This window comes from Hesperophylax consimilis, chromosome 27 (genome assembly GCF_061612785.1).
Source record: "Hesperophylax consimilis isolate HC1 chromosome 27, BYU_Hcon_1.0, whole genome shotgun sequence".
Lineage (NCBI taxonomy): Eukaryota > Metazoa > Arthropoda > Insecta > Trichoptera > Limnephilidae > Hesperophylax > Hesperophylax consimilis.
Genome location: NC_142862.1, coordinates 21,729,731 through 21,991,543, shown reverse-complemented (window position 1 = coordinate 21,991,543; position 261,813 = coordinate 21,729,731). Strand labels below are relative to the sequence as shown.

The window sequence follows — 261,813 nt, the reverse complement described above, 5'->3', positions numbered from 1 at the left end:
AATTATAATCGAAAATAGATTCGTAAGCAGGAGATTTCGAACTTTAAAGCAGTTTTCATAGGCCTTATACATTATTTTTTTCTGGGCTTATAAAAATCTAAAAATACTCGATTATTTCAAAGGCCAAGATGTATTCTACTCGCAGTATTTAATTAAAGCATCTGAAACATTTCTAGGCGATCAAATTTTCAAACCAAAATCACATGATTTTGCATTACTACGTATGGCATCGCCTTAAAGTGAACACTTATACAATAACATACTTGACAAGTGACATTTTTATTTTTGTCTCTTAATTAACCCAGGTACATAAGTAGGTACACTGCAATTGCAGTGCCTTGTACCTGGCATGGGCACGATTCTCCAGCACTGCAAGTGCAGGGCTACTTAAATGATAAAGAGGGTTGGATTAACAAGAGAATGAAAGAAGATGTTGGGAATGTCTCAAAATAGATATAAATGTTTTAATAGCACAAGAGTGTGTATGATACAATGTGGATGATACAAGACGTGTATGACATATGAATCCTATAATTTCTATACCCGCTATATCCGATTTTTTGACAAAATTATCTGAGTATGACATCTTGTTCACATTTTTGCGAGCAACAAGAGGAGCCTAAAATTGAGTTTCGAAACCCTCCTTATCACAACCAAAAACCATGTTAAAGCTGCGAGTGAGAAACCAAATCCGCTATATCATACAGAAATTTACTATCAAAACCCGCTATATCGGATTCAACCAATCACAAGCAGTTATTTTGCCAAAATACAATATGGCCGCCGCTCTGACGCCACGCTCGTGTGTCAAAATGATCTACGCGTGTGTTTCTAAACCCGCCATGTCGGCTCAGTTGACTTTCAAAATCACGAAGTGAGAATCAAAATCCGCTTTATCCATTTTATTTATCGAAATTACTTAATTATTGCTAGACTTAGACTGTTCACCATCAGGGTATTTGAAATGTTCGTTCGAGAACGAAGAGAAAACGAATCTTGTCGATGCCCTAAACACTGGCAACATTGTGTTGCCCAAAACTAGGAAAATATTGATTATTGTTATGATTTATTAAAGTATACATTCCAGGTGAAAAAAAACATTAATGTTATCCTTAAAATAAGTATGTAAATAGATTTTGTATTTTTTTGTATCTGTATTATTAAAATTGGAAAATATTTTTGCCAGAATTAAACGTCGTTATGTTTTATTGTCTTTAAAGTGTGAACGTTATACAGGGTGTATCTGACTTACTCTAATAATTTTTAATCTTATTTGGAGTAAAAATGTAAATGAAACTTTGGTTTCCTGCATAGACATTCAATTTGATAAATCGGCCAATCGGAGCATGGGAGACAGTGAGACCAACTCTCTTTCTGTGATTATCTGAATCTGATAGTATACAGGCAACTCGTATTGTAATATAACTATTCAGTCCTCGAAAATAAAATCGTTTTACAATGGCGAGCAAATTGCTAGCTGCGTAAAACACTTAATTACAAATCGGGTAAACAAAAGTTTGGGCTTGTTTCCAAAATTTAATATTTTGTTGCACTATTTAGTCAGACACTTTTACAAATGTGTTATAATTTACCCACCTCACTAATTTTTTGCGTTGCTACACCAGGTGGTTTGTTTAAAAATGAACATTCAAGTCTTGCATAGAAAAGTCCCACAATGTACTGTGCTGCAAACCTTTGCCTTACTTTAGCAAATTTTACTTTACTGTGCAGTGTCTGGTTATTTCAATGTGCGGTTAATATACAACTGATGTCGGGTATTTTATTCAAAGCAATCTCCAATCCTGCGGGCGCCAAGATTATGATAACGTGGTTTTCCTCTCCAGCTTATAGAAATGATACCCAGACTGTATGTTAGGGCAAGTCTACCAATTTGGATGTCTATAATCTCCGGTGTAATTCCTCGTTGTTTAGTTATTATTTTTTTCTCTCGTTACTGGTCACTCAGTCGCGTAACCATCCAACCCCCCACCCCGATCCTGACTGTTCAATATCTACTGATTTCTTTTGTTTTCTGGTGAAAAAAACAAGTAGTTACTGTGGACATAGATCAATATTTAATTAACATTTTTTAATTTTTAACATTTTTGCAACTTTTGATCATTCATTCAAAAATCCATAACGTCATTGGCACAACAACCAGGGCCAGCTTTATGCAGGATTAGCGACTTGCCAAGGCGCTAAGGAACTAAGGAGACAATGCGCTGATAATAACTATTATTGGATAACCAACACCTCTGCCATTGGTCACCCCAGGTGGTTCGTTACATTTGGTGATTTAGCAGGAGTGCCCGGGTTCATCGGGTGAGGTCTGTTCACGTTGCTCCTGCCCACCAGCTGTGTGGCATGCCAGATCGGAAAAGGCTGGTTTGGGGAGATCCCTTGACCTCTCCAACTGATCTCTAGACCCATCGCCTAGTGCCGCAGTGGGAGGAATACATACATAGGTCAGTCACTCCTGGACACACTAATCCCTAGATTCCTACCCAACCCACATACCCTTTACTTTCCCAGAACTTTCTATCCTTAAAAAGACCCTCCATACAGCATCCCAAAAGATGACACAGGCCCCGAAGGAAATTATTTTTCTCAGGGACTCCTGTGTGGGGTTAATGTAAAAAAAATAAAAAATTCAGTGCTCTAGAGGTTTTTATTAAACCCTGACAAAAACCCTCTTGGCCATCGCTAAGAAACCCTTCCACTTCTGGCCTCCTGCTGGATGCCTCCAGTTCCTTACGAAGAGGTCTCCCAATACTCCTTCATCATACAGGTTTATCAAATAGGAGCCTGTCGTCAGTTTTTCATTCTTGCTGTGTCCTGCCCACCGGAGTCATTCCAGTTTTATGAACCCTGTTACTGTCGGTTCTTCAAACAGTTTGTATAGCTCAAGGTTGAACCTAAACCACAAGACACCATTTTCCAAAGATTCATCAGAATTTCCTCTCAAAAATGTCCAAAATCCTTCCATTGTTCATTGTGTAGGTCTAGCACTCCGATATGAATCTCGTCAACTGCCTGATTAGGGTCTTATAGAGAAGAAAAATCAATTTCAAAGCAATAAACAATATTTTCAATGTCTTCAGTAAATTTAACCTAACTTTATATTATTTTATCATGTTCTAATTTGTCACCGTTCTGTCGTATCTGGTTATCAACGCTAAAATATGTAGGTTAGTAAGTACAGGTTTTCCAATAAGAGGTGTTATTTTGAATAGCCCGCTATTTCGGTAGATGTTACTTTTGAAGCTCTCATTTTTTGACATTTGAAAAGTAGAAACTATGCCATTAATACAAATGGAACGATACACGCTTCAACAACGCATTGAAATTCACTTGAGTGAATCAAATGCAAATCATCTTGACTGATGAGGCCCATTTCCACCTCGGTGGCTTCGTCAACAAGCAAAATTGTCGCATCTGGAGCACGGAAAACCCAAGAGTTATTGTTGAAAACCCTCTTATCCTCAACGTGTGACAGTTTGATGCGGTTTATGGTCCGGCGGAGTCATTGGACCATACTTTTTCGAAAATGAGGCTGTAGCAACAGTTACGGTGAATGGATTGCGTTATCGAGAGATGATTAATGATTTTTTATGGCCGGAATTGGATGGTATTGATCTGGACAACGTTTACTTTCAACAGGACGGCGCTAAGTGCCACACAAGCAACGAAACCATTGATCTTTTACGATTGAATATCAAAATAACACCTCTTATTGGAAAACCCTGTATTTTGTAACCGTTCTGTCGTATCTGGTTATCAGAGCTAAAATATTATGTACGTTATTAAATACTATTTAAGTTCACAAGTAAAGTGTTTGAAATAGTTTTGTAATAAGTAGAAAAAATATTAAGTAGCCTACAGATTGTATTTTTATTCATCATTAATTCGAATGAAATAATATTAACATTTCTGAAATTTTTGATTACGATTCAAATAATGAATCATTGTTTTCTTATCTCGACAAGGAATCTAGAATAAGGTTATTGAATTTATGAATATTATTTTATTCTATGACGTAAATCGTTGGTAGGTTAGACCAAACTTTGTTTGTGTTTGAAAACTGTCATGGAGGTAACCATAACAACGAAAATCTAAATAACTTTTTCTTGCACGGTTCAAATGAGTTCACTCCTCGTTTTTCCATCGATTCAAGGTCAATATCAAACGTTTTTCTAAATTGCGAATAATATCCAGTCACTCAAGTGTCCCTTAACAGTTTGGAAGTTGAAATTCGAGTTAGATTTTCGCATTTTTCCAGTGATTTCAATTTGATTGTATAATGTCGGGCACAATATCTGAACCCATTTATTGTTCGCAACAAATTGTTATTCCTCCGACCTTTCCGCATATTTTGAAATTATTTGCCAAAGGTAAGGGACCTAGTATTGTTAATAACATATATTTTTGTATCTTATAAATATATTTTTACAGAAAATAATACAATACTATGTTTGAGGCCTTTTTTTGTTGTTTTCCAAGTTAGCAGGTATAATTGTAGATTTCCTGCGATAGCTATTTTGTATAGTGCATGAAATAATATAAGTCTAAAACATAAATAGCCACCATATTATAACATCCATTTCCTTCAATCGATAACTATCAAATAAAACTTGCATTAACATTTAAAATAACATTTTCCTTTCTCCTGAACGTTAAAACAAACGTTTTTAAATAAACCACTAAACAAACGTTACTTACACATAATTTTTCACTTCTGATGTAGGTACCTACTTAAAGGTTTGAATAAATAAATAATTTATCTATATCTCTGTACCCGTGACATAGTTTTTAAATATTTTTGCAATAACTGCCAAATCGTTGTAGAATTCCATTGCAATAGTGTAATATCACTACGGTTATTCAACCTGTACATAGATAATATTATGCAAATTGAAAGATGTAAGCTTGGGTGCAAATGTGAACAATCTGAAAATATGTTTGCTTTTTATATGCTGATGATGCAGTGCTGATTTCTAACAGTATTGAAGATCTACAGTCTCTGATGTCTAGGATGAACCAAGATGTATGAAGAATGAGTTAATGTTGAATGTAAGCCGTGGGTTTGAAAAAAAGAGTATGAAACCAGTGTGCAATATAGTTGTGAATGACAATGATGAATACTTGGAGCAGGTGAATGAGTTAATGTGTTTGGGAATTTTTACGAGATATTGAAAGACTAATAGGATATTGAAAGAAGGATAAATGCAGGAAACTGCCAGCTGCACTTCTTTTGACTATTTTTTAGTAGTGACTAGCATTCATTATGGTGATCAGGGGCGGTTCTTCCTTTAGATCAATTGGTTTTTGACCCCCCAAAATTATAACACAACAATAATAATGAATTAATTGCATCAAAACAATTGTTCTTATTCTTAATTTATTTGAAATGTACCACGAAATAGCAGGGCTGCGAGCGGCGTCGGCGAGTAACGAGCAATGACATCTATTGCCTTTAATAGAAGCTTTCATTCACAAGTGAATACAATTCGCTGGATCAATTTAAAGAATGTCCGCGGCTTTGTTATCTTCTGTCCCTATGCCCGCCATAGAATAAACGAGATGGCACTGTGTCTTTCGTCTAATTAAAAATTAGGTACCAAAGAAAGCTTAGGGACGCTTAGGTCATGACCGTGAGGGAGACAGCACGATGAATATTATATGTTTTGAAGAGATGGTGACTTAAACATAATATATGTTGGTTTTTAATTTTACATGCTTGTCGTGTGTGGAACAATGGTACTTTTCTTTTCAACAATCTTTGGATACTGCGGACGAACGTTTCAAACTCTTATTTTTTACTATTTTATGGTGTGCACAACTACATTAAAACGTATCCTCTTTAGAATAATTTTCTGTAAGTATTGTGTATTTATTTCCTATTTACTATATTAATATAATATCTATTTTGAGTCGCGGACTCATGACGTAAAGATAATTTATATGGGAACTTTTCACAGTATCAATAAAGATTAGTCTCACCTGGATCCCTAGAGCCGCCTCTAATGGTGATCCAAACTTATTACTAATTATTGATTATTTTACAAACTAGACGAGGGTATTATAGGTTTATCTTAACAAACAGTTTTAATCTTTAGAGCACAGACGCCAGGTGGTAATGGTTCTACTAGTATTTCAATGGAAGATGCTCCGAAGAACTAGCGTCATTGATCCCTTCGGCACCGGTACATATTCAGAAAACACTACTATAAATGCGTGCCCAACATTTGTACACGTTTGACATTTGACAGTTTCTCTGACTCGTTCTCGAGTTCAACAGCTCGGCTGTGGAATAGTTCGCCGACTTGTTTCACCCCTCCTACAACATAGGTCTCTTCAAGACTCATGTTTGCTCCTTCCTCTCCTCTAAAAGACCTTCCATAGGACATCCCCAAAGATGACAAATTATTTTCCTCAGAACCTCTTATATGGAGTTAAAGTAAAACTATGAAAAAAATAGGGTAGCGGTTTGAAAGGACGAGTGAATCACTATTCTAACCCACCCCATCTTTCATTCCGATCAATAATAGTTGGTTTTATTCCAGCTGCTATTAGGAAGCAGCCTATGACCTGCAAACCCCCAAAGATGACAAATTAATTTCCCCAGAACCTCCTATTTGGAGTTAATGTAAAACTATGAAAAAATAGGGTAGCAGTTTGAAAGGACGCGTGAATCACTATTCTAACCCACCCCATCTTTCATTCCGATCAATAATAGTTGGTTTTATTCCAGCTGCTATTAGGAAGCAGCCTATGACCTGCAAACCCCCAAAGATGACAAATTAATTTCCCCAGAACCTCCTATTTGGAGTTAATGTAAAACTATGAAAAAATAGGGTAGCAGTTTGAAAGGACGCGTGAATCACTATTCTAACCCACCCCATCTTTCATTCCGATCAATAATAGTTGGTTTTATTCCAGCTGCTATTAGGAAGCAGCCTATGACCTGCAAACCCCCAAAGATGACAAATTAATTTCCCCAGAACCTCCTATTTGGAGTTAATGTAAAACTATGAAAAAATAGGGTAGCAGTTTGAAAGGACGCGTGCATCACTATTCTAACCCACCCCATCTTTCATTCCGATCAATAATAGTTTTATTCCAGCTGCTATTAGGACACAGCCCTATGACCTGCTGCTGTGGTCCGCCGCCTACTTCCGGGCCTTATCTGAAGACAGGGTACCCCCCGTGAAGGAGAGACTGGAGTATCCCCTCATCCGTTCAGAGGGAGGGCTCAGCCCGCAGTATTTGAAGATACTCATCAGACAGGTAAGATTTGAGGTTGTAGAGACCAATTATCTATTTAGTCCATTTGAGGATATACAGGCATCGGATATAATCATGGCCGGTCTTGTGCAAATAATTAATAACTTAAAAACCCTTGAAATCAAAAAATCCCTAAATAATAATGCTAGTATATTGAATAACCAAATTAATTTATCGTTTAGTCCTATTCTAGATATATTTCCAATAAACCGCTCTGTTATTGCCGGAATTCCTGCAATTACCTCTCCCCCTTTGTTAACCTCCCACTCAAACACCTAAATTATATTTGTTTGTATATATCTGTCAATATTTTGTATCATAGGTTAGTTTTAATATTCTCCTGACGAAGGAAGGGTGCTTCCGAAACCGGTAGAGTGTTATTAAAATTAAAGTGGTCTAAAACAAATTTATATCTTTTTATTGCAAAATTTTAACCTGGAGAGGCTCGTGGACTTTAGCAAAGTGTTTGGCAGGAGACGCAGAAGAAGATCGCCGATGTGTTGGGTGTGTCGCAGGCTTTGGGAACATTGATGTCTGCGGCTTTCCATGCAGCGCAGGGCCGTGAGGAGTGGAGAAAATTTGCTTCTTCAGGGCAACTGGAGAGAGGGGTTACAATCCCTAACAATGAAGGAACGACTCTAAAAGGATGAAAATAAATTAAAACTAACCTAACCTAAAAACTGTGTTCCAGATGTCAAATAGTGAGGACATCTACACAGAGATCCTGACAAAGCGCTGGCTGGGCGTGTGCCTGGAGGAGAAGGAGTTGAAAGAGATCCTTTGTACGGCCGGAGTCTATATGACTGAAAGTTTCCCTCTGTACAAGTTTGCTGCCGTTGCTGCTGGCTTCCTGTGCAAGGTATACACTTGTTTTAAGGTTATGTTTCTATGTTTGAATTGAATTCGGTAGCCACAACTTGGCTGGAGCCCCAAAATACTTCATAAACCTACTGCAAGAGGGCAAGAGAGGCTGCATATTTGGTAATAGCTATTGTTGGTACCTAGAATTGTTATGCTTTATACCTTTCCCTTTGATTTCCTTGATGAATATTATCGTTGTTAATCTACCTAATCCCTATGCCGAGTACAACGTGCGTGTAGTTTAGTTGAAAATCACAAGCTTCCTGTCAACACCTAAACTGTATCTGATTACGGAGCCCCCTTGTTCGACCGTGTCGAAACTGTAAAGCCATCGTGAGCTCGCGAGTTTGTGGTGCAAAAAAAGAAAAAAAAAGTGAATTGTATTAGAACCAGCACAATTGAGAAAAGCGAAAGAAGAACAGAAACGGTAAGTCGGCATTCCAGAATTCCAATCCTCTTCTATCCACTGTGCGACGGTACCTTGATTCTTTCGGCAATATTTGGTCCTTCGAGCCGGAATTGTAGAAAAAAAATTAGATAGCCATGGTGGTGGAGAAGAGAATTATAATATAATTACATGTTGATGGTCAAGAAGCTCAGAGTTCTTTTTACAATAAATTGGTTACAATCGTATTTACTCATTAACTATTTCAGCTTATCATTTTTTTTATCCTGTTGTCATTATAACCACTAATTTCATTACTCTACAACTCTGGTGAATTATGATAATCTTCAATAAACAAGGTTTTTCAATATTTCACTCCATGTCGCATGATACATGCTGCATCGATCTTCTGGCTGTTGGATATTGGTGACACTGTTGGACAAGTTGAAATGTGTCGAGAGGTGACACATTCGTACCGGCAACAACAATCAACATTTAACATGTGACAAAGATACTTGCTTCTCGTCGCTTTGTGTTCCTTTGATTGCAGAAGACAGGATAAGCAAATATGTTCTCAAAGTTGTTATGTCTCTTGTGATGGTATTCCAGAGCCTGACGCAGACAATGATAATGCTGTGTGAGATCTTTACGGATGAGCCAGACGGGGGCAGTGCTGCCATCTCAGCCGACTTCTTCGTGGACCTCTACTCCTTCCTGGCAGTCATAGATGCCCTCAGCGAGGTCACATACTACGATGGGTACCGCGAAGGTTGGTTCTGTTCACGTATGGTTTCAGAGTGGTAGATGCTCTCATTATCGTCTCAATGAAAGACCATCATTCAGAATTGAAACGTTACTTCACTAGCCACGAACTTCCCAACCTAACTCTTACCCATCACCTTTCCCTTGCCACTGCTTTCAGCCTAACAATTTACCCTAACTGGGGATGCCATGTTGTCTCCTACTGGCTCCATCTGGTTGGGAGCAGAGTGTGTTTAACTATTATCAAACACCTGTGTTAAGTAACAAAAGTTTGAGTTGTTAGGTACTTTAAAAACTTCCCTTGCCTCTTCCATTGCCGAATAAATGGCTGCACTGGTGGGATCGGCGCCTCTCATATATGTTTATTTATATATTATTTCACTTTAAAACAACAATATTATTTACTGTTGTTTGTAACAATGTTGTCAAAGAACTTTGAAGATCAGAAGGAGACAAAACTGTGTGAAAGTTGTAATGCAAAAATAGTGTAGTTATGTGGTTAGACTTCACAAGAATGGCAGCGCTTTATGAAATATGTTGCTTCTCTGTACATCTGCGATTGGAGTACCTAATTAATTATTTCTAATAACATGGATAGTTACAGCTTGTTACAATTAACTTAGCAGGCGGCCAAAGGGGGAACTAATACATTAAAGAACTATGTACAATTTTTTTTTTCTGTTTGTATAATGCTGTTTTTCAGAAGAGTCAATAAAAGTTTTATCTTATTTTCTAGAAATTTACATGGCTAACGAAGCGACCAAAAAGGACATTGTTGTTCTTGTGGAAGAACCTCCAGAAGAAATCATTCTTGCTCCCAAAGACTCTGAGGTGAGGTCAGATGTCTTTACTTATCTTCCATAATTGTTTTTATTTTCCACTTCAAATAACTTTCGGAGAATTTGAACAATTTTTCAAATTTATAAATTAATTTTCAAGTTCTGTTATTATTTCAGTTCTGTCAAGCAACTAGCCTATAATTATATAATAACAGAACTTGAATAGCACTTTCACAGAACCCAGGAATGAACGTTGAAATTTGATGAATGTTCAAATTCTGCAAAACAACCCATCCAGTCGAATTGCATCGTACTCAATAGCACTCTATCGCACTCCATCGCATTCTATCCATGCACTCTATTGTAATCCATTGTATTCCATCGCACTCCATCGTATTCCACTGCTTTCCATCGCATCCCTTGCACTCTATTATAATCCATTGCACTCTTGCACTATTTGTTCCAGCGCTGGATCCCGAAGCTTAATCGCTGGTCCTCCGTGCCGCAGAGGTCCGTGGTGTGCGTGAGAAACCACATCCTGGACGAGGTGGTGCCGGCCGAGGGGGGCAAGGTCTCTCGGAACCTGGCTTACCTTAACAGGCCCCCCAGGGAGAAGTTCAACGATCCGCATCGGAGCAGTACATATCCAACACCCTTTTCTTGAACCATACCTAAACTGAACTAATCTTATTAGCCTTGCCTAATCAACCTTAACTTGTTAACTATTACTATACTTAACTCAACCTCGCAAATAACCCTACTCAACCAACTGTCCCAACTTAACCTAACCTATTCTACCAGATTTTACCTTATATAATCTTTCCTAGTATCGTTATTCACAGTTCTGATGTCTACTCATTTTCAAATTTTAATATTGTACGCCTGACCTAACCTCAACTCACTTGACATAACCTTATCTGACCTAACCAGATATAAACTACCAGATCTTAGATATGATGTGAGATTTTCACGGCCAAAAATATTATATTGATTTATTTTTGTGGTATTACGCGGTTTTGCGCCACCTCCTTTTTTAGCCAACGTTTCGGACAGCATTACAGTGTCCATCGTCAAGGCAGATGTGTGAAGATTGTGGTGAAGTTTGTGCTTAGGTATGTTGATCTCATACCGTGTTGCCAACTCTTATCCTCTAAGAGCTGGTAATACATTATAATTTAAGATGGTCGTTGTGTTAGTTTTGATGTAGCCGTCAATTTATCAGATACCAAGAACTATTGAGCTTAGTGCCGTCGTCTTTACTGATATTATTAGTTTTGAATTTCAATTGTCTCTGTAATTAGGGCTGCTCTATGTGTTTTAGGGTCTTCCCAGGATTTCAGGAACATATCCAAAGTTATTGCCGATTTGTCAGGGTGGCCGAGTTTACATACTCGAAAGTGTTCTGATACTATCAGATCTTACCTCAAATAAGCTTTTCTACTTCTTACTAACTTCCATCCCCGTATAACTTATGTAAAAAGTTTTAACATTATCAGACGTATTTTATTTATATTTATAGATTTATTTATTTTTCTTTAATTTACTATTTTATTAATACGCTTTTCTTTTGTCCAGGTTTAGAAGAAAGAAAAGTTGACCATGTTAGTGATACGAAATTGTTTTCTATTAATTATACAATAATATTATTTTGTATTACTTTGGGACCGTAGTAAAATGACATGTTTTCTGTTTAATGATTGCTAAATAAAATACATACTTTGTTTCCTATCTCGAAGTTATTTAGTTATTTTTAACTATTATATAAATGGTTACAGAAAGAAGAGGAAGAAGGCGTTGAAGAGGAAGCTATAACCGAATTGGCAGAAGTGATTGAAGTTCAAAAGCCTGAAGAAAAGGATCGAGAGACCAAAGGAGGAGCAGGAGATCAAGATTCTGAAGAAGAAGATGAAAAGAAAGAAGAAGTTACGGATGAGACCGCAGAAGGCGCAGCGGGAGACCAGGGAACTGAAGGAGATAAATCAGAAATAGTTGAAAAAACAGAAGCAGAACCAACAACCGAGCAAGCCAAAGATGTGACAACAGAAGAAGAAACTAAAACTGAGAAGACTAAACAAGTTGATGAGGAAGGTGATGACGAATCAGAAGAAGGGGGAGAAGAACAAGTGGAGGTTGTTGAAGAAGAAGGAGGTATGTACTATTTAGAATTATCAATTCAACATTTTTCTTCTTTACAGCCTTCTGGTGTCCAGATTTGGACATAAGCTTCCCTCAAATGTATCCAGTTGTCCAGATTCTTGGTGGCTTACCTATTAGCTGATAGGGTTTTATTTTCTTAGTTAATCACTTAAGTGCCGATATATCCATATGGATACGGCGGCAAAATCAAAAATCATAAAACTGAGCTTTTCTGGGGAAAATACTTTCTATTTTTATAAATATATAAACACATTATCTGGTGAGACCATAGAATAAAGAATAACACAAGAAGTGCCTTGTGGGCGTGTTTTGTGATCCTAATATTTGCCTAATCGAGGCTTAAATCTCTAACACAAAACTGTGCTTACGAAATTCAAATGGGATACAATGTCAGGCAAATGTAAGTGAGACAGAGTGCTGTGATTTTTTTCGCAAAATGTAACATTTATTTCCATCAAATTTGTATTGAAGAAAGTTCTTTCTTCAATACACAGTTTTCTTCTTTATCCTATGGGTAAGACGGTACTACTTACAAAACATGATTTTGCAATAAATTAAATAAGTTTGCATCAGTATGCAAAAAGTTAAAGAACTTGACCCATTGAAAACACTAAATTTGGTTGTGACTCTGTCTGCTACTCCAATCAATGAACTCTAGAACTTTTACTTTGAATTTAAGTTTCATTTTCAAAATTGAAAGTGTTTATTTGGAGAATTCAGACAAGCGATAAATATTTTAATTGCCTTTTTAAAAATTGAAACTGATTAGTTGAAAATTCAGACTATTCCTCATAATTGTATGAGACTTTTGGTTCTAAGCTACTTTTACTATTAAACTTTTAAATTAATATTTTGTTATTATCTCCTTCCAGAGAAAAAACTAGGCAGAGATCACGGGGTGATACTGAGAGTATTCTCGGAAGACGGGGAGAAGATTGAGTCTGTTAGTGTGGTAGAACTAGAAGAGGAAGAAAAATCTGGTAAATATCATGTTCCTCTTCTAAACTTATGAGTACTCAATAACGTAGGTGGTTTTATTAATTTGATACGATGTATTTATGAAACTGTCTTTTCAGAGGTTGGTAGTGAAGAACAAGGAGAAGAAGAGGAAAGAACAGAACTTAAAGAAGGTGTTATACCAGAAGAAGAAGAAGAAGATGCTAAAGAAGCCGGGTCAGAAGAAGAATCAGAAGAAGAGGATGGGTCGGAAGAAGGATCAGAAGGTTCCCCCGATAAGAAAAAAGAAAAGAAGGACAAAGGAGAACGAAAGGGGAAGAAGGCTAAAGATGTATCAGTAAAGGAGAGGGCGGAGATAATAGAATTGGTGAGAAGAAGATGTACATTATTATAATATCGTGAAACTACTTACGGTAGATTATATACTATTTTTATAAAAATATATAAAAGTTGGCAGTTGGCAAATAATGCTAGGCTGATGTAAGCGTAATTAGTAAGATAAAGAAAGGGACGCTTAGATTTTTTGGGCATGTAGAGCAAATGAGAGAAGAATGGAGTGTAAAGAGTAAAGAATATATGACGCAAATGCGAATGGTAGCAGAAGTCGGGGACACCCGAGGAAGACATTGCACGATCAAGTGAATCAGATACTTGAGTCCGGCCATGTCAAGAGTCAGAATAATAGAAGAGTATGTATGATACGATGTATGAATGTGAATGAGGCAAGAAGTGTGCGTCAAGACTGATTTGTTTTGCGGTCCGTCCTCTCTGCCTACCCCTGCGGCCAAACAGCGTGATGGTTGGTTAGTTTTGGTAAAAATATAAAAACATATTATCTGATAAGGCCATAGAATAAAGAATAACAAAAAGGGCCATGTGCGTGTTTTTCGTGATCGATATATTTGCCTAATCGAGACTTAAATTTCCAATGCAAAACACGAAATTCAAATGTGATGGAGATCTACGATGTCAGGCGAGCGTATGTGTAAGAGACTTTTCTGCACATCATCTGAATATTCGTTCTTAAACGAATCGCCTGGCGTAGCGATGCTAAAATTCAGTGCGGTGTGTAAATTATAAGTGTCATAAATAATGCGCCATTGTAAAAAGGACTAGTAATTCGTTAACATATTTTATTTTCGAGGACATACAAACATTTGTTTTAATCAGTTTTTTTGATTTTTATTAATTTGTATTTCACAGATTGAGAAGACCCAAGAAAAGAAGGTGAACGACTTTTTGGATGTCATTGACTCCATCGAGAACTTGGCTGAGAAGACTAAAATGATGACGTATGACGCAGGTAAATATGTAAATCATAAATTTACCACCAAACAAAGACCCTCCACACAGCATCCACAAAGAAGACATAAGCTCTGAGGGAGGCGCTGATGTGGAGTTAAAAAAATATCATAGATCAGCATCATAGATCTTAGGGTGGCCTGCTACAGGACGATCGAGCACGGTCGTTCGATAAAACCCTGTATCAATCTCTCTCTCTGGTTTCAATCCTGGGATTGGTTTGCAGCAATTTCATCTAATCTCCTCTTCCATTCTTCCCTGTCTTGTGCGGCTCTTTTGACTTCTGCATATGATGAGCAGCGCACGTCCACCAGCAGGTCCTCCAGGTACTCTCGGCGTGGGCGTCCCCTAGAGTTGGTCCCCTCGGTCATACCCTCCATTATGACATGTAAGAGGCCTTCTTGTCGTATAACATGGCCGATCCATCTTGCACGCCTTTCGGACAAGGTCCTGAGCAGGTGCCTTCCTCCTTCGATTCTTTGGAGGACCTCCTCATTTGTAATATGGTCTCTCCAGGAAATTCCTAACAGTCTTCTATAGGACCACATCTCAAAAGCCTCTAGTCTCCGTTTATCTCTTTCGGATAGGCACCATGTTTCGCAGCCGTACATTAAGATACTCCATACATAGGTCTTGATGAGGAGTATTCTCAGTTTTAGGTCTATATTATTCGATTCTATTATTTTCGACCTTTTATTGAATGCAAGCCTAGCCTGATGTATACTGTATCAATACGCTTGACTAAATCCGTCAATATCGTATTGATATAAAACCTAAAAATATGGGATAAATGGTAAATCCCAAACCGAACTCCCGGAAATATCTATCGCTAAGACATATTTTTCTAAGTACGCTATCGCTCGAGTGATTAAGTTGTGCATATTTCTTTTCCAATTTCGAGGTTATATTCTATGGTACTAAAACTTGTGTTGCAGATAAACTGGGTGGTCGTGAGTTGGCGGTGAAGAGCGCGGAGATAGTGGCACAAACAGTGGAGAGGGAGCTCCTGGGCCGAGTGGAGAGGCCCGACAAACAAGACGTAAGTTTGCCATTCAATACTTTTGATTACAATTATTAGTACAATATTTTTTGCAGCTCTCTTTTCTTACATTCAAGGTCATTCAATTCAAATTGTTGCAAGAAGATCAACAAATTGAACATGTTTATAAACAAAAAAATATCACATCTTTAATTTAATGAATACTTTTTATGTCGATTACTGAATCAAACTACATGATAAGTCACTAATAATCTTGCATAACTAATAATAGCCAATGGGTTCTTCAATTATTATAACATCTAAGTATAATTTTGTTAGGAACGGCACGACTCTGTGTTTTGGGGATTTAAGGTAAATAATATATCTCTATATTTATCAACTGAATGGTGTAACTCCACTGTTTCATGATTTAAAGCACAGCTTCCACTAAATGTCCAAAATACAAATAAACTTATTTGACCTTGCGGTGTAGTGGATGCTTTAAAATGTAGTTGTGCAAATCTTTTAGACGTTTCTTTGTTTTGTGTGAATTTTGACAAGTGATGGGAATAATAGAAATATTTTAATTACACTACAAACAATTTAATTACACACACACACACACACACACACAAAAACACCCAAACACAGAGACACAAAGTCAAATATTCTCAGAGACATTTGGAAATACATATCGTCGTTGCACTTGCAAGACCGGCTTTAGAAGTTTTAGCAAATTTTACAGCGAAACCAGAAAACTTTTTTATTCAAAAGCATCAACAAACAATGTTTGAATGAGTTTTGTGCAATAACGTTTAAAATTAGGCACATAGCCGAGATAGGGCCGAATTCCTTGATTTTTTTAGAACTTTCCAGTGTAAAAACACGTTTTGCTGAAATCTGGCACATTTCTGCCGTTTTTGCATGCACAACGACGATATTATGTACCTACTATGTATATTTAAAAAATATTATTTACTGACCTTTCCAGCCGCATGCTGAAGCTAAAGGGGTCGTTTATCCCGTCCTGGGAGAATTCTTTCACGAATTCTTTGAGATTGTCGGTGAAGTGAAGGACCTACACATTCCTGATGTAAGTACATATTTCTATTTTTCAGGTAGGTCGGTATACTCTAGGATATTTTTTTCGTAAAACGATTCCCTGAAGAAACCATCTTTGGAGATGCATTCTGTGACTTATGGGTAAATCATTATTGTCTAAGGCAAAGATGTTTTGCAGAAATTAACGTGTCTCAAAGTCTTCAAATGGCTATTCCAAGCCGAACAGTTGAAAAGTTCCCGTTAAATGCCGATTCGTCCATTTCAGCTTTTGAACAAATTGTGATCAGCAGAAGAGAACAACTATCACGTTGTTAAGCTTGTCAGCTGAAAGGTTCCCGTTAAATGCTGATTCGAAGTCCCTTTCAGCTTTTGAACAAATTATGATCAGCAGAAGAGAACAACTATCACATTGTTAAGCTTGTCATATTATTACAATTTGATAAAAAGCTGAAACACACCTAAAATTGGCATTTAACGGGGATCTTTCAAATTTCAATGAAATGGAGAGCATAAAAATTATAAAAACGTATACAAACTTTGGTGAAAATGCCCAAATAACACCAACACCATTTAGACTAGCAGTTAGTCACCCCTTGCAACAGCCATGATGATTGATAACATGACTTTTTCCTTCCAGATCGTAGTGGTCCCGGGTAAGCCAGGTATCGGCGCTTGCGTGGCCCCCGCCATGATGGAGGAGGTGCTTCGCTACGTGCGCGAGACCGCCGCAGACCAGTGTGACATGTTCATGCCCCGCGACCTGCGCCACTGCCTCTGCCCACCCCTCGAGCGACACCTCTCCATGGAGTCTATCGCATAACATAATCTCTTTTCTGTGATACTTTATTTACTGATTGATAGATGGCGTTAGTTGGGATATTTCAGTGATAACATATATTTGGAATTTCGCTGATAGATGGCATTAGTAGTTACATTTCAATGATACCTTAGATTCTGAATTTTGTTTATAGATGGTGTTAGTAGTAACAATTAGATTGTGTGGACTAATGATAAGAAATATAGCTGCGTTTAGTAACCATATCTGATCCGTCAGGACTTTCCAACCTTCTTCTTCCTCTTCTCCTTCAATATTTATCAACTTGGGAAGGTTATGATCCCACCAGCTCTGGGAAGTTGAAATATTTTGGTAATGTGTATTATATTATGCCATATTTCCTATTCTTATAAAAATATATTTAATATACCTAGTCAAAGACATTATTAAATTGAATTTAGATAAACTTTATTTTTGCAGATCTTGTATTATGCAATAGAGTGTTTTATGAAGACGGATTGAAATAAATTATATTTTATTAATACAGTATTTTTTTTTATATCTGTACTTCCAATTTTATTTTGTAACAATAACAATTTGCAGTAAGATTATCGGTAAATTTATCATGTTATTTTTATAATTATTTATGTAATATTTGAGTGTGAATAAAATTGACCATCGCGTCATCTTCAGTTTATTTGTATTCATTATTGTTTTACATCTCAATTAGCTTTAGTTCTCAATTTGGGAAGGGAGTATGGGTACCGCCGCCCCGGGAACCATTTATTGGACCACCCAGAACTTCCTCTCCTTCCTTTCCTTAAAAACACATTCCACACAGCATCCTCAAAGATGACATAGGCCATGGGGGAAATTATTTTCTTCATATGTGGGGTTAATGTAAAAAAAAAAACAACATTATTACCGCTAGGCTTTTGCGTTTAGCAAAAAAAAAGAACAACCGAAACACGAGTAGATCACCCTGTATATTATTTAAATACAAATCTAGTCCCGTATCTCCGAGAAACATCAAAATTCGCATTCGAAATAGATTTCAGATCAAAATCTGTTGGAATCAATCCAAGACATGGCTGGCGAAAGGATCATATCTGGGATGCAAGAGATACGGGGGATATTTCACTTTGATAACTTACTGGACTCAATTTTATTGTTACAGTAAAAGTAATGATTTTGAGGCTGCTACCAAACTATGCCTTTTAGTAAAATCTATCGACTCTGAGGTGCTTAAAAGTACCCCGTGAGGTGGGGTACTATGTGAAAGGGTTATGTCGCCACCCGCTTTTTCAGACTGCTGCGGGACTATATCGAGAACTCAGCTCAGCAATCTCCATGGTCCTGATGACTATCTAAGACAGCACCATCATATCTTCCTGCCTGTAGGACCAACCTGCCATCGGTTCTTCCGGTGGGGAGGAGTTTATTGCTCCTGAACCAAAGCTCTTCCGATATCAATATATTTTGCTGCAACAAAGAGAGATTGAAAAGGGAAATCCTATTGATTCTTGAGAGAGACTCCTCACTGATGCAATTTTCACCACTGCTTGATTTTTTCAATATTTGTAAATCTCTTTTCTTATATGTATTAAATTTAAAGTTTGTATTTTGAAATTTTATAATAAAAAAAATTAAATAAAAATGAAAATTTATATAATATTTAGGACGGGTTGTTTCGGAGAATTTGAACAATTCATCAAATTTCAACGTTCATTTTCGGGTTCTGTGAAAGTCCTATTCATGTTCTGTTACTATATCATTGTAGGCTAGTTGCTTTACAAAACTGAAATAAAAACAGAACTTGAAAAAATCTTTCACAGAGCTTGAAAATGAACATTGAAATTTGATGAATTGTTCAAATTCTCCGAAACAACCCGTCCTTAGTGTTCTATGGTATGACATTGAATTAAATAACGAATTTATTTTAAGATGAATGCATGTGAATAGACGAGATATGGCTTACATATGTATTGCATCAGGACAATTTTTTGAGACACACGGGCAAAGTTTGTTAATTAACCTCACTTTTCATTGCTCTGCTCATGTGCAGCATCGCAAACCTTTAGTCACCTGCCACTTTGTGCGGTGATTTTTTTGTAAATCTCATCTTTCCATCAACTATCTACCTGATGTCACACCAATTGTCTCTTTTAGGTTGTTTCATTCCCCTTACCAAGGATAAAAAAGATGGTGTAAATAATATTGTTGTATTTTCCAGAAATGTAATCTACAAGTACTAATTTCTTTTTTTCCCATGCAATTTTGAGGCCAATGGGGGAGGGGTTTGAACCCCCCTAATCCCCCACTTATATACACCCTTGCCCCTTACCATAGTTCATTCTTAATTGCTCCACTGCTGATTTTCGATCTTCCCTGGAGCCATCTTGGAAAACATCAATGAAAATTTTGTATAATTTCATCATTACGTTGACTTCTTGACATTTCTATGATCCAATTAAAATAATTATATCTACAACTAGAAGCTGTTAGGATTGGTGGATGGAGAGGATGCAATATTAAAACTGGCACTTCTCCACCGCAATACAAAAATGCTATTGGTCATCTCAGAAATGGGAGTCAACTTGTTCTGTCAATTTTACTGTCATGACAACTAGAAATCGGCTCTTGTAAGATTTCAAAGTAGCTATGATTGCAATAATGTCATAAAGGGAGAGGGAAGTGTTCGCTCGTGCCACTCATGTTCATGAACTATTTTGAAATAATTCTGTTTTCCCTAAGCAAGTTATTTGATAAGCAGTCTGAAATTTTAATAGTACACAAAAATTGAGGGCGCTGCAATCGTTTAAAAGGTTTTATATAGTAGGGCTCATAGAAAGATGTAAGTACGTTTATAAAGCACAATGATCCATGTGTGTATTTCTTACTCGAACCAATCTTCAATGGTCAACAGGTAAGAATCTCGACTAGCAATCTGGAGACAAATTCCAGAGTTGTAGATGCTTTTAGTATCGCCCTGGTGGAAGATCACCATTCAGAATTATAAAGTTGCGTCAAATGGCTTTGGCTGTGTTTGGTGACCAGATTTAAATAGCCAGGTACTTCCCTACCTACATCTTCTTTCCCTTCCCACTACCTTCAGCCTCATCACATACTCCAATTGGGAAAGCTATAGTCTCATTGGCTTCAGATGGTTGAGACCTTGTGCAGAATTCGCAGAGGTAACCTCAGCGATCCTCTCCACTTCTCTTTGGTTTCCTGAAGGCCCCACAAGGGTAGAGAGCCTCATCTCTCTTCTCCGCTCTCCTTTGGTTCCCTCGGTTAACTTTAATAACGGGTCGTAGGGTACCCCTGATAACTTAGTTATAGGATTAAACTAGGTACTGTCAAGGGGATATAGGAAACATGGGAGATAGCACCATGGGACTACTAAACAGTCTTAGTAGTTACAAGAGCTATGAGGTAATAATACATTTGAACAAATCTTTGTGTAACATAAATATAAAACTTCCTTTGAGGGAAAACTATTTTTAAAATTCATAAATATTGCAATAATTTCACAGTAATATTCATCAGATAAAATTTATTAAAAAATATTGCACATAAATTAGTTATCTTTAGTTTAAACAATGACATTACAATATGTACATGCAGAATTGTTATTGTCTCATAAAATTAAGATAAAATGTGGATAAGAAACACTCTGAGTAAATTCTTAATTCAAAAGTTGTTCATATGACAAATATAGACATTCAAAAAATGTCTGTATGCGAACGAAACAAACAATAGGACCAGACGGCGTTTTCGTATTCAAAAGTTGCATAGAACTATTTCGAGGTCGACTAGAGTACTAGTACTAGCCCGCCGGATTTTGAGGTGTCAAGTGATAATAGAGCAATAAGTGTCATAATAGAGCAACGGCAGTTTGAAAATGGCAGCGATTCTTGTTGATATTTCAGATTTTTACGTTGTTTTACCGCAAGTAAAATTAGACTATTAGACTATTTCAAACAATGAAGTTTAGTTTGGCCTTGCATGTTCTAAACTCAAGAAACAACTGTATCATGTAATTAACATGTAGGTATTCACCTGAAATGTCATTCCTTGGTTTTTACCAATGTTTGCCGAGTAATTGAAAGACGTTCTCATCACACACGAGGGCATTATGACACATTATAAAAGCAATTTACTTCGAGGTAGCACTCGACCTTACGCGACGCGTTACAGTTTAGTACTAAAACTACGAAATCTAAAGTAGGTACTACAATTGACGTACATTTTGCTTGCCACTTTGAAATTTCTATAGAGCGTCTATGTACATATATTGTAACGTCATTGGGCTTAAACAAATAATATTCTTTGTTTAAAATAACACGATTCTTTGGTCTACTGAACTATCATAAGAACACCCTCTATATACATATTTCAACGCTTTGTAAATGTGAAAATTTTAAATATCAATAAAACACACTCCTTCGTGTAGCTGATTTGTTTATAATGAGCACTTTACAACAACTATATCTTCAGGTTTGTTCCCTTTTCCTATTAGCTCGATCTGTCAGTCCCTCCACAATGAGACTGAGACAATCCAAACTGGAGCCTCCAGCGGAAGAATATCCTGAAAGCAAAACGTGAACAATAAATTAATGTCACCTCTCAATATTTTACTTAACTCTTAAATTCACTGACCAATTGATATCTCAAAGGTCACAGACTTACGCAAGAGCGGTGACAAATCCTGTGTATCTAACTACAGACCTGTAGCGGTTCCTTCGGCACTAGCCAAACTATTTGAACCAATCACACAAAAAATGCTTACAGAAAAGTAGAACCTTTTCTCATAAAACAGCAGCATGGATTTAGTTTCAGAGAGGGCAGATCTACAACGACTAATTTATAAGTATTCACGGATTACCAATGTCTCAAATATTTCGGATAACAATGAACAAGTCTAGCAAACGTTTCATATAATGATTTTTCGAAAGTTTCTGACAAGGTATATCACCTTACGATATTACTAAACAAACTTGAAAACTTTGGTTTCTCACACAGACTGATTTTTTTCTTCCATAATTATTTGTCTAACAGTACGTACGTCTTTTATTTTTATTTTTTTTTTTTTTTATGTGTTTCTAACAGAATATACGTAGTTTATGGACAGTTCGCTTCAAAACCTCGCAAATTCTGGGGTCCCTCAAGGGTCTTCTTTAGGACCTTAAAATATTCGTGTTTTTTTTAAATATTTGCTGACGATATTAAACTATATAACAGTATAATGATGAAGTAGGACTATATTAGTAGAGTGGTTTAATTGAAATAAACTTTATCTCTTTAACTATCTAATATTATTTATTAATTTACTAACAGATCAAGTCCAATTAACACATTAGATATTACACGGAGTTAATACAAGGTGAAATGTTAAAATAAAAGATGCTATGACAAAAATAGGAAACAAAACAAAAGAGATAAGTCAAGACTTGAACGAGATTTTGATGGACTTCACGACTTCTGCCATATCAATACAAAATATTACTAACGTAATGACTGATATCCTTAGAATATTTTATAATTGGCTTTTAATTATTTACGACTCACAACAAAATACCTAATTTACTTAATTTGTGACAACCATGCATCATCTGAGTTCAAGACTTGGTTGTTTGGTTTATTCATGGTTACAACATTTCGCACAGTGAGGTCTCTTTGTATATTGTAACGTAATTATAAGTACATAATTATAAGGTTTGAAGATCTCTTCGTAGAAGTCTGGCTCGTCATAATATATGTATTGTGTTACGTAAACAAAAAACCATGATTTTTTGTTAAAATGCAAAAGAAAAACATGCCGTGTCGCCGGAAGTATGACGGCAATTAATATAATTAGCCGACAGACATGAAAGGAAGATTCGCGCCATTTGGCGCGCGGCACCTCGCCCGCCATCTTGCTTTTAAACACTCTATTTTCAAATTCAAACTATTCCTTTTTGCTACGTTTTTCCCGCTCTGGCGGCAATTAAAGTAATCACTACATAATGTTGAATTATTGTTACATGTGTGAGCTTTGTGATTTATGTTCGTTTATTTATACGATATATTTTTAAATACACCTGATTTAATTACCATTTTGTTTTCTTGGTTGAATTGATGAAATTAAATCTTAGAAGTGAAAATTAACCCTTTTCCAGACATCCGATCCAGCTGAAATTTGGCAGATAGATTCGTTATCGATGACAATGCATTCTATCATCTATTGGTGGCACCCTCTCACACACACACGTATTTCTCTGAAATTGGATGACATTATACAAATTTACCGCATTTATATTTTTATTTTATTTTATTTATTTGGGAAAATCAACAGATTATTTACATATATAAGAATAAACTAAATAATAAAGATAAAATCCAATAACAGATTTTCACTTAAAATTATAATAATAATAAAAAATATTAAAACAAGAAACTAAGGGTTCTGTACCCGTGGCCTGAGAAATTTACAAAAAATACAAAATTGTAAATAATAAATAAAAAATAATAACAGATCTAGGAACACAAATAATATACTAATAACCAGCTAAATTTCAAAAATTTAAATTTAACTGATATACTAATAACCAACTAAAATTCAAAACAAAATGTATTGTAAAATTTCAACACAGCAGCAATCAATAACACTACACAATAGCAATAATAACAATATAATAAATGTATACCTACAACTAAATTGAACACATGAGTATAAATTGGAAGGTAAGTAACTGGAAAGGATTCAAAGCAATAACATGATAACTTCAAGTAGAATATTTAAAATTATTTAATGTTAGTTATTACATATCTTTTAAAGGTTCCTAAATTACTTGAGAATATGTCCATATCATTAAAATTCTTATTAAATATACTACAGGCTCTGAATATAAACGCATTTTGTCTTATATTAGTAGAACATTTATGGAGATGAAAAAGTGATTTTTCTCTAGTTCTAACGCTCGGAACTCTAAAATTAATTTCAGACAGAAGGGGAGAACAATCAATAAAGCCGTTGATAATTTTATGGAGATATATTATATCTGCGGAGTCTCTTCTAGTTTTTAATGGCTTAAGTCCATAAAGGTCCATCGAGCTGTTTACGTCAAGGTTTGAATTTAGTTTGAAATTTAAATGATGGACAAATTTTCTTTGGATGGCTTCAATGCGATTTATGTAAATATTATATTGAGGATTCCATATGGGAGAAGCGAATTCAAGATGACTGCGAACATAAGAAAAATACAATATTTTAAGTGTTATGATATTATTAAATTCTTTTCCAATACGGAATAAGAATCCTAGCATTCTAAGGGCTTTCTTAACAATCATATCAATATGAGCCTCAAATGTAAGTTTACTGTCAAGTATAACACCTAGATCACGAATTTGTGTAACTTTTTTGAGTAGTTGGCCAGCTATATGATAATTATGGTCAAACTTAATTTTATTTCTAGTGAAGGTAATTACATAACATTTAGAAGTGTTCATGTTGAGACGATTGAGGATACAATAATCATTAAGCCTATACAGATCTTCTTGCAGTTTAAAGCAGTCAATTATAGAATTAATAGGCAGGAATATTTTCATATCATCAGCGAAAAGTAGAACATTTGCATAATTAAAGCATTTTATAATGTCGTTGATGAAAATTGTAAACAGTAACGGTCCCAGGTGAGATCCTTGGGGCACACCTGAGGGTATATTTACAATCTCAGAGATGAAGCCATTTATTGTTACTCCCTGAGTGCGCCCATTAAGATAGGAGACTAACCATCTATATAAATCCCCATGAATTCCCAAAGCTAGTAATTTGGACAAAAGAAGACTGTGGTCAATTTTATCAAACGCTTTTGAGAAGTCTGTATAGATTACGTCAACTTGGATTTGATCATCCATTGATTTAGTAATATTTTCAATGAAAATGGCAAGATTAGATACAACCGATCTTTTTTTCATAAAGCCATGTTGGTTCACGAGTATTACAGACTCGATGCAGTTATATAGTTGTTCATGAACAATTTTTTCAAAAATTTTACTAAAGATTGGTAATTTAGATATCGGTCGATAGTTCTGGACATCATTTTTAGCCCCAGACTTAAAAACAGGTGTGATGAGAGCACTCTTCCAACGATCAGGAAAGATACCTTCTTTCAATGAGGATTGAAAGAGCAATAATAGGGGCTTCGAGATTACCTTGCTACACATTTTGATAAAGAAAGCCGGAATTTTATCACTACCCGCACCCAGTGAGCTAGAAATAGTATCGATTATTTTTTCTATTTTTTGTTTTGAAACTGATACCGAGGAGATATTAACTTGATTGTCAAAATGATAGTTGGTAGAGTGTACATCGGAAATAGTGTTGTAATTAAAGGTGGAGACGAAATGCTGTGAGAACAGGTTACATATTGCGAAAGGATTTTCAGCAGTCACTTCGCCCAGTTTCATAACATGAGGCAAACCAGAATTATTTTTTTTTCCTTTAACATAAGACCAAAAGTTTTTAGGGTCACGAGATATATTAAGTTCAGCGTTTGTTATAAATTGTTTAAGACATTCTCTAGACAATTTCTTTTGCCTTGATCTAAGGATACAGAATTCATGGTAGTCTAAAGGATTGGACCACCTTTTCCACATTTTAAACACTTTATATTTTTCCTTAGTCAGTTTTATTAGGGCTGGACTAAACCAATAGGGATAAGAATTATTAATATGAACTTCCTTTGACGGGACGTTTAATCGAATGATTTCATATAAAATTGTATAAAAGCGGTCAATAGCAGTATTGGTTGATAGGTTTAAAAATTCTGCATCCCAATCAATACTATTAAGGACGTTATTTATTGTTTCATAGTTAGCTTTCCTAAAAAGATACATTATATATATAAGTCAATCGGTTTAATTGTTGGCATATGAATCATCTAGATGCGTTTAAGATTGACGATTGATTTTATTCATTAATTTCATTCATTTAACATATATATCTAGCTAACAATAAAAACACCCTAATATAATAAAACTTCCTTCTTCTTCTGGCGTTAGTAAGATTAGATTGTTAATATTAATTTTAGTTGTAAGTTGCTAAATATGTAAATACTCGTAGGTATATATGTCGTTAAGATAGTAGTTATAGGCCTTAGTCGTAAGTCACTAGATATAAGTCTTAGAGATAAGTCAGTAGTTCTAGTATTAACTATTTAAGAAATATATTTGTACAGCGCCCTTGAGGTGATTTATCACGAAAACGGCGCTATATAAATTAGCCAAATATTATTATTATTAAATAAATATCGGTACCATCCAATTAGGATTTGGCTTAAGTGATAGCCGACGGTTCGGATAGCTGACGGTTCACTAATTTTAGTCAGTCCCTGGGGAGGAAGTATCAATCCTCAGTAAAACGATTTTTTTTAAATGTTTTAAAAGTTCACAGCAGTGTTGAGCCAGTCCCTTTTTCTTTTTTTTAGAAAGACAAACATTCCCGGGTTACGACAAAACGTAACCTCACAATATTTGAAAATCTCCTACTACCACCATAGTAAGAGGAAAATGTTGCTTGTCTTGTGATGTAGGACTTAGCCAGCCGAGGAATTGAACACACTACGCATGGGTGGGACCCAAACGCGATGTCAACTCAGTCACTGAATGGTCACCAGTCCCTCTGGAGGAAGGTACAAAAAGAAATCTTTCAAATTGGCTCTAGCCGGCCCAAGAGATGACGGAACTAGGTCGAAAATTGAAAACAGACGTATTATAAGTAAATAAAACTTTAAACGGGTTGATTTTTTATACAGGGTTTTCCAATAAGAGGTGTTATTTTGAATAGCCCGCTATTTCGGTAGATGTTACTTTTGAAGCTGTCATTTTTTGACATTTGACAAGTAGAAACTACGCCATTAATAAAAATAGAACGATACACGCTTCAACAACGCATTGAAATTATTAAAATTCACTTGAGTGAATCAAATGCAAATGATCTTGAGTGATGAGGCCCATTTCCACCTCGGTGGCTTCGTCAACAAGCAAAATTGTCGCATCTAGGGCTCGGAAAACCCAAGAGTTATTGTTGAAAAGCCTCTCTATCCTCAACGTGTGACTGTTTGGTGCAGTTTATGGTCCGGCGGAGTCATTGAACCTTACGTTTTAGAAAATGAGGCTGGAGGAACAGTTACGGTGAATGGATTGCGCTATCGAGAGATGATTAATGATTTTTTATGGCCGGAATTGGATGGTATTGATCTAGACAACGTTTAATTTCAACAAGACGGTGCTACGTGCCACAGAAGCAACGAAGCCATTGATCTTTTACGATTGAATATCAAAATAAGACCTCTTATTGGAAAACCCTTAGTTATGTCTACCGGCATTTCCCGCGTTCAATGCAATTTACATTAGGTTAAACAGATAATCTTTAAAAACGTGATCGAAATCTAAACAAACTGATATCGCCACTAATTTGAGTAAGTCGTTTCAACTGCTAAGCCTCGGCCAAGCCAATGAGATTGATTGACTGTTAATAAAAGAAATTTGACATTCTTTACCAATTTTATTTGAAGTAAGGGTAAATAATCTTTAGTTCTGGCATAGATACAAGCCCACAACACACTTAACTATCAGCATATCAGATCTCTCCAGTGAATACTAAATAGGTACCAAATAAAAGATCACAAGGAGAAAAATGAGTATTGTTAATCTCTTCAAATTATTGGTAATCCTGTTATAAACGGGATTGCAGGCCAATTCCTGATAAACTTTTAATAAATTCCTAATATATCGTAACACGTGTTCATGCACCCGTAATTGTCTTTATACGCCCCTCCACTCGACTCCTCATAGAGTATAAGGTCTTAAACATACGACAACTCCACCTAAAATTTTCCTACATACATTTCCTGTTCAAATATAAAAACAAAACTCTCTTACAACACAACTACACCACCAAAACAATAACCAATAGTCACTACAAAGTACCTTCACTACAAACCACGTCAGCTCAAAGACAATTTTTCTTCCTAGCTCCTAAAATCTTTAACCTTATCCCTGAAAACCTAAAAACCGCGAGTCAACCCCATTCCTTTAAAAAACAAATTACGAAATGGATCCTTACACACGGAATACATTACAACTACAATACACATTCATTCTACACTCTATCAATTTAATCACCTTTCAGACAAAACATACATAATGAATTAGTGTGATCTATCTACTAATAATTCCTCAAATTTTTCATCTTCTTATAATTCTCTAACTTCTCCATTCTCTTCTTGCAACCTAAAATAGCTTTACATCATTTTTCTTTTTCATATTAAAATCTATACATTAATAAATGTATAGATTCTGTACAAACTGTAAAATTCAAACGCCATTACACAGGGTCATCCCTAGCATGGAGAGTGAAATATCTCAAAAACTATATGTACCCTGTAAATCTTGTATCAATAAAATAAAATAAAAAAATATATGTATGATGACCAAAGATATTAGAAGAACGAGATATGCTATGTTGGCCGCCGGACCGTAGGCAGAGTACTACCTAATTAGGGTACTTTGAATACTATCGGGACGTGTACGCACAGAAATCTGTTCTATGTATTAGTGCGGATACCTTAGCGTAAGCGAAGGTGTGCAGTAGTATTGGTGAACAAAACCGGCGACACTGGGCAAAACAATTCCGCACAGTATGAACTGTTCATAGCACATCTCGTTCTTCTAATATCTTTGATGATGACAAAACGCCAAAATATTGCGATTTTTATCAACACGTGTTCCGATATTGTGATAATACATTCGTATTTTAATAACAGTTTATCAGGAAACCTATCAATTCATTCGTTAAGGGCCTGCAATCCAGTTTTTTAACTGGATTACCAATAATTTAAAGAGATTTTCATTCAGCAATACTAATTTTTCTCTGTTGGTAGGTACTTACTTTTATCATTGATAGGCTGGAACTGGCTGGGATCCTGGCTGTCAATATCTAGTATATTTCCCTCTTGAAGTCCTGATTTGCTGTCCAAACTGGTTACGTATGACGGGGTACTGGAATCACCCTGTTACAAAATGAAATAAACGTTATTCAAATCATTTATTAAAAACATTGACAAAAATTATGTTGGAATGTTTGTAATTATTTGAATTTTTTTAAAGTGTTTTTTTAACACATTTCACTTTCTTAACTTAAAAGTACACATTAAAAATAAAAATCTCAATATAATTGTTTACTACCTAACTTACATAAGTACATTTTACTACCTAACTTACATAGGTACATTTTACTACATAACTTATATAAATACATTTTACTACCTGTCTTATACGAGTACATTTTACCACCTGAATTTCACCAGTACATTTTACTACCTTTTAAATTTTTTTTTTTTTAAATTTTTTTTAAAAAGAAAGACAAATATTCCCGGGTTACGAATAACCCAACAATGTTTGAAAATCTCCTACTACCATCACAGAAAGCCGAAAATGTTGCTTGTGTTGTGATGGAGGACTTAGCCAGCCGAGGAATCGAACACGCGACGCTCGGGTGAGACCCAAGCGCTATGCCCACTCAACCACTGACCTAACTTACATAAGTAAATTTTACTACCTAACTTACATAAGTACATTTTACTATCTAACTTACACAAGTACATTTTACTGCCTAAATTACATAAGTACATTTTACTACGTAACTTACATAAGTACATTTTACAACCCAACTTACATAAGTACATTTTAATTTTGCTCGCTAATCTTACAGATGTTTCATACATTCTATTTACCAGGCTAAGGAGATTGTATATGTGTACACCCTTGCGGCCTGTTTCTTTTGCTACTTTCAGTCTTTGCTGAATGTGTTTATAGTTTATTATGTTGTCTTGTGTAGTGTTCATGTACTTGTGATATTTTTATAAATGTTGCTTTCGTGTGTATACATACATCTTGGATTTTGTAGATATAAGCATATGTTATGTTCGTACAGTTTTATGATTTTCAGTCATTTCGTTTCCTTTATACTTTTAATGTGGGGATATCTGAGTTATAATTTAAAAAAAATTATATCTTTACTCTGTATTATTTGTAGGTCGTTTAAATATGTAATGTATATTTTTTCCCGAATTATAGTTAAATAATTTAGATGCGACTGGATTAAACTAAAGTATAATCCCGTCGTTACTTGTGTTAGTAAAAGGCTATTCTACCAAATACACCAATTAGTGGGATAATTTTTTCTTTAAGTTTTTGTACGTGTTGCTTAAATGATAAGTGTTTATCGATATTTTTCACCATCTGAAATTTGTATGAAGGGGAGAATTACTCTATAAGTTCAAAGCGTTTTATAGAATTCCATATGGCTTGATATAAAATATCATACAGACCTGTCACACCTAAAAAGATGATGTGCTATGAGTGTGGGCGTGGCGACTATATGCGCTGTGATCTGCTAGATAGGCGATTTTTGAAAATTATGCAATTAACAATTTATGGAGCGCCGTAATTACGAGGCTGTCATCTGTAAAAGTGACAGATCCCATACAATAAAATGATATTCGGCGGCAGTTCCCCAATTGATTTGATCCCCTCTATATATATATAGCGTAGTGTGTCACCCCAACATATAATAAGTATATGCCACGAACAGAATATGCGCGCATAACAAAGCGTAATTTGTCTAAGGCTTGAAGCCTCTACCTACATAGAGTGTCAGCATGAAGAACTAATAATTATATAATAAAAGTAAAAAACGAATTCAAGTAAAATGAAGAAACATTGTTTTTCTTTGTTTTATTTTTTCAAGTTACTCATGACGAATATTAAAATGAGAGCCGAATTGTACATTATTACCTGTTAAAACTCTGTTAACCCGAGAAAGGGCCTTAAAATTACAGAGAGAGAAAACATTACTTAAAACACTGATTTTTTTTTCTTCAAATATGACCTAAAAAAATCCAACTTCTGACTAAATATACTTGATAATGAAAATTCAAATAAAAAAAGATATACAACAAAAATTCGACTCGACGTGATGTAGATACATCAGTTTCCCGCTTATACCACGAGCTTCTAGACACCGTGTGTAAAAAAATTGTTGAAAGATTTAGATAATTCCACGACTGAGAATCGAACTCCGATAAACTGATTGGAAGGCAAATAACCTGATCATTACACTACCAACTATTATAATGACGACGGCAAAAATTCATTAGATGTATTGAAAACATAAGAATTATGTATTTTTGAATCTTAGAATGTTACTTATAATTATATATTTTTGAATCTAAGAATGTTACGTATAATTATGTATTTTTGAATCTTGGAATGTTACGTACAGTTATGAATTTTTTAATCTTAGAATGACAAGTATCATTATGTATTTTTGAATTATAGAATGTTACGTTTAATTATGTATTTTTGAATCTTAGAATGTTACGTACAATTATGTATTATTTAATCTTAGAATGTTACGTGTAATTATGTATTTTTGAATCGTAGAATGTTACGTATGATTATTTGCTTTTTCGCTGAATCTATTTAGTATTCAGCAACTCTAATTTTATGTGTTGGTACCTACCTACACCAGGTCTTAGTGGATAATGTTAAATTGTGAACAAATTAACAATAAAATATATATACAACACGACCACGGAAAAGCACAACATCATTTCACCCACTTAAAAGCGCGCAGACAGCACAGCACATTCTAGACATCTAGACATCTAGACATTAGACTAATCTTATTCATCTCACGGATACAATCAATCCACTATCCCTAAACCAATCAAGTGTAAAAAGAAAAGGAAGAAGAACAATAGGCCAAGTATGCGTCGAGCTCCGGGATTGAACCCAGAACCTTGGCATAGAGCCAGCAGACATACCACACGCATTACAAACTATCGTCTACTACGACAAGAAACTACGCAAGGTGTAAACGCATTTAGTCCTTAATTTATCACTTCAACAATAACACTTGTATCGATTTTTTTGGAAAATAGTGATTATTCACGGGATATTGTACAGGGAGTAAAGTGCACAAACTTCGGGCGGTGATTCTGCATGATGGTGGAAGTAAAAAAGAAAAAAAAATCCGTTGTTTTTTCCCATATTCAATCGTAAAAGATCAATGGTTTCGTTGCTTGTGTGGCACGTAGCGCCGTCTTGTTGAAAGTAAACGTTGTCCAGATCAATACCATCCAATTTTGCTCATAAAAATCATTAATCATCTCTCGATAGCGATCCATTCACCGTAACTGTTGCTCCAGCCTCATTTTCGAAAAAGTAAGATCCAATGACTCCGCCTGACCATAAACCGCACCAAAAAGTCACACGTTGAAGATAAAGAGGCTTTTCAACAATAATTCTTGGGTTTTACGAGCCGCAGATGAGACAATTTTGCTTGTTGACGAAGCCACCGAGGTGGAAATGGGCCTCATCACTCAAGATGATTTGCATTTGATTCACTCGAGTGAATTTTAATAATTTCAATGCGTTGTTGAAGCGTGTATCGTTCCACTTTTATTAATGGAGTAGTTTCTACTTGTCAATGTCAAAAAATGATAGCTTCAAAAGTAACATCTACCGAAATAGCGGGCTATTCAAAATAACACCTCTTATTGGAAAACCTGTAGTATAGCGTGTACGCTAAACGAAAGTCGAGTTGCTTGTAAGTATGTATCTCCATTTACTAAGGGCTTGTCCAGTTGCTCTCTGGTATGAACCCTGGCCAGATAAGCCTGGTGATGCCATTACTAAAAAATATTGATATACCTACTCCTAAATGTATCTATTTTTACAATACAAAGATACAATAAAATGATATTCGGCGGCAGTTCCCCAATTGATTTGATCCCCTCTATATATATATAGCGTAGTGTGTCACCCCAACATATAATAAGTATATGCCACGAACAGAATATGCGCGCATAACAAAGCGTAATTTGTCTAAGGCTTGAAGCCTCTACCTACATAGAGTGTCAGCATGAAGAACTAATAATTATATAATAAAAGTAAAAAACGAATTCAAGTAAAATGAAGAAACATTGTTTTTCTTTGTTTTATTTTTTCAAGTTACTCATGACGAATATTAAAATGAGAGCCGAATTGTACATTATTACCTGTTAAAACTCTGTTAACCCGAGAAAGGGCCTTAAAATTACAGAGAGAGAAAACATTACTTAAAACACTGATTTTTTTTTCTTCAAATATGACCTAAAAAAATCCAACTTCTGACTAAATATACTTGATAATGAAAATTCAAATAAAAAAAGATATACAACAAAAATTCGACTCGACGTGATGTAGATACATCAGTTTCCCGCTTATACCACGAGCTTCTAGACACCGTGTGTAAAAAAATTGTTGAAAGATTTAGATAATTCCACGACTGAGAATCGAACTCCGATAAACTGATTGGAAGGCAAATAACCTGATCATTACACTACCAACTATTATAATGACGACGGCAAAAATTCATTAGATGTATTGAAAACATAAGAATTATGTATTTTTGAATCTTAGAATGTTACTTATAATTATATATTTTTGAATCTAAGAATGTTACGTATAATTATGTATTTTTGAATCTTGGAATGTTACGTACAGTTATGAATTTTTTAATCTTAGAATGACAAGTATCATTATGTATTTTTGAATTATAGAATGTTACGTTTAATTATGTATTTTTGAATCTTAGAATGTTACGTACAATTATGTATTATTTAATCTTAGAATGTTACGTGTAATTATGTATTTTTGAATCGTAGAATGTTACGTATGATTATTTGCTTTTTCGCTGAATCTATTTAGTATTCAGCAACTCTAATTTTATGTGTTGGTACCTACCTACACCAGGTCTTAGTGGATAATGTTAAATTGTGAACAAATTAACAATAAAATATATATACAACACGACCACGGAAAAGCACAACATCATTTCACCCACTTAAAAGCGCGCAGACAGCACAGCACATTCTAGACATCTAGACATCTAGACATTAGACTAATCTTATTCATCTCACGGATACAATCAATCCACTATCCCTAAACCAATCAAGTGTAAAAAGAAAAGGAAGAAGAACAATAGGCCAAGTATGCGTCGAGCTCCGGGATTGAACCCAGAACCTTGGCATAGAGCCAGCAGACATACCACACGCATTACAAACTATCGTCTACTACGACAAGAAACTACGCAAGGTGTAAACGCATTTAGTCCTTAATTTATCACTTCAACAATAACACTTGTATCGATTTTTTTGGAAAATAGTGATTATTCACGGGATATTGTACAGGGAGTAAAGTGCACAAACTTCGGGCGGTGATTCTGCATGATGGTGGAAGTAAAAAAGAAAAAAAAATCCGTTGTTTTTTCCCATTCAAAAATATTTTTCCATAGAAGATTATAATTTATTCCAAAAAAAGAATTCAACCGTTTTACCTTAAAACGTTGAAATTTCGAAAAAAACGTTCGTTTTTTTTACTTGTACTATCATGCAGAATCACTTCCCGAAGATTGTACAGTTTGCCTTCGGACTCTTGAATAGTTGTAGGATTTGTGAAGAATGATCAAGAAAAAACATTCACGAAAAAATAAGTAGGTACGTACTTTATCACTTTGTCTGAATTCTTGACATATCAGATCCAATTTAGAAAACGACAATTAAAATAATTTTTTGTTTGAACATTTTTTATAGGTAAGTACTTAATTTATTAATTTATTCTTTATGCAGTCAGTTCCAATTTTGAAAATGGCACTTAAATTCAAAGCAAATTCAAGTTCTAGAGTTCATGGAGCCATTCACAGGACAGATATAACCGAAGTTAGTATTTATGAATGAATAATTATTTGAAAAAAATCCTACACGTATTTATTTATATGTCCTAGATGTTGATTACAATACATAAAATAAGAAAATGAATCGAAGCTATTTATTTTGCAACTATCTGTAATTCTGATGCTATTAAAACATCCCTACAAGTTATCTCTTCGCTCAAACGAAACAATATATTTTTATTTTGATTATTACGAGTGTGATATTTTTTCAAAAATTTCAAATCACAATTTAAATTGACTTGGAAAACTGAGAAATAAAAAATATTAAAAATTATCATCTTTTTAAGTTTATCTATGTACTTTACAAAAATCCTTGAATTTATGCAGAAAGATAAAGAATAAAAATTTATGCAAATATTTATTCTTATCAAACTGATTACAATCTTTGAAGCACATGCATTAAGTGGGAATGATTTATTTTAATTTATTTATTATTATTTTTTTTTACACACGGTGAAACTGTGTATATTTTAATTATCAACCTCACTAGGACTATCCAGTGTCGAGGATAATAATTTTACAAAATAATAAAAATTACACACAGTAATATTTATATTGAAAGAACAATATTGTTGGATGAATAATGGTTACCTACTAAGCTGAAGGAACCTATTTCAATAAAGTAGCAAATAAGTAGGGGTGACCATTAAAATAACAAAGATGAAATGTAAAAGAAAAAATGCCATATATTATGCGATTAATTTAGGACAAGGATGAGAAAAAAACATATACAAGATATTTTAACATAACTACTAATAACAAATTTCCATACTAATTTTTAAAACTTTTTATAATATTTTTAGCAGCTGATTTTTTCAACTTTTTGTGATGGTAGGGCTTCCATAATTCCTCATTTAATTTCACCTTGATTGTTATCTGCGACGGTTTTTATTTTTTCAATATCATTGGCTATTTTCTAGCTAAAGCTCTTAAATCTCAGCAACATTGCACCATGATCTGTTATATTAGTAGTGAAGGTAACTAACTCCCTGTGGTTCAAATTTAGATTTTCATAATATGATCGATGCAGCTTGAAATGGTAGTAGAAAGTTTTGTAGGTGAAATTATGGTTGGCTTCAAAACAATGAAAAGCCAAAAGTGAGAAGTATTTTTGAGTTTTCATATTACTTAAATCCAAAGTATTAATAAATATGCCCCACATAAAATGACTTCCTTATTTTGTATAGAGGTAGAGTCAAGTAGTGATTCAAGAAAATTATCTGTGCGAGCCTGGGACTGAGATTAAATATAGTTTTTTATAAAATTTATAACTCCCAACTAAAGAAGACTTTGAAAGTTAATGAATATTTAATAGTTAAATTAGGTTCCGTATTGTCATGTCCTGTATGTTTTTTTCATATATCAAAATCCTTGTTTAATCCTGTAAATATTTTCTTAGATCAATATCCTTGTTTAATGCTGTAAATATTTTCCTTTACCAATATCCTTGTTTAATGCTGTACATATTTTCCTCTATCAATATCCTTGTTTAATGCTGTAAATATTTTCCTAGATCAATATCCTTGTTTAATGCTGTAAATATTTTCCAAGATCAATATTCTTGTTTAATGCTGTAAATATTTTCCAAGATCAATATCCTTGTTTGATGCTGTAAATATTTTCCTAGATCCAATATACTTGTTTGATGCTGTAAATATTTTCCTAGATCCAATATACTTGTTTAATGCTGTATTATTTTCCTAGATCAATATCCTTGTTTAATGCAGTAAATATTTTCCTAGATCAACATCTTTATTTGATGCTGTAAATATTTTCAGTGCCTTTTACTATTCCCCCTCTATAATATTACATTGAGGTCATTTTCGTGTTTTATTTCCTTGATGTTTTTGTCTACTTCTATCTTCTTTAATTATAATGGATCCGTTTGTAAACCAAATATATTTATATTATAATTATTTTCACTTCATTTCGAATTTCATTATCATTTCACTTTCAATATCATTTTCTTCATGCTGTCCTCGTTCTACCTGAATTTCAATTTAAGATGCTCCAAGGAACTAGCTTCATTGATCCCTTCGGCACCGGTGCATGGTCCGGAAACATACAAAGATTTTGGGTTCACCCATAGAACGAAATAAGTGTTGATTGTAGTGCATTCGTCGCCGCCAAGGAACTACAAGAGAATGACTTCAAATTGACTTTTCTTTGTAACCTCAATCCACGACTTCTCCGCTAAATCCTTTCTTACGTATTCTGGTAATTTATGGTTAGTACAAACATGGAAATTTTTCCACCTCAGAGCTAATTTAACATTCAAATCAGGCTCGGACGTCATTTCGGTGAAACGAGTAGCGGATACAAATACAACTCGCGTAGCGTGCTACTAGCACTGTCAGTAGTTGTCAGTAGCATGCAACTGACGTCAAACCCGTAGTCGACGCGTCGAGTCGAGTACAAACACTAGCAAAATACAGGGTTTTCCAATAAGAGGTGTTATTTTGATATTCAATCGTAAAAGATCAATGGTTTCGTTGCTTGTGTGGCACGTAGCGCCGTCTTGTTGAAAGTAAACGTTGTCCAGATCAATACCATCCAATTTTGCTCATAAAAATCATTAATCATCTCTCGATAGCGATCCATTCACCGTAACTGTTGCTCCAGCCTCATTTTCGAAAAAGTAAGATCCAATGACTCCGCCTGACCATAAACCGCACCAAAAAGTCACACGTTGAAGATAAAGAGGCTTTTCAACAATAATTCTTGGGTTTTACGAGCCGCAGATGAGACAATTTTGCTTGTTGACGAAGCCACCGAGGTGGAAATGGGCCTCATCACTCAAGATGATTTGCATTTGATTCACTCGAGTGAATTTTAATAATTTCAATGCGTTGTTGAAGCGTGTATCGTTCCACTTTTATTAATGGAGTAGTTTCTACTTGTCAATGTCAAAAAATGATAGCTTCAAAAGTAACATCTACCGAAATAGCGGGCTATTCAAAATAACACCTCTTATTGGAAAACCTGTAGTATAGCGTGTACGCTAAACGAAAGTCGAGTTGCTTGTAAGTATGTATCTCCATTTACTAAGGGCTTGTCCAGTTGCTCTCTGGTATGAACCCTGGCCAGATAAGCCTGGTGATGCCATTACTAAAAAATATTGATATACCTACTCCTAAATGTATCTATTTTTACAATACAAAGATAAATTCAAGAAATTTGAGAAAACGGAATGTTCATTTGCTCTATTTATATACTTAGACAAAATAAACAAGATAGAATTTTCATATTTACATTTCATTAACACAAAACTTGGAAGTATTTCCGGCCGCGTCAGAAGTCGAAATGAACGAAAATAAAACGTTTAATAGCCAATTAGGCGCGTACAACTCCATCTTACTCTATAAACAGAGGCCGCCATTTTAACGTTCTAAATAAAATTTGAAAAATACATATTTTAAGTGTTGCCACCACTCTGAAGATAAATCTTAACGTCAAGCCTCGGTTTCCCAGTTTATTTTATTTCTCTAATCCAGATTTTACTATTCCGGATCATTTTAGTTTATTTTTGAATGCGTAAAAAATAGGTTGTTTTGATTAATGTTTTTGTGGGCAGTATATGTATTGACACATTGGTTCATAAATCTAATGATTTTGATAAATGGAAGGATGTTTTCATTAGCTATCGCGACGTATTTAAAATGCCATTTTTCTTTTCGAATTTAATATAATATTATGTTGTCATCACTGGAAGCAAACGTTACGTGAAAATGAACGCGTAATTTCTAAATTTTCACACTAAAAAAACGTTACGAGAATGTTTTTACTAAGTACATCATTTCTATATTTTATTTTATTTTGTTTTCCGTCCAGCCGGGCTTTTACATGGATTTTAAGAACAGAATATACCATAAAATTATTATGTACTTCTATTACTACTAGCCTAATATATAATACTGCCGCTATGGATGGAACCACAGTATACAAAGGATGCACAACACACCTCAGCAAAGGTTCTGCTAGTGAGGTGTTCGCAAAACATGCGAACACCTCAGCACAGGTTCTCCGAGTGAGATGTTCACAAAACACTACTATTAACCTACAAAGTTACTGATAATAAACATTTTTGTATTACTGGAACTTATATTGTTCATGGAAACTGTAATCATATATAATAATCAGTCTTTAATGCAGCAGCACGGCTCATAACCAGGGTCTCTAAATATTCGCACATTTCAGAACACCTTCGTAACCTTCACTGGCTCAAGTGCCCTGAAAGAATCCAGTACAAATTGTTTAAATCCATCCATGAAATGGCCCCACCCTACATCTCTGAACTATGCGTCCCGGAAAACACTGGTCTGAGGCAGTCAACTCTTAGATCAGCAACATCATCAGCTGTAGGCAGACTGATGGAACCTAAGCGCAAGTCAAACACTAAGTCTGGTGATTGCGCTTTCCGAGCATCTGGGCCAAAGGCTTGGAATAAACCTCCTCCTTAACTAAGATGCATAACAAGTCCAACAAAATTCAGGTCTAAACTGAAAAACTCAAATTTTTAAGCTGTCATACTCTTAAATTAAATAAACAATTCTAAAGAGAAAGTGCAATTTTCCAATTATGTCCTAAATCCTGTTTCTAAATTAGTTAATGTTAATTAAGTGTTAATCTCAAGTGACCTACCAGGTAAGTATGGTACTGTATATTATCTCAAAATATGGTTAGTAGATCATTGTAGAAGTGTATTATATATTTGTACAGCGCCCTTGAAATGATTTTGCACAAAAACGGAGCTATATAAATCATCAAAATATTATTATTATTAGTATTGACTTGTATGCATGAGAATAGAATTGAACAAAAATCAATTCGAAAAAAAAATTTTTTTGTCTATGATACATATATTTGAAAGAATTTTAAAACTTTAAAGAAATGGCGTGAACCCTCCTAACCAGGAACTGGAGTTTGAACCGAAATTTATTTTGTATTTTAACTGCTGTAACTTCATCCGATTTATTCGTGATTGTCATCGAAAGTTGACAGACTGCATTGTCACCGACAACGAATCTATCTGCCGAGTTTCAGCTCCCAGGATATCGGGAAGTGGGTTAATTTCCGCTTCCAAGACTTACATTAATTCATTACAGAAAACAAAAGTGAAAAAAATGTCGGTTTTTAATACTTCAACCTCGTTAAAAAGCGAAATATTAAACATATTATTTTCTTAACTTAAATATATTTTCTTTACGAATCTGAAATTCTAAACACTAATCCATTCGTAAAATTCACCGTTCCCTCCCGTTCTTCTTTGCATAAATTATTGGACAGTGGGACAAGACGGATGGCTTGTTTTGTCTGGTGTCCAAAAAATTATCTCACCAACGTCTGGAGAGACGATTCTCTGCCAGAACATTTTGTAGAAGCATTATTATCTTAGGCGAGAAAAATATCTTCTATCTATAATTATTTTTTTAAATAATTCCGGTTCCGTGAACAGTACATAGTAGACCTTGCGCCTAAAAAAATATATATTTCGAATTTTTAATAATTTCATTCAATGTCATGAAATTTATAAGTAGGTACTTTAATACCTACCTAGGTACATTTTTATAAACCGTAAATATTTTTTAAATTTCTAATAATAATGAGCTTCGAGGTCGAGGGGGTAGGGCTCAAATCCCGGCGTGCGCAAGTAAATTTTATTTGATTTGTGCTATTTCATAAATTATTTATTCGAAATAATATATAGTATATTTGCGGCATGTTCCAGAGTGGAAGATACTCTCAGTGTCACCCTGGTAAGACCATCATTCAATATTGAAAAATTGCTTGAAATGGCTTTAGCCGTGTTTGGTGACCAGATTTGAATAGCCAATTACTTCCCAACCTTCATCTCCCACATTTCCTTCTCCTCCTTCAGCCTCGCAACTCACAACATACCCCGATTGAGGATGCCATAGTCTCACTGGCTGTAGACGGTTGGGAGAAGTTGGGACTCCTGTGCGATTTCACATAAAAAATATTAAAAAAATAAAGTAGACAAGGTACCCCACCTTCGTCTTCTCCATTTCCTAGAAAAAAATAAATAATAGAAGCTATTAAGTTCTTTGTTTAAAAAAAATCATACAATTTCTCTAAAGACGTTAATCCGGTTAAAATCGGGATTGCAGGCTTTTAACGAATGAATTAACAGGTTTCCTGATAAACTTTTAGTAATTTACGAATATATTATCATGTGACACCTTTTTCCGACACGTATTCCGACATCGCGATAATATAGTCGTCATTTACTAAAAGTTTTTAGGAAACTTGTTAATTCATTCATTAAACGGCCTGCAATCCCGTTTATAACCGGATTGCAAAAATAATTGAATAGATTCTTAATAAATTAGTAATATACTTATTTTTCTCCGTGTGGGTTGCCGTAGATGCAAGACAAAAAAAGTGTACTAACAGAGTAAAAAATTAATAAAATACGTTGCATAATATTCTTGGTATGCATCAGTTCCTTTCAGTGAGTAGAAAGATCTGTCTCAAATCTGCGTCGTTTGAATCTAATTCCGACATCGTTAAAATAAATACTAGCTTTTATTTTATTACTAGCTTCAATCTCTCCTAGGTATCTCTCCAGTTCTATCCTTGGATCATATAACTGTATTTAATAGGACGCAGATATAGTATTATGGTAAGTTAGGGTTCCCAGCCATTTGAGGTTATTCAAATTATTGATTAAAGAAAGGATTGCTAGCTATTTCGTGAAAAACGTTTTAGTAAATTCCGAATATATCGGAATACGGTGTACATTCAGTCTTGATATTATAGATAATGAGGAAATGCGAAAATATTAGGATTTTTATGAATACGAGTTCCGACGTCGTGATAATACGTTCTTCTTTTTTATTTATTTATTTATTGGACAATTTGTATTGCGCCGCTTTTGTGAGATATCACCTCAGGAGCGCTATACAAAGTGAAGTTAAGTTAATTAAAATGCAGTACAGGAAAAGGTGACAAAGGTAGAAGATGGAGACTCTGCAGCAAGAATCCTAGGTGGTGAAGAAACTGGACCATCTGCTGCAGCGAAAGCGTCCACCGCGTCCACCAACAGTGCCAGCACAAGGTTCGTCATCCGTCCAGGTATGTGTCTGCTGCTAATAAAGCGCTGACACAATATGTTCTCATATATAACGAACCTTGGCAGCACCGCTGTGACGTTCGGCGAGTCCATCATTCATCTCCTTGTAATCCAGTTCCTGGTGATTGTGTTAGTTAGTGGTGCATTTTGCCCGCAATAAATAGCGACGGTTGGGATAATATATTACTCTGGGCTTACCAAAACACTTGCTAGGGCCTTCAGAGTTTCCGAGAATTCCATTGAAACCATCTGGCGTACTTACAGTTACCTACAGTCCCAAGTTCATCGCGAGCGAATTTAGAATATCTTTTAGCAAAATTTTCGATTATTCACTTTGAACACACTCCACTCTAATCACATTACTATAAAGTTCTGATTACTGGTTTTTAAATTTATTCAAAATGTTGATTGATTGATTTTATAAATAATTTCAAAGCGATGTTGCCTCATTTAGTTAGTTAGCGCCCTTTGTGGCAGCTGGACGCGTCATGCCGTCTTCCAACCGCTTTGTGTTTTTTTTAGTATTTTCAAGGGAAACGAGGCAACATCCCTTTGAAATTATTTTAAAAATCAGTCAATCAACATTTTAAATTAACTTACCAATTAGTAATCAGAACTTTATAGTAATGTGATTAGAGTGCAGTGTGTTAAAAATGAATTATCGAAAATTGTGCTAAAAAATATTCTAAATTCGATGAAGTTGAACTTGGGACGAGAATCGGTAACTGTAGGTACGCCAGATGTTTTCAATGGAATTCTTGGAAGCCCTAACAAGTGCCCAGGGTAATTTATTATGACAATGCACCACTAACATAATCACCAGGAACAAGTGTACAAGGAGATGGACTTGCCGAACGTCACAGATGTGCGGCTAAGGTTTGTTATCTATGTGAGGATATTGTGTCAGCGCTCTATTAGCAGCAGACACATACCTGGACGGATGACGAACCTCGTGCTGGCACTGTTGGTGGGCACGGTGTACTCTTTCGCTGCAGCAGCTGGTCCAGTTTCCTCACCACCAAGGATTCTTGCTGCAGAGTCTCCATCTCTACCTTCGTCGAATGTCACAGCGGTGCTGCCAAGGTCTGGAATCCATGAGAGGACATTGTGTCAGCGCTCTATTAGCAGCAGACACATACCTGGATGGATGACGAACCTCGTGCTGGCACTGTTGGTGGACGCGGTGCACTTTCTTGCTGCAGCAGCTGGTCCAGTTTCCTCACCACATAGGATTCTTGCAGCAGATTCTCCATCTTCGTGTCACCTGTTTCTGTACTTCATTTTATTTAACTTAATTTCAATTTCAATTTGTAATATTTATATTTTTTTTGTAATATCTGCATTAACTGTAAAGCGCCCCTGAGGTGATATCTCACAAAAGCGGCGCTATATAAATCATCCAATAAATAAATAAAAAATTACCTTGAAAATACTAAAAAAACTGGAGTTTTTTGAAGTGGTTGGAGGACGCTGCCACGAAGGGCGCTATACAATTAATTTACCAAAAGTTTATCTGGAAACCTACAAATTCATTTGTTAAAGACCTGCAATCCCGTTTTTAATCGGGTTACGAATATTTTGAAGAAAATCTTAATAAAATTTAAAACTTAAGTGCGGGTTGTTTCACAGTATTGGGCAATTGATCAAATTTTAAAGTTGATTTTCAAGTTATCTTAAGGTTTTATTCAAATTTTGTTACTATAACATTATTGGCCAGAATATTGCACAAGAGGCAAGAGTCGCTATTGCTCCCAACTGTCAGGAGCCATGGCATCCCCAATTGGGGTATGTTGTGAGGCAGAAGGTAGTTGGGAGGGGAACGAAATGGGGAAAAGTGAGGTGGTGAAGTAGTGGGCTATTCAGATCTGGTCACCAAACATAGATAAAGCCATTGCAAGCAGCTTTCCAATTCAGAATGGTGGTATTACACCAGTGCGATGCTGAGAGTATCTTCCACTCTGGAACGTGCCGCCAATATACTGTACAACACTTTGAATTATTATCATAATTGAAATGACACAATTTACTTGCGCAAGCCACGATTTGAACGCTTCGATCTTCAATCTTCAGATTGCTAGTTGAGAGCCTTACCACTAGACACATACTCGACTTTAAAAGGAAGCTACAAGCCAAAAATGTGTATATTCTTGGTATCTGATAGTATTAATACTTCAGCGTCTGGACGGTGTAGGCCCTCTGATTGGTCAAATTTAAATTGTCTGTTTCGGTTAAATTCCGCCAACTTGAAAATGACACGATTTCATACTAAAATAGGATCGCCTCATAATAATACGAGATTTCTTCAAAAGCATCGTTTCTCCTCATATAATTTTTGGATAATATCAAAGAAAATATATTTTAGAAAGTTCATAATCCATTGGATTAATTACATTACAGTGAAAATTATCCACAGTTACGTAATTATGTTTGACGTTTATAAAAAAATCACGCGATCCTTCAATGGCCGATACGCACGGCTTTAGATTAGATCGCCGACAGAGCGCACCTCTGGCGGTCTAAAAACGAACCAAATGAATGGCGCGAATATTTAAATATGCAGCTCACAATATTTGAGTACTTACGATTAACAAGCAGATTTCTTCTGGAAGTTTATCACTTTGTAATGGCATTTTTCATTATTATTTATATTTTTTTTGTTTATTAATTATATCTGATTTTATATTGACATGTTTTCTAATTTCAAAATTATTTATTTGCGATGCTTTATATCCTGAGTGAAGTATTTTAAGACCTGAATTTTTTATCGAAAGTGTGATCATTATTCAAAAGATGATTTGCAAACTCAGATTCACTATTTCCATTTAGAGCCGTGCGATATTCTTTAGTTCTGACTTCAAAATTTCTATTGGTTCTACCTTTGTAAAAGAAATTACAATCATCCCAGTTGAGTTTTTAAACTCCTGATTTTTTTGTTCAACTGTCATTCTTATTAAGAATATATTTCTTCATTGTTATTAGTGTAAAACGCCAGTTGAATAGTATCAGGATTGTTTTTATATATAATTTTAGAAGTATCGTTATCCACAAACAGAATTCTACTCCATTGTTTATTTCTATCTTTAGAAAAACCGTTTGAAGAGAATATGTTTAATTTTTTTATTTAGTATTTCAACTATCAATTTATTAGAATAACCGTTATTAAATGCTATTTGTCTTATGGATATATTGTTTTAAGGTTGTATGCTATTTGTTTTTTTCAGGTCTTAAAATACTTCACTATAAATAATATATAAATTTTGGAAACGAGGAAACATGTTAATATAAAAGCAGATATAATTAACAAGAATTTTTTTATAAACTCTCTTTTAAATATTTTCCCACTCAACTGGTCTTTCCCGTCTAACGATATTGTAATTCCTAATTATTATAAACCCAGCCTACTCTTACCCCTCCCCCCTCCCTCCTTCCACTTCTTCTTTCCCAATTGCAATCTATATTTAATTTTTGATTTCGGTGTATACACAATAAAATGTAAACATTATATTTATTTATTTATTGGACAATTTGCATAGCGCCGCTTTTGTGAGATATCACCTCAGGGGCGCTATATTGTAATAATCTACCTTTATATATAGATTTTTACTCTCCTGATGATGTTGTATATATAATCTAACTTTAAACTTTATTAGATACAGTAACAGTTGTAGGTAAAGAATTACCACCAGTTGGAGTAAAATTAACACCTTTTAATTAAACCGACTTCTAATCTCATCGCACAATTACCCTCCTTTTATTCATAAACACGGGTACAATTAATCAATATGTAATAATCTATTATTTAAGTCAACTTTGTTATAACTATCTTTAATTGTGACAAACTAAACGATATTGATTCAACTTATAGACATTGACGGTTGTAACACATATTTAAGCACTGCAAGTCTCCTATGAGCTAATTATATTAGGTACCTAAGATAACAGTTAATATCAGTTGTAGACATGTAGTCAATAATAGTGTTTCATTTGAAATAATCCATCACAAATACGTAAAATTTAATTTATTCAAACAACTGTCATTCTTATTATGCGTAAATTTAGCATGTTATTATTAATTAACTCCTTTCTGTTCCGTGTTTTAACAATATATATACTCACCCTCTCTCTGTGAACGTCCTAATATCTATCTATTAAATGTAACTGTTGTTAATATCACTTAAAATGGGCGAAGCCCAACGAAGAGCCGCCCGCAGGGCCTAGCAGAAAAAAACCCGCGGAGCGGGTTTTTAACTGCTAGTACCTTATATTGTAGGTAATAGGCATTAAAATCGCTTGACAAACGGAATCTAGAAACGTTCAATTTCAAGCACAAAACTGGTTTTTATTTATTTTGTAAACAATTTTATAAGAAAGCAAAAAAGTTAATCAAGTGAAACTGTCACAGATAATCTTAGCTATTATACTGTATTTTATTCTTTCACGCGTTCATACATATCTATTGAAAAAAAAAATTGTAGTTTACATTTATATTTTTTATTGAGTGTTTTTTTTAATATTTGTATTCTACTCAAGCAAAACGATAGAAAAACATTCAGTTTATTGAAAGCATATTTTTTGGTATTTCTAATGTACACCAATTCGTAATAACGATGAATCAAAATAGTGATTTAGCATTAAGCTTCGCCTTACGAAATTTAAAAAAAAACTTGTGTATGGAATTCGTTATATTCATAATCAATTCACTAAAAAAAATTAAAAGGACTTTAGGAAGTTTATGTGAATCCTTGGAGAGGCATAATTTCTTTGATTAATTATAGTTCTTTCTTCCGCTTTCACCAATCACAATTTTCTAGGTACAAATATACTCTTGTCGGAAGACTTAGCGGTGAGTTACCCAATGTCCTTTCACCAACTTGTTGAAATTATTTATTTATTATTTTTGTGTTTAATTCGTAGAATTCCATTTAATTTAGTTTTTAATTTAATTAAAATCAAATCTCAATAAAGCCTTGAAAGCTGTAACAATAACAAAAACCAACAAATACTTGCAGAACTTAATTATTATATTCTAAAATTTTATTATAATTAAATAAAAAAATTATTTATTTCATTTTTAAAATTAAAACTGCTTCAGATTATGATTTTCATGGATCTGCGATAAATCATAACTATACATATTATTTAAATGTTACAGCCGGTAATACAGAGATTGTGTTTCAACCCAATTTCATAGCGATAACTTTAAAAAAAGTTCGTTTTGTGAAAATCGTTGAGCCTGATAAAAAATATTTTTTAGGGTTATAAAAAAGTATTTAGAGTATTTGAAAACATCGTCTTTTATTTCAAACATAATTTATTTTGTGCCATATCCTCTTTTGCTGGCAATCTTATCGTTGTCCTAATCACAGCACTTACATAAAGTATGGCTTTATCAAACGCTTTAATCTGCATTTCACAGATGTCGCGAAGGAGATATATATATTTTTTTCATTCAGAGAGATATTTATTTGTCAGGTGATATAAATAGAGCGCCGCGTATCGCCCTAGCGGCCGTTGGATAAATCAAACGTTATCGGATGCCCCAGTGTTGCCAGCAACGTAAGAATTACAAAAATATTATTGCCGAGATAGGTAGGAGTTTTTTTTAGCTGGGTAGGTACTTCCTGAATCGGTATCGAGGTCAATTCAAAGGATAACACGACACAAAAGTCAAAAGCTCTGTTTTCCGGGTAACTTTTTTAAAAAATTGTCCTAGTTTAAAGGTGTAATATCAGAAATTTGATCGGTTGTTATATGTATACATAAAAGATAATATGTTTATATGATATAATGTCATAATGTGAATGTGTCATGATTTTTGTAAATGGTGTCAAATGTCATTGTGCTTTGATATTTATGTTGTAGATTGTATACAGATTCTGATATAATTAGTTGACAGCAAGCAATGGAGCGGTACATACCTGAAGAGTGCGGAATTATTGTTACTGCTTATTTGACCAATTTCCGGTCTGTTGTTTTAACACATATTGTAATATACAGGGTGTCCGGAGGTAAAATGTGCTGATTTGGGCATTATTCTATGTAATAATAAATGTCAGGAAAAAAGTTTTTTCTAAATTCCAACTATTTAAGATAGTTTTAATCTAAAATAGTTGAATTGTTTGTATGAGAAAAATATAATGGAATTTCGAAAAAGTCACTATATTTTTTACTTCTAGCATCATGTAGAATCAACTCCCAAAGTTAGAGCACTTTACCCCCGGACACCTTGTATAAGATGTAGTGTATGGGGGATGTGTTATTATGGTATTTTTTTCTTTATATGTTAAATTATTCAGTTTATTCTTTCAGTCTGTTTTTAAGATGAAAGTTAGGGTTTTTTTGTGATTTCTGATCCTTTCCTTAATTTATTTAAAAAATTACTCCAATATATTTAAGGTGTAATTGGCCCTTATATTATATTTCAATGGCATTAAATTTTGAAAAAAATAGTAAGTATTGCTAATTTATTAAGAATCTCCGAATTCAATTTATCAAATTATTGTTAATCCGGTTAAAAGCGGGAGAATTTCTGATAAACTTTTAGTAAATTTCTAAAATATCGAAACATGTGTTCATACACCTGCATTTGCATTGATAATATACAGTGTGTCCGGGGGTAAATATCTTTTACGAAATTCCAATTTCCATACTCCAATACAATTTTTTTTTCCACAGAAGAGAATTTATTTTCCCATACAAACAATTGATTTTTTTTTCCTAAAAACTACCTTAAAACATTCGAATTTCGAAAAAAAAGATTAAACCTTTTTACTTAAAAAATTATGCCGAATTTTGCCCCCGAAGTTTGCGTATTTTACCCCCGGATACGCTGCACAATGACGGAATGCGAAAATATTTGGATTTTTATGAACACGTGTTCCGAAATCGTGATAACGTATTCGTATTTTACTAAAACCTATTAATTCATTCGTTAAGAGCCTGCAATCTCGTTTTTTAACAATTATCCATACTCATTTTTTTCGTCTATAATGCAATATTGAATTATTGATTGGTAGAAGGCAAAGTACGCAATTCTGAGTAAATCTTTATTTAGGATATATCTAAAGATGTACGTTAGTATCCTCACTTTGTATTTTAGTATGTTTATGAATGTGGACCATTTTATACAATGTGTATGCATTATATGCTTACATCTCCCATGAATTTGTTAATGAACGGTCATGTGATTTTACAAAAATAAATTCATGCCACACCTTTTTAATGTTCTCGCCACCTCTCGACCCTCGTTGCATCTGAGGCCACCACCACCCCCTATATCTCCCCAGAAACTCCCCCAGTGAGTTAATATTGCTTACATCAACATTGCTGCACAGCAAGACGATATTAAGACGAAACGATATTACGATTTGAGGTCTTTGATTACCTCTGCCTTTATAATTAACAATGAAAGGTTGTCAGAAACATTGGCTAAATGAGAGCGCATGGCATAGTAACTCAAAAAAACAATTACGATAACTCACCAGATACTTGTTATGGTTACTGTGGCTACCCTTATGCTGTGCCCCGTGCAGGACCTCTTCTAAACCCTCAATATACTCGATGGCGTTCCGCAAGATCTCCACTTTGGGCAGGCGCTGATTCGGGTTCGACGAAGTCCTCTTCTTCAGGACTTCGAAGGCTTCGTTCACCTGCAGAAATGGACAACGATATTATTTAGCCAATCAGAATCACATGACCATTAGAATCAAACAGTATCGCCGTTAGAATTGATTCATGTGTCAATATAAGTGATTCCCATCCAACCTTATCGTATTCATGTGTCAATAGAACTGATTCCCATCTAAACTTATCTTATTCATGTGTCAATAGAAGTGATTTCCATTTCAACCTTATTTTATTCACACGTCTCTGGTAATCGTTAAAGGAAAATATCTTGAATTATAAACAGTGATTGCCTGTTTTACAAAAGTGGTAATACCTCCAGTGGATTGAACGGATGAAGATGAGAACAAGTTAACAATTTAATTAAATAAGGCTGGTTTACATATTATTTTTACATTCTGGTGACTTGTCCAAATCTGATCGTAAGTTTTCATTATTACTCGGTACATTTGGGGCTATTATAGAGTTAAAGCTTTTTAAACAACGCCCACCAAAGAAAACCAATGTTGTCAATTTATATAAAACCTTAAAGTGTTGGCGGCGAGCGCTAAGGAGGGTTAAAGTTACACACTCCCAAAATTTCAGTCAATCTAAAAATAATAAATACTACCAAAAATCAAAGGAAATATTAGTAATGAAAGTTATACAATAAAATATTTAGTTAAACCATTGTACCATTGTACCTCGGATGACTGTAGACCATTGTACCTCGGATTTCGTCGGTGAGGCATAAATACCCGAAGACGCAATACATTTATTTGTCGCGCCGAGATGGCCCCACTTGAATTCACACTTTGCATATGGATAATTCCAGCATATCGATACAGGCTTCACAATTGCTAGTAGGTATTGTGTACTTGGCGTAGGGGATAAACTGCCAATGTTTTTAGCGCACCAACCATTTTGCGAGTAGGTACCTACCTATTGCCTAAGAGTATATTTGAACAAGTTTAATAATTTTTTTATCCGAATTAAGTAAAAATTGACCTTAATTTGGGCACATTATCAGACTCTTCTACAACATAGTACATCTATCGTAATAAATCTTATACACACACTTACACACAGGGTACCGCAAAAGTGACCCCAGGGTCTAGAGTCAAAGAGATTTCCTCTGTGCCGTTGGGGTATTACATAAGTCTAACTTGTAAAGAAAGACACTCCATTGCCTTAAGCCCGTAGATGCGTATTCAATTAAAAATAATTTTGAGCTTTTGAAATTTAAATCTCAAATAAGCCACAAACCAAAACCCCACATAAAACACTAGGTAGTCCCTAGCAAATCCAATAATGTGTTTTTTTCAGGACGTTTAGAAAAGGGATCACTTCAAGCCGCGCGGGATTAGCTCAAAGTCACGTTTTAGACCGAAAGACCTCACCCACTCCCCACATGACTGGTATATTACTGTGTTTATTTATTTACTCCAGGATATGCGCTGAACTCCATGACGTTCGGTTCTTTGACGGATGGAACGTGACATTTCTGCGTTTCGTATTTTATATAAGTATCAACACAACATTTAGGTATTATTAGATCATTTTGGAACACAGAGTTGAAGAGAAGTACGCAATCTCAGCATTGCCCTGGTGAAAGTTCAGCATCTAGAATGTGAATTATTTAACTTGTCAACATTCTGTGGTCTAGAAGTGGTAATTTTAGATCACATCATTTTTGGTTGTCCCTCTCTAAACAAATATCCTCTCTTCTATCAAACCTTATCTAAAATTGCCTCCCCTCCATTCAACATCTCATCTCTTCTAAGTCTGAATTCGACTCCAATCTTCCATATAATTTTGAAATTTGCCAATTTAATTAAAATTAATTTATAAATTCACCTTCCCTCTCTCCATAATTTGAAATGCTGGCCTAGAACACATTGAAAGGTGAAAGTCAGAAACATTTGAAAACAAATACCTACAACAAGTGGTGTATACTATATAACCCTTAATGCGACATGTCATTGGTACCAATAATTGTATAACTTTGGAACTATTGTCCTCTATGTAGTTATGTACTGTTTGTTTCTGCAATAAAAATAAAATGAAATAAATAAAATCAGTAAAACATACAATATCTAAGGATACTAAATATATTATACACTTTGGTACCTAACTATTCATCAACTGATTTTAAATAGGTACTTAACTTGTTTTTTTACATAATAGTGATTATTTTTTGGGATCTTATGCCATGTCCCGCTTCCATCGTCTTTAGCAAAAGTTACACCAAAATTAGTTGTGATTTTAGGCGTTTAGACGCCTAAAATCACATTAATTAATTAACTAATTTTTATACTGAAATACTGATCAAAAGAGGATTGACACGCGCAACATGGTATCACTTCTAAGTACATAAACACACACTTCACCACAATTTACACATCTGCCTTGATGACGTACTGTGTAACGGTCTCTGAAACGTTGGAGGAAGAAGGAGGAAGTGTGACACGGCATAATAAACCGAAAATAATCACGATAATACCTCTGATCGTGAAAATCTCAAATCATATCAGGTTTTATACCTGCTACCGATTTGCGTAAAACATTATTTTAAAATGTGATACCGCAAAAAATTTCCAATTCCTCGTTCCGTAGCAAGTGGGTCTATATCATCAATTGGCTGAACGAAGGTAGGTATCTTATTATTAAACATTTGTTTCTTCCATACTCATCCGTTGTAGGTCGATATTGTAAAGTATATCCCAATAGATTATCCCCTTCATTGGCTCTCTCTTCGCTCGAGACCACCAGCATACACGTGTTTTCCATTAAACCACCATCCACCCAGCAGTGATTCAATAATCTTCCAGGATGTGTTGCATTTGTCTCTGGGGTTACTTTATGTTAGGTTGGGTTAGGTTTGTTTTCAAATTTTGTATTAAGTAGAAAAACATTGTTTTAACCTCAATTTAAGAATATTAACCTATCCAATTGGGTTTCGCTTGGTTACCGGAAAACTCATCAAAATGACAATTCAACACACACTGAAAAGTGATACAAAGTCATGAAAAGTGATGAAACAAAAACTAGATTAAATGGATTGTGTAGGTTAGGTTTATATGTTAGTTTTTTCATCAATTTTAATGGCTTTATATCACTTTTCAAAGATGTGTTGAGTTATCATGGAACCGTTTCGCTTATATTCTGCTCACTCTTTATCAGGGCTAAATACTAATAAATATGTGGCGAGTTGACGATTGCTATAGATTTAATAAATATTAATGTTATATTACATCCATATTTTTATTGAAAATGTTAAATGTATTTTTTAATGTACTCATTTCTTTTTAAAATTGTACTAGTTCGTCGTCTATGTTATATTAAGTTTATTTGGGTTGTTATAACTATTTAAAAATTTGTAGCACTTACTGCCGTAAAATATTTACATATTCAACAGTGGTCCGAGGTGCGAGCCTTGGGGTACCCCTAAGAGATTAAAAATAATTTTATGGTTTTCATACATAGTATCAGAACTGAAGAATATTTGCGTGCAGAGTAAATTATGTATTGTTTTGGATTCAATTTAGATATTCATCGTTCTGTCGAATCCTCACACGTGTGAGTTTCCTTCCGCCACGTGTTGGTAGTTAGACACGGCTGCTGACAGTAGGCGACATCTAAAGGCCGACGGCGGATTGACGATGTGTCGAGAACGCGTCAAAGCCAAATCCCGAATTAATATCTTGTCAAAGCGAGCAGTTATAAACTTGGCGAATCGTAAAATTTTGCCACACAGGGAGAAATAGGTTCTCGGAAAACTTTGATTCACAGCAAAATTAATTGGAATGAATAATTGATTAATTGGATAAGGATGTCTACCGTCGAATCGAACGTAGGTACTGGCTTTGCAAATCACACGGCAAAAACAAAACACATTTCAAAAGCAATATGAGAATACAAAAAATATTAGGATTGTTTATTTATTATTATGAATACTTATCGAGAGGACAGTGAAAGACCCACTAAGTCAATTCCAGCCAGCATATATATCGGAACTATGTGTCCGACAAAACTTACGCGATAGATAGCTTACCTACTCTAAGGTCAGCAGATCTAGATGTTAGTAATCGTCTAATTGAACTTTCTAGGTCAAATCTAGCCGTTTACTATGATCGCTCTTTTCGTATAACAGGCCCGCTCATCTGGAATAGACTTCCCTCAGCTCTTACTAATCTCCAGAATTTCGCTGAATTTAAAAACAAAATTATTACCATTCATAAATCTTAACTTCTTTTCAAAATTTTATAATAAGCCATATTCTAAAACTTCCGGTAATTTTTTGGTTTCGGTTGCCTCCTTATTGTACTTTTTTAAAATGTCTGCTCAGAAGATTATCATTTCTGCGCATAAACTGCCTCATGTTTTATATTACGTTTTAGTTTTAATGTCCTTATTTTGTCCTGTCCCGCTGTTATTGTTATTCTAAGTTTTGTCATCACTTTATATAAACTGTATATTTAGTGTCATAATATTAGATCTGTTTTGGGTAAAGCACACTGTAGGAATAATTTTAAGAACATGATCACTAATACTAAATTACTGTTTTTATGTTTGTTATAGTAAAGCGCACTTGACGTGAAATGACACTAAACTGCGCTATTTAAATGCGATGTTATTATTATTATTATTAAATCTTCGCAGAGATATCAGCATTGGTAAGTTAGTTTGTAGGAATCAGAAGTCTGTGTTGGCGGTCACACGTTATCTACAGGAACACGTTGTATTTAACCTTCACGAGGTCCTAGACAGTCATTAATACTGAATAACTGTTCAATTTATTTACTGACAATTTAGATTTTTCTTTTCAGCGCCATCTTCCTCTTCTTACCCACTCCGTCGAGGACGTTAGTCTCACCAAAAACCCTATAATATTTTATTTTATTTTTTATTTTTTTTTTTTTTTTTTTTTATTGTACAACAGAACATTCGTTCCAGTTACAGTACAATTTTACAAACAGTATAATTTTACAACATATCAGCATTTGGGTAAGTGACTCTTCAATAATTGTTTTAGGTCGTTTAAAGAACAGTCATTTACATCCAAATTCTTTGCTAGTTCGTTCAACAGCACCATTCCCCTCGTCATGCTATGCTTTGCCAGGACGTCGGTTTTGCCTTTTGGTACTCTAAATAAGTCATGGTATCGACTTCGGCTGTAGTGGTCTGGTACATATAAATCATAGCATCCCAAGAGGAATGGGCTATCAATAAAATTGTTCCAAATTTTGAAAGATATAGTGGCTAGGCTTGCTTTCCGCCTAGTTTCCAGACTCACAGAATTGGTTTCCTCAAGTAAGTCGATATGGTGCATGAACCTGGGATAGGTTCCATGCGTCCGCATATAGACATACCTGAGGAATTTCTTCTGGATTTGCTCTATCGTTTCAATGTACTTCTGGTGGTACGGTGCCCAAACATCGCTCGCATACTCCAGCTTGCTTCTCAGTATGCCATCGAACAATGCTAACATAGCATCTTGGTTATTGAACTGCTTGCATGTCCTAATGACGAACCCAAGAAGTTTGTAGCAAGACTGAGTGAGCTGCGATATATGGCCAGAGAATTTCAGTTCGGGATCAAAGACGACACCGAGATCCTTTACGGAATTTACACGTGATAGTGTTTCGCCCTTTATCTTATAATCGTAAAGTATAGTGTTTAAAGAGCGAGTGTAAGACATAGTGACACATTTTTTTGTATTGAAATCTAATTTGTTTATCAACGACCATTCAGATAGTGCATCCAGATCAGCTTGCATTTTAAGACAGTCTTGTTGGGAGCTTATTTCCATTAGAATTTTAAGGTCATCTGCAAACAGTAGACATTTACTATTCTTAACATAGTTTTGGATGTCATTTATTAGTATTAGAAACAACAGCGGTCCGAGGTTAGACCCTTGAGGAATTCCAGATTTCGCTGAGAATTTTTTTGAATTATGTCCATTTACCGAAACAAATTGTTTTCTGGATTTTAAATATGATGAGAAAAAGTTTAGTGTTGGTAGGTCGAAGCCTAGTTTAAACATTTTCCTCAGTAAGATATCATGGTTAACACGGTCAAATGCTTTGGCAAAGTCGGTGTAAACTACATCTGTTTGGTGCCTTGAGTCTAAACCGGTGGCTACCAATCTCGAGAAAGTAAGCAGATTTGTGACTGTTGATTTCTTTGGAAGGAAACCGTGTTGATTTTCTCCAATGAATGGCATAATCTGGAGACTTAATTTGTCACAAATCATTTTTTCAAATAGTTTTGGTAGCACTGATAATACGGCTACCGGTCTGTAGTTTTTGACGTCTGTCTTGTCACCAGCCTTGAAAATGGGACTGACTCGGGTCAGTTTCCATATCTGGGGGAAAGTAGAAGTCAAAATACTGGTATTAAATATATGACAAAGAGCTTCACTTATCATTGGCGCTATGCTAATGATAGTACTGGAAGGGATTCCATCCGGCCCTGTAGCCTTGTCAGTCTTCAGTTTACGGATATAAGCTTCTACCTCTGTCGGGCTCGTTAATCTTAGGGAAATGTTACCTACGTTCCATGGGACCTCTGTTCGCGTAAAATCTGTACTAAGATTAGGGGTTTCACTATCATACACAGATTGAAAGTAGTCTGCAAATTTCTGACAGATAGATTCTGAGTCCGTTATAAATTTGTCTCCACTATTCAGGCCGTTATGTGACCTGGAGTTAGCTTTCTGTGATTTTATAAAATCCCAGAAGCATTTGACATTGTCTTTAATCCCGTCCTGAATTCTGTTTAAATATTGTCGTTTAGTTATGACAATATCTTTTTTGAGCTCGGATCGCATCGCAGAAAACAATAAGTAGTCTGATTGCTTTTTGTGTACTCTATATTTTCTGCGATGCGCTTCCTTGATTTTTATTTTGTCAATAATTGATTTTGTGAACCATACCGGGTAGGTTGCACTCACATTTATTGACTTCTTAATTGGAACACATAAATCAAAAACACTTGTTAAAACATTATAAAAATACTCTACCGCAACATCAACAGAATGTATACTTTTAAGAAATTTCCAGTCAAAATGTGACAGAATGTTTTGACACAGTTCTATATTAGCACGTTTAAAGTTATATTGCGAGTAGCAGTTGATATTGTGTGTAGACGAGGCGGGGCGGGCGCGGGCGCGGTGATGTTTGTGGCCGTTGCTATGTGATGGTGCGGCTCGCGTTAGACGCGCCGCGACGGCCAGTGTTGGATGATGATGGTCTTCCTTGACTAGCGGCTCTTCGCTTCTAGTCACTTCACACAGGGACAAGTTACTTAGGACGAGGTCCAGGATATTGCCATAACTGTTTAATACTTCACTGTGCTGAGTTAATCCATTTGAACCACAAAAATATTTAAAGTCGTTTAACACGTCCTCAGGTTTATTATGTAGGTTAAAATCACCCAGTATAATAATATTTTTATTTAATAATAAATTGGATTTAGTATCTAGATGCTCATAGAAGTTGCGTCTAATTTCAGTATCGTCTGAGCAATAAAAATACGTAACACATATGACTACGGTAAAGTTAGATTTAACTACCTTTACCCATAGATGCTCGCCGTCTGTTTCTAGTTCCTTTACGCGCATCGATGCAAGTGGTTTGCGGACAGCAAGAAGTACCCCTCCCCCTCGCTGCCCGTCTCGATCCCGCCGATGTACTGTATACTGATCGGTAAACAGTTCCTTGTCAAAAACAGAGGTTTGCAACCATGTTTCTGTCAAAGCAATTACTTCTGAATTTTGTGAGATAACGTTTCTTGAAAATTCATCTATTTTCGTGTTTAGGCCACGAACATTTTGATATTTTAATTCTAGTATCGCCATTAAGTCGGCACGCTTTTTCCTAGGAATTTATATTTTGAAATTGAAATTCCTGCCGGCCAATTTGCTGCGTTTAAGAATGTGTCTTCTTTGTCTTGAGGAACGCCAATTTTAAAGGAACTGTAGTTCCCTTTCGCATTCAATTTGACAATGTCAAAATCTATGTTTGCTTCTATAGACCTAAGAAAGGTATTTATATGCGCGATTTCAGTGTTCGGGCTAAAACGCCAAGCGTGAATGTAGAATTTACGTTCGACGGCGCGTAAAGAGGTGTCTTTCCTAGTACCCGTTATTGGTCGCGTGCGTTTCCGAGGTTTGCGGGCTTGTGTTTTCCAGTCTCCTTGGTCTTCATTAAAATAATTTATTAAAATAATACATCCAGTAAAATATTGGAAATATCAAAATCTCTGATCGTTAGAGGTGCTAGAGTAGCAAATTGACGCTGAAATTCCTGTCAATGGCGGCAAATAGGATTTGTTTAGGGTTTGGTGGCGGTATTTTAAGTTTCCTTATTTGTATTTTTATAAAAATTGATAAACAAATTATAAAAATGTCCCAAAAAGAAGGTTCTGTTTGTGCAGTTTACCGATGTAAGTTTTTTTGTCCGGGTTAAATCTTCCCTATAGGAAAAACTAAACCCTTCCACACACTTTTCCATAAATGATCATCTAGTCAATCAACATTATGCAAGCGCATTATATATGTAAGCAAAATAAATACAAAATAATACAAGAACAACACGTCGACTCACCAGAGATCAAATGGGAAAATAATTCACCGACTCCAGATATTTTCATATCAGAGGGTTTGGCTCAGTAGAACTCCTAACAGGGCCTATAAATCCAACTGATCCCTCAACATAAATATTTAAAAAATCTTTCGTTATCCTACATGTATTCAAAATGACCGACTTTTGCATAAAGATGCAAAAGTTAAAATAAAAAGATATATAAATTTTTTGATAGATCTAATTCGCCTAAATTTTTAATGAGAGAGCTAGGTATAATGCCAGTAGCCGAAATAACGAATGGTAATATTTTTATAGTCTGTGAATGCCAAATTCTTTTTATCTCATTTCCTATATCTGTGTATTTTCTTATTTTTTCATTAAAAAATTAACAAAAAATTATAATTGTGCATAAGTTATAATTGTGGTTATTTATTGTAATTAATAATTATACGCTACATTACTATAATTCACTTCTATAATATACTCCATTATAATATACTCAATTATTCCATCTCAAAACAATATTAATATCTGTGAGGTAATCCACGAAATGAACGAAATTACGGAGAGGTCGAAAAATATAATTTTGTGCAATGTACCTGAAAGTGAAAAGGTAACAGCTACTAACAAAATCTTGGATGACCAAACTGCAGTAACGAAAATAATTTCCAATATAGATATACCTGCAAAAAATAAAATTATTAAAGTTTACCGATTTGGTAATAATAATAATAACAAGCAAAGACCAATTAAAATCCAGTTTGAAGACTCCCAGACAGCTAGAATACTACAAGGAAAAAAACATCTCTTAAAGAATAATGTACGCATTTACTCTGACTCGACCCCAGCACAGCAAAAGCACCTAATGGACTTACGGACAGAACTTGAAAAACGTAAAGCCAATGGAGAAACGGACATAACTATAAAGTATATAAATTCGTCACCTAAAATAGTCAACATCCATCCAAAAAACCGAGTATAACTAAACTGAAAATATACTACCAAAACATCCGTGGACTACGAACAAAACTAGACGATCTACACGCAGCTCTTCCGTCCCATCATCATGACGTATATGCACTTACGGAAACCTGGCTTGACTCTGCAATAAAATCATCTGAACTTGGACTTGCTAACTACAAAATTTTTCGTTGTGACAGAAATGCCAGATCAAGTTCGAAGTCAAGAGGTGGAGGTGTTTTAATAGCAATTAAACGAAAGTACTCATCTAGGAAGTTACCGACGAAAAGCAACAACATTGAACATTTATTTGTGCAAATCTCTACTGGAATGGAAAAAAATATTATTGGAACCACCTACCTACCACCACTCTCCGATATTCAAACATACAGAAACCATTGTGAAGACGTTGAACATCTCCTGTCAAAATATCCAAACTCAAAACTTGTTATTCTTGGAGACTACAACCTTCCAAATCTAAAATGGGAATCCAACGACAGCGGCTACATCACAAACGAAAGCGAAAATGACCGTGCACGAGAAATCTTGGACACAGCAAATTTTTTAAACCTGTACCAGCACAATTTCATCTATAATAATAACGATCGCTTACTAGACTTGGTACTATCAAACATCCCTAAAATATCTGTAGAACTGTCTAATGATCCGCTCCTACCTGCCGACAATCACCATCCTCCCCTATACACGAAATTAAACATACCCCGTGATAACGATGCCAAACCTGAACAAAAAACTCTGAACTTTAAACGAGCAAACTTTGACTCAATTAACTGCCATCTCTCAAATATAGACTGGTCTTTTTTGTGTGATGAAAATATTGATAAATCTTTAGACACACTTTATTTTACATTTTCTAACACTATTAAATCCTATGTACCTTTTTACACGCCGAAAAAGTATACTTACCCAGTTTGGTTCTCATCGGAGCTAACTGCCTCTCTTCAGCAAAAAAAAAGACAACACAAAAAATTCAAACAAAGCAAATCCATAGCTGATTATATAAACTTTAGGGAAACTAGGAAAAAATGTAAAGATCTTTCTAAACATTGCTACAAAATGTACATAACTACCATCGAGAATAATGTTTTTAAATCCAAAAATCTCTGGAAATTTCTAAAAAAAATAAACAATGAAAACACGGATTACCCACCAATAATGCAAATGAATGGAATCAGTGCAAACAATACACAAGACATTGTAAACCTTTTTTCAGATTTCTTCAAAAACGTATACGATGACGAAACCCCCGATGATAAAATACCCGAATACAAATTTAGTAATACTACACACTTAACAAATCGCCATATCACACAAAAATCTTGCGAACAGAAATTACTTTCCTTAGACACTGAAAAATCTGCTGGCCCAGACAACATTCCACCAATATTCCTTAAAAAATGCTCCAATGCATTATCTAAACCGCTTACAGTACTATTCAACCGCCTCTTGTTCCTTGGATATTTTCCAAGCCGCTGGAAATCGAGCTTCATTACACCTATCCTCAAAAAAGGAGACGACACTGACATAACCAATTATCGCCCCATTTGTATACAGTCAGTACTTTCTAAGCTTTTTGAATCAATGGTCCTTGATGAAATCTATCCCAAATTAATAAAACTAATCGACCAAAAACAACACGGTTTTATCAAAGGTAGATCAACCGCAACTAACGTAACAATATTTCAAAACTTTATATTAGAATCTTTTGCAAAAAATAAACAAGTCGACTGCATATATACAGACTTTTCAAAAGCATTCGACACAGTATCCCATAAACTACTAACCCGAAAACTATTTGCCCTAGGAGTAAGAGACAACATGCTAAAATGGTTTACTAGCTATTTAACTAATCGTAAACTATTTTTTAAAATAAAATCTTTGCTATCGAAAGCTTTCTGTGCGACCAGTGGCCTACCGCAAGGTAGTCACCTTGGTCCCGTTTTGTTTCTCATTTTCATTAACGATATAACAAATTGCTTCGACGATGTCGAGGTATTGCTCTTTGCTGATGACATCAAGCTATACAAAAAAATAACTGATGTAAATCATTGCCAAATACTACAATCAAATATTAATAAGTTTAAAGATTGGTGCGTACAAAATAATCTGTTTTTAAATGTAGACAAATGCAAAACCCTGACTTTCTGCAGAAATAAAAATCCTGTTTTATTTGAATATTCCATTAACAATACAGCTTTAGAAAGAGTCACGGAAATGAGAGATCTCGGAATTATTTTGGATGAAAAACTAAGTTTCGCCAATCATATCCACCAAATTGTAAACAAAGGCATGAAAACACTAGGCTTCGTATTAAGAACAACTAAAAACTTTAACTCCATACAAGCCATTAAACTGTTAAACATATCTCTAGTTAGAAGCATAATTGAATATAACTCAGTAGTTTGGTCTCCCTCTTACAAAATTCACATTAATAACATTGAGCGAATACAAAAAAAATTTCTGCGTTTCATAAATTTTAAATTAAATATCCCACTAGAAGACTTACAATATCATTTCTTATTAAACACTTTAAAAATACACACATTGGAAGACAGGCGTAAAATAAACGATTTAACTTTTTTATTCAAGATTCTAAACTCTAAATTCGACTGTTGCGAACTTCTGCAACTCATAAATTTACGAATACCTACAATAACAACACGACAAAATACACTATTCCACTGCAACACACATAAGCGAAATTACATTGCGAACTCCCCAATACAACGGTTTCACACTATGGGAAACCAATACTTAGGTGATGTCGATATATTTAACATTAACTTTGCGAATTTTGTGGATTATGTAAAAGACCTATTTCAATACTATTCCTAAATGGAAGTTATATTTTTGTAAACCAGTCAAATCGCTGTATTTTTTAATTTATGTTCTTGATATTTTTAATTTTGTTTCTCGCATATACTTATGTAATTTTATTTTTATTATTTCTTTCTTTTCTTTCTTATGTTTCAAAACTGTCATTAAATTTGTACCACCCACATGTAAAAGCCCTCTGGGCGTTAAATAAATAAATAAATAAATAATACTCTTTAAGTTTTTAAGTTCCAAGAAAAAGTAACTTTTGAAGATAATATCTATACATTTGTTATGCAGAAACGTTAATTATATGAAATTCCCTCGAAAAACACGTTTTGTTATGTTATTTAATATGTTATTGGCATGAAAAAAATCACAGTGTATCTTTAAATACAACTAAAGCATTTGTCGAAAGATTTTTGCTCTAATTCAAACGAGTCGTGTTTTATTAAATATTTTCACCATTTTTGCCAAATTAAATATTATAACTTTCGTATTTACATATCTGCCTTTCAAACCATCGTTGAACGCTTACTACGGAGCCTTAATGAGAATCAAGTATTTTAATCACAGAAATTCTAATTCTCTTCACAAAATATGCGATTATTCATGATGAAATATAAAACATGCGGTGAGAGGACCATATAATCCCATTACATAATATAATTGATGATGTTATTTTGAAAGTGAAGTTTAGAAGCACGCTCAGAGTGGAAGAAGGGACAATAAATAGACATCCCTCTCCTCATAAACACATCTCGCTGAAATGTTGTGACTGCGACATCCTGCGACACCCAAAACCACTTAAATGCACCATTTCACTAATAAAAAAGGTCGCACTAAAAACACCATAATTTATTTAAAGTCACCTACTGATATAATATTCAAAGATTTCTTTCGGATATTACGAAAATTGCTCCATATTTTTTTATTAATTAAACTTTTGAACATTATATTACAATTCAGGTTTTACATAGCTTCTGTTTTCTATTTATATTACACTTCCATTAAAAGCATTTGGTTGTGGATGGAAGAGGAGTGTACATTAGCGAATAAATAAGGGTAACAATTATTTTACAAGCAATAATTATTAGCCTGAAACACTCATCCACATTGTAAAATCTCCTGATAAAAGATACATGACGCCAACGGGACTTGAACCCGTGTCCTTTCGATTATTTCCTTTTGTTTCAGGTGAAAAAATGTAACAAGCAGTAATTGTTGAATGAAAAACTAGTATATATTGATTTTTTTCCGGATAAGAGATAAGCCGCCATAGCTCAGTGGTCAGAGCTGTCGACCGGAAATCGAAAGGACACGGGTTCAAGTCCCGTTGGCGTCATGTATCTTTTATCAGGAGATTTTTCAATGTGGATGAGTGTTTCAGGCTAATAATTATTGCTTGTAAAATAATTGTTACCCTTTGTGCTATGCATAAAAAATCTTTTCTTAAACATTAGTTTGCCAAAAAAATAATAATAAATAAGGGTAGTAATATAATGCATTATTTGGTGAAATAATTAACATATTTTAAATTAAAGATTTATGTTACATTAAGGTTATGGTTACTAAGTAAAAAATAATAACGAAATTAAAATCCTTATAAATTGTTGTATTTTGAAAGAAGAAAAAATTATTATTTGGAGGATAAATAGAGTATTGTAGGATAATTTAAGAGATTTTCAAGTGAAACTAGACGCAGTTTTTTTGTTGTTAGTGATTTCCCTTAAATATTGCTAATTTATTAAGAATTTCTCCAATTTATTGGTAATCTAGTTAAGAACGGGATTGCACGCCTTAACGAATTAATTAACGGGTTTCCTGATAAACTTTTAATAAATTACGAATATATTATCACTATGTCTGAACACGTGTTCATAAAAATTCGAATGTTTTCACATTTCCTCATGATAAATCAATGCAACCCTCTTAATTCGTTCGTTAAAGGCCTGCGATCCCGTTTAACCGAATTACCAATAATTTTACAAGATTCTTAATTAATTAGAAGTACTAACTTTTCTCGGTGTATTATTATTATTACAAGCGGAAAACTGGCGAATCTTTCAGTTGAAAAAAAATAATATAAAAATCGATTTGCTCAGATCGAAAATTTTCGTAGATTCACAAGTTTCCAGACACCGTGTACAGATACTTATTATGTTGTAAGGATGTCGTCAGAGCTGTGAACCGTGTATTTTGAACGTTTCAGATGAATGGTTGAGGAGAGGGAAAGTTGTCAGGTATTTAGTCTGGAAAACACAAGCCATGTTCAACTAATAGTCCGGTTCATCAATCAAAAGAATCTCTAGAAATATCTCTAAAAATATCTTCAGAAAGAAAAAATTCATTCTGCGGAATTTTGTACGCAAGGAAAGACGTAGGTACGTTACGATACGAATGTACCACCCCAGACAGGAGCACTCTTGTCCCGGTGAGACCAGTACACCAGGGGACCCTGATTTGTTAGAACTTGAAACACGTCTCTGAGGAGTGGAAGGAAGTTGAAGTTCAATCGACCGCTATACACGCCTACCTAATAAGCAAATATTCGAATTTAGGATGGGCAGGAATAAATGAATTGATTGAGCGTTGTTTTTTTTCTTATGCCTTCCTTTTTCTTGCCTCTTTTTGGCTCTTCTTAGCCTTTCACGGTTTTTCTTGACTGTTATTTGCTCGGCTTGATTTTTCTTGCATCTGCTCGCCTATTCTTGTCTTTTTTGTCTCTTTTTGTTTCTTCTTGGCTTTTGGTTGTTCTTGACTCTTCTTGGATATTCTCCCTACTCTCTTGTTTCTTCTTGTCCCTTTTTGATTTTTCTTGACTATTCTTGCTTCTTCTTGGTTTTTCTTGCTTTTTCTGGCTTCATCTCGCTTCTTCATTCTTCTTCGTGACTCTTCTTGGCTCTCCTAGTCTCTTACCACATCGTCTTGCGTCATCCTGCCCTCTCTTAAGGAAATACGTAGCTACGGTACATTTAAAATAAAAAAAAAAATATCCAGCGAAGCGATTGTTGGCATATTAAGCCAAGATGCAAAAATGTTTTGAGCGATTGTTTGTCATAATGTGCCATATTTATATAACCTAAAAATATGAGATAGACGGCGAAATCTGAGTGAATTCACTTGCCTTAAGCAGTTTTATATGTGTTTATAATAATATTTTGAGGAACGGTATTAATTAAATAATATGTTAAATATATACACATGACACCAATCGCTCGAGTGGAGAGAGTCTTGTCCATCATTGAAATTGGAGTGCTTCATTGTAGTTTAGGTAAAATAATAGGGCTTGAAAAATGACAAAATTCGCGCATTCGTGAAACTTTGGTCATGAATTTAGCTTGGCAGTATAAATGGCTATATGAATTTGCAGTTTCCGCCCAAAATAAAGTGCTGGAACACCCCTCCAGGGGTTCGCCCTTGTTATTTTTGGTACTATAATTCAACACACTCTTGAAAAGTGAAATAAAGTAATGAAAAGTGATTGTTATAATATGGTTTTGAATGTACCACTATTATTATAAGGTTCTAGGATGGTTCGTTCAATGATAATCCGAGATTGAACACTTAGTTTATTGGTACTCGGGTACAGAGATTATGGATGCGTGTTTACTAAATTGGAGCTGGGATGTGAGATCAAACTAATACGTGGGCTTTTATACTATTATAATATATCTGTCTCTCTCTACACTAACACCTGACTTTATTGTTCCACAGTGATGAACAAAAAACTAGGTTACCTTAGGTTAGGTTCGTAGGCCTTTTTTTTCATCGATTATAATAACTTTTAAAATGTGTGTTGAATTGCCACTGTCCTGAGTTAACGTGTAACAGTTATTTTCTGAAAAAAACTGTCTTATCTCATTTAATATTGATACTATCGACTTGGGAGTTGTCTCATTCGATTCGAAAACATAATACACGATACCTCACTCGACCTAGTTTGTAAATAATGTTTTTCAAAAATTCCCCTCCTCCCCCTCCTCTAGAGGGCTGTTCCATCACTTTTTTGCATGAAGCACTCTAATTTCCATGGTGGGCAAGGCTCCCATAATTGTTTAATATATTTTAATAAACGTAAATTTAATAAGCCGAACCTACGTAGTTCCTTGCATACTTAACTCCACAGAGTAAAGTTTCGATTTTTAATTTTTACGAAATGCATTTATTATTGATAAGATTTTTATGAATAATATATCGATATTTGTAGGCAGAGGTCTTTCTAAAGTCATGAACTGAATTCTGAAAACTCTCAATCAATATCAGTTCATGTGGTAGTCAATTCTATTTTGTCTTTAGTGTTATCTATTCCCCAGAGAAAAACAATCCCTAGGGTTGCCAGCCGACTTAATTAAGTACCTACCCAACTGACAACACGTGGCCGGGGAGAGTAGGTGCCCTGGCCGCCATCTTTTCTGTTCTTTTTTCCCGCCAAAGAAGGATTTGCCCACTTAATACCAGTGGGACGAGTAGGTACTTTAATGGTTTACGACTGATGTGAGGTGGTACCTCAGCTGTAGAGCTAGAAGATAATATAGCAATAGTTCCATCTTTCCGGAGCCAATCGATCTATGGTATCAACATTTTAGAGGTTTTTCGTCATTGAAGGAAATGAGGTAGAACGAGGGGAAGTTTCAGCATACCTACATCTAGTTACTAAATATAGATAAAGTCATCTCAAGCTACCTACGTTATGATTTTGAATTCTGTCTTTCTCTTGGATGATACTGAGTGCTGAGAGTATCTTTTACTGTAAAACGAGGTGCCACTATAAAAAATTAATTTAATTTAATTACAAGTTATTTAAAATCACCGGTCATTATTTTGCCTTGCCGGGGTTTGAACAACGCGATTTGACAATTACCACGGAGTTTGTCAAAATTAGTGGGAGAATTTTCTGGTTTCGTACCCACACCGATAACAACATATTTCAGAATCTTCTGAACGAAATGAAAATATTAAGCGTATGTAGGTACTGAATATGCTGAAAATATCTACTGACCAAACTGAAAACCTTTAAAATATGGGACGAATTGAACATACTGAAATATCATTTGTTTTATTTAACAAAATATGAGTATTGTACCTTTCTGAGTCTTCGTCTTTCCCTCAGCGTGGCTGCCTTTCTCCTGTCCACTGTAACGTTCTTCCTCTTGCAGGCCTTGCAAGCCCAAGCAAGGCACTTCCTAGTTCCGCCATGATGGGCGCTGAAGCAATGTGCCACTTGGGACTGTTCACCATCTTCCGCGATATCAAACGGTGCCAAAACATGGGGGATATGTTCTTCAGAACTCATGCTGCCATCTTCAAAATAGTCGAATTGTGATTCTGATTCATTATCAGGGAATCCTTCGTCTTCATCATTAATTTCTTTAGCTTTTTTGGTATCTATTTCAACTGTTGCTTTAGCTTTTGTAGTTTCTATTTTCGCACTGCTCAAATCTTTTGCTTCTTTCAAATCCATTTCAAAGTTTTTCTCATTATTGTTAGTTTCTTTTTTGGAGTTTTCTTTTTTCTTTTTACGCTTGTTACAATTATTGCTCTTACTATTTTTCTTAATTACGCCATCCGTATTATTTAATCTTTCAGATTTTAAATTACTTTTTTCTTTACTATCAACGCTTTTGCTGGTAATTTTTTCTTTCGTTGTGTCATTAATTGATTTAATTTTATCTGTTGCTTGTTTTTTTCTTCTTCTAACTGCAAACGATATAGATTTCTTGACATCGTCTGAATTCATTTTAACATTTTTGTCTTCAGTTTTAACTTCTTCTCGTTTCTTGATAGCTGTTCCAACATCTTTTTTAGAACTATGATTTCCATTATTAACCTGTCCATGTGTTTGGTCACTGTTCGTTTCCGCTGCATTAGGATCTTTACTATATCTCTGTCCATAATTAAAACCTCCATTGTTGTAGTAACCCCCATAAGCATTTTTGGCTTCTTTCATAAAGTGGCTTGTAGCATTTCTTTGGTGGGTGTTGAAATCGTAACAGCTGGTGTTACCAGAATACAGACCTTTGCTGTCATAACCTTCTCTATGGTTTGAATAAAATCCTTGATATCTACTATCACCTGCATTAGCTTTATTATACTGATTACCACTATTGTTAGGATACATTGGATGGTTTAAGTTGCTATTTTCATGAGGGTTACAATGCTGGTGATAGTCTTGATACGGAGAAACATAACATTGCCAATTTGTTTGAGTTTTCTTCATTTTGTCACCATCTTGTCTTTGGTATTCGGGTTGGGAGATATTTTGACGGTTAAAATCACAACTTAGTGATTCCATTTCAAAAAAATTAGAACTGTCATTCTACCCAAACATTAGACTTCTTGTTGAAGATGGCAAACTTACACTTTTTCATGACATTGTTTTGTTTTCTGAAAATAGTAACTTTTGTGAGAATGTTACTTAATCCAACACTGTAACTTTGTTTATGTTTTATTTAAAATAACGTATAAAATCGGTTTTCGAAGAACCGCACTATTTCAAGGCACACATAGACAATTTATTTAATTTAACTATACCTTTAACTTATTTACAAAGGTTGAGCCAAAACCGGTATGCATGCTGTCATAAAATAAAGTGTTGTACGTACAAGTTAGATACTTTTTTTCGATTTATTTTACTAACCCGTCGGCAACACTACTTGTGTAGAACTTTTCACACTTTATAAGATACAAATTTGAAACCGAACAAAAAATTTGTAATCTTTAAACACAGTATTTAAATCACTTGCATTTATTGCATAATTTTCTCCCTTTATTCTCGAACTATTTTAAAAAAAAATTACTGTGCATTAATTTTGACGGATTAAAATTTTGGCGAAATTTTTGATTTAAGAAAGTTATAAATTTATTTATTTATAATTTATTTAAAGGTTCGCGGTAGTTTTAGGGGTGGTCCACCGCGGTCCCCGGCCCAAATCACTATCAAGCTACTTCACAGACAGCATAAAGCGGTGTTCGCACGTACTAAAAACAGAAGGACTCTTGTGTGCAGGGATCCTAAACTATTTACTTATATATTTTTGCAAATACTTAATGCGTAAAACGTCAAATTGTAATATTGATCATTGAAGACAATATTAGCGTCTCACGAACGACAATTTGAAAGGGAAAAATCAGAAAAAAATTCGTTGGCATCTAAGAATTGAACCCAGGAGACCCAAGCCTTACCGTGGTTTTGCTCTACCACTGAGCTGATTTAATGATTGGATTATTTATATAGCGCCGTTTTCGTGAGAAAATCACCTCAAGGGCGCAAAAATTGACTCTATACCCTTCGGTCGAATTTGACTAATAATAATAATTGTATGATTTATATAGTTCTAGGATTCTATCTTATTTTATTATTTACAAACAGATTCAGAAAAAAACTGTTTATCATTTACCAACATATACAGAGAAACATACTTACCTGGGGTAGGTCACTTCAGTTAAACACACTTTAATAAAAAAAATTACGACTTTGCGCGCAGAGGATACTATAGTAAAAACACTGGACATTGATTTTATATGTGCTATTTTACCCTCCATTACGATTGATTTTATATTTGCTACTTTACCCTCCATTACGATTGATTTTACAATTGCTATTTTACCTTCCATTATTATTTTATTTTTTTTATATTATAGAAACAAACAGCACATGTTTTACAGAGTTGAAACAATATACAGGAATAAGATACTTCATGCTGTGTACCTATGATATGTTTCCTTGTAATGTCTGCTAAGTGGTATGTGTATTACCAGGTGACTTGTGTAGTTTATAGGTGTGTGTGTGACGTGTGTAATATATGTGTATAAATATTGAGTCAGCTACTACTGCTCGTCTTCGCTGCAAAGTTTCAAATGTACACTCAAAGTTATTGTTGAATCTGTAGGTAATATTTTTTTATAAATTTATTTTAGATATGTTCTATACTATCTATGTAAAGTTTATATTGTGGATTTCAAATAGGCGATGCATACTCCAGTGTACTTCTGACTAACGCGAAATATAACATTACAATTGTACGCGGATTACTGAATATTTTACTTACATGTAGCACGAAACCATGCACATTGAGTCAATCTGCTTATTAAATATAAGTTTGCTATCAAGGTAAACGCCGAGGTCTTTACATACCGTTTTGGAGATGACAGGTTCATTGTTGAGTGAATATGAGTACTTAATTACATGTTTATTTCTAGTGAATGTCATGGTGTGACATTTAGAAACGTTTATATCTCTAGACAGTTAACTTTGCAATTCTTGCAAAGCCTATCTAGGTTTTATCTAGGTTTTCTAAGTATTACATTCATTAGAAAATTAGTGGCAAAAGTAAAGTTGTTATTTCTTTTAAAAGGCTGGAGAATGGAGGACGCAAATATACATTTAACACAAATAAATCAAATAAAATTTTGATTAAAATTCTAGGTCGGGGACCGATGGTTGGGCGCTGGGTGTAATAATTTTACCGGGTGACAGGGGACATTAGGAGAGTGTAGACTTAATATAAAGCGAGAGACACGATATCTCTTCAATTTGGAAACATCTCCCTACACACTGTACAGGAACACTGTTATACTAAAAATATTAATAAATATCAGTGAGCATAAAACGTTTTAAAACTAGATAGTGAATAATACGGAGCCGTGTTGAAGCCGGTAGCTTATCAAAGTGAGCAACTAGTCTAAAAACAAAACAGGAGCATCAATTTGATACGGATTTATCATCTAGTTTGTTGGCGTACAAACTAGATGATATCAAAGATTTTATTTTATTTTGGTGAGGTGTTGAGTTCCTTTTGGTAATTTCTTGGCCTGCAATGTATTTTTATTGATTATCAGTCTTAATCGATAGTACGAGGGTATAAAAACGGTCCAGTAGAAAACGTTACTTATAATCACGCGCATGCGTATTGCATTGCATAGCGGACTGATTTTCGCTCCAAGCCCAGGAATAGGATCGTATTACGAACAATCTCGATTTGACAAATATAGTAAATGTAAAACATTTGTAAAATGTAAAAAAGCAGTAATACCCATTTGCAGCACTATCAGAGGGATATTTTAAATCAAAATATCGATTTACCAAAGCAAATATGGAACGCATTATCAAAATGGCCAAATTTCGAGGCAATTAAGAATAGATCGTGTCAATGACATTACAAATGTCATCTGAAGAACGTGAAGTTAGCAACAAAACGCGAAATGTGTTTTTGAGGTTTAGATGAAAGTGTTGCCAGTCTGAGAAAATCTTCCACGAATATTATTATGAGTAAAGATTATAATACGAGCAGTATAAGGCTATCTTCCTTGAATAGCTACACATAGTGCATTAGAGAATCTTTATAAATAAAACGTTATTTTTATTAACTGGCTTATTTATGACAGGGGCTCTTTAATTACTGCTTTCGATACACTGTTAAATTAATTAAATGAACGACATTTTTTTACCATTCAAATATTCATTCATTCATAATGTTATAATTTATATTCTAATTTTAAACATTATATTATTATTTTTTAATAATAAACTAATGTTTATAAGACAAGGTTTATTACGCATAGCACAAAGGATAACAAATTATTATAAGCAATAATTAGTCGCCTGAAATATCCATACAAATTTAAAATATCTCCACCGACGGGAAATGAACCCGCACCTTCTGATGTCCGGTCAGGTGCTCTGCACCACTGAGCTACGCCGGCTTATCCCCAAGACGCCAAATAATTCAATATGTATCATATAATAAGCAGTAATTGTTGATTGATGTGGTTCCATGATAACTCAACACAGTGACAATTCAACACACTTTTAAAAAGTGATATAAAGTCATTAGAAACGATGAAAATAAAAATAATTTTAACCTAACCTAACCTACTTAACCCAGTTAATAAAGTTTTGGTTTCATCACTTTCCATGACTTTATTTAACTTTTTAAAGATGTGATGAATTATCATTGTGATGATTTATCCGGTCACCGATTGATGTATAAGTCATAATTCATTTTTACTCGTGCATTTATTTTTACTCGGGAGATATTTTCAATTTGTATGGAGATTTCAGGCGACTAATTATTGGTTATAATAATTTATAAAAAAAAACGATCCGAAAAAAAAAACAATTTTTTATGTAAATGTTGTAGTCACCCGGTACTCATATAAATATCGCGGTGTTTAGTCGGATAAATTTACTAACTGCTCACATGATGTTATGTTGTGTGCATATATATATACGTAAGAGTGCGGCTCGGGACACCCTGTAGCTAGCCTACTCCATACTGCGGACATGCGACAGTTCTGTAGTTTGAAGTAGCGAGCTTCTTAATATATCCTAGGATTATGATAAAGCAGGGAACCTCAATACGGCGGACGCGTTACTGTGAAATTATTTATTTTTTATCAATATATTCAATTTTTGTTTTGAAAATTTGATCACCTAGAAATATTATAGATTACTAGTTGTCGTGTTTCCGGCGTTTATGGGGGTTATCCTTAGGAGGTAGACATACACCATAGGAAACTTTGTAGGCCTTTTTAAGATATACAATTCCGTAGTACATTAATTTGATATATCTCATAAGGTTTAGCCAGCGTTAACAATGTAAGCGCCCGAAAATATTTTTTTTTGACTCGATTATAAAACATCGACTTTTTTATACTTTTTATAAATATAATTTGTATTCATTTTACATAAAAACCTTCCAGAAAAAAATCTCTATATTATTGTGAAAACTCTATCAAAGTGCGTTGGGTAGTTTAGAAGAACTAAGCGCACATACAGATAGACGTGAATAGCGATACTGAAAGTACTAGACACTCTTGAAAATCTTTGGAGGGGACCCCACCACTCTTCCAACGGCGTTATAAGGAAACATATGGTTTCCTCCTTTACCGCACATGTCAATAGTTTTTTTTTTATTGTTGTTGAACGAAGTTATATTTATTTTAAAAGACTCTAAACCCTCAAAAAGGGTAAGTGAGTAGTATGCAGGTACTTACACTAAAATAATCGAAGAAAATAAAAGTTTAAACAACATCCCATCGAAGAATTCAACTGAAATATATAACATATGTCTTTCAAAATTTGGAACAATTTTATCGATGGCCCATTCCTCTTGGGATGCTATGATTTATATGAACCAGACCACTACAGCCGAAGTCGATACCATGACTTATTCAGAGTACCAAATGGCAAAACCAACGCCCTGGCAAAGCATAGCATGACGAGGAGAGTGGTGCTGTTGAACGAACTACCAAAGAATTTGGATGTAAATGACTGTTCTCTAAATGACCTAAAACAATTATTGAAGAGATCACTTACCTAAATGCTGATATGATGTAAAATTGTACAGTAACTGGAATGAATGTTCTGTTGTACAATAATAAAAAGAGAATACAAAAATATATGTGTAAGTAACAATAAACGTTAAATAAAAGCCACAGCCCTTCATAAAAGTCTTCTGGGTATATCACTCTTGCACAAGATACAAATGTACTGTATATATTTTTAATGAATTAATTGTGAAATAACTAAAGTTATGTGATAATGTGTTATGTTCTGGGATTTGAACCCGCAACCTCCGGATTAGTAGTCATAGATTGTACCCACTTCATGGTACATATTTATTAGGTTTCTGTAATATTTTAGGTTACATGTTTAACTAATATTATTTTACATTCATAAAATTATGTTTTTTGCATAATTTTCGATAGCTTACTATATATATTCTGTTGCCGGGCGTAAAACAAATAAAATAAAATATTATCAGGATTGTGATTTTTTAAAGCAATCATGTAAAACTATCGGATATTTCAACAATAGTCAAAATCTTAATTTGTTTATAAATTTACTGGGCCACGATCGCAGGGTTGGCGACAAATGCCAACCCAGCGAATGCACTACTTTGATGTGCAAGCAGAAGCCAGAGATTTGAGATCAGAATGTGGATGGTTCTCAGTTCCCGGAGCGAGGCGATTTATTCTCGCATCAAACAGAAGGCTAATTTGTTGAAACGCCGAGGACAAACTGAATCATATTTCTTTCATATAATTCCAAACATATTTTATATTTATTTTTATTATTATTAAAAGGGTATTGTAAAATTATATACCTATTCATTTCAGTATCCAGGATAGGTATAAGGTTTTGGAAATAATTTCATAACGATAGCCTATTTATATAGAATAAAGAAAATCCTATATATATATACCTATTTCTATACGGAGACATATCGAAAATCACAGATTCCTAAAAATGGCGTTTGATTTTTATTCTATACCAATTTCTATATGAAGACATCTCGAAAACCACAAATTCCTAAAAACCTATTTCTATACGGAGACATCTCAAAAATCATAGACACTATAATAATAATAATAATATTTGGATGATTTGTATAGTGCCGTTTTTGTGCAAGGACGCTGTACAAATAAATAATACATTTCTACAATAATCTATGTTATTACTAACTATATATGGAGATAATATATAGTACCTACCATACTTACCTGGTAGGTCACTCAAGATTAACACTTAATTAACATTAACTAATTGTTTATTAGTGAAATTTAGATACAGGATTTAGGACTTAATTGAAAATTGGATATAATTGGACTTTCTCTCATATATTTAATTTAAGGGAATGCTACAGCTCAAAAAGGTAAGTTTATATTATAGATAACGTTTCACAGATCGTATCATAGATTCCTTAAATAGGTGTTTGATTTTAATTCCATACCCATTTCTATAAGGAGACATATCAAAAATCACATATTCCTAAAACAGGCGTTTGATTTTTATTCTATACTTATTTTTGAAAGGATACATATCAAAAATCACATACTCTTAAAACAGGCATTTGATTTTCATTCTATACCTATTTCTATGAGGAGACATCAAAAATCACAGATTAGTTAAATAGGCGTTTGATTTTTATTCTATACTTATTTCTATGAGGAGAAATCACAGATTCTTAAATGAAACGTATGATTTTTTCATAAAATTTTATCGCAATACAAATAGCTTTCGTGAATAAATAAACCAATTTTTACGAAAGAATTTTAGAAATTTCACAATTTTATTTAAATGCATTCATTGCGTATTTGCGATGCTCTTATACATTGTGTCCGGGGGAAAAGTGCACTAACTTCGAGGGATGATTCTACATGATTTTATAAGTAGAAAAGACAAATAACTTTTTTCAGTTACAAACTTTGTTCGGAATTCCAACGTTTTAAGGTAGTTTTAGGTTAAAATGTTGAATATTCTTATATGGAAAAATATTAGAACGTGGGAAAAAAAAGTTGGAATTTCGAAAAAATTTTTTATCTTCTTTACTTCGACCATCATGTAGAATCGTCTCCCGAAGTTACTGCACTTTACCCCCGGATATCCTGTATTGTATAAGTTGAACCATTTTGTATTGTTTAATACAAAATGGTTCGACTTATTTCCAGAAATGTTTGTTTATGTACATTATAATACACTTCCCTACCAAACTAGACAATATTCGTGTCTCAGGAGCAGATTGCACCACTACGTCAAAATCGGCATTTTTGTGTAGTATAGTATAGTAATTAGGCCATCGATAATATTTTAATTTGATTTATTTATTTATTAATTTTGAATCATTGAAAAGATATATATTTTTTATTTAATATTCTCTTTATTATTGAATGCGAGAAAGTTAGTGCAATTCCATACATGCCGTAGAAAGTAATACATGTTTGTCTTTATCAATAACCTATAAAAAGGAATAAAAAGAACCCGTAAAAAACATTGAGTTGTTTATCTTTAAAACATCTTTAAAAAATTGGTTTGACTGAATTTACCCTACTTGCCTAGGACCGATATTCATTTCATATATTAACTCTGTTAAGGTCATCCGATATCAGAGAAATGTGTATATGTCCGCGTGATTGTCACCAAAAGTGGATAGAATGCATTGTCATCGATAACGAGTCTATCTGCCGAGTTAATGCTTCAAAGATTTGCATTAATTCTCATTCCGAAAATATAATTTAAAAAGAGCGTAGTGTCGAGAAAATAGTAAATAAACAAATTAAAATATATAATAATTTTTTGATCTCTAATTCATTCATTGGTCCGTCAGATTAAAGATTGAAGATCTTTCTACGATGTTCTTCGATGCACAATCACGAAGTCAGATTGAATTCTATTATATTCCTGCCTGCCACCCTTGTTCTAATTATAGCTGTTAATCCAGGAACTCGCCCTTCAGTAACATAGAGGAGGCACTAAAAAAATTCAGCACATTTTCAGTATGAAGCAATCATATTTTTTATGAAGTAATTCGTACACAAGATTTGTATATTTTTTTATTTATGATAATATTTATTTTTATAAATACACCCTCTCTCGACATTTTCCAGAAACTTATCCAATCTCCAAACCCCAAAATCTCCTTTACTTAAGCTTATAAATTTTCTCGCCTAAGGCGCTCAAATCGCTTTAAATTCACGACACGAATTTTCCACAAATAATCACAACACACCCCCAAAACCCGAGTTCACCCGATCAGCCACGGAAAAACCCGAACGCTTACGGAAACAGTCGAAGCCAAGGGGATGGTCTGCTCGTACGGTCCCTGATTTCGGATGCTGTAGAGAGAGCGTCGCCATTTTAAAAACGTGACAGCTAAAAACGCGGCAAAGAGCAAAAATGTCAAAACCCTGCTAAAATTTTACATTCTATTTTGAGTTTTAACTCAGTCATTTCTACACAGAATCTTTCGATATTCATGTCATTTTGTAGCTCTGGATCACAGCAAAATGTCGGAGTGTCATGCTTATAGCTAAGGTTTATCTAGCAGGCTAAATATGTGAAAATAGTATAACCGTGTTCGCAATTTAGGTTAAACCTGGTTCGAGGTTCCGTGGCTGGTTGCAGCAAATGTAGGGCAGTGGAAACTGCTGTTTTTGAACAGTTTTCGGTGGAAAATCAATCATTTGTTTGTGTTTCGACTGAAATAGCGACAGTTATAGACCAGGCACGTTTTCTTGGACGTTTTAAGTGATAATTTCAAGTGAAAAGCTGATTGGGAATGAGGACACTTGGCTCCTTTATGTAGGTAAGTGTGCCGAACCGATATCTTGTTATATTATTATTATAATTATGAGGTCAGCAATTTTCTGATCTCATAAATGAAATGTAATATCATAAATTATATTTTATTACATATGATAAGGCCGAATATTTCATATTTGATTATTTATTGGGATTATTATGAACATGAAGAAAATTATCATATGTCGCTGTTGTATACACACACGTTTCTTATTATCTATAAAAATGTGTGAGAATTAACAAAAAAACTTTATAAACAATAAGTATTATGTTGTATGATGTAGACAGACATAATGTAGAACTAGGTTTTAAATTCTACCTCAATGTATATAGAGCAATAAGTGTGTGCCAAGACAATGTGGCGTTCTATTCTCTCTTCTTATCAGCGCGGGAAAATGACGCCATTTTTAGTTACTTACAAAATATAGTTGTTATAACTTAAAGTTGTTATAACTTATAGTTGTTATAACTTACAGTTGTTATAATTTATAGTTTTCTAATATAATAGTGGTTATTACTTACAGTGGTTATAAATTATCAATTATCCTGTTAGTTATAACTTAAAGTTGAATTATTTTTAGAGATTTTTTCTGATTTTTGATATCAGGGACGTTTTGGGATACATAAAACGATCAAGTGAAACAAATAATTGAGGTGGGTCATGTCAAGAGTCGGAATAACAAACGATTATTTATATTTAAGATGATATTATATTTAGGATCTTGACATAAACATTAATTCTCCTAGCTCCAAAATTAAAAAAAATCGATGGGCAATTCAATTATAAACACGTTTGCGTATTAATTTTTTTTGTTACAATATACCAGAAAGAATCGGAAATAAAAATAAAAATTTAAAAGATTTTTAATTTCATTTTAAAAAGCACACTACAAATATCAAGGGAATAATATAAAAAATCATAAATAAACAAATTAAAAAAAATAATAACACACCCCCAATTCTAACAATCCCGGTTTAATTTTTATGGGATAAATCTTATACGCGGTGTCCGGAAACTAGTTTTACAAGTGTTGTAGTCGATTTTGAAGTATAATTTTTTTTTATTTAAGCTTACAAGTAATACGAGTCCAGGGTTGAAAATTTTTAGTTCAAATTTGAAAATATTGGTTGCTACGTCGCTCCAAAACTTTAAGTTACAATTGCTCTTAACAAGCGGATTGTAATCATTGCACAGGCGTCAGGTAGGTATGCTGTTCTTATTCTACCAGTATTACAATGGAAGGTGCTTCGATGAACTAGCGTCGTCATCCCATCGGCACCGGTGCATAATTCGGAAACACACCAAACGCGCGCCCAACATATGTACACTGTTGACATTTGTCAAATGAGTTATACGAAGGAGGAAACACAGAGGCCGGCAAATCATTCCACAGCTGAGCCGTTGAACTCAATAACGAGTCGTAGAAGCGATCCGTTCTCATGTGACAAATGTCAAGGTCTTAAGGTCAAAGGTCTTTGCAAGACCCATTTTCACTACTTTCTCTCCTCAAATAGACCCCCCATACAGCTTCCCCATAGATAACATAGGCCCTGATAGAAATTATTTTCTTCAGGGCCTCCTGTGTGTAGTTAGTGTAAAAAAATTATCATAAACATAATTTTTTTTTAATTAATACGCTGAATATTCACCAGTTTACGCTAGTACCACCAGTTACCGGATACAGTGTTTATAAATGTCATATATTTATAAATTGTTATACATTTTATAATACGTTCTGGAATGCATTGTAACGTGTTTATTTTTTGTAAATGGTGTAACATTTTTTTAAATAAATTAGTAGTTTGTATTATCATGTATGAATGAGCTCTGAAAACAATAAAATGATAGTGTAGAGATAATAAGGTACGTTTAGATGTTTTTTACACCTAGAACGGATGTACTGGGAAAGGAGTGAAAGGATAATATGGCAAGTGGATGGGAAAATAAGTTGAGGAACTGACAGCAAACATGGCATAGTCAAATTAATCAAAATCTTGAGTAGGGTTTCGTCAAGAGTCGGAATAACAAATACGGTTGAATACGAATTTGCAAAGAACAATTTTAGGAGACTGACGATGGTTTGGACAATAAAAGTTGATAGACGGATAAAGGAGTGTCATAAGATTATGTTACGCGTAATTAGATGATTGAAGAAATTATGGATATACCTGGAAAACATGGCTAAACAAGTATGTGCAACTTGATTCAGGTCATGTTATGAGTTTGTAAATCAAATATTATTGGATACGAAATAACGATGGTTTGGAAATCGATGGATGGTGCAAAAATATTATGTAACTCGAAAAATTAGGTGAAAACCGCATAAGAGTCCCAACTGCTCACAATCATCTGAAACGCGTGAAACTATGGCATCCCTTATTGGGGTATGTTGTAGTAAAGGAGTGGGGAGCAGAAAGATATTTAAATCTGTTCACCAAACACGGCTAAAGTCATTACAAGCAACGTTTATATTCTGAAAGGTGGTCTTTCATCAGGGCGCCACTGAAAGTATCTACGCCGAGAAAAATGAGTATTGCTCATTTATTAAGAATCTCTACAAATTAATGGTAATCCGGTTAAAAAAGAGAGTTACGAACACGTGTTATATGACATCGTGATAATGTATTGGAAATTTACTAAAATTTTATCAGGAAACCTGTTAATTCATTCGTCGATGGCCTGCAATCCCGGTTTTAACCGGATTAATAAAATTTGAAGAGATTCTTAAGAAATTAACAATACTCATTTTTCCGTGTATCACTCTGAAACGTGCCGAAAATATACTACAGATTTCTTATTTTTAATTATTAAATTGTTAAATAAGCCAAATCTATTTATAATTGCTGGGTTTTGAACCCGGGACCGCCGGATCCGTAGCTGAGAGTCGTAACCACTCACCAACGGAGCCTTAAAAATCTTTTTTTCGATTAACAATTTGTCAATTATTCCAAAAATTTAAGACATCGAAACTAAACTAAAGCAATCAACGTCGCGTACCGCCAATCTAAGAACTTTTTAATTGAGAACTTAAAACTAGTGACTTAGAAAGTATTACTTATGACTTATAAGTTATGAATAATGACAAGAACTTACAATACGAATATTAAAACTAATAACCAATTAGTTAAGTTCGTTGCTTGATTCGTTTTATGACTGAGAACTTTAGATAAGTAACTAATTTACGGTTAATGTTAGGGTAGACATATTACCTAAAGATTTTATTATTTGTAAATCACTTTTATTGGTACGCAGTTCTGAATTTTAACTGATCTAAAAGGCGAAGCTTAATGTTACATCACTATTTTGATTAATCTTTATAACAAATGGGTGTACATTATGAAAACCAAAAAATATGCTTTAGTTAAATTGAAAGTTTTCCTATCGCTTCGCTTGAGCAGAAATCAAATAAAAAAATAAATTACTCAATAAAAAATATAAATGCAAACTACTACAAAAAATATTTTTTCAATAGAAGAGTATGAACGCATAAAGGAAACAACTTTTTAAAAATACAGTTTTATAGCTAAGATTATCTGTGACAGTTTCACTTGATTAACTTTTTGGCTTTCTTATAAAATTATTTACAAAATAAATAAAAACCAGTTTTGTGCTTGAAATCGAGAGATTCTAGACTCCGTTTGTCAAGCGATTTTAAAGCCTATTACCTACAATATAAGGTATACAAAGAATATACACATTTTTGGCTTGTAGCTTCCTCTTAAAAAGAACGGCTACAAGCCAAGGAACATTTTTTTTTATACAAAACATAAATTTGGATTTGATACCAAAATACTTGAGAAAACTGCATAAATTATTTTTTTCAGCAAAAGGTGTGGTTTATTTATATGTGTTTTAAATTATTTAATATCGGGCAAAGCCGGGTATAGCTCGTAAAACCAAATATCATATTTCTAAATGCCGGAAAAAAATATTAACCCCGTTGATATTTCCCAACCTAATCTAATGACCATTTATCTGAACAAATACATCGATCAATCAAACCAAAACATTTCCTTCAGGATATATTGTGGCGTCTTTATTTCTCCCTTATTTGATATTATATTTTGTTGGTAGATTGTTTACTCAGACAAAGTATGAAAAGAGATCAATCAAAAAATAATTAGGATTTTGCTTTCTGAAAATAGGTATAATATACCATTGTTCCGTTGGAAAGAGCTTTGTTTCTAAGACATTCCAGTATCCACACGGCGAGAACTTTCTCATATTTTAGAGAAATGGTAAATATTTCCTGTTTAATTGATTCACTTCGATTTTGTTTTCGTGAATGCAAATTTGGATGTGGAAATTAACCCACTTCCTGACATCCGATAGAGCTGAAACTCGGCAGATAGTCTCGTTTTTTATAACAATTCTATCAAACATACATTGTATCGCTAATTTATTAAGAATCTATCATTGAAGAAGAAGATACTACTAACAAATCGAAACGTAACATGAAACATAAAAAGATCTATCGAACCCAGGTTATCTTTTCTTAAGAGGAAGCTACAAGCTAAAATGTATATAGTCTTGGTATACATTATATCGTAGGTAATAGGCATTAAAATCGCTTGACAAGCGGAGTCTAAAAACGTTCGATTTCAAGCAAAAAAACTGGTTTTTATTTATTTTGTAAATAATTTTATAAGAAAGCAAAAAAGTTAACCAATCAAACTGTTACAGATAATCTTAGCTATAAAACTGTATTTTTTTAAATTGTTTCCTTTACGCGTTCATACATTTCTATTTAAAAAATATTTTTTTTAGTAGTTTACGTTTATATTTTTTACCGAGTAATTTGTTTTATTTTTTTTTATTTGTATTCTGCTCAAGCGAAGCGATAGGAAAACCTTCAATTTATCTAAAGCATATTTTTTGGTTTTCATAATGTATACCAATTCGTTATAAAGTTTAATCAAAATAGTGATTTGGCATTAAGCTTCGCCTTAACAGGCGTCTTAAACTACTCGACCATTGGGACCTATTTATTAAACGTCACAATTGTCGATTTTTTTTAATTCAGAATTAATAATATCATCTTTCCACTAATTTTCCCATATTTTTGTCATCTACCTTTTTAAATGGAAACAAAGTTTAAAATGAAAATGGTTTGTGACCTAGATAGTGTCTCCGATAAACATTTCCGATTTTCACTTAAATTGGATTCCTTGACTTTTTAAAAGTCTAAATATTCAGGAAAAACTTTATCTTTTTGACTAATTTTGATTGTTATATCAATCAATGTAATAGATCATTGAAGAAGAAGTTGATACTAATACATCTAAACGATACATGAATTATAAAAATAAAAAAAGAATCTACGAATCTTTTCAAATTATTCATAATCCAGTTAAAAAAGGGATTACAGGCCTTAACGAATGAATTAATATATTTCTTACTAAACTTTTTTTTAAATAATGAATATATTATCATGATGTAGGAACACGTGTTCATGAAAATAAATATTTATTACCAATAATTTGAAAAGATTCGCGATACTAATTGTTCACACGCATTTCTCTGAAATGATATTACGGCAGTAAATATACGAAATAAATCTCGGTCCTGTCCGATAGGCATCGATTCGGCTATATATTTTCAAAAGTAATAAATTTACTAAATAGTATAAAATAAAGTCGCCATTCGTGTCTGTTCGTTTGTGCGCTTAGTTCTTCTAAACTACGTAACGGATTTTGATATAGTTTTCAATATAACTTAGAGATTTTTTTCAGGAATGTTTATATATATAATACATGTAATTTATATTTATAGAAAGTAGAGAAAAGTCGCTGTTTTATAATCAAGTCGTAAAATAAATATTTTCGGTCGATTACATTACTAAAGCTGTCTAAACCTTATGAGATACATCCAAATAATTTACTACGGAATTGTATATTTTAAAAAAGGTAACCGGATAAATCATCACAATGATAATTCATCACATCTTTAAAAAGTTATATAAAGTCATGGAAAGTGATAAAACAAAAACTTTATTAACTGGGTTATGTAGGTTAGGTTAAGTTAGGTTAGGTTAAACTTTTTTTTTCATCGTTTCTAATGACTTTATATCACTTTTTAAAAGTGTGTTGAATTGTCACTGTGTTGAGTTATCATGGAACCCCTAAAAAGGCCGACAGATGATAATAATTGATTTAATGCACTTTAATTTTTTCTTATTGACAGGTAAGTTTAATTATTTATTTGCTAGTTGAGAGCAGCTCGGTGCATTGTGCTACCTAGCCAGGACGTACCCATTGATAGACATAAAGGAAATTTACGACGTATGCATTTCATTTGCAAATTATTATGTTCTCATATGCACTTACCGCAGAGAGGAGCTTCAAAGCTTGCCACACCCAAGTCCCGACTCTGCATTATGAAATATTTTGTGCACATTACATGCATCTAACAATGCAATAAGTTTTAACCCCACGGTATAATTTGTTCGCTTCTAGGAACAGCTCATATAGGTCTTGTAGAAATCATTGTTACTGTACGGGTGTTGGAAATAGAAAAATCACCATCCTAGGTAATTAATTGGGTAATTTCCCAACAATCGACCCACACTAACATCAAACTTATTTACAATTATAAGACATTCACAACCACAATTTATTTATTTATTCAAAAAAACAGTTTTTAACATAAAAAACATACTCTGCACATCTCATTAGGGCATTCGTGTATCAAGATGTGCAGCTTTACGATTATATCATTTAAAAAATACATATATGTAAACTTAATATAATAATAACATAACATTTAAACCTAAAAAAGAAAATTTTATGACACGGCCGTTTCGAGACCGGTAGACAAAAATAAACAAAATTTTAGTAACAAATGTACGGAAAATATCAACAAAAGAAGCATTGGTAAGTAAGTTGGCAACAATAATATTCTTCTGTTAACTAAAGTACAAGGTACCTGTGCTGGCTTATCAGACACAAGCATAGGGTAACCATACTAACAATTACAACATGGATAGTATGAATAATAAATTATAAGAAAAAATGGAATAACTAAATAAAAATAGGTAAATAATAACCGATAGGTAAGTAAATAATATTAAAAATAATATAATAAAAAGTAAGTAAGTAAATAAATTATATTGATAATAATAAAAGTAAATAATAATACGAGAATTAAGTAAAAAGTAATAAGTAATAGTAAGTAAGTAAGTAATAACTCGGAATAACAATAAAATCCGCATTATTCTAATACACACTACGAAATATGGAATAGAATCTCTTCTATAACTATATTGCCTACACACTCTATAACTCTCTTCCAGATATGTATGAAAACAGCCAGTATAATCCTAAAATTCAAAGTAAGGCTTTAAAAGAATATTTTTTTAAAACATACAAAAACTTTGTTTTGTTTCTTTCTCTCTACTTTTCTATCCCTTGTATTTGTAATCGAGCATAATCTATTTTTACCAATGTATTAGAGGGTAAGTACCTTCTTCTAAATTCCTACCTTGGCTCTATGATTACGTGTATATCCTTGTATGTTTCCTTTTTTTTTTCTTCTTATTTGTTCTACTTAACCTCCCTTCTTCTATTTGTGTACTGTATTGTATGTAAAACTTATAATTATGATATTTTTGTACTGTTTTGTATGTAAAACTTAAATTTTGATATCAAAATACCAGTGTAAAATTGTACCTTAATAGGTATTATTAAGGTACGTATTACCACCCACGTATTGTTAGTTATCGGAATTGCTCCACGTTCACAAAAAAACACCACGCTTTATATTCAAATCTAGAAGTTAGTTCCAATCTCTCCTGTAACAGTACCTTCCCCACAATATCTCCAAATTAAACAGGATATAGGGTAAGTTAGAAAAAAACATATATTTTCAATTTTCGTCCATCTCTTGGGCCGGCTCTTAACCAATTTTAAAGTTTTTTTGGTTTGAATGAGGATTATTTAACTTTCCTCTCCAGGGGCTGGCGCTCAAACTATAATATCTTTTTAGATAAAGAAATAAATAAAATAGTTTGACGGAGGGTTGAATTTTCCTCCCTAGGGACTGAATTCAACATTGCTAACAACTAAGCCAAATCCTAATGGATAGTACCGATATTTATTATTTTTTTAACTGCTGTAAAATTTTAAACATAAAGTCATCCAATTTCAGAGAAATGCTCGTGTGTGTGAATTTAAAATCAACAAAATGTATTGTCATCGACAACGAGTCTATATTCCGAGTTTCAGCTCAATCGGATGTCGGGAAGTGGTTTGATTTCCATTCCCAAGATTCTATTTAATTATTTCATTAATTTATTTATTCAATCACGAAAACAAAATCGAAATTCAAAAAGATCTATTTGAAAATAAGCACGCGGGTATATGAATCGAAGGCAACATAGAAATACGTAGAAATGATCAAGTTCTAAAATAACTGAAAGTTTCCGCAAGAAGCAGAACACAAATTAGTACATCTCTTTGTATTTTCTTCATAAGCTTTCTTACGATGATTGTAAGCTGTACCACAATTGTTATAAGGGTCTGGGATTATTCAATATTATTCATACAATGATACTTCGAGAATGATAATCAGTTTATTGTTAACCGTGTCCAGAGATTACGAATGTGTGCTTACTAGTTGCGAGCTAGGATGAGAGAGAGAGAGAGAGAGAGAGAGAGAGAGAGAGAGAGATGAAACTAATACATGGGCTTTTATACTACAGGGTTTTCCAATAAGAGGTGTTATTTTGAATATCCCGTTATTTCGGTAGATGTTACTTTTGAAGCTGTCATTTTTTAACATTTGACAAGTAGAAAATACGCCATTAATAAAAATGGAACGATAAACGCTTCAACAACGCATTGAAATTATTAAAATTCACTTGAGTGAATCAAATGCAAATCATTTTGAGTGATGAGGCCAATTTCCACCTTGGTGGCTTCGTCAACAAGCAAAATTGTCGCATCTGGGGCTCAGAAAACCCAAGATTTATTGTTGAAAAGCCTCTTTATCCTCAACGTGTGATTGTTTGATGCGGTTTATGGTCCGGCGGAGTCATTGGACCTTACTTTATCGAAAATGAGGTTGGAGCAACAGTTACGGTGAATGGATTGCGCTATTTTTTATGGCCGGAATTGGATGGTATTGATCTGGACAACGTTTGCTTTCAACAAGACGGCGCTACGTGCCACACAAGCAACGAAACCATTGATCTTTTACAATTGAATATCAAAATAACACCTCTTATTGGAAAACCCTGTACTATGATATATCTGGCTCGCTCACTGAACTAAATAACCTCGATTTTTCGTCCCACAGTCTGTCTGTAAATCTGCTTGGGTAGTTAATTATTAGGGATCGCTGGCCACGCATAATAGATTTTTTTAAAAATTAAACCTTTTGATTTACCTTAGTCATTGGCTGTGATCCCATAAAAAAGAAAGCGAATTTTCATTTAACGTAATTAAAATTTAAATGCTAAAATTAAAAATTTCCCGAATGCAGTCAGTTTCCTTTTATAATAATTAAGCTGAATCAAAAGGTTTTATTAAAAAAAACGTATTAAGCATGGCAAGCGATCCCGAATATTTACTTCTGTTTGCAAGCTCCGTTTCCGTTTCAAGATGGTGCCCGTTTTAATGGTTCAAGAATGATACTTTTTTCAAATGTCAAATTGGCGTGTTTATTTTGAATTTCTATTCGCATTTTTTTTCAATGTTGTGTGATTGTCATTGATAGTGACGTTTTTTTGGACGAAATGTGTAATTCATTTCATTATTTGAAACAAAAAAAACACAATAAAATATATGTTTTATAAATCTTATGATTTCAGAAAAAAATGTTGGTATTGATTTATTTACAAAAGATAATTATAAACACTTTTTTTGGAGATGAGGTCTATTGTTCTCTGTCCTCAAACTTATCTTTCACTCATCCGACGACAGCAATTATCTTCAAGTTTTCATCCCATCTCATCTGTGAGTGATGCCTGTTAACCCTTCTTAAAGGAAAACGACATCAGAGAAAGCTTGAATTTCTCCTCTCCTCTCGGTTAGTTTTCACGTATAAAATTTAACTTTAATTTTTGCTATCCTTGTCATGCTTACGATGTTTTAAAACAATATTACGGTAAAAAAAATATTATTAAAGATTTATTTGTGTTATTTGACGATTTACTAAAAAAAACAATAAACAATATAATTACGATGCGTTCCAGAGTGGGCCATAGGCCTGTACGCAGAATTCTTGCCTGAACAGACTATGCAATAATTACAAAAGCGTATTATCAAAGGAGTATATTTTCAGTTGCGAACTTACCAAATACAAGAGGTCCGTAAAATAATATTTCTCTGATGGTTTGTGAATAATGTTATGTCTTTTTTGTTTATATTTCTATTATGATTTGATTTATATCTACAACCTCTCTCCATGGCTATAAATGTATTGTTTTGTAAATTTTTCGTTTTATATAATCTTTTCGTTTGTATAAATTTTTGAATTCATATTCCTTTTTCACAAATTTAATTTACTTATTCCTTACTATGCTGTCCCAGTAGAGGTAAATTCACAAGGAAGAAATCCATAATTGGTTTTATTTTGGCTGTATGTAATACTTATTAACAAACTTAAATAAATTTAAAACTGTCGATTTCCCGAAAATTTAAAAATAAATATCATTACACATAGAAATAGCGACAAAAGCCTCATTCAAAGTAAGAGTTTTTAAACGCGACGCAGTCTTCGCTTTATGTAATTTGACAGCAGTATAGGATTACACGTAGTAACCTAGCAATCGGCTATATTACTGAGCATCTTTGCGTGGGTGGTTAAATAAAGCTCAAGAGTCTGAAGTTAGCTACAAACAAGAAATATGTAGCCACAGCCAGCGATGTCATTATTCAAATTTCATCTTTCATATTTACGTTTGAAAGGAAACAGATATTGCTGTTTTCATTTCAATCGCGTACAGCTTTTCAAAAGGATCTTCGATATACGGTCTTCAAAGACTTGGACATTAGCGTGATGATGTGGATATTTTCGATACAACCTCATTTAAATAAATACAAAAAAATCACGTAGAGACCTTCACCTTAGTGAGTTTGGGACATCAGATATTCTACTTTATTTTCAACTTTATTTATTTACGTAGTAAATATGAGTAACAGATTTATTTATTAAAATTAAAATCACAGCTATGTAGGTAACTGAAAGTCGTACTCGTCAAAAACATATATTACCAACACAAAAATTAAACACCACTTTTGCTCAACATCATTTCATATATCTAGGGAAAAAATAATTCAACCGCCTAACCGAAAATATCAGAACAATAGAGAACGATAAACACCTACTAAAAGCAATAAATACTTGTTAAACTCGCTATCAAAGATTTTCGAAAGAGTATTAAAAAACCAAATTATAAAATACCTTGAAGAAAACAAATTAATCTCGGATAACCAATATGGATTTAGAGACAAAATAGGCACAAAAGAAGCTTTAGCATGTACAGTAGATTATATACATAGCAACTTAGATCAAGGGTACAAATGCATAGCGATATATCTAGATTTAGCTAAAGCCTTTGACTCAATCTGCCACAATTCACTTTTTAAAAAATTAGAAAACATGGGTATCAAAGGCAAGGAACTTCAACTATTTAAAAGTTATATGAGTAACAGAACTCAACAAGTCAAAATTAACAACCATACTAGTAAACCACTGCCGATTACATATGGAGTTCCACAAGGAAGCATACTAGGGCCCGTTCTTTTTACTATTTACATAAATGAACTTTGCAGCATGAAAATAGACGGTGAAATAGTTAGCTATGCTGATGACACAGTTTTACTTTTCAAATCTAAGGATTGGAATAATGTATATAACATAGCGAATTTGGGAATCTCGCAAGTGAAAACATGGCTAGACTCAAACATACTTACACTTAACATATCAAAGACAAAATTCACAACATACAGTATAAATAGCACGGGACAGCCAAAAAACAATACAAACACCATAAAAATACACGAATGTTTAAACACCAACATCTGCGATTGCCCTCCTCTAGAAAAAACAGAACAAATAAAGTATCTAGGAATCGTAATTGACCATAACCTTAGATGGATACCTCACATCAAACATATCACAAATAAACTTCTCAAAACAATCCACATTTTCCTTAACATAAGAAACATATATAAAATAAAACAATTGAAAACAATATATTTTGCACTCTGCCAATCAATAATAGAATATGGAATTATTGCTTGGGGAGGAGCAACAAACTCGGCTATCAATTACATAGAAACCGCACAGAAAACGATCTTAAAGGTAATACTAAAAAAACATAGACTGACCGATACAGACCAAATATTCAACAGCTGTGACGTACTAGATATACGCCAATTATACGTTAAAACACTACTAAACTACATTTTTAACAAAAAAAATAAATTTCAACATACACAAAATAACACTAACAGACCAGTTAGACAAGCGTACAAAGAAAACATTAAAACTCCAACAGTAAATTCAACATTTGGACAAAGACACTACCAATACCATGCTATAAAAGCTTTCAACAGTCTAAAAATTGAAATTAAAATTGAGGAAAATAAAAATAAATTCACACACAAAATTACAAAATGGATTAAACAACAAAAAAGACAATATTACCAAAATGTCATAGCATAAAATAAAAATAAAACCTACACGTAACACACAAAACCAACATAAACACACATCACTCACAAACACACAAGATTATTTTCATTGTATTATTTTTTTAATTTTAAATGTATTATTATGTATTTTTATTTTTAATTTTAAATTTATTATTTTCTTTTCAAATTTACTATCTTCTCTTTAAATGTAATATGTAGATAAGATTTTCATATTATAAAATGAAGGCCTCAGCACGGGCAAGCCACCCAGTGAGGCCTACATTACTGGAAAACATAAATTGTAACAAAATAATGTACCAAATAAAAAAAAAAAAAAAAAAATTAAAGAGAAGTTTAATGTAAAAATATCAAAATGATGAAACTATCTTGTTCATTAATTATAAATTTTTATATTCATAATTACAAACACTAAATATTCTTAATCTTGATGCTCACCAATCTTCTAGACACAAGCGGCAACTTCTATAGAAGAGGAACATTAAAAAATCAAAAGCAGTGAAAACTAATAGTATTAATTATTTTAGTTAACATTTATTATACTATTATACTTTAAATTGATTCATTATTTAATAAATAAATACATTGTATATTAATTTAACTGCGAAGTATAGAACCGTCAGACGACGGATGAACTAAATGTATTTAAATATTGAAGACAATATTAGTGATTCTTAAACGCAAATCTGAAACAGAAAAATCAGAAAAGGAAACGGTCACATCTGGGACTCGAACCCAGGACCCTTGTCTTTCCGGGACAATGCTCTACCAACTGCGCTAATGGGACCCTATCCTCATCGGTCACTTTTAACTGTATCATACTTCCCTGGAGTTCGAGTCCCAGATGTGACCGTTTCCTTTTCTGATTTTTCTGTTTCAGATTTGCGTTTAAGAATCACTAATATTGTCTTCAATATTTAAATATTATAATTTGAGGTTTTACTCAATAAGTTATTCCGAAAAATAATAATTCATTTCTAGACTTGCAGAAAAAGTCAATAGATGTCGCACATTAAAAATAAAAACAATAAGATAGGTTTATCTATAAGACGCTGTCTAGGATTGCATTTAGTTCGGGTTGAATCTTGCGATCATACATAAAGATAGTTGCCAATAAAAATGTGCGGTGAAAAAATGAAGACAACGTTGGTAGTTCTTATTCGAAGTATGATACAGTTAAAAGTGACCGATGAGGATAGGGTCCCATTAGCGCAGTTGGTAGAGCATTGTCCCGGAAAGACAAGGGTCCTGGGTTCGAGTCCCAGATGTGACCGTTTCCTTTTCTGATTTTTCTGTTTCAGATTTGCGTTTAAGAATCACTAATATTGTCTTCAATATTTAAATATTATAATTTGAGGTTTTACTCAATAAGTTATTCCGAAAAATAATAATGAACTAAATGTAGTTGATTTAGTTGAATTAGTTGAATTTGGGGTGCAGATATGCGTACCGCAGCTCCAGGAACCAAAACAGTGGTTCGCAACGTTTGGTGACTTAGCAGGGGTACCCGTGTTCATGGAGTGAGGTTCGCCTAGATCCTGACGGAGGATGTATCCGCCTACGTGACAGGTGGGATCGGGTGATGCCGGTAAAGGGAAACATTTTTTGATGTCTTCAGTCAGACTCTCTCGCCTTGCATCGTAGTGATTCATACGTAACTCCTGGAAAAACTGATCCCCAGATTCATACTCATCAGTCATACGCTTTTTCTTCCTAGAACTACGTATCCTTCCTTTCTTTAAATAGACCACATAGCATTCTCAAATATGTCATAGGCCCTGAGAGAAATACTTTTCCTCGGGGCCTCCTGTGTGAGGTTGATGTAAAAAAAGTTGAAATACGATCCTTGAAGTTTCGAAAATCGTTTGACAGCAGTGGCGATTCGTGCAAAGAGGCAAGGGAGGCTGTGCCTCCCCTAAAAATATAACGAAGAAAAAGACAAGAGATCTAAAATATGGTAAAACTTTATTTTAAATATTACTAATTGTATCAGTTACTTCAATTTAAATATAACACATGAATATTTTTGTATTTGACTGGGTGTCTTTATACTATGTAACTCATCACGCCAGTGCGACGTGGATTTCCGCACGTTGCGTCGAGCTACTACACTACGTATTACAATAATACGCTAGTGAGGCAGAGATATGGGCCGCCTCAGAGAGCCGCTGATGTCACGTAGGCCGAGGGGAGCGGGAAAGTGATATGGAATCGAAATGAACGGTAGTAGATATAGTGGCGAGATGTTTGTTTTGAGGCGCGCCTCAAAAAACTAACACTTCCGAAGTAGAAACGTTCATTTACGTTTAGCTCTAACGCTCTTGTGGTCATGTTTTGTTTGGTTTTGTATTAATTACGGCTATTTGAAATAATGTGCGGCGAATTTGCAGGTAACGGTCTACCTTATGCTTGCGTGTCTAGTAATTAAGTTGATCATGTTTGCAAATTATTATTGTTTGACATAGGTAATAGGTCCGTTGTTATTTATCTAGATATAGGAAGGTGTAGGATACACTACGTAACGGAAATGTTTGTGCCTCCCCACTTTTCAACCCCGCAAACCGCTACTGTTTGACGGCCATGAGCGGATGGATGGAAAAAGAAGAATCGGAGAATGAAGCGTAAAATAAGCTGGGAATATCCCAGGAAGACGTGACATGATTAAGATAAACAAAATATACTAGCGACCTTCAATCCTTTATGTCTGCCGTTACGAAGGATGTCCTGATTTTATTTACTTTTGTGAAGTTACTATATCCAATTCCTGTTAATTTGTCGTTCACGGTTCAATAATAGTAAAAAACCATACCAACGGCGAAAAATCAATACAGGTATTTAGTATTTGATCATTTTGAAACAATAACTTTTCGTCTGCTCGAAAAGCAACGTCAACATCAAGACATCCTGAATTTTAAAACAAACATAACATTCTTAAAGCCTTGCTATTAAACGAGTTTTAAATTTGACACAACCATTTACTCTACATTAATAGTTAGTAGTGTAAAATTTTTGTTAATTAGTCAGGCTCTAGTCGGCCCTTTTCCCTCTTTTAGAGAACCAAAGAGGAGTGGAGAGGAGAGAAGAGGCGGCTCTCTTTCCTTATGGGTCCTTCAGGGAAACAAAGGGGGATTGGATAGGAGAGATGAGACCTGGGAAGACACATTGTGGAACCAGAAGACATATCCAATGACAACCCTGGTGAACTTTATAAAAGGGACCAGGTGGAATGAGGTAAAATGGGAGATAAAATAATCCTGATCTGGGTAGAATTACATAAGGGAATTGAGGGCAATAAGAAGGCTGATGGACTAGCAAGGAAATGGGCGAAAGCGCCACTTGGGAGATCGGAGTAGCATCTTGCCACATATAAATACATATTGTAAGGTGGGTCAAATCCCGGCACTAGGAGGAATTGGAAAGGGCACCCGGAATGAGGTAATCCAAATTACTCATAAAAGGACCAGACCCACGGCAAACCAGACAACTACTCAATATAAACAGAAACTCACCGAGGGAACTGGTAGTACTACTAACGGGACACTATCATCTCAGGAGGCACATGCTGTTGGGAGTCAGTTGTTGAGAGGCACAGTTGTTGAGATTTGAAAACACCAACTGATGCAGGAAATGTTAAGAGCATGAAGATACTCCAATCCACCTTTGGAGTCAATGTCCCGCTCTGTTGGGAACAAGGCTCAGATATCTGGGAAGACACATTGTAGAACCAGAAGACATAGCCACATATTCAATGATAACCCTGGTGAACTTTATTAAAGGGACCGGATTACTGTTAAAGGAATGAGGTAAAATGGGAGAAAGCACAATGGGCCTATGGCGTAAGTGCTCAAGGGAATTATATGTAAACCGTTTCTCCTATATAAATATAAATATAAGGCTCTGGTCATGTAAGTATTGTAGAAAGAATTATACTTAAGGGTTGCATAAAAACTATATTTTTATGAACCAAAATAAAATATTTTTTAATAATATGAACGCGATACATACACAATAGAGCGTTTGTCACAAATAGCGTCAATCGTTAGATTACTTGGCCGAGTGCCAACTTCCCCGCCATAAATGTGTTCACGCCGAAAATTTTCCTCTCGTGCAAACGGGGCTTAGTCATTATTTATGATAATTTAATATAGGAAGTTAATCGAAAACCGAACAATTCTCTCCAGTCACATTTCGAAATAAAGATATTTTTCCGATAAAATATTGTACCAAATTCATTCACAAAAATATGTATTTGCTTTTCTCTCTTTCTATTTTCTCACTTCCTATTAGAATTAATCATTCTTACGTTCGCTTACATTGTGTTACTAACGAAAGATATATTGTACCGTTTTTCAGCTTTGTAATGTCGAGGCTTAGTTGACAGCTGTCATTAGTAGGGCGTAGTATTAGTAAATGGAATAATAATTAATAAACAAGATTACAAACTAACACACATTAAATGAAAAACAAACATTTAATTATTATTATTTATTGATTTAATGCCCAGAGGGCTTTTACATACAGGTGGTACAATTTTGATGACAGACAATTTTGAAACATAAGGAAGAAATAATAAAAATAAAATTACATTAAAACATACATTAACATAACATTAACACAGCAAGTAATAAACATAAAAAAATAATAAGAAAAATAATTAGAACGAAAATTAAAAAAATACAGCGATTTGACTGGTTTGCAAAAATACTATTTCTGTTTATGAAAAGTTTTGGAATATATCTTCTATGTGATCCACAAAATTCGCAAAGTTAATTTTAAATATATCAACATCACCTAAGCATTGGTTTCCCATAGTGTGAAACCGTTGTATTGAGGAGTTCGCAATGTAATTGCGCTTATGTGTGTTGCAGTGGAATAGTGTATTTTGTCGTGTTGTTATTGTAGGTATTCATAAGTTTATGAGTTGCAGAAGTTCGCAACAGTCGAATTTAGAGTTTGAATAAAAAAGTTAAGTCGTTTATTTTACGCCTGTCTTCCAAAGTGTGTTTTTTAAAGTATTTAAAAAAAATGATATTATAAGTCTTCTAGTGGGAGCATTGTATAATAGTTAATTACAGAATGTATGCGGAAGGGGTGCAATTCAATAGATTTCATATTTTGAAATAACAAAAAAGAAATTAGACAAATAATAAGAAAAATTAACCTGACAATATAACAATTCATGATAATACAACCATAAAATAAAAACCAAAAATTAAAAATATTAAAATGCGCAAAAGAAGTGAAAAATGTTAAACACAAAAATGTATGCAAGCAGTCGTTTGTAGGGGGTATTTGGCATTTTCAGTCTCCTTGACTCCATTCAGGCAATCATGGCAGTGATGATTGTATTATTTGATTATTTATACTTTAGATTAGATTTTATTGGTGTGACGAAATAGTTGTTTTGATTTGGGAGGCGGGTATGGGTACCGCCGCCCCGGGAAACAATTATTGGATAACCAACACCTCTGACATACGTCAACCCAAGTGTTTCGCTACGTTTGGTGACTTTATTTTTATTATTTTATTTATTAGCGTTATAAACAGTCTTTATAGATGCATATATGACAGTGATCAGAGTAGTTATGTCATTGACAATAAAATAACGACAAAACAAACCATAACAGAAAAATACACAACAAATAATACAAACAATTCTGATGAAGTACATCTCTAAATTACGAAAAGTGTTTTAATGATATATTTCCAAGGTTTACGTTTAATTAATCCAAATTATAAAAGAAAAAGATAAATATCAATTTTTAAATGAAAGCAGAACGCGACTTAGACATGTTTTTCTATGCCCAAAACTAAATACGTCTTTTGCACAACATCATTATACTTACCAGGGAAGAACTTTTTTCAATCGTCTACCAGAAGAAATCAGAAGCATTAATGATAAAACCCGAATACTGCTCTCTGTCAAAAGACACTTTAAAAATATTCTGAAAAAAAAACTACTGTCATTTAATTAATCTCACAAATATCCTTAGTTTTCCATAACTTCCTTTCTTTTTTAAATTTAATAAATTAATATATTATTCATCACTACTATCAACAAAAATACTACAGCAAACATACATTTATGTAAAAAGAATTATATTAAGTACTAACTAACAACAACATTTATGTACACTCCCCTTCCATACACAAGCAAATGCTTTCAATGGAAGAGTAGTAAAATAATACAAGATGTAAAATGAATTATATACCATGTAAACTTATTATTAAAAATAAAAAATAATAAAAAAAAAAAAAAAAAATGTTTTATGGACATCAATAATATCTTTGAGGAAGTGATTTATTCAAATTCGAACTTACTAAAGGTAAAAAAGGTAATCTGATCAATGAAATATTAAGTTTTTGGTTAAACATGTGGCTTAAGATGCAGTGTCATTTTTTTACAATTGTGCTTCTTCTTATAAATACATTTTTAAAATTAATACCATGCTGTTGTTATAGTACACGTAACTTGAACCTAGAATTATGAAATTATTATAATACCTGTAACTTGTACTTAGAATAATGAAGCAATTACGCATTAAAAACATAAGATAATTTTGTTTCCATAACAAAAATTATATGCAGTTTTTATAATACCCGTACCTTGCATTTGGAATTAAGAAGCAATTATACACTAAAAGTACATACATGAGAAGATAAAAAGTAAACAATAAAAATAATACAATGTTATTGTAAAATCCATGACTTGTGCCTAGGATTATAAAGCATTACATGTTAAAACTTGTCAGGGATGCCTGAGTTCATGTGGTTAAGTTTGTCTAGATCATGGCGGCGTCTACCCACCTGCGGGCCGGATCTGGAGCAACTGGTTAAGGCAGACCCTTTGACCTCTCCAACATGACTCTATCGACGCATTGCTGCAGTGGGAGAAATGAATTTACACGTCCGTTACACATTCATACGTGGAAACACTGACCCCCAGGTTCTTACCCACCCCTCATAACTGTTTCCCAGAACTTCCTCTCCTTTATTTCCTTAAAAATACCCTCCACACAGCGTTCCCAAAGATGACGCAGGCCACGGGGGAAATTATTTTCTCAGGGCTCCACACAGGAGCCATTGTAAAAAAGTATAAAAACTAATAACTAAACAAAAAATATAGAGATACGCGCATCTACAGATATGTACTTTAATACGTATTTGGGTACATTTTTTGATGGAAAAATTACCTCAAAGGAGGGTGAAAAAACGAAAAAGGTTAAGGCGAACTTCAAAGGAGTGGAAATTCATATTCATTTAGATTATATCATACACTTTTTGGCTTGTTTTATTTCCCCTAAAAATAAAATGGATTTATGTGGAGGGTTTTTGGCATTACCGACTCATTCCAATTTTGAACCTGTGAATGCAATAATTTTTCTAAATATATTCCTACACAATTTTTTTGAAAGACAGGCAATATTGTATCTACCAAATCATATCAAGCTAATATTGTGATGAAGCCCATTATTTAAAGACAGGCAATACTGTATCTACCAAATCAAATCAATATGATATTGTGATAAAGCCTATTATTTAAAGACAGGCAATATTGTATCTACCAAATCATATCAAGCTAATATTGTGATGAAGCCCATTATTTAAAGACAGGCAATACTGTATCTACCAAATCAAATCAATATGATATTGTGATAAAGCCTATTATTTAAAGACAGGCAATATTGTATCTACCAAATCATATCAAGCTAATATTGTGATGAAGCCCATTATTTAAAGACAGGCAATATTGTATCTACCAAATCATATCAAGCTAATATTGTGATGAAGCCCATTATTTAAAGACTGGCAATACTGTATCTACCAAATCAAATCAATATGATATTGTGATAAAGCCTATTATTTAAAGACAGGCAATATTGTATCTACCAAATCATATCAAGCTAATATTGTGATGAAGCCCATTATTTAAAGACAGGCAATATTGTATCTACCAAATCAAATCAATATGATATTGTGATAAAGCCCATTATTTAAAGACAGGCAATACTGTATCTACCAAATCAAATCAATATGATATTGTGATAAAGCCTATTATTTAAAGACAGGCAATATTGTATCTACCAAATCATATCAAGCTAATATTGTGATGAAGCCCATTATTTAAAGACAGGCAATATTGTATCTACCAAATCATATCAAGCTAATATTGTGATGAAGCCCATTATTTAAAGACTGGCAATACTGTATCTACCAAATCAAATCAATATGATATTGTGATAAAGCCTATTATTTAAAGACAGGCAATATTGTATCTACCAAATCATATCAAGCTAATATTGTGATGAAGCCCATTATTTAAAGACAGGCAATATTGTATCTACCAAATCATATCAAGCTAATATTGTGATGAAGCCCATTATTTAAAGACTGGCAATACTGTATCTACCAAATCAAATCAATATGATATTGTGATAAAGCCTATTATTTAAAGACAGGCAATATTGTATCTACCAAATCATATCAAGCTAATATTGTGATGAAGCCCATTATTTAAAGACAGGCAATATTGTATCTACCAAATCAAATCAATATGATATTGTGATAAAGCCCATTATTTAAAGACAGGCAATACTGTATCTACCAAATCAAATCAATATGATATTGTGATAAAGCCTATTATTTAAAGACAGGCAATATTGTATCTACCAAATCAAATCAATATGATATTGTGATAAAGCCCATTATTTAAAGACAGGCAATACTGTATCTACCAAATCAAATCAATATGATATTGTGATAAAGCCTATTATTTAAAGACAGGCAATATTGTATCTACCAAATCATATCAAGCTAATATTGTGATGAAGCCCATTATTTAAAGACAGGCAATATTGTATCTACCAAATCAAATCAATATGATATTGTGATAAAGCCCATTATTTAAAGACAGGCAATATTGTATCTACCAAATCATATCAAGCTAATATTGTGATGAAGCCCATTATTTAAAGACAGGCAATATTGTATCTACCAAATCAAATCAATATGATATTGTGATAAAGCCCATTATTTAAAGACAGGCAATACTGTATCTACCAAATCAAATCAATATGATATTGTGATAAAGCCTATTATTTAAAGACAGGCAATATTGTATCTACCAAATCATATCAAGCTAATATTGTGATGAAGCCCATTATTTAAAGACAGGCAATATTGTATCTACCAAATCAAATCAATATGATATTGTGATAAAGCCCATTATTTAAAGACTGGCAATATTGTATCTACCAAATCATATCAAGCTGATTGTGATGAAGCCAATTATTTAAAGACGGCCAATATTGTATCTACCAAATCATATCAAACTGATATTGTGATGAAGCCCTTTATATAAAGACACATTTAAAGAAGCATTAAGGCGATGCCATACGCAGTAATGCAAAATCATGTGTTTTTGGTTTGAAAATTTGGTCACCTAAAAATGTTTCAGATGCTTTAATTAAATACTGCGAGTATAATATATCTTGGCCTTTGAAATGATCGAGTATTTTTTGATAAATCTTTTTATAAGCCCAGAAAAAAATAATGTATAAGGCCTATAAAAACTGCTTTAATATTTAAAATCTCCTACTTACGAACCCATTTTCGGTGATGATTTTATTGTATAATGTGGCAAATTAAGTTATTTATAAAATGATCTAAAAAAAATTATATTTATGCCTGAACATCCACAAAATAAAATAAAAGGCACTTTTTGGCCATGTTTTTTTCTTGCATAAATCAAAACAGGCGGATGGTGTTAAGCGGGAATTTAAACCTTATCGCCATCTACGTAAGGGTTGTTCAATTTAAAATATTACACGACGTAGTGAATAGCCTTAATGTATTATATTTAGATGTGACATCATGTGAAAAAATAGGTTCTGCTTTTTTTACCTCCAACTGACCTCCAAATATCCCAACGCTCTAACTAAAACTACCGAGTTCTCCGAATCGTGTTCTAATAGTTGAACAAGTTTCGACGAGAATTATCAGTACGCACGTTGCCCAATCAATTTAATTTAATTATGTATACCAACGATTATGAATGTATACTCAGGTAATCAATTCTAGGGGTAGACCTTAATTGCCTATTTAAGTTATACTTCCGTCAATTACACAATACCTGTATTAGGCTGTAGTCTCTTAGCCAGTTAACCCTATTTACATTAGATTAATTAATATAGGGGCATATACCTATGTTATTAATTTCACCAGCTAATCTGTAAATAATATAAAATAAAATCGCTATTCGAGTCTGTCTGTTTGTGCGCTTAGTTCTTCTAAACAAAGCAACGGATTTTGATAGAGTTTTCACTATCATTTAGAGAATTTTTTCTTGAAGGTTTATCAATAAAATACATGCAAATTATATTAATAAAAAGTAAGGAAAAGTCGATGTTTTATAATAAAGTAGTTCAAATATATTTTAAAGTACTACATAGCTAACGCTGGCTAAACCTTATGAGATACATCAAAATAATGTAATACGGAATTGTATATCTTAAAAAGGCCTACAGAAAAGTCCATAAAGGTATATGTCTATCTCTTAAGGGTAACCCCCAGCAACGCCTGGTGAACGTCAGCGAGTGATAAATAATTTGATAATTTTTTGTGGCTAGTTTATTGAAAATTCTGTTCGGGAATTTATCAACTTTAATAAAATATATATATACAAACCTAGTTGGAAGATTTTTAAATTTTTTAAACAATTACACATATTTTGCTTCCTAATTGCATAATTCAGTGCTATTACCTACCTATTTTAACCTCTGGAGAACCGTTCGTGCACCAGTGACAAGAATTTTTTTTGTCCAATGACTCCGCCAGACCGTCCAAACAGTCACACGTTGAGAATAGAGAGGCTTTTCAACAATAACTCTTGGGTTTTCCGAGCCCCAGATGCGACAGTTTTGCTTGTTGACGAAGCCACCGAGGTGGAAATGGGCCTCATCACTCAAGATGATTTGCATTTGATTCACTCAAGTGAATTTTAATTCGTTGTTGAAGCGTGTATCGTTCCATTTTTATTAATAGCATAGTTTTTACTTGTCAAATGTTTTCTTAATGATAAACTAATTTTTATAGCGCAAAGTTTTCTATGCATGGCACAAAGGATAAAAAAAGATAAAAAATGTTATACTTTGTGCCATGCATAAAAAAACCAAATAATATTAAATATTATTTGCCAAATTTGACTTTCAAAAGAAGATCAAATTTTAAAATTGAGTTTACACTAAAACATGTTTTGGAAAGTTATCAACTTTTGGCATTATCTCCGTGATAATAGTAATCGCTCTCCCCATGTGCGCTTTACTCTGATAATATCATTATCAAATCATTTATTAATGGTTTACGTTTACTTACAGTATAATATATGTACAATTAAGGGTGCTATTATTACTTTGAATTATTCCCAAGGTGGTGTTTGCATTATAATGTTATATACATTATATCTTACAACCATGTTATTTGTATCGATTAAAGCACTAATCTACGTAGATAATAGGGTATCTATTAAATATAAGGCTAATGGTAGATATTGCAAGTAAATAGGCCTATAAAGAGGTCCGTCTGCGAGGCCTTTTTCATAAAAAACTTAAATTTTGATTTGAGGCCAAACTAACCAACCAAACTGAATAATTATTTTTTTCAAGAACAACTTTTTCTTTTTAAATTATTTTGGTTATAAGGTTATACCCATCAATTGAAATATGAAGCTTAATAAATAGGTCCCAGAGGTCGAGTTATTTAAGACGGCTGTCCCGGTAAAACAAGAGATCTTGGGTTCAATTCCTAGCTGTGGCCGTTACCTTTTGTTTTATTTTTTTGTGTCTTGTTCTATTTTGATTAAGAGGAAGCTACAAGCCAAAAATGTGTATATTCTTGGTTTACCTTATATCGTAAGTAATAGGCATTAAAATCGCTTGATAAAAGAAGTCTAGAAAAGTTCGATTTCTCGCAAAAAACGGGTTTTTATTTATTTTGTAAATAATTTTATAAGAAAGTAAAAAAGTTAATCAAGTGAAACTGTCACAGATAATCTTAGCTATAATACTGTATTTTTTAAACGTTGTTTCTTTTAAGCGTTCATACATTTCTATTGAAATAATATTTTTTTTAGCAGTTAAAATTTATATTTTTTATTGAGTAATTTACTATTTTATTTGTATTCTACTCAAGCGAAGCGATAGGAAAACCTTCAATTTATCTAAAGCATATTTTTTGGTACTCATAATGTACACCAATTCGTTATAAAGATTAATCAAAATAGTGATTTGGCATTAAGCTTCGCCTTAAGGTCAGCAGATATTCACTACCGAATTGTGTTGGAAATTATAAAATATATACGGTGAAAAATGAGTATTGCTGATTTATTACAATCCTGTTAAAAACGGAACAGCAGGTCGTTTCTTGATAAAATGTTAGTACTTTCCGAATATATCGGAACACTTGTTCATGTACCCTGTTAATAAATAATGACGAAATGCGAAAAAATAATGATTTTTATCAACACGTATCCCGACGTCGCGTTAATACATTTCTTTTTTACTAAAATTTTAACATGAAACCTATCAATACATTCGTTAAGGGCCCGCAGTCCCGTTTTAACAGGATTACGAATAATTTTAAGATTTTTTTAATATTATTTTTAATGATAAACCAATGGCAATGAGATAAGGTTTTTATGCATAGCACAAACGATAGTATATTATTTTCAAGCAATAATTATATTTTAGTGAAAAACTCTGATAAGCAATAATTATTATTCTACCGAAAAAACTCTTACAAAGAAATAATTATTACTGTAGTGAAAAAATTCTAATAAGCAATAATTATTATTCTCGCCAATTCTAGTGAACAAAACTCTGATAAGCAATAATTATTATTCTACCGAAAAAACTCTTACAAGAAATATTTATTATTTTAGTGAATAGAATTCTAATAAGATATAATTATTATTCTAATGAAAAAACCGTCATAAGCAATAATTATTATTCTAGTGAAACCTCAAATTATTCAAAAATTCTTCAAATTTCAAAGTTTTTTTCAAGTTTAGTGAAAGTTTTTTTTAGGTTCTGGTTTTATTTCAGTTCTTACAAGCAACTAGCCTATAATGATATAATAACAGAACTTGAATAGGACTTTCATAGAACCAGAAAATGAACGTTGAAATTTATTCAATATCTCTGAAGATTTTTTAAAATTTATATAGGTGTTTCAGGCTATTAAATCAGCCAGTTTTCTCCGTCTACGCCATTAAATAATTCAATTTTTTAATGATTTTAGAGGTAATTTTGGCGATTATTTGTGAGTTACTGACGCAAACAAAATAATGTTTCTCTTTTTACTATGTTTATACGATAAAATATACAATTAAAATTAAAATAGCGTTTTGACTAACGTAAATTTCAGTTACAAAATTGTCGCCTTAATTCACCCAAAAAACGAATTTTTCACAATGTTTTATTTTTTTATTTTTTATTATGTTATCACAGATTTAATTTAAATTATCACAGACAGTCAATACATATTTTTATAATAATTACAATTAATTCGCAAAAAATGTCAAGTTGTCAAATAATGACCGGTCGGTGGCCGAGTTGACATCGCGTTTGGGTCCCACCCAGGCGTAGTGTGTTCAATTCCTCGGCTGGCTTAGTCCTCCATCACAACACAAGCAACATTTTCAGCTTACTGTGGTGGTAGTAGGAGATTTTCAAAAATTGTCAGGTTATTCATAACCGTAACCGGGAAGGTTTGTCTTTCTTTAAAAAAAAATAAAATAAAAAAAAATAAAAAAATGAAAAATTGAATTCTTTAATGAGTTTCAAAATATATTTTATGCCCAGTAAAACGTTATTCTGTTGGTATGTAACAAGTTTGACTAAAATCGATCAAAAAATGGCTGAAACGTTTTCCAATTACCCGTGAAAAAATTTCAGTGTTTCATGTTTTCAGATTCAACAGTTTTGCTAATAGACATCATTGTAAAAATATTTAAGTAACTATATGGAATTGCTGATGTTGTTGGAGGTTATCCTTAGGAGATAGATATATACCACCACCACAGACATAAGAATTAATAGACGAGAAGATAATGGCGAGGGGTAAAATCAACTGTTGAAGAACGAAGGGCGTAAGACTGACTGTGATTCGTCAATAAATCAATCTGACAGTAAATAGGCATCTCGCATTATAATATCACCATTTAGTTCTTAAAAGTAAAATCTGCTTTTGAATGAATAGACATTTTTACATGGGAGCGCAAATTACTCGCCACGTTATGAACTAATTTGCGAAGTCCAAATTCGGCAAAGTAAATTTCTTCTGTTTGCAGAGTCGTAGTTAGTTTCAGAGTATTTAGTTAAGACACTTTTACAAATGTTTCATAATTTACTTACCCCAGTAAATAACGATGAGCACACTTGAGAATCGCTACATTGTGATGTGATAGTATATGTTTCTAAAACTGATCCATATAATACGGTGTGAATAAGCTTAAAATAAAGTAAAATAATGCTTACTTATGGAATGTAATACGACAATTCGGTTTATTCTCTTTTTCACATCTATTTTTACAAGTTTTCATATCACAAGTCAACATTTTGCCGTGTTATTTCGTAAAATGAACCGATGATGCCTCGACCATAGTTCGCACAAGAATGATGACGTCACGTTTTCAAATTTCACTTGAGGCCATACGCGAGCACAGCCGGCTCCAATGGAACCGGTATGGGGAGTGGGGATAATACGCTTTTAATCACTTAGGGCAGGTCTACTAATATTCATATGTCTATGACCACCACGGACTTTTCTGTAGGCCTTTTTAAAACATTCAATTCCGTTGTATACTATTTTGATGTATCTCTTAAGATTTAGACAGCGTTAGCAATGTATGGCCCGAAAATATATTTTTTTGACTTTATTATAAAACATCGGCTTTTCTCTACTTTCTATAAATATAATATGAACTTATTATGTATGTAAACCTTCCGGAAGAAATTCTTTAAATGATAGTGAAATCCCTATCAAAATCCGTTGCGTAGTTCATTAGAAATAAGCGCACAAACAGACAGACGCGGATAGCGACTTTATTTTATACTACAAGGTTTTTCAATAAGAGGTGTTATTTTGATATTCAATCGTAAAAGTTTCGTTGCGTGTGTGGCACGTAGCGCCGTCTTGTTGAAAGTAAACGTTGTCCAGATCAATAAAATCCAATTCCGGCCATAAAAAAATATTAATCATCTCTCGATAGCGCAATCCATTCACCGTAACTGTTGCTCCAGCCTCATTTTCGAAAAAGTAAGGTCCAATGACTCCGCCGGACCATAAACCGCACCAAACAGTCACACGTTGAGGATAAAGAGGCTTTTCAACAATAACTCTTGGGTTTTCCGAGCGCCAGATGCGACAATTTTGCTTGTTGACGAAGCCACCGAGGTAGAAATGGACCTCATCACTCAAGATGATTTGCATTTGATTCACTCAAGTGAATTTTAATAATTTCAATGCGTTGTTGAAGCGTGTATCGTTCCATTTTTATTAATGGCGTAGTTTCTACTTGTCAAATGTCAAAAAATGACAGCTTCAAAAGTAACATCTACCGAAATAGCGGGCTATTCAAAATAACACCTCTTATTGGAAAACCCTGTATTTAGAGATAGTGTCATATCGTACGCAAGTAAATTTTATTCGGCAAATTCGTGTTCATTAAAATAATATATAGTATATTTGCGGCACGTTCCAGAGTGGAAAATACTCCCAGTATCACCCTGGTCTAAGACTACCATTCAGAATTGAAACAGCTTAAAATGGCCTTAGCTGTGTTTGGTGACGTGTTTGGAGATCTGAATAGCCAGGTTCTCCCTTACCTTCCTCTTTACCATCTCCTTCCCCTCCCCACTACCTTCAGCCTCACGACATATCCCAATTGGAGATGTCATAGACTCACTGACTCTAGACAGTTTAGACAGTTGGAAGCGGTCGGGACTCTTGAGCGGTATCCAAAAAAAAAAAAAACAATATACTTAACATAAAAATATTATCTTTTATATTTTTATTTATTTTGCATACGTTTTTTACTATGTATAACGTTTAACATCTACTTGCTTCCTAATCTGTAACCATCTACTCGAGCGATTGGTATTTAAATATGTATAAATTTGCATATTATTTAATTTATTTAACACCATTCTGTTTACTGCGATTTAAAGCCAATAAATCCATCTAGATTTCGCCATTTATGTCATATTTTTAGGTTCTATAAATTTGACGTATTATAGCAAGCGATCGCAAAAAACGGTTTTGCAAACTTGCAATAGTATGCTAAAAGTCGCTCGAGTGTATACAAAATATTGTAAATGGAACCTGGTTTTCACCATTAAATGTAAAATTAATTTATGTATATAACTGTATGTTTCCTGAATAAATTTAATAAATATAAAAATGAATTTAATCCTAAAACTTAAAGCTAAATCACTATTTTGATTAATCTTTATAACGAATTGGTCTACATTATGAATACCAAAATTATGCTTACGAAAAATTGAAGGTTTTTCTATCGCTTCGCTTGAGTGGATTAAAAAACAAATACTTAATTACTCCATAACAAAATATAAATGTAAACTACCAAAAAAAATATTTTTCAATAGAAATGTATGAACACGTAAAGGAAACAACTTTAAAAAAATACAGTATTGTAGCTAAGATTATCTGTGACAGTTTCACTTGATTATTTTTTTGCTTTCTTTCAAAATTAATAAAAACCAGTTTGGTGCTTGAAATCGAACGTTTCTAGGCTCCGTTTGTCAAGCGATTTAAATGCCTATTACCTACAATATAAGGTATACCAAGAATATACAAATTTTTGGCTTGTAGCTTCTTCTAAAAATGGCTTGGCGAGAATTTGCCACCAAACAGTTTGAGATAAAACGGTTGCATATGAATAAAGTATTTTCATTGAATATGCAGTCACTAGAGGAGCGTAAATTTGGCCAAATGTCTGCTCTGGGAATATAAACAGAAGACTTAAAAGCTACCAGAGAGTATATACTGGTAGTAATAACAACGTTCTTATTCGTATACCTTCTGTATATAAATAAAAATGTAAATGTTCGTTTTATTTTTTGGAATAACTTAACGAGTAAAACCTCAAATTGTAATATTTAATTATTGAAGACAATATTAGCGATTCCTAAACGAAACAGAAAAACATAAAAATTGCTGCCAATAAAAATGTCCGTTGAGAAAAATGAAGACAATGTAGGTAGTTGTTACTCGAAGATATTATACAGTTAAATATGACTGAAGGAGATAGGGTCACATTAGTAGAGCGGTGCCCCGGACAGACAAAGGTCCTGGGTTCGAGTCCTAGATGTGACCGTGTCTTTTTCCATTTAAAATTTTCGTTTAGGAATCGCTAACATTGTCTTTAATAATTTTAATGTTCGTTTGTTCAAATTCATAAATCTTTGAAAGTTCTACACCGATTGCTTTGAAATTTTGACAAAACGTTTCATTCAAATACGCGTGTGTTTTTATATATCACAGACAGCCTGAGCCACAGCGACGTGTGGCGGGGTACAGCTAGTTTAATATATGAATATTATTTATGTGCTGATTTAGGAGGTATTTCTACCATAAATCAAATTTAAATTACTGGTGGTTATGTAAAAATTAGACCTCGTGTCCAAATAATATATATTTTTAATTCTCTCATATTTAGTATTTCAACATATTTATTTTATGTAACAAAAAAGGAATTTAAGTAACAATTTGTGGGTCGGGGTAAAGGTTTATGTTTTCTACAGGTAAACTTGTCGAATTACGTTGCATACAAAGGCTCTTTGAAAAACAACACTTGATTATAGGAAACAACTATTTAAGTCGGGTGTAAGTAAACATGCACAAAATAGGTTCTTAGGGTATAAGTTTGGGTTATTTTAATAATTTATACATATTTCCTACCCTTCAACCTTAACTTTGATTGAGAAAAATGGAACTATAATGCATCTTTTACTATCTTCCACTACATAAATAGTCACCTCTTGTAGTAATTAAGGTAAATACTCGGAATTGCTGGCAACGGAAAATACGCAATATTTTTAAATGAAACCTTTTTATTCACCTATAAACCTTATAATTTACGTTATTCAAACGTCTTTAATACCTTTATTTAGTTTTCGAGTTCAACCAAAATAGTATCTACCTAGTATTTGCATAATTCTAGCCACTCATATCAAGAATACCAAGAAAATAAAATGTTATCAACAGAAACCATTCCAGCTGTCATCCCATACAACAAAAGTGAATTTTCAATTTACGTAATTAAAAATTCAAATGCTAAAATTAAAAATTTCCCAAATGCAGTCAATTTACTTTTATAGTAATTACGGTAAATCAGAAGGTTTTGTTTAAAAATATTTCGTATTATTCCTTGTCCAGCGATTCCGAATAATTACCAATTAATAAATAATAATTAATTAATTTAAAACGAAATGCTACTTTTTGCGTATTCGTGTAGCGGAAATTTATAAGTTTATATTTATGAGAATTGACAGATAAATTGAAAAATTCAAATTGAAAAATGTATTATTTTAATGAAAATACACCTTTACGTGCACAAAAACCTTCGACGCTTCTCAACTAAAATATATTTTACTAAATTCGTTGGTTTTAAACTGTTTTTGTTTTTTCTGTCTTAACCGTTTTCACACCCTGACTCACGATTTTTTCCAAAGAAACTTCACTATCTCAATTACAACAAGTCTTTTTTCAAACTTTCTACAGTGGGGTCAGTACAGTAACATTTGTTTGTATATTTAGAATTAACAGTACCTACAGTCATAAAACAATAGAGAAAGAAAAATAAAATTATAACTAACCATCACGCCGTTCCCCCGCAGGGGTATGCAGAAAGGACGGACCGCCAAACAACTCGGTCTTGGCACACACTTCTTGCCTCATTCACATTCATACATCGTCTCATACATACTCTTCTATTATTCTGACTCTTGCTTGACATGGCCCGACTCGAGTATCTAATTCACTTGATCGTGCCATGTCTTCCTCAGGCGTCCCCGACCTCCGCTACCATTCACATTTGAATCATATATCCTCCTTACACTCCTATCTTCGCTCATTCGCTCTACATGCTCAAACCATCTAAGCGTCCCTTTCTTAATCTTAGTCATTACGCTTACATCGACCTTGCACTCTTTGCGGATCTCCACATTCCTCACACGATCAAACATAGTTTTACCACACATACGCCTTAGGGATCTCATTTCAACAGCATTCAATCTACTTTCATCCTTTCTTTGCCAGTTCCATGCTTCACTTCCATACATCAAGGTAGGTACCAGCACTCCGTTGTGGACTGCTAACTTCGCTTCTTTGGACAATTTTTTGTTAGCGCCAACTGTGTTCAGTCCTCCATTAACGGAATTACCTGCATTTACCCTTCTTTCAATATCTCTGTCAGCCTTCCCATCCCTCGTAAACGGTGACCGGATAAATCATCAAAATGATCATTCATCACATCTTTAAAAAGTTATATAAAGTCAAGGAAAGTGATGAAACAAAAACTTTATTAACTGTGTTAAGTAGGTTAGGTTAGGTTAGGTTAGCTTAAAAAAATAAATTTTTAATTGTTTTTAATGACTTTATATCACTTTTTAAAAGTGTGTTGAATAGTCACTGTGTTGAGTTATCATGGGACCATCACAATAATACATACTACGGATTGTTAATATATATGTTGATATTCCGTTTATAGTATTGACAATTTTCGAAAAAAAAGTATCTTCGCTAAACCATTAAAAATGCCACCATTTTGAACCGGAAACGAAACATACAAAAATTACAGATATACGAAATGCAAAACGGTTGTGTTAAAACAGGACTTCCCTACGCTCAGTGAAACAAGCTTTGTAGATTGTATTCGTAACACAGACGAGTATATAATGGAAAATTAAAGGTTTAACTTGCCGTTTTTAAATCATCATGTAGTTTTACGCGTTAATATTTTTACCCTGAAAACCAAAGTAACTGAATTTTATAAATTTATAATGGCCATTTCAACTCGCGTTATACAATAAAGAAATTTAATTTATATCCCAAAAGCTGTAAATTTCCGGTTTTTCATAAGTTTTATAATATTGCCAGCTTTAACCCACCTTAAAGCTATTATCCGGGTTCGCCTCACCGTTTTTCGTACTCATTTCAACATTCATTATTATAAAAAAGTCTCATCAAACTTACTAACTTCAGTTGTCTGTGGTGTTGTGAAATTTTATTTACATTCAACGAACTCAAATTTGCTTTGAAATTTTCAAAATTAGAACTTATGTTTGTGTGAATTCGTTATTGTGAAAGCGATAACGTATGTACCTACCTACATATGTAGAGTAAGATTTTTTTGTTCTGTATTTTCTGAAATGTATATTTCTTATGAATAACCAGATCCTTTCCAATTTAATCTCCTTAACACCCCCCAGTTGGGGATACCGTATTATTACTGGCTCCGGGCAGTTGGGATTCATGTGCGATATGTAATTTTTTTTCCGACTTTATGTCCGGGTTAAATCTTCCTCTAGTATGTAGCCTACGAGAGCGGACGTGTTTTAACCGCTCCAGTTTGTTTAATCCTTTCAGAAGGTTTCCCTTGTTAAGAGATCGCTGAAAAATGTTCAGCATCCGTGTTTTATATAGTGCTTACCTTCTTATTTCACGAAATGCGCGTAACTTCTACCGTTTAGCCGGAATTTGCAATTATTATAGCATTTTAAACCGATTAAATTTTGAATGTGAACCTAGAACAAAGATTCTCAGTGCAGTCGAAGATTTTATACCTGACTCAAGTGTCAAGTGGTGTCGGGATTTACGGGACCTTTTCAACCGAGGATGTCTGCTTGGAGGACAGATAAGCCATATTTTGTTTAAAGTTTTTGTTTTTATTTTATGTTTTTGTTTATGTATTTTGTTACAGATGACACACATAAACTTCACTTTGACTTTGGTTCAAGATGTTGTTTATGATAGCCTGCGATAAGCGAGCCCTAAGGGTCTGAGACAGAGGTGTGAAATCGTCGGATCACGACAGTAGAAAGAATTTTATTTTTTTATTTTTTTGCTGGATTTTATTTAGGTATTGGAGCCAGGAAGGAGTCTGAAAGGGTCGAGAGGATGCACTAGGTGGCATGAAAAGCTGGGAGGTGACTGGAGAGACTAGGGTAGACTAGGATGAGGTGATTTTGCACAGCGGTGCTGCCAAGGTCTTTTATCCATGTGAGGATGTTGTGTCGGCGCTCTTTATTGGCAGCAGACACATGTCAGCGCTATATTAGCGGCGGACACATGCCTGAGCGGATGACGAGCCTCGTGCTGGCACAGTTGGTGGACGGGGTAGTCTCTCTCCCTGCAGCAGCTGGTACAGTTCCTTCGCTACCTAGGACTCTTGCAGCAGAGTCTCCATCTTCTGTCTTTGTCGAGCGTCACAGCGGTGCTGCCAAGGTTTGTTGTCTATGTGAGGATGTTGTGTCGGCGCTCTTTATTGGCAGCAGACACATGTCAGCGCTATATTGGCGGCAGACACATACCTGAACGGATGACGAACCTGGTGCTGGCACAGTTGGTCTAAATAACAAATGTAGATCCTAGGAAATAAACTGTACAGCGCCCTTGAGGTGATTTTTCACAAAAACGGCGCTCTACAAATTATCCAATTATTATTATTATTATTATTATTATAGGGAAAAATTAAACCCTTCCACACACTTTTCCACAAATGATCATCTAGTCAATCCACATTACGCAAGTACATTATATAAGCAAAATAAATACAAAACAATACAAAACAACACGTCAAATCACCAGAGATCAAATGGGAAAATAATTCACCGACTCCAGATATTTTCATATCAGAGGGTTCGGCTCAGTAGAACTCCTAACAGGGCCTATAAATCTTACTGATCCCTCAACATAAATATTTAAAAAATCTTTCGTAATCCTATATGTATTGAAAATGACTGATTTTTGAATTTTTATGTATACATTCTTTGACAGATCTTATACGTCTAAATTTTGAATGAGAGAGCTAGGTATAATGCCAGTAGCCGAAATAACAAATGGTAATATTTTTATAGTCTGAGAATGCCAAATTCTTTTAATTTCATTTCCTAAATCTGTGTATTTTTTTTTCAGATTTTTGAATATTACAGGAATTTGGAATAGCGACTTATTATATTTTAATTCTACTCTTATTTTCCTGATTGTTTTCTTCTATTTTAGAAAGCAGCCAATATAAAAAAAACGAGTACGGATTTTTATATAACTATTCCGTTAAAAACTGCGTTACCATTTTCTAATAAAATATTAGTCACTCAGAATATATCTGAATAGGTGTTCAACGCAGGTGGCCTTGTCCGAGTAAATATAATGGACGAAATGCGAAATTATTATTATTTTAAAGAACACGTGTTCCGACTTCCTCATAAAATATTCATGCTCTACTGTTATTTCGTTATCAGTATCCAGTCCCGTTTTTAACAGGAAAATTAATAATTTAACAAGATTTTTAATAAATTCACATTTTTTCATATCAGTAAATTTTCTCCGTGTAGCAACATATTTTTACAAGAGGCTTTGATGCTGAAATCTAGCACGGTCTAATTGATTAATTAGCAGTATTGGATCGATATACTTAACTGTCGATAATTTTAAATCAATTTTCCGAACACGGTTTCGCTCGTTGGCGTGCGATAGCGAAGCCAAGATTGACAATAAAATAATAAGAAATCGCCTTACGATGGCAAAATTAGTGGATATTGTCTATGGATCGGTATTTCTGACCTAAATTACATATGATTTAATTGAAAATGTCGAATTGAAATAAACTCACTTTAATGTCACTAAAAAGGAGATAATTTGGTCAATTTCAAGGTATTTAGCCACAACTCGTGATGTTCTGAACAACGTTTTGAATTCCGTTTTTCCAAGCTTGAACGGATTCAATTATTGATTGCGTATACAAAGTCCTTCAATTCTACGAAATTCGTTAGTCTGCCTCTGTTCATATAAACCATTAATTTTGCATACCGAAAGACATTATTAAAAAAATAATTGTTTATATTTAAGGTTAACCGAAGCTTATCTGACAGCCAAGTAGCGGCTTTGTCTACTGGTTGCTGGAATATTTTATACAAATTGCTGACCGTGGTCGCACATACCGCTTAAGGCCGCCTAATAACCATAGACGACGGATTAAGTCAATAATGATCGATAAAGCCCTATTTCAACTATGAAATTAGTCGTCTAAATGCAGTGATATTTGCGAGCACGGTCAGAATATGATTCCGACAGTCGGTAGACAAAACCGCTGTTCTTAGCGCGGCCTCCACGGTATCGGATAGGTTGTCAATTTGCACAACTTTATAGATAATGTCGTTCGTTATCCAAAATAATTGGCTTATTAGTGAATGTGGGTGAACTAACTAAGCTCTTAGAACTGAAAACTAACGTATATACCAAGAATTAATTCATCTAAGACGCAGTCATTCGATTCAGTTCCAGCATCGAAAACCAACCTACACAGACACAACTATCCACAATACATCCAACCATCCAATCTCTCATAAACACTCGGCATTTCATTCAATGGTACATAGATTAGTTTCTGTACCACTGTCTAGCACTAATTTTACAAACGGATTATCTCTTATTAAACAAATAGCGACAAATAATGGCTATGATCCACACTTAATCAATAAAATCCTAAATAAGAAACAAAAACAAATATCGACAAATAAATTCCTTTACAAAAGTACTCCGATAAACTATGACACCCAAAACTATCACTGGCGTAGGATTCTATTCATAAATAATTTTTCTAACCTAAATGTTAAGAACCTTCCTTCAGATATAAAACCAGCTTTCTATACAAACAATAACATCGGAAGATTTTTAATTAATACTAAAGATAAAGATGATCAGTTAAGCCATTCGGGTATCTTTAAACTAAAATGCAACGATTGTCCCGCATTCTACATAGGGAAAACAGCACGAAATGCCAATGTCAGAATAAAAGAACACTTACGATGTTTAAATGGCAAGGGTTTCTCTGAATTCGCGAACAACTTAATCTCAACAGATCACACATTAAATAAAATCACAGGTACTTCCATGTTACATAAAAACAGTTTAGGTATTAAATTAGACAATTTAGAAGCTTTAGAAATTAGGAAATCATTAAATTCAAATACGTCGGAATTTTTACTTAATAACTAAATTAATTTATCTAATCAAAAAAAATACACCCTATAGCCCGATCTTTAACTTGTTTCCAGTTATTTATCTCAACCCATGATACTATATAATGTTGTTCTGAGATGTTTAGTACCCACTATTATTATTGTGTTTCATTTCAATGATAATGTAAAAAACCTTTATAATATAATTGTTTGTAAATTTACTTGTAATTGCATGTATATTGTTGTCTCCCTTCCACTTATTGATTATCCTTTGAATCGCATTCAAATAATGTTGTCTTTGTCTAATTATATTCTTTCTCCCTCTGTCTGTCAACCTATATATAACCAACAACTCTGTCTTAGTATTTAGTTATTATTGTATCCTGATGAAGCTTGGTTTAGCGAAACCGGTCGGTATGTGTAAAATAATAAATATTCGTGGTTAAATACAAAGTGTTTGTTTTATTTTAAAAAATATAATGTCTAACCACAAATTAATTGCTTCTTATGAAACAATCAAAATTTATTATTTATGAGTTATGATTTATGACCTAACGAACTAATTAACTCTACTTTTGTCAAAAAATACTCGCGGACTGCAAATTTAAATTCAAGTTAATATTTTAATTCATTATTGTCAATAAATTAGTATTTATAACTTTTATGTTGCCGTCTGACGTTTAATTCACATAGAAATGCGCCAGTGTTGCCAGCGTATATCGAATTCTGATTTGTTAGGTTATCAAAATCGGTCTGGATATCAATAGCGTGACCGTGATCGGTACAAAATCATCGGTAGTTATGCCTATCAATCTGATATTGTAAAGTTATTCACTGAGCTAGCTAGACCCCCTGAACTAGAATATAGATTCTCTGATAATAGCATTTAATAAAATTACCAGTTCTGTTCGCACTTTGAAATGTTCCTACGTATTAAAAAAGCAAAAAGGAAACGAAATTAACGCCTTTCCGCAATTTCCGTCCATTTTTCACAAAACGGATAAAACGCTATCGACCGTATTTTTTGCACCACGTGAACGGTAAATGTTTCGGACAAAATTAGGTGTGAATTTAGGGTCTGTCATTCGCTCCATTGACTCGTGCTTGTCCCTGTGGTGTGAGGTTAGGAGGGGGAGGGGTGGGGAAGGTTATATGGCGAGTTATTATTGGCTCTGTGTGCAGGGCCGTCTGTACGGGAAGCTGGGAAGAATTGACTCCTCGACGCGAGGACAAGATGCCGGGAATTGCAATCATCCCCCAATATTTAAATCCGTCGGCCTGGAGAACGACTCTGAACATAGGCCTATTTCATTCTTATCTAATACTAGTGAACCCCGCAATGCTTCGATATCTAAACACTTCTGGCATCTGGATTACTTTTCGAGTTTTGCGAGCACAAACATATGCAGGCTAAATTTTTGTACTTAATTTAGTTTTTTTATTCACCAAGAAGATATCGAAACATTTCTAAAAAAATAATTGAACTGAATTCATAAAAAAAATCTCGACCGTAAATGAAAATCAGTTTGATTTTACAGAATATAAAAGTACCTACTGAAGATGCCATTGTTAAAATTTCATAAAAATAATTAGTTAATTAATTAAATTTTCCCCCATCTTGAATATTCTTGTGTTATCTGGTCTCCTTTTTATGCTTTCTACATTCGACGCATTGAATCTGTTCAACATCGGTTCTTAAGAGGGATTGCTAGGAGGCTAGGATTAGAAAAAGGCAAATACTCATATGATGAAATTGAACTAACTCTAAACCTCTCTTCTTTGGAAGTCCGTCGGGAAAGAAATGACCTCATTTGCTTCTTCAAAATTATAAATGGTATTATTGATTCACCTACTCTACTGCAACTCATTCCCTTCAATATCCCCTCGCACAGACTCAGAAATAATGAACTGCTCTTTCTCAACCATCATTCGACAAATTATGGATATTATTCACCATTGTCCAGAATGTGTAAACTGGTCAACTCAAGTCAAAACCTTAACATTTTTGGGATAAGTCTGAATGATTTTTGCCAGTCGCTAAACAAGTGATGGAATTTTATAAGTGTTCTGTGGTCCTGACCCATGGCGTAGTCTTGACTTGATTCGACTTATCACTTTATTTTCCTATATTATATCTGCCTTATGTATTTGCTTTCATGTACCTTTGTCTACTCCTGTATTTTTAATTTTACTGTATTCGTGTTATTATTTTGTAATTTGGACGATGTCCGTTTATCAATAAATAAATAAAGTTTTCAGAGTACTCTGAACAAATCAAATACATGTATTCTATAAAGAAAACTTTTAAAAGCATTTTCCATGAAAGACTTGTGTTGAAATTTAACAAAATGGCATTGACAACATAGCCCTTAATTGCATAGAAAGCCACTTTAGACAATCATCAAATGGTAAATTTAAACCAACCACTTCGTCAATTACTTAGAAGTAAATTTGTTATCCCTCAAGGCACGGTCCTTGGGACATTTTTATTTCTGATAGATATTATATTTAAATGACATTTTCCAAGAGAAAATTAATGATCATTTAATCTCATATGCAGATGAAACTGTATTATTAATCTTGATCCAACGTAGAAACAAATTTTCAAATAACTATATTAAAACTTTAAAATTATGATTTGATAAAAACCTACTGACACTTGCAAAGAACAAAAAATATTTTGTATTAATCTCCCTACAGAAAATTCCTGAATAGAAAGTCAATATTATAATCCATGAAAATAAATGTGGTAATGTAAACTGCAAACAAAGAATTCTTTATTGTATTGCATGAAGTCTTTTTCTGAAATAAAATACCTTATTGTGATAATTCATAAGAACCTATGGTGGAACAGTCACATTACGAGCTAGTGAAGAGAATAAAGAAATGTTTATACATTTTTGTAAGGTTGAGAAATATTTTAAATTTGAAAATAATCTAAGATGTTCACTATACTCTTGTTCACTTTTTGCTTATCTACGGCATAATCTGGGACCGATCTTATAAAAGCAATCTAAACTCATAAAAATTTTGCAAAAAAATTCTACCATCTCAACAAAATCACTTTTTAAACAGTTTCCAGTACCAAAATTTCAAAGTCTTTTTTTTAAATTCGCAATGAAAAAATGTCAAAGAAAATCAGGAGTACTTCAAACCTACGAGAAATGGAAACCAAGTTAAAACAACTAAAAACAAATAAGTAATTTTAAACATTTTTCGAAAAATAATTACATATTTTATGCAAATCTTTTGTACTTAAATAAAAGCAAAAGTAGGAATCGTGGATCCCTTATCAGGCACAATATATTCTCGTTTTGGATGGTTTGGCCAAGAATGCCCTTATAATATGTAAAAAAAATTTATACATGTATGAAAGTTGACTTATACTTATATAGGTTCAAAGATTTTTCGTTGAATTTTACACTCGTTGTTCCCTTCAGGCTTTTAAATATGTTTACCAAGTCCCAAAGGTGATGTTTCTAACAGAACTTCGGAATGTTTCCGAGGTAATTTAAATGTGCTAAATATTTTTTTATTTTTGTCGAAGTTGTCAAAAAGATACATCAATCGTAGAAACAAGATTAAATTATCTTTAAGACGTTTGTGTAAATAATAAAAAAAAATTATATCGAAGATAAAAATGTTAACAAAAAATCGAGCGAATCATTTTAATTCGAAACGTCCATAATTTTGAAAGAATTCCGTATTCAAAAACATTCGTTTTGTGTACAGAATTAGTACGAAAACTATCACTTTATTTTAATGCCGTTTACAAGAAAAACAATTTTAAACTTTCAACTCTTAACGAAAAAGTACAGGCAATCTGTAATCATATACTTAACAATTTTTATGAATTTAATCACGCAACCCACAATAAATATTTGAGACAAACTGAGAAGAATAATTATTTATCTTTCTAATAATCACATATCTTTGCATTATAATGAACAAAGATAAAAATACTTTTGTAATGAATGGACGCCCCGGTTAGATCTGAACTTGAGAGGCCCTAATAGAATATGAAGTTTTTTGCTAATAGTATTCATCTGAGACTTGAAGGGTTAACTACTTAGTCTGTGAGATTATCGATACCGTACCCTATCCAAAATAATAACTCTTATATAACCTTAGGGCACGAATAACATTATATTTGAGCAGGGCATTTCCATATTACGCCCAAAGCGGCCCCGCTACGTCCGTTTATTTTTTACGATCAAATTATGAACCTTTTCCCTGTTCAACTCGGAACAAAACATGGAAAAGGGGTACTCTGTAAGGCTCTAGGCTGCTTTTCCAAGCACTTTTTAAAACTGATATTGGTATACTCATACAAGTAAGTAGTAATAGGTAATTAATGAGTTTTTACTTTTCCCATATTGTTTGTTTTACGTACATTAATTTAAACGTTTTGATGGCAGAGATGGATACCAGAAAAATTCATCAAAGTGTGTAAAATTTTATTTTGGAAAACGTCTATAATTCACGATCTCTGGGTAGAATGGTAAGCTCGTTGGCTCTCAATCCTACGTATTTAATAAATTAAACATTATTTTACATTAAGAAAATCATACTCAAATCACTAATAATATTAAAAAATAAAATATTTGACTGAGCGCAGCGAAGTTCTGTATTAACTGGACTGTTTTGTATTTCAAATGTATATGTTCGTTCCGTTTCCGTTTGAAGATGGTGGCAAATGATGGTGAAGATATGTTTTTAAAATGTAAAATCGTCGTGTTTATTTGAACTTTTGTATTATGAAAAAAGTTTGATAGAAGAAAAAAGAAAGATTTCAAAAAAAAAGAAGTATAATTCCCTATTTATTATTTTTAAATGCTAATTAAAATATATCGTTTTAATTAAGCAGGTAGGTATTTAAGTACCTACTTACAAATTTTACGATTTTTGAGGCATTTTTATTAATTTATATTATATATACCCATAATAATATAGGGGAACAGTAATCACTAGTAAAATTTGCTTTTTAAATTATATAGAACCCATGCAGAGAACGGTATTATACCTTAATTATTAGTATTTATAATACTTGTTATTATAGCCTTCTTGTAACTATATTCCGTGCAGTACATGTAATATTTGTGCGAAATGATTGCCAACTGCATGTAATCTAGGTACAAGCTAGTGTCTAAATGACTCAGTCAGGATATGTTGTTTTTCGATCTAGTAGTTCTAGTTGGTTGAACGTGATTAGGCTCAGTAAATCAGGCCTGTCTATAATTCCATTAACTTTAAAAAAATAAAAGTCAAGTCGGAATCAAATCTTCTATCTAAGAGATTTAAATATATTTTCTTTCGCCAAGTTGTTGTAATGTAAAGCGTGTATAGGTAAACCGATTTTATGCTTAATATATCTTAGAAATTTATTATGAATTTTTTCAACGGAATCGGAGTGGATTTTTAAGTGAATTTTAAATTTAATTTGTTTCTTTTTTGTTGATTTATTAAATAAGAGAATATTAGAAACACCGACGAAAGGCTTACTCTGCTGTGGTAAGTAAAAACACAGTCTCTTAATTGAGAGTCTTATATAATGAATAAATTTTCATGTTAAAATAAAGTAATGGTGGCTAAGTTGGCATCGCGTTTGGGTCCCATCCAGGCGTAGTGTGTTCAATTCCTCTGCTGGCTAAGTCCTCCATCACAACACAAGCTACATTTTCAGTTTACTGTGGTGGTAGTAGGAGATTTTCAAGTAGTGTTATTCGTAACCCGGGAATGTTTGTCTTTCTTTTTAATTATTATTAACTTACTTAACTCCGATACGGGTACAGTTAGGTTAGGTTAGGTTTACTTAGATTTGACGTCCTCCGTGGTCGAAGGCCATGACTCTCGACTAGCAAGCTGGAGGTCGCGGGTTCAAATCCCGGTGTGCGCAAGTAAAGATTAATTGATTAATTACGTTATTTCGTAAATTACGCATTTAAAATAATAAATGTAGAGTATATTTTGCGGCACGTTCCAAAGTAGAAGATACTCTCAGGTATAAGACCGGCATTCAGAGTTAAAACTTTGCTTGAAATGGCGTTGGCCGTGTTTAGTGGCAAGATCTGAATAGCCAGGTACTTCCCCACCTTCCTCTACCACATCTCCTTCACCTCCTCACTACTTTCAGTCTCAAACATACCCAGAGGCGGATTTGCCCTTAGGCCTATGTAGGCCCGGGCCTAGGGCGGCCAGATATTAGGGGCGGCCAATCGTGACAAAAAAGTCACAGATGATAACAAGAAATTACTTCCTAAGTACCTAAATATTCTACGTACGAAATAGCGATATGCAAGAGCGTGTTCACACACAGCACACAGCGCACGACAATCGACAATTATACAGTAATTGAACTAGCGAATTTAGCAAGCGTATTTTTTTACATTAATTCCACACAGGAGGCTTTGAGGAAAATATTTTTCCTCACGACCTATGTCATCTTAGGTGATGCTGTGTGGAGGGTCTTTTTAAGGAAGGGAAGGATAAGAAGTTCTGAAAAGGAAAATGTATGAGGGGTGGGTAGGAATCTGGGGATTAGTGTGTTCAGGAGTGACATACGTATGAATACATCCCTCCAACTGCGGTGCAAGGCGATGGGTCAAGATAGTCCGGCTGGAAAGGTCAAAAGGCCTGCCTCACCCAGTCTCTCTCGATCCGGCCCGCCACGCAGCAGGTGGGCAGACGTATCCGCCGCCAAGACCTGGACAAATCTCACCCCATGAACCATGAATGATAATGGCAGGAAAATTAAAACGGTTTTGACCCTAGGAACTTACTGAAAAGTTTGGATACTCCTGGTCAATATGATGGGTACTGAGAAAGGGGCGGCTACATGGTCTGGGGCCTTAGGGCCTAGGGCGGCCAAGACTGCAAATCCGCCTCTGAACATACCCCAATTTCGGATTTCATGGTCTCATCACTGGCTCGAGACTGAGTTAGGAATTTTGTGCGGATTCACATAAAATAATAAATTAGTAAACATAAAAAAGAATGAGTAAAAATCACTTCAAGGGCCCAAAGTATCTGGGGTTCTTTTAAAAAGTTGGCGAAGTTTAAAAATATTTTTTTTGTAGGGTTGCAAGTTAATAGTTGGTAATAGTTGGTAGTAGTTGGTCCACGAAGGAATGAAAATGTTCATAGAATACGTCACCTTACAAGACTTTCAACGGAATATAAAATAAATAAATTTGCTGATAATTTCATCAACCCCTATTTGAAATTTCCTCCCTTGTCCTGTAAGGGGTAAGTGACGGCTCACCGAAACAATAGCTTCAACCCTTCGTAAGTTGGCCCGGTTTGCCATAATTTTGCAGTGTTATGTGACAGCTGTGTCGAGAAATAAAATCACTAGGCACGAACACCAGAGTGCCCCAACTCCCAGTAGTAGGTGATAAGATCAAAGAATAAGGATTTTCACACAATTTTTTTGTGAAAGTTCACCTTCCAACTTAATTACAAAATAATTTTCAAAGTTTGCGATTTTTAAAACTCGCTAAAATACGGGGTACACTTGACGCACACGTACCCTGGTTCTGTCAATCCCACTCGACTCTTATGAAATCAACGAATTTCCTTTTAAGGCGTAGCTTAATGCCAAAACACTATTTTGATTAATCTTTATAATGAATTGGTGTACATTATGAATACCAAAAAATATGCTATAGATAAACTGAAGGTTTTCCTATCATTTCGTTTGAGTAGAATACAAATAAAAAAATAAGTTACTCAATAAAAAATATAAATGTAAACTACTAAAAAATTTAATTTTTCAATATAAATGTATGAACGCATAAATGAAAAAAATACAGTATTATAGCTCATTTGATTAACTTTTTTGCTTTCTTATAAAATTATTTACAAAATAAATAAAACAAGTTTTGTGCTTGAAATCGAACGTTTCTAGACTCCGTTTGTCAAGCGATTTTAATGCATAGTATCCACAATATAAGATATACCAAGAATATACACATTTTCGGCTTGTAGCTTCCTCTTAAATATTTAATAAGATTTCCTAAAAACACGAATCTGTTTGTATAACCCGTGTACGAGTCTACACAACGCAACTTTGCACAAAATTATCTGCATTCTATTGAACAGAACCCGCCGACCAATCACAGAGCGTTTAAGTCTCTTACGGTATTAATCAAAGATATTAGAAGAACGAGATGTGCTATGAGCAGTTCGTACTGAGTGGAATTGTTTTGCCGAGTGTCGCCGGTTTTGTTCACCAATACTACTGCACACCTTCGCTTGCGCTAAGGTATCCGCACTAATACATAGAACAGATTTCTGTGCGTACACGTCCCGATACCGTTCAAAGTACCCTAATTAGGTAGTACTCCGGCTACGGTCCGGCGGCCAACATAGCATATCTCGTTCTTCTAATATCTTTGGTATTAATCGTTTTAAGACGACGATTTATTAATTCTACTCGGTCTGTTTACAACGGATTGTCATTAACACAAACCACTTTCCTTTGCACAAAATCAATTAGGTTTATAAAGTATTTTAGCCCAGAGCAGGCTCTCAAATTCAATTGCTGAACGGTAGAACTATAAATACAGTGTTACCCTAGCTAATTTTTTCCATCGATTTCCCTGATTTAATTTGTAATTTATATTCGTTAAATGAAAAGCTTTCACGAGATCCAGTATATTTATTAATTTTTCTTACATTTTTTATGAAAAAAAACTAATAATAATTTAAAAGCAAAAACAGGCGTAAAATTTGATCATTTTCGCAACGAAATTTTTTTGTGAAAATTCATCTCAAGGGCGTTTTAATTAAGAGATTCAATATTTGGGCAGAATTTTAAATTCTAAAGCTCAAGTTACTACTATAAGTTTGTTGCTGTCTTTAGAGGTTCTCTTGTTTAACATTCTCCTATTTCTTGAGCTTGAGCGTTTTGTACGACCCTACAGTGTCCATTATTAAACTTACTAGAAAAATCACAAGCGTCCATGCCGTGCAGAAAATAGAACAACGATCCACAAAACACACAAAAAAACATTAAAAAAACAGTCAAAATATCACAGGGTGTTTTTTTGTTCCTGACAGGACACCTGTGTACGATTTCTCTTAGAAGATAATATGTGGTCCCATAAAGAGAATGATTTGTGATCAACACACCTTTTCCAGAAAAGGGAAATTCATATTTCACTGCTTTATACAATAAATCCCCGCAATACTTTTATAAAGAAACAATGTTTATGTAATTTTATTCCGGCGGACTGGGAATAATTTGTCCGATGGTGTTGGAAAAATTATTTGTCATAACTATAAAGCGGAAAATATGTTTTCTGGTACACACATGTCTCGCTAAAAGCTCTATCACAGTTTTCTCTGTTTTCTCTATGATTTATTTATTATTTATTCTATGTCAGTTCCATTATCAGCTTAGGAAATTTCAAACATTCATTATTGATTGTCAACAAATATCAAATAGGCAAGTCGCCATTATTAAGATTGTTCAATATTTTTCAATAGTGTCGTTCGAAGTCGGTTTGTAAAGACAGTCTAATTTAAGGGTAGAAAAAACATTATAACAGTTTTCTAAATTAGAGGCTTTCCGTACCCGGCTATTTCCACTAACATTCGAAATTTTATTATTAGTGAATGTTTTGATAAAATTGTTTTCATTTGTCTGCATGTTGAGATATATTTAATGCTTAGATTTTGATATCCCGTAGTAAAAGTAAGTACATATCAAAGTACATGCAAGTACATACAAAGTAATAACAAAAAATTGTTTACTTTTCAACTGTTTAAAACGACTGTGTTTTTGTTGATTGAAAGCACAATACATTATAGACTCCGAGATGATAAGTATAAATATTTAAAGTATAACTGGTAACGGTCATAATTGAATAATACGTTCATAACACTTAATTAATTTGGGAGGTGGGTTTCTGTACGGCCACCCCGGAAATCATTTATTGGATTACCAACACCTCTGCCAAAGGTCACACCAAGTTGTTCGCTACTTTTGGTGACTTAGCAGAGTGCCCGGGTTCATCAGGTGAGGTGTGTTCAGGATGCACATGTACACCACCTGCTTAGCGTGCCAGATCGGGAGAGACTCGTTTAGAGATCCCTTTGACTTTTCCAACTGGACTCTCTTTACCCATCGAATTGCGCCGCAGCGTGAGGGATAGATTCATATGTCCGTCACTCCTGGACATACTGATCCCTAGATTCCTATCCACCCCTCATACATTTTTCTTTACCAGAACTTCCTCACCGTCCTTTCCTTAAAAATACCCCACAAACAGAAGAAAGATGACATGGGCTCTGGAAAAAAAAGGTTTTTTTCAAGTACTCCTGTTTGGGGTTAGTGTAAAAAAATGCTGTAATGAATCAAATACTTATGTGTGTAAAAATGTGACTTGTCTGATGAACAAAGAAAGGGGTGGAATTATTATTTTTGTTGGTGTAGCGGTAGCTACCAGATGGTTCGGGAATATTCATACGTGCAACCCGCATCGCCTTAGAACCTACTGGTTAAACATCGAATGTTCGACGCATCTACATACTCACGCATTGCAGGTTTGTTTTCTAACGTATTTGCTCCGTTACAAATTAATTAGCAGCTACAGAGAAGTAAGTCCCAGGCAAGCGCTAGCCGACCACACATATCTACTGAGCACGCGGTCTACTACACTGACTCAATAAACGCTCTGACGTCACAAATTCATTCATACGTCTCCTTGTCAAACCCCAAAATGGTATTAGACTTGTAAATGCACATAGTTTAACGGTACAATAGAATTCACAACTTCAAAAAAATACTTCAAACCATTAAAAAACTCGAGCAATTTGCGGGTACACCTAATAGAATATTAATAATACATCAATGTATTTATATGTTGTTGTAAGCCTTCATTAGTATGAAACGAAATCCAGCTTTGTTCAAAAGTTGTGATTTCGCTAATGTGTGACAATAAAGTAAGGTGTTTGACTATGTTAGTGTAGAGCGAGACGGATGTATTTCAGCCAAAGATATTAGAAGAACGAGATATGCTATGAGCAGTTCTTACTGTGTGGAATTGTTTTGCCGAGTGTCGCCGGTTTTGTTCACCAATACTACTGCACATCTTCGCTTACGCTAAGGTATCCGCACTAAAACATAGAACAGATTTCTGTGCGTACACGTCCCGATACCGTTCAAAGTACCCTAATTAGGTAGTACTCCGCCTACGGTCCGACGGCCAACATAGCATATCTCGTTCATCTAATATCTTTGATTTCAGCTGTATAAAAGCCCTTGTTTTAGTTTGATCTCCCTCTCACATATCTGTTTATAACTAGTAAACACGCATCCGTAATCTTTTTTTTTGTATTAGGCAATTCACCCTAAAAAGAGTGCTATGTGCCGTTACAGTTAAGGGAGATGGTTATAATTTCATGGGAAATCTATACGGGAATAGAAAATCTCAAATATTGAAGTCATTCAAGTCTATGAACTTGTATATAACTGAGAAAATGCGAGAATTGTTGAGAGAAAGTAAATAAGGAATACTAAGGGGAGATTGGTGGGTGATTTTTAGTAAACGATAAGTGCCTTTGAAAGATGAATGATTTTTACAATTAAAGAACACATGATCAAGAGTCTCATTTTCCATGATCCGTAATCTTTGTACTCGGTTAACAATAAATATCGTAATCAATATCAGAGTATCATTTATATGAATAATCTAGAACATTATACTAATGGTGGTACAGCCATAAACCCTAACATAACAATATTATAACTAACAACTGTGATATTCAATTATTGAAGACAATATTAGCGATTCCTAAACGGAAATCGAAACAGAATACAGTCACATTTTTCTGTTTCAGATTTTCATTTAGAAATCGCTAATATTGTCTTCAATAATAAATATTACAATTTAAGGTTTGATCATTAAGATATTCCAAAAAATAAAACTAACAACTGTGTCAAATTACTTAGCGGTCAAATAATTTCTGAATATTCGGTAAACGTAGCAGACCAATGGTGGTATTATTTTTTAAATATTTTTTGTATTTTGTGTGGTTACGTAAGCTTTAAAGTAGCTTAAGTTAAGCCTTACACGCAGTTTGCATGACAAATTTAAGTAATAAAAAAAGCTCGAAAATAGAAGATTTAAAATTACAGTGGCTTGTCATATTTACATGAAATAAATAATTCTGTGGATTTAAGAGGAACGGATGCGCGGCCGTTTTCATAAAAAAGTTAATTTTTTATTTGAACAGAATTTTTTTTTAGTTTTAGGTTTGTTTTATAAAATATAGCCATCAAATAATTCGTGAATTTAGAGATAACTTTGGCATTTTTGTGAGTTAATTGTAATTATTAAAAAAAATAATTTTTTACTGTATTTTTATTTTTAATAATATTTTTATTAATATATGTAATTCAAAATATATCTTCTTTTGGTTTGACTGATGATTGAACCGTTCTTCTAACGGACTGACAAATGCTTTTTGGATGGTACCGAGATTTTTTCTTATAACTGCTGTATTTTTTTATAATATCATCCAATTTCTGAAAATGCTTGTATGTGTTTGTGTCGAAATCCATTGTCTTCGACAACGAGTCTCTCTTCCGAATTTCAGCTCGATCGGATGACGGGAAGTGGGTTAATTTTCACTTCCAAGATTCTATTCAATTAATTAATTCATTTTTTCGTTCGATCAAGAAAATACATTGAAATTCAAAATAAATATATTTAACCCTAGATAACTGTTTTCATTGTTTCATTGTAACTACACTTTCGTCCGTGGGCTACGCAATAAAACACTAGAAATAAATCAAAAATATTTAATAAAGATAGGAACTTGTTACATGGCACAAAAGTAAGGTTTATAATGAACAAATTAATATCAAAATATCAGTCTACACAGTGACCACACATGTCAACATTATGTGGACCACAAATAGCCTTTCTACATCTGGTGCAACGGTGTTTGGTCATCCTTGGATGGACACAGGTAGCAAATTTTAGGCACGTTTGACGTAGATGGAACCGGAGCTTCTATTGTAGAAGATTCGCCAACATTAACAATAAATATAAGAATATATAAATGTATGTACCTTAAAAATTAAAATTGTTGTTAGAACTAAACTTTTGTCCAGCGGACGACGCGATGGTCATAGGGCATGTCCTAGTATGCGTGTGGCCGCAATCGCGTCACGTGCTGCACTGTTTACTCAAATTAGGAAGGTAATAAAAGAGTCAAGGTCGGGGAGTGGGAGGAAATAGGTGATTTAGAATTTCGCCGAGTAGCGCGTCGTCGCCCCGACGAGCGATTAGTTATCCAGGGTTAATTAAAAAAAAATATATATTTATTCCCAGATTTCATTTTATCGCAAGTCTATTAAATTGAATGTCTATGGTATCAAGACTATTATATACAATTAGTGCTTCAAGATTACTGAGACGTATTTTTTTTAGAAGTTAAGCTTGATAAAATTGAAACTTTCTATATATTTCTAGAAATAACACTTTGAAGTAGAAACCACGTGTCTTAGAAGCAACGTCTCTAAATAAATACCAGGTTAGTTAATCTACCCTTGAATAACGCATGAGTCCCAGAGCTGCGGCTAGAAGCAGTAAATAAAATTACTCCTAATAGTGTAATAGAACCTTCTCCGTGTGAGACTTTCCACTTACAATCTATCCACCGCACAACCAGTGAAGAGACAGACCGATAGAAGTGTGAAATGGGCGTGTGTGTTAAATAATAAAAATAATAATAATTGGATGACTTGTATAGCGCCGTTTTAAATCAAAATTTTAACATTTTCGCAAAATCACCTCAAGGGCGCTGTACAAACTTATAAAACATTTCTACAGTGATCTATGTAATTACTTAACTATTTAAGGAGATAATATATAGTACAATACTTACCTGGTAGGTCACTTGAGATTAACACTTAATTAACATTATCTAATTGTTTATTAACGAAATTTAGATACAGGATTGAGGACATAATTGGAAAATTGAATATAACTAGACTTTCTCTCAGGAATGGTATATTTAATTTAAGGGAATGACAGCTTAGAAAGGTATGTTTTTAGTTTAGACCTGAATTCTGTTGGACTTGTTATGGATCTTAGTTCCGGAGGGAGTTTATTTCAAGCCTTCGGCCCAGATACTCCGAAAGCGCGATCACCAAACTTAGTATTTGGCTTGCGCTTAGGTTCTATCAGTCTGCCTACAGCTGATGATGTTGCTGATCTAAGAGTTGACTGCCTCAGACCAGTGTTTTTCGGGACGCATAGTTCAGAGATGTAGGGTGGGGCCATTTCATTGATGGATTTAAATACCATCCAGCACAGTTTGTACTGGATTCTTTCAGGGCATTTGAGCCAGTGAAGGTATTCTGAAATGTGCGAATATTTTGAATCCCCGGTTATGAGCCGTGCTGGTGCATTAAACACTGATTGAAGTTTGTCAATTTGATATTTTGGAAGGCTGGCATAAATGCCGTTGACATAATCGAGACGTGAGACTAAGTAAGAGTTATGTCCGAAGTAAACATAAGGGGTCTAGCACAGCGAAATCGTTAACTTTACAATTTTGAATCGATTTGCGTAACTACCAATGCTTTTATACCGATTTCTCGAGCACGGTTACGCTGTTGATAGCGAGACCGATATTGATAATGCAAAAAATAATAAATCGACACAAGCTAGCAACGCTGACGCATCTGTCTATGAATTGACGTAACAACCAACGATTTTATACCGATTTCCCAAGCACGGTCGCGCTGTTGATAACGACACCGATATTGATAATTCAACACATAATAAATCGACAACGCTGACGCATCTGTCTATGAATTGAAATAACTACCGGTGATTTTATGCCGATTTCCCGAGCACGGTCGCGCTGTTGATAGCGAGATCGATATTGATAATGAAATAAATAAATAAAATCGATACACGAGAGTAACACTGGCGCATCTGTCTATGAATTTACAATCCTAAAGGTCAAACGGTCATTCAAAAGTAAAAAATGCTAATAAATTAAAAATTTCAAATTGAAATAATATCTTTAATATATATATTGTTAGTCCGCATGTACTTTATGACAGTAAAAAGAGAGTTAATAAGTTCACGAGGTATTTAGTTATACCTAACAACATTTGTTTCTCCATGAATCAATTGATGAATTAATGAAGTCTATGGATCGTGAACGATTTCTTTCAATTCTAAGAGCTTAGTTAGTTCACCTCCATTAATTAATAAGCCAGTTATTTTGCATAACTAACGAAATTTTTCAAAAAGTTTATGACCGCTTATCTGACACCTTGAAGGCCGCGCAGCAGCTTTTGTCGGCCTGATATTCTGACCGTGCTCGCAAATATCGTTAGCTGATCATAGATGATTTCGTCAATATCGTATTGATATAGGATTTTATCGATCTACCGTGCTTGATAGTCTGTTATGTCTTTCTACTGGTGATCATTTTTATTGATTTACTACTTTATAATTTTCACTTTCTGAAGATGTGTAAGATATAAATGAGATAAACAATTTTTTTCGCATATCTGGGGCCTAGAAGTAAGGTCAATTCTGTCTTACTTTTGGAGGAATTCATCAAAAAAAAATTTTTTAAGAATTTAATTTTGGAATCAGTGGGACAATGGCTTCCTCAATAGGGTTTTTGAAGCTAAAGAATGATGAGAAGAGAAGGAGGTGGAGAAGAAGAAGGTTGGAAACTTCCTGGCTATTCTGATATGGTCACCAAAGACGGTCGCCAGCAAATCCGTTCGTTGAGTTCATTCGACAGGGATTCGGGCAACATCGACAGCCGTCACACTCTCTTCCTACTTCCCGCACGGGAATAATATTTTACACTGATTTTTCTCTATTTATGTAACTCAATGGCAACGCTAGGAATTATATCTCTCCAGTGCACACTACACATAACACAGAGTGGTGTGGTTTTCTTTCATAAGTAACCTTTTACCTATCCGTGTAGTTCTTTTAATACTAGGTACAGTATATTTGGTTTATTAAGATTGGATAGAGCAAGGTTTTTAACACTTATGTATATCATTCCCCAAAATTCCATTCGTGCTTTTAAGAGTTCAAAAGATGTTTTTTTAGGTAGCGCGGTAGGTAAAAACCAGAACTGTAAATAAATGGCTGCTTAAATTTTTTTTCTTTTTATATACCTACTACGAAAAACAATATCGCATTACAAGTGGAAAGGAGCATCAGAAATATTGATCCTTTATCTGGAGAACGGAGACTGGAGAGTGGAGGTCGTTCTTGTTTCAAACATTTAATTATAGATAATTAAACTGTCGGATAACTTTAGGTCCGTACTTTTACTCGTTAGCAGTTTAACAGTGTCAAGCAAAGGTATGAACTTCACTAGATATCCTTCCCTGACATGTACATATAATATATTAAAGTAAAAGTTTTATCAATAATCAATCGCCATTCAGATAAAAGTCATTATCCATATACACGAGTTTTAATAATAATAAGAATTTATTCCAGAATCGATATGAATTGATTCCAGAATTGATATCAAATTGTCAAAGAAGAATGATATCCGTTAGAGCAGGTATGCTGTCAAAGGGATACTATTCAACGCATTCTGCACTTTACTGTACACATCAGAACTGTGGATTAGACTTCATCCCAATGTAATACTAAAAGTAGCGTTCAATAATGCTTATCGCCAACTATTCCGCCTACCGAGATACTGCAGCGCTACAGAAATGTTCCTGAAGAGGAGGCTACCAGCCAAAAATGTGTATATTCTTGGTATACCTTATATCTTAGGTAATAGGCATTAAAATCGCTTGACAAAAAAGCTTGAGTCTAGAAACGTTCGATTTCAAGCAGGTAACTGGTTTTTATTTACTTTGATAATAATTTTATAAGAAAGCAAAAAAGTTAATCAAGTGAAACTGTCACAGATAATCTTAGCTATAATAGGTACTGTATTTTATAAAAGTTGTTTACTTTATGCGTTCATACATTTCTATTGAAAAAATGTTTTTTTTAGTAGTGTGCATTTTTTTTTATTGAGTAATTTATTCTTTTATTTGTAATCTAATCAAGCGAAACGATAGTAAAACCTTCAATTTATCTAAAAAAAATTTTGGTATTCATATTGTACACCAATTCGTTATAAAGATTAATCAAAATAGTGATTTGGCACTAAGCTTCGCTTGAAGGGACGAGTACACTCTTTCAGAGCGCTTCTCCGCCACAACATGGGAAGCTTAAGCAGACTAAACCAATCAAATAACACTATGATTTATTTAATAGTTAAATATTATTTATTATTCTGTATATATTAGGATTAGGATTATGCAGGTAAATAAAACTTCGAAATTTCCATTGCATAAACTTTGAAACCATATTTAAAACTTAGTTTAGCTTTCAAATTTGAAGTATCTCAAAAATGAGTCCTGTTGTTTGGTGTTTGATGACTTCTGCCTGAACGGTGACAATTTTTCGTTTAGGGCTATAGCATAAACACGATTGGTCTTACTAATAAACGCACTTTAAAATTGTACACAACTGATGAATAATACACAGTTTTTTATCATTTGTGTAAAATTTAAAGCATGTTTATTAATAAGGGGGTAAGTCGATAAATAAGCAGTATCGATAAGACAAAAAACTACCGTTTATCGGTAACCTAACATAACAACGATGGATACTAAAAAGCTTACTTTAAAATTGTACACAACTGATAAATAGTTAATAGTCGTTCATCAGTTGTGTAAAATTTAAATCATGTTTATTGGTGAGGGGTAAATCGAAAACTAAGCAGTATCGATAAAACTAAAAAGCTATTATCGGTAACCTAAATTACCTAATTAACCTACAATAAAATTATACACAACTGATAAATAGTTAATAGTTGTTTATCATTTGTGTTATATTTAAAGTATGTTTATTAGTAGGGGGGGCAAATCAATAAACAAGCAGTATAGATAAGACAAAAAAACTATTCTTATCAGTAAAATTTGAATAACCTTAAAATTAACGATTTTAGGGGAGATTTTAGTTCTACCTAAGAATAATGAATTGTTCTTAACTTTAAATTTAACGACTTTAGGGACGATTCCGTTTCTTCTTAAGTATAAGGAATTGTTCTTAGCCTCAATTCAAGTTCCCCGGACGACAGTGAAAAAGTCGTTATCTTTAAGGTTAAAGACAATTTCTTTATCCTTAATTAGAACCCGAATCTTCCTTCAGATCTAAAACATCCAGGTAAGGCCCCTCCCCACTATCTTCATCCTTACAGTTAGCCAGCTTCCTTAGTCCAACTGGATTCAGGCATTTGAGAGTCCTGTACAGTATTTACATTTAAAAAAAATTTTGTCAGGAATTTAGTTCTATAAAAAACATACCAAATGAAAACTCCCAAACATCAAGAAATTGGAAACAAGGGGAATACAAAGTCTTACACTTAAAATTCTCAAAACGTTTCTTCTTTATTGATTCAAAGATAGAGCAGAGTGCTCGCAGTGTTGTATTTACATAATAAACGTTGCTTTCAGTCGTACTCAAGAACAAATCCTGAATTAAAAAGAACATAAATCCTTTTTTGATAAACATCTCCCTTCGTTCCCCAGGTAAACATTGAGCAGAAAGAAAATGAATAAAGATATTTATATTTCGTAGGAAATTTGGTTTTCTTCGTCCTGCTTTGTCTGGATGATTTAAGCGATCAAAGAGCTTTAAAGACTTTTATCTAAATAGACATACAGATGGGTTATTTTTTGATGATAAGCTAATTTTTATAAGACATGGTTTTTATGGACAATCTCTAAATAGTATAAAATAAAGTCGCTATTCGCGTCTGTCTGTTTGTGCGCATAGTAATTATAAACTACACAACAGATTTTGATAGTGTTATAACTATCATTTAGAAAATTTCTTTCGGAAGGTTTACATATATAATACATGCGTATTATATTTATGGAAAGTAGATAAAAGTCGATTTTTTGTAATCCAGTCGTAAACAAATATTTTCGGGCGCTACACCTTCTGAGAAAAATCAAAATAATTTTCGATCGACATGCACAGGATTTTCACATAAGAGGTGTTATTTTGATATTCAACCGTAAAAGATCAATGGTTTCGTTGCTTGTGTGGCACGTAGCGCCGTTTTGTTGAAAGTAAACGTTTTCCAGATCAATACCATCCAATTCCAGCAATAAAAAATCATTAATCATCTCTCGATAGCGCAATCCATTCACCGTAACTGTTGCTCCAGCCTTATTTTCAAAAAAGTAAGGTCCAATGACTCCGCCGGACCATAAACCGCTTCAAACAGTAACACGTTGAGGATAGAGAGGCTTTTTAACAATAACTCTTGGGTTTTCCGAGCCCCAGATGCGACAATTTTGCTTGTTGACGAAGCCACCGAGGTGGAAATGGGCCTCATCACTCAAGATGATTTGCATTTGATTCACTCAAGTGAATTTTAATCATTTCAATGCGTTGTTGAAGCGTGAATCGTTCCATTTTTATTAATGGCGTAGTTTCTACTTGTCAAATGTCAAAAAATGACAGCCTCAAAAGTAACATCTACCAAAATAGCGGGCTATTCAAAATAACACTTCTTATTGAAAAACCCTGTATATCTTAAAAAGGCCTACAGAAAAGTGTGCAATGGTATACATATGTTTATATCCTAAGGATAACCCCCAGAAAAGCCACCAGCTAGTTTATTAAAAACAATTATTATTCGCCTGAAATATCCATACGAATTTTAAAAAAAACCCTGAGAAAGAACAAATGTTGTTGACGGGAATTGAACCCGCAGTCTTCCGATTGCCAGTCAGCTCCTCTAACCATTAAGTTAAGTCTGCTATATATATAGATAGGAATTTAGCTAATAATATGTCTTCTTATTTTGAATGTAAATAAATTTTGCCACCTTTTTTCACTTTTGTTTTCGTTAATGAATTACTCAATGAATGTGTGATCTTTGAAGCAGAAATTACCCCACTTCCCGATATCCTACAGACTCGTTGTCCATGACAACTCATTTGATCAACTTTGTGTGGCAATCATGTACACGCACGGATGGACAAATACACATTTCTTTGTTAGATACCTAATATGAATAACTTGACAATATTTAAAACAAAAAACCCTACTATCTTCATCATAGGTGGAAGATGTTTCTTATGTAACGAAGAAGAACTTAGAACAGAGTAATTGAAGCACGACACCTATTTTGTTCTGAAATGAGAACATGCTTAATTCCTACCGTGATGTCATTTATTCTATCCCTAGCGATGAAAAAATATTTGAAATTTGGAACAATCACAAAGCGTAGTGCAAATTCGAGTGCATTTGTTTTGAAAACAGAAGAAGGATTGAGACTACCTTGAAAGCAAGTTATTGCTGTTTTTCGTGTACAAAATCTCATTGAAAAATAAAAAAAGGTGCAAAATATGATTTTTACTACTCATTCGTTTTGTTGTGGCGATAATTACCTCACGATATCACGGTGGAACTCACTATATTGTGATTGTGTTATGTGCATTTTCGCAGAGATATAATGGTATGTGATTGGTCATCCCATTTTACTTTCTTCCATACCTTGTTCACCATATTCTAACAATCCTCTAACAACCACCATTTCATTTCATATCGTTTAAACTATCTGCAGTCCACTTTCTTGTTCATCTAAAGATGTAATTCGGAAGCAGTTTTGGATCCAGCAAAACCTTTAAAACGCCTGGATGGTCAACTCAGCCACCAACCAATCGTTGCATTTATCAATTATCTTATCTTCTTATTAATTTTTGTCAGGTTTATTATTATCTAGGTGGTCATTTACAACGCCAAAAGGTTTAATCTAGTATATTCCGTATCTTTGGTTGAGACGATTGCCTATCTATCCTGCGGGTGTAATAAAGGGATTGTGCCCATTTGCGCCAACTAAGCACGCCATAAAATACGTCACAGAAAGGAGAATTATCAACACGCTGAAATATTTCACTCTTCAATAAAATATCCGTTGTTTACCGAGACGGAAACATTTTAATACTTGCCCACTATCGTAACTTTTTTTGTAGAACTCGTAACGTCCTAAAATTTCGTGACATCTCTACGTTTTATAGTTAAATAATGTGAGCAAAATTGAAAAAAATCTTCATTCGTTTCTGAGATGGGAGGTCTATTTGTTTTTACACCCTTAGCGGGTGGAATAGATACATTTGTGCCTTCATACATTTTGTAAGGATTTTTTCCACTAGTATGTTATCTTTCAAATAAGCTGCACGACAACCACACAGCTTTTCCTAGGTTAATTTAACTTAATGTCGGCATACTCGTACATAACAATACAGTGATACACTGAGATTTTTCTTACAAAACAAATTATGAAGTCACAATTATGCCTTGTTAAAATAAAAAAACGAAATACTTTTGTAAAAGGATTTGACGAAATGTTATGATTGAGACAAATAGAAAGAAATCTCAAGCAACCTTATTAGTACAGAGAGGGACAGAAGTAATGACCCGGTTTTGAAAAGGTAAAAAAAAATCTTTGAGACTTTCCGTTATGATCTGTAGGTATATATTAAGATTTTTTCATTAATTTTTAAATACCACTTCAGAAAGACGGCGGGCTTCATTAGCAATACGCTGATGTAGTCTATTTCTGAAGTTTTGGGTTGCTTTTCTGCACATTTCAGGGGGTATGGCGGATGGCTCCTCGATAATTTGGGTCTTCAGCTTTTCTTAAGTGTAGGGGCTATGTTTGAAAACGTTCTCTTTTTAATAACCCCACAGAAAAAAGTCGCACATGCTTAAATCTGGCGAGCGCGCTGGTTATCACATGTCACCCCTCAGAGACACAGGTCGAGCAGGGAACATTTGTCTAAATTTGTCCATAGAAAGCCAAGCTATGTGTGCTGTAGCTTCATCTTCTTGGAACCACAGATCTCCCAGATTACTCTATTGTTGCAATTTGTTGCTGCAAGAAAAGCAGCCCAAAACTTTAGAAATAAACTACATCGGTGTATTGCTGCTGAAGGCCGCCATCTTGCTGAGGTGTTATTCAAAGCATAATGAAAAAATGGGATTATATCATAGACATATGAATATTAGGTAGACCTGCCCTAAGTGATTAAAAGCGTATTATCCCCACTCCCCATACCGGTTCCATTGAGCCGGCTGGGCTCGCGTACGGCCTCAAGTGATATTTGAAAACGTGACGTCATCATTCTTGTGCGAACTATGGTCGAGGCATCATCGGTTCATTTTACGAAATAACACGGCAAAATGTTTACTTGTACTATGAAAACTGGTAAAAATAGATGCGAAAAAAGAGAATAAACCCAATTGTCGTATTACATTCCATATATAAGCATTATTTTATTTTATTTTAAGCATATTCACATCGTATAATATGAATCAGTTGTTACTATCACATCGAGAAACGTCTGGACGCGAAACACAAAGCTGGTTGGTTGCTGGGAAGTAAAATATGAACATTTATAAAAGTGTCTTAACTAAATACTCTGAAACTAACTACGACTCTGAATATAGAAGCTGCCTTACTTTGCCGAATTTGGACTTCGCAAATTTGTTCATAACGTGGCGAGTAATTTGCGCTCCCATGTAAAAATGTCTATTCATTCAAAGCAGATTTTACTTTTAAGAAGTAAATGGTGATATTATAATGCGAGATGCCTATTTACTGTCAGATTGATTTATTGACGAATCACAGTCATCTTCACTCCCTTCGTTCTTCAACAGTTGATTTTACCCCTCGCCTTTATCTTCTCGTCTATTAATTCCTATGTCTGTGGATTATATACAGATCATTTTTATACCTCCTCAAAACCAGGTCATTACTTCTGCTCCACCCCGTATTGGTGAACATCGTTTCCTCTGCTTTTCTTTTATGAAAATGTGAAATTGATTCATTTTGCGTTTGTATTTCTTACAATAGGTCAAATTTGAAATTAAAATTGATAAAAAATCTTGTTTCTGTGTAAAAATCATTCATATACCTATATGTTTTTATAACCTTCGAAAGGTTCAAGGCGGTTTCGTTTGTTTTACGGTTTCCCTGAAAACAGCTAATTTATAACAGCATATTACGATAATACAGCTTGATGTTTACTAAGCTTTTCAATTTGGGAGGCATTGGAGATATTGGATAATAATAATAATAATAATACCTGGATGACTTTTATGGCGCCGTTTTTGTGCAAAAACACCTCAAGGGCGCTGTACAAACTTATAATAAATTTCTACAATGTTATTACTTAATTATGGAGAAAATATACAGTACAATACTTACCTGGTAGGTCACTTGAGATTAAAACTTAATTAACATTTTCTAATTGTTTATTGGCGAAATTTAGATACAGGGTTTAGGACTTAATTGAAAAATTGAATATAACTGGACTTTCTCTTAGGATTGGTATATTTAATTTAAGGGTACGACAACTTAAAAAGGTAAGTTTTTAGTTTAGACCTGAATTCTGTTGGACTTGTTATGGATCTTAGTTCCTATGGGAGTTTATTCCAAGCCTTCGGCCCAGATACTCCGAAAGATCACCAAACTTAGTATTTGGCTTGCGCATAGGTTCTATCAGTCTGCCTACAGCTGCTGATGTTGCTGATCTAAGCGTTGACTGCCTCAGACCAGTATTTTCCGGGAAGCATAGTTCAGAGATCTAGGGTGGGGCCATTTCATTGATGGATTTAAACACCATCCAGCACAGTTTGTATTGGATTCTTTCAGGGCACTTGAGCCAGTGAAGGTTACGAAGGTGTTCTGAAATGTGCGAATATTTTGAAACCCCGGTTATGAGCCGTGCTGCTGCATTAAACACTGATTGAAGTTTGTCAATTTGATATTTTGGAAGGCTGGCATAAATGCCGTTGCAGTAATCGAGACGTGAGACTACGTAAGAGTTAATAAGTAGTAGATAGTATAAGTAGTAAGTATTAGATAACCAATAAGTAGTAAGTAGTAGATAACCAATATTTATGTCATAGATCATACAAACGTGTGATCTATGACATAAATATTGGTTGATTGAAATGATTTGGTGATTTAACAGGGTTGCCCGGGTTCATCGGGAGAGGGTGTTCAGGATAGGTCTGCCCACCAGGTGCGTGACGTGCCAGATCGGGAGAGTCTGGTTTGCGGAGATTCTTTGACCTCCCACAGTGAAAAGGATATCTCGTGGAACTCCCATGTTGAGAATGTAAAATCCAAAATTTCCCCGATAACCGGTGTACTTTATCGACTCCAAGGTGTGCTCCCCACATCTTTACTGCGTGCAACATATTATGCAATGATCCACTCCCACCTGAGTTATCTAGTTAGTATCTGGGGAACCATTACCAAAAAAAAAAGTTCCAAAATACAAGTAATTCAAAATAGAGCCATACGTAATATATATAATCTTCCATGGGATACACATGTCAAAGATATATACTCACAGACACAAATACTTCCTTTTACAGTCCTGCCAAAGTATAACATCACAACTGCCATTCTACAAATAATTCAACACTCCTCACACACCAACACTAAACCAGTCTTTAATTCTGACATACACCAGCACAAAACACGATCACAAAATCAAATACATTTATCATCATCTACTTACACGACCAAATTTGGAATTAACTCCTTACAATACATTGCACACAAACAATATAACGCATTACCTAGTAATTTAAAACTTCCGGCAACTAACAAAAAAACATTGACAAAAGCTCTTAAAAGATATTTCCTTAGCAGTTTCATTAATGACTAATACAATCTTTCTCTGGTACTCCATAATAACACCTGCGTTTATTTATTTTAATGTATTTTATTTATTTGCCTTGTCCTTTCTAATGTTGTCTTTCCCGAAATGAGTTTTATAAACTCATTGGGAATAATACATTATTACTTTGTTATCATTTTGTAATGTATTATCTTCTAATAAAAAAAAAATAAAAAAAATATATATTCATTCGTCCATCACTCCTGGACATACTGATACCTAGATTCCTACCCAACCCTCATACACTTTTCCATCGTGGAACTTCCTCCCCTTCTTCCTTTCCTTAAGCCTGCAATGCCATTTTTAACAGGAAAACGAATAATTTGATCAGAGTTTTAATAAATTAACAGTATGTTTTCTCCGTGTGGCTCTGTCATGAGACTAGCGCGATCTCCATTTATTGTCAGCTTACTGGTGTCACCTGCTAACGGCTATCCGTTTACCTTGCAGGAAACTGAGTGGAGATGGCAGCGGCAGCCGCCCAGCCCCGGCGGCCGGCGGGCGGGCCCGACGTTCTCAGCGCTCTGTGAGGGCCGCAGGGCGATGCTGTTCCCCGCGCGCACACGCTAGGCCCCTGCCAGATAATGTCATGGGAGTCCATAGCTTCGAGGAGATATCTGAGGTGAGCAACAAACTATTCTTTTAACTACTATAGGAGTAGGTTGTGGTACTTACATACTAAGGTGATGAATAATTCAGTTGCTGAGTGTTGTTTGAAAGTAAAGACACCACGACCCACGTATACAATGTAAGCAACGCATTAAGGTATTTGGACAACTGACAGTGCATATATTTTCCATGAAAATCAATGCTTCAGAAGCTCGCTTATTGTGTTGTGTTGCAGATCGACGTGGTATGTGTAAAAGAAAGATGGCGTTGATGGAAGGCTTTCCAACGAGTTGATTTGACGGTTAATGTTATGTTTGGCGTTTGGCGTTTACGGATATTTGTTATTAAAATAGGAGATAAACAATCAGTAGATTTATTGCGAAGGTTAAAGATGTGTTCGATGTCGAAAGTAAACCATGTAATATTTTATAATAAATTTATTACAGCAAGGATTATTTAAGTAAACGCTGCGCGAAAGGAGTAAGTTATTTTGATTCGAACGTAGGGCGTATTAGACTGACTGAGTCCTTCCCGCTGTCGCTTATATAAGGTGCCAATGCGATTCAAGTTGCACCTAAGAACGTTCCCGAACATTCTAGTTGCTATGGCTACGAAGATTGACACCCGTAACGATGAGCAATGGCCGAATTTTCCAGTATGTTCTATGATGGCCTAGGTACCTTAACGCTTAGCACTGTGTATGACGTGTACTAAGTAGTACTTAACACCGTCCGATTCAAGTACTGGCGTACCACTACAGATTTATTAAGATTTATGTTATTTATAACGCAAAGTCCATTTAATATCGCGATACTACGTTTAAAATTTACGTTGCATGCGTAAGACAAGTGCCCACGTTAGCCTAGGAATGTAGTAATGCACTGCGTACATCGGCCCAGTATCTTTTTACATGTATGCGTACGTCTATTCTAACCGCGTTAGCGTTTTAGGTGCGCTGAGAATCTACAACAAGTCGATTTGATGCAGTGTTGACTCAATATCATGAACTGAATATTAAAAATAGGGTGACCCCCTTTATAGTGTGAAAGTCCACTTTACCGCACAGGTGAAGTCGTCCACCGTAGACCTTTACAAATGCGTTACAAATCTTGAGAATTATGCCAGGAGAGACTACACACTACACGGGTAATAGGATTATATAGTTCCCTATTTTTGAGCTCCAAATATAATACCACATGATTGTTCCTTATGCAGGTGGTTTTTGACGTGATGGTGATAATAATAAGGTTATTTCTGTAACCGCATTTAGAGGGTTGTCTTATGATGCATTCAGATTGGGTGTAAAAAGCAACCAGGATTATTTTTCCAGCCTATTACTGTTACTAAATAGATATGCAATTATTGTTTTCCCTGGCGGAACTACCAGGTGTTTTCTACTTCGTAGGAATGTTGAATTATTTAGAGGAAAACAGTGGCAGGCCGATAACAGTCTACGTAGCCTAGACATTGCGAAGGTTATAGCTTCTATGATGGATATACTGTATTGTAGTCACAGTATTTGTATTTTTTTATACGTATACTGGACTGAAATCAAAAAGTGACAAAACTGCGGCATTGCTTAAGGAACGGAGGATATAGGGAATGAATCTGACTTCCTTACCTTATTTCAACACTGCACGTTTTTGTTGAGAATCGATATTACGTTACTGGCTTGATCATTGCACAAGTTTCCGCATTAGACTGACTCAATTGCAATTGTTGCAAGATCACTGAGGTATGAACTCCACACAATCAGATAGGAAACATGTAATTGTTGCAAGTTCACTGAGGTATGAACTCCACACAATCAGATAGGAACATGTAATTGTTGCAAGGTCACTGACGTACAAACTCCACACAATCAGAGTATAAACATGTAATTGTTGCAAGGTCACTGAGGTATAAACTCCACACCATCATATAGAAACATGTTATGGACAACAGGTTGGGTTGGAGAATTAGTAAACAAATGTTAAAGGGAGATGCATATAGTATGTCAACATGTATGAATGCTGAATAGAATGCAAAATTCTTCGATAAAACTTTAAACCTATGCTGGAAAATGGATTGCATACGATTAAAGAATATTGGATCATAGAGAACCATGAGCACGATTTTTTTGTTATGCATCTATTCCATAATAAGATTCCGTATATTTAAAACTGTCTTGTGTTGAACATGTAGAAATAATGCCTATGACCAGTAGCTGCACCATAAATCATTTCCAATTGGGTGTCCTAGTGAAAGCATACCAATGAAAATGCGGGCTTACTGCATAGGAGAAAATTGGACCAGGATGGGAAGGAGTGAGTACTGGAGACAGATGGTGAAGAACTGGAGTCAGCGGAGAGCATTTTTAGAGGAGATTGAATCCCGCCTGAGATGACTCTCCACGCCGCGCCGTGGTGTTATAGATTTTATATTTATACATATTTTTTTATGTGACTCCTCGAAAGAGTGCCCCTGTATGTACAGTGTTCAGGCAGTGGAGCTATGTCGCCATGGGTTGGGCAGCCTTGCGAGGTAGGTTAAGGTGGGGGCTGAAGGAAGGGATTTATTAATGCGGGTCTTAAAGAGGCTCGGATTATATGACGGATGAAAATTAGATGCCTGTATCTCGTTCCAGAGAGCAGGCTCCATTAAAGTACCCGTAGAACAGACTCAGCATCCCCACATTAGGTATGTGCATTAGAGATGGCATTCGGTCTGTCGACAATCAGACGGACCGCCCTCTTTTGCACAGAATCAACAAGGTTTATCAAGTATTGTTAGGCTCCAGCCCAGAGGTGGCTGCCAAATTTAATTATTTGGCGTACTTGAGATTTTTACAGGGTCAGCAGCTGGTCACTATTAAAGAATCTACCAGCCCATGATGACAGATGATTGGAGATGCGAAAGAGTGGTGTAATATCATATCTCGTATCATACGAGATACTGTGCTGCTTCATGTGGCATCATTCGGACGGTTATAATAAATCATATTTGGGGTTTATGCTCTGTTCAGATGGGAGTCTAAAAGAATCCGGCTTCTTTTTCTAGTCACTAAAAGGGTTGGCATTGTTCCGACAACAACGGGACTCTCGGTGTTTTTTTCATTCCACCAAGAGGAAAAACTGCGCGACCTTTTTCATACAAAACATCAATTTGGATGTGATACCAACACACCCAACCAAACTGAATAATTATTTTGTTTAATCGAAATTTGTCAAAAATATCTAGCATGAATGTGTGGTAGGTACTTGATGTATTATTGTTTCAAATAATAAAATAAAGGCCATCATATGAATCTTTTTTTCACGATATTAGAGGTTAATTGTTTTTTTTCAATACAGGGTTTTCCAATAAGAGGTGTTATTTTAAATAGCCCGCTATTTCGGTAGATGTTACTTTTGAAGCTGTCATTTTTTGACATTTGACAAGTAGAAACTACGCCATTAATAAAAATGGAACGATACATGCTTCAACAATGCATTGAAATTATTAAAATTTACTTGAGTGAATCAAATGCAAATCATCTTTAGTGATGAGGCCCATTTCCACCTCTGTGGCTTCGTCAACAAGCAAAATTGTCGCATCTGAGGCTCGGAAAACCCAAAAGTTATTGTTGAAAAGCTTCTCTATCCTCAACGTGTGACTGTTTGGTGCGGTTTGTGGTCCGTCGGAGTCATTGGACATTACTTTTTCGAAAATGAGGCTGGAGCAACAGTTACGGTGAATGGATTGTGAATCGAGAGATGATTAATGATTTTTTATGGCCGGAATTGGATGATATTGATCTGGACAACGTTTGCTTTCAACAAAACTGCGCTACGTGCCACACAAGTAACGAAAACATTGATCTTTTACGATTGAATATCAAAATAACACCTCTTATTGGAAAACCCTGTAGTTACGATTAACGCAAAAAAAAATTTTCAAAGTTGTCTCCAAAATTAATGAGGAATTGAACTATTTAATGGCCTATTTTCTAGACTTTAAAACACAATTAGACAAAGTAGAAACATCCGTATTAGATATTTACTGCACATTTTGATTTAAAAAAAATAAAATTAATTTTTTTGGAATAACTTAGTGAGTAAAACCTGAAATTGTAATATTTAATTTTCCAGTTAATTGTAATTTTCCAGTTACTTGTAATTTTCGAGTTGAATCTTGCGATCATACATAAAGATACCAGCCAATAAAAATGTGCGGTGAGAAAAATTAAGGCAATGTCGGTATTTCTTATTCGAAGTGTGATACAGTTAAATATGACCGAAAGAGATAGGGTCCCATTAGCTCAGTTGATAGAGCGGTGCCCCGGCAAGGCAAGGGTCCTAAGTTCAAGTCCTAGATGTGACTGTATCTTTTTCAGTTTTAAATATTCGTTTAAGAATTGCTAATATTGTCTTCAATAATTAAAAAAAAAAACAAATTCAGTTCTGTGGGGTATTTTGGCTTCAAGTCCAAATTTAAGTTTTGCACGAAAAAAGCCACAAATTCCTCTTAAGGAATTATTAATAACATGGTAATATTTTTAAATATAATAACGCACAAGAGTTTAAAGTTTCCGGAGCCAGTGGATTATGGCACCCCCATTCGAAGGAATGTATGTGAGACTGAATGAAGAGGAGGAGGTGTAAAGAAAGGGAAAGTTTGAGAAGTTGAATAATTACAATCGATAAGCCTGCCGATCGGATCGCCCAGAGTGGAAAACTTTTGTTAAAATCCATAAATCAGAATTGCGACGCCAATAAATAGGCTTTATTTGATAATATTACATTATATGCTATGCACGTTTTCCCAAACTTTCTTGCCTCGTTTCTCTTTCCTCTATCTTACATTAATTTCGTCTAAATAGATTTTTATGCTTAGTTTCACCCCGGTGAAAAACCACATTTTATTTTATTCCATTACTGTATCAGGATTATTGCATTTCAAGGAGATATACATTTAAAAGAGATGTAGAATATTTTCGTAATCCTTCTCACTAGGAAAACCAATGCTGAGGGGGACTAGGTTTTGTATAGTTTTTAGGGTTTTGGGTTGTTTAGAGATTTTTTAAGTTGTCAGGGTTTTTTAAGGTTTTGGATATTTTGTTGGGTTTTGGGTTGTTTACAGTGTTGTCAGTAATTTTTAAGGTTTTAAATAGTTTTTTTAATTTTTTTATTGTTTAACTTATAACATTGTTACATTGTACATAAAATTAGGTAATCATAGGTAATAGTGAAAAACATAAGTTATTAAATTTCTACTCCAATGAAGAATGCTAGCTCTTGAGCTTGGCGTAGGAGTTATTTGACAATTATTTCATGTTCATATCAGTAATTAACATAAATACAGTACAATAAATATAAACTTAAAAGAGGATTGTGACGTTAATTTTGGTTGTAACATGAATTGAAGTTATAACATTTGAAAGGTGATATTAATTTTTTTTAAAGATAAATTTGACCTTCTTTTTGAATAAAATAAAATCTGGTATTTTTTTCACTTCTTCGGGAAGACTATTAAAATATCTTATGCCTTTGTAAATGTAGTTTTGTCGGGTTTTGGGTTGTTTAGAGTATTGTCAGTAATTTTTCAGGTTTTGGATAGTTTTGTTGGGTTTTCGGTTTTTTAAGGGTTTTTTAAATTTATGAAAAGTTTTTGGTTTTTTTAGGGTTTTTTAAAGTTTTGAAAAGTTTTCAGGTTTTTCTAAGGTTTTTGATAGTTTTTAATGTTGCGAGTTTTTTAAGGTTTTGAAAAGTTTTTAGGGTTTTTTAAGGTTTTATATGGTTTTTAGAGTTTTCAGCGACTTCTATGGTACAACATAATGGTTTTGTAGGATTTTTTCAGTAACTCCTATGGTGACGTTTTTAAAATAACTAGTCAGTCCTCAGAGGAACGGCTGCGCTATTTTTTCAAGAAAAACTTAAATTTGGATTTGAGAGTTTTTTAACCACTTCTGAAGGTTATACCCATCAACGTACTATGTCATTGAAGAAGAAGATAATACTAATAAATCTCAACTGTTGAGACCGTTAAGTTTGTATTTTTCTGTGTCTTGTTCTGTTTCATGTTTCATTTAGATTTATTAGGATTATCTTCCTTTTCAATAATTATTTTTTTAATCAAACGTTGTAGCAAATATCTAGTACGAATTAATTTGCTGCTTTAATTGCAAATTTGGAGTAAACGGTGGAAATTGGAACCAATCTTACAGTAGTAGTATTAGTCTATTGATACTACTACTGTAAGATCGTTATACCTAAATATACTAATACTACTACTTACAGTATACCTAAATAGACTAATACTAATAATTACAGTAGTAGTATTAGTCTATTTAGGTATATTTAACTTATCATTTGCTTTGTTCTGAATTTTGAGCTAAGCGAAACCTGGTTGGCTGTTAATATTAATTCATAATAAAAGTGGTGTTTTAAAAAGTGTAATTTTTCATTTAATATATAATGTCACATCACAAAGTGTTTGCTTCCTTCAATAAAAATATAATTTACCTGCGCACGCCGGGATTTGAACCCGCGACCTCTAGCTTTTGCTAGTCGACTTACCACTCGACCTCAGAAGCAGTTAAAACCTCCGTCGGATACGGTGCCACTCAGAGCCTCGATTCTAGACGAAGTCATTCGACTCAAACAACTAGTGGAATGACTTTTGACGAGACTCAAGAATAAGAATGTCGACCAATGTATTTACTTTCGACTTCGATTGCGAGCGCCCTGCATTGGAGAATCGATACCCAGGGCGGTATTCAAATAAATTAAAATAATTAAAAAAAAAAAACATCGCAAATAATTACGATACCCAATACGATACGACAAGATACCCCTCCACTCGACTCCTCATAGAGTATAAGATCTTAAACATACGACAACTCCACCTAAAATTTTCCTACATACATTTCCTGTTCAAATATAAAAACAAAACTCTCTTACAACACAACTACACTACCAGAACAATAACCAACGGTCACTACAAAGTACCTTTACTACATACCACGTCAGCTCAAAGACAATTTTTCTTCCTAGCTCCTAAAATCTTTAACCTTATCCCTAAAAACCTAAAAACCGTCAACCCCAAGTCAACCCCATTCATTTAAAAAACAAATTACGAAATGTATCCTTACACACGGAATACATTACAATTACAATACCCATTCATTCTACACTCTATCAATTTAATTACCTTTCAGGTAAAACATAACATAATATCTTTATTCCCTAACTTAGCGGTATATTATGTACATAATTAATTAGTCTGATCTATTTACTAATAATTACTCAAATTATTAGTAAATAGATCTAATAATCTTCTTATAATTCTCTGACTTCTCCATTCTCTTCTTGCAACCCAGACTAGCTTTTCATCATTTTTCTTATTTTTCTTTTTCATATCATAGTAATGTATAGATTCTGTTCAAACTGTAAAATTTACCCGCCATAACACAGGGTCATCCCTAGCATGGAGGGTGAAATATCACAAAAACCATATGTACCCTCTAAGTCTTGTATTAATAAAATAAATAAATTAAAAATGAACCTATTCGACATTAACTTTTTATGTCCACTTTAATAATCGAGCCGAGGAGACGCAACTCCATAATAATTAAGTTATGTAAATTGGTACCGGAATCTCGTCGAGATGATCGTTATTGAACGTAATTTACGATATCAATTTTGGTCCAATATAAAATTGGGAAAAGCAATTTCCTAACTTCCCTTTAACTAAATTTAAACTGGTTGAAACGCGGAAAGTATTTATAAAATTATTAGAATCGGCATTTCTGTCACGGGAAAGTTAAGGAAACGTTAAAAAAATAATTTTCTCTTGTTAATAAGATTTATTTGATGTTCGAGATAAAATATTTTTATAATCACGCGGAGAAAAATGTGAATGGATGATTTATTAAGGCGATGCACATACGTCGTACATCAGCCTCTCCTCATGCAGCTGATGGACAGGAGCATCCTGAACACACCTCAACCGATGAACCCGGGCACCCCTACTAAGTCACCAAACGTAGTGAACCACTTTTAGTGACCCATGGCAGAAGTGTTGGTTATCCAATAAATGGTTCCCGGGGCGGCGGTACTCAAACCCGCCTTCTTATTTATCTACTAAGCCGTCTCTGATTTTTAGGTAGAATCTTTTAAAATAAAATATTTGGGTATACTTATCATTTTAGAAACCCAAAAATGCAGATAGAACCATACGCAACCAGCTAGAACATTATAATTCATTACATAAGGTTCTAACTACATTTCTCTAGTGCCATTCCAGGATATGGCCATGTCCTATTTGAATATTTTACTTGAAATATATTAAACTTAACACAAGATACCTTACACAAGATTAAAAATCAAAATCAGAAATTGTTCAATAGTTTTTTAGAGTTTTTTAGTCTTTGCAAGCTTTGACACTTAAAAACATGGTGACAAGGCAAAGTTAGAACCCTATGGAACCAAATTATCGAACTACACTGCGCCTCTTAACAACTATCAACTGTCAGATATAAACAAAACCGTGATTGCGAAAGGTTCAAAGTGATGTTAGAACCTTGTAAAATAAATTGAAGCTTTAAATGTTTAGTGTTAGAACTTTTTCATACAAGTATCTAAGTAAATACAAAATCAAATGGCTATGAAAATAATTTAAGCTATAGAAATGAGCAAAAGAAATAATTTTGCATTGAAAGGTGACATCAATTTTCTTTCCAATCCAAATGATTCACACTTCTAGTGGTTATCTGTTCAGTGAGAGCAGCACATAATCTCCATTCTTTTGGGAAACAGAACTGTGCTCATTATACAAAGGGAATTAAAGTTGTGCCCATTCTCGTGACAATTATTTGCTGAAACAAAAGGAAGTGTTCATTATTTAAGATTTAAGACGCAACGGAAACATACACGGCGTCCGGAAATTCATAGTAACAATGGAAATCTGGTGAATCACATTTGGAGTCGATTTTTTTGTGTAAATTTTTTTTTTGGGCTTTCGTTTTCAAAATAGACGAAAGACTCATTCAGATAATATTCAATTAAAAAAATAATAATTTTAGTTTGTAAATCTTGACAAATATTTTTCAAAAGCTAAATGTCATTTAATAGAATGATAATAATGTATTTTTTACTGTAAATTGAAAGCGTGGTATTATATCTTTCTAACAGCGTTTAAATCATAATTCTCACCCTTATACAACATGAGATAACATAACTTTTATCAGACCGTGCCAGGCTGGGAGATATATCTCCCAAAAAGACTACGGTCGTTTGTTATAATTTTTTTTTTACTATTTATTAGCCGATAAAAGAAAAAAATACAATTCGAAATTGGGACACATTCCAGATTTCTTTCTGTATACAGTAAAATATTTTCATATTTACCCTTCAATGCTTTTTAATATTATCAAGTTTTAATATCAGGAAGATGGTACTTACTTACTTACGTACTCAATCAGGAAGGTGGTACTTACTTACTTCCGTACTTTATTAGGAAAATGGTATTTACTTACTAACGTACTTAATCAGTTAATTTTAGTTTTTTATCATAATATATCCAATTTAACTATGAAAACTCGCTTCATTTAGCTTGTCCCAGGCTAGGCGATGCCGTTATGATGCTGATTAGTGTGCATTGCATATCAATGTATTGTCTATGGCATTGCAGTATACTTTCATACAAATAATTATTCTAAAAGGATCGAGCTGAGGCGATGCTGTTGTGTGAACCTTTACTCGTTGTGAACTGAAAATAGTTGTGAAATTTCAAGTTTTTTCAATTTGTGAAAAAGGCTGTGCAAATCAGTGGACGCCAAAACTGAGCGTTCTAGATTTTTTAACAAATTCTGCATTTTTAACGTTTTGAAATTAGGCCCCTAGATGTATTATACAATGCAGCAGCACGGCTCATAATCGGTTTTTAAAAATATTCGCACATTTCAGAACACCTTCGTAACCTTCACTCGCTCAAGTGCCCTGGAAGAATCCACTACAAATTGTGCTGGATGGTGTTTAAATCCTCCATGAAATGGCCCCACCCTACATCTCTGAACTATGCGTCCCGGAAAACACTGGTCTGAGGCAGTCAACTCTTAGATCAGCAACATCATCAGCTGTAGGCAGACTGATAGAACCTAAGCGCAAGCCAAATACTAAGTTTGGTGATCGCGCTTTCGGAGTATCTGGGCCGAAGGCTTGGAATAAACTCCCTCCGGAACTAAGTCCAACAAAATTCAGGCCTAAACTGAAAACGTACCTTTTTAAGCTGTCATACCCTTAAATTAAATATACCATTCCTGAGAGAAAGTCCAGTTATATCCAATTATGTCCTAAATCCTGTATCTAAATTTCGCTAATAAACAATTAGTTAATGTTAATTAAGTGTAAATCTCAAGTGACCTACGAGGTAAGTATTGTACTATTTATTATCTCCCTATACATTTCGTAATAACATAGATCATTGCAGAAATGTATTATATATATGTACAGCGCCTTTTAGGTGATTTTGCACAAAAATGGCGCTGGCGAATCATCCAAATATTATTATTAATAATATATGTAAATCTTAGATATGTGTTTTTTCTTCAAAAAAAGTTTGATGTGAAAATGGAACAGTTTTTATTCCGGAAATATTGAAAGTGAAAAACTTAGTTTTGGATATGTAAATTGTTCGAAAGATCTCAAAGAAAATCTGTGATACTGGATTTTACATTAGGGTAGATTTAATACCAGTTAAGGCCGTAAGGGTTGAATTTGTCGGTTTATCAGAATGTATCTGTTAAAAAATATTTTATTTGAAAAATAATTCAGTATTTCTAATTTGTATTTGTTTTGTTTAATTTTTTACCTATAAAAAAATTGAGCGATCACAAATTAGTTTACTAACGGTGTTCATTTGAACGGTAAATTTCTGATCGTCTCTGTAATTATTTTTTTGATTGGCAATAATGATCCAAATAAGATCAGGCAAATATTTTATAGGTACTTTCAGCTGCACAAATCGTGCAATTATAATATCTCTTGATTTTTCGTGGGTACGCTGGTAAATAAATAACCCAATACACATTTGATATGAAAGATTAAAAACTCGACGTAGACTGTCAAAAGAGAACGGGTCATTATTTTCTGCTCGTTCCGATTATTGAAAATCTTTATTTTTATTAATCCGGACCTCTTGAAGACCCCATTTTAATAAATAATCTTTCAGATCCTTCCCCAACCAGCCTTACAACGTCGCCCACTCGGTGCGCTACAAATAATCCAACACAGCCTATGGCTACACAGTAGGTATAGCCAGGAGGCGTATATCCTTTTCCGTGTTCAATAGGAGGCAGTACGGCAGTTCTGTGTTCAATAGGAGGCAGTATGGCAGTTCTGTGTTCAATTGGAGGCAGTAGGGCAGTTCTGTGTTCAACAGGAGGCAGTACGGCAGTTCTTTGTTCAATAGGAGGCAGTACGGCCTCGAAATACGCGCGGGTTTGTTACACTTATTCTCTCTCTAATAATAATAATAATAATATTTGGATAATTTGTATAGCACTGTTTTTGTGAAAAGACAATTCAAGGGCACTGTACAAATACATTTTATTTTTCTACAATGATCTATCCTATTACTATATTACTGTAGACTAGTCAAACTATTATCAATTTATGTTTATCACATTGCAAAGATATATTCGAAATGGATTCGATGCTGGAATGTACATATGTTATCATTCTTATTTATTATTTCTAAACTCTAGTGATGCCTCTTATTGAACACGGAAACGGAAATACGTAGCCAGGAGAGCGCTTGTAAGGTGTGACCGAATTTAAATAAATTATTATAAGCAATAATTATTAGCCTCTAACACCCCCCTTACAAATTGAAAATTTCTCCCAAAATTTTTGAGAATACCTTGGCTTATTGCCCCTGAGGTGATTTTGCACAAAAATAAATACAAATCATCCAAATATTATTTTTATTTATTATTATTGGTTCAATAAAAAAACAGATTTTTAATTCATTGTTAGCGCAATATTAATTTATATTTATCTACAAATACACAAAACATTTATGTGATTAAAAATTATCACTTTGGTGGAATTCTTGGTAAATACTCGCGGTTACAGTCGATTTAAATAGCATGTTTAATAAAGATATTTTTATTAGTACCAACTCGAATTTTACCTTTTACAGTCTTAATACAATGTGTAATGAAAATACCGTTTAACGGTTGTGACGTGAATTGAACCCGCAGTCTTCTGATTGCTGGTCAGCTGCTCTACCCTAATCTACCTAATTATTGCTTATAATAATTTGTTATCCTTTGTGCTATGTATTAAAACCTTATCTTGGTTTATCATTAAAAATAAGAGTTTAAATAAGTTCTGATTGGTATAGATATAGAGTCTCTCATCAGAGACAGGAAGGGTAAAGTTCTCCACTACAAACTTTCTCAATGACAAGTTGTTTAGGTTGGAAAATTCCGGGATTTAAACGTGAGAACCAATTTGTAGGTACGCCATCTTGAACAATCTGTCAACTGAGAAATTGGATCATTATTCTTGATCTTAATGAGAAACTCCGTTATTCACGTGAATACCACAGAGTCCTAGTAGTAAGAGAACTAGTGGGACTATGTCAACCCTAATTGGGGTATTTTTGAGATTGACAGCAGTAAGGAAGGAAAGGAGATTTAGAAGAAGAAGGTTGGTTACCAAACACGGCTAAAGCCATTAAAAGCAATTTTCAGATTCTAAATTATGGTCTTCATCATCAGGGCGATACTAAAAATGTAAGCTGCCACAATTTAATTAACTATCCCGCAGCCAAGTGGGGTATTACCCAAAATTACTCACCTCCTTATATTAGATTTAATACTTGACATATCATCTTAGTATGATACGTATTTCTGCGCAAATACATAAGTTACCATTAGTAATTGACTGAATAATTTTATTTTTTGATTGATTGATTTTTATAGTTAATAAGACAGAAAAATGCATGGGGTCATCGGAAAACCCACTTGGTTACAGACATTTTGTTTGGCATCTTGGCCTGTTAAGAGTTAACCACTTTGGGTGTAGACAAGAAAAAATATAATTTCTTCAAATATTTACGCTTGACAATTTCCAAATATATGTTTTTAAAAGCAGGGGAAAAATTATTACAGATTTAAATACTACTAACGGACATAATGCAGATATGCAATTAAAATTTTAAAATACTAAACGCAAACAAGGCTAAAGTTTAAAAAATCGCTTACCGATGATTTTTTCTTGTGAACATTATTTACCTTGACTTTATGCGAAATTGAGAAACACATTTAGTTATAGTACTGTCGATTGTCACTTTTTAGTTTTATATAAAAATTACACACCAAGATCAAACCGAGTTATCAATTTTTGATAACTCGGTTTGTGCATCTAATCCGAAACGTTGGAACCAGTCGTTGGCGCTCCAGAACGTCTGAACATGGATTCCAATTGATGAACAGCAGTGCATCATGCCAGCAGTCAATTATATCAATAGTGATGAGAGTTTTCTACAAAATTTATAAACAATTGTAATCAAAATGACTCGGTGGTGTTTTTTGCTTGCGTGCTTCTCAAAAACATCTGAACATGGTTTCCAATTGATAAATAGCTAAGAAAAAAGTTGATTGTGTCTTAAAACATAAATGTAAAATGGCAAACAAAAAAAGTGCTTTTTGTAATACACATTTGATGCCTCTGGAAACTTATATAATCACAAGTACAGTCTAATTTGAGCAAAACGATATTTTAATAACAAATAAGCACCAACAAACTCTTTTAAAACGTGAGTCAACTTTACTTTTCAACATTTTGGTTCTGAGAAAATTGAACTGTAAATTGTAATTTATGTCGTACGCCGCCAATCTGAAACTAAGCAGCATAATTTTTTTCTCGTCTTATACACTTTAAAGTATGTGTAGATATAAACGTTCATAAAAAAACAATCTGTAATACGTTGCGGTTATAAACAAACCAAGTCTTTCCTTGTCTTAATTACTTTTACATTCTTATTTTTCCATTATTTTTTAATAAGAGCTTAATACTTCAACCAACATATTTTTTATTAAAGAAATAGAGTAATCGCATTTACATTGAGTTTCTACATATTAGGAGATTTGAATACTACTCTTCCATACAAACGTTAGCTTGTGTTTGTAAGAGGAGTGCACAGTACATTATTGTAGTTATTTATAAGTAATCAATAATATGATAGGTATTACTTTTGGAAGAAAAGTGCACAGTACATTATTGTAGTTATTTATAAGTAATCAATAATATGATAGGTATTACTTTTGAAAGAGGAGTGCACAGTATATTATTGAAGTTATTTAAAGTAATCAATAATATGATAGGTATTACCTTTGAAAAAGGAATGCACAGTACATTATTGTAGCTATTTATAAGTAATCAATAATATAAGGGGTATTGCTTTTGAAAGAGGAGTTTACAGTACATTATTGTAGTTATTTATAAGTAATCAATAGTATGATAGGTATTACTTTTGAAAGAGGAGTGCACATTACATTATTGTAGTTATTTATAAGTAATCAATAATATGATAGCTATTACTTTTGGAAGAGGAGTGCACAAAACATTATTGTAGTTATTTATAAGTAATTAATAATATGATAGGTTTTACGTGTTGTAGTAGGTAAATTGCAGTGAGAAAGTAAAATATAATTATATTACATGTTTGGTAAATGTGATATATATGTAAGTAGTTAAAATATGTAAGTAATATAATTTATACTGAAAATGGGTGATATGGGTTATTTTAAAGAGCAATTCACGTGGAAACAATTTTTTTGATAAATTTGTCTTTAAAATATTTTTTCACGGTGTTCAATGTTTGGATTTTGTCGTAAAAGTAGTCGATTGAAGAAAGTTCTTCCTTGGTAAGTAAAATAAGTATTTAATTTTGGGAATGGAAAAAATCGATTTTCAGTTATAAAATGGCTTTGGTCTTTTTTTAATGATTTAAATTATTATGTTTTGAATGTGCACATCTTTAAAGGAATTAACCATATTTTAACTTTGTACAACAATATCTTTTACGCCGTATCACATAGTTGTCACATGATCCAAATGACCGCCTACCACACCAGCGCCATCTGATTCGAAATATTCTGATTACCTGTCATTGTCAACGAATACATTTTAATTAATCACTAAGCAAACAACTTTACCACATGATATTGTGTGAGATTGTGTCCTGAGTCCTGACGGAAGCATCCATCAATTAAGATATAAAAGGATTTTCCAAAACTACCCCTGAAATTTCTTTCACGACCTTCGTCGACTTTTTCAGTGTAATTGATCAACTGATCATACATGGCTATAGATAGGGTAGGCATTTATTTCATTTGTAGGATCTGACCTTTCAGACGGTCTACGTAGCATATATCGCTAAACTTAACTAACACAACCTAACCTAACCTAAAGCAACATAATCTAACCTAACTAACCATCAGACCGTCTCTTCACAGGGGAAGGCAGAGTACGGACCGACCAACAACTCGGTCTTACACAAACCTTACTTCATTAAAACTCATGCGTCGTCTGATACGCATACCCTTATGTTATTCTGACTCTTGACATGGCTTGACTTAAGTATTAGGTTCACTTGATCGTGCCATGTCTTTCTTGGGCGCCCCCGATTTCTTCCACCCATTTTTCTTCCCTATTCATTCGCTCTACATGCCCAAATCATCTGAGCGTCCCTTTCTTAATTTTGCTCTTTATGCTACGCGCCTTGCATTCTCTTCGAATCTCAACATTTCTCACACGATTGTACATAGTTTTACCACACATACTTCTTATGGCTCTCATTTATCTTGCATTCGGTAAGCGATTAACGCGTAGACTATCGACACTTGGGTCAGATTATAATGGTTATAATCTAGGCAGGTCCCTATGTAAATTAACGCTCCGTTCGCTGAACCAAAAAGATAGATATTCGCAAATGTGACTTACGAAAGAGTTGGTAATGATGTTTGATAATATGGTACTTTTGGTAGCGCTCGTATGGTGGAGGAATTTACAGGTACTCGTATAAGATTGAACTAATTATAACTCCGGCTAAAAATCGAATTGACACATCGGTTGTTTTCTTGGTACGGTTTTTTTTGTCAACTGTCATTAGATGACGTTTTCGCTACGGCGCGAGTGGCTTGATTCAACCCAAAGCCATACTGCGCAGATTCAAACCAGTAAAATTTGAATCATTGCCTCCTTATTGGTTGGAGCGGAAAAAACGTTAAAACAATTCAGCGTCACGAAACATTCGGTCTAACCTAAACTAAACAAAGAAATATAAGCAGACAGGTGAAATGCCAAACGGTATTTTTTATCTATAAAGGCTTAAAATCAATGAAGATTTGAATTGACTGAGCCTAGGGAAGCCTTTTTCTAACTCGACCGTTTGGTATTTGATCTGGCTGCAAATTTGTTTGTATGTTCTATTTACGTTTTCTAAAATCTGGTGCATCCAGTTTAATATTCAAGCAAGCCTAACTTTGACTAGATGGCTAACTTTGACTGTGGTTCAGTTAAGATTATTTTTATTTCAAATATAAAATCTTCGTGCTTATTTGGACTTTCTTATTTGAAGAAATTCTGAAAAATAATTATTGTATTTTGATAGTGATTTCTTTTGAAAAATTATTGTCTAATTCCACATATGAAATATTAAAAAAATATCATTAAATATTCTTAACAATTAAGTATTTATTAATTTATTAAATACAAGAGAAAATAGAACCAAGCTTTTTGGATTCGATGTCTACTCTTTATAGAACTTCTTGTACATCACATACATTCTCTTCTGTTATACCAAATCTTTACATAACCCGACAAAAGTAATGATTTACTTAATCGTGTCATATAATATTCTGGATGTCAGAGACTTCATCTTGTATCCACTTACGTCATATGTTAGTCTCCCGTTCCCCTGTTTCTTCTTTCCCCGACTTCTTGTTACATCCACTTGCCCGTCATAACTCTCTTGGTACTCTGTTCTTTATTCATCCCCTCTCCATAGATAATTTGAACCCTTATCACTGAGATTTATATTACAGTGCCAGATGGTCAAAGAACCCAACGTTCTGGAACATAGACCTTACATCTATATCCAGAAAAATAGCACTGACTAGCAGTGGCTGCTCATGACTTGTTGGTGTACTAGAGTGCTAATATTAAAAAATGGCATTATTAATGTTGTTGTAGCTGAAAACGACTTTTTATTTTGTTTCGAAAATTCAATTTTTTGTATGAAAATTTTCAGGAAATTTCAGTTTGGCCGTGGGCCGTACGGATTTCTTGAAAATCTTTATACAAAAAATCGAATTTTTAAAAAATTAAAAGATTGTTTTCAGCTACAGCAACATCAAAAATGCCATTTTTGTAATTTTAGCACTCTAGTACATCCGAAAGTTACGAGACGCCACTCTTGACAAGTATGAAACTATGTAAAGAAATAATGATATTACTGAACTGATTTTTACAGCTCTACTTTGGAAAATGTCACCTAAAGAATGTTTTGAGAGCCAGAAATTCACTTAAAACTGATAAATAAACTTAAATACTTTTTATTGAATAATAGTGCAGACCCGTGAAAAATCACAGGATATTATTGTAGGATTTGTGAAGTTGATAGTATTTATAAAATAATATTTGCATTGGGATATCCATAAAAAAAGAATTAGACAGACGATCAGAAATTTACCCTTTGAATCAACAACCGTTTGTAAAGATGTGCTTAAAGGTTTTCACGGCCATATTACCGTGATTAATTTTTGGGGTATTATGCCGTGTTGGACAACCTCCTTTTTTAGTCTTAGTGAACTTTAAAAATCATTAGTTATTCAGATTTAGATTTGTCGAAAATTTTAACAAAATAATGCATATTTCATATATAGATTTATTATTAAAACTTGTTAAAAACGTTGTTACCCGGCGTTGTTGGGGGTTATCCTTAGGAGATAGACATATAACATGGTGTACTTTTCTGTAGTCCTTTTTAAGATATACAATTCCGTAGTACATTATTTTGATGCATCTCATAAGGTTTTGCCAGCGTTAGCAATGTAAGCGCCCTAAAACATTTTTTTACGACTTTTCTCTAAATTTTTTTTAATGATAAACTCATGTTTATAAGACACAAGGTTTCTTATGCACAGCACAAAGGATACCAAATTATTATGTGCGACATTTGACAGCCTGAAATATTTGCAATTTGTATGGATATTTCAGGCAACTAATTGTTGCTTATAATAATTTTGGTTTTTCTCTACTTTTTATAATTATAATATGCCTTTATTATACGTATAAACCTTCCGGAAAACATCTCTAAATGTTAGTAAAAACCTTATCAAAATCCGTTTCGTAGTTTAGAAGAACTAAGCGCACAAACAGACAGTCCCCGATAGCGACTTTATTTTATACTACTTAAAGATACATTTATTTTGTTTGGTACTTTGTAGCATGGTTCCCACAATCAGTTCCAATTTTGAAAACGCTTATCATCAAAGACTGACGAAATTTGTGTTTGATAATTGTCTTCAAAGGGTAATTTATGGAGGGATTTATAGATGTTAAAGGTTTCAGATCCGTAAATAAGTTGGTAAATAATCATAACGTCATTTATCCATAAGGTTTGCATTGAACAATGAAATGTTTCAATTAATCAGTTTTAATTGGACAGCCCCAACTTCATCTTCCATCAATTTACCCTTCTACATGATTACATTTAATTCAAACATAACTATGGTATATCATACAAACGCTTTTACCAAATTGAATTTACCAAGTCAATGCAGTACTATAAAAGCAGAGATGACAAAGTCAATTATTTAAAAAGTCAGCAAATTGAAATTATTCAACTTTTTTTACTGAGTGGGTAGTTTTTTGGCAGCATATCTTCTAAAAACCGTCATACATTTTTAATACCTTCAGCTTTATAAAGGCTTTCGTTTTATCGTCCTTTACGTGAGCGGCTTTTTGGAATTTTCCTTTTATTCCTTCAAGTTGCGAATATCATTATTTGAAAGTAGAAAGTAAATACCACAACATTTCGTAGCGTCTTATTCCATTTTATTCCCAGTTTGTCTTGAAGCGTGTCTCAGATATTTGCTCTTACCGCATAGCTAGGCAAAATACATAACAGAAAAGCTATGCAGATTGCGGAAAACTAAATTCAGGGCGCTTTTTAGTAAAATATAAACCTTTTGCGATTTGCGAGCGATTTCGTTTTAAACTACTGAACTTGTAATTTCTAGAAGTGTATTAAAGAAAACTAATGTCGCCATCATAAAGATCTTTTTACTCCTAGGCTCCAGACGGTTGATCATCAGTTTTTTCGATTTAAAACAAAATATTTCCTCAATTTCTCCAGAAGTAAGGAAACTTTGAGATATCTTCAGACAAACGAGTACGCCTATAATAAACTTCTATTGTTTCTTCTCTTCAGTGTTTAAAACAGTTTTAACTTAAGCAAATGATATTCAAATTCATGTTAAAAAAATCCACTGCAGACGACATTTAATTCGGCCAAAAATTCAAGAGCACACTTTTCGCTAACTGAATAACCATAAAGCCGATTTTTCGTAACGTTCTTATAACTTGCTTAATCCACATTCTTAAATATTTATTAGTTAGTTTGGAAAACTGACAAGACTGGACTTAATTGGGCCAGATATTCGTGGAGTAATTCCTCAGTCGTAATAAGCAATTCTGCAAAGTCTAAAGGGTATTCTTAAAATACATTTAGAAACTTCACACCGATAGGTGACATTATTTTGAAAATTGTCGAAGAAAAAACTCTTAGCGCGTTATGCTTTTTAACATTGAGATGAATTATTGGTTTAAGCCCGCACACAAGATAAATTAATCTATCTAAATTGTTTTTTCTAACTATAAAGCTCAGGTCTTAGAGAACGGCATAAAAGCACACAAAATTAACACGTAAAAAACTAAATTTGCCACAACTCTCGCGCGTATTGTATACGAAAAAAATATTACCTAACCAAAACACATTTGCGAAAAAGAGTGCACCTGAAACATCTAACGGTATAACATACAAGTTTTAAAAAGACGGACGACAGAGGATTGTTGAATTTAGTGTTGGGAACTCTTTGTTAAGAAGTAAAAGGTTATAATTGTGTTTATTTACGTAACAGATAATAGGTATGGATTTAGGTTCACTGTTCATTACCCGAAGGTTGGTAATTCTCTGGTTCGAGAAGCTTGTTCCCTGTCACTATAACCTCACAAGCATCTGTTTACACTCTAGCCACATCTGAAGGACTCTGGAGTAAGCTTTATGACTAGCGCCATCTATCGCTTAAATACTCAACTTATTACCATATATCACAGTAAGTTAAATAGACACACGGGGATATTGAATGATTGATAAAAAGGTGGCGGTATTATTATGTTCTTGCTAGCGTTAACTATACCCTTTTTATCCCTATTGCACGACGTATGTTGCTGTCAGATGTACGATTTAATTTTCCTGCTGAAGATCGTAGTACGTCCGTATTACATGGTTCCCGATTCCTTACACATTTTTTACTAGTGATATTTTTTTCCAACGCAAAATTTCAAGTTTTATGAGAGATGTCTTTCCATAAACATTCTCTGTCACTTTCTAAAACTTAGCAATCGTTCAACGACACCAGGAGTTTCGTCAACAGTATTTTTTCTGACGTGAAAGAAAATTCTTTATTTTGTTTTATGTCTTTCCTTCACGTAAAATCTTCGAGATGCTGGTAACTGATGCACCAGTAGCCTCGCTTGCTTAATAAAGAACGTCGTAGTCCGTAGTAACAATATTTTTTAGTAATTTTAATTTAAAGTACGCGCGACAAGCGCTTGTCTGTGTAAACGTCTTCCAGAACGGTGGAAACGAAATGTGGTTGAATTATCAATTTGCTATGAAATATCGTACGATACGTTATTTATGACATGAAACCATATGAAACGGGCTTTATGAATCACTAAGCGATAGGTACACAACTTCTGACAATACATTCCATGCCGTCACTTAGTTTTTTGCTTGCAAGTCAAAAAGTAACACCTATTCATCTATTTCTATGCGGCGCATTTATAAAAACCAACGAAGTGGTGATAATTGATAGATGTAGAAATGTGCTCAAGGGTACTCATCTCACAATATAAAGTAAATAATATTGCTTGTGTGGCACGTAGCGCCGTCTTGTTGAAATTAAACGTTGTCCAGATCAATACCATCCAATTTCGACCATAAAAATCATTAATCATTCTCGATAGCGCAATGCATTCACCGTAACTGTTGCTCCAGCCTCATTTTCGAAAAAGTAAGGTCAAATGACTCCGCTGAACCATAAACCGCACAAAACAGTTACACGTTGAGGATAGAGAGGCTTTTCGACAATAACTCTTGGGTTTTCCGAGCCCCAGATGCGACAATTTTGCTTTTAGACGAAGCCACCGAGGTGGAAATGGGCTTGATTTGCATTTGATTCACTCAAGTTAATTTTAATAATTTCAATGCGTTGTTGAAGCGTGTATCGTTCCATTTTTATTGATAACAAAGTTTCTACTTGTCAAATGTCAAAAAATTACAGCTTCAAAGTAACATCTACCGAAATAGCGGGCTATCCAAAATAAAACCTCTTATTGGAAAATCCTGTATTATTCCCAGTGATTTCGGGAAAGACAACATTATATTAAAAACAAGACAACATAGATACATTAAAATAAACAAACGCAGAAGTTATTTTGGAGTTCCAAAGAAAGAATGTGTCAGTCATTAATAAAACTGCTGAGGAAATAGCTTTTAAGAGCTTTTTCCAATGTCTTTTGTTCGTTGCCGGAAGTTTTAGATTACTAGGTAATGCGTTGTATTGCTTTTGTGCAATGAGTTTGTGTAAGGAGTTAATTCCAAATTTAGTCGTGTAAGTAGGTTGCAATAAGTGTATTTGATTTTGTGATGGTGTTTTGTGCTGGTGGATGTCGGAATTAATGGATGTGAATCAAATATTTGAGTCGGGTCACGTCAATAGTCGGACGCATGAGACGATGCATGAATGCGAATAAAACAAGATGTGTGTGCTGCGACAGAGTTGGGTGGTGATCTGTCCTCTCTTCTTGCCACTGCGGGAAAACTGCTTGTAAAATGACGACAGAAAGTATAAAATTAATACTAGAAGGAGATACAAGTAAATACAAAATATTATCAACATGAGTAGACTTACATTATATTAGTAATGATTTAGAAGATATGATAGTATAGCCTTCTTGCTCCTAGCTTCTGTGCAGTTAAACAGATCCGCTACATCTGACTATCTATTTCATGTAATCTTGGGAAAAAGCGAGTGTTTGAAATGTTTAGTCCTGGAATCGTTACAATTAAATATTAAATATTTTTTAATTTGATTGTTTCAGGGGCATTATATTCAGGGAGTTAAACAGACAGTCTGTAATTTATTTGACAGTCCTCCATCACTTACAATAAACATTTTATACTAATAATTATGTTTTTTTTTTAATACTGTCAGGAGATTCGTAATCCGAGATGCGTTATTAAATACTATTAAACCACTATTACATATGGAGTTCCACAAGGAAGCATACTAGGGCCCGTTCTTTTTACTATTTACATAAATGAACTTTGCAGCATGAAAATAGACGGTGAAATAGTTAGCTATGCTGACGACACAGTTTTACTCTTCAAATCTAAGGATTAGAATAATGTAAATAACATAGCGAATTTGGGAATCTCGCAAGTGAAAACATGGCTAGACTCAAACATTCTTACACTTAACATATCAAAGACAAAATTCACAACATACAGTATAAATAGCACGGGACAGCCAAAAAAACAACACAAATACCATAAAAATACACGAATGTTTAAACACCAACATCTGCGATTGCCCTCTAGAAAAAACAGAACAAATAAAGTATCTAGGAATCGTAATTGACCATAACTATAATAAACTTCTCAAAACAATACACATTTTCCTAAACATAAGAAACATATATAAAATAAAACAATTGAAAACAATATATTTTGCACTCTGCCAATCAATAATAGAATATGGAATTATTGCTTGGGGAGGAGCAACAAACTCGGCTATCAATTACATATAAACCGCACAGAAAACGATCTTAAAGGTAATACTAAAAAAACATAGACTGACTGATACAGACCAAATATTCAACAGCTGTGACGTACTAGATATACTTTTATTTTATTTTATTTTTGTTTATTGCAGAAACAAACAGTACATAATTACATAGATGACAATAGTTACAAAATTATAAAAGTTAGTACAATAATTGGTACCTATGACATGTCGCTGACATATATGCATATGAGGTATATTATACATTTTACGGTTAAGTTACATTTTTAAGTTAAGTTAAATTAGTGTGCTGGGGAAGGAGAGAGGTGTGTGTGAGTGTTTGTGTGTGTGTGTACGTGTGCATGTGTGTCTGTGTGTGGTTGTATGTGTTATGTGGGCGAATTCAGTGTGCTAAAAAAGTTTTTCTTAAATAGAGGGAGAGAATCAAAAAATATATCGGTATTTGTGCTTGTTTGAATTGAGTTGAATGTTTGAAGGATGCGAGAAATAGGGGAATTGGCTGCAGCGTTTGTATTATTACTAGTTGTGTAAAAAAGGTTGGTGTGTCGAGTTCTTTTAGATGGGGTGTTAAAATTTATTTGGGATAGAAGTTCTGAGCAGTCTATTTCGTTGTGTATTATTTTATGGAGAAAAGTCATGTCAGCTACCGTTCGCCTGGATTTCAGGGATTGGAGAGTGCAGATATAATTATTGTTGTATTTATAACCTAGGTACTTAATGAATTTATTTTGTATGCGCTCTATATTATTGACATAGTAAGTGTATTTGGGATTTCAGACAGGCGATGCATATTCCAGTGTACTTCTGACTAGTGAGGAATAAAGCATTACTAGCGTACGTGGATTTTTAAATAATTTACTCAGACGCAGTACGAAACCTAACATTTTGTAAGATCTGGTAGTGATTGAAGAAATGTGCGTATTAAATATAAGTTTACTGTCTACGTAGACTCCAAGGTCCTTACATTCGCTTTTTGAGATCACGGGTTCATCGCGGAGTGAATAGGGAAAGTTAATTATATGCTTGTTTCTGGTGAAGGACATGGTGTGGCATTTTGAAACATTGAGGTCCAAATAATTAGCTGTGCAATAGTTGCAGAGCCTGTCTAAGTCACTTTGTAGCTCTCTACAGTCCGATAGAGAGATGACCGTTTTATAAATTTTCATATCATCTGCAAACATTAAAAATTTTGAGTGTTGGAAACATGAGCCTATGTCGTTTAAGTATATGTTAAAGAAAAGCGGACCAAGGTGAGAACCCTGAGGAACGCCCGAGGTTGCGTTGATTATTTTGGATAAGACACCATTTATTGAGATAACTTGACTACGATTACTAATGTATGACTTAATCCATCTAAATAAGTCACCGTGTATTCCAAGACGAGTAAGTTTATTTAAAAGAATTGAGTGAATAACGCGGTCGAAGGCCTTTGAAAAATCGGTGTACATAGCATCGACCTGTACCCTTTTGTCCATATTGCTGTGCAAATAGTTGACAAATAGGACCAGGTTAGATGTAGTAGACCGGTTTTTCATGAATCCGTGTTGGTTGTGTGTAATTGCTGTAGCGATAGTCGGGTAAAGTTGGTCGCAAACGATTTTTTCAAGAATTTTACATAAGATAGGAAGTTGAGAGATAGGTCTATAGTTTGTAACGTCATGTTTATCGCCTTTTTTATAAATGGGAGTTATTACGGCAGATTTCCACTTATGAGGAAACGTTCCATCACTTAATGATTTTTTGAAAATTGCGCTGACCGGAATAGTGATATATTTACTACAGTTACGTATGAAGATACCAGGCAAACTATCTAAACCAGGTCCTTTGTTAATGTCAATGGATGAAAGATATTTGTAGGTGATGTCTTCATTGATTTTAATTGAGTTTATGGCTATATTATTTAACGGATCAGGTTCCTTGACATCAGGTGCTAAATTTGGGGTATGATCAGTGAAGACGGTAGAGAAATAGTCAGCAAACAGGTCAGTGATCTCCTTACTGTTGTGTGCGATTTTCGAGCCGTATGTTAGGTGTTCCGGCATGTAGGGAGATTTTCTTTGCGTTTTGTGGAAGTGTGAAATATAATTGTGGTATGTGAGAGTAGCAATTTTCTTTTGTCTTTTTCGGAGCAGTGAAAAGGTTTGGTAATCTAGTGGGTTCTTGTGGCGTTTCCAGGCTCGAAAGAATTTCAGCTTTTCTTTTGTAATGTTAATAAGAGCCGATGAGTACCACGTTGGGAAATTGGTTGGTTTCACAACTTTCTTTGGAACAAAGTCATCTATTAAGGCGTCGATGATTAGGTAAAAGCTGTTAACCGCCGTGTTAACGTCCTGTGCGTTTAAAACAGAAGACCAGTCAGTTTTTACCAGAGCGTCATTGACTAGGTCATAGTTGACTTTATTGAGTAACTTGATGGTCTGGGGTGAAGAAGTGGTTGTGGGGGCGTAAATATTGAGTTCAACTATTAAGGATGTGTGATGTGCGTCCTCCGGAACCAGAGGAGAGTCGGCAGGAGTGACGCAGACTGTGGTGTTACAGAGCACTAGGTCGAGTGTTCTACCGTACCTGTTTGGAATGTGGTTGTATTGTTTTAAATCCGAATAAGATAGACAGTTAAGGAGGGTGGTGGAGCAGATGTCAGTACCACGGGGATGATATGCGGTGTTCCAGATGATTTTAGGCATGTTGTAATCGCCAATTAATAAGAAGATATCGTTTGGATAGTTTGGTTAAATCGGAAATTCTGGACGTATGACTGTTGAGAAAGGATAAACGCTGAGTATTTGATAGCTTTGGACCGACTCCGGGTAGTAATAATATACGCCAATTATACGTTAAAACACTACTAAACTACATTTTTGACAAAAAAAAATTTCAACATACACAAAATAACACTAACAGACCAGTTAGACAAGCGTACAACTAACTAACTAACCATCACGCCGTTTCCCCGCAGGGGTAGGCAGAGAGGACGGACCGCCAAACAACTCGGTCTTGGCACACACTCCTTGCCTCATTCACATTCATACATCGTCTCATACATACTCTTCTATTATTCTGACTCTTGACATGGCCCGACTCTAATATCTGATTCACTTGATCGTGCCATGTCTTCCTCGGGCGTCCCCGACTTCTGCTACCATTCACATTTGTATCATATATCCTCCTTACACTCCTATCTTCGCTCATTCGCTCTACATGCCCAAACCATCTAAGCGTCCCTTTCTTAATCTTACTCATTACGCTTACATCAGCCTTGCACTCTTTGCGGATCTCCACATTCCTCACACGATCAAACATGGTTTTACCACATATACGCCTCAGGGATCTCATTTCAACAGCATTCAATCTACTTTCATCCTTTCTTTGCCAGTTCCATGCCTCAATTCCATACATCAAGGTAGGTACCAGCACTCCGTTGTGGACTGCTAACTTCGCTTCTTTGGACAATTTTTTGTTAGCGCCAACTGCGTTCAGTCCTCCATTAACGGAATTATCTGCATTAACCCTTCTTTCAATATCTCTGTCAGCCTTCCCATCTCTCGTAAACATACTTCTTAAATACACAAACTCATCCACCTGCTCCAAGTATACAAGCGTACAAAGAAAACATAAAAACTCCGACAGTAAATTCAAGCTAAGGCACCACGGAGTATTACGCACCAGACCATCTCCGCACAAGCGCGGATAGTAGTGCCACCATGGTTATCTAAGTGAATCTTCAGTCTGTGTTGTGAACATGTGTTTTGCAAAATTTTTTTTTTTTATGAAGTGTCACAATTTAAAAGACGTTCGTTTCCGAGCTATTTCTTCTATCGCAGCCCTCAGCCAAGCTGCTGGGAAGGGGGTGTCTGTGGCGTCGAATTATCCAGATTAAATAATTAATAATAAACTGCTACTTGCTACTTAGGTACCTACTTGCTACTTGCTCGTTAAATCGTAAACAAAGTAATCTACGTACTCTATCTACTCGCGACAATACTATCACTGCAGTCCGTCTCGAATACTACGAGAACTCGCCAGAAGGTTCGAGCCTACGGCCTAGGTATAATTGCCAAGCCGTCGAAAGTTCGCGAATGATCCAGATCGAGCGAGTGTCTTCAATTTAGTTGCCATCCAACTACCCACTGCTACCGTCGGCCGTCTAGTATAAATAAGCCCGACGCAGCGAGTCAGTCAGTCAGTCATCAGTTACCGTTCCGCCGTCAGCCTACAAGGATCAACGAGTGATCACCCGCGCTCACGCTAGCGCGAAGGACACGTACCCGGCTTCGCCCCTATCATCATGGACTCTATCGGGACATCATCTTAGTGCCTTGTCCAGATCGCCGTTCCTGGCAAGCACTACAACGGATTACAAGCGCCCTGGTTCCCGTGTCTCTGACCAGCGCTTCTTCCACGCAACCATGACCACCACGAGGACACGCTGCATCCTCACTGGTCACGCCGTTCCCGCTCAACTGCCTATAAGGTCCGCCGCACCTTCGGCCGTCTCGTCAGCACAGGAGTGCCTGAAGACCTACGTTCTTCGCCAGTGCCTGACCTCCATCGAGTCCCGGTCACCAGCGCCCGGCGTCGACTCACTGACCCGCGCTTGACCTGCCATCATCAGCCAGCATCCGGTGTATTCTTCTGTCCAGCGTCAACTCCTCGTCACGGCAACTGACTCATCAATAAAACACATGTGACCTTCACAACTTCTTTTATTTCGTGCCTTTCACCACTGATCACCAAAGTGGTGACCCCGACGTGATCTGAACAGCCCGACGTGATCTGAACAGCCCGACGTGATTCTGCAGCCCTGAAGCCCGACGTGATTCTGCAGCCCTGCAGCCCGACGTGATCTGCAGCCCGACGTGATCTGCAGCCCGACGTGATCTGCAGCCCGACGTGATCTGCAGCCCGACGTGATCTGCAGCCCGACGTGATTCTGCAGCCCTGCAGCCCGACGTGATTCTGCAGCCCTGCAGCCCGACGTGATCTGCAGCCTGACGTAATTCTGCAGCCTGACGTGATTGTGTTACCTCAACTCACCGGTAACCCCGTCTTAAAATGGGTGATCAGTTAAGGCACCACGGAGTATTACGCACCAGACCATCTCCGCACAAGCGCGGATAGTAGTGCCACCATGGTTATCTAAGTGAATCTTCAGTCTGTGTTGTGAACATGTGTTTTGCAAAATTTTTTTTTTTTATGAAGTGTCACAATTTAAAAGACGTTCGTTTCCGAGCTATTTCTTCTATCGCAGCCCTCAGCCAAGCTGCTGGGAAGGGGGTGTCTGTGGCGTCGAATTATCCAGATTAAATAATTAATAATAAACTGCTACTTGCTACTTAGGTACCTACTTGCTACTTGCTCGTTAAATCGTAAACAAAGTAATCTACGTACTCTATCTACTCGCGACAATACTATCACTGCAGTCCGTCTCGAATACTACGAGAACTCGCCAGAAGGTTCGAGCCTACGGCCTAGGTATAATTGCCAAGCCGTCGAAAGTTCGCGAATGATCCAGATCGAGCGAGTGTCTTCAATTTAGTTGCCATCCAACTACCCACTGCTACCGTCGGCCGTCTAGTATAAATAAGCCCGACGCAGCGAGTCAGTCAGTCAGTCATCAGTTACCGTTCCGCCGTCAGCCTACAAGGATCAACGAGTGATCACCCGCGCTCACGCTAGCGCGAAGGACACGTACCCGGCTTCGCCCCTATCATCATGGACTCTATCGGGACATCATCTTAGTGCCTTGTCCAGATCGCCGTTCCTGGCAAGCACTACAACGGATTACAAGCGCCCTGGTTCCCGTGTCTCTGACCAGCGCTTCTTCCACGCAACCATGACCACCACGAGGACACGCTGCATCCTCACTGGTCACGCCGTTCCCGCTCAACTGCCTATAAGGTCCGCCGCACCTTCGGCCGTCTCGTCAGCACAGGAGTGCCTGAAGACCTACGTTCTTCGCCAGTGCCTGACCTCCATCGAGTCCCGGTCACCAGCGCCCGGCGTCGACTCACTGACCCGCGCTTGACCTGCCATCATCAGCCAGCATCCGGTGTATTCTTCTGTCCAGCGTCAACTCCTCGTCACGGCAACTGACTCATCAATAAAACACATGTGACCTTCACAACTTCTTTTATTTCGTGCCTTTCACCACTGATCACCAAAAAGCTTTGGACAAAGACACTACCAATACCATGCTATAAAAGCTTTCAACAGTCTAAAAATTGAAATTAAAATTGAAGAAAATAAAAATAAATTCTCACACAAAATTACAAAATGGACAAAAAAGACTATTTTAAAAATGTCATAGCATGAAATAAAAAAAAAATCTACACGTAACACACAAAACCAATATAAACGCACATCACTCACAAACACACATTCATGAATTGGTTAATATAGTATTTTAAAATAAAAGAAAAAAAAATCAACCAGTACGTCCATTCTACATATATTTAATTGAATTTTTTAATGTTTTGATTTGATCGAGGACAGAACCTTCCTTCCCAGGAACTGGTGATAACATCTCTACCAGCCTCGCCATATGCCGATCGGATAGTACCGACATTTATTTCGTAAATTAACGTAATAGTCATCCAATTTCAGAGAAGTGCGTAAATGTCTGCGTGTATATGTGAGTATAATCAACAGCTTATGGAATGCATTGTCATTGACAACAAGTCTATTCACCAAGTTGTCGGGAAGTGGGTTAATTTACGCTTCCAAGATTTGCATTAATTAATTCATTCGTTACCGAAAACAAGAATTAAATTAAAATGAACATTTTGAAAAACTTTATCTTTTAATTTATTGTACATCCAAAATGTTTTTTTACATACTGGGATATTTAATTCTTTTTATGCCAGTTTCCCAAAATTTACACTTAGTACGAATTTTGTAAACACGTTACGTCAACCTTTTTCCAACTCATCAGAAATGTTTCTCGAACATTTCCGTTTTAACCCCTTCCCTTCCTAAGCCCTGTTTCCCTTCCAATATTCCATCTCTCAAAGCAACTTACAAGGTTAATTACACTTTAGGGCGGAAAAATTAATCATTACATGTAATCATTACATTTTCCTCTATGTTTGAATTTTGTTCATATGTACCTACCTACTTAATTCTTGTAAAAATTTAACAAATAAAAAAAATATATTTTGTAATATAATTTTATCGGTGACCGGATAAATAATCACAATGATAATTCATCACATCTTTAAAAAGTTATATAAAGTCATGGAAAGTGATGAAACAAAAACTTTATTAACTGGGTTAAGTAAGTTGGGTTAGGTTAGGTTAGGTGAGGTTACAAATTATTTTTTTCGTCGTTTTTAATGACTTTTTATCACTTTTTAAAAGTGTGTTGAATTAACACTGTGTTGAGTTATCATGGAACCAATTTCATCTAATGACTAGACTTCCCATTGCTCAGAGCGCGAATATTGTGAGCGAACGTTGAGTTCAGGCGTCATGAAATAAACACATTTATATCCGACTGTAATTTCAACGTCAATTCAAGTTATTTTCAGCTCGCTTGGTGATTTTCAATGCTTGAAACATAATTTTATCAACATAATATTGAAAAAGACGCATACTCATTTGTTTTCAATAATTCGACGCTTGTTTTTTTTTAATAAATGTAAGAATGAAGTGGAATCTTGAAAGTGGAAATTAACCCACTTCCCGACATCCGATCGACTTGAAACTTAGCGGATAGACTCGTTGTCGATGACAATGCATTCTACCAACTGGTGACAATCATGTATACATAGGAATTTCTCTGGAATTGGATAACATTACAGCAGTTAATATACAAAATAAATGTCGGTCCTACCCAATTGGGATTTGGCTCAGTTGTTAGCACGGTTGACTCCAGTCAACCGAGCTAACAACTGAGAAAGGTTCAATCCTCATTCAAACTTAAAAATATAAATGCACAAATATTTAAATATTATATTATAAATTAATAAAAATATATATCATATAATATAGAAATCGTATTTTACGGGTCGATTTTTAGTAAATTTAAGGTTCAAATGTAGGTAATATCAGTATCGCCCTGGTGAAAAACCATAATTCAGATTTGAAACATTGCTTGAAGTGACTTTTTCCGTGTTTGGTGATCAGCTGATCCAGGTACCTACCTACTAACCAATCCTCCTCTTCTCCCTTCAATTTTTCCCTAATTGGGAAAACATAGTACCACTGGCCCCAGACAGTTGGGAGCAGTTGTGCGGTGTTCACATAAAAAAGAGTGAGTAGTGCACGGTGCTTGTATGTATAAAAAAATAAATTTGTAAGCACGATTACATAAAAAAATACAACCGATAACAGTTTAAAATGTCAATATAAATTTGAAAGTAACTTCTTTAATGTATTCATAATATTCAACAAAATCAGTCCGTCGTAAAAATAATGTTTTTTAAAAACATAATAAATTTACCAATTAAAATTTCGATAAAACTATACTAACAGACCGAACGATTAGTCATAATAGACCCGATATTGTTATACATGACAAAATTTAAAAAAAAAAACTTATATCATTGATCTATTCCAAATTCCTGTAATATTCAGAAATCTGTTTCTGAAAAAAAAGGAAAATACACAGATTTAGGAAATGAAATTAAAAGAATTTGGCATTCTCAGACTATAAAAATATTACCATTCGTTATTTCGGCTACTGGCATTATACCTAGCTCTCTCATTCAAAATTTAGGCGTATTAGATCTGTCAATAAATACATATATAAAAATGCAAAAATCAGTTATTTTAAATACATGTACACATTTTTTTAAATATTTAGGAATCAGTAGGATTCATGGGTCCAGTTAGGAGTTCTACCGAGCCGAACTCTCTGATATGAAAATATCTGGAGTCGGTGAATTATTTTCCCATTTGATCTCTGGTGAGTTGACGTGTTGTTCTTGTATTGTTTTGTATTTATAGTGCAATTGCATAATGTGGATTGATTAGATGATTATTTGTGGAAAAGTGTGTGGATTTTTTAGTTTTTCCTGTGGGGAAGATTTAACCCGGATATAAAGTCGGAAAAAAAAATCAGAAACAATTCAATTTTAAATTTTCGAGCCATCTCCTAGGCCAGCTTGTAGCCAATTTCTGATAAAAGCGTGTGTATGTCGACAACGAGTAAATCTGCCGAGTTGCAGCTCGATCGGATGTCGGAAAGTAAGTTAATTTCCGCATACAAGATTTACATGCATTCCTTCACGAAAAAAAATTAAATTCAGATAGATTAGATTATTTAAAAAAAGACTACTTAAGAGTTACAAAAGTCACTTGACCGTTTTCTCTGAAGGGTAAACAGAATGGGTCAAGTCCTTTTCTAGCAGACTTCCCTTTCTTCTTCACAATCAAACATACAAAGACCTCTAACATCTCTTGACATAACCCGCCTCAAGTATTTGAACCACTTGTCATGTTTTTTTTCTTGAGATGCCCACAACTACAATTCACAATGTGTTTTTTGTGTACATAATTTATTATGATTGACACAAATATTTTGAAGAGACTTTATTTAAAATTTTGTAAATGTACACGGAAAAAATTACTATTGAATATTGCCAATGTATTAACAATCTCTTTAAGGTATTCGTAATTCAGTTAAAAACAGGATTTCAGGCCCTTACTTAAGAGGAAGCTACAAACCTAAAATGTGTTTATTCTTTTAATACCTTATATTGTAGGTAATAGGCACTAAAACGAAGTCTAGAAACGTTCGATTTCAAGCACAAAACTGGTTTTTATTTATTTTGTAAATAATTTTATAAGAAAACAAAAAAGTTAATCAAGTGAAAATGACACAGATAATCTTAGCTATAATACTGTATTTTTTTAAAGTTGTTTCTTTACGCGTTCATACATTTCTATTGAAAAAATATTTTTTTTAGAAGTTTACACTCATATTTTTTATTGAGTAAGTTATTTTTTTATTTGTATTCTACTCAAGCGAAACGATAGGAAAACCTTCAATATATCTAAAGCATATTCTTTGGTATTTATAATGTACACCAATTCGTTATAAAGATTAATCAAAATGGTGATTTAGAATTAATCTTCCTCCTTAACGAATGAATTGGTAAGTTTCATAATAAACGTAAAATACGAACGTATTTTCACGATGTCGTAACACGTGTTCGTAAAAATCCTAATATTTCCGCATTTAGTCATTGTATATTATTAAGGCAAATGCAGGTGCATGAACACGTGTTCCGATATATAAATAACTAAAAGTATATCAGTAAACGGCCTGCAATCCCGTTCTCAACTGGATTTACAATACGTAATTGTAAAAAGCATTCACTTTGTGGCTCATCATAATTTATAATAAAAACACATAAATTTGTTTTTGACCACGATAGTTTTATTTTCACTCTACCGGTTTCGGAAGATCCCTTCCTTCGTCAGGAGAATATTTAAAACTAATCTACTACACAAAATATTGACACATAAATACAAAAATCTTAAGTGTTTGAGAGAGATGTCGACAAAGTGGAAGGGGTAATTACGGGAATTCCAGGAAGAACAGAGCGGTTAACTGGAAATATGTCAAGAATAGGACTATAAGACAGATTAATTTGGTTATTTATTATACTGGAGTTATTATTGATGGCTTTTCTGATTTCAAGTGCTTCTAAATTATCTAATTTTTTGCCTTTATTACTACGGTGAAGAATTTTAACCCCTGTATCTTTACTAAAAGTATGATCGGTGGAAATGAGATGATTGGCAAACTCCGAAAAATTATTGTTATTTAAACATCTTAAACATTAAACCCGCGTTCTATACTGATAACAACTTGGGAAAATTACTTAAAAATACTAAAGATAAAGATCACAAATTTAGCCACTCAGGCATTTACCAACTATGTTGCAATGATTGTCAATCGTTCTACATAGGTAAGACAACTAGAAATATAAATATTAGAATCACTGAACATTTAAGATGTTTAAATAACAATAATTTTTCGGAGTTTGCCAATCATCTCATTTCCACCGATCATACTTTTAGTAAAGATACAGGGGTTAAAATTCTTCACCGTAGTAATAAAGGCAAAAAATTAGATAATTTAGAAGCACTTGAAATCAGAAAAGCCATCAATAATAACTCCAGTATAATAAATAACCAAATTAATCTGTCTTATAGTCCTATTCTTGACATATTTCCAGTTAACCGCTCTGTTCTTCCTGGAATTCCCGTAATTACCCCTTCCACTTTGTCGACATCTCTCTCAAACACTTAAGATTTTTGTATTTATGTGTCAATATTTTGTGTAGTAGATTAGTTTTAAATATTCTCCTGACGAAGGAAGGGATCTTCCGAAACCGGTAGAGTGAAAATAAAACTATCGTGGTCAAAAACAAATTTATGTGTTTTTATTATGGATTTACAATAATTTGAAAATATTTTTAATAAATTAGCAATTCTCATTTTTCTCCGTACAAGCATGTACAAGCTACCGTGGAAAAACTGTAAATTGATCCTTACGGATTCGTATAATTTTTTAATGTGAAAACCACAGGGCAGAGCCAGTGATTCTATGGCAAGCCTAATTGAGCCCATAAGCGGAAGAGCAGCGTTATATGAAAAAGTGAGTTTCTGAGATACAGGCTGTTACATTTCATTTTACTGTAGTGGGCGTATAAACTAGGGCGGAACGATTTTTTTTTCAAATTTTGATTTGGAATAGTTGTATTAAGTTGCCAATTGCCATCAATTACCTCAATTAAAAATATAAAAAAATATCAGACAACGGTAAAAGCCCCCGCCAAGACATCGAACATTTACAAAAACAACAGTTTAGGGGCTATTTGCGCGGCTTACAAAATAGTACAGAATTTATTAAAATTGGTTTATTTTATTTAATAACATATTCAAATATAGTTAACTAGCTATTGCAATCAAATATTTCTTTTTTTAATATACTTTGGCGGTGTAACAGAGGAGCAAAGTGCGGGACGAAGCGGGGGGCGGCACGTGACAGTCTACGAAATGCAGTGTTTTGTTTAAACTAGTGTCGATAATTGTCTTAAGGTGTGTGTCAATTATATTCACGAGTACTTATTGATAAACGTTTTTTAAGTGAATTAACATGACATCTAGAAGACGAAATTTAAAATGTCCGATATTCGGTGTAAGTGCAGAGTTGAAAGAGAATATCCTACCTACGAATGAAAATGTGTTGAAATTCTACGAATGGGTTCGAAAAGACTTAAAAGTAAGGAATAAAACAACAAAAGAACCGACGTTTTTGGAAATTGCTGAAATAGTTTGAACGAAAATTGAAGAATTGTGGATAAAATCTTCTATTCCAATTGTCACCCACAGACGAATCTTACAGTCACTAAAAAGTTATCACTCGAAGTGTTATAATTTGAAAATGTCTTTGAAGAAACTTAAGGAAGAAGAGTTAAAAGAGTTAAGAATACAAAGTAGAAAGATTTTTGACATAGGTGCAAGTAAATGTAAGGAATTTGTAAGCTGTACGTGTTTCAGAGAAAAAAAGTGCCAAAAGAGGAACAAATGCTTTTAGAAGACCAACGCACTAACTGACTAATGGCTTTAGAAAGAACGGATCTTATCCAGATATAATAGAAGATTACGTACTCTAAAACAAGAAATGAGGCAAAATAGATAGGATGAAACTAAAAAGAAGAATACAGAAAGTACGCGAGCAAATTTTAACCGAAGAAAGAGTAACAGAAATTCCTTCATTATATTTCGATGGAAGGAAAGACAAGATGGCTAAAACTGTTTTAAAAAGATCGAAGAAGCTTAGAGTGATTGTTCAAGAGGAACATATTTCGATTATAAAAAAACCGGGTACTATTTATGTTGGGTAAGGGGTTCCAACATCGGGCAGTGCAAGAAATATTGAAAGAGCTATCAACAGCTTTTTAACGACTGAAAAGATATCACTAGAGGGTTTAATGGCTGTTGGCTGTGATGGAACAAACACAAATACAGGGAAAGTGGGAGGCGTGATTCGTCTTTTGGAAAACAGACTATCTCGACCATTGCAATGGATAATTTGTCTCTTACACGCCAATGAGTTACCATTGAGATATTTGTTTACCTATTTGGATGGCCCTACTGCAGGACCTAAATCATTTGCAGTTCAAATTAGTAAAGCATTAGAGATATGCAAAACACTGCCGTTGGCCAACTTTAAGAAGATAGAAGGTGAACTACCTCCACAAACATCCACAGATCACGTACAGACCAGAAATATTTACAAGGAATTACTACTGCTGTCATAAATAGATCCTTCTCTCCTGATTTATTACAGAGAAGCCCAGGTAAACTACCCCATGCTCGCTGGTTGACAAGAGCTAATAGCATACTGCATTTGTATATTTCTAAAGAAAATCCACAACAAAATCTTGTGACTTTAGCAACGTTTGTCGTATAATCATACCCTCCTGTCTGGTTTGCTATCAAAACACATTCATCTTGCAAAGATGCTTAAAATCATTTATGGAAGCTCATTAACAGCACTAGATATTTGTCCAACGAGTTGTTAGAGATAGTGGACCCTGTTATAATTCAAAACATTTACTTTGCTCATCCAGAAAACTTGTTGTTGGGTATGATAACAGATTCCCGTAAACACATTAGAGAACTCGCTGCAAGATGCATTTTAAAGGCTCGTCAAGTTAATAAAAATTCTGTTTCGCGCATGTTTGAGGTGTCAAAAGTGGACTTAAATGCATGTTCTTACATAGACATGATTGACTGGCAACAAAATATATACGAACCCCCAATACTGATGAATATTTCCGATGAGCAGTTACAAGATCTTACTGAAAATGGAGAAGATACAGTGTTGGAGTTTATGAGACTGCCTTGCCACACCCAGGCTATGGAAAGATCTGTAAAAGTTGTGACAGAAGCAGCTCTAAGTGTATTCGATAAGACAAGACTAAAGGGATTCATAAAATCTAAATTAGCATCTCGAAAACTCATGCAAAGTTTGAGCCGAAAAAGGATTTTTGTTATAAAAAATGATGTTGTTCATACCAACATAACTTTCTGAACCTGTGTTTACTTGTGAAATAAATGATTTTATTAATTAAAATCTACTTATATTTTATCATTTATTGCATAATATATTATATTTACTTATTATTTTGTTTATGGGGTGTTTAATACAAAACGTCTATAAAACCTTAAAAAATAAAATCTATGGCGGGACCTCAAACTGTTGAGCTAGAACTTCCAGATTGACAAGTGTTTTTTGCAATTACATAAAGCAACTTTTGCCTGGTATTCCAATTTCGAATTAGGAAAAAAAAAGTTCATACAAAAGTGTTCCACCCTAGTATACACATTTAAAATAGAATTAATTCAAATGTATAAGTTATTTGAAATATTATCCCAAGCTTTGTAAGTCTTTTAGGATGGGTTGTTTCATAAAGTTTGAACAATTCATCAAATTCAAACGTTTATTTTTGGGTTCTGTGCAGGTCTGGATCAAGTTCTGTCATTATATCATTATAGGCTAGTTGCTTGACAGAACTGAAATAATACAAGAAGTTGAAAAATCTTTCACATAACTTTGAAATTTGATGAACTGTTGTTTCTGAAACAACCCGCTCTATTAAATTTATTCATAAATGTTGAGTATTTACAATGTAGTTATCGTTCGTTTTCTTAAATATCAATAAATTACGACTCAATTTGGTTGGAGTGGTTTATTATACTGCATCCAAAAAATAATCGTAGAATACACAAGCAGAACGTTTTACAAAATGAAGGTTCGAGATATAATTTCAAGCGCGTAACGTAGGCAATTAACTCGGTCCCGGTGTCAAGTTTGCTGATACTGTACTGTCGAGTTCCTTCCTGCTGTCGCTTATATAGGTGAAAAACGTTCTCGAACATTCCAGTTGCTACAGTTACAAATATTGCGAAACAAGCTTCTCGGCAAAGGCAGAAACTTCTAGAATTTTCTATGATGACCGTCCGACTCAAGTAGTGGCGTACCGCTACAGCAATAAGCGAAAAAACGCTACTTTTTCCATAAATCAATATTTTTTCTAATAAAATACATGTTACATATTACTCCATATATTTTGCGACACAAATAACATAATGGAGAAATAAAATTTTATCAATATAATGATGACAAGTGCCGATCTCACACACCGTCAATATGTTTATTTTTTTCAGTTCGATACCTACAAATGTAACTTTATTTATATTAACATCAATAAAAATTGCCATTAAGGTTTTATCCGTAAAACGGTTTAAAAAAATTAAAAATCGTCTTTAAACTATAAAATTAGTGGTAAGCAGTCTAGAGGTGGGCGTTTCGGCTTCTTTTCAAAAAACTGAAAGCGTTCCGGTTCGCCAAATTAAACAGTTACTAGAAACCGTTTAAAAATAACGTTATACACAACAACAAAAAAGTATTTGAAAAGAAAAATAAAAAATAAATAAATCTCACGGCTTAAACCGTGTTTAATCCATATCCAACTTGATCCATCGCCTTGCACCGCAGTGGGAGGGATGGATTCATACGATCGTCACTTCTGAACACTGATCCCTAGATTCCTATCCATCCCCCTCCTAAGGGCTTCCTGTGTGGAGAACAAAATGGGTATGACTACTGGACACATTAATCCCCAGATTCCTACCAACCTCATACCTTTTTCCTTCACAGAACTTCCTATATTCCCTAAAAAGATCCCCCAAAGATGACTTACACCCTGAGATTTTTTTGCTCCGGGCCTCCTGTGTGGAGCTATAGGCATACTCCCATTGGCCCCAGGGACTTTTATGAGGTATTCATATTTATAAGAAAATTAACTTATTAATCGACAGTTTGCATGGTTTGACTTGCCAGCGGAAAAATCACATTTTCCCGACCGGAAGTTTTAGAAAAGAACAAAGTTTAAGATGCAACGAGGTATTTTTCTCTAAGTGCGTTTTCAAATGTGATGCAATAGATTCAGTGCCGGTCTTGTGCGGGGACAATTGCAGCAGTTTACTTCGGGCACCACTCCATGGTGCCAAGGAGCCTAGGAGCCTAGGCGCTGATAATACTTAACACGTAACACAGCACCCTTGAGGTTTTTACTAATAAGAATAACAACAACATTAATACGGAACGAAGAACGAGAACACTGGCTAATGTTTGCGTTAAGAAAAATCTTCACAAAACACTGAAATAATAATATTCTTTACGACTTTTTATGACTACAAGTAGGTAGGTACATATTAAAAATGAATCTTCCCAAAATATCCCACTTACTAATAATAATTCTAAAAGCAATTATTGTTCTTGTGTATCCATTATTCTCAAGGTGGCGATAAACAAACTAAAAGCTTTTTTGTTTGCATTATGGTATTTTTTATAAGATAATTGATTTTACCCTTTTCAGAGAGATAATGGATATTTGTTACATTTAATTATTATTATCTTACTTGAGTCTTGAGACGAGACATAAACAAATTCTAGCAGCTTTATTGTAAACATTCTGTTTTGAATTATCAGCGTAAATTCACATAGTAACATTTAACTTTTTGATTCAAGAGTAAAGGGTTCAATCTTTTTTCTATGTTCCAATAATGTTGCATTTATTTCAGAGATAAATTGCACTCGACTCGTGTTTGATTTAGTATCTTTTTGTAATCACTGGTGAGCCTTCCATTTGTATAGATACATTACACTAATTTTGTTTCTTCTAAACAAAAGCTTCTAGATTGTTCTAGTCAGGATTGTCGGGCAGATTTAGTAAAAGATTATACATTTTATTTATATACATTATTTAAGAAATGTTTTGACTGCCCAACTAGGAGGATTCCCGTTTTAGGACTGTTATATTGCTATCGGTTATATTGCTTATCGGAATGAATCGGTTTAGTGGTTAAAAACAACAGTAAACATTCTTATAAGATTCTTACTATAACTCAATCCACGTGAAAATGAAGGTAAAATGTATCTCCCAAACTCAAAAAGTTGAGAAACCTTCTGTTGAAATATAATTCTTAAATTTATTGGTGAACGGTTGCGGCGAAAGCGTTAACATCAAAGCGTTTGACGAGAAGGCGTTTAAAAAAGTGTTTCTTTACATAGGTTTATGGGCAGCCAATCACGGACGGGTGGAAGCGTTTCGGCAACAGTTTACGGGTGGCCAATCGCGGACAGGATGGTAACCGTTTAACGAGAAAGCGTTTAGTAAATTAACGTTTCTTTGCATCGGTTTACGGTCGGCCAATCGCTGGCGGGTGTAAGCATTTTTTTGCAATGGTTCACGGGCGGATCGTGAACGGGTTGGTAATGGGTAACCGTTTAACGAGAAAGCGTTTAGTAAATAAGCGTTTCTTTGCATCAGTTTACGGTCGGCCAATCGCTGGAGGGTTAGGATCACAGGGGCCTATCTGCAAAACAAAGTTTTGAGACAAACGCAAATAAAGGTTGGAATGATCATATGTCCAACTATTTCTCTAAAACGGCTGCATGTACGAGATAGGGCTTCGTGTCACTTATACATGTGATTATGGCATTAACGAAACCAAACTTAACTCAAAACACCAGTTTTTGTAGCTAGACCCCTGTTATCCTAAGCCCCCGAGTTGAAAGTCACTTTTACCTTTGAGATAAAAAAAATACACTTTCCTTTACGAAAAACAACTCTCGCACATTCAAAGACTTGTTTTCTTTCAACATTCGACAACCAACTACACACACCATTAATTTATCTGAAAAAGATCTAAGAATCACAACGATATTTTCTTAGAAATTGATATTTTCTACTTACCTATCCATAAGCCAATTTGATAAATAATGTGTTTGGAAAAACTTACGTTCCAAGAAGGTTAAGTTTTGAGAATTCCCTACTCATCGGTGAAATAAAATCGTTTTGCCATTTTTTTCTCCTTTTATTTTTGACTATGGTACGTTTTAAATTGTAATTATTGAAGACAATATTAGTGACAGTTTGAAAATTTTAAATAGAAATATATAAATAACTGGGTTCCATGAAAACTCAACGCTGTGACAATTCAACACACTTTTAAAAAGTGATATAAAGTCATTAGAAACGATGAAATTATCATTTTTTTTACCTAACCTAACCTAACCTAACCTACTTAACCCAGTTAATAAAGTTTTTGATTCATCACTTTCCATGACTTTATATAACTTTTTAAAGATGTGATGAATTATCATAGTGATGATTTATCCGGTCATAAAATAACTGAACCCAGGACCTTCTCTGCGGCCCGGCACACTCAAATTCAAAACAATCCGAGTTTATTGAATTTGAGTCACTTACGGAATATCAGACCCACAACTAGAATATTTCTATTTGAAAAATTTATATGTCAAATAACACAATTTAATTGAACAAAATTTACTTGCGCACAGCAGTATTAATGAGGTCCTCCTCTCCATCCTATCTCACAATAATACTCCTATATTTTGGAGTGACATAGTTCTAACATCCCCAAGCATAAGAACTCTTTCTTAGTGCCACACTAGCTTTTTTTTATTTATATTAATACCTCACAAGAGTCCCAACTGCTCCCGTCTGGAGCCAGTGAGACTATGGCATCCCCAATTGGGGGGTGTTGTGAGGCTGAAGGTAAGTGGGGAAGGGAAAGAGGAAGGTGGGGAAGTACCTGGCTATTCAGATCTAGTCACTAAACACGGCTAAAGCCATTTGGAGCAACGTTTCAATTCTGAATGGTGGTCTTACACCAGGGCAATACTGGTAGTATCTTCCACTCTGGAACGTGCCGCAAATATACTATATATTATTTTAATTAATTAATTGTGAAATAACACAAATTAATCAAATAAAATTTATTTGTGCACGCCGGGTTCGAACCCGCGACCTTCGGAATGGCAGAACTTTTATGTAGACCTTCTACTATCCCTAACTAACTATTCCGCAGCCAAATGGGGGAGTAGGTAGTACCCAAAATTACTATCCTCCTTATATTAGCTTAAATACTTGACATATCATTTTAGTATTTTACGTATTCCTGCACAAATACATACGTTACCATTAATTATTGACTGAATAATTGGGATTTCTATAGTTTTTTTAAACTATAGATGGCTTTTGCCACTTGGTTACAGAAGTTTTGTTTGGCATCTTGGCCTGTCAAAGGTTAAGATACAAAATTCCGTAGTAATTATTTTGATGAATCTTCAAAGGTTTAGCCAGCGTAAGCAATTTAAGTGCCCGAAAATATTTTTTTAGGACTTAATTACAAAACATAGGCTCTATATAATATGCATGTATTGTATATACAGGGTTTTCCAATAAGAGGTGTTATTTTGATAATGAAATTGTTTTGTTGAAAGTAAACGTTGCCCAGATCAATACCATCCAATTCCGGCCATAAAAAATCATTAATCATCTCTCGATAGCGCAATCCATTCACCGTAACTGTTGCTCCAGCCTCATTTTCGAAAAAGTAAGGTCCAATGACTCCGTCGGACCATAAACCGCACCAAACAGTCACACGGTGAGGATAGAGAGGCTTTTCAACAATAACTCTTGGGTTTTCCGAGCCCCAGATGCGACAATTTTGCTTGTTGACGAAGCCACCGAGGTGGAAATGGGCCTCATCACTCAAGATGATTTGCATTTGATTCACTCAAGTGAATTTTGTGGCGTACTTTCTACTTGTCAAATGTCAAAAAATGACAGCTTCAAAAGTAACATCTACCGAAAAAGCGAGCTATTCAAAATAACACCTCTTATTGAAAACCCTGTATAAACCACCCGGAAGAAATTCTCCAAATGATAGTGTAAATAAACCCTATCAAAATACGTTGCGTAATTTAGAAGAACTAAGCGCATAAACAGACAGACGCAAATAGCTGCTTTATTTTATTCTATTTAGAGATTAGATTTAAATAACCCATCTTTAACGCTTGCGGATTATTCAAACTTGGCAACCTCAATCCAAAATATTTTTTAGCGTCAAAAATGAAGCTGGAAAAGGTTCAAACTTCCAATTGTTATATTGCTTTTGTTAATTTATCTATCTTAGGTGAGTTATAATAAATTGTTACTTACAAAGCTCACCTTTATAATGATATTACGTGAAGGTATTATAATACCTTCGCAGCAGGACCAATTGATTCAAAAGTGTAATGCCTTGATGGAAATAAGGCTTAGATACCGGGGAAATTGAATACCATATTGTGGAACCAGAAGACATGGCCAAACTCTCAGTGACAACCACACTAAGCTTCATTAAAAAGACTGGTCAAGAGAGTAAGGTAAACAGAGGAGATAATGGGCGTATGGTCTAAGTGCTTACACTAGCTATTTATCAACAATAATGATTGTTATTTGAGAATCATCTGTCCAGATTTGATTATTAATTAAAGCTATATTCTATTAGTATGTTAATATTATCATACAGATTTAATTAAAGTTTGGATTCTCGACAGTGATCTATTTCTACCTAGTTTACAAATTATTGTTAACAAATTTCTGAATGTTTAATAATATTACACGGAGAAAAATGAGTATCGCTAATGTATTAAAAATCTCTCAAAGTTATTGGTAATCCGGTTAAAAACGCGATTTCAGACCGATAATGCTGAAATTTTACGATTTTTATAAACACGTGTGTGCGATAATCGCGTAGACTATCGACACATGGGTTAGATTATAACCATTATGTAAATTAACGCTCCGTTCGCTGACCCAAAAGATAGGTATTCGGTAATGTGACTTACGGAAGAGTTGGTTGTGATGTTCAACTCAAAGCAACACTGCGCAGATTATAACCAGTAAAATTTGAATCCTAGCCTCCTTATTGGTTGGAGCGGAAAGAGCGTTAAAACAAATCAGCTTCACGAAACAACGTGTTTCGAGATCGTGATGATATATTCTTATTTTACTAAAAGTTTATTAGGAAACCGGTCAATTCATTCGTTAATGGTCTGCAATCCCGTTTTAAAACCGGATTACGAATAATTTGAAGAATATCTAAATAAATTAGAAATATTCAATATTAGTAAATTTTCCCCGTGTAACGCTGATTTGGTTGATATTGGTTAATTATTTGTTTTTTTGTAACATATTTATATTTTTTGTATTTTGTTAACTCGTATGCATTTTTATTAGTATTTTCATGGTCATTTCTAAAAAAGATGTACTACATAGCCAGAGATGTGCTTTATTTCAAATAAATCCATTTCAAATGGAAATGCAAAATAGGTATTTTCCATTTTGCATTTTAAATGCTTTTCTAAAAACCATTTTGCATTTTGCATTTTAAATGCTTTTCTCAATGCATTTTCCATTTTAAATGCTTTTTTGCAACATTCTTCCTACTATCTCCACTCATATTTTTTTCATAAGCCCCAAATATCAGTCGTTCCTCAGCCTCGCTATGAGAGATAATTTACATTTGTCAAGTTGCTCCCTGGTAGGAGCCCTGGCAATTGAGTGATACCATTACAAAAAATACTAATTATTATTTTATATTTTATTTTATATTTTATAGTAATATAATAAATCATTATTTTTTTGGTAAACTAATGTTTAAGACAAGATTTTTTATGCATAGCACAGAGGGTAAAAATTATTTTATAAGCAATAATTATTAGCCTGAAACACTCATCCACATTGAAAAATCTACTGATAAAAGATACATGACGCCAACTATAATAAAGCTAAACCAAAATAAAGTTGGTTGTTTCATTTTTTTTTTTTTTTTTTTAACTAAATTTAAAATAAATCAAATTTAATAATGTTATAATAATTATTAAGTTCTGCAAGTATTTCTGTTATTTTTACAGTTTTTAATGTGACAGCTGTTTCGGCTTTTGAGGCCATTATCAAACTGTTTGATAGTGACAGTTTGATAATGGCCTCAAAAGCCGAGACAGCTGTCACATTAAAAACTGTAAAAATAACAGAAATACTTGCAGAACTTAATAATTATTATAACATTATTAAATTTGATTTATTTTAAATTTATTTAAAAAATTAAATGGAGTTCTACGAATTAAACACCAAAACAATAAATAAAATTGGTTGTTTCAGGTGAAAAAATGTAACAAGCAGTAATTGTTGAATGAAACACTATTATATATTGAATTATTTCGCGGACAAGAGATAAGCCGCCATAGCTCAGTGGTCAGAGCTGTCGGCCGGAAATCGAAAGGACACGGGTTCAAGTCCCATTGGCGTCATGTATCTTTTATCAGGAGATTTTTCAATGTGGATGAGTGTTTCAGGCTAATAAATATTGCTTATAAAATAATTGTTATAAAAAATACTGATTCAAATACTGAACATGGGGCCATGACGCTGTAATATTAAATGTTAGATGGCAGTTTCTATGTTTTTACGTTGGCAACATTAGTCCCGCGCAAATTTTTTGTGGTTTCATAATCCGTAGTCGTGGTGTTTTTGGATTTACCATCATGTAATATGTTTGTTCTACATTGATGTCCATTATTAAATGACGAAATTGTTTAAAAATTCTATAATTAATTTGATTGTTTGACCTGAGAAACCATTTTGCATTTTCAATGCATTTTGAAAATAGGTATTTTGCATTTTGCATTTTAAATGCTTTTCTAAAAACCATTTTGCATTTTGCATTTTCAAATGGAAAAGTTTTGACCCATTTCCATTTTGCATTTCAAATGGTTTTGGGTACCCATTTTGCACATCTCTGTACATAGCATATTGTAAAAGCCTTCTGGGCCGTCTTTATCTGCGTGGGTAGGCAGAGGGGTGGAACAACCACACAACTTTGTCATGTCACACATGCCTTGCTTCATTCAAAATCTTTTTTTTTTTTTAATATTTTTTTTATATTACAGAAACAAACAGTACATGATTAACAGAGATGAAACAATATACAAGAATAAGATACTTCATGTTGGGTACTAATGATATGTTTCCTTGTAATGTATGCTAAGTGGTATGTTTATTCCTTAATTACCAGGTGACTTTGTAGTTTATAGGTGTGTGTGTGAAGTGTGTAGTGTATGTGTGTGTGTGTTTGTGTGTGTGTGTGTGTATCTGTATGTATGCGCATTGAATAGTTTAAATTATTGACATGATGCCACGTTTGAATTTGGGCAGTGAATCAACGTCAATGTTAGAGGTAAGACAAAAATTAATTAAAATATGAAGAGCTCGGTTAATTTTCGAATTAGATGATGCATTTGTTTTATAATTTCGCGTGTTGAATAGGATAGAATATATCATACATCACATCGTCTCACACATTCTCTTCTGTTATTCTGAAATTTTACATGGCCCGCCTCACGTATTTGATTCACTTGATCGTGTTTTGACCACGTCTTCCTCGGGCGACCCCGACTTCTGCTACCTTTGTAAAAAAATTGCATGCCATTTCTAGTGTGCTTCTTACTTTGTCATTCATGGCTTTACAAATCAATATCCTCAGAGATTTCATTTCTCGAACATTCAATCTATTTTAAGTTATGCAACACAAAGTGCTGCATTTTTTTCACATTAACTCCAAACAGGAGGCCTTAAGGAAAATAATTTCGATCAGGGCTTATGTCATCTTTGGGGATGCTGTGTAAACGGTATTTTTGAGGAGAGGAAGGAGTGAACATGGGAAGAGACCCGTGTTGTGGGAGGGAGGCCGGCAAATCGTTACAAAGCCAAGTCGTAAAAACAACCTGTTCTCATGTGACAAATTTTAACCGTGTACATATTCGGAGCGCGACTGTGTACCGCTGAAGGGATCAATGACGCTAGTTCCTCGGAGCATCGTCCATTGTGATACCGGTAGAACAAGGACAGCATACCTACCTGACGCTCGTGCTCCAAAGATTGTAATCCATGTCAAGGGTTTTTCGGGTATTTTGGGGCTCAACAGTGGGGCGCACTTGCGATTTTGTACAGGATCAGCAATTGTGTATTATCTGCAGTATCTTCCTTGCCCCATACAATACGTCTGGCTTCTATGAGGTTAACTTGAATCTGGCTTCGATGGAACCCCCATGCCAAAGCTGGTCACTTAGAGTTACACCAAGCATGACATGTTCGAAAAATTGCATATTTCTAAATCCGATCAATGTTTTGTAAAAAATGTAGTTTCGGACCCAGTAAAGATCCATTGAGGATGCCATAATAACAAATAACGAAGTCCGTACCTTCTAATCGTTAAAAAATATGGCTAAAGAACCATTACGTTTTCTCTTGTCAGAAAATTTCAAATTGGAAAACTTTTCGTGTTCATGTAATTATTTAAATTGAGTTCCGGGAAAAATATTCCTCGAAAATTTATGAAGGACAGTAATCATTTATTTTTGAATATTCCTGGAACATTGCTTCTGTCGTCTTTACCAATTTTATGGTTCATGATAACTCAGGATAGTGACAAATCAAGACAAGTTATTAAAAGTGATGAACATGAACCTAACCTAACCTATTTAACCAAGATTTTTTCTTTCAAAAGAATATTGATTAGTCACAGTTCTGAGTTGTCCGGTTACCAATTATATGTATTTACACGAATGGAGTTTTAAAAACATCTTGTGTGTTGGCAGGCGAAAATAAAATAAATGGATTATGTAATTTTTTTCATCATTATCTCCACACAAGAGTCTCTAATCAAAATAATCTCGTTCAGGGCCTATGTTATCATTGGGGATGCTGTGTGGAGGGAAGGAAATTATTATGTAGCTCAGAACAGAATGCTTTCTAAAATGGAAAGAAAAAAAATTACTATTATTTTGGTTTGCTTGTTTTATAGAGTTAGTTCTACATGATAACTGGTCGTTTTTACGTCTCGTCTACAGGCTCGTCTCGGCCGTAGAATGATTTATTATTTATGTGTTTTTTCTACACCGTTTTTTTCAGTTATACTGCTTTACTAGAAAAGATTCTTCGTACAGAATTCTCAATAGAACAAAAACATAGAACTTCCTGTGTTGATTTAAAAACATGTTCCTAAATTTTCTTTTTTTGGGTTTATGGAATTGAATTGAATGAGCAAAGTTTTCGTTTTAAAAATTTTTCAGAAATTCAAAAAACTCAAAAATTAGGTTACTTTTATTAAACAATTGATATTCAATTTGTAGAACGGCTTTTGTGTCCCTTATCCAACAATGAAAGGTTACACACCACTTACGGGACATCCTGTATAACTAACTATCTAACAATCACGCCGTATGCAGGGGTAGGCAGAGAGGATGGGGTCACTATACAACTCGCTGCTTCATTCACATTCATTCTTATATTATTATACATGGGCATTTTCGCTAAAGTTTGTAAATTGCTTTTTTAACACGTCCCAGCCTTTGATTGACTTTTTCGTAGTTACGTATTATGGCATAATGAATAGTTAAATATTTTTAATAACATGTTTAAAAATATATCTGCTACCTACATCTAATCGACTAAAAGCAGTGAAATCATTATGCGGTAGGTACTAATACAATTTTTATAGAAAACGCAATATAAACACTCATTTTAAAGTGTTACTTTCGCAAAATGGTGTTATCTACCCTCCCGAGGGGATCTATCCAAGAATTCAACCCTTTTATTTCACGAGGGTGAACAGCGGAATAGGCACGTAATATTACATTATGAAGCCATCCCCATCCTTAACCCCCGTCATCACCCCACCCACCCCATCCCACTACTTGCCACAAGAATGCTGCAGGGTTGAATTGCCGTGTAAGATTCACTACGCTCATGCTGTCAATATCAGCTGGCATTTCTTAACTTGACATTGATAATAATAATAATATTTGGCTAATTTATTAACCGTCATTTTCGTGAAAAATCACCTCAAGGGCGCTCTACAAATATATTTATTAAATAATAAATACAGCTGGATTACAACTAGGAATCATTTTTAATTTCCGACTTTATGTCCGGGTTGAATCTTCCCCATAGGAAAAACTAAACCCTTCCACACACTTTTCCATAAATGATTATCTAGTCAATCAACATTATGCAAGTGCATTATATAAGCAAAATAAATACAAAACAATACAAGAACAACACGTCAACTCACCAGAGATCAAAAGGGAAAATAATTCACCGATTCCAGATATTTTTATACCAGAGGGTTCGGCTCGGTAGAACTCCTAACGGGCCTATAAATCCTATTGATTTAAATTAAATACTTATTAACTATAAATTATTATTAACTATAAATTCTATTGACTTACGGCTAATATTCATAACTGACATAAAACTAGTGACTTACATCTAAGATTTAATTCGTGGATCGGCTCGTTGAAATTTTGTCCTATTTATACGTAGCATTATGTTGTACATAATAAATATCATTGTAATCACTTAATTTTTTTTTTGTTTTGGTTTTAGGCATTTCACCCTGAAAAGAGTGCTTTGTGAATCACTACATACATACCTTAAATCACTTAATTCATTTAAGGTATGTATGTATACTTTTCAAGGCGTGTTTGGCGTCCAGATACGAATATACTTCATTTCATTCTAGCGATATTGTTGGCTCCGCATAGTTAATAATAAACTTCATTTTATTCTAGCTGTTTCTGCTATCGTGGTACGAGAACACGCCGTCAGATGGAATGCAGGAAAACACTTCTTCTTCTTGACATATAAATTTATTAATTCACAATATAATTGCAGAGGATCTTATTTTCCTCTGCTAAAACTTAAACTGAAAGAAATAAAGGTCTAGTTTCCTTTATTCTTCAGTTTTCCCTAGGTTTACATAAACCTAGTAATTATCTCACGACTGACTGCCTAGGTACGCATGTACCTACCAGTTATAGCAACACTCTAATACTGTCCTTTTTCTGGGAGGTATCTGTATTTAAACTAAATTCTGAAGGACATTTTACCAAAATAAAGATGTTCCACCCGCTCGTTGGCAAACAACATTCTTAACATAAAATAAAATGCACTTAACTATTCTTAATGATACAAACGTGACTTAAACAATAGAAATATTTTAAAGGAATTATTTTGAGGGAGATGAAACTTTATTTGGGGTTTTTATTACTATGGGACAGGGGTGGGAAAGGTATTGGCAAATATTTTTAGGCATAATGGTTTAACTAGGGTCATCATAAAATAGAAAGCGAACAGCTCTATTTGAAAACTGCCGCTGCTTGCAGTAAAATGTCACTAATTCTTAAATCATAAATGATACAAACAAGGCAATATGTTTATAAAAATACCAGGCCAAAGAATTGTTTTATTGTAGGGTCGAATCTGCAAATGTGGGAAACTACACTAAACTTGAAAATACGAACTGTGGGAACTGGCTTGAAGGTTAAACTTTACTGAGCAATATGTAATAGTCGCATTCTGGAAGATACACTAGCTATATTGTCGGCTCCACATAATAAATAACAAAATTCATTTCATTCTAGCTATATTGTTGAATCCGCATAATGACTAGCTAAATTGTTGGCTCCGAATAATAAATAATTAAAAAATCACAAAAAAAACATTTTTATGGTAATTTAACGCAGTATCTACCAAAAACATAACTGTAACCCATTGATTTTCAGTATATTTTTATGCTATTCCCAAGAGCACCTCCGCCGATAGAATTTAGCTTTTTCCTTTGTACGACTTTAGTCCGTTTATATTATGGCCCCTTTGCCAAAGCGATGAAGATAGATAAAATCTCTATTATTTGCCCGAGTAAAAATTTTCGTAACAAAATAAAGAAATTCTGATTATAAGTGAATGACGTCATTTTCTTTTTTAAACAAATATTACCTACATTATGAACTTTTTCTTTCCTCATTTGGTGTTCTTTGAGTAAGCCACAATTTAGCCAATTAAAAAAAATATTGTACTGTGCCTTATATCGCCAAGAATACAGGTAAAAGACATTAAAATCGCTTGGCAAATGATTCTAGAATCGCTCGATTTCAAGTGCAATTTTTTTTTTTAAATTTATTTTGTGAATAATTTTATAAGAAAGGAAAAAAAGTTAACGAAGGGAAACTGTCGCAGATGATCTTAGACATAAAATTGTATTTTTTTAAGTTGTTCCTTATATGCGTTCATACATTTATAATAAAAATAAATAAAAAAAATAGTAGTTTACGCTTAAATTTTTTTGTAAAGGAATTAACAATTTTATTTTAATTATACTTAATGGAAACGGTAGAAAATTGTTCAATTTAAACATATTATGTTTTTGGTGTTTATAATGTAAACCGATTCGTAGCAAAGATTAATCGAAGATAAGGATTTAGCATTACGTTTTGAAGAGAGCACGTTTGAATGTATTTGTGCACACCGATAGCAGTTCAAACCGGTTCGAAGTAGTTTGGAACAACCGCCCAAATAGGCCAGTGCAATTAGCGATTCGCGATCGAAGTAATTCCGGTAGTCCCAATTTTTTTAAATGTTATATATACTGATCTCCTGATGTAAAATCTGAATTTCCGACCTTGGCACACCTGTGCTCGCGCCGCCATTTTGAAAAACTGGCCGAAATCGGGCCAAAATCTAGTTTTTCCCAAATATCTCATTTCCAATGCAAATTTTGGCTAAAGTATCTTAACAAGTATAATAGAACATAAAATAACCTACAACTTTTGTAAAAACAAATTTCTTCTATCTCTAATAAGTACCGAGGTAAAAAGTCGTAAAAGTGCGTATATTTTTGAAAAAACAAGTTTTTTGCGCGACTAGGTTTGGTTTTTTATAAATACCTCGTTTCCAGTACAATTTTGTGAAAAATTTATTGGTAATAATTTTGTAGAAAATAAAATTTCGTTAAAGAAATAGGTATAAAATTTATATTTTTTATCTCTATTACGTATCCAAACTCTAATCCACCAAAACCAGGCCAAAAATTGAAACAGAGGTTAGGTGTTTTAAACTTGGCATTCCTTGATTTTATTTTTCTTTAACAATTATTGTTCTAAGAAGATATACGTTGACAACAATCGTCATGCCTGTGTCAGACCTAGATATAAATATAGTAGATAGACTATTTCAGCATATCGGTCGCCATACATTCCCAATGGGAAGACCACTAAAATTGGCCAAGCCACTACATTTGTGCTCGCAGCTTGGTCTGACATGCCTATCAACGTAATCACAACATACATTTAAGATTATTAATACAATTAAGATGATAAGGTACATAAAAAAAGATAAAAAATTGGTATTTTCGTAAAATTAACATTTATTGACATTCTTTTCTTTATTAGTTAAGTTGTCAGCATAACAAAAAATAAAATTAATGGTAGATCAGTTTAGACAGAAGTACGAGCACTTGACTATAGTTTCTTACTTCTGGCCCTGAATAGCTTCTTCATCTGTCTCATCACCAGTGGCGGCGTAGGGTAGATTGGCACCCGGGGCGGTTTTGTATTGAGCACCCCTACTTAAAATAAAACACCGAATACTAAACATGCTTACGAGACTTTATTTTACTTAAATATTCGATGACATTATCAACATTTATTTTCCTGTCTCTTTCAACTGATAAAATCGAAAGATTGGTTAGTCGCGCTTGGCTCATTGTGGATCTTAAATAAGATTTTATTAATTTTAACTTTGAAAAGCTTCTTTCACATAAAGCCACCGAAACACAGATTGTCAAAAAAAATCTTAGACATAGCGCTAAACTTGGAACTGACTCAGAATAGCCCCATTTTACAATGAATCTGAGGAGCTCCAATGTAGTCCATTGAACTGCTTCGTGGGCAGAAATGTTGGCGGCTTCTAAATGGCGCCTCAATCGTAATATCTCCAACACGATATCCTCTGCTGAAAATTCATCGTAAATTTTTAATAAATTTGGAACCATTCCACGAAGATCTCCTTCTGGTGATGTTACCAACGTTTTTGTCTGAACAACACTAAATATAACCAGAATAAAATCCATTGCCCTGTAACGATGGTCTAGTTCTTTGTAAAATCTATCGTGACATTCTAACATTGCTTTCTGCAGCTCGTCTGGTAATGTAAGACCAGCATCTCGGGCCATTTTCGCAGTGCGCAGCGCAGCAGTCTTAATAGGGAGATTTTGTGCGCATTATGTAGGCGTCAGACACAGCTATAAAATATAAAAGATGATCGCACACCAAATATCGCTCTCCATACAATTCCATGAGACCTGTCACACCTAGCGCTTTTATGCACAGATGAACCATAGACAGTACACATCTTACGCCGTAACCGCTCCTGAGGTGATATATGAAAAGTTATCCACCCCCCACTCCGCGGTGAACAGGGGAGGGGGTCATTTTAATTTCGGAGCTGCCTAAACGGGCGGATGACAACTTTCAATTCACTACAAAGAAATGGAATTTCGTGGCAACTCTCTAATTCGTCTGACTCCTTCCCCTACACTAGGAAGAAATATTTTATAGCGTCGTGTGACTGTAGAAAAGATAAGCGCTCGCGGTTCAAAAGATATCTGCTTGCGCTTTTATAGCTGTGTGTGACGCAGGTCTTATTTGGCTGCACAAGTGTGTTGTCGCTGTCACCCCTTGGTCCTTGGTACCCGGGGCGGACCGCCCCCCCCGCCCCCCCTTTACGCCGACACTGCTCATCACCCAAATTTGTGGCGACTGGGTCATCATATTCCTCGTCATCGTCATCAACAATGGCTTCTACAGCATTATCGCAGGAGTTGCCATTGCAATGAATGCAGAGTAAGGAACATTTCAAACCCGACTTTCTGCAGGTGCACTTTCCAGCGCAACCTTTTTTTGCATTGAAATGATATAAAGTTCAGCAAGGCCTGAGGTGCACCTTCCTTTAACATTGTTACTGGAGTAAGTAACCCAACAGCATCCTTTTTCCACCCCCATTCAGTCGGATCTTTATCGTGACCAAGCCAAGTCTGCACTTGCAAGTATGTTCTTGAAGCGTCTTGCTGGACTGCATCTTTGGTGGGTGGTAGCCTGGATAAATTGAATTTGTTCTTTTTTACTCCTTTGACAAAAATGATGTACCTTAAATTTTCCAAATTTGATTTCTCGTTGCCGCCATACAAAAGTGCAAATAGTTGTTCGGCAGCCAAAGTGATTGTTTCTGTCTTTGCTTTTGGGTCTTGAAATACACGACAAGTTCATTCACTGAGTGGTTCTTGAGAAGAATATTACAAAATTTGTATTTGCCTTGACCGAACGGAGCTCCAGTTGTATCGCAACCACTTATGGCATGAAGGAATAAAATGTTTTCAACTATTTCAAGGTGTTCAAAACATTTGTTCGAGTACAACGCGTTAGGTGATTTATTTTTTCCAACTTTTTGGTAATATACGTTGGGAGGTGAGAGAGCTGTGAGGAGTACCAGCAGATCAATATCCTGACCAACGATTATGACTACATCATGTTGAAATGACAATGAATTTGCTGTGTTCACTATGAGAACGTCAGCATCCTCTTCAGCTTGTACTGTCGTTATGTAGGATCGTGCAAATGAGGTTCTGAGAAGTGAAATAAAACGAGACTTGTTCTTCTCATTTCCCAGAAACTTTTCCTGTGGCACTTGTGGGTGCATGCTTTCAAAAACAAAACTTCAGCAGAAGTTGTAACTCTGGCACACCGTGCTCTTTCCACCCCTTTAGTGATTTTCTTTTCCATAGAATCTGGGAATCCATCAAATACCACTACTGCATTGGATCCATAATGATTTTGTACATACCTGAAATATTGCTGGAAAATTACTGAAAAAGGTTGAGCACGACCCCATACCACTTCGTGCAGTAAATATCCTCCATCAATTACGTGTATTTTACTGCTTCCCAGTTCTGTATTATTTGGTAGAGGGTTGAATGATGAATAAAATATAGACTTCGTTCCTTTGCGCATGCCTTCCTCTGAGAAAAGAGACAATGGTACAGGAGAGAGTTCATATTGAATAGCATTAATGGATCTATTGCCATAGTCACACCCTGATTTTTGACACTGCTGGTCACCGCCGCAAGAGAAACTATTGCATCATTACGTTTTAAGTGTAGGTTTCCAAAGTTTTGATTGATAACTTTAGACATAGCTAATTTCCTCATCTTTTCAGCCATGTGACAAGTGACTTTGCTATCCCCGATTGTGCCACTGCTAATAGACATAATCACGTTTGTTTTAGGAAATGGTTCATGGCAAGCAAACCAATCAATGAGAGTCTGAACGTCTCGATCATCCCTCCTAATTCTTGTAGGCCTCATCTCTACATGTTACTCTGACATTTCTGATTCAATCCCACAGAATGACTCGATACCCTCACAAATGTTATGCAGATAAACGAATCCAGCAGTCCAACGAAGGATGGAACTGTCTGTGAAGGGAACCGGAGGTGAGGAGTAGAAGGGTGGGGGGGTAGCCCCCCCATACTGAAGTGCCCTCTAATAAATTTATAGATGTATGTATTTAAAAATGCAAACAAAAATCTAATAACGTGATAATAAACCGTGATTGATTTTCTGTGCGTACCTACCTAGATTTGTTTATTCTTTATATCGGTAAAAAACTGTATAAACATGAAAACCGCACAGCCTTTTTTAAAATTTTATGTTCTGCATAATTGGTATCAATAAAATTTTCATGAAATTCCACTGGAAACGAGGTATTTATAAAAAACCAAACCTAGTCGCGCAAAAAACTTGTTTTTTCAAAAATATACGCACTTTTACGACTTTCTACCTCGGTACCTATTAGAGATAGAAGAAATTTGTTTATTCAAAAGTTGTAGGTTATTTTATGTTCTATTATACTTGTCAAAATACTTTAGCCGAAATTTGCATTGGAAATGAGATATTTGGGAAAAACTAGATTTTGGCCCGATTTCGGCCAGTTTTTTCAAAATGGCGGCGCGAGCACAGGTGCGCCAAGGTCGGAAACTCAGATTTTACATCAGGAGATCAGTTTATATAACATATAAAAAAATTGGGACTACCGGAATTACTTCGATCGCGACCCCCTTTTTGGCGCTAATTGCACTGGCCTAAAAGTCCTTTCTCACCCTCAAATGGTCATACGATTCAGTACACCACTACACAAGCAAGAATTTCTATAAAATTATTTTACTGTACTAACACACATACCTACAGAAGTTAGATATTTCCAAAGAAAGATTGTGTCACTGGTTAATAAAACTGCTAACAAAATATTCTGTAGGCGACATAAGACTGTAATAACGGTGATTTGCTCGTCGCTCAAATTTTAATTATCTCCGATGAACTTCTGTATATTTTGTTAATGTATTTATGAAATATTTTTCAATTAACTGTGTCAAAGTTTTCTAGTTTGTTTTAAATCTGTGTACACTCTTCATTTTCCATTTTAATTCGAATTTTATGTAAAAGTAATTTCCTTTTAATTGTATAATGTCGTCTATCGCGAAATAACTTGTTTTAAGGTAATTGAGAACAATGTGTTTAAATTAGTTTAAAATATATAATCGCATAAATTTTAAATAAACAAAGTGAGATTATTTTTCACAAATTAGCTCCGTAAGAATTAATGGTGATTATAACTTAGTTCCGCGCTAGGGTTACGCCAGTGCTATTTTTCTAGAAATTATAGGTTCCGGAACGTTGATTTCGCTACCCTCTGATAGATACAAGGGTCTCGATTCTCGAGTGGGTCAAACCATTCGTTGTTCGAGTTTAATGACTTTTCACTTTTGACATTTGGCGTATGTGAGTATGTACCTTGGACGAGACTTAAGAATAAGAATGTCGACCAATGTATGTAGTTTCAACGGAGATTGCGAGCGGTCAGGGCCTCGATTCTCGACAAAGTCATTCCACTCGAACAACGAGTGGTTCGACCCACTCTTTGTTCGAGTGGAATGACTTTTGACGTTTGGCGTATGAAAGTGTTTACCTTTGAAGAGACTAAAGATTAAGAAGGTCGACCAATGTATGTAGTTTCAACGGCGATTGCAAGCGGTCAGGGCCTCGATTCTCGACAAAGTCATTCCACTCGAACAACTTGGTTCGATCCACTCGTTGTTCGAGTGGAATGACTTTTGACGTTTGGCGTACGTAATCGTGTATGTACTTTGAACGAGACTCAAGAATAAGAATGTCGACCAATGTATATAGCTTCAACGGCGATTGCGAGCGGCCTGGATTGAAGAATCGATACTCTGTACCGGTAACAAGGATGGGTAGGTTGATGAAATATCTCCGGTGATTACTGTGGAAATTATTATGATTGCGTGGGTCACAAAAAAATACGTAATAACCTTTGTAAGACTTATCAAAAATACTAATGGTGGTATATATGTCTGTAACGCTGGTTCAATGATCTCTAAAACTCGGATTTTCTTTAAATATCTTATTAATAAGAGCATGCATACCTCCGTAATAGCCGTCGAAATGTTGACATTCAACTTTTGTGTTGGGTATTTTCATACAGCATGAAAACCGTTAAAAATCTGTGGAAGATAAAGTTTATTTTTCGGATTGTGATTATCGTGCTAAAAATTTGTAATTTTAATATTTTCGTACGGTTGCTCTTTTTCTCCATTCTTACGAAACAGGTCTTTGTGGTCGAGAGGTAAGGCTCTCGACTAGCAAGCTGGAGGTCGCGGGTTCGAATCTCGACGAGCGCTAGTAAATTTTATTTGATCAATTGGTGTTATTTCACAAATTACTAATTAAAAATAATATTTAGTTTACTTGCGGAATGTTCCAGAGTGGAAGATACTCTCAGTATCTCCCTAGTGTAAGACCACCATTGAGAATAAGGAATTTTAGTAAAAAATATTTAGACTTTTAAAAAATATATTCATGTAGATCAAAAAACAACGATTCTGATTATACTTATATGTATCCAAATTTTTACTTTTTAAGAATTAATAAATTGTTCTAAAAAATTGATTTAAAAGCTATACTGTGTAAACGTTCCATGATTGGTCAGTAAGTATATGTCAGTCAGTTTTCCTGGACGTGCTGTATTATTTTTTTCAAGTTGTCACTATCCATTAAAAAAAACAGAAAACTCATTACATAGTGTGATGATTGCTTGTGTGTGTAGCTAAAATTTGAAATTTATGAAATAAGTCAAAATTATATTCATTCTGATATAATTAATAAGCATAAAAAATTTTAAGTCCTGTTTTAAATAGTTTAGTACTTAACCAATGAGTCTATGAGAATTCAACATGATAGTACAAGTAAAAAAGGTAACTGACTTTTGTCGAAGTTTTAAGGTAAAGTTAAAAATGTTGAATTGATTGTACGTGAAAATAAATATTCTTCTAAAGAAAAATATTTTTGTATTGGAATTTCGAAAAAAAGTTATTTTTCTTATTTATGTCTACCATCATGTAGAATCACTTCTTGAAGTTAGCTCACTTTACCCCCGGACACCCTGTATACTTCTTGTAATTACCGTTCAGTGGAAGTGGCACAGGGTTCAGGTAAAATATATATTTTAATCAAAATTATCGGTGCCACAGAAGTAATTAACTGGCAAAGGGTCCATTTTTGGGAAAACGCGGATATACATTTACCTGGAGGTCACCAATTTAAATTGAAATGGTTAAGTACGTAGGCAAAGTGACTACTCCTTTGAAGAAGGGCCGACCTTCATTTGAAGGTTATTCAATTATTCCTGATGGTTTTCGAATGAAACGTTTAAAAGTATTTTAAATGTTCGTAATACCCTTTACCTAAATTAACAGAATGTCGTATCCTTTGACAATTTTTGCGTTAGAGCGGTTAGCTCTTTGGGTCTGGACGCAGAGGTCGCATTAATATTCTTTTTTTTAATCAAGAAGTGAAATTGATTTAAAAAAATATATTTATTGATTTAAACAGATTCTTTTAAATGAACATGAGTAATATACCTACTTATTTAACTGATTTAATTAACAAATATATTTTTTAATTTATTTATAATTAAACCATTAGACAATATTTTAATATCTCCTACCACAAAAACTTTTAGCGCTTACCTGTTAAAAACGTGATGGCAATCCATTTCCTGATAAAATATTAGTCCATTCGTAATACATCGGAACACGTGTCCATGTAGGTGCGCTTTTCATGATAAACATAATGAAGAAATGCGACAGTATTAGAATTTTTATGAACACGTGTTCCGCCGTCCTCATAACGCTTTAACGTTTTACTCACAGTTTGTTCGGAAATCTGTCAATTCATTCGTTAACAGCCTGCAGTCCCGTTTTAAACTGGAATATGAGTAATTTGATCAGATTTTTAATAAATTAGCAATATTTTATATCAGTAAGTTTCTCCGTGTGGCGTCACGAAATTTGTTCAGTTTTTCTATGCCTTGATGTGCTGTATTATTTTTTTTAAGTTGTCACTACTCATCCTTGAAGAAAAATAGAAAACTCATTACAGAATGTGATGATCGCTCGATTGTGTTCCCAAGCTAAATCTCCAAGTAAATTTATATTCGATGAATTGTAAAATTCTATGTTTTTACGAGTGGAATTCATTCAGTTATTAATCACACTGTGACGCTAGTTATTATCATATAAATTTATTAATAAATTGTCAAATAATTAGTTTTCTTGTTAAAATGGGAATGCGGGCCTATACTGAATGAATTGAAGGAGTTCCTAAAAAATTATCAGTCAAAAGCGAATATTTTATGAGGACGGCGGAACACGTGTTCATACAAATACTGATATTGATATTCACATCCAATATTGTCGCATTTCGTCATAACATGTATGAGGAGTAGAACAGGAATAGTGTTAATAGTGTCAAAATATTCTGAATGACTAATAATTTATCAGGAAGTTGGCATGCTGTCACATTTTTAACAGGATATTTTTTTCTATCTCATTCATACACAAATATATCTTTCGTACTTTAAGACACACGTTCATCACCCTTAGTTTTCCATAACCGTTAATAATTATGCAAGATTCTAATTTGAAGGATTATTTTTCAAAAGTTAATTTGGTTCATTGGAAGCATTTTGTCAGTTATTTTATGACTTATGGTAATTTGTGATAGGTTGAAATAACACTGGTGGTGGTTTGCGCCAGATAAACGCGGAATATTTAACGGATCTGACAGTTATTGGACAGGTGAGTAACCCGATAGGTACGGGCAGGTATCTATCTCCCATTTCCCATATTATCCGCTTCGGTAATCTAGTAAATGAAAATAGTGTCTGCGAAATTTATTAGGTTGAGTTATTAGGTTAGAAATGTGGAGATTAGCAAATAATGCAAGGCTGTTTTGTTAGTATTTGAGAAATGTGGAGATTCGCAAATAATGCAAGGCTGTTTTGTTAGTGTTTGAGAAATGTGGAGATTCGCAAATAATGCAAGGCTGTTTTGTTAGTGTTTGAGAAATGTGGAGATTCGCAAATAATGCAAGGCTGTTTTGTTAGTGTTTGAGAAATGTGGAGATTCGCAAATAATGCAAGGCTGTTTTGTTAGTGTCTGAGAAATGTAAAGATTCGCAAATAATGCAAGGCTGTTTTGTGAGTGTTTGAGAAATGTGGAGATTCGCAAATAATGCAAGGCTGTTTTGTTAGTGTTTGAGAAATGTGGAGATTCTAAAATAATGCAAGGCTGTTTTGTTAGTGTCTGAGAAATGTGGAGATTCGCAAATAATGCAAGGCTGTTTTGTTAGTGTCTGAGAAATGTGGAGATTCGCAAATAATGCAAGGCTGTTTTGTTAGTGTTTGAGAAATGTGGAGATTCGCAAATAATGCAAGGCTGTTTTGTTAGTGTCTGAGAAATGTGGAGATTCGCAAAAAATGCAAGGCTGTTTTGTTAGTGTCTGAGAAATGTAAAGATTCGCAAATAATGCAAGGCTGTTTTGTGAGTGTTTGAGAAATGTGGAGATTCGCAAATAATGCAAGGCTGTTTTGTTAGTGTTTGAGAAATGTGGAGATTCTAAAATAATGCAAGGCTGTTTTGTTAGTGTCTGAGAAATGTGGAGATTCGCAAATAATGCAAGGCTGTTTTGGAAGTGTCTGAGAAATGTGGAGATTCGCAAATAATGCAAGGCTGTTTTGTTAGTGTCTGAGAAATGTGGAGATTCGCAAATAATGCAAGGCTGTTTTGTTAGTGTCTGAGAAATGTGGAGATTCGCAAATAATGCAAGGCTGTTTTGTTAGTGTCTGAGAAATGTGGAGATTCGCAAAAATGCAAGGCTGTTTTAGAAGTGTCTGAGAAATGTGGAGATTCGCAAATAATGCAAGGCTGTTTTGTTAGTGACTGAGAAATGTGGAGATTCGCAAATAATGCAAGTGTTTTGTTAGTGTTTGAGAAATGTGGAGATTCGCAAATAATGCAAGGCTGTTTTGTTAGTGTCTGAGAAATGTGGAGATTCGCAAAAAATGCAAGGCTGTTTTGTTAGTGTCTGAGATATGTAGAGATTCGCAAATAATGCAAGGCTGTTTTGTTAGTGTCTGAGAAATGTGGAGATTCGCGAATAATGCAAGGCTGTTTTGGAAGTGTCTGAGAAATGTGGAGATGTGTTTGCTGTAACCTCCAAACCATCTAAGCTTTTCTTTCTTACTCGTTTCATTACTCCTACATCGATCTCGATTCTTTTGCCGTACGTAATGTGTGCATTACGAAGCCAAGTTAAGTCCATTTCCCCAAGAGCGGCAAGGGGATATAAAACGCTTTCGTTTTATTGCGGTCCCATTTTCGAAGCAGTATTTCTACTCAAGTAACTCTATCGAAGACGGCTCAAAAGCTAGATATATTTTCCTTGGATATAAGTTGATTAGTTTTACTACCCGGCTCTGCCCGGGATTAAACAATATTTTATAATAATAAGAACCAAACAAAAAAAAGAAAATTTCGTCCTATAAAATTATTTAATGTTTAAAAATAGATATATTTCAAACAATTGTATCACTTGAGATAGATTTTATTAAGTGCCGAAAATAATTACGATGAACTCGAAATTTCAGGATGATTAAACAATATAAAGCACTACCTAGTAATCTAAAACTTCCGGCAACGAATAAAAAACATTGGCAAAAGTTCTTAAAAGCTGTTTTCTCAACAGTTTTATTAGTGACACATTCTTTCTTTGGAAATCCAAAATAACTTCTGCGTTTATTTTAATATCTATGTTGTCCTGTCTTTAATCTAATGTTGTCTTTCCCGAAATGAGTTTTATAAACTCACTGGGAATAATCCATTACAACTTATTATTTTGTAATGTATTATTTTTAAATAAATAAATAGATTAGGCAGTATACATTTAACGACTTCAGAGCGAACAGTTCAAGTGCTTAACTACTCTAAAGTCTCACGAAGATTTTGTAATTTTAGCAAAATTTTAAGAGGATTTGAACATTGACTGGGAGCATCAGTTAACCGGTTGACTGTTTGAAAAACCACTGAGCTTTTGAATCAACCTCTCAGAGAAGCCTTGTTCTTTATATACACAAATATATGCATATATGCAAGGTTAAACGGGAAACCAATCTCCACTACCCACGGTGCGCGTAAGTGATGGAGATTAGTAGCTCAGTTCTTGGAAATTCAGTTGCGGTGGAGTTTTTCACGACTGTGCAGCGTGCGTATCGTGTAATGAACTTTTACAAAATGGTGATTCTGATAAAATCATTTCCCAGTGAAAATATGCTAAGGTTGTGGGTCAGAAATTTAGAAGCTACGGGTCCCACTCTCAATCCGAAACCTACATGACGTCTGTTTTTCTGGATCTTTTGTTTTATTAAATAATAGTCATCCAGATTAAATAGATAAGGCTTTATTCTTAATAGCGTGATACAAGATTGACATTTGACATGTTGCGTTGCCGGCTGTCGGTAAGAGAGAGCTCTACAGACCGAAATCTCGACATAGATAGCATAATACAATAGACAATGTAATCTCGGCATAGACAATATAATATTTTAATAGACAATGTAACAACGTCCAAGGTCAACAAGAACAGAGAAAGCAGATAGTGATGTTAGGACTTTTATACAAGGCAATCCCGGTTTAAACAAAATCTGCGAGTGCAATCTGTAACCATCAACTATGATCGGTATATGGTAGGTAGGTACACAACAATGTTTCTTAGTGCAACTGCAAGAATTTGAAGTCTATATTAGGGGCACATCGTGTCATCAAACGGCGGGATGCCATACGTCGAATGTGCCATTGGCAGTTGAAAGCGACATGATTGAAGGAAAGATCATATCTTGCCGAGGGGATTCAAAGATAAATTCTAAAGATCCTCAGAAGTCCAGAATTCACTACCTCCGACCAGTCGAGGTAGTGAGGTATTGAGACTCTCAAGGAAAAAACTGTGTTTTTATTTTCCACTACAGAGTTACACAGTTGAAATCCAATATACGGCAAGAAATAGCTAATATTCCAAGCACAATGTACGTACCAGTTACTTTTTACAAATTTGAGATTAATTAATAGTATTTACATCCCGATAGTCCACATCATGAAAAATGAGTATTGCTGATTTATTAAAATCATGTTTAAAACGTGATAGCGAACCATTTCCTAAAAAAATATTAGTACATTTAGTACAGGTTGTTTCGGAGAATTTCAACAATTCATAAAATTTCAAAGTGAATTTTTAAGTTCTGTGATGGATTTTTTCAAGTTCTGTTATTTTTTCAGTTTGGTCAAGCTACTAGCCTATAATGATATAATAACAGAACTTGAATAGGACTTTCATAGAACCCGAAAATGAACGTTGAAATTTGATGAATCGCTAAAATTCTCCGAAATAACCCGTCCTAAGAATATATAGGAACATTTAATATTAGAATTTTTACGATAGTTTGTTAGCAAATCTCTCAATTCTTTCGTTAAAGGCCAGCAGTCGCGTTTTTACCAGGAATATGAATAAGTTTACCAGATTTTTAATAACTACGCAATATTTGATATCAATAAGTTTTCTCAGTGTGGACGATATCGTTTTTAAAAATAAATATTTCCATGCGTCTATTTAAATCTAAATAAATATATATTTCGGTATTATTAAACATTTTTTAACGAATCTTTCGAATCCAATTTTATGGCCCACCCTGTATTAGAATTGTTTCAAGTTTTATCCGCTAGAGGCCTCCGCCGTCTTATTGGCAAAGAACAATACGAACAAGCTTCAACAGAAAATAGCAGATAATTGGTGTTAGGGATTCTTATACTGCTTTGTCTAGTACGTATTTTCCTTCAACCTTCCTCCAAGTGATCCCCCGTTGTCGTACATCATTTCCTCTCGCATTCCCGGCATTCTTTCTCATTCCACATATTCCCTGTTCATCCTTCTTTCCAGTTCCCTTTCTCTTGTCCGTCCGCGTTCCCCATTCTCCCTTCCCCTCCCAAATGTCTTTACCTCCCCACTTCCCGAGACGCTACAAGATGATTTATTGCTTGCACATGGATGCCATTTCTGAAAATACCGCAAATAGAAAGTAAAAGGCGAACATCAACATTAAAGGGACGTGGTTAAAATGATAAATTAATCAGAAAATCAAAACGTTTGGAAAATTTAAAGCACATTGAAAATTTTGTATTTCAACATTAATTTTGTCACAATTTTTTATGTTTTCTGACAGCAAATTCTAGTTTTATTATGTTATGACGTGTACCCGTCGTTGTTCGGGGTTATAAATCGTTGTAATAATGTCATAATTGTTAGTTATTTTATTTTATTTTTATTATTGCAGAAACAAACAGTACATTATTACAAAGAGGACAATAGTTACGAAGTTATACAAGTTAATGCACTACTCCTGTATAAAGTAGTTAACAATAATATTCAATGCCCAGAGTTGCTAAACAAGATTCCATTCAATGTACCTGCGCGTTCAACACGCTCTTGTGTCCTGTTCAGGGTTTATCAAAGCAAAACAAACTCTTTGCAGAATTCTTGCCTGAACAGACTATGCAATAATTACAATAGCGTATTATCTAAGGTTGATATTTTCAGTTGCGAACTTACCAAATACAAGAGGTCCATAAAAGAATATTTCTTTGATGGTTTGTTAATAATGTCTATGTCTCTATTGTTTATATTGATTATATCTCTATTATATCTACAACCTCTCTCCATGGCTATAAATGTATTGTTTTGTAAATTTTTCGTTTTATGTAATCTTTTGTTTTGTATAATTTTTTTAGAACTAATTTTCCTTTCTCACAAATTCAAATTATGCTGTCTCAGTTAAAGTTACAAGGAGGAAATCCATAATTGGTTTTATTTTACTAAATAACACTTATGTACAAACTGATTAAATGTAAACTTTCGACTTCCCAAAAATGAAAAAAGAAATAAATAATTGGTACCAATGACATGTAGCTGACAAATATGCATATGTGGTATATTATAGACTTTACCTAAGGTAAGTAAGTTAGCATGTTAGGGAAGGAGAGAGGTGTGTGCGAGTGTTGTGTGTGTGTGTGTACTTGAGGGTGTGTGAGAGGGTGTGTATGTGTGTGTTATGTGTGCGAATTCAGTTTGCTAAAGAAGTTTTTTCTTGAATAGAGGAAGAGAATCAAAAAATATATCAGTATGTTTGTTTGTTCGAATTGATTTTTTCGTTTTTAATGTTCTTAAATTCCGTTTTCCGAGATCGAATAACGTATTTGAACCATGCTGTGTGCAATCGATGCAGTTATGTGTTCAATTCGATTTTATTTTATTTTTTATGTGAATCCGCACAAGAGTCCCAACTGCCCTCGACCCACTGGAGCCAGTGAGACTATGGCATACCCAATTGGGTATATTGTGAGGATGAAGGTAGTTGGAAGGGGAAGAATATGGGAAAGAGGAAGGTACCTGGCTATTCTGATCCAGTCACCAAACATGACCAAAGCCATTTCATGCTACGTTTCAATTCTGAAGAGTGCTCTTACACCAGGGCGATACTGAGAGTATCTTCAGTTGTAACATGCCGCAAATATATTATTTATTATTAGATATGAGTAAATTGTGAAATAACACAAATTAATCAAATTAAATTGACTTGTGCCCGCCAGGATTTGAACCCTCTACCTCCGGCTTACGAGTTGAAAGCCTTACCCCTGGACCACGGAGGCCAGTTACTACACGAATGAAACGCTTTTAAAAATTAATGAACGAACTCCAACAACAAATACGTACTTGATAAAATTTGATACAAGTCGGAAAATATGACATGGCTTTAATATATATTTATAGATAAGATGCCTTCCCTTGCTATTGGCTTATGATTTATGAATCTATTTTGGGGTTTGTAAAATCAGATTATAGATTATATAAACCCTTGTGCCTTGTATCTATACAACCCACAGAGAAATTACACCCTTTCTGATGTTCTGGGACCCTGGTATCAGATAATCGAATATTTGAAAACATTGAGGAAAACTTAATCTTTTAGCAATTTTGTGATGAAAGAGAGTTTTTTTTCACATTATGCTAACTTTTCTTTTATGTTCCTTGGAAACACAATGAAATAGGCACAGTTTTTAACGTCGCAACGCTTGAATTTTCTTTGAAAACTGTTTGAACTTTGTAATTTATTGAAAATGTTACCAAATAATACTTGGATAATATTATTTTAGGTGATTTTTTAAGGAATTTTATACATTTTTCATAAAATTTCTTCACAGAAGAGTCTCGATCCACTTGTACTATGGAAGTTCTTCGCTATACAGATCTGGTCATTGAAGACAGTTTAAATAAAACACGGTAATTTCTTCAAGGCAGATTTAAACGGTAGTAGGTAGGTATATCTGTTCTGACGAAGACAAGTTTTGGTGAAAACCGATTAGCGTGATCGTATGAAAAGCAAGGTTTTATGCTAGTAGTTCTAGTAGTATTTTTATTAATACATGTAATAAAAAAATGATTTGATCGAGGATTGAACATTCCTCCCCAGGGAATGACCAAAAAGAGTGAACTAAGCTATCACATAGGCATCGCCTTATGTAAATGTATTTGTAAAAATCATGTGTTTTTGGTTTGAAAATTTGGTCACCTAGACATGTTTCATATTCTTTAATTAAATCCTGCAAGTAGAATACATCTTGTCCTTTGAAATAATCGAGTATTTTTTAGATAAGTCTTTTTATAAGCCCAGAAAAAAATAATGTATAATGCCTATGAAAACTGCTTTAAAGTTCAAAATCTCCTACTTACAAACCCATTTCGGTTATGACTTTATTGTATAATGTGGCAAATTAAGTTATTTATTTATTATTTATTTATTTATTTATTTTTCATGTTCTCCGTAAAACGGTTATTCACCAATACATTATTTATAAAATGATCGAAAAAAATTTAAGTATTTATGCCTGAACATCCACAAAATAAAATAAAAGGCACTTTTAAGCCATGTTTTTTTGTGCTTAAATCAAAACAGTCATGGTTTTAAGCGGGAATTTAAACCTTATCGCCATCTACGTAAGGGTTATTATTGATAGCGGCTCAATTTAAAATATTAAACGACGTAGTGCATCCCGTTAAGCAAAATCCTAATTGGATGTTACCGAGATTTATTTCATATATTATCTGCTGTAAATTTATGTAATTTCTGAGAAATACATGTGTGTGGGTAAGTGCCACTAAAAGTTGGTACAATGCATTGTCATCGACAACAAGTCCATATGCAGAGTTTCAGCTCTATCGTGGATTATTTTCCACTTTCAAGATTCCAATTCATTCATTTATTTATTCACTAATCGAAGAAAACAAAATAAAAATTCTAATAGATATATTTCAAATGCGAAGGATCTAACATAATTAAAAATACTCATTTCGACTGTCGGTGCGTCCTGCGTAACTCTGGTTCAATAAACTAATACTTAAAATCTCTAATTCAAGTGTCATTTTTAAAATGGGAACACACTGTATGAAGAATTCAGACAAGCGCCTACAATAATATTGTAAAAGTTGACCGGTCGCTAGCTGAGTTGACATCGCGTTTAGGTTCCACCAAGGCGTAGTGTGTTCAATTCTTCGGCTGGCTAAGTCCTCCATCACAACACAAGCAAGATTTCCCGCTACTGTGGTGGTAGTATAAGATTTTCCAATATTTTTAGGTTATTCGTAACCCGGAAATGTTTGTCTTTCTTTTTAAAAAAAATAAAAAATTATTTTTTATTACAATACTTTTTCGTATATATGAAATGTAGCACTAACAAAGCCTTTCCTACAAAAATAAAGTTGGTTGTTTACAGGTGGAAAAAATATAATAAGCAGTAATTGTTGATTGAGGTACTAGTAGATATTGAATCATTTGGCGGGTTGGAAATAAGCCGACATAGCTCAATGGTTACAGAACACCTGACCGGACATCAGAAGGCACGGGTTCAATTCCCGTTGGCGGCATTTATTTTTACTAGGGAGTTATTTTCAATTTGTATTGATATTTCAGGCGACTAATTATTTGTTATCCTTTACGCTATGCATAAAACGGTGTCTTATAAACATTAGTTGATCATTAAAAAAATAATTAATTAATTAAAAGACAAGGTTTTTTTATGCATGGCCTAAAGGATAACCTTTGTCCTTTGTGCTATGTTATCCTTTGTTATGCTTAAAAACCTTGTCTTATAAACATTAGTTTATAATTAAAAAATAATAATACTTTTGTCTGTGAAAATTTCGTATCATATCCATAAATGTAAAAGTGCGTTTGTCCAAAATTTTAAATCTCCGATAGTTCTTCACAGATTGCTTTGAAATTTTGACACAACGTTGCATACAAATGTATTTTTATTTACCTATATTATTTAGACATCATCTGTGACAGGTAAAACATGCTTTTTTTTTAAATACAGCGAATTATTTTTGACGTAAAAGTAACACGCGCTATTTTTTCTTTCTGCACAGACTGACAGACTGAGCGACAGCAACGCGTGGCGTAAATTGTTTATTTATTTCAACTAGTACTAAATAAATAATTTTAAAATGAATAAATTGATAGAAACCAGAAGCACAAGAAAGAAAAGTAAATTATGGTAAAATAATCCTCTCTCAGTACTTATTTATTACCTTAGCGTGGTCAATCAATATAACTTAGTATAGCCATCTGGTAAATTGAATAATTCCCATGGATTAAGATATCGTACGAAAATTGGAATTAATACGAGTATAGCGGTGTGAATATTTTTAGATTCTACTAGTTTTATTGATCGGCAGTTGGTTGTCATTTTCACGACTAGTTCCTATAGTTACTAAAGCTCGACAATGAAATTATTTTCCGGTTTCTATGTTACCAAATACCCTATAATATTAATAATACCTCCAACTTCTGATGGCAACATGAACGTTAATAAATTATAAAAATATAAAAAAAATAGGCAACCTACATTTGACCTTACTGCTGTTTTTGCTAATACAGGGATATCCAATAAAATGTGTTATTTTGAATAGCCCGCTATTTGGGTAGATGTTACTTTTGAAACTGTCATTTTTTGACATTTAACAAGTAGAAACTACGCCATTAATAAAAATGGAACGATACACGCTTCAACAACGCATTGAAATTATTAAAATTCACTTGAGTAAATCAAATGCAAATCATCTTGAGTGATGAGGCCCATTTCCACCTCGGTGGCTTCGTCAACAAGCAAAATTGTCGCATCTGGGGCTCTGAAAACCCAAGAGTTATTGTTGAAAAGTCTCTTTTTCTCAACGTGTGACTGTTTGGTGTGGTTTATGGTACGGCGGAGTCATTGGACCTTACTTTTTCGAAAATGAGGCTGGAGCAACAGTTACGGTGAATGGATCACTATCGAGAGATGATTAATGATTTTCTATGGCCGGAATTGGATGGTATTGATCTGGGCAACGTTTACTTTCAACAAGACGGCGCTACGTGCCACACAAGCAACGAAACCATTGATCTTTTACGATTGAATATGAAAATAACACCTCTTATTGGAAAACCTTTATATAAAAAAATATATTAAAGCGGCTATCTTCGAGGAGTAGAGTCCTTGTCAGGTTCCTGGAGAATGCCAGCCTCAGCAGGTCCAGATGCTCTCGTAAGTTTATAAAATATTTTTAATAAATTCTATTCCTGTTAGCTTAAATATGACTTATTAATAAAAGGTGATATTTATTATTTATTTAAATTAATTAATAATGATTCTATTCAATTCCCACAATTATAAACCAATCTGTTGAAGTTTTTTTGTCATCCCGGAAAACGACTTGGGGTGTTTTTGCCGTTTGTAATTATTACATCCGTAAATTGCGCGCAGAAAAACCTATTTTGTGGGAAAAAAAAAAACAAAATACAAATTAGAAGCGCAAAACACGGCCACCAAGTACTAAAGAAAATCAATTTGCCGATATTCAAAGAAATGTCTTAGTCAATATGCGACACTTGTGCTTCTAGAGATGCGAGTTGTTCATATTGACAGTATTTTACTGTAGTTGGAGGTATTATTAAAATTACATGGTGTTACCTACCTCTTAAGAAGAAGCTACAAGTCAAAAATGTGTATATTCTTGGTATACCTTATATCGTAGGTAATAGGCATTAAAATCGCTTCACAAACGGAGTCTAGAAACGTTCGATTTCAAGCAAACAACTGGTTTTTATTTATTTTGAAAATAATTTTATAAGAAAGCAAAAAAGTTAATCAAGTGAAACTGTCAGAGATAATCTTGGCTATAAAACTGTATTTTTTAAAATTTGTTTCAAAGGATAAAGTTGGGTTCATTCATTTCTATTGAAAAAATATTTTTTTTAGTAGCTTGTATTTATATTTTTTATGGAGTAATTTATTTTTTTATTTGTAATCTAATCAAGCGAAACGATAGGAAAACCTTTAATTTATCTAAAACATATTTTTTGGTATTTATAATGTACACCATTTCGTTATAAAGATTAATCAAAATAGTGATTTGGCATCAAGCTTCGCCTTAAACATAAATTAGAATAACATGACAACGGGTCATTATTACGACTCGTTTTTGTATTCAATAGTTCGGATGTGGATCGATTTGTCGCTCTTTGTTTCTTCCTACAATAATGGTCTCATCAAAACCCATTTTCACTTCTCCAAAAATACCCTCCGAACAGCATCTCCAAATAAAGATAATGGTCTGAAAAAAAATTACCATTGTGAACTTAAATAAAAAAAAAGAAAAAGACTGTTTTGTAAATGGCATTGTAACTGTAAAAAACATCAACAAAAGAAAAATTGAATAGGAAAATTCTCACCACGACCACGACAGATCTGCTATCAGCCATCGGGCGGAAGGAACACGTCGAAGGGAAGTACTAACGCGCACTGAATAGAAATATTATTTTTATTACATCCCTAAAGAAAAATAGAATAGAAAATACAGGAAGCGAGAATTCGAGCGTAGAGTTTTATTTTACGAACATTTCTCTGACACGTTTTGTTTACCCTTCAACACCTATTATTTACGGAAATTTTTTATTTTTATCTTCTAAACGGAGAAAAAAGATTTTCGCTGATTTATTAAAAATCTCTTCAAATTATTCGTAATCCGGTTAAAAACGGGATTGCAGGCCATTTCCTGATAAACTATCAGACATTAATAAATGATCGAAACATGTGTTCATGCTCCTACACCATAACTTGATAATATATAATGACGAAATGCGATGATATTATAACTTTTATGAAAACGTGTTCCGAAATCATGATTCGTATTTTATTAAAATTTTACCAGGAAACCTATAAATTCATTCGTTAAAGGCCTGCAATCGCGTTTTTAACCCAATTATTAATAATTTGAATAAATTAGCAATACTAATTTTTATCTGAACATCGTTGAACTGGTTAAAATATAAGATTTAATTATTATCAGTCTTACAAATATATCTATATACATATAAAAATATATGTTTCTTTGTTTGTAACCTATAGACTCAAAACTACATTCCTAATTTATCGGAACACGTGTTGATGCACCTGAACAATGCCTAAATAATATGTAATGACGAAATGCAATAATATTATGATTTTTATGAATTCCCCTTTTACTAACAGGAAACCTATCAATTTATTCGTTTATAGCCTGTGATCATGTTTTTAACCGGATTACGAATAATTTCAACAGGTTCTTAATAAATTTGCAATATTTTATACCAGTAAGTTTTTTCCGTGTAGATTGGACCTTATCAATATCTTTATACTGGATTTTTATAAATGGTCTCACTTCCGTTCAGAACAGAACAATTCAGCTATAAATACTCAGTTAATACACAAAAATAGGTAAATTCAGTTACAAAATTCTGCTCAGATACAGGATTCACTAATTTGCATAAATCTAAATAAAGATTCAAATACAAAAACAAAATAAACCAATACAAACTTAGCTTACTCAAATGGCAAATAGTATAAAAAAGACACCAGAGACAAAAGAGACATAAATAGTGCAACATAATTGTTAGCAACAGCAGAACATTTTTTCTGAATCCGTATAAATTATCGAAGAAAATCTCTACTTCAGCACAATCTATCTTATTATATAGTCCACACGTTTGGGTCAGAGGCTAAAATAGGTGACATTATTTTAAAATGTTTTCAGGTGAAACATGCTATGGCGTCTTAAAAATAGGAATTAGGAACATTTATTAAAATATTGCTAAGACATGATTTAGCATCAAGATGGCCATGAATTATTTTGTGTAAACAAATTAGATCAGTCCATTGCCTTCTAATTTAAATTGTATTCTTCTTGAAGTATTCTAGATGTTATAATAATCCAAGATTTTTTTAGGTAAACTAATGTTTGAGACAAGATTTTTTATGCATAGCACAAAGGGTAACAATTATTTTATAAGCAATAATTATTAGCCTGAAACACTCATCCACATTGAAAAATCTCCTGATAAAAGATACATGACGCCAACGGGACGGGATTCATATAAAATAAAGTTGGTTGTTTTCAGGTGAAAAAATGTAATAAGCAGTAATTGTTGAATGAAACACTAGTATATATTGAATTTTTTCGCGGATAAGAGATAAGCCGCCATAGCTCAGTGGTCAGAGCTGTCGACCGGTCCCGTTGGCGTCATGTATCTTTTATCGGGAGATTTTTCAATGTGGATGAGTGTTTCAGGCTAATAATTATTGCTTATAAAAATAATAATCCAAGATGGTCACGTAGACCAAGTTATATAAGTTTATTTAATATTATTCACCGAAACAGGCTTTTGCATAATAATTTTGTGTAACAGTAATACTGAAGTATAATTTTATATTGATATTATATAGAACCCATTCAGAGGAATAATATTATGCTAGCATTAATTAATATTGCGGAATGTTATTATAGCCTTCTTGTAACTACATATATTCCGTGCAGTTGAATACTTCAACAATTTATACGAAATTATTGCCAACTGCATGCAATCTAGATAAGATCGAGGATGTACGACTCAGTACTGATAGTATTATTGCAATAAAAATAGTTTTGGATCTAGTGGGTCTAGTTGGTATATGAAAGGTAATTAGGCTGAGTAAATAAGGGCGGTCTGTCCACTCGATTGCTTGGCTCAATAACTGGAATATGAGTCGAGTGATTGGCGTTCAAGGAATTCTTTCTGAATTTTAATACGGAGACATATAAACATATTATACTGCTATATAGACAATGAATATTTTTAGCATTTATAAAAAAAATTGTAAATGCGCGAATTCAGCGAGATAAAAATGGCATATTATGGCGTGCGATCACTTTGAATTGAAAACTCGGCATTAAATGCCGAAAATCACTCGAGTGGCTAAATCATGAACAATTATTTTTTAAAAAAATACGTCGTAAATAAGTCTACCACAGGGTTTTCCAATAAGAGGTGTTATTTTGATATTCAATCGTAAAAGATCAATGGTTTCGTTGCTTGTGTGGCACGTAGCGCCATTTTGTTGAAAGTAAACGTTGTCCAGATCAATACCATTCAATTCCGGCCATAAAAAAATCATTAATCATCTCTCAATAGCGCAATCAATTCATCGTAACTGTTGCTCCAGCCTCATTTTCAAAAAAGTAAGGTCCAATGACTCCGCCGGACCATAAACCGCACCAAACAGTCACACGTTGAGAATAGAGAGGCTTTTCAACAATAACTCTTGGGTTTTTCGAGCCTCAGATGCGACAATTTTGCTTGTTGACGAAGCCACCGAGGTGGAAATGGGCCTCATCACTCAAGATGATTTGCATTTGATTCACTCAAGTGAATCTTAATAATTTCAAAGCTTTGTTGAAGCGTGTATTGTTCCATTTTTATCAATGGCGTAGTTTCTACTTGTCAAATGTTAAAAAATAACAGCTTCAAAAGTAACATCTACCGAAATAGCGGGCTATTCAAAATAACACCTCATATTGGAAAACCCTCTATCTGAGAGTCTTAGTAATTTTAATTCTTTCATCAAGTGGTTGTAATTTTTGATTTCTCTAAATAGTCTAAATGGACGAAATTTATAAATAATATATCGATTTTTTTCAATGTAATCGGAATGGATTTTAGAGTGACCCCTCACCAAACGGAAGAATTATATTATATTTAAATATATGATTAATATTAGATGCACAGCTTAGCCAGATACTTCCCACCTTCCTCTGCCTCATCTCCATCCCCTCCTCACTACCTTTTTCCTAACAAAATACAACACCTGGGCCAGTGTCACTGGCTCAAGGCTGTTGGGACTATTGCGCGGTATTCACGTTGTTTAGTATTGAAACAGTTTTTGGATAACACCTACAATTTTTCCCATCGTATACTATCCATTTACTTCCTTAAAAACAGCCTTACCCACATTTGGAAAGAAGAAGATGATTTGTTGCATTGTAAATTGTCGCAAGTACAGCATTCGAATTCGTGTCGTGTAGCAAGAAGGTGTAATCGCCGTGTCTTCGTGGTATATTCACATGCTTTGTGTTCCGTTTGCAAATATCAAAATCATATTAAAGATTATCTCGTTTTGGAGGAAATTTCACCCTGTTAACAGTGCAAGTTTATGGGAATTCAAGGTAGGCTGTTTCCATCATTCCAAATTTCCCGTGTTTCTTTAAACCCAATTGAATGAGCTTTACACTATCGTATTTCTTGTGGATTTGATTTAAAGTTCATTTCCGTGTAGTAGAACACGTTACACACGTAAAATAAATAATAAAAAAGTACCTACACATTAAGAGTAGTTTATTTTACTCTGTATTTTTAAGAAACTGTCAGTATTACCATTTTAACCCTAATAATTTCATTAAAAATAATAACGCACTCCCTAATTCTGCGAAAATCGCCCCAAGGGAGTTTTACAAAGCTAAATAATAATTTGATAAAATAGTCAAATTAGCTTCTTAAAGTACTTGGGTTAAACGTGGCGTTATAATATAAACGGGATTTAGTATTTACAGACGTGGCGGGCTGTGAAAAGGTAGCGCTTTTATTTCAGAGATAAAGTCAAGAATTAAAAAAAATTAAAAAGACAAACATTTGAACACCAAACTGAAAAAAAATGTTTTTGGAAGTGACGACCTCCGTGGTCAGTAGCGCTGTCTTGTTGAAAGTAAACGTTGTCCAGATCAATACCATCCAATTCCGGCCATAAAAAAATCATTAATCATCTTTTGATAGCGCAATCCATTCACCGTAACTGTTGCTCCAGCCTCATTTTCGAAAAAATAAATAAAATAATTCCGGTGACGGAAATAACCATCAGGAACATGAAGACTAATACTCTCCATGATAGTCGGATTTTCAAACCATCCACGAATCAGTTTAAAGAAGTGTGATACAATATGCACATCTCTTCTGACCCGTAGATGGTTCATACCGAGCATGCCCAAGAGAAAGTCAGTAGGATAGAGCCACGGGTAGTAGCCATACTCCCTCAGGTAGAGGAATCTCAGAAATGTCTTCTACACTCTCTCCAACATGAGGGAATACTTCACCTGATGTGGGCTCCAAACCACAGACCCACTCTCAAGCCTACTCCTAACCAACGCATTGTATAGCACTCTTGCAGCGCCCTTGAGGTGTTTTTGCACAAAAACGGCGCTATACAAGTCATCCAAGTATTATTATTTATTATTATTGGAAAACCCGGGTGTCTCTAAAATTCATCGCAGTGCGTAGGACGAAGCCCAGCATTTTCAGTGAAGCACTACACGTCATTTCGATATTAGTATGAAATGTCAGCCTACTATCAAACATGATGCCAAGATCTTTCATAGTGGAGACACGTTTTGAACTTCGGGCATTCATGGTATACCGGTAAAACAAAGTATGACGTGCCCGTGTGAAAGAAAGAATGAAACATTTAGAAACATTGAATTCGATTCGATTCCGTTTACTCCAGTCAACAATTCTATTAATGTCCGATTGGAGTCGAATGCAGTCTTCTAAAGTTTTAATTTCCAAAAATAGTTTTAGGTCATCAGCAAAAAGAAGTGACCTGGAATGCAGAAAATTTTCTTTAATATCGTTAATTAAAATCAGAAAGAGGAGCGGTCCTAGATTAGAGCCCTGTGGAACGCCCGAGAACACAAGGAATAATTTTGACAAGAATATTCCATAAGATACAAATTGCTTTCTTCCAGTAAAATAGCTGGCAAAGAATATGAGAAACCGTAAAGAAAATCCTATAGTTGACAATTTATTTAATAATATGTCATGGTTTACGGTATCAAAGGCTTTTGAAAAATCATTATATGAGCAATAGCCCTTATCTAAAGATTTGGAAACATAATCTGTGAGTACCAGTAGGGATGCCATAGTCTCACCGGCTCCAGACGGATGAGAGCAGTTTGTGAGACTCTTGTGTGGTATTCACATTAAAAAAAATGAAATTATGTTTGTTAATATTATTTAAGTGGAAAGTTTTATAATTCGACTGTGAACTAATAAATTTGATAATAGGGAATTCTCTTCACACAAAAAATCACTTATTATTAATTATTCATATGTAGAAACACTTCAGACACAAGAATACATAGTTTTTATAATTTTCAAAAATCATTTATTAAAGTTATAATGACTTTAAAAACAGGCGCGAACGAAATATTTCAATTCAGCTAAGAACACCCGGTGATTGATCAAGCGTTCAAGGGCGAACGATGACGTCGCGGTTGACCGGCCCGAGTAGATCCTGCAAACCGATGGCGGCGGCGGCGGCAAAGGTGTGACGTAGCACTTGTGACATAGCGGTCAAGATGGCGCACGACCGTTTTCAGAGCCGAAATAGCACGCAATTTTTAAAACAACTACAAAAAATGAAAATGCATTAAAAAAAAAAGAAAAAAAAAGAGGCACATAATAAAATAATTATCTTTATTGAAATAAATTATTTACAAAATGCACGAGAATTCCCTATAGAACTGTGAATTAATAATTGTGATAATTGGACTATGAATTAATAATTTTGATAATTGGACTGTGAATTAATAATTTGATAATTGGACTGTGAATTAATAATTTGATAATTGGACTGTGAATTAATAATTTTGATAATTAGACTGTGAATTAATAATTTTGATAATTGGACTGTGAATTAATAATTTTGATAATTGGACTGTGAATTAATAATTGTGATAATTGGACTATGAATTAATAATTTTGATAATTGGACTGTGAATTAATAATTGTGATAATTGGACTATGAATTAATAATTTTGATAATTGGACTGTGAATTAATAATTTTTATAATTGGACTGTGAATTATTAATTGTGATAATTGGACTGTGAATTAATAATTTTGATAATTGGACTGTTAATTAATAATTTGATAATTTTACTGTCAAAAATGTAACACAGTAATAAATCAATATAAATTTAAATCCAAATGAAACATAACAAAGAAAAGTAATAAAAAAATATAAATAAAAACAATGAAATAGAAAAAAATTCAAACCGTAAAAATAAAAGTTTTTTTACTAAAATACATCTATTTTAAAACCTTTTTTGCCAATTCTATCAGGGAGGTTTCTGCGGATTTGGGTTTTTTAGTTCGAAGACTTAGGAAGTTTTTGATTAATTTAAAATACAAAATAAACAGCGACCTTCTAGAACGTGGAGAAGTAAAATAAAGTTTATAAAAATGTTTATTATTTACATTGTTTAACCTTTGCAATAATTTTATTGCGGCTGTTACGATTCTACGAAGAATAACAGTATTTATGGCAACTTTTACAAAATAAAAATAAGCATGAAATACAGGGTTTTCCAATAAGAGGTGTTATTTTGATATTTAATCGTAAAAGATCAATGGTTTCGTTGCTTGTGTGGCACGTAGCGCCGTCTTGTTGAAATTAAACGTTGTCCAGATCAATACCATCCAATTCCGGCCATAAAAAATCATTAATCATCTCTTGATAGCGCAATCCATTCACCGTAACTGTTGCTCCAGCCTCATTTTCGAAAAAGTAAGGTCCAATGACTCCGCCGGACCATAAACCGCACCAAACAGTCACACGTATAGAGGGATAGAGAGGCTTTTCAACAATAACTCTTGGGTTTTCCAAGCCCCAGATGCTTTTGCTTGTTGGCGAAGCCACCGAGGTGGAAATGGGCCTCATCACTCAAGATGATTTGCATTTGATTCACTCAAGTGAATTTTAATTTTTGTATCGTTACATTTTTATTAATGGCGTAGTTTCTACTTGTCAAATGTCTAAAAATGACAGTTTTACAAGTAACATCTACCGAAATAGCGGGCAATTCAAAATAACACCTCTTATTGGAAAACCCTGTAGTATAAAACAAAGACGCTATCCGCGTCTGTCTGTTTGTGCGCTTAGTTCTTTTAAACTACATAATGGATTTTGATAGGATTTTCGCTATCACTTAGAAAATTTCTCCCGGAAGGTTAGTAAATATAACGCACATATATTATATTTATATAAAGTAGAGAAAAGTCGATGTTTTGTAACAAGTCGTAAAAAAACATTTTCGGGTACTTACATTGCTAACGCTGGCTAAACCTTATGAGATACATCAAAATAATGTACTACGGAATTGTATATCTTAAAAAGACCTACAAAAAAACAAGATATTATATGTCTATCTCTTACGGATCAACCCTAGCAACACCGGGTACACGTCAGCTAGTATTAAATAAATGCTCTTCTGTTATTCTGAGTTTGACATGACCCGAACCGACTAGTATCTTCCTTGGGTGCCCCGACATCCTTCTACCGATCACTGATTCTATATACGTTATCCTGGCACTCCTTTCTACAGTGTTAATGTCTTTCTTAAAATGTCAATGAAGCAGTTGAGTCGCTCTGTTGATTGGTGCGTTCTGTTAAGCTTCTGCTTAACAGAACGCACATGCATATTTTTATACTCCTCGCTATCGGAGTATAAAAATATGCATGGGTTCTCTCACGAGTACAGTTGTAAGGCACATATAAGTTAACTTCTCTCAATATAAGTTGATTATTATGTGGTTGACATAGTCATCATCAGCGCTATAACTTACTTAGTACTTCTGGAAAATGCCTCAACATTGACACACCATCTAACCACCTTAATTAAGGGATGGTGCATATCATTAGGTTCCTGTCAATAGCGACGTGTGAAAGATGTGAACATATTCTGTTTTATTAGGTTCCTATCAATGGCGACGTGTGAAGGTTGTTAACATATTCTGTTTAATTAGGTTCCTATCAATGGCGACGTGTGAAAGATGTGAACATATTCTGTTTCAATAGGTTCCTGTCAATGGCGACGCGCGACGTGCGAAAGGTGTAAACATATTCTGTGTTATTAGGTTTCTGTCAATGGCGACGTGTGAAAGATGTGAACATATTCTGTTTTATTAGGTTCCTATCAATGGCGACGTGTGAAGGTTGTGAACATATTCTGTTTTATTAGGTTCCTATCAATGGCGACGTGTGAAAGATGTGAACATATTCTGTTTTATTAGGTTCCTATCAATGGCGACGTGTGAAGGTTGTGAACATATTCTGTTTTATTAGGTTCCTATCAATGGCGACGTGCGAAAGATGTGAACATATTCTGTTTTATTAGGTTCCTATCAATGGCGACGTGTGAAGGTTGTGAACATATTCTGTTTTATTAGGTTCCTATCAATGGCGACGTGTGAAAGATGTGAACATATTCTGTTTCAATAGGTTCCTGTCAATGGCGACGCGCGACGTGCGAAAGGTGTAAACATATTCTGTGTTATTAGGTTACTGTCAATGGCGACGTGTGAAAGATGTGAACTTATTCTTTTTTATTAGGTTCCTGTCCATGGCGACGTGTGAAAGATGTGAACATATTCTGTTTCAATAGGTTCCTGTCAATGGCGACGCGCGACGTGCGAAAGGTGTAAACATATTCTGTGTTATTAGGTTACTGTCAATGGCGACGTGTGAAAGATGTGAACTTATTCTTTTTTATTAGGTTCCTGTCCATGGCGACGTGTGAAAGATGTGAACATATTCTGTTTCAATAGGTTCCTGTCAATGGCGACGCGCGACGTACTAAAGGTGTAAACATATTCTGTGTTATTATGTTACTGTCAATGGCGACGTGTGAAAGATGTGAACATATTCTGTTTTATTAGGTTTCTGTCCATGGCGACGTGTGGTGAACATATTATTTTATTAGTTTCATGTCAATGGTGACGTGTGAAAGATTCATTTGTTACCGGAAAACAAAAAGCAGCCAACATTTTTACATCTGGTACAACCTGAATAGAAGCATGTTTTATGGCCAGTTATCTAACACCCTTGCTAGTTGCTACATACCCGGTCTAGTGGAAGCTAGTTTTATCTCTTCTCTAAATAGTATAAAATATAGTCGCTCTCCGCGTCTGTCCATTTGCGCGCGTAGTTCTTCTAAACTACGTAACGGATTTTGATAACGTTTTTCACTATAATTTAAAGATTTTTTGCGGGAAGGCATACATATATGATACATGCATTTTATATGTATAGAAAGTAGAGAAAGGCGATGTTTTATAATCAAGACGAAAAATTAAATTTTCCGGCACTACATTGCTATCGCTGGCTAAACCTTATGAGATACATCAAAATAATGTACTACGGAATTGTATATCTTAAAATGGCCTACAGAAAAGTCGATTATAGTATATGTCTATCTCCTAAGGATGACTCCCAGCATCGCCGGGTACACGTCAGATGGTAAATAATATTATTCCTAAAAGAAGATAATATTATTAAATCGAAACGAAAAATGAAACAGAACAAGACACAGAAAAATAGAAAGATAACGGTCACAACTAGGAATTGAACCCAGAATCTCTTGTCTTACGGGGACAGGCGTCATAAACCAATCTGACAAATATGACGCTTAATAAACAGGTCACAATGGTCGAGTAGATTCAAAACCTGTTATCTTTTTATTATTCTTTGTCTTGTTCTATTTCATATTTCATATAGATTTATTAAATTATCTTCGTCTTCAGTGATATATTAAATGGGTAAGTATAAATAACCTTCAAAATGACAGTTTTACAAGTAACATCTACCGAAATAGCGGGCAATTCAAAATAACACCTCTTATTGGAAAACCCTGTAGTATAAAACAAAGACGCTATCCGCGTCTGTCTGTTTGTGCGCTTAGTTCTTTTAAACTACATAATGGATTTTGATAGGATTTTCGCTATCACTTAGAAAATTTCTCCCGGAAGGTTAGTAAATATAACGCACATATATTATATTTATATAAAGTAGAGAAAAGTCGATGTTTTGTAACAAGTCGTAAAAAAACATTTTCGGGTACTTACATTGCTAACGCTGGCTAAACCTTATGAGATACATCAAAATAATGTACTACGGAATTGTATATCTTAAAAAGACCTACAAAAAAACAAGATATTATATGTCTATCTCTTACGGATCAACCCTAGCAACACCGGGTACACGTCAGCTAGTATTAAATAAATGCTCTTCTGTTATTCTGAGTTTGACATGACCCGAACCGACTAGTATCTTCCTTGGGTGCCCCGACATCCTTCTACCGATCACTGATTCTATATACGTTATCCTGGCACTCCTTTCTACAGTGTTAATGTCTTTCTTAAAATGTCAATGAAGCAGTTGAGTCGCTCTGTTGATTGGTGCGTTCTGTTAAGCTTCTGCTTAACAGAACGCACATGCATATTTTTATACTCCTCGCTATCGGAGTATAAAAATATGCATGGGTTCTCTCACGAGTACAGTTGTAAGGCACATATAAGTTAACTTCTCTCAATATAAGTTGATTATTATGTGGTTGACATAGTCATCATCAGCGCTATAACTTACTTAGTACTTCTGGAAAATGCCTCAACATTGACACACCATCTAACCACCTTAATTAAGGGATGGTGCATATCATTAGGTTCCTGTCAATAGCGACGTGTGAAAGATGTGAACATATTCTGTTTTATTAGGTTCCTATCAATGGCGACGTGTGAAGGTTGTTAACATATTCTGTTTAATTAGGTTCCTATCAATGGCGACGTGTGAAAGATGTGAACATATTCTGTTTCAATAGGTTCCTGTCAATGGCGACGCGCGACGTGCGAAAGGTGTAAACATATTCTGTGTTATTAGGTTTCTGTCAATGGCGACGTGTGAAAGATGTGAACATATTCTGTTTTATTAGGTTCCTATCAATGGCGACGTGTGAAGGTTGTGAACATATTCTGTTTTATTAGGTTCCTATCAATGGCGACGTGTGAAAGATGTGAACATATTCTGTTTTATTAGGTTCCTATCAATGGCGACGTGTGAAGGTTGTGAACATATTCTGTTTTATTAGGTTCCTATCAATGGCGACGTGCGAAAGATGTGAACATATTCTGTTTTATTAGGTTCCTATCAATGGCGACGTGTGAAGGTTGTGAACATATTCTGTTTTATTAGGTTCCTATCAATGGCGACGTGTGAAAGATGTGAACATATTCTGTTTCAATAGGTTCCTGTCAATGGCGACGCGCGACGTGCGAAAGGTGTAAACATATTCTGTGTTATTAGGTTACTGTCAATGGCGACGTGTGAAAGATGTGAACTTATTCTTTTTTATTAGGTTCCTGTCCATGGCGACGTGTGAAAGATGTGAACATATTCTGTTTCAATAGGTTCCTGTCAATGGCGACGCGCGACGTGCGAAAGGTGTAAACATATTCTGTGTTATTAGGTTACTGTCAATGGCGACGTGTGAAAGATGTGAACTTATTCTTTTTTATTAGGTTCCTGTCCATGGCGACGTGTGAAAGATGTGAACATATTCTGTTTCAATAGGTTCCTGTCAATGGCGACGCGCGACGTACTAAAGGTGTAAACATATTCTGTGTTATTATGTTACTGTCAATGGCGACGTGTGAAAGATGTGAACATATTCTGTTTTATTAGGTTTCTGTCCATGGCGACGTGTGGTGAACATATTATTTTATTAGTTTCATGTCAATGGTGACGTGTGAAAGATTCATTTGTTACCGGAAAACAAAAAGCAGCCAACATTTTTACATCTGGTACAACCTGAATAGAAGCATGTTTTATGGCCAGTTATCTAACACCCTTGCTAGTTGCTACATACCCGGTCTAGTGGAAGCTAGTTTTATCTCTTCTCTAAATAGTATAAAATATAGTCGCTCTCCGCGTCTGTCCATTTGCGCGCGTAGTTCTTCTAAACTACGTAACGGATTTTGATAACGTTTTTCACTATAATTTAAAGATTTTTTGCGGGAAGGCATACATATATGATACATGCATTTTATATGTATAGAAAGTAGAGAAAGGCGATGTTTTATAATCAAGACGAAAAATTAAATTTTCCGGCACTACATTGCTATCGCTGGCTAAACCTTATGAGATACATCAAAATAATGTACTACGGAATTGTATATCTTAAAATGGCCTACAGAAAAGTCGATTATAGTATATGTCTATCTCCTAAGGATGACTCCCAGCATCGCCGGGTACACGTCAGATGGTAAATAATATTATTCCTAAAAGAAGATAATATTATTAAATCGAAACGAAAAATGAAACAGAACAAGACACAGAAAAATAGAAAGATAACGGTCACAACTAGGAATTGAACCCAGAATCTCTTGTCTTACGGGGACAGGCGTCATAAACCAATCTGACAAATATGACGCTTAATAAACAGGTCACAATGGTCGAGTAGATTCAAAACCTGTTATCTTTTTATTATTCTTTGTCTTGTTCTATTTCATATAGATTTATTAAATTATCTTCGTCTTCAGTGATATATTAAATGGGTAAGTATAAATAACCTTCAAAATAAGTTAAAAAGACAAAGTGGTTCTCGAATGTTATTCCTGTCTGTCAGAAAATTTTCCTGCCCAATCTGGGTATGTTGTTAGGCTGAAAGTTGTGGGGAGAGGAAGGAAATGGAAAAGAGGAATGTAGGGAGTACCTGGCTATTCAGATCTGGTCACCAAACACGTTCAAAGCCATTTCAAGCAAATTTTCAATTTTGAATCGCGGTCTTACATCAGAGCGATACTGAGAGTATATTCCACTCCGGAACATACCGAAAACATATTATATATTATTTTAAATGAGTAATTTGTGAAATAACACAAATTAATAAAATTTAATTAACTTGCGCACGCCGGGATTTGAACCCGCGACTTCAGGCTTGATAGCTGAGAGCCTTACCCCTCGACCAAGGAGGCCATCACGCCTGTCAAGTTCTAGTCAGTTATTGTGGTCTCCGGACATAATGTTGTAATTAATTCCAATGTAAGATTATAACATTTTGATGTTTTGTATAGGGCCGTTTTTGTGAAAAATCACCTCAATTGCGCTGGACATATATGTGCTTTTTCTTTTTAAAATCTATAAACTAGACAATCTATTATTATAACAATATGTAAAAGATTGCATCCACCGACAGTGGATCAATAATACAAATCTGCAGCAATGAACGTGATGCTTCGACAAAATGGACAAATTATTTATGTATGTACAGGCAGATAATATACAGGACCATACGTACCTGGCAGGTCACCACAGATTAACATTGTTTATTAGAAAGATTTAGGACGGCTTGTTTCTGAGAATTTCAACATTCTTCAAATTTCATAGTTAATTTAAAAGTTCTGTGAAAGATTTTTTCAAGTTCTGTTATGACTTCAGTTTTTTAAAGCAACTAGCCTCTAATGATATAATAACAGAACTTGAATAGGATTTTCACAGAGCCAGAAAATGAACGTTGAAATTTTATGAATTTTTCAAATTCTGCGAAACAACCCGTCATTAGATTTGTATAGTTTTGTTTGAATAGAAACGCATGTTTTTATATGTGATTTTATTTAAATAGATTTATATTCATTACTGTATGTGTTTAAGAAAGAAATGGCAAGATTTAGGATCGCCAGTACAGTACAATGATTTGATAAGAATTTATTCTAAATGTGGTCGATGATCGAAATAGATTGATGTGTAAAACTTCGGATATTGTTAATTGATTAAGAAAATGTGACTGGTTCTGTCAGATGGGTTTATTTAATTTAAGGGTGTGAGAGTCTAAAAAGGTAAGTTTTTAGTTTGGACCTAAATTTTGTTGGGCTTGTTATGGATCTTAGCTCCGAAGGAAGTTTATTCTAAGCCCTAGGCCCTGATACTCCAGAAAGTGCGATCTCCAAACTTAGTATTTGGCTTGCGCTTAGGTTCCACCAGCCTCCCGATATCTGATGATGTTGTTAGTCTAAGAGTTGACTGACTGAGGCAGTGTTTTCCGGATTGCATAGTTCAAAGATGTAGGGTGCGGCCATTTCATTGATGGATTTAAACACCATCCAGCACAATTTGAACTGGATTCTTTTAATTCGCTTGAGCACGAAGGTGTTCAGAAATGTGTGAATATTTGGAGACCCCGGTGATGAACCTAGCCGTATATATTATACAGGGTTTTCCAATAAAAAGGTGTTATTTTGAATAGCCCGTTTTTTCGGTAGATGTTACTTTTGAAGCTGTCATTTTTTGACATTTGACAAGTTTTGGCAATATAATCATCTAAATGTATGTGTACAAACTATATGCAAACATGTAAAAAATTATTGTCAAATAAACGTTTTTATTATTATTATTATTATTATTAAGTAGAAACTATGCCATTGATAAAAATGGAACGATACACGCTTCAACAACGCATTGAAATTATTAAAATTCACTTGATTAAATCAAATGCAAATCATCTTGAGTGATGAGGCCCATTTCCACCTCGTTGGCTTCGTCAACAAGCAAAATTGTCGCATCTGGGGCTCGGAAAACCCAAGAGTTATTGTTGAAAAGCCTCTCTTTCCTCAACGTGTGACTGTTTGGTGCAGTTTATGGTCCGGCGGAGTCATTGGACCTTACTTTGTGAATTAATGGATTGCGCTATCGAGAGATGATTAATGATTTTTTTATGGCTGGAATTGGATGGTATTGATCTGGACAACGTTTACTGTCAACAAGACGGCCCTACGTGCCACACAAGCAACTAAACCATTGATCTTTTACGATTAAATATCAAAATAACACCTCTCATTGGAAAACCCTGTATTTCGTCGGAGATTTTCATAATATGTAAACTTAAGATTGGTAGTGTTCTAAATAACAATGCTAGCAAAAATATTTTAAAAATGTGTGAAAATCAAAGATTTTTTTCTTATTTTTGCTGACATTTCCACAGAAGATTACCCGGCGGTAAGTGATAACCAAATGATAGCTGTTTCGGCTGCCTCCAGTACCTTTGAGGTCCACCGCTTTAGTAGCCCATCTCACAACAGCACTATTTTAATGCAATTTATTGTTTTCTATGTTTATGTCTTCATATTTAATCATATCGATAATATTCTTTAATATGAATTGATTTTTTTTTGTAGGAACAGCATTTTTATCTGAATTTGTATTGTTTTATGTCTAGGTATTGTATCATCTGAATCAACTAATTGCATCCTAAACTTTCATAATCCAGTATATCCTTTCCTAGCTCTTTGCGTACCTTATCTTACAACTAACCTAACCTAACCTAACCTAAACTAACATAACTTTACCTAGCCTGAACACATTTAACGCCATTGGCCACAAAGGGCAAAGAACCGACAAGGGTGAGGTTATGGGTTCAATCCCTAGATGCAATCGAATCCTTTTCTAATTTTTCTGTTTTAAATATTTTTTTGAGTCGCTAACATTATCTCAATGATACTTAAACTTTTCGAATCCTAGCCTAACCTAACCTAGCCTAGCATAACCTAACCTGTCTTCACACAACCGTATCTAACTAAATATAACCCAACCTTACCCAAACTGACTATTTGCATGGCACGAATTTTCATTCAAATTTTACAGAACACAAAAAATACTATTGGTATTGGGAAAGTTTTTTAGAAAAGTAAATATTTTCCCATAACAGGTAGAATTTCCAATAATATCTCAATGTTCTGGAATAATTTGGAAAATTAATTATGTCGTGCAACTGAACCTAACCTTACCCATTATGATTCAGGACTTCACCACACCAAACATAACCTAACCTAACCTATCCTATCGTTATAGTGGCGGCTGGTAACTTAATTTATTTAAATATCTAATTAAAAATTTAACCATCATGTTCAGACCATCAAAATGCCTCACGATCGTACAAATATTTTAGCTTTATAAAAAAATATATTAATGGAATTTTATTATTTTATCACAGCCTACTAGCACAAGTCATAAGCCGCCACTCATCTATATAATTCCTAAAATTGTTGATTAATTCATTTTGATGTATTAGTGATTTAAAAGCGTAATAAACCATCATTGCAGCTTGTTCATATGGATTACTTCAGTATTACCGCCAAAATATAATGTATTCTCCCAAAATGTCGTATATTTATAAAATTTAAAGACTGTATATGTACCGATCTATGTTTTGATCAGTCTTTCAATATTCTTTCAGAGTTCAAGTTTCTTTCAAAACGGGATGGGTTCTATACATGGTGTCCGGATATAGTACAATCGGGAAAATGGTAAATCTACGTCACATTTATAGACGATTTTGTGTTATAATTTTTTTTTACACAAAAATCGGTCGCTAAGGGGGTTAATTTCAGCTGTTTAGTGTCTTTTAACCCCTTTTGCTAATTTGTTAGCTTTTGGGAACAGCTCATAGAATCGTTGTGTCTCCCTTACTGTCATTGTTAGAAGTATGATCTAAATGGTGTTAGAAAGAGAAAACACCACGTTTTATATTCAAATCAAGAAGTTAATATAAGAATTTAAATGTACCTACACCTCTATGAAAACAAAGGTTACTACCGCTGTTTAAGAAAATTTTATGAAAATTCGTGATATTTAAAAAAATTATTTTAATATAAAACGGAAACATTAGGTGATGGTTATCAGTAATTTTAGTTCAGTATTTAGATTTTAAAAAAACGTAAGGTGAACCATTTTTAAAATAATATGTTTGCATTAAAAAATTAAATATAATAAAATTTTGCCACCTTTTAAAAACAGTTTTTAGTTTACGAAGCGTTCATAATAATTCCATTCATTTGGATTTTATTGCGAATTGAAAATAATCCAACGGTTGAAATACTTCGAAGTGGACCCCCAAGCTTTTTCAACCCTTTAACTTCAGATAAAAAAAAAGTTTTTAAAAATCTAAACTAATATTTTTTTTGTATTTGTATTCTCTATGTTATGTAGCTTCACCAGTTTACCGCTCGTACTACGAGTTTCCAGACAACGTATACAAATGTATAACGTATATATATTTTAGAAAAGGGTTATTTATGGGAGTTTGGTCATGTTAACAAGCTTTAAGCTTAACACCTTCAGTTATCACCTTTTCTTAAGTTATATTGTGGAATCTCACCTTTTTTATTGCCACCTTAAATTTGTTTTATGGACTTGTGGACACTGTTTTGTTAGTAAAGCTTTTTTATGGGTCTATATTATCTCAACACAGGAGGACCTGAGGAAAATAATTCCCGTCAGGTCCTATTCATCTTTGGGGATGCTGTGTGAAGGGTATTTTTAAGGAAATAAACAAGAGGACGTTCTGGGAAGGAAACAGGTATGAGAAGTGGATAGGAATCAGTGTCACGGTGTCCAGGGGTGAAGGGAATCAATTTCTTCCACTGCAGTGCAAGGTAGTGGGTCAAGAGAGTGCTGGATAAAAACGATAAAATATTCAACTGATACATGTTACTTTAACATATTTTATCTCGTGGTCAATTTATTTTGGACTTGTTGATTTTGGATTATCGTAGTCTTACTGTAACCTTAAAATATTAATAAAACTTTTGAAGTTTATATCCATTAATATAATATGTCTTTGATGAAGAAGATATTAATACTAATAAAACTAAACTAAATATGAAACGGAACAAGGCATAGAAAAATCAAAAGGTTAGATTTTTATTTATATGTGGGATTTGTTTATCCGAGATTCTATCTAAGTTACAAACTTATAATTTTGTAATCATTCAAAAAGATAGCTGCCAAAAATAGGGGAAAAATTAATTGCAAGATAAACTAAGGACGGGTTGTTTCGGAGAATTTGAACAATTCATCAAATTTCAACGTTCATTTTCGGGGTCTGTGAAAGTCCTATGCAAGTTCTGTTAATATATCATTATAGGTTATTGGCTAGACATAAATGAAATAAAAACAGAACTTGAAAAAATCTTTCGCGGAACTGGAAAATGAACGTTGAAATTTGATGAATTGTTCAAATTCTCCGAAACAACCCGTCCTAACTAACTAACCTTCACGCCGTTTCCCCGCAAGGGTAGGCGGAGAGGACGGACCGCCAAACAACTCGGTCTTGGCACACACTTATTGCCTCATTCATATTCATACATCGTCTCATACATACTCTTCTATTGTTCTGACTCTTGACATGGCTCGACTCAAGTATCTGATTCACTTAGTCGTGGTATGTCTTCCTCGGGCATCCCCGACTTCTGCTACCATTCACATTTGCATCGTATATTCTCCTTACACTCCTTTCTTCGCTCATTCTCTCTACATTTCCAAATCATCTAAGTTTCCCTTTCTTGATCTTACTCATTACGCTTACATCAGCCTTGCACTCTTTGCGGATCTCCACATTCCTCACACGGACATACATGGATTTACCACACATACGCCTCAAGGATCTCATTTCAACAGCATTCAATCTACTTTCATCCTTTCTTTGCCAGTTCCATGCCTCACTTCCATACATTAGGGTAGGTACCAGCACTCCATTGTGGACTTCTAGCTTCGCTTCTTTGGACAATTTTTTGTTAGCGATGACTGCGTTCAGTCCTCCATTAATGGAGTTACCTGCATTTACTCCTCTTTCAATATCTCTGTCAGCCTTCCCATTTCTCGTAAACATGCTTCCTAAATACACAAACTCATTCACAGTTGCACATTGTTTTCGTACTCTCTCTTTCAAACACCATTACTTTAGACTTACTTATATTCATCATTAACTCATTCTTCACGCATATTTCGTTCATCCTAGACACAAGAGACTGCAGATCATCCATACTATTAGCAATCAGCACCGCATCATTTTTTTTAATTGCAAGATAATATTGTTAATTCTGAATTTCAAATTTGAGATCGACGAAAATTACGTTTATTAATTAGATCCTAATGTCCTAGTGGTTAGAGGCACTGTCCCGGTAAGATAGGCATCCTGGGTTCGATTCCTAGTTGAGTTTGTTAAGATATATCAGTATCATCTTCTTCTTCAATAATATGTATTTTATTTCATTTCTATTCGACATGAAAAAAGCTGTTGTACGAGTAAAATTTAACTTAAAATAATGCTAGGCCTTAGCAAATACCAATGAATAGTCGAAACATGTTATAAAGGTGTTGAGTTTTCAGCAAAAAAACTTTAATAAGGGCCAAAGGTACTAGCGACAGAAATATCAAGTATTCTATGCAAATTTTCGCTTTTCCCTCAGTGGGCGTTTAATTAATGCGGAATTAATTAAAAATCGCAAAGCGATGGTGTTGAATACTAATGAATTAAAATGTCATGAATTTCAACGTAAATTTTGACTTAACACTGTGTCACAAAATTACCTTAAAATAACTGTTAAAATTAACAAAACAATAAACTCATTGAAAAAAACGTAGAGGGTGATTTTATTGTTAAAAATATTTTTGTAATCAGTAATGAATAATCTGCATGTTTTGGGTCACCGCGTAAATAAGTGATTGCAAATTATACTTAAGAGTGAATATTTAGATTCAAAGCTCTAAGGTAGCTAAATTTCTAAATAGTATAAAATAATGTCGTTATCCGCATGTATCTTTTTGTGCGCTTAGTTCTTCTAAACATTGCAACAGATTTTGATAGGGGTTTCAATATCTTTTAGAAAATTTCTTTCGGAATATAATATAATACATGCATATTATATTTATAGAAAGTGGAGAAAATTCGATGTTTATATAAATAATTCAAAACATCAAAATTGTACTCAAAATTATTCACAACCCCGAGCAACGAATAAATCAACTCGTAAAAAACAAAGTTCTTTTTTTATTATACATCTATTTTAATTAATAGATGTGCTATAAAAATGGTTTGAGTAAAGATTAAAACTTGCTCCCCAGGGACTGAAGTTAACCGCGCTAACAGCTGAACCAAATCCCGATTGAATAGAAGGCATTTTCATTAAAATCGAGTCAATCTGCCGAGTTTCAGCTCGATCGATATTTTCTGTATTTTTATTTATTTTAATTTTATAGTCGGGTTGAAAGTGGGTTATTTTCTGCTATTCATTCACGAAAACAAAAGTGAATTTCAAATAGATGTGTTTAATAAAATAGATGTATTATATAAGTAACTGTTTTTTAAGGGTTGATTTTTTATCTTTGCTTTTGAACTTTTGTTGAATTCCTGTTAAACTGCTGTTGAACTGCTGTTGAACTGCTGTTGAACTGCCGTTGAACTGCCGTTGAACTACTGTTGAACTGTTGTTGAGCTCCGGTCAACTACTGTTGAACTGATGTTGAACTGCTGTTGAAATGCTGTTGAACTGTTGTTGAGCTCTGGTCAGCTACTATTGAACTGCCGTTGAACTGTTGTTGAACTGCCGTTGAAATGCCGTTGAACTACTGTTGAACTGTTGTTGAGCTCCGGTCAACTGCTGTTGAATTGTTGTTGAATTGCTGTTGAACTGCTGTTGAATTATTTTTGAGCTCCGGTCAACTGCTGTTGAACTGCTGTTGAATTGCTGATGAAACTCTGTTGAATTGATGTTGAACTGCTGTTAAACTGCTGTTGAACTGCTGTTTAACTTCTGTTGAACCACTGTTGAACTGCTGTTGAACAAGTGCTGAACTGTCAAAGTGATATTATATATTCAATTTTATGACTAAGCTTTCACTAGAAACATTATTGGTACCATTTACTTTGACACCTTTATTCTAATTTTTATTTACCTACTACAGATGTTCAACTTTTTTTTTAATTTTAAGATATACTGCGTACATAATAATGATGTTGCGTGATGAATGTATGGCCGTGGTTTTGTTACAGCGGTGTACCATCGCACCAGCTGTCGGCCACGCGGCTGCTAGGCTCGCCGGACAACACGAGGTTTCCGCTGGATGAAGGTTCCGGTACGTACGATGCCCCACTGCTAGGTATGACCACATTCAACCACATACTATTACACTTTTATTTTTAGTTTTAGAAATAAAAATACAAACTAATCGTATTCGTAATATTCTTAAGAGGAACGGCTTCATAACCTTCTACATACAAACTTAAGAGGAACGGGTGCGCAGCCTTCTTCATACAAAACTTATGAGGAACGGCTGCACAACCTTCTTCATACAAAACTTAAGAGGGGCTGCGAAACGTTCTTCATACCAAACTTAAGAGGAATGGCTGCGCGGCTTTCTTTATACAAAACATAAGAGGAACTTATAATAATCAACAAAGTAGCATTTATCCGTACTAGATATTTATTGCACGTTTTGAATAAAAAAATATTCAGTTTTGTCAAGAATTTTGGCTTCAAATCCAAAATTAAGATTTGTATGAAAAAGGAGCAGCCGTTCCTCTAAAGAGATATAATAATATGTACTCTCTCTGGTAGTTTTGTGCTATTTACCTTTTGTAAGCCGAATGCTACACAATCATTTCACATACAAATAAAAAATAAATGTGCCGAGTCAGCGTTAACCAGCCAGCTGCAGCCTCAGCGTCTCGGGGATTTCAAAATAAAAACACATCAGTTAGACGAAAAGTTAATTTATTAACTATTTTAGAAAGTTTAAACTAAAAATATAAATATTTAAACCTTTTTTGCATTAATTTTTTTACCACATTAGTCTCATGCCCGTATCATGGTAGTCGTAACTAAATTACATATTGTAATAACTACAATATACTTACTTACACACTATGTAGAAATGAAAATATATAAATATTGATAAAAATATAAATAAATTTCACTGATTAAATTTTTTTTATGATACGTGTAAGTTGTCAAAATGACAAAATATAACTTGGAAATGTAAATCAGGTCAAAATAATGGCCCAAATAATATACTATAACACAGTGAAAATTAGTAGGTACAGTTAATTCGATTTGGGCCTATAAAATTTACTCGAAAATAATAAAATATCGAAGTACATATATTATAAAAAATAACACTTTTCAACTGCAATAATTATTATAATATGCCAGTATAACTAATTCTAATAACACTTATTTGTAGACTTCTACCCCTTCTCGGAGGAGTTCTCAGGTGTGCCCAACGGCGGGGCCGCGGGGGCCCCTCCCATCGAGTGCGGGGCGCGCTTCGGGGCCCCCTTGCCGCGCCGCCTGCCCGGGGCTGGCCTGCTCGACTGCTTTGGGGCCTGCCGCCACCGCCTGGGCCGCTACATCGCCAAGAGAAGGGTAAACAAACCAAAAATAAACTAGTCCCAGAGAGAGGTCGTATGTAAGTCATCGACGATCATCCACTTCCTCCTCACCAGAGGCGGAGCCCTGTTAAGTGCATTGTGCGTTGCAGCTTGGCCCACCGAAACGGTGAGATGAGCATTTCGTGACGGCAAGTGCATTTTGCACCATTCTTAACATGCGTCTGGAATAAATTATTTTAGGAAATCGAATTAACAATGTTAGCGCTACAACATTCACACATTGGCAGAGCGTGTGCGGTTAATTTTAACGATTTCACGAGATTATTAGCGATTTAAATGCATGTCCTTTACTGTTGAGAACGCTGACGGAGAAGTATGGGTTCTAAAATTATGTTACAAATGTACATGGGCAGTAAAAACGACAGAAGATATTTCACTTCAAGCGCGTTTTACTATAACAAACTTAAAAACGGTAATTTAGTATATGTGGTCATGTTCTAAAAATTATTCCCACAGTGTGCCTTACCCTATACAGATCTAATAATATAACACTAAATATACAGTTTATACAGAACTATTACAAAACAAAGAAGAACAATAACAGCAGGACAGGACAAAACAATAACATTAAAACTAAAACATAATATAAAATGGGAGGCAGTTTGTGCTCAGAAATGAGAATCTTCTGGGTAGACATTTAAAAAAGATACAATGGCTTGTTTTGAAATATTGAAAAGAAGTTAAGATTTATGAATGGTAAGCCAGGTTTTTAAAGCCCGTTTCTGTAGATTAGAAAAAGATGAGAGAAGTTTATTCCAAATTAGCGGGCCTGTTACACGAAAAGAGCGATCATAATAAATATATGAATAACATTACCATGTTTAAAGAAACATACGAAAAATTTAGGGTGGGAATTTTAAGGGTTTCCTTTCATCACTTAAGCAAAAAGACAGCCAATATTTGTTGCAATGTTTCAGATCGAGCGCGGGGTGAAACTTTACGCGGCCCACAAGCAGCAGGCAGCCGTGAAGACCTGGCTCTCCGCGCTGAAGAGCGTCCGGCAGCGGGGGGACAAGTTCCAACTGCTAGGGTATCTTTATCAGGCCTATATGGACTTCGGCAAATACAGGTGACAACACTATTCAATACCGAGATCGGTTAGTAGCTGAGTGGGTAAATGTGTTGGGTTTACACCTAGGCATCATTGGTTGAATTGCACCGCTAGCTACGTCTTCCATAATTTCACAAGCAATATTTTCTAACTATGACGATAGAACCCTGTATTTGGTGTCTTCTCTGCCAGCAATAAAACTCCACGACGAATTGCACGTTACCCGGAATTGAACTAGCAACCTATGATCGGTTGCGCAGTAGAAAAGGTACTGTTTTGGTTCTTCCCCTTTCCTGGTGACAATGATAATAGAATGGGTATGGATGCTAGGTAAGGTGTAAACTAGTAAAGATAACAATCATCCATATGCCCGAACACCAAAAATGTTTGTAATCCCTTTTTCAGCTTACTTTTGGAAATGTCATTTTGTTGGAGTGTGTCGAAATCATTTATCCATATGTTATATTTATCTATTAAACAGTTATTTTCGTGACAGCAATTCAGACGTGTGACGTCCAACTCATTTATCTATTAAACAGTTATTTTCGTGACAGCAATTCAGACGTCCAATTCATTTATCTATTAAACAGTTATGTTCGTGACAGCAATTCAGACGTGTGACGTCCAACTCATTTATCTATTAAACAGTTATTTTTGTGACAGCAATTCAGACGTGTGACGTCCAACTCATTTATCTATTAAACAGTTATTTTCGTGACAGCAATTCAGACGTGTGACGTCCAACTCATTTATCTATCAAACAGTTATTTTCGTGACAGCAATTCAGACGTGTGTTCTGACGATAGATACTGTAACGTTAGCTAAATAAAGATAGAGCGTAATACGGCATAAAACCCTAAAAATAAATTACGATAGTTACTGGCTTCTTATTTTGAGAGTCTCTTTTGGTAGTGTCGAGGGAAAGACAATTTTTAAAAATTCTAGACTCTATCAGAGTTTTATAAAATCGCTAGGAGGGATTATGCCAGACTTAAGCCAGATTTGAATGGAAACAGGGAGAGATTGTCGGAGATGCCTTGTTAAAGCAATGGGAACTCTGCAAAGAAAGAATATTAAAAAATAATAAGATAATTATATTATGTATGTTGATTACAGAGAATCATTGGAGTTCGCGCACCGCCAACTGGGTATATCTGAGGAGTTGGACTCTCCGCCCATGAGAGCTGAAGCCTATTTAAACCTGGCTAGAGCACACCAGACTTTGGGCGGCTTGGAGAGGTTTGTTTTGTCGCTTTTTTAAATATAATATTGTCATTCCTTTTCCATAGTATATCTCTAATAATTCTTTATCCAACTGTTTTAGGACGCATAACCAGTGAAACAGTGTTAGAAGGTTGGAAAACTCTATCAACAGCAATAGTTCTTACAGCGACTACAAAATATTACAAAAAATTTCCAAGTTCGAAAAAATTGATAAATTTTGAAAAGCTATTTTATCGAAAATACTGGGTCTATAGAAACAGTTTTGAACTCATATTGTAAAAAATTTAGTCTACTTTGAAAAAATAAAAGTTTGATATGATCAGGAACTAGTCCTTCAAGGTTAAAATTGTCAAAATCCAAAAAGGTAGAGATTTTTGGAATTTTGGCAATGTTGAATGTCGAAAATTTGGATTATTTTTTAGACCAAAATTAAGCCCCCCTTTCAGGCGATAAGGTTACTGTACTATAACGGAAGACAACTCTTATAGTTTATTTTTAAAAATCACGTTGGTTGCTTTTTTACTACTAGTTGTCTAAAGAAAAAGGATCTAATGTTAGGGTGAAAATGCTGGACAAATTATTATCAAAATATCATTTGACCTCTGAGGGATTCCGATTGATCCAACTGATCGGTAAAGAAAGTGAGACCCTCGGCAATTTATTGATGGAGCATTCAGAACCCAAAGTGGACAGCCCCCTTCAGCCCAACAGGTTTCCTAAATATCAGGCACCTTTCTCTACTGAAGAAAACACTGGGAGGTTTTTTATACTCATACTTTCAATATCATCTCAAGACTTACCCGTTGAGAATTTATTTATAAGGATCAACTAAAATCTCTTTCTCTCTTTTCCAGAGCCTTGTCATACGCTCGTCAGTCTCTGTATAACGACTGCGAGGGCTGTTCTACCATGGGTTACGTGCACCTGACGGTGGGCTCTGTCTCCCTGGAGCTAGGAGCCTTCAATAAGGCGGTGGACAGCTTCCAGCGCGCGCACAAGACAGCGCAGAGCACGCAGGATAATGCACTTCTACTGCAGGTATGCCTTGTCACACGCTCGTCAGTCTTTGTACATCAACTGCGAGAGATGCTCCGGTTCGTTCTCCTCTGTTGAATACTTATTAACCAAGTTTTACATAATAAAATAATTTCCGTCTTATTAATTAGATTCTTACACACCCGTTCAACGCCGGCTTCGAGGCAGGTTTAAAACTGTTTCAACCAAATAAACACCATGGAAATACCTCAAGTTTTTGACTGTTCTGACTTTACTTTCTATGTTTTTTTAGTAAGGCTGTTGGATTTTAAGCACTTTCGAATACCCGAAAAACATAAACATTCAATATAAATTATCAACACAAAATTATCTACAAAGCTGTTGAGAATGACTACCTTCTAGAAGACATCAATTTCAACTGTCCAGTATTAAACTAACTATTGCACAACCCACACTCAAAAACTAATTACACACCACCTTTTCAAAAGGTCGTGCATAAAATAGAAAAACATCTTTTCAGACGCTGATATCTTCCATTTATCCTCGGGTCAATTTATTAAATGTATATTAGAAAAAATAAATCGAAAGATTTATTATTAACATCAATTACTAACCTTGTACCCCTGCTGTGTATAAAATCCATAAGTTATTTTTCTCATTTTCATTATACTGTTTTTTCTTCTTTATTTTGTTTATCTTTGATCATTTAACATTATTTTATGATGTTTGTATTATTTTTGACAGTTCAATTTTACTTATATCTAATCTGTACACTTATCTATTTTTTAGATTTTCTTTTTCTATAAATATAATTGATTTTATGTGGAAACTTCACTGGTTCATGCAACCCTGTAACATGTCATTTTTTAAATGTCTCCCGAATATACTGAAAAAATATGTTTCTGTTTCCAGGTATACGTTGGCCTTTCCGAGGTATTTGGTCGCCTGCTGGACTCGGAGCGTGGCGCACTGCACGCAGCCCGCGCCTACGACCTGTCGCGCTCTCTGCAGCCGGGCGACCTGAACACGCGCCACCACCGCGCCGCGCTGCTGCAGATGGCCGCCTCGCTAAGGAGGCAGGGCGAACTGGGGGACGCGCACGATTACTGCACCGTGAGTTTCTACCTCCAACTTCTGACATTTCCCACACAATCTGATGGCAGTATGCTACGGTAGCGCTTCCTAGCGGCGCGAGTTGTGCGACTTGGCTTTCTTTCATAAATTTAAATGCTAAACTTAAAATTATTCATAAACTGCTCGTTCATCGATGGAGCTAATTTAATTATTTTAGAATAAAAAGTTTTATATCTGAATGCAATATTGTATCGGTGATTCAAACCAATACGTGACGCTCGTTCTATTTTACGTGTTCATAGATGGCTTTAATTTATTTATTTTATTAAAATACGCTCTTTGTAAGCTCGCCCGTACATACACAATATGAATGTGTATAAATAGTTTTGTTCGTTAAAAACTCAATTGTTTCGAGAAATGCATACAAATAAAGCACAAAAATTAATCATAATAATAATTCTCAAACTTCCTCTTTCTATCAGCACTGATACTATCTTCAATACTATCAACGTTATGGACATAAAACAGCTCTTTGCAAGATCCATCTTGATTTATTTACATCAAAACAGCAAAACACTAAACAAACCAACTCAAACGATACACAATACCCGAGCCAAAAACAAAGAACTTCTCCAAACTCTTTTTGCTAAAACCACCTTTGGGCAAAGACATTTCAAATACATAGCTTGCAAACTATACAATCTACTACAAGCCACTATTAGACGAACAGAGTCAATGAGCAAATTCAAACATGAAATAAAGAAATGGATAACAAGTATTGGGCGTCCCACTATCACAAACATATGTAAACCAAATTACACGTAAACAGTAACAACAATTCACGTACAAAATAAAATAATATATTCAATAATTTTATTATAGCCCCTTTGTAAGTAATCTTTAAGTACCTGAATACGTCTGTCTCAACACAGGTGTACCCTAGTGAGACAGATGTCGAAAAATGTATGTAATAAAACTTTATATTGGTAAATAAAAAATAAAAAAATACAAAATTTTGTCCATGATTCAATTCAATATCGTATTTTTATGCTTTTCTTGAAGTAATTTTGTTTTTCTATTGTATTGATCTGCACACAGACATAGGAATTAATAGACGAGAAGATAATGGCGAGGGGTAAAATCAACTGTTGAAGAACGAAGGGGGTGAAGCTGACTGTGATTCGTCAATAAATCAATCTGACAGTAAATAGGCATCTCGCATTATAATATCACCATTTACTTCTTAAAAGTAAAATCTGCTTTTGAATTAATAGACATTTTTACATGGGAGCGCAAATTACTCGCCACGTTATGAACAAATTTGCGAAGTCCAAATTCGGCAAAAAAATTCGGATCTATTTTCAGAGTCGAATATTAAGTATTTAGTTAAGACACTTTTATAAATGTTCATAATTTACTTCCCAGCAACCAACCAGCTTTGTGTTTCGCGTCCAGACGTTTCTCGATGTGATAGTATATTATGTTTCTACAACTGATCCATATTATACGATGTGAATATGCTTAAAATAAAATAAAATAATGCTTATATATGGAATGTAATACGACAATTGGGTTTATTCTCTTTTTCACATCTATTTTTACAAGTTTTCATAGCACAAGTCAACATTTTGCCGTGTTATTTCGTAAAATGAACCGATGATGCCTCGACCATAGTTCGCACAAGAATGATGACGTCACGTTTTCAAATTTCACTTGAGGTCATACGCAAGCACAGCCGGCTCCAATGGAACCGGTATGGGGAGTGGGGATAATACGCTTTTAATCACTTAGGGCAGGTCTACTAATATTCATATGTCTATGGATCTGCACTTGGATGAAATATTAATATTATAAGGACGTACTGGATATTCTGGTATAAGAGGTGATAGAATTCCGAAGATTCACAGATTTGACAGAATACTCTGATCTCTCTAACGATTTTGCGATTATGGATAGACTAATCCATAAATACAATTAACCGAGAAGAAATAGATATTTCTACAAACTTCGTCCATCTAAAAAGAGATATCTTATGGCAATGATTTATAGATTCAAGAATTTATTTATTTTACATTAATTTAAAATATATTTAAAATTATACCTGACGAGTATAGTCTGTGATAACATCTGTATAATTTTTAAATATATGATATTGTCGATGAACGCTGATCAAAATGTCTTAGAACGGGTTGTTTGGAGAATTTGAACAATTCATCCAATTTCAACGTTCATTTTTAAGTTCTGTGAAAGATTTTTTTTAAATTCTCTTTTTATTTCATTTCTGTCAAGCAACTTGACTATAATGATATTATAAAAGAACTTGAATAGGACTTTTACAGAACCCGAAATTCAATTGAAGTTTTTGTAGATCATTAAATGGCGTAGAAAACGGGAGAGGTTTTTTTTCAAATAAGTTTATCGGTTTATACGTATTTTCAGGAAGCGATGCGGCTATCATCAGTAGCTGGGGACCAAGGAAGCTATGCCAGGGCAGTACGCATAACCGGAGACATCTACAGGAGGAAATGTGATATTGGAAAAGCTCTGAGGTAAGAAAACAATCTACAGATCTTTCGAAGGACAGACAGGTTACTGCAGGATACTGAAGTTAGCCCATTTGATAATTGATATAAATGTTTAATAATAAGGGTCCCAACAAGCTTCCTTGGGGTATTCCACATGTGATAGCAACGGTGTCGGAATTATATCCAACCACCACTACTATTGGACTGTAGTAGGAGACATACGAATAAAATGAACGATAAAGATTGCCGTGAATACCTATCTTTGAAAGCTTGTTGAAGAAGGTTGAATGAACAATCTTGTCGAACGCTGTTCTGTAGTCGGTATAGATAATGTCCACTTGTATTTTCTTATCCAAGTTATCCTGCAAGTACTCTGTGATCGTTAAAAGATTTGAGGATTGTAAATTTACCACTATTTAAACCATATTGATTCGTATTCAAGCCAGGCAAGAGCAGCATACAGTTGATAATATATTTACCTTTAAAAAAATGTTGAATATGCGAATTTTGGACTTGTAGTTTTTTTACACAACTTTGGTTACCCTTCTTGAAGGTTATCAGATCTGTTAATATCAAATAATAATAATATTTCTCATTATCAGGCAATACGAAGTAGCAATGGGAGCAGGACAGGCGATGGGAGATAGATTGGCTCAGATGGAAGCCATGGACGGAGCTGCAAGATGTCTTGAAGCCCTTAGGTAAATGTGTATTTGTTTAAACAGTTTTTATTTTATTTTTATCATTATCATTTAGAATCCATACAATTCCAGTTCTTCTTGGAATATAATTCTCATAGTTATTTTTATTAATTAACTTTAGAGATATTTTGGGAATTTAATTTATCAACTATCACAGAATTGTATAAAAGAATTGCCTTATTTCAAATTTATGAAGAATATTTCGTCAATAAAATTTACCCTTTTGATAACTAGTAATAGATTCAAAACAACGGGCCAAATAGCCATCTCAATGCTAAGAACGACCACGGCTCAGCACCACTACTTATATTTAGATTGTGAAATAATACAATATATCATTGTCCAAAAACAAAATTAAGGTAACCGAAACTTTGAAATGTGAACAATTCAAAAATCAAATTAACTCCCTGAAATTGGATATTGATATATTGTACCCTTAATATACGTATACTCAATCTGTACTATCTAGTATTTTAAAAAAACTTTGGCTATTGTTATAATACTAATTTTTAAAAATCGTATATATATTGAATTATGTTTGTAGATAATTTGAAGATTGATTTATGTTTGTGGTTATTTAATAAGACTTTGAATATTATTTACACATCGCCTTTTGAGCATTATTTTCTTTTTGTATATACTATAACTCCTCCCATAAACCCGAGCTCCTGGAACTCACCCTATGGAGTATAGAATAATTAGGACAACAAAACAATTATTAAGCATACTGTTATAATTTGAAAACTTGTACTATGTTGTACAAAATAAATACAATATTCATATTAGGTGGCGATAATTGTTGTCTCAATTTGCTTAAATTTTCTATAATTTAGAAACTCTATTTGGTTTCAGGTTACAACAAAAAATATGCAATTGTCGGCCATTGGAATTCAACACCAGACTTTTAGAAGTTGCTACATCGGTTGGAGCAAAGGTTTGTTCAATTTTTGATTTTCTTAATTCTTTTAGATATTTTCTCCATTTCTTTTTTATATCAAAATACTTTAACTGGCGCTCTTCAGACAATGTGGACTATATCCATCAAGTAGTACGGAGATGCTCCTTGATACCTAGATACATTCGTCCTAGTTAATATTCACATTCAACCTCAAAAATCAAATCTACATAATAATTTTACCTGGAGGCATGGTATCACGATGACTAACTGGTGCAATGCTACTTTAAGATTTATAATATAGTACTTATTTAGTATCTGTCCTGATTATGCACACTGTAATGCTGTCTAAAAGAGAGCTAAAGAAGGAGGATAATGATCAAGAGTAATTCATAATTTAACATCTCTTTTTTTATTTTTTTTATTTGGTACAATATTTTTTTATATTTCAAAGTTTCCAGTAATGTTGGCCTCACTGGGTGGCTTGCCCGTGCTGAGGCCTTCATTTTATAATATGAAAATATAATCTACATAATACATTTAAAGAGAAAATAATACATTTAAAATATGATCTTGTGTGTTTGTGAGTGATATGTGTTTATATTGGTTTTGTGTGTTACGTGTAGGTTTTATTTTTATTTTAAGCTATGACATTTTGGTAATATTGTCTTTTTTGTTCTTTAATCCATTTTGTAATTTTGTGTGTGAATTTATTTTTATTTTCCTCAATTTTAATTTCAAGTTTTACACTGTTGAAAGCTTTTTTAGCATGGTATTGGTAGTGTCTTTGTCCAAAGCATGAATTTAATGTCGGAGTTTTTATGTTTTCTTTGTACGCTTGTCTAACTGGTCGATTAGTGTTAGTAGTCTAGTACAGCTGTTGAATATTTGGTCTGTATCAGTCAGTCTATGTTTTTTTAGTATTACCTTTAAGATCGTTTTCTGTGCGGTTTCTATGTAATTGATAGCCGAGTTTGTTGCTCCTCCCCAAGCAATAATTCCATATTCTATTATTGATTGGCAGAGTGCAAAATATATTGTTTTATTTTATATATGTTTCTTATGTTTAGGAAAATGTTTACTGTTTTCGTGTAACAGGCCCTCTCATTTGGAAAAGACGTCCCTCAGCTCTTACTAATCTCCAGAATTTGACTGAATTTAAACGGGCTTTAAAAACTAAATTATTTAAAAAATCTTACCATTCATAAATCATAACTTCTTTTCGATATTTTATAATAAGCCATATTCTAAAACTTCCGGTAATTGTTTGGTTTCTGTTGCCTCCTTATACCTTTTAAAATGTCTGCTCAGAAGATTCTCATAGCACAAACTGCCTCCTGCTTTATATTATGTTTTTAGTTTTAATATTCTTGTTTTGTCCTGTCCTGCTGTTATTGTTATTCTTTGTTTTGTCATCACTTTGTATAAACAGTATATTTAGTGTTATAATATTAGATCTGTATTGGGTAGGAATAATTTTAAGAACATGACCACTAATACTAAATTACCGTTTGTAAGTTTGTTATAGTTAAGCGCACTTGAAGTGAAATGACGCTATATTAATGCCATGTTACTGTACACTATGTTTTGGACAGAGGATTTTCAATGATATCTGTGTTTTCACCTCATGTTTTGGGTAGAATTTTTTTCAGTAACTTCTATGACGATGTTTTCAAAATACTAGTCAGCTGTTTTTCCCGAAAATTCCTAAACCAAGATATGAATGATGGAGTTGAAGTAGTCCCCGGTTTGTTAAGTAATTTCAAGCTCAAAATTACAAAATACACTTACAGATATATTTAGCTTGTCTATTTTCGTTGATCTGGTTTTGTGATTGTGTGAGGTGCTTGCCTCTTTTTGAGATGTTGAACCAGAATATTTTTGGCAAAGATTTTTTTGTATACTTGGAATATCGAACTGCTTAAAGATTTCTGTTGTTGACATGCTATCCTGTTTTTGCTAGTCGCTTCCCACACGTTTTCCGCTATTAGATCTAGTGTGTTAGCTGTTAGGTGTTTTTATCCATGGCCAGGACCAACAAGTATGCTGCAGGCTGGTGCGTCAACTCAATTCTTGGCTTGTCTTTTTCCCTACTAACAGTGTTCCTAACACATTCATTCTATATATTCAACCTAACCTAAGCTAACACATTAATTATCTCTTTCCAGCTGCTAGTGAGGACGGTCCGCAAGCGTCTGGCTGGCATCTACTCCAGCCTGGGAGACGAGGAGGCGCGCGCGCAACAGGAAGGGCTGGCGGACAGCTGCGCGCCGCACCCGGCGTGCCCGCAGTGCGGAGGCCCTCTGGGCACCACGCCCGCGGCACTTGAAGCGCTACCGTGCTCGCATATCCTGCACGCCAGGTGACAACCCTGATACAAACAGAAGGCTAGGTTCAAAACGAACCAGTCAGAATCTGCAAGATGGCCATAGTTATGGAAAAAAACAGTTCTGAACGGGTGGTCCCGTTTGGATAGTTTGATACCCAACCTAGTCGAAAATGAGAAGAAATATTTTACAGTTCAATTATTTCAATTTTAATCTTAAATTTTCAGTATTTTTATAAATAGATTGTGTACAATGGAATATATACATAGAGTTAGCTTTGGCGTGAAAAGTATGTGCCACTCATATCGGATCATTGTTCGATGTTAGATATATCGGGCATCGGTCGGTTACAAGCGCTCGCCGGGTACAGGTCTCCGGCGATAACTTCAAAATGCCGACATGCACGTTGAGATATTGTACAAGTCGTACTGGAAAATATAGGGAAAGCAATACCGCAATATAACAGTCAACTGTAAGTATGGTTTTACCATAATCAGTAGTGGAGTTCGTTTGCGGTCGGAAGGATTCGGGCGACATCGACAGCCGCCACACCTCCCTTATATTTATTTATATTTCACAATGATATTGCAAGGAATGAAGACTCAATTTATGTATAACTCAATGATTGTGTATAATATCATAAAATGTAAAGTAAGACTGATTAAAAGATTAACATAAATATTATTATAGTGTTTTGTGAACACCTCACTTCCAGAACTTGCGCTGAGGTGTCCACGTGTTTTTGATACTATACCTGATGTTTTGAATTGATTAAATTAATAATATAGGAAGGCAAAAAACGGGTTGATAAGGTGTAAGAATGATGATGTATAGGTACTGTAAATGATTCATAATATATTGCAGTATTTTGCGAACACCTCACACAGTGTCTCGGCACAGGTTTTCTTGGTGAGGTGTTTGCGAAAATGTGTTAACAAACAGTAATTTTTAAAATATAAAATATGTTTCGCGAAAACCATGAAAAAGTAAAATGTTAAGGCAATGCCATACGTAGTAATGAAAAATCATGTGTTTTTGGTTTGAAAATTTGGTCGCCTAGAAATGTTTCAGTTGCTTTAATTAAATACTGCGAGTAGTATACATCTTGGTCTTTTAAATAATCGATTATTTTTAGATAAGTATTTTTATAATCCCAGAACAAAATAATGTAAAGGCCTATGAAAACTGTTATAAAGTTGAAAATCTCCTACTTACGAATCCATTTTCGGTTATGATTTTATTGTATAATGTGGAAAATTAAGTAATTTATTAAATGATCGAAAAAAAGAGAATATTTATTCCTGAACATCTACAAAATAAAATAATGGGCACTTGTTGGCCAGGTTTTTTTCTTGCATAAATCAAAACAGGCGGATAGTGTTGAGCGGGAATTTAAACCTTATCGCCATCTACGTAAGGGTTGTTATTGATAGCGGCTCAATTTAAAATATTACACGACGTAGTGCATCGCTTTAATGGGAAATACGTCAGTTAATTGTATCTAATACATTAGTAAACTCTTAGGATGCGACCAACTACAATAGCAGTTCAGTGAAATAACGACTACCTTCAGTTGCACTGCAATGTACAGTGTATAGAGATAGGTTTCAGAAATTTTGAACGCATTTCAATACTGTCCATGAAAATTCCTAAGTAGAACGTTAACATTGTAGATGCCTGTCAATTATTTCAAATATAATTTTCAATATTTTATTTTGCTTTGAGATATTAACAAAATATTGCAAATATTTCTGGTGTTAATGCAGTGATGCAGTTTGATAACCAGTTTGGCACTAGCAATTTGATATCTATTGCCTGGGCCGTTTCTCCTTGCATTAATTTAAGCCCTCGCGTCTTTCAATACTTTTTAGGTCAGTAGCCTGTGCTTATTGCATTCTCAAATCCATAACTCACAGTTGTTCTGTTCACCTGTGCAGATGCGTGGCGGACATGATGAAGCGGAAAAACTGCTCCTCGCTGTCTCGGGGCTGTGCGGCCTGCCAATCTCCCTCTCGAGCTCTGCTGTCCGTACCTGCAAGACCACCTACACATCATGATCTGCAGGTAGGTAATGTTTAGTGTTTAGTTTCGACTATGTTGTGGTAAAAACCTTCAACCCACATTTTTGGGAATTTCAAATTTAGTGATTTCATGTAGAAAAAGTCTTATTTTTTTATGTTTTGAGAAAATCCCAAATAAAATTATTCAACAAATAATTATAAGCAATATTAGTCATCCGAAATACTAATACAAATTGAAAATATCTCCCGAGTAATCTTTCGGATGACTAATTATTGCTTATAATTATTTGTTATCCTTTATGCTATGCATAAAACCTTGTCTTATAAACGTCAAGTTTATCATTAAAAAATAATAAAATTATTCAACCCTAAAATTTCTAATAATTATAAATAGAATTGCTATATTTTACATTCAAATTTTGAAACCACTACCAAAAATATAATTACAAATAACCTTAAAGATTTATTATTATTTTATATTTTATTTGTAATACCTTAATGAGTAAAACCAACTTTTTACTTAGTTTTACGAATCCGTAAACATTAGATTCTTTCGTCTCCTGTAAAGCTGTAAATTTTTCATTTTGTGGCTTAAAGGGTTTTTCCAAAACACAGTCGGGTTGTTACTGGTAAAAGATAAAGTATAATATATTTATAGTACGACATAAATGGCTGTTATAAGTAGCGCGAACGTTTTACACATCTGCCCTGATGATGGACTAAATACGAAGGTAGCGTAACTCGGCATTGTACCCCAAAAAAAAAACCACAATAATACGTTTGGCCTAGAAAATCTGTAATCATGTCGGTCCATTATAAGGTTCAATGTTGCCCGTTGCATTTTGATCAATTAGTGGTTCCCTATTTTAATTTACTGTATTTATTCCAGGATTTCTTCGCCGCCCCGTCACTCCCTCATTCCTTGAGAGCCTCCAATCTGACCCTCAACTCTGACACCAGCAGCCATCAAGTCACCTCCAGCGTTTAACTTACAATCAACAACATCTCTTTACTATCGAATCTTTCGTCAAACCAAACAATCATGCTACATTCAGTTTATATGCGCACAGGAAGGAAGAAAAAATATTATAAATATTAATTATGGGTCACATTTTATTTCCATTTACATAAATATATTTATTTTTATTTATATTATGAAATTTGCCGTAATAACGAACTTGAGCGAATAATATTATGGCTTATATTCACATACGTAGATCAACAAATGCTGATTATGAATATATACGATTTATTATATATATTTACACGTAGAATTAATAAATCTTCACTTAGAACGATTAAAATCACGAGACTCTCAAATTCCCTGTGTTTTGTCAGCGGGTTCAAACAGCATTTCACGGGTTGATTGACTTGACTGTTAACCGACAAAATCGAGGTACGTATGACGTCATACGTACTCCGTCAGATTTCTATCGTTTTGGCGAGTTTTGAAAAATGCAAACTTTGAAAATTATTTTAACTATGAAATTGACATTTGTAAAAAAATAAAATATTGGTATTTAAGTTAGAAGGTGAACATTTTCAATTTTTTTAAATGACTGGAATTCCTTGTTGAAGACTAGGACTTCGGGTTTATTGGTTGTTCACTTAAAATTTACTACTTAACTAAATAGTTTTGTAACTTAAGAGATGATACAGGGCAAGTAATGTAAATACGAATGAAGAAGAAAAAAAATTATGAGTGAACGATTTCGTTTCGATGTGTCCGTGACGTGAGATACGGCTGCGCGACCTTTTTTCATACAAAACTTAAATTTAGATTTGTGGCCAAAATATCAAATGAATGCTGGTAACGAATTAGTTTCTCGCGATATTTATTCAAAAGGAAGTCCAATGTGGTTTTTTAAATGGCAACAAAAAAGTGTGTGGAAATGAAAAATAGACAAATCAAGTCCGTCTATTTGCAAAAACTGTTAAAAAATACTTTTTAAGAGAAAGATAAGTTTTCCTGTCGCCCTTTCTGAAAAAAAGATTGTTTCAAAATACTGAAACTCTCGGTCTCGCAGTGCGCACCATTGAACCGGCAAGGGTTAAACCTCATATTTTAAATCATATTTTCCCTTCAAACTAAGATTATAAGAATGGATAATAATTTCCACATGTTTATAGAAAGATAATGCATATATACAATAATTCTCTTGGTATGTATATTTTATAATTATTGAAATATTTTTTTAATTTATTTTCCAACACAAAAAAAATATGCATATTTGTTCCGGGCAGGGCCCCTGTGAGATAGAGTGAGAAATAAGTATTATTATATTGACGTCATCTTCATGTACCCAATCGTGTAGGTATCTTCCCAAAATTGTATAAAATTCATATTTTTAAGAAATATTGTGCCAATATTATGTTTTATCGCGTTAAAATTTAAATTCAAATTTATATTAAACAGAAGAATTATCATAAAAATTCTGTAGATAATATCTTAAGTAATTAAAAAATCATATAATTATAAAACAAACTCCTTAATATTAGATACATTGATAATATAAATTAATTTAAATATTTAAATTTAACAGCAATCGTTGATATTTTTCATTAAATTATTTGAAAATAACACCAAACTAAACCTGAAAATATTTTTAAGACCTTTGTATTATATTCATTTCCATAAATTATATTCGAGTGTTAAAACAACTATCATAAATTAATGATAAAAATATTATATTATAAAATGAAAATATTGTGCGTAGAAAAATGCTTGATATCTGTAAAAACATTTAATGAAGTAACTCTTTCATATTATAGATTTTCCTTTCTATTAGATTAATAAAAACCTTTAAAATCATCATATTTCTACATTTTAAAATCATGCAGTCTAATTTTTTTACAGTTTATAAAATTATGTTGTTCTACATTCGGAAAACTGACTGTCCGTGAATAATTAACTAGTTTTCATGCATCATTGTCATTTCACTGATATGTATATAATTTTAAAATCTTTAAAACATTTATTTATTGTTATTAAGTTTAATTTGTAGAACTCCATTTTATTTTTTTATTTTTTATATATACAATAATATTATTATTGGGTTTATAAAAACAGTTTATTTTTAAACAAGTTCTGCTGTGTAATTATTATTACGCGTGACAGCTGTTTCGCCCTCTGAAGGCATTATCAAACTGTGGGTAGCCCACTTACAGACGATAAATTTATATTATTTCTAGGTAGGTATTTTAATTTCATTTACTGATTTCTTAATTGATTTCTAAGTAAAATATCAAAAATTATTAATGGTTATTACCCCAGCAAAGTTTCCCCAATTAGTGTAATGTTTAAATTTGACTGAATGTCTTTATGTTAGTTATTCCCAAACGATGACTCATAGGGTTATTTTAATAGCATAATTAAGTACTTCATAGTGCATTCATATTTGCATTAGGTTTGAAGATATCTAGTAGGGGTGAACGAATTATATTTGTTTGTTCATTAATTAGAATAGCTTTTGGATTATTAGAGTTTTTGTTAATTTCTAACTGCTCTAAAAGATTCAGTTTACGGCCTTTATTTTGTATGTGTAACGTTTAGGTTTAATGTGGTTTGTATGTGTAACGTGTAGGTTTAAAGAACATATAAGATCTTTTAAAAATAATAATAAAATACAATCTCAATTTGCCAAACATCTCCTAGATGAAAATCACTCACTTAATGATAATAATAAACCAACTCCGTTACACATACAAAATAAAGGCCGTAAACTGAATCTTTTAGAGCAGTTAGAAATTAACAAAAACTCTAATAATCCAAAAGCTATTCTAATTAATGAACAAACAAATATAATTCGTTCACCCCTACTAGATATCTTCAAACCTAATGCAAATATGAATGCACTATGAAGTACTTAATTATGCTATTAAAATAACCCTATGAGTCATCGTTTGGGAATAACTAACATAAAGACATTCAGTCAAATTTAAACATTACACTAATTGGGGAAACTTTGCTGGGGTAATAACCATTAATAATTTTTGATATTTTACTTAGAAATCAATTAAGAAATCAGTAAATGAAATTAAAATACCTACCTAGAAATAATATAAATTTATCGTCTGTAAGTGGGCTACCCACAGTTTGATAATGCCTTCAGAGGGCGAAACAGCTGTCACGCGTAATAATAATTACACAGCAGAACTTGTTTAAAAATAAACTGTTTTTATAAACCCAATAATAATATTATTGTATATATAAAAAAAAAAAAAATAAAATAAAAAAAAAAAAAAAAAAAAAAAAAAAAAAAATTAAAACATTTGTTGCCAGATTTTGAAGTGTTTTAAAATAATTTAATCCAGGTAATCCAGCACTGTTTCTGGAGAAGTAGTAGAATTAAAATTATTCAACTCAAAATTTGAAAATTAAAATTAAAAATAGTGGACAGGATAGACATATCTGGTCAGTTATTATATAGATTTTGCTCTGCAGGTAAGTGATAATGAAATACTGTCATCAAATACAAGCAGCTGGATTCATCTGAATTATATTGTTTGACAAAAGAGGGCACCACTATTCCTGTTTGGTCGATTTAAGACTAAAAGATTTAAATATTTTTTGTCACAAGAAAGTGACAGTACTTTTTGAATTACAATCTGTTAATTCAATTTATTCTAAATTCTACTCTATTGAGAGCTTTTCGTGACAGATCATTATTTCATGGTGCGAATGCAAGTTTTATTGTGCTGATTACCGTCCGCTGCCGAATTTGGAGATTAACCTTGAGAATAAGGAATCGCTGCCAATCTCAATGCGAGTGATATATTCGGTGAGTTCTCTGTTTTTTTGTATTTGGTGGCTGGATGATAATTTTTTACGCTTAAGCAGAGTGAATTTTATAATCAAACTTTTTTTCATAGGGAATTAATTATTCCCTGATGGTCTTTGTGTTTCTTTAATTTGTTACTGTGTATGCCAAGTTAAATCCAATATACCCCCGTATATGATTACGTCAGAGTTACAGAAACGTCTCGTTCTCTTATATGTAATTTTTGTACGGTACCTCAGGCCCTGTCCTGAGCCAAACGGCGTTGTCAGCGTTGTCAGCGTCTTGGCGCCGTGATAATTCGGTACCCGGAGCGGATTGCTCCAATTTGCCCCGTGGTACCTAAGATATTAATCACGATAAGCAGTTTATTTAAAACACGTTAGCAAGCCATAATGAAGCAATCGGCCATTAATCGATTATATACGTAAATAAACAATCAATTTAAGACAACACAATCATGTAGGTATTTTACATTGAGAAATTTGGTAGTTTTGAATAATTAAAGTATCAGTTAAATCATATTACTTGAAAGACCTAGAGGCTTGGTAAGCTGATTTACTCACGAACAGTTTAAAATTTTATGAAAATCTCTCCGACAACGGTAATGATTCAGACACAATACTGAAGTATGTCTCGCAGTGTGCGCCATTGGACCTGCAAGGGCTAAACCTAACATATTGTTAAAATCAGTTTTTTCCCACAACACTTCAAAATTAAGATAAAATTTCTACAGTTAACGGAAAAACTTTATAAAAACCGCTAAATGAGACAGACACATGTCGCGGAGTGCGAGACTTGTAAACCGTGATACCAAATTAAGTATGTCTCGCAGTGTGCGCCATTGGACCTGCAAGGGTTAAACCTAATATATTACACTAAATAAATCGTCTATCTCAGATAACGTGTAGAACTCTCTAGTGTGTAGTAATAATCTGAAATTTTGCACTCTATAAGAATATTATCTACACGTTTCTCGCACTGACTAAATTATATTAAATATTATATTGTACTAAATTCTAATATTTTCCTAAACTATCTTAATCTAAGAACATAGACACTTCAAACTTATTCCTAACGATTTTAATAATTTGGAAAAAGATTATTTTGTTGTTTTCTGCAGATTTTGAAAAATAATTTTCATTTCAGACATTCATGTAATTTATTCATTTTCCGTAAAAGCAAATGCTGTCTTAAAAACTAGACAAAATTATCTTTCCGATATATGAATTTAAAATGAACATTACTATTCCTAAATAATTAAACTTTAATATCAAACGTGAAAAATATTGTCAAAAACGCTTACCATATTTTTACTCCGAACATAGAAAAATTTAGATAACTCGATTTTTCGTAAATACATTCGTTTTGTTTAGGGAATTTGTACGAAAACTGTATCTTCACTTTTATCTCGGTGATATAATAAAAAAAAAAAATTTTAAGTACTGATTGCTCCGATAGCTGCGCTTAATATGAATTATTCATTTTGGCTATTTTCAGTTTTTTATGGTTTCCAGTATAAATATTTATGGCAAACTGAAATAATTCATTATTATTTTTCTTTCTAACGTCAAAAAATTAGTTTTTCCGCATGAAAGAAAAAAATATGAAAATAGTTTCATAAATATGGAAGCCCGGTCATATATGACCCTCAAGCGCTGGAGGGGTTAAAATACTTTCAAAAAGGTATTAAAATCAATTTTGAAGCATTTCGTCAGTCATAGCAATAAGTGGCTGGATAAAATTATTGCCAAATTTATAAAATAATAAATATACCAAATGTTCTTTAAATTGTCCTTCATTAAATTTATTATTGAAAAAAAATTAAGTTTTTTTTAAAGGTACATGTTCGGGGAACGAACAAGGGTTGGGATAGCCGTACTTTAAAGGGCATTTCCACACAGATAAAGCATGGATGAAGCCTATGGCTTATGACAGGCGAATGCGAAAACACAATTCGTAAAGTTAATTCACAATCAACTTACCGGGTGGCGAATGAAATCTGCACCTCGAGAATCATCTGTCAGCACTGGAACGGTGATCGTTGTACGGTAGCACTCGTTATTTTGAATTGGATTGCGATAAAATACGTATTAAGTGATTATTCCAATAAATAACCGGCGATAGTATACACATTGGTTTTGACAGGACGAACGTTTTTTGTGCGATTGTGTGGCTCACGGCACTCTGTGGTTATAGCTGACCTGTGTGAATTTAAACTACACAGTTCAAATTCTGATCATACTATTGGTTAGCACACGGCCTGTCAAAAGCAAACGGCGTGACGGAACATTCCGCCCACCAAAATACAACAACTTGTATTTTAAAGAAAATTTAGAAACCAAAACAGGCAATGCTGTGAAACGTTGCGTGAACGAAGAAACAGTGAAAAGAGAGAAGAGAAGAAAAAAAAAATTAATATCTTATAAAACTTTTAATTGGTTTGGCTGATGATTGTACCTCCCTTCCGGAGTCAAACACGCTATTGATCTTGCCAGACACCTATCGGGTAAAACCGACATTTATTTCGTATATTAATTGCCGTAATGTCATCTAATTTCAGAGAATGCGTGTATGTCCGGTATATGTACGTGATTGACACCAAGTTGGTTTAATACATTGTTATTGACAACGAGAATAACTGCCGAGTTTCAGCGCGATCGAGTGTTGGTAAGTGGATTAATTTCCGCTTCCAAGATTTGCATTAATCCTTTCATTAATTATCGACTCCAGACTCACTGTTAAATATTTTTATTGCATCCACTGCTGAAATTTATTCAGGTACCTTCCAAAAATCATCTAAATAATATCGATTTCTTTGTGACACCATTTTCTTAATTCTGAAATGGGGAAAAACCGATCTTTTCTAACTTTTGTAAGCTAAAAAAAAAATATATATTTAGCTTACAAAACCTATCTTCTCTAGCTTTTGTAATCTAAATAATATTATTTTTTTAGCTTACAAAACCTGTCTCTTCTAGCTTTTGTAAGCTAACTAAATATTTATTTTATTAGCTTACAAAATTTTTCTCTTCTAGCTTTTGTAAGCTAAATAAATATTTATTTTTTTAGCTTACAAAACCTCTCTTCTCTAGCTTTTGTAAGCTAGATAACATTATTTTTTTAGCTTACAAAATCTGTCTCTTCTAGCCTTTGCAAGTTAAATAATGTTATTTGTTTAGCTTACAAAACCTATCTCTTCTAGCTTTTGTAAGCTAACTAAATATTTGTTTTATTAGCTTACAAAATCTTTCTCTTCTAGCCTTTGTAAGCTAAATAAATATTTATTTTTTTAGCTTACAAAACCGATCCTCTGTAGCTTTTGTAAGCTAAATAATATTATTTTTTTTAGCTTACAAACCTATCTCTTCTAGCTTTTGTTAGATAAATAAATATTTCCGAAACCAAAAACACTTATTGTTGTAAGTGTAAGCAGTGTAGATAACATTGTAAGTGTAAATTGTTGATATGGTTAGGAAAAGAGCTTCGATTCAAAGTGGATATAACCCAAGCAATATCATAAGAAAATAATATATCATTAATTTGTTGAATTTACACTCGTTTTTGTTATTAGCACGGATTAAATATTATAAAATGATTGTGCCCGTGCTGCGAAATTGCTAAAACATTAATATTTTTTTAATGTATAATTAATTTGATAGTTGGTTCGTATCGTAACATGGTCGCTAAACAAATAATATTTTAAAACCATGTGTGCAATGATATTATTCGGGTGTTAAAGGACCTACTTGACTTACTTTAACCAGTGATTCCTGAAATTATTTGGAGAAAAAAGTGTAAGTGAAATTTTCATCTCCTGTGCCATTATGAACATTTTTTTTAACCAACAACATAGAAAATCGCAAGGCATTGGACAGCTAGTGACGATATATGAAAAAAAAAATTAAAAAGTTACTGGAGATCATAATTTCATTTACTCCAAATAATTTCAGGAATCACTTGGTAAAGTAAGTCAAGTACGTCCCTTAACACCCTGTGTATTCTGATTTGATCGCAAAAAAATGTTTTGTCAACAATATATATCTGATTTCTATTATTGTCTCTTTATTTTGTATTAATGTTATTCGTTAATTTCGTGTTAATTTTTCAAGAGAGAGAGAGATCTTGTAAAAATAATACAATTACTTCATACTGATATTAAGTGTTGTTAAAAAACTTATATCATGAAAAAATTTTGTTTTATTATTTTTCGGAATAACTTATTGAGTAAAACCTCAAATTATAATATTTAAATACTGAAGACAATATTAGTGATTTTTTCAAACGAATATCTGAAACAGAAAAATCAGAAAAGGAAACGGTCACATCTGGGACTCGAACCCAGGACCCTTGTCTTTCCGGGACAATGCTCTACCAACTGCGCTAATGGGACCCTATCCTATTCGGTCACTTTTAACTATGAAGACAACGTTGGTAGTTCTTATTCGAAGTATGATACAGTTAAAAGTGACCGAATAGGATAGGGTCCCATTAGCGCAGTTGGTAGAGCATTGTCCCGGAAAGACAAGGGTCCTGGGTTCGAGTCCCAGATGTGACCGTTTCCTTTTCTGATTTTTCTGTTTCAGATTTTCGTTTGAAAAAATCACTAATATTGTCTTCAGTATTTAAAAAAATTATGTGTTAATATTCAACTGATGTTAATTATGTTATGATATCACTATTAATGTATTTATTAATTTTCAAATAACCACTTACGTTATGCTGTCATGGTGATATTATTTACTATTGATGATAATTTAGTCATAATGCATGGTCATTATATTATGCCTTACTATTCAAGTGTTTTGAAGTTTGTTATGTTATCCTGATTATTATTATGTCATAATTTATATTTATGTCATGATAATAGAATGTCTTAATATTCAAATGATATTAATTATGTCACTATAATAGAATGTGTTAATATTCAAATGATATTAATTATGTCACTATAATAGAATGTGTTAATATTCAAGTGATATTAATTATGTCACGATAAAAGAGTGTGTTAATATTCTAGTCATATTAATTATATCACGATAATATTGTGTGTTGACATTCAAGTGATATTAATTATGTCACGATAATCATATTTTTTAACACTCAAGTGATATTAATTACATCACGATATTATTATGTTTTAATATTCAAGTGATATAAATTATGTATGTATTATATTGGGTTAACATTCAATTGATATTAATTTTGTCACTATATAATATTATTGTGTCTTAGTATTCAAGTGATATTATTTCTTTATATCATGTCTTTATTCAAGTGGTTAAATTGTGTTGTATATTTATTTATTCAATTTCGGGAAATCGACAGATTACATTTAATTAGTTTGCACGTGTCGTGTAGAATATAAAACTAAAATAATACCAACTATAGATTTACTCCGTGTGACTTTACCCATAATAAGACAACATATAAAAATTTATGGTATCATGATAGTTTTTTGTTTCCTTAAAAAAGAATGACTATATTTGTACATCAGTTTATTTTCATACACACAATCTACATGCTTCGTGGACTTTGTCCACTTCCTCAGAAGTGAATGTATACCAACGGTAAACACTTTGAAAAAGGATGGTAGTGGGAGAAGTTTATTGGAATTAGGAATTACAATGTCATTAAGGCGATGCACTACGTCGTGTAATATTTTAATTTGAGCCGCTATCAATAATAACCCTTACGTAGATGGCGATAAGGTTTAAATTCCCGCTTAACACCATCCGCCTGTTTTGATTTATGCAAGAAAAAACCATGGCCAAAAAGTGCCTTTTATTTTATTTTGTGGATGTTCAGGCATAAATATATTTTTTTTTCAATCATTTTATAAATAACTTAATTTGCCACATTAAACAATAAAATCATAACCGAAAATGGGTTCGTAAGTAGGAGATTTTGAACTTTAAAGCAGTTTTCATAGGCCTTATACATTATTTTTTTCTGGGCTTATAAAAAGACTTATCTAAAAAATACTCGATTATTTCAAAGGCCAATATGTATTCTAATCGCAGTATTTAATTAAAGCATCTGAAGCATTTCTAGGTGACCAAATTTTCAAACCAAAAACACACGATTTTGCATTACTACGTATGGCATCGCCTTAAAAGAGAAAAAACCAGTGGTAAAATATTTTTATTGCGATATGTGTATTTACTTCTCGATATTATGTGTTAATATTCAAGTCGTGTTATATATATGACGTGTTGATTGCAAAAATAATAATATTACCTCACACCATATGTCAAATAAATTATTGTTAATGTTAAAGTGACAAAATATCATCATTATTAATATCATGATAATTTCACATCACATTATATAAGTAGGTCCGTAACTTACGTACCTACATAGAATAAATAATAACAATAGAAGTGCCTTCAATAAAATTTCAATGGAAACAAGTGTTCAATTTAGCTGGATAGCGCAATGCTCTGTCTCACTTACACTCGCCTAACATCTTAGATCTCCATCTCAATTGTATTTCATAAACACAGTTTTGTATTGGAAATTTAAGCCTAGATTAGGTAAATATTTGGATCTCGAAACACGCCCACAAGGCACTTCTTGTGTTACTCTTTATTCTATGCGAACTTGTCTTTATTCAAGTTATGTGTCATGATATGAAATGTGCCACATTAAAAAAAGTTTTGCTTTGTATGGGTGTTATTCAAGTTTTATGTCATGATATGAAATGTGCCACATTTAAAAAGTTTTGTTTTATATGTGTGTTATCAAAGTTTTATGTCATGATATGAAATGTGCCACATTTAAAAAGTTTTGTTTTATATGTGTGTTATTCAAGTTTTATATCATGATATGAAATGTGCCACATTTAAAAAGTTTTGTTCTATATTTGTGTTATTCATGTTTTATGTCATGATATGAAATGTGCCACATTTAAAAAGTTTTGTTCTATATTTGTGTTATTCAAGTTTTATGTCATGATATGAAATGTACCACATTTAAAAAGTTTTGCTTTATATGTGTGTTATTCACGTTTTATGTCATGATATTAAATGTGCCACATTTGAAAAGTTTTGCTTTATATGTGTGTTATTCAAGTTTTATGTTATGATATAAAATGTGCCACATTTAAAAAGTTTTGGTTTATGTGTGTGTTTTTCAAAGCAGATTTTTTACTTATTTATTTTGAACTCTGTGAAATTAAAAATAAAATGTGTTATTTAAAATATTGACCAGTTTTAGATGACAATCGTGATGAATTTATTTGAATTAATTAACAATTTGTTCAATAACGTGTTCCACATAGTAATATTTATTTAGTATGCTATGCTTAGTAATATATTAAAATAAAATATCATAGAAAAGCGAAATATTATAAGATATATTTTATTTTGCAAAATTAATTCTACATCGCCCAAATCATTCACAATACTATATTTAAATAAAACCTTAATATAAATAAAATTATATAAACAAACATAATTATTATATTACCAATGTTTTCAATATCAGAAATTCTTTATCAAAAATTATATCTGTGTTAATTCTATCAAATTATTATCTTTTGTAAATAAATAAAATATCTCTATTAGATTCTAATCAATGAATTAAATCTTACGAATCTTAAATTTATTTTTATCGTAAACATAGTTAAAGGAAATTAATTACTGTGTTTTAATTTTATGAAGCGAGAATTTATGTAAATAAAAATACAATAATTATTTTTTAAATATTACTCGTAGCGAAGACGCATAATAAATTAATCACCATAGAAAAGCAATACTGCGGTAACAACATATACCATCTTGGTTCATTCACATTCATACATTCTCTTCGCTAATACCAACTCTTGACACTGACCGATTCAAGTGTTTTATTTTTCTATTCACTTGCTTATCGATTTTCTTGACACTCCTTTCTCCGTCCATCCGCTCAACATGATATTTTTTATAATAATAATGAATCTTATTGTTTAAATTTTTAAAAACTTGTAGTAATAGCAATTGCCGCAGTATTGCTTTTTTGTAAAAATTCTAATGTAATTAATACTATTATATTCAATGTTATTATTTTCAGATAGATAAATATTAAATAATTACAATTTCTAAGACCATCTCCTAAATAATTGATTTCAAAATGCTGTATATGTGTTTTAATTTTTTTTTTTTGACAAAATAACGCAACCAGAGTTGACATACGTTAAATTTTCGAATAATTGTAAAAAAAAATCAAAAATTCAAATTCGAACGTCCTACAATTTCGTAAGTTCCATGAAAAAATGCTGCTTCTCAGTGACGTTTCGCAAGGCCATTGCATTCGGAAGTGTGTACATACGCACCGATACACTTAATCTGTATTGTTCGGTCAACTCTAATTGCGCGATCTGTAGGTATGTTCTCTAATTATTGTCTTTATTTAAATTTTATTAATTGACAAAAAAAATGAAAATTATTGTTTATTTTTAATTATTTTTTTAATGTAAATAGATTTTGCTTTAATTGTTGTTGATTGTGGTAATCTCGCCGGGTCCACTTGGTGACCTTGCTATATCAACTTGGTGACCTTACTTGGTCCACTTGGTGATCTTGCTAAATCCGCTTGATGACCAAGCTAGATCCACTTGGTGACCATTGTATCCACTGAGTGACCTAGTTAAATCAACACGGTGACCTTGCTGTATCCACTGAGTGACGTAGTTAAATCCACTTGAAACCTTGCTGTATCCAATAGGTGACCTAGCTAGATCCACTTGATGACCACTGTATCCACTAAGTGACCTAGTTAAATCAACATGGTGACCTTGCTATATCCACTCGATGACCTTGCTATATCCACTCGGTGACCTAGCTTGATCAACTAGGTGACCTTGCTGTATCCACTGAGAGTGCTGGTTAAATCTACTTTGTGACTTTGCTATATTATCTTGGTGAACTTGCTAGGTCCACTTATTAATCTTGCTAAATCCGCTTGATAACCTTGTTGGATACACTTGGTGACCTTGCAATATTAACTTGGTGACCTTGCTAGGTCCACTTAGTTATCTTGCTCGATCCACTTGGCGACCATTGTATCCACTGAGTGACCTAGTTAAATCAACACGGTGATCTTGCTGTATCCACTGAGTGACGTAGTTAAATCCACTTGAAACCTTGCTGTATCCAATAGGTGACCTAGCTAGATCCACTTGATGACCACTGTATCCACTGAGTGACCTAGTTGAACCAACTTGGTGTATCCTTGCTATATCCACCCGATGACCTTGCTATTCCATTCGGTGACCTAGCTAGATCCACTTGGTGACCTCGCTGTATTCACTGAGTGACCTGGTTAAATCCACTTGGTGACCGTGCTAGGTCTCATTGGTGACCTGTTGTGAGATGATAAAAATGTATATTTTCCTGTTTCCAATGTCCCACAAAAATAATTATTTCTACAACTGGAATCGTCTATCAAACTGAAATGAATCATATTTATTAGGTATACAAAATCAAATTATAAATGTTAATTCTCTGAAATTTTAAATGAATTAAAATACAAAATGAAAAAAAAAATTGTTTTTATTTTTTATTTTAATATTAAGAAGGTTATATAATTTTTGTAGTTGGTCATAAAACACGGGGAAGGCCCAAAAAACATTCCCCCAGTCTTTTTGAATGGTGAGATTCTGAAAACAGTAGAAACCACAAAATATCTAGGACATATCATCAACAACAAGTTAACGGTAAGGTGCAGTAACTTCGAGAGTTGATTCTACATGATAGTAATGTACCAAAAGTATTATCACCTGTTTTACTTATTATTGTGATAGTAATTAAGAAGATTCGAGATTATTTTGAATAAACTATGACATCAGTTGTACCTACCGAAGAGCGCACACTGAAATAACCAGACCATGCACAGAAAAGTAAAGTTCGCTAAAGTAAGACAAAGGCTTGCAGCGCTGTCCATTGTGGCACTTTTCTGCGCAGGGTCTGAATGTTCGTTCTTAAACGAATCGCCTAGCGTAGCGACGCTAAAATTTAGTGAGGTGGGAAAATATTACATATTTGTTAAAGTGTCTAACTAAATACTGTAACATCTTGGAAACAAGCCCGATCTTTTGTTTGCCTGATTTGGGACATGTAGCAGCCATTGGACTAGTAATTGACAGATTCATTTATTGAAAAATCACCGAAAGCGGGACGGTCATGCCACCTGCCGCCGCTCCGCGTAAGTTGGTATGTTCCATAAATAAACCTTTCGTTTGTTCCTCTTTTCTAGGCTTTTGTGCTATGAGCGCCATCTATATTTTCAGAGCAGAATGTTTTCATAGAATACCCTGTTTAAAAGAATAAAGCTTTAATAATTCACCAATAGATGGCAATAATTTTTAGAGACTACCACTGTTTTCAGATAAAAGCTTTAAGATTTCACCACTAGATGGCAATAATGACAATATTAACTTGAAAATAAATATGCCCTGAAATCGTAAAATGAATAAAACGTGTAATTATTTATTTATACATTTAGCGTAATCACATTGATTGGCGAGATTATATTGAGAATGTGTTAATCTTACTGTTAGGCTAACTACAGATCATATAAAAATAGCTAGGTATATTTTTTCTCATTATTTCCCAATTGCGTTTAGTTTTCGTTTACTTTCTTATCGGAATTAAACAAGTTAAAATTAAAGTTCGGGCGAAGTTCTTACGTACGCGCCTTGGTTTGTTTCATACATTTTAATGTATTTTATGTGAAATATATATAAATATATTTTTTAAAATTTTACGTTAGTAAATTGAAGA

The 261,813-nt window shown here is 34.0% G+C and overlaps 3 protein-coding genes across 5 annotated transcripts; 2 read left to right on the top strand and 1 right to left on the bottom strand.

Moving 5' to 3' along the window:
- Window positions 1–3,910: 3,910 nt before the first annotated feature.
- On the top strand, window positions 3,911–17,990 carry LOC149410763 (uncharacterized). 2 transcript variants are annotated; one of them, XM_089647796.1, is made up of 14 exons: window positions 3,911–4,391; window positions 7,124–7,287; window positions 7,976–8,143; window positions 9,140–9,299; window positions 10,029–10,123; window positions 10,538–10,709; window positions 11,647–11,672; window positions 11,847–12,219; window positions 13,101–13,208; window positions 13,305–13,552; window positions 14,389–14,488; window positions 15,423–15,526; window positions 16,458–16,559; window positions 17,166–17,990. In XM_089647796.1, exons 1-14 carry the CDS (start codon window positions 4,301–4,303, stop codon window positions 17,346–17,348), a joined length of 2,094 nt encoding a protein of 697 aa, XP_089503922.1. In that variant the 5' UTR covers window positions 3,911–4,300; the 3' UTR covers window positions 17,349–17,990. The 2 variants fall into 2 exon arrangements, with proteins under 2 accessions (XP_089503922.1, XP_089503924.1); XM_089647798.1 differs by lacking the exons at window positions 10,538–10,709; window positions 11,647–11,672.
- Window positions 17,991–20,883: 2,893 nt separating this feature from the next.
- Window positions 20,884–69,128, bottom strand: nau (myogenic-determination protein nautilus). Of its 2 annotated transcripts, XM_089648313.1 has the most exons (4): window positions 67,292–69,128; window positions 49,702–49,869; window positions 29,239–29,359; window positions 20,884–21,894 (listed from the first exon to the last, which is right to left on the bottom strand). In XM_089648313.1, the coding sequence occupies exons 1-4, from the start codon at window positions 68,498–68,500 to the stop codon at window positions 21,800–21,802; spliced, it is 1,593 nt and encodes a 530-aa protein (XP_089504439.1). In that variant the 5' UTR covers window positions 68,501–69,128; the 3' UTR covers window positions 20,884–21,799. The 2 variants fall into 2 exon arrangements, with proteins under 2 accessions (XP_089504439.1, XP_089504440.1); XM_089648314.1 differs by lacking the exon at window positions 49,702–49,869.
- Window positions 69,129–76,953: 7,825 nt separating this feature from the next.
- LOC149410761 (43 kDa receptor-associated protein of the synapse) lies at window positions 76,954–247,711 on the top strand. The gene is made up of 15 exons (XM_089648335.1): window positions 76,954–77,294; window positions 139,445–139,616; window positions 226,214–226,227; window positions 232,061–232,143; window positions 233,251–233,432; window positions 234,376–234,527; window positions 235,626–235,748; window positions 236,588–236,771; window positions 237,642–237,842; window positions 240,243–240,352; window positions 240,931–241,029; window positions 241,882–241,963; window positions 244,093–244,286; window positions 246,189–246,315; window positions 247,162–247,711. Exons 2-15 carry the CDS (start codon window positions 139,584–139,586, stop codon window positions 247,258–247,260), a joined length of 1,683 nt encoding a protein of 560 aa, XP_089504461.1. The 5' UTR covers window positions 76,954–77,294; window positions 139,445–139,583; the 3' UTR covers window positions 247,261–247,711.
- Window positions 247,712–261,813: the final 14,102 nt, after the last annotated feature.

Bases quoted from the DNA above. Each gene is read 5' to 3' on its own strand.
- LOC149410763 (XM_089647796.1), top strand. From the start codon at position 4,301: ATGTCGGGCACAATATCTGAACCCATTTATTGTTCGCAACAAATTGTT. The intron at 12,220-13,100 runs GTATGTACTATT...ATCTCCTTCCAG, and splicing joins GGTTGTTGAAGAAGAAGGAG to AGAAAAAACTAGGCAGAGAT. The intron at 13,209-13,304 runs GTAAATATCATG...CTGTCTTTTCAG, and splicing joins AGAAGAGGAAGAAAAATCTG to AGGTTGGTAGTGAAGAACAA.
- nau (XM_089648313.1), bottom strand. From the start codon at position 68,500: ATGGAATCACTAAGTTGTGATTTTAACCGTCAAAATATCTCCCAACCC. The intron at 49,870-67,291 runs GTACAATACTCA...CCATTTCTGCAG, and splicing joins AAAGACGAAGACTCAGAAAG to GTGAACGAAGCCTTCGAAGT. The intron at 29,360-49,701 runs GTGAGTTATCGT...ATTTTGTAACAG, and splicing joins GTAACCATAACAAGTATCTG to GGTGATTCCAGTACCCCGTC.
- LOC149410761 (XM_089648335.1), top strand. From the start codon at position 139,584: ATGGGAGTCCATAGCTTCGAGGAGATATCTGAG. The intron at 232,144-233,250 runs GTACGTACGATG...ACTTATTTGTAG, and splicing joins TCCGCTGGATGAAGGTTCCG to ACTTCTACCCCTTCTCGGAG. The intron at 235,749-236,587 runs GTTTGTTTTGTC...TCTCTTTTCCAG, and splicing joins ACTTTGGGCGGCTTGGAGAG to AGCCTTGTCATACGCTCGTC.